Raw genomic sequence first — 288358 nt, forward strand, 5'->3', positions numbered from 1 at the left:
AAGGAGACGGACGCAGTCGTCCGGTTTCTGAATTCCGGTCCGAGGGATGATGAATGCTGGGTGTTTTGATGAACCTCAGTGTTTTCATCTTTTAGTGATAAATTCTTCTGTTTCTGCTTTCATGCATTCACCGACCGGTCCCTGGACTGAGCCTTCTCTCCAGAGACGCACACAAAAAGACTAAAGATGATTAACTTATGTCAGATGAAACGAGGGAATGAAATTGTCCATCACAACCACAAAGTTCGTACAGCAACAAACAAACCAAACTAAATAAAAGAATGCACCCACAAAAAACACCTACACACGTTTTGGGATTGCACACGCTGAACAAAATCTGCAGGCTGGAGAAAAGACATGATCTAAATGTAAAAGACACAAATAAAACAAATCCCACAATAAATTAAAACGCACAACTGCAAGGTTAAAACAACAACACGAGAATATAGTAAAAATTACAGAAAAGGATGAATACTCAAGAATTAAACACGAAATAGCAGAAGATGATCACAGACTGAAACACAAATAAACAACCTAATTAAATAAAAATGATCAGAAGTAAAGAAAATAAAAAATAATCTCACAATAAATAAAAAGAAAAGGGAGGAAATAAAACAAATACACAAAAAAAAACAGAAGGGGATGGATAAACTTGCAGAAAGAAAACACAAACACAACTAAGCGTGCAAAAATGAAGCACACAGTATTTGGTGAACACCACAAATGAACACGCAAAATAAAATGCCACACAAAAAAAACAAAAAACAACTAAATAATCAAACACGAACTGTCAGAAAAAAGAAAAAAACAGAAAGAATAACAAAAAACAGAAGAATAGAAACATCATGCATGTGATCTAAAAATGAAAATAAATGGAAGAAAAGCACAAATGAGCTCACAGAGAGAAAACACACAGTAACACACAATGGAGGAATAAAAACTGCATAGAATCATAACAAGATACAATTTCGAAAAAATAAAAACAATACCTGCACAAATTTACAAAAGAAAACCTCTAAACATATATATATACATACTGTATATACATATATCAAACAATGGCCATAGATAAAACAAAAAAAAAAAACACACACACACAAAACAGCCCAAACCACAATACAAATACAGTTATGATTTCCACCTCTGTTACAGCACTGTGTTGAAATAATATGAGCACCAGCTGATACAGCCAGACACTCACTGGTCTCATCTTAAAACAGAGATGGTGTCAACTCAGTGAAGGTGAGTCAACAAAAATCTGGGCAACAGCACTCATGGTTTTGAGATTGTGACAATAACGACGAAAGAAAGAAACAAAAACAGAAATAGAAAAATAGAACCGTGGGAACCAAGCGTGGAAACAGCTCCAGTTTCTGAATAAAATGTTGAATAAAAGAACAAGGATGGCGCAACAACACGGACGAACTGCACGCCACTAAAACGGCCCCTGTCTGCGCCTGTGAAAAACAACACTTTGAAATGAAAGTGATAAAAAGAAAAAGAAAAAAATAGACATTTGCCCTCAGGACCACATCTGCTGACAGCTGCATGGCTCAGTGTGAGCGGGGCCCGGTTTATCATCAGCGTCTCTCCTCTGCTGTATAGATGTCCGCTAAGCCACGATGAGCCACAGTTTATCCTCTCACATCGGCTCGATAATTATTTCTTTCTGCGGCGCGGGCCTGGCAGCTCCTCTTCTCGTCTCTCTCAGTCAATGGCCGGTAAGAGACCCTCGGAGCCTCGGGACAAAGTGGGCATCGATCTGTGTGTGCCTGTGAGTGTGTGTGTGTGGTAAACACGCTGATAACACATAAGCGCCTCTGTACAATCTCTAAGAAGAAGAAGAAGAAAAGAAAAAAAAAACATCCGGTCCTGGAGCATCGTTCAGAGCGGGGGGTAAAAGAGGATGATGGACTCTAGCAGCTTCATGTTTATCCTGGAGTGGATAGAACCACACCGTGTTTACAGGCAATAACATACACGCCATGAATAGATCCAGGATGGAACGCTTTAAAGAGACACTTATTTTGTTGAGAATAAGCTTGTTTCAAATCAGAAAAGATCAATGAAAAGATCTATATTCATTTTGTGCAGCCAGTACTCAAAGTGCCAAACGACTGCAAGCAGGAGAAACATATTCCATCCATAAAAGGCAAAAAATACAAATAAAAGAGTTTTAACCTAGAACGAGGCATGGTAATATTCTTGTCTCCCTTGCGCCTCCAAAACAGTTGTGACGGATCAGAGGATGGATGTTGTTAGTGGGAGGCGTTAAATCTCCTTTAACTTTTGTCTCTTCGGCATAGTTTCCAGCCACACACTGCAGCTATTTTCTACATAAAATCCCTGACAATAACAGTGTACACTACCCACCTGGCACCGAGCACTGGCCAGACAAAACCAGACAAGCTGTCAGGGCAGAATTTAATACTGTCATTTAGATTTATACATTATCCACTGGAAACCTCACTGCAGTTAAAGCAGGTTGAATGAAATGAATCATTACCAACGTTGTATGTTTGGAATCTGTTATATTGTCTACTAGAAATGAATAAACCCTTCATATTAGTACTATTAGCAGCTAGCCAGCAATCCCATTAGCCTCACAGTGTAATGACACTGAGTTTTGAACCTTTTCTGTTCCTTCGTGGCTTTTTCTGTTTTTCTTCATTTCCTGTTTTAATTTGAAAGGATCACTTACCGCGTGTCTTTCAGTCAGGCATACTTCCTGTCATTGTCCCTCGTCTTTCTTGGCTTGTCTATTTGTCTCCTCTCTAATTAGTCCCACTTGTCTCTCAGGACTCTGTGTGTATCGTAGGCTCGGGGCCCTGGTTTGTTTTTTGGTCGTCCTGGATATGCCTGTTGTTTTTCCTGTCAGCTTCCTGTGTGATTCCTAGTGTTGTTCCTTGCTTCCTTGTGTTTTTTGTCTTCTTTTAGTTTTTGGATTGTCTTTTGCTTGGATATCCTGTCATGCCACTGCAATGTTCTTCGTTCACCATGTTGCATGTTCTCATTAACCTGACTTTTCTTCATCCTGCCTTGCGTCTCGTATGTCTTGCAGCTGTGTCCTGCTGAGGTAGCTGCTACTTCCAGACACATGTCTCCGGGTCCACAGTCGTAACTTTGGAGCAAGGCTGCATTAGACTTCATCATTATCCCTCTCCAGTTACTTATTTTTTAAATGTTTTTAATATTTAATAGCATTTAAATTTCACAAATTGTTTCATCGCATCATCAAAAGTAAAAGACCAAAGTTGCATCCTCCAACAAACTGGCTACTCTTCTACAGAACAATTATTCTCCACAGATTTGTGTTGCTCTCATCGAATTGGTTTTCACCTTGTTTATCAGTGGTTTCATAGTTATTAGTCATCAGGGTTCTGTGGCAAGTTTAACAGTGACAGAACCTCTCAGTCATTATTATACCCTTTTGCCAAGATCCAAGGCAAAATGCATTTAGAAGCCCCGTCCAACTGAAAAAAATGAATAGCAGGCTAGCAGTCACCTACCACTAGCAACCAACAAGAAGACACCGGCTAATTAGCCTAGCCAACAGCAATAGGTAAGCAGTGATGGGATATGCAACCTGTCAACCAACACATCTCCCCTCTGCACAACACAAGGCAAAACACAATATATAAACCCAGTCCAACTAAAAAAAAAAAAACGACCAGCAGGCTAGCCGTCAGCTACCGCTACCAGCTAACAAGGAGACACCAGCTGTAGGCAGTATTCGGCACATCATTAGGGTTTTCAAGTGGGGGCCTTCCTTTTCCAATGTTTTGTTAAGTTAGGCCCCCAAGCAAGAAGGTTTAAGTGAGTTTCAGCGTCCTGGAGTCACCCCCCTCCATGCAGCCACCACGCAACTGTGTGAGAGATTAGCTTAGCCCTACTGCTAATTAGTAACACTACTCTGCTAGCCTTACCTTTAGCATGCTCCGCAGCTAGGATGTTTCCTCCTTAGCCACAGCCACTCACTTGCTCGTTCTGCTGCCAAGGACATATTGTTTACTGCCACCCTCTGTTCTCTCCAATCAGCTAACACCTTGTCTATGCCACCTTCATTTATTTATTTATTTTCAAACAAGATATTTTTGTCACTATTTGTCACTAAAACCAACAGAATCTATTTCTTTGTATTCTGTCTTTAGATCACAGGTACATTGACACACCATTGAACCTGTAGTCCTCTGTTCATCAGGAACACTTTGTCCAGATGGACAGGCTGGCTGTGAAAACTTTCAGACTCATCCTCCTCTGAATTCAAATGATTCTGTTTTCTTTAAACCTGGTGTTTTTGCCATAAATGTACGCTTTGTGGTTCTTGGAAGCAAGGAGCTACTCAAAATGGATGCATCAGGTTACAGAACACAAGCTCCCTGCAACTTTCTTAAAAACATTTTATATTGTTTGAGACAAGTCTGGCTGAAAGTAAACATAGAGGTTGGCTACACTTTGTGTTAGATCTCTGTCCAAGGAAGCAAATTCATTCAAGGTAAACCCAAGTCGAGCTTATAAAAGGGAATGTGGCCTTAGTACACTCATTGTCCGTCAGTTACTATGCAGCCCACATGTACCACCAAGCACAGGTTAAAGCACATAGTAGTGACTTTACTACACCGTCATGGTGTACACTGAGAGAATGGGACTACACACTAACACTGTTTGTATGATGACTGAACAAATGGGGATCACACACTTATAACTGCACCTGATGAAGGATCACAGACTACATGATTTATGAAAACCCACTACAACCAACTGAAGACATCAAACTCTTGTGTAAACTTTCACAAGGATGGTATCAATCTCTCCTCCCATACGCCACTCCCTTGCTCTCACTATTTGCCATCAGTGTTTCGATATTCCCGCTGTGATGCTGATTGCGTCCAGATTCTGCTCAAAAAATTCAAACATGTTTGACTGTGACTGGGGTCAGGTCAGGTCTGTTCTCCTCACACACTTGAAAATTTGCACCTTCACCCTCTCACACACTAAAAGATTTCTGCACCGACTACTCATGCAGACTGTCTTCAACTGGAATGGTGCAGACTTTCCCCAGCCAGGAATCATGGCCTTGTAGTGTATCCTCAGCTTAAGAGGCTCTTGAATAGTGAACTAAACCTGGGCAGGGAAAACGCTGACAAATACCACACAGAATATTTTCCTGCTCATTAAGCTAGGTGCATACAGTTACAGTTTTTTACAATTATTTTGCATCTGTAATCTGACTATGCACAAATAGACTGAGAGACTTTTTCACAACTTAACCCGCTTACATTTACAAATAATGTTGCTGCAATAATGCTTAAATGTTGTACAAATCCCTTTTCAACGTTGACTGATATCAAAGGACATCAAGTATTTTTACTGATGAATGAATCATGACCAGAGATCCAGAGGTCTGTAACCAGGCTAAAGATCCCATGAGCCTTGAATGAATCTGGTTGTTTATGCCAACAGCTACCGGAGTAAACTTAAAATGTAAAAATAGAGGCTGTGACTGAAATTCTCCCCGGCATCTCCTCAAGGTGTAAAATCCAATCAGCATAGCAGTGTCTGCAGGAACCGAGCTGACTGCAATCATCAAAAACACTCTGAGAGGAGTATGATGTGCCATCGATGACCATCACTCTGAAATATGACAAGCATTAAGCCCTACTTGCTGACTCTACATTTAAAAAAAAATCCTCTAAATATGTCCTGTGCCATGAAAAAAAGGAAAAAACAGGGTAGAGGAGCTGAATGGTGAGAAGCTGAGCTCGAGGTGACAGATAATGTAACCGGAACATAGCTGAGGTATACACGTGTGCACATTGATCAAACACGCTTTGTGTAATTATGCTGGTGAATGGGAGCGTAGGGAAGAAACGTTTGTCCTCTCAGCTTCTGGGGAACACAACAAACTTGACTTCTCCGCTTCAAGCGTGAGTCAATAGATGGGTGAATGATGAGCACTTCCTGTGAAACACAGCACTCCGGTCTCTGTTAACTGGGACAGGGAACTACACGAAGACATTTCTTCCAGAGCAATCTGATTTGAGACTGATATCACTGATCACCTGTCACAAAGACTGAGATCTTGACTCTGTTTCAGAGGAGAAGATGCAGACTTGATAGAGATGTTATTTTGGTCATTTGTATAAGGCCGACAGGAAGGAGTGACGATGGTGTGAAAAACAATTTTCAAAGCATCAGCACTGTCCAGCAATTACTGATGTTTCAATTTTCTTCCCGTAAACAGACTCTGACTGTGATTACCAGGGAAGCAGCAGGAGAATTCAACTTCTTTGGCAAAGGTAGTGCTTTTAAATGTGTATGTGTGTTTCTATAAAAGAAAAATGGCCAAACTAAATGACTAATTTCAACCTGGAAAATAAATAAAAGCGAGACGCTATGGTAACATTGCCACTGATGAACACATAATAGTCCCCTCTATGCTATGGTCCCCAAGCAGTCCTGGAGACTGACGAGGACATGGAAGGGATTTGAATGCACTGGTCACAAAACCGGCTTCTTATCTTCTTATTTTGTGCATCTTCGTAGAAGGAGTAGTCATTAGAAGATGCTAAATTGGGACACTGATTAGGCATAACATTATGACCTAATATTTTGTAGCTCTCCCTTGTGGCTCCAAAACAGTTGTGACTCATCGGACTCTGGTCATGGACCTTCACAGGGTGTCCTGTGGTGTCTGGTAACAGAATATCATTAGTCCAAAAATGCCAATTTCCCAGGAGAACGTTAAATTGTCGCAATATAGTCAATGTTACTTAATTCTCCTGTCAGTGGTTTTAATATTGTGGTTGATCTGTGTAGCTGTAATACTGAAAAGAGAGGCTGTGGTATTCAAATAATGATGGAGTACATGTACCCTTGGTCTGTGCCCCACTCCATTTCACCACCAGCAGCCTGGCTTGTTCACACAAGGTAGGCTGAGGTTAAGGATTCAAGGCAAACTGTGAACCTTCCATCTACAGCCTTTGGCAGTTCTGTACCAGCTCGGCCTTCGATTTCTATTTCTATGATGCTTGTAGTCCATCAGTCTCCTTTCTACTCAGCAAAGGTGTAAATAGGTTATACTGACTTGCGCAGGAAGGCAACACAGACTGCACTGGTGAACATCTGGTGAACATCATCAACTGGTTGGACAGCCTGTATACGTAGGGCCAAAGTCATCTCCACCTGCTGAGGAGACTGAAGATCTTTGGGGTGTGCAGGATGTTACTCAGGACCTTTTATGACACTTCGGTTGAAGCTGCAATTGTTTATGTTGTGGTCTGCTGGTGTGGAGTCATAGAGAAGGACAAAAAAAGACTGGGCAAACAGATCAAGAGACCCAACTTCATTCTGGGCCGTCCCCTGGACTCAGTGGAGCAGGTGGGGCAAAGCGTCAAACATCAAGAACAACCCCTCTCACCCGCTGTATGAGACAATGGGGAGAGCTCTCTTTAACATGAAACCAAAGCACAAAACACTGAATTGGAGCACTTAGAAACAAACTTTGCTTTCACAAAAGTCTTTATCTGAGACATGAGGTCGAGAGTGGGTTTTCCTTAAAGCACTGTTGATGTGGGTCAGCTCATCTGCATTTTTGTGGCTCTTGAGTCTGCTGCTGTGGGTCCCCGGCGCTGTGCGCTAACAGAGCGAGTGGGTGTGGGAGACTAATTGAGTGTCGGGGCTGTGTGAATAAAGCCACTCTGGTAATCGTCTGGCTCAGCAGCAAATGGGAGCGATAAGGAGCGCCGAGTTGATACGGTGTCAGAAAGAGGAGTTTCCCTCCCCTTTGCTGCTATCACTCTTTCCTTTCTCTGGCTGCCTGCAGATAATATCTCCAGGAAGAGGAATGCACACTCAGCCCTTAGTGCTGATAACAACATCATCTTTTGCCACTGAATGGGCTGCAGGGGCGGAAGGGGTGGGGGGGTGGAGTACATTAGGAAGTCACCGGCAAACAGTACAATATCTGGACTGGTGTATACAGCAGGACCACAGTAGCACACTAGATCTATATGTACATGCTTTCTCTAAATCAAGCTAATATCTACAGCGTATTATAGATGGAATGGACAACGCTATCGTGAGGAATAGTGGTCTGGACTCCCAGGCTTAAGGGTTTCAGATGCTTGTACATCATCGATTTGTTTATCTAATGAGAGCAGCATGTGTAACCTGTGTAAAAACACCATAAACACCATTTAGCACTTAACAGTGGTCTACTACAAGATCCAAAAACACTGTAGGCTAACACATTAATGATGTGTCTTGTTCTGCTGCCACCAAATTTCCAAGTACAATAAATACGGCTTTAAATGAGGAGAGTGTACGATCCATCGGGTTGCTTGTGGCAACCATCTGTCATTTAACGTTGGTCACTGGCCCTCAGTCCTAAGTATCGGCTCATTGAACCAGTTGTCCCAGACCTGCTGCATCTTCCTTTCTCTGTCATTCCAACTAATGGGATGTTCTTCTCTGTGCAGAGCCATCACCACCAAACTGTTTTTTTTTCTATTAAATCAGTGTGTCCTGAAAAAACGGGAAAGTCATAATTTGGATTTTAAGCGGTCATGGTTTCGTATGAAATGCAACTGAGGAGAGGATCCAAATAGCAGAGGAGGCTATTTAGAAGACTTTGCCATATCTGTAATCCACAGCTTTTTTGAAGTTGTGGATTACAGATGTGGCATTATATTAAAAGCAGCAAGAAATGCCAAGGTTTGGTGAGAAAATAAGTTGTGGGTCCACAAGGAGGGTCAAGATCAGGGGAGATTCCCAGGGCATCTGATCGAAAGGTGAAGTATGACAAGCGCAGAGGGGGTGTCAAGAAAAAGGGAAAAACAGAACATCCTGAGGTTGAGGGGTGGGAAAAATTTGAGAGCAGAGGAATCGTCATCTGGACAAACACATTGGTGTTTTTGAGTGATGTATGTCAGACACATGTGGCTTCTGCTCCTAAGACTTAAGACCACATGTATGTGACTGATACCCTTTGACCTTTCATGGTGAAGGAACTTCTGAGTAAGAACTAATGTTCTCCCATACACACAGTAACAGCTGACGGCCTTTAGACATTCTGAATTCCTACCACAGACTCTTCATTCCTTCAAGACTCTTCCTTCATTCAAGGAAGCTTTATTGTCATTCCAACAACATATACTACGTACATACTACATGATGTGGAACGAAATTAAGAACTGAGGCCTGATTCAACCAAACAACAACATTTAAGCAACAATATAAAAGTATAAAACAATATAACGCAGAAACAGGATTAACATAAAATAACATTAATTAATTGTATTTACATTAAGAATGGAAAGTACATCAGCCGTTCCACCGCTGTGCAGAGGAGAGGGGTGTGTTTGCCCCTCCTGAACTCATCTAAGGTTAGTTAAAAAGGGAAGGCAGAATTTACACTGTGTGAACCTGATTCTGACTATGAAATGACCAACACACACACAAAACAGAATGCTGTTTATGGGAAAGTGAGGCTCTGTGCTGTTCCAGTAACTGGGTCAGTGTATACCAAATACGAAACTTACGTAAACTCCCTGTCTTGCCTTGTTAAAACTGACAATTTCTGTTCCGTTTTTTTTTTTTTTTTTTTTTTGTGTGTCTGTTTTTTGTTTACAACAAATACCAAGAATAGCCCTAAAACAAAACCCCAACGAAACCATCACTGCCAGTGTATAGGAGCTTGATTTATTTCATTCCACAAGCATATGTCACATATTTTCCCCAGAAAATGATTAAAGCACATGCTGCTGTGTACACATGACACACGCACACAAACAGATTCACCAATAATAAAGTACATTTTGAACATCTGTGACAGCTGCAACAGAACGTATGCCCTAAGTGTCAAACACAAGCATACATCCATTCTGAATAGAGGCACTAAGTAAACAAATTTAAGGTAGAATATTTTGGAAATCACCCAAGACCTGCTGACAGGAAATTCACATCTATGCTGTACACAAAACAACAAATACATTAAAAGTGAAAGAAATACACATACAACTTTTGTTTAAATGTATACAGTGCAAATATGCAATGCAGAAACGTAAATAAATATTATGTCTTATATGCATTTGCATATTAACATCTATACTTTTTGTGTGTGTACTGCACTGTTTGTTGCCGTACATGTGTCACATAAATGCCAATTAAAGGTCCATCGCTCTAAATGCAGTGTGTGTTAATGTGTTGTTTGTCCACAGTGATGATGCAGGACGACTTAAAGTATCATTTAATCGAATGTATCAAACACAAATTTGTCAGATGTCATGTAAATGAGTCTTTTATGTGGCAACTGCTTGTCGTGTCCTTTAATGAGAAATGATGGGAAGAAGAAAACATTGGGAAGTTCCATCAAAACAGCAGACTCATCACTGAGGATCGATTACAAACTGGGCAAAGTGTTCTGGAGCCGCAGGCCTCAAGGGGGCACACAAGGCACATCCATCTCCACTGTTGTAGCTATTTGAGTGTTGACTAATGTGAACCTGGTTCAATGAGGAGCAATTCAACTGGCCTGATCATCTGGCCCCATGTGGTTTAGTAGCTGTATCAGACTTTTATTATTTTAGTTTATAATTTCGCCAAGTGTAACACATTTCTAAATAAAGTTTTGGACATGATGGAGGCGATAACTTCACATCAGAAGGTAGCAGACCCCACACACGTCATAGTAAGGGCCCCTCAATCTGTAACTATAATAACTAGCAGGCTAGACAACTGCAATGCTCTCCTTTCTAGTCTGTCCAAGAATACAATTAATAAGCTGCAACTGATTCAAAATTCTACAGCACAAGTTCTCACTCAGACCAGAAGTAAAATCCTCACACAGGTCTGCCTATTAGTTTTCCTACTGATATTAAAGTTCTTTTATTAGTTTTTAACGCACTTGCATCGGATAATATCTCAGAGATGCTTTTACTGTATGAACCAGAAAGATCCCCTGGCTCTTCTCGTCTCTGTTTCACAGAGTAGAACAAAAACATTTGGTGATGCTGCTTTCAGCCACGACGCTCAAGAACTGTGGAACAGCCTGCTGGTGGATCTGAGAGGAGTCACAAACACTGACAGTTTTAAACGTGGGCTAAAAACCAATCTCTTCAATCTGGCTTTTATATCACAGTCTTATAGTTATTTTATTATTCTACAGTTTCACATTCTTCTTTTTTAATCACTTTTTTATCTCTTGCATTGTATTTTGAGTATTTTCTATATTTTATTCTGTATTTTTATCCTGCATTTTACTTCATTCACAGTTTTCATATTTTATTCATGTTTTTTCTGATACAGTGTGCACTAGTCTCCATGTCCCTTTTCTTGTTTCGCTTTTTATACGTATTTTTGTCAATAAAAATGTAAAGAGCTTTGAATGACATTGGTTTGTTTTGAATGGTGCTACATTCAAGACATACAGCACTGCGCAAAAGTCTTAGGCAGGTGTGGAAAAATGCTGTAAACTACTTTGAAATGCTTTCAAAGACTGAAGTGTTAACAGTTTATTTTCACCAAGTAACAAAATGCAGTGAATGTTTAGTAGAGAAATCTAATTCACATCAATGTTTGTGATGTGATCACCCATTGCCTTCAAGACAGCATGAGTTCTTCTAGGTACTTGCACACAGTTTTTGAAGGAACTCGGCTGAACATCTTGGAGAACTAACCACAGATTTTCTGTGGATGCAGGCTTCCTCAAATCCTTCTGTCTCTTCGTGTAAGACACAATCCATGATGTTGAGATCAGGGCTCTGTGGGGAACTTCTTGTTCTTCTTTACTCTGAGGATAGTTCTTAATGACCTTGGCTGTGTGTTTGGGGTGTTTGTCCTGCTGCAGAATAAATTTGGGGCCAATCATATACCTCCCTGATGGTATTGCATTATGGATAAGTATCTGGCTGTATTTCTCAGCATTGAGGACCATTAATCCTGACCAAATCCCCAACTCCATCTGCAGACATGTAGCACCAAACTTGTAAGGAACCTCCGCCATGCTTCACTGTTGCCTGCAGACACTCATTATTGTACCACTCCCCAGGTACAAACTGCCTTCTGCTACAGCCAAATATTTCTGCCATCTTTCTGCACCTTAGTTCCTATCCTTTTGTGCATAGTTGAGTTGCTTGTCCTTGTTTCCATGTCAGAGGGATGGATGTTTGCTTGCAACTCTTCCATATCTGCCAGTTCTGAGCTGATGGCTCTGCAGGACATTTTCCAATTTCGAAGGAAAATCATTTTGATGTGTTTTTCATCTGCTGCACTAACTTTCTTTGGTCGACCACTGCGTCTACGATCCTACAAAGTCCCTGACTTTATGCACGTGTACCTATAAGGACTGATGCTGGTTTGAAGGCAAAGGGTAGTAACACCAAATACTCATGTGTCTTAGATTTTTCTTTTGTTCACTCACTTTGCATTTTGTAAATTGATAAAACTAAACAATCATTATTTATATTTTTGAAAGCTTTCTTAGTTTACAGCATTTTTTTTCCACATCAAGAATTTTGAACAGTATTGAACATGAGAGGTAGCAGTGTCTCCAATGTTTATACTAGATCACCTGTTGTTTAAATTGTTGACTGAAGCTTCTCTTCTGCTATATATGAACTCCTCTTCATGACCATACAGGATTAACCGTATTTCAGGCCACCACACAGGAGGCCATGTGAACCTACATTTTCTAATAGCATTAATAAGAGCTCTAGTTCAGGTGAATAAAAATATTTTCATTCTCTTCCTTTTACATATAATTTGTTTGCAGGGCAGCATGCCTCCAGGAGCTCCCAGCTTCACCCCTAATGGGGATACAAGCGATGAATAGAGGAAATCACTTAAGGCTAGTTTAGAGCTGCTCATGACAGAGACTGTGAGTTTGATGTAATAGTCTCTGTCTTACATGTAGTACAGTACAACACAATGTTTAGTTTAAACCATGTGGTCGTACTTCTCATAGATCCTTATCTTGCAGATCAAGAATATGGATGGGTGATACAAACAGTTAGGATGTGTTTATTAGTGTTTATTGAATGTGTAACAAAACTACTTAATCTTCTTATGTGCACTTTTGCAACAAAAAGACTTTTTTTTCAGATAAACACATGAGAAGCAAGTCAAACTGTTTAATCCATTTCTCTGACTAGTGTCACTGCTCTCACACGGTGTGCAGAAAAATGGAAGAAGAGGCGTCTAATCAGATGAAACCACATTTTCAGCTGAGGGCAAAAATAAAAGTCCACTGAGTACTAAATGCTGCGCCAAGCAGTGTGAGTCAGCTCATTGTGCCATTACGTCTCAGGTTCATTCCACGTGGGGCATCTCATAATCATGCATAATCAAGCATTTACTGAACAGTCACCGGCTCTGTCTGTTTCATCCAAGCAAGTTAAAGCGTCTATGTCTGTAATTTACTAGACCCTTGAGCTTCTGGACACGAAGATCAGAGGTCATCAGCTCAGGGGCTGAGGGGCTGAGTACCTAACTGCTCAAGAGGGGGGAGGCTTTCTCAGTGGAATGAACACACAAACAAAAAAATCAAATAATTGCTGTGGTCCTCTAGACACAATGCATTTGTTGAGAAAGTATGACCATTAAAGTAGTTTTCTATAGTTTTCTGATTAGATTAGATTCAACTTTAATTTCATTGCACATGGTATATACTCATTCATAACATTATGACTAATATTGTGTAGGTTTCCCTTGTGAGGCTGTCCTTTTAAATTGCCGCAATATTCAGGGTATGGATGCAACATAAATAAAGACATGTCATGAATTTTAAAGACCAACTTTATAATTCATCATCCAACAAACACTAAAAAAAGTATAATCCCAGAAACAAATAACAAGCTTTAACTTCCTTTCATTAAGATGTAGACCACGGTGAAAAAGTGACTTCTTTACCCTCTTCACATGTTAAGGATTTTATAAATCCAGGAATCTGGAACGGATCTCGCGGATCCATTCAGCAATCGCTTAACGGTGCCCCGCTGAAGTCATTAATGAGGGTGAACTGTGCTCCGTGGGTATGAGCGCCACCTAAACGCTCGTGTCATGTGGTTAACGGTGTCAGCTTAACGAGCGTTCACATCACGCTGGGTTAGACCCCGTGTTGCCATGTTGCGGTAGCGCGCCCGTTAGAAATAATAAAGAGCTCCGTCTGTGAGCGGCGGCTGCGCGCCGGGTCGGGTGTCCTGTGCCAAAAGGACTTCACCTCACCTCCCCAAAGAGGAATAACAGCGGCACTCCTCTCCGCTCGGCTGCGTCGGGGCAAAGGTTTAACTGCTGAGGGCGAGGTGCTTCAACTACGGGATGCACATTTGAAATGAAGATGCCAAGACCAGGCGAGGCGTGCGGGTAAGTTTCTCCACGCTTTTTTCGTGCCTGGGTGCAATTCTGCAACGGGTGATTCGAAATACGTGAGAAAAAAAGAAAGAAAGACTGAATTAAAAGTGTCGGAGAAGTTGTACGTATTGTTGTGCTATCTGCTGCAGCTCATTGATAAGCGGAGTGGGTCAGAGGCTGACCAGGGGGGTTCTTGCATCCAGGCACCTGACTGGTTTGTTTTGGCGCGTCCGGGAAGCGAGCAGTGATCCTCCCTGTCTTTTAGTGTGCATTTGCTCGTGGTGATTTTTGTCTTTGAATCACACTTTATGTCCCGCGATGCTCATGGCGGCGGTGGCGACGGTTGGGAATGTGGCTGCCCTTTACCTGTTGCGACCAGCTGACCGGTGCGAAAGTGGGAACCATCGCGGGTTTAATCTCCTCTATAGGACTTTGGCATGGAGGCGTGCGACGCAGCCGCCATCCGGCACGCACACTCCCATCAAACAGCGCTCCCACTCTGCCCATGCAATGTCATAAGGTGTCAAAGTGCTCGGGTGCAGGTGTAGGTATTCATGCTTGTTTTAAATAATAATAAAAGGGAGAGCTGAGGATGCATTTATTCATGTCCAGCTGCACAGGTAACTCTGACTTAATGCATCAAAGCTGGGTGCCAACTCGTCCACAAAGAGAGAAGAGGGGATGGTTAAATAAATAAATAAAACAAGACGTAATTGTCTGAGGTCTTCTTCTGCTCCTCTCCTCCTGCAGCCTGTGGGGGCTGGAGGGCTTGATTGGAGGCTCTCGGTACCTGAGAGTCAGTGAGAGGCTCCTCTCCTCCTGCAGGCTGTGGCGCGGCGCAGCTCCTTTTGAAAGCTCATTTCCCATGCTTTTCATGCCTGCAGTTTAAACCCTTTGATGTTTTCTCTCGCCGAACCCCGCGCATTGAAACCGCTCCCCGGTATGTTAATGTTCTCTGATTGACTTATGAATCTTTTAATTAACCCACTTGTATGCGCGCGGCGGCATTGTCCGCCGTGAAATGCCATCAGAGCCGGGGCAGAATGACACCCTGCCACCGGGAGCCTCAAAGTCAGAGAGAGCTCTGAATGATGTCTGGGTTGATATTGCCTGCAACTTGTTTCTGAGAGGCATTTCAGACCCTGGATGAAAAAAGAAGAAGAAAAAAGAAAAAGTACAGGGCTTTAAAACAGTAAAGTGGCGGAGCCTGTGATTAAGACTTCAGCTACATGATGCAATATTAATGACTTAGGAAGATATCAAAGCATGAACCTCAGAGATGCAATAGCCTGAAGTGAGCGTGTATTAATAATATGCTTAATTCCATCAGCGATGTTTCTTCAGTGCTTTCATGTTGAGCCTTGCACCCAAATCAAGGTATTTTAATCAGTCCATACATTTTCATTTTCTGTAGAATTACATTACCCACATTTGAGCCTCCCTTTCCTTCTTCTGTATCTTTCAAACCTCTCGTCAAAGTTGAGCAAAACGCTGCCTCTTTGCATTTCTCTTGTCTTTCAAATATTTTCAATCAGGAATGACACAATTTACACTGGTGCACAAATATGAGCAAGGCTAAAATGAGATTAGAAATGTGATTGCCACTAACAGTCAGCAGGTGGCAAAATGCTCTCAGGGATAAGAGGAGATCTATCAGGAGGCTGTGTGACATTCTGAAGGGCAGCTCGCTGCAGCCAGAGATGCTCAGCGCACGCTCAAAGAGTTGCTGCTGCCTCTCTGTCTCATCCCATTTAAGTCTCTTGAAGATGAAACTCAAACCTCGTTAGAGAAACACATTCAGCCTTATTGCGGTGCAGGAGTTTTCCTCCCTGCGCTGCCACCGAGCATCGCCTTCAAATGTCTTTTCATGTCCACATTAACCTGCTATGAGGGGATGGGGGGTATTTGGGCCCAACAGAAATATACCATCAGAGCTACAAGTTTGTTTTAGAACAAGTCTAGAACAGTGTAGAGAAAAGCAGACAAGTCCGTTGGTGAAATTTTAATATTTGATTGAAGCATTATGTTAACGTACAGCTTGAGTGTTTCAGTAAATTGTATGAATATATGAATACTTTGTATATTTTATATACCAAAAAAATAAATAATGGATACACCGTAACACACTGTAATGTTATGCTATTTCTATTTATTGTAGTTCAAGCTGAAGTTTAGAAGTGCTTGTTCCACTTGTTTGTTGGGAATTGCGTGTTTTTCTTCAAGGTAAACAGATTAATTTGACACTAATAACATAAACCAATCAGGCATAACATTATGACCACCTTCCTAATATTGTGTAGGTCTCCTGTGCCTCCAAATCACTTGTGTCTCATCAGAGAATGGACATGGGCCTTCTGAGGGCGTCTTGTGGTGTCTGACAACAGGGTGTTGTTAGTGGGGGTCTTTGGGTCCTATGGGTTTAGGGGAGGGGCATCTGTGGATCATCCCACAGATACTTGATCAGTTTGGGATCTGGTGAATTTAGAGGCCAGGTCAACACCTTGTGCTGTTCTTCATGTTTTTTGAGTTGCTCCTAAACTGCTTTTGTGTCTGTGTCAGGCTGCATCCTGCTGGGGATGGCTGCTGTCGTCAAGGAATGTCATTGCTATGGGCAGGGGTGTCTGGTCTGGTCTAGAAGGGTGTTACACATCCAAATAACATCCACAAAAGTTTTTCAGCTGAACATTGGATTGTCACAAGATGATGAATGTGATTTACTTCTTCTTTCAGTGGTCATAATGATATGCCTGATCGGTGTATGTATCATGAGACTGTCTCATGACTTCATGTGGAGTTAACTCTGAAGGACTGGATATCATCTCCAAGCTTAAGGATAAAGAGAGCAGACAGTATTCAGATATACCGGTGACTGTAACTTGGAGATCCCTCCTCACTGAGACCCAGACCAGTGCAGTTCTTTTAGGACTAGCTGCTCTTTGTTGGGGTATTATACACATGGCAATCCGTAAATAGACTTGTATTTATATTATACCTTTCTACCTACTGATATTCAAAGCGATACCCACTCGTTCACACAAGTGCACACACTCACACACCAGTGCCAGACACTGAAACAGCCCTGACCTTGTTGTTGTATAATCAATCCAATCTCTAGTGTCCATGCAGTATCGTATCATTTATCCTGGGAGGACTGCATCTCCTCTCCTGGTTATTCTTTTTTGTTTACCTCCTGAAGCAGTCACGTAGGCTCCCAGAACGTTCACTGGGGTGGAGGGAGTGACAGATCTTCCACGCACCTCAAGATGAAGGGGAGGAACAAAGGTGTCAGGAAGCTAAACATTGTGGCACATAGAGATTGACTGCAATTGCTTTTAATGATGAATACATGCGGCTGGTTGTGTACAGCTGTGCAGAGGAACTGTTTAGAGACGTTCCCTCTCCCGGCATACCAAGATAGAGACCCTGGCAACGTCTGTTCCTTGCTCAAGGGAATGGAACTCCAAACTCTGGTGTTGCTGGTGCAATCATATTAGTCACGATTAAGAGTTTTCTTCTTCAGCAAAGCCAAATATTGTTCACGTTCTACGTAACAGAGAGTAAATGACAACTTTAACCCAAAGTTGAATAGGTCAGTGAACTGCTCATGTCCTGATGATTAAAGTGTAAAGATGAAGACATTTTTTTAGACATTGAGGGTACACATGTCCTTGTTGCTCTAAGAAATGTAATTCCTAACTGTCAGAGTAGCATCTAAGCTACTGCTTGTGATAGATGTCTGGTGTAGTCAGACTCAGTTGGAATTTCATTATGGGGCATGTTCCAACAGAAAAGGAGAAAAAAAAGTCCCTCTGAATGTAATTGAATAATCCTACAGTGACAACAACGAAGTATCTGAAAGCGACTTCCTCTGGTGCTCTTAATTGTGTGATAGCAGGCTCTAAACATCTCGCTCCTCCAGTGGCCGAAGTTTTGTAGTGATAAAATTCAACTCCATGATGTGTGACTACGTCGCTGCTACTCTTCTGTCCAGGACCACACAAAGCAAAGTAAGACGATTGGATTGTCCCGGCAGATATTTGCTGGAGCACGATCAATCCTCAGTAGAGTGGTTCCAAACCAATTTCTACCGCAAAAAATTACCATGTATGGAAGTTGGTCTGGCTTCCTATAGCTAAGTATTAAATGTTGCTTTATGCATACTTTTCCTGTAGAGGCAAGGACAGGACATTACATGAACCCATAAACTCTTTTATATATTCTCCGAAATCACCAAGGTCCACCACAACATCTTATTAGACAAACTAGAAATCTGGGCCTTGATGAACTTATTTTAATCCTATCTGAGGGACACAGGCAACCTTGTGAAGTTCACCATGTCCATTCCTCATCAGCCCTATTTATATAAAATGATCGCCATCCGACCCTGTCCCATAGCTCTTGGTACCGTATGTGTTTCGAACAAATGAGTCATTGGATGTTGCAGAAAATCAGTCCTCAGTCAGTCCTCAGCTCCAGGCGCAAATGATAAAGACCCCAAACTAAGCCAGATATCTTGGCGTGACCACAGACTCTAAATCTGAGCATCCTCTTTAAGAAACTGTCAAATGAGACACAGCCCCCGAATAATTTCCTAAAGAACGGACGCCTCTGTTGTGGTGCGTTAATGTACATGAGTGAATCAGTGCACGTGTGAGCCAGTGTAAGCTCTAAAGCACAATGCATCCACACACAATAAATGCGCTTAAGGATGGAAAAGTAGCTCTTAATAAGGATATCACAAATAGCAGCCGTTGCACTGCTCAACCCACTATCATATTATCTACTACAAGTGATAGCATAATTAAACACATATGGCGAGGGGAAGCAGTAAATGAGTAAGATGGACCGTGTAATGTGAAAAGTCAGGGAGCGAAGGGGTGAGAAAAAGAGAAGACAAGATTATAGAGAAGCCTTTGATGCCGAGTCTGGCTATGGGAATCCTAGTGTGCCTTCAGGGGAAAGCTCCTCTCACACAACATCAATAATGAATGAAAGATATCTTGTTCAGTGGAAGACCGAACTTAACTGGCATACTGATTTGTTACCATGAACCTTATGTAAAAATTGCATCAGGGTGTTTGCTATGCTTCATTAGACAGATAAGGAGCTGTGTCGCTGGCGACGACGGAGGAGAAAGGGTGGGGTGCTGAAACAATAACACGAGAAGAAAAGAAAATCGGCTCGTTTTTCACAAACGTCTTTGTTTTGAGCGGTTGCCTAATCGATGACGTTAAAGCTGAAATACAGTTATTCACTCAGTCTGTCGGTGGTCTCTTTTTAGGTGGTGATTAATAGTTGCCGCACTACCCATTAGCATGTCATCTACGAGTGTCCACCGTATCCTGAAACACAGCCGACAGCTACGACGGCCTACAAGCTCCGACCACCAACCAGACCAAACTCACTGTAATAATGCAAAAACCCACGCTTGCTGTCTTGATGGTTTGAGACCGGAGAGCCTCAGGATGTTTTTTTGTTTCGTGATGTTCATGTTCATGTGCGGCGGTTGTTCTGCTGGGGTAGGCTGGTTCTTTTCTGTGTGCAGAGCACTGCTTTTAATAGGCCTCTGTTTCGTACACTGTTGCCCACAATGTTGGAACAACTTTGCTTTCAGACTCATTCCTCTTTTTATTCCTCTGTTTGGTATAGGCTGATCAATAGAGATAGACCATAGAATATTTGAGGTATGTTTTTATATTTTTTATACAGTGTATGTGGACTGGAATGAAAAGCCAGCATTGCTCTGAAGACTGCATGTCACGTCATGTGCAATGTATATGTACACGATACTGGATGCTAAATAGTGTCAAATCAAACCTTAAGAACAATATTATATACTACTAATCCAACCTTTCCATATACTGCATATAATATACCTTCATTAGAGGTATATTCCGAAAATATTCCGTGCAACATGGATGTCCAGCATTAGCAGTAATTCACTGAGGCTGTTTCCTTATTATTATTATTTATTGCATTGGATCTAAATACTGTTGCAATTTCCCCCTAGACAGTTGTCATTACAGATACTAATGGTTACATCCATAAATTTCAAGAAGGACAAATAAACGCTTCGTTTGAACCGCTAAAGAATCCCACACACACAGAAACCCTCACTAGCACCATACTGTGTAAATATAGAATATTTACATGATATTTAACCACAACCAGGTCATTCTGATGCCTAATTAGTGTTAGAGAGGTTTAGTTGTCTTGTGGGAAAACGTTTTATTTGGTTGTTATTACTGGAGCCTTTTTATTTATTATAATCTCTATACGTCGCATGGATCAGTTCATAGATGCTGCCACTTCTCAACCCCAATGATGAATATAAGCACTGATCTGACAGCACACTGTATACCGTATGATCAGTTACATGCATATCTGTAAACTTCGTCTGACCTGCCTCGAAGCACCTCATTTATATAAGAAGACGCAGGCTTCGACGTTTACTGTATGCACTGTATGCATATGTGTATCCACATTCTCATTTTCCATCTTTAGCATGAACAAGGGCATATCCTCTCTACAGTGGCCCACGCACAAACACACATCGGGGACGCTGCATCGCCGTGCATCTCCTTGACACCTTCCGTTTACAGTTTTAGCCCCATGCAATTTGTCTCTTATTGATTCTTTAAGCTATTTAGCTGCAGGATGAACACAGTCATTTTCATGTATTAATCACATGTGGACAAAAGTGTCCGTGAAATGATCATGACACAGTGTCCTGTATCCAAGAGAGGGGGCTGAACTGACGATAATTCAGTGCGATGGAGACACTCACAGTGGAAGCGCTGACTCTTTCATGTGCCGCGCTTCCTAACTCTTATAACTATTTTAACAGGGAGGAGAAGTGGGATTTCTCTGCGGCAGAAGTTATTTGAAGGGCACGTTACTGTGCTTTAAATACTGCTTTAATTTGCAATGCAAATGGCTTCATTCTCATTTGAATAATCCTCTTGGTTACTTAATACTCTGGCATCATCATGCTCTGTAATGTGTCTGTCACAGGCCTGCTGCTGTGGCAAACTGTACTCTTTGCCAGTCCTTGCTCCCTGAGCTCATGGGTCAGGAGGCGTTTACGGGCTCACGGTGGTTATTTCACAACGTCACAGCTCTCTGCATGAGTGTGGCTCCTCAGTTCAGGGCATGTCACATTTTGCTAAATATAACTCGATTGCACTAGTTTTTGGACTTTTTTGAACAGTACACATCAGTAAGTCAGAATGAAGACTCAGACATGGAGTGATTATTTTATAGAAATGGTGGAAGTCACAGCCTGGATGCCTGATGAACTTTCTCACCTACAAGGCTTTTGTGGCTGAAAGTTAGTCTGGAACAACTCCACTGGGAACTGATTATTCCCCAGCAAGGATCTATCAGGAAAATCAATCAAATGCAATCTAGGGGAAATTCATGCGGTAACAGACAGAAGAGTAATGAAGCAAGGTAGCCCTACCTGTCATTTGAGCGCTGCGGAGCATAATTTGATTACGACAAGATGACTCTGATTGACTATCCAACTGCGTGCAGAGGTATCGTTGTTCTCCGATTTGGCTAAAAAGTGCCACATAATGAAATAGATGCTAATTGACACATGAGTGAACTGCAGTGATTATTTTGTAGCGATGGTGGACCCATAGCTTGGAAGCCTGACGTTCTCATCTACGAATCTTTTGCGGTAGAAAGTTATTCTGGAAACCCTCTGTTGGGAACTGATTATTCTCTAGCATGGATCTGCCAGGACAGGCAAATTATTTGTGTGGGCCTCCGGACAGACGGACAGAAGAGCAATGAAGCAATGCAGCCATACGTGTCATATGTAAGTGCTTGTCCTCTGGGTCAGACATCTAACTAATGCTAACTAAACTACTTGAATCTGTGTTTCCGACAGTTGCACGACCACCTTCTGTTGCACACATTTGAAATAAAAAAAATAACATTTGAACCTGTGTATTATTTTGATAGCTTAATATTGAATGCAACATGATAATAATAATGTACATTTATAAATAGCACTAGGTTGAGTTTAATATAGTTGGTAGGGGGTTCCTACTTAATGTCTCCATCAGGGTTGGGGGTCACGTGCCTGAAAAACACTGAAGACCCCTGGGTTAGCGGGTTAGGGTTAGTGGGTTAGGGTTAGCAGTTTGATCCCTGGAAAGTGCCACATGCTTGTGTGAGGGAATGGGTAGATGTGTCTGTGCTTTGAGTATCAATAGGTAGAAAGACACTATATAAAAAGAAGACCATTTACCAAGTGTGTGCAGAGTTATTATTTTTTTTCCTGATTCGGCCACATAATGAAATTTAAATGGAGTGTCACCAGACTAACATTCTGCTGAGAATAGATTCCAACTACACAAGGCTATGAACCTGAAGGTATAGCATTAAATAGTGAGTGAACATTCTGTTGTAATTAACCTTTTAATATTTCAGGCTTTTTTCTAAAGAAGACCTATTTAGGACATACCCCAAATAAATTGAATGCTGTTCATGAACATTTTGGAGCTCATGCACGGTCTTGGTCTCTTTTGAAATCCAAAACTCTGAGGTTTCTATCATAAAAATCAGAGTCACTCTAAGTGGTATTGTTCTTGAGTAATCAAAGTTGACACATAAATAAGTTATTGGGTTTGACTGAAGTTTTTCTCTGATTGATTCAAAACCTACTAATGTTTGGGGTTTGGACGCAGACTGATTTTGAGCATGGCAAATAAATGGTAAGTTATAAACATAAGTTATTTGCTGTAAGTTGGTGTTGAGTTGTTTGATGATTCACCTCTTACTAAAATGCAGACCTCTGTCATAATAACACAATAGTGATCTAATTAGGTTATATTTTTAGGGCAGAGCAGCCTTTTACTTGATCTTGGAAGTTTCTGGGGACAACAGCTCTACAGATGAAGATGTACTTCTGATGATGGTGAAGTATTAGCTTGTCATTCATGAATCAGATCATTTAAAAGAACAACCATTCAGAGCTGAACACCACTCAGCTCCATCAACCCTGATGCTTTCAACTCACAAAGTAGTGTCCTGGGAAACATTGCCTACTTGGGAGCCAGGTCTGGTAAATACTGCAGTGCTGTCCTTCAATGGCCTCGTACTCAAAAAAGTTTTACAGAATCAGAAGTGCAGAAGAAAAACATAAAAAATTGGCGATGCCTCAGTTGCCCACATCCCTTTTCAGTCCACCCTCCGGCTTGACTACTTGGAAAAACTATACTTCTGATTTCAGATATAGTCAAGTGAGCCTGTCAGTACCACTTAACTCTATCCCTCTGCAAAAGTGTGTTCACCCTGAACCAACCAACCAGTGGCATGGACCCTAAAGGAGCACGTGTGGCTTACACTTGATTATTGTCACCTCATTTTGTACAGGAACGAATATTCGGCACCACGAACGACAAACTCTAAAGTTCCTATAAGTTAGTTTTGCAGCTGAGCAGTGACCTTTACCTGCTGTCTCCACATAGACGAGCCGTCGCTGTCACACCTTCTGAAATGTGGATTTATATTTGACATAATGGCTGCGAAGCCTGATGCTGCGGTTCTAATGGTGGCCCATGATTTTCTCCATCATTTCTCTCGCCCTTATTTCACTTCCCCGTCACTTCTGTTTCCCCTTCTGTCATCCCGCTTAATGAGTTTATTTCTGGGCTTTTCTGAAGGTAATTAAAGCAGCTGAGTCAGAAAGTGGAGCTCACATACGCTCCCCGCTTAGCTGTGCGACTGAGCTGCCTTTTCATATGCAGAAAGTACGCGAGCACAAGGAGCTGCACTCGAGTACGTCTAGTTAACAACAGATGAAGAAACTCATTCGGCTCACACTTGCCTCTCCCGCCCTGAGCCGAGAGTCAAGTCACTAAATCTAACAAGGATTTTATCAGGGTTTAAACCTCTGTTGAACCCCAACCTGTCTGGCACTACTTCCTGACACTTTCTGAACTTTGCCTTGATTGTCAAATACACCAGAGAGGCCAAGGGCATGTCAGAGTTTAAATTAAAGTTCTGTTCACATATTCACAGTTGCTCGTCTTCACAAGTTACGGAACATCTGCCCGCAGATGGGTCAAATACACAACAGAACACTTTGTGTTATTTTTTTTATTTTTTTTCTGTTGTTGTTGGAAGCGGAGAAAAGCCTGACTTAGCTGCATTTTTGGAAAGTCAAACCGAGGACATTGAAGATTGAACTGAAAACAAACTGTACATAAACAGCAAACAAAACGATTCTACAATAAAAGTCAACTTAGTTTTAAGGCTTTTTTTTCCCTGACCAATACTGAATGGCCTTGGGTTCTGCTGGCAAATATAAAACATGACCAGCTTGATTTTAAGAATAGATTAGGATAATTTTTTATTGACATTTACACAGGTACAAGAAAGTACAGTTACAAAACTCATTTTAACATTTTAAGCAGAAGTAGCGGAAAAAACAAGAAGGATATATAAATACTAAACACACACACTATTACTAGTGAAATATACATACTTTGTAAAATTATAAATATTGTAAATAAAAACTGTTGTCTGGAAAAGAATAGCTCTCTATATAACAGACTAATAGGGGTGGGGCTCAAGTACTTGTGAGATGAAGTAAAGAGGTAAGAAAATGAGGTGCAATGAAACAATAATTACTTCACTTATTACATCAGTGATTGAACCTGAACAAAACTTTTTTTCGTAAGACCTTTAAAAGGTAAACTGCCGCGTGATGGTTACAAAGAGGGGATTATTTACCTAAGATGATTCGATCCAGAAACCTCCCTGCAGCTTTTGCCAAAAACAAGACCACAGTCTATTTTAAAGTCTAATAGAATCCTATTAATTGCAGCTGGGTGTTAATTCATGAACTCCCTTGAAGTGCCATTTCAGCAGATAAGACGATTCAACCCTGCAGCAAACAGAAGAGAGCAGGAACTGCCCTGGAAGTGGAACATCACCCAGATCTCTCAGGGTTGCTTTAAAATATTGAAAAGCCGCAATGTAGCTGCACACAATTCAGTGCTATAAATGTGTGATTTTTAAGAGGTTTAGAGGGATAGTGTAAAAGATTGTCAAATAAGTACCTTGTCTTTTGGCTTGTGGTGTGCAGCTGATATTTGCAGCTTGCAGCCGTGTGTGCTTTACAGTATGTGGAGCGTTGTTGTGTTTGCTGCTGGTGAGCGGTACTTCACCTCTCACTGAACCTTCGGAGTCAATCGTTGCCAGAGTGGCTGCTGGCAAATCTGTTGCCACACCGTGCCAAGCGTTTGTACCCGTCCGCTGTGTCTGACGAGGGGGGGGGGGGGGCTCCCTGGCATCGTGCCCCCCACCCACCCTCCCTCCCTCCCTCGCTCTTCCATTCCTCAAAGACGACAATGATAAGAGGGGAGTAGGAGGGAGGGTGGGTGAGTTGTCAAAAATCCTCTTCAGGCTCTCAGCTTGTGGGGCCGGAGCCATTCAGCGTGCTCCTGAAAATCCTGCTCGGTGAAGACGAGCAGAGGCAGCGCTGTGTACACGAGTGTGGTGCTGGTATTTAACTGTCACTCAGGGCTAATTATACACCGCACCGCATTCCGGAGGTTATTTTTTGGGGAAGTTAGGGCTGGATGAAAACCGAGCAAGGACAGGTCTCCGTGTCTGTACTCCACCCCGTCCTCCTCCAGCCTCTCCTTCCTGCCTGACTCTGCTCTCTCTTCCTGTGGGGACATGACTGGAGGAGCCTGTCAGTTAGCTGGGCCTGCGTAGCCTCACCGTCCTCGCAGACAGCTGACACAGTGCAGTCCGACTGCATGAGAACTGACTGAAAGAATCCTCCCGGTGTCCTGCAGAGCTTCCTCTGTATTATTTTTCACGCTTGAAATAGCTGTGGACATTTGGAACAACCGCCATCGCATGATAATGTGGTGTGGTAACATTTGACCTGCAATTGCGCTATTAGTGTCTGCACAGGAGGCAAGGTGTAAGCAGCAGGTTAGTGGAGCAACACTTGAATTGTGTGAAGCAGGAGAAAGAAGACCAGGAATCATGACTCAGGAACAGTCGCATGACCTGTGCCGACAGAGGAAGAAAGGAAGCTGAAACGTAATCTATGTAGGTGAAATGTAGATATTTGAAGGATCACAAATAGTATGATCATAAAAAAGCAGGTTACCAGTTACCAGAGGAAGGTGCCGATGATATATCATACTGTAGACTCTCTGCAAGAAAGCATTCTTTCCCCCTACTTTCAGTCTTTCTGAAGAGATAGCTAAACACATGTTCCACCAAGCAACTGCAACTAGTTATATTAATCCATGCTTTCATGTCACAGCTGAAATCAAGACTCGTCAGACCAGGAAACATTTTTCCAATCTTCTATTGTCAAATTTTGGTGATCATGTGTGAACTGTAGTCTCAGTTTCCGGAGAGAGTTTCCCCTCTTCTGCAGCTGTAGCCCATCTTCTTGGACGTGTTGGACGTCTTGGTTGTAACGAGTGGTTATTTGAGTTACTGTTGCCTGTCTATCATCTCCAACCAGTCTGCCCATTCTCACATCAGCAAGACATTGTTGATGGATCAAGTTGTCTGATTAGCTATTTGTGTTAAGAAGCAATTGAACAGGGGTGCCTAATAAAGTGTATGTTCACTATTGGCTGCTTGAAAAGTAACTATGGGTTGTAATTTCTCATAATAAATTATTTTGCAGCCATTTGAATATCCATAAAGTGTTACCAGACTGAAGTCCAGTTGAGTTTAAATGACAAACAGAATATTTAGATTATTTATAGCTTTGTCATCCTGCCCCAAACTGTCAGTTTTATAAGAACAAACACTGCTCTTTTTTATGCGTTTTGTTTTTTTTTTTATATGTACACTTGTCCAAATCGAGGGACTACTTTTAGATGGGGTCCTGAGCACTACAGACTGTAAACTTCTCCAAAACACTTTTAGTAACAAGGCTCAAGATATGAATACATTGCTCTTAACAGATACAGTTCACGCAAAGAGCTGAAAATCACTGTATTTCCATGTGCATACACTCAAGATCAATGCCAGTCTTCTCATCTCACGCTCGGAATTAAAGCAATCACCCCCAACATGTTTAAGATGTGCTTTAAGTCACAGTGACAGGGATGAGTGTTTCCCTTCTGCCATACCATAAGTTTGTGCTCTCTCCCACTTTTCATTTCTTGCTAATTTGGTAATTATATGATGTTCTCAGTTTAATAATTATCGCGCACTTACAATGCATTCACAGAGTCTAATGATTCCACATGAGCGCCGTTAAGGATTTTCTTTTTTATTATTACTTTTTTTTTATTGCCGAAATCAAATTTAGTTACTTTTTCAGAAGAAGACGAACTGGAATTTTTAATTGCGCTGTAAGTACACATTTCTGGCCCTAGGGAAGACATTCCCGACATTCCTGCTCGGTTTCAGAATAAACAGAGGAAGGAGGTGGCTCGTCTGTCTGTCTTGTGTCACATGTGAGCGCGCCGAGCCCTCAGCGCTGCTCTGCTGCTCATCCAGATAATGTGGAACGAGGAGTTGATGGTGTACGTGAGATGTCTAAACTGAATTTGATGCAGTTACTGAAAAACTATGATGATGACAAAGGTGATTGCTTGTTCTATTACCCAGAAGCAAGCTGGAATGGAGTGGATACGAAAAAGCATGACGGACATAATGGAAATAATCAGCAGTAATGGTTGGAGATGCACAACTGCGGCACATCAATTCAACAACTTGATTGTTGTTGCGTTAAACTGGTTGTGATTGTATTAATTTTATATACATAGCACTTAATATGCTGTAAATATTAGTGTTTTCATTCTAATCTGGTTATCTATGTGGTTATCTATTGATAAATGTGATGATCTGATCCGCTCCTCTGCAGCTAAGCTAAGCAGTGGCTCTTTCACTTGTTTTTTTAAATGTGCTACATTAGACATTGAGCTGTTGTCTCTACCTCAGGTCTTATTGAGGTTAATCTGCCGACATGAACCTGCGACTAAGCCCCCTCTCTGTTTTCATGAATAAACCAGTTAACAATTATTCACTCTGCTTGCCCTGACTGAGCTGCTGAGTCCTATAGAGGAGAGAACTAAAGGAGTGTATAACCATGCGGTCTCCACTCCGCGCTCTGCATATGAAATGTGGAATCGGCCGAAATATTATATATTCACTCATGAGAGTCATCAGCCTGAGTGAAAGCCACTTAAGCTAATACCTGTCCACTGATTAAATTATGTTTAACTATCATATTTGTCATTTATGATAACAGTGTCAGCGGAAATGACATTAGTACATTCTTAGCCCCGGTCCAGGAACGTTGTAAACTGAGTGTCCAAAGGGGAACCCAATTATTTAACTCCGCAGAATATTCACCTAAATATGAATGCTAGTTGTCATTAATCACTTTAATGAACAGAACTGTTGCAATATACATCAATCAGGTGTAACATTATGGCCACCTCAGGTCAACACCTTGTGCTGTTCTTCATGTTTTTTGAGTTGTTTCTAAACCATTTTTGTGTGTGTGTTTGTGTCAGGCTGCATCCTGCTGGGGATGTCTGGGTTAATGATGAGCCAAATATTCTGATTACAATCGGTTTGGAAGCCCAAACTGAATGACGATGCTCCAAATAAACACCTCAGTCGGAATAAACACTGTACAGGCCCAAACCGAAATTTAATTCGGTTTCAAAAGGGTAGAATATTCCCTTTCCCAAACCGATCGAAAGTCATGTAAATGGTGAATCAGGCTCCGTTCTGTCAGCGCATGCTCTGTCTCGACGTAAATGCGCAGTGATGCGCAGCTTGTTTTTAATAATAGTTCTTTCTTTTAATAACAACTAGACGTTATCGCATACTTAGATGGCATGAAAAACAGAACTATTGAACTGTTTAAAAAGAAGAAACTTGCTGAATCAAGCTGTTGCTTTAACAATCAAACAATAACAACAACTGCTGATATTGTCATCAATCTGCGCATGTCACACGTCTGTAAAACAGCCGTTCTGATTAAAAGTAGTGGCACATGTAAACATCAGATCTGAATAGATCACCTCACATGTGAACAGTTGACCTCAATTAGAATGATTTCAGTCAGAATGAGAAAAAAAGTCTCCATGTAAACCTGGCTGTTGCTAGGGGGTTGGGGTGCCTTGTCTGGTGTAGGTGCTACATGTCTAAGTAACATCCTCGTGGATGTCAGGTTCAAAAGTTTCCCATCAGAACATTGGTCAGTGTTATTTACTTCTCCTGTCAGTGGTTTCAATGTTGTGGCAGATCAGTGTGCAGCAGCTGCTGGTTTTTAAACCTTAAAAAAATCGTCTCTGCATTGACTTTAATGGATATGATGCTGCTCTATTGAAATAGCTAGTCCAGCTGTACTTCACAGTCAACCCAACCATCTACAGCAGTTACTGACAGCTAGCCAAATAATGAATATGATAGAAAAAATCTTTCCTTCTCCACTGGGTGGTCTATTGGGTAATCACATCAGTAGGGAGACCAGTGCTAAACACTAGGTGACAGATATGGGGAAAGTTCCCTTTTAACAGTTGGAAACTACCAACAAGACCAGATTCAGTGACCTCAACCAGCTGGGACGAGAACAGAGCGCTGAGAAAAATGTGAGCATTGAGAAACAGCACACCAAAAACAGAGTGGTGGGTGGCAGTTAATGGGGCAAATCAGAAACACACTGCTCAAGACGCAGACACACAGTACTGTACTTGCAGAGTGCTACAGTACAAGAACGAGAAGACATATGTTGAGATACAAAAATGAAACGCAACAGTGATACTTAAATGAGTGGAGAGTAAACGAGGAGAGAGGAGAGCAAATGAGATCTGTTCAAATAGAAAGAAAAAATGCTCTAAGTACTAAGACCTTGCATTAGAGGTACAGAAAAAAGTCCATTGACTGACTGTTGGTGACTTCTGCCAGAGCTGTTTCTGTGTTAGGATGTAAGTCCCTACTGAAAATATTCTAACCAGTCCGGTGCAAATGTGGACAAAATTGATTTTCAGCTTCTCTTTCAAGGATTTTAGCAAAAAAGGAGGGAACGATTTTACTGCTGGTCTTCCATAAGATAAAAGAAGGCCTGGTATAATTACATCACCCTTAAAAGGATGCAGAACAGAGGCTGTTAATGAAGATTGATCAGACCTTTATATGGAAGTGTTAATCGAGGGTATAGCAGTCTTGAGAAGTCTTGTTTCTCACAATGGAGTTGCCAATTACCATAGTTTCTCGGAGCGTGAGTCGCTGAGTGGGGAAAATCGATTTGAAACGTGAACTGGGCTTCTATTTGGGGCTGTGCTGTCTCCGTACTAGCCTGTCTGGTTTCCTCAGCTAATGCGAGCTACGTTGGGGCCAGTCAACACTGGCTACCTGTGTGGTATGAACCAGCCTGTAAACCGAGTCTCCAAGTTACATTATTCATTAGGTAGTGTTCCAATTGGCTCTTTGTGAACCTGGGGCCACACCTCCAGCAAACTGGGGTAGGTTGTCATGAATAAATTACTAGGTAAAATACATTTGATTAAAACAGCCTCCATAAGCTGGAGGGAAGAGGGGGAATGTGAGCTGAAAGGAAAGATGGATTTAGAGAAATGGGAACAACCTTGATCCAAGACTCACTAGATAGTGGACTCCTTAGTATGTCTGATTATGCTTCCCTGATGATGCTCACTACAACATTCAGATTTTGCTTATTATGGAGCTTTGGTCTGGCTTCAGTCTGGTCAACTTGTAGAAATCTTCTCTTGACTGTTGACGTGAAAACACGGACACCTGCTTTACATGGAGCCCATTCTTGACTTGCTTTGCGTCCATCTCCAGTCCAATGACTTGAACTCATCTTCTAGAATTTTTCAACATTTTCTTGTAGATGAAAGTTGCCTATGCAAATCAAACTGTGCTAAATATATATGGATACGCATTTATCCAAAAAGTACTTAAAAAGGCAGTTCAGAATTGAAGAAGCTGACTGAATGGGTGTCAACTTGAATATGCCCAATAAAAATGTGCATCTGTCAAAATATGTATGAACTGGATTGTACATTCAGTTTAAATATACCACCGCAAAAGCACAGCCATCAGGTTACTTACAGGAAGTCTTATCTCATGAAGGTGGCCATGATATCATGTGCATTCAGCCATTAATGATTATTCACAAATAACTCAACCCCAACTAGATTCAATGCCAACTCAGCAGTCAACAGGTTTCCATCGCATTTTATCCCTCTCACCTCAGGGCTGATGGAATCCATCACCTCTGCCGAGGCCTCTGACCTAGTCTAGGCAGTCCAGTCACGTCTGCGGGCCCTCAGAGCTGTCTTAAACACTGCACAGATCATCTAGTCTCAGTTTCTTTGATCTCACTGAGACGGCACCGGCTTCTCAGAGGCAAAATCCATTCTAAAGCTTTCGGACTTCACAATGCCGAACCAATCTAGCAAATGATGCTAGGATATGAGGGGCCTTTCAAATGGTGGTTTGATTTCCGCCTCTTTAGTGAGATGGACCCCGTAGAGGCATCCAGAGAAAGAAAGACAGAAAGAAAAAAAGGGAGCATCGCTGACTGGGCGGCCGGCGGAATACAAATGGCTACTTTCTTGTTCGTCCCTAGAGAAATGTGTTACTCATGTGCACCAAAGGCAGAATGATCTGCAGTGTGCTGCAGAGAGGAGCTTTTGACACCAGACTGTGTCTGTTTATTTTTTCTAGCAGCACTTGGTCTGTGTCCTGCAGAAAATAAGATATGATGCGATTAATGATTAGGTAAAATTAAATTACTGATCCCTTTGTTGGAGTATACTACAACACGACTGCTTTTACAACAACTTCAACTCCTCAAAGGGAAAAAACCTAAATAAGAACCGACCAAGAACATGTGTCACCATTTGTATCCGAGGAAATGTGTTAAATATGGCAGTGTGGGCAATAACAGACGCTAATAACCATATCGATGAATGCACAAAACAGATAAATAAAGACTGAACTCAAGTAGCAGATTTATTGGTCCCTTGATATACAGAAATATATAAAGAGGAGGAAACAACAGGCTTTTTGATCCTGTACTATCAAAAACTATTACTACCTATTACTAACTTAAAAAAGTGTTTTTTCTCCCTGAGTTTAACTGACTTTGTGTCTGCCTTAATTAAAAAAAGGCGAACAAACAAAAAATACCCCAAAACAGTTAAATATTTGACTCTACGTGCCTACTTAACTAGACTAAGAAAACTAACCAAGTTTCCATTGTGGAATGAAACATTAATGAGAACTAGGGGTTGCACTAGGGGTTTGGATTTTTTTCATGTCATCTATCATGTGACGAAGGTCAAGTCAACACCAGCTGCTCGATGATGACGTCATTAATAAAAATGCTGTAGAAAGTAATGCTTTGCAACAATAAACTCTACAGTCTTGACCTGAATACATGTGCTGACAAAAGACAGCTCATTCAGCTACATAATGTGCCCTGCAGAAATGTATAGCCTGTAAGAAACAGGCTGCAACTCAGCACCATCACTAGCCTTTAATAGTACTCCACAGCGTATTGTAGAAGAGGTAGTGTAGCGTTTTTTTTTTTTGTTGTTGTTGTTGTTTTTGTTTTTACAGCAGAATTTCTTTGAAGCCCTCTGCGTGTGCAGCAGTCTACGGTCTAATAACTTTGACAATAAAATTCACGGACAAATTGTTGATGTGCAGACTCTTTCTCTCTGTTACCACAAGGTGTTTGGTGAAGTTGCTAATTGTCTGCTGTAAATGGGCTTTGCATTCCATTGCAGTCGTACTTTTGTTGTATTTTAGAACTGACTTACATATTTTGCATGTCACGGTATTGTGGGCTTCATCTTAAGTGAAATATTTATACACACCTGATGATATTGATGTACGCTTGAGCGTCATGACACAGCAGTGAAATTGACTAGTCTATGTAACCCCTAACAAGTATAGGTGTTTTCAGACTCCAGGAAGTTATTCATAGTATCCAGAACTGTTGAAGAGAGAGTTCCTTATTTGTGTCACAAGACAATGTTGATCCGTTAAACACAAGAATGCATTTTTAAAATAAATGTATAAATGATGTTGAACATTAGCCATGCTCTTAACATTACCCTAAAAAATCAAAACAAAACTTGAAGAAACTGACTGTCGAGGCTTTATTATGACTAGATCTCACACCTACGTCTCTGTTGTTGCTGTGTGTCGTGTATGTTATTGCACAGTTTGTTGCACTAAGTAGAACTAGAGGCATGTTTAGACCTTGCATTAAGATCTGTCCTGGGGAATCTGATCACAAATGACCAGGTTAAATGCAGCTGTGAACACACCCAGGAGGCACTGAGGACACATTCGAGATATACAATCTCCAACCACATTTGGAGGTGGTCTGGGTCACATTTGTCTACATTCCTTTGGTAGTGTGAACACAAACGAATCACATTAAAGACTTTCCACTCATCAGGGGTGCTCTTAAATCAGCTGAGTCTTGCTTCATTCATTCAGCGAAAAAACAACACACAACCACTATTATAAATGGTCGCATGAAAAAGAAAAAGCATCGTAAGTGATGTCTGTTCATTAGTAATGAGAGCCTTTTAAAATATTCTGTCCTTGCAGCTGTTCACTAAATAATAAATCAGTCTAAACAAGAATTAACAAAGTATTTAATATGAATTCTTTGCGTTTCATCATGTGGTTAATTATTGATGTGCTCATGTTGGAGCCCGGCAGAGTTAAATGTATTTCCTCAGTAATCAGCTGTGTCTTTATTTTCCTTTGTTGCTAGGGATTACAGTATGTATGGAAACTCACAGGGTTGGAGTTGTAATCTGCAGGAGATCAATTAATAGTAACAGGGCTGTCCATGGTTCCGGATCAGTTAAAGATTGTAGCGGTTACAATTTCTACTGTCCTGATGAGGCAAGATACAAATATGAGGAAGCAACACTGGATGAATTGATGCTTACTGACTCAAAGAAACAAAAAGAGCTTTAGCTAATACTCATTTCACATTGAAAATACTGGGTCGACACAAGATTTTCAGATCCGCCTTTGGGCCTTTGGTGTGCTTTCACATCACCAGCAGTCCTGGGTCTGACTTCCCGCTGTGAGAGCTGCGTGCCTGTTTTTTCTTCCTCTCATTTGTCATTGTGTCAACATCATCATTACACATTTAAGTATGGTACACTGTGAGGTAAACAATGGACAGCGTGGTGTATTTTTTTTAACGCTTTCAGTTTGTTGATGACCTGAAGAATGGACCGGTCAAACCTCCACTCTTTCAAAAGGCTGCTGATATTTGAGTTAACCACTGTATCCTGCCCAATATCTGCCACTGAATCTCCTCTTCTCCTTGTGTGCAGAGCAGCTTGCGGATCTCACGGTCTGCCAGTGCATTGCCATGATCGTTAAAAAAAGTGTGGGATATCGCTATACAAGCTGTATATAAACAACACATGTATTCCCCAATTGGTGCAATTTCCCAAACGTGACATAGGGCTACTGTACCTATGCACTTCTATTCACAATCATGTAACAACACATAGACAAAAAGTAGACCAACACTTTGCTCTTTTTCTGAACTGCTCGTAGCCCTGGAGCTTCTACAGTGACACAGTCTGACAGGCTGGCCAGTGCCAAAATCAGAATGTGACAGGCAGGTACATCAACGTCATCATGTAAATTAGTGGCTCAACGCTAATTCCTGTTCACATCGAAGCCGAGCCGAGCCGATAAAATCCTGGGTTGATTGCCGGGTCGAAAACCACATTGGACGAAAGCTGAAAGGGGCTTAAGTAGCGAGGTGGTCCGAGAACCAAAAGCAAAACAAAAAAAAACAGGAACCACATGGGATAAAATGGAAAAATGAGATACAACAAAAAGCTGGTTACAAAACAGAGGTAGCTCTACAGGAGCAACATCACACAACCCATTATATATGCACTCACACGTTAGAGCTGATTGGCAAATGAGACACAGATCAGACCAGTGAGGTATGGAGCACGCACACAAAAGACACAATGCGAGACAGGTGAGTGGAACCACGGAGGTAGGAACAGACAAAGACAGGAAGTGAAACTTAAATAAACAAGAAAACTGATTTCAAAATAAAGCAGGAAACTGAAGAAAATCCCAAACAAGGTTACAGAAAACATTCAAAAATCAAAACAATGACAACGGTGCCCCAAATGCTGTTGATGTTTAATTGCAAACAGAGCAAAGAACTGGCTAGAAAGCACACTGAGATCTATGTTAGTGGCAGGTGAACACAGGCATTAAAACCTGGCCTCTTGAGATCGGACAATGGCAAGGTTTGAACAGAGTAGATATCCTCATAGAGTCTTCAGAGCTGTTTTTAAGCACATCCATTTTATCAGAGTTTCACTAGTCCGTGGGTGTGTTATACTGCATACAGTAGGGTGTACTGTAGTCGAGCTCTTTTGACCTTGCTGCTGCTGTTTCTTCGATTTTCACTACTCACCCTGAGTCTGACAAATTTAATGTGGTACATTGATCAGGTTGGTACTGAAATAAAACTCCCCTCTCCCGCCCTCGACACTCCATAGCTTTCTCCTGTGCACACACAATCAAACAAAAAAAAATGCTGATTAATTGCATGTCGCGGCGAGTGATAGATGGTGACCTCCATTTTGCCTTTGCTGTTGTCACTGTCCCGCAGGATGAGGGATGGACATGAGAACACAAACCAATGATCTTTTTCCCATCCAACCCAAACCCTCTTGAGTCTGAATAATTCAATTTGTATCCACCAAAGCTGAATTTGTCATAGCTGGTATGTGCTCGCAGGCTCTTTACCCATCATGCTTTGCTCAATACACTTTGATGCACCACATTTAGAACTGATTTGAAGATATCAGTGTTCACATAGGGAAGCCAGGGAGATCACAGCACCTCCTCAGAAATGAAATCAGGCACAATTCATACTCGGAGTGTGCCAAATTAACAGTGAAATTTTTACAATTTTAATTTCTACAATAGTTTAATTGCTTCTGTACTGGTTCTCGTGTGAAGCCTGACGCTTTGTCAACCCCATTATTTTCCCTGTTCCTGACATGTTTGGTTCTTGTTGTATACCATGAGTTAACAAAAAAGCAGACCGTTTACGTTCCATTTTCCCACTTTTATAGCCCCATTCATCTGGTATATTATCCCATGACCCCCAACTGGAGCCTAATACCTGCAAATGTTGCATCAACAGAGTATATTCTGATCCAAGTAATCAAAATAGCTCACAAAATGACTTTCTTGTGGAAAATCTGTCTGTGAGCTGTGTTTAACACGACTCAGTGGCTACCAGGTTTTGATGAGGATCTGCCGTAGACTGATAAATAGTAATCAGGACATTATTTATGGCCATTGACCCTATCTTCTGTGAGCACTCGCTGATCAGTGATCATAAATGTATTTTTTTGTAATTTTGTGTGCTAAAAGAATGTGGTGTTCTTCCATCACTCAGATTACAGCTAAACACTTTCCAGTGTTATCAGTGCAGTTTTGCTGTGATCCTAATACACGTTTTAATGATGCAGAGTCCTTAATGTAGTCTTTTAATGAGCATTGCTCCACTCTGCTGCATATAGTAGCACCACTTAAGACCAGAGCTGGGGCCATTTGTAACAGATGGATGGATGATGGATGCTGTCAGCTGCCTGGGAGAAAACTTTTACAGGGCTGAGCGACAGTGGCCACCTATAACATAACAATATTTTTTTCCACGTTCCAAATATAAGTTCTTCACCCAAAAGACTGTTTAGTTACATTGTTTCACTGCCCCTTTCCACGCCTTCCATGTTTCTTTATCCATTTTTGTGTTTTGTGTTGTTGAAAAGGTAATTGCTAATATCTATCTATTCATCTTCATGAAAACCCAGCAAACATCCATGGTAGGGATGGAAGAAAAGCTCCTTTGTACCTTTGGGGTTATGATAACTTCAGTTTCTTTTATAGTTTTTGCCATAATTTGTATTTGTATAATAATATTCCATGCTGGGCTCACCTTTCCTTGCAGTGCTCTATGAAGTATTGTGGCATTGGCCCAGAGGGGCCCTGTGATCTACACATAACTTGCTGCTAGCACTGTGGTATGTATTTAAGCATTTCTACTACATGCAAGAAATGATGGCCAAAACTAAGGACAGACTCTAATTTGATGGGTTGACTATTTCATCTGAAGGTCCACTTATTACTTTCCACCCAATCTTTCAGATGTTTGGCTCTTTTTAGCTGTGGGTGGAATTTACTCGACCATGGAAAAAACATGTGACTACGGCTGTGTTTTTCTTCTACTCCTATAACAAGCTGGCATCCTTTAATGCCAATATTAAGTTGCTTGTCAAACTGCTTTTTTTATGCACATCTTTCTAATAATAGTTCCTGTTCCATCCTCCTCCTATCTGGTGTCATTTAAGTGCCAAAAAAGTTTTAGTCTTTTAAAAAACAAGATACAGTGATACCTTTTTTTTTGTTTCCAGCCCCAGTGATGATGTAGGCCTCTTATTTTACAGTGCCATGTTTTCCCCTGTTTTCTTTTTTTTTCTTTTCCAAAGCTGAAGGAAATGAAAGGACTGCTGTCAAATAAACAGGAGACTCATGGGCGTGACCTGCATGTGACCCCAGAGAGAAGGTCACAGTGGAGACGAGCGACAGTTGGCCTCCGTTCACCAGATAAATTTAATAATCCTCAGTGTGTTTGTGTCAGATGGAAATGACGAGAGAGGGGAGAGAAGCCTAATTAACAGAAAACAGCTTGAAGGTCCCAGTGATTCCCAAAGAAGAACTTAGGTTGTTCCATGTCTTTACTTTTATACAAGTTAAGGATATTTATTGAAAACACATTCAGTAAAGCGCAGGTGTCAACCATTGCCCAGTACTCATGTGCTCCATCTTGTCTAGTTCATCTGAAAACAAACTTCGACAAGAAGCACAAAGGTGAGATTTATACAGTTTCTGTAGTGTTTTCAGACTATACTTTTATCATCACTAGAGAGCAGAGTTCTGGTGTGAAGACAGTGCGTGTGTGTTTGGCAAGCGTATCCCTGGTTGACCTCTCCATTTGTGCTACAGATCTGTACATCCTCAAGCTTTTCTGTTGCAATCAGCTGACGCTGTCCCATCCGCTACAGTCACTGGGGCTACACACAAACTAAAAGTAGCCAGAGTATGTTCATTTTCTCCCGTTAGCCTCCCTCCAGAATAATGTCAGCCAGGAGCACAGGCATGGATGCGCCGCAATAACTCACACTTGTACAAATGAGGAAGATGTTAAGTCAGGTTGACATCCTTTGTAGCCCCCACCAGCTATCATTTGACTTTAAAAACTTTAACGCTCAAATTGTTCGTTCAGTTACTTAAATTAGTTGTCTGCAACATAAACAAGTCTGCTCTTTCTTCTTTGCTTCTTCCCACAAAACATATTTGTGTTTTGTGAAATGCTCTGCTAGGTATTTGCTGACTTTGGCCTTTTGCTGGCTGCTGCTGGACAGGCAGCACACAGCGGGTTTATCTGAGTTGAAGGTTGTAAAATCAAAGAAACAAGTGGAAAGATTCTCCAGTTCTCCTCAGAGCTGACATCAACTGCTGCAAACTCGGGTAGACAACTGTCTGCGGTTCCTCCTCTTCCAGTGTCCACTTTTTGTTAAGTATCCCTTGTTAATCCAAATATATTCAGAACTACTCCTTCAAAGCATTGGATCGTTTAGACCTTAATCTATTACATGCACACTATTTCCTCAGTCTTTGGTCGCAGGATGTGAAAGCCACAATCCCAACATGCCAAAGCGTGTAAATACTTTGAGGTTTTACAATCTTCCAAAGTTTCTGTGCATGCTCCCCTCTGCGCTCAGCTCCCAGGCTCAGTAGGCTGCTTGCGGTTTTAAAATGAGATATTCATCCCCGTGTGTTTACACAGCTGCTTTTTTTTTTTTTTTTACGACGGGAGCCTGTCTAGGAAAAAAGTACAGAAGGTTGCAGCACTCAGGTCCCACCTGGCGGTCAAGCCAATGAACCTGTCACTTGAAGATTTCAAGGGCTCGCCTCACGGCAGAGTGCACATCTGCTTACCGTACCTTTAACCCCCCCGCCCTCCTTCAACACAGGTCATCAAGACCTGTGAGTTAAGTGTGGAATGATCGCTCCTCCGTGCCTTTATAATGTCTGATGAAAGACTGGTGCAATATCTAAATCATCCAGAGTGTGCTGCATTAGGTGTACAAAGCTCTATTTACTGTTTAGAGCATTGGCGGAGGTGGTAGGGATATGTCCTCGGGGTAAAACTTTATGTGTCATTTAGTGCTTTAAAACCCATTGTAACTCTTATCTAGTCTGAATTATTGACCTGTAACAGCCACTGCTGGCGCTGGCTTTAGGACCTCGCTATGGATTATTTCTGTCACTCATTCATATTTATGGCACTGGTGATCAAAATAAAGCTATAGTGAAGTGCACTTGGAGAACAGATAGCTCTGATCTGATTGGGGTAGTATATTGAACAGCTCTACAAGGGATACTTGTCTTTTATGGCCTCTAAAAAACCAATGTACACAGCTTGGTTAATTGAGAAAACAACTCGGTTGTGTAGTGCTGATGTGATGCAGCACCTAAGCTGGAGCCACAGAGCCTCGGAACTGATCTGAGAAACAAATTGGATTCGTTAAATGTTAAATTGAGGTTTAATCATTGTGTGCAGTTTTAAACAAACGTTATCTTTATTCATGAACAGAGTTCAGTAAAATAAATGCTTCGTGTTTAAGATATTAAAAAGGACTTCTAGTCCATTACACTACATCAGCTGCTGTATGTTCAGCTCTCAGAGTTTCCAGGTGTGTAAATGCCCAGTGATTTCAAATTGATGATTCACTCAAGCAAGCAAATCTGAGCCTATGGATATGTGTGCCCACGCAGCTGCATGATATTTCACGGGATTTGTTCCGTGACGTTCTTCCCCACTTTCCGCGCTATATCAGACAGCCTGGTGCTACTGATGGTACACTACGCCCGAAAAGGCCATTTGTCTTGGATGATGATTTGTGTCCCATTTAAATGAGCATTAAGGCGTGCGGTTTGCTCAGAGACCCGGGGTGGGAGATGGATGACACCCTGGAGGGGGCTGGAACACTGCTCCGCCTGCCTGGATTTGTCAATATGAAGGAAGCTGTCAAACTGAATCAATAGGGGGAGGAGGGATTGCACTCGCAAAGCAATTATAGCTCTGTAATTGATAAATATCCTATTTTTCACTCCAAATGTCAGCCAAATTTATTTTCATGTCATGGTCAATCTTTAATTTGGTATTTTACAAATTACAGCATCTCATTATTCTACAGAATTGTGCCAGATTTTTGCCTTTTTTCAGAATGTGCACTAAGATGTAAGTTCTCAAAGCAGAGCCTTTGGTATATAAAGCAGGCAGCAGAGCTGGAAGGGAGACATGTCGGGTACTGGTTAAGTATGCATACTGAATATTTAATTAAATATCTGCTTATGTAAAGATAAAAGAAGCACATCTCCCATTTTAATATCAAAAGCCACTGACTTCATTACTGATTTCTCTTGTGCAAAGAGCAGAAAACAGAAACTCTCATAAGTAGCCCTGGGAGGTTCTGCACGCATCCTTCTAAAATACATATCCTTTATATACAGAAGCTGTACTTATACACCTCAGCATGGGGCCACACATAGATCAGAAGGCAAAATGCCTGAATGTTGTACACTGTTTGAAATGTACAAGTGTAAATATGTCAAAATATGAATTTTAAGTGAATGTGCTATTGATCAGACAGCAGGTATACATACAAGTGTTGTTACAAACATGTAAGGTGAAGATAAACTAATTAATCAGTATTTGTTTATAGGTGAAGCAAACTTCGTACACAGTCAGTGTGTTTACATGCAGAGCTTAATCGAGCTATGCTCAAAATTCGACTTTCTCACTACAGTCCTTGTTCCAGTTTACATGCAGCGCAAGAAAATCGAATAACTGTTCTCTTCTTCCACACTAGGTGGCGATACGTGTCTTTTCAGCGGGATAATACCACGTTAATACGGCCCGATTTCCGGTTGACCTATTACGTGATATAATAAACTAGAGTCGTTCAGACCGGTATTTCAGACAACAACCAGACGGATAATAGTACATTCTTTGATCTCGTACGTAATGTTCGCGCTACTTCTGATGCAGGTAAGATCCACGCTATCCCTCAGACGGCTCTGTTTCTCTTCTTCTTCTTCTGCGATTGCCTTATTGGACACACCAGCGCAGCGGTCGTGGAGCATGCGCACATGCATTATCCGATTGAAAATTCTGATTCAATCGCATTATCTGGGTGTCTCAATTGGACAATGAGAACTCTGATTTTAATCGGAGTAACGTGTTTACATGCACTTAAGTTCTCTGTTATAGTCCAATTAAGGCAATAATTCGTTTTTTTTTCACATGCATGTAAATGCACTGAGTACTAACTCAACTAAATTCAGTCAGCTAAATCAGTGGATCCCAACCATTTTTTCTTGACAAGCCTAACTCTAACCCCAACCCCTAACCATAATCCTAACCCTAACCACAACCCTAACCCTAATTAATTTGAGGAAATATTCAATTAGCAGTTTAACCATTTAATTCAGTTTAACTTCATACAATAAAATTTGCGACACAATGGCTTCCAGTGTTAAGCCAGTCGCTGCAATACTAGGCACCAAGAGCAAATGTGTTTCCCGTGACATATAGGACACCTCTGACTAGGCAAGACCAAAGTATGTGGCAGCCTGGGAATGAGAACGTGTTCAGTTCCATTGTATCATGTCTCTGCTGTCTCCACCTGAAGACATTTAGCGCTGTTATATTAGGCAAACTATTTATATTCTACATTAAATCTTTAGACAAACGAATGCACTGCAATTATAGCTCAGCAAGAACAAACTGATTTCCATGAAGAAAATGCATTGCTATGGTCAGTGCTGGATGTTGAATTTTAGGACTTGTTAAACAAGATGAGCATGATCTTTCAACTAAGAAAAAAAGAAGTCGCATAAGTGATTTTATATAAAGCTTGGATATAACCAACAAAAACCTACTTTGGTCACATTTGCCAGAAAGAACAGTGTATAAAAACTTTGATCTATTCTCAGCACATATGGAAACAATCTCCAGACATTCCATCCAGACTAAAGCATGTTTTTAGAAGCCGTTTAAATAGCCTCATTTCTGGCCACGCCGAGTAGAGTTTCAAAGGCCGTATAGATTCAGTTACTGTCTTCCACAGGAGTGAAACACAGGTCAGCGGAGAAAGAGAATGAGGAAGAAACTGAGAAAAAGAAATCCACTCGTGCTTGTGTGTGTGTGTCAGGGATAAAGTGTTGATGTTTTATAGGCGCATTAATATAAGCGTACCGAAAAGAAGAATACTGTAAATGCCGTACTTAGACAGAAAAACTTAGCCTTCCGCAGTTATGAATGGGTCCTTGAATAAAATAAATAAATAAATGAATAAAGATGCAAAATAAATAAGTAAATATGTGAGATGAAGTTCAACATGAGGTAAATAGAAGTTCACAGAAATATCTCGCTGTTCCACAACTGGGATTTCTTCTCAGCAGTCCCTCTGAGGTGTTCTTAGAAATGTATTCAGTGTATTTATGAGAGTCCGTGTCTGAGACCATTTTCTCACTTGACACATCGAGGACACGACGGTTAAAAAAAAAAAAAAAGAAAAGAAAAAGCTGCTGGAGAAATAAAAAAAAATAAACCGCAATAAACAAAGGAATTTATGGAACAGTCACAACACAAAGCTCTGTGCAAATATTCACTTTAGACCCTAGCCACTGAATTATGTTGCTTGAAATGATAGTGACAGAATGCAAAAGAGGCAAAAACATCAGGAAACACCCTGCAGGAAGCACAGTTAGGTAAGTGTTTATTAGAAATACTGGGCTTAGAACAGTTTTTTGTTCCCTCAAACATCATATATATATTATAACCAACACACTTTTCAGACCTGTAATCAAACACAAAAAAATCATAAAATTACATATTTTCTATCTTGTTTTAGTGTTGAATCAGTGTTAACTGAATTTGTGTGGGTCAGCTGTGGTCTAAATCTGACCAGCCTGGTCAAGACTTTCACTTTATTGATCCACAAGGGAAATTGCTTGGTCACAGTGGTGCAGTACATTAAAAAAACACTCTTGAAAGCCACTAATGAACAGAAAAACTGAATGAAAGTAAAAAAAAAATAAAAAAATACAATTCTGTAAGCGAAAAATGTACAAGATTTGTATACTTGAAACAGAAATAGAAGTAAATATACACTATACACACCAGAAGGATAAATGATAAGGTGTATAAATATGGATGGACAGACTGTTGGCCAGCCCCATGGGCTGAGACCGGCCCCGTGGCTTCTCATATGGAACCAATGCTTGACCCAAGTCAGGCCAAGTCTGACCATCCATAGCCGAGTTTGGCAGGATTTGAGTGAGCTTGTTCCTCTGCTGCCCAACCACGGCCAAGTATGCCGACATTCAGCCAAGTTTGCTGGCCAGCTGTATATCCAGAACATCATCTGACCACAAAGTCGCCACATACTTCCATTTTTATTTATTTATTTATTCATTTTTTTGCTCACTATTTTCTTCTTCTTTGTCTGCAAGGTTAACGGTCATTCTAAATGAATATTGGACAATGTAGTAGAGTAACTGCACATCAAGGTCTTGTTCATTTTGAGTTGTCAATCAGATCTTGCAGTCTTTATTTCCCCAATGTGCAGGTCCAAGAAAAAAAAAACAAAGAAGATATCAACACTTGCACTTGAACAAGCTAAACAAAATAATACAGGTTATGTGAAAATGATGTGTGATTTCCAGCAAACAGGTGTCCTGAACTGACATGCAGTGGTTTAATCAATAGCATTAGCTCTTGGCTTATGTCACAGAAGACCTGGAAGATGAATGTTAGCAACCAGCAGTCACACAATGCCCATGGACGTCTTCAGCAACCTGCTATAGTGGCTTTACAACCCTCAGCTTTTTCTCTACTCTTATGCAATACACATTTATTTGACTTTACAAAATATTAATAATAAAAAATAAATTAATGGTTTGTGTGCTGTTTCATATAGTACATCGTCAGCTTTGGCCAATCTGTTGTTGTTTGTTTGACAGTCCCAGCGTTCGATCAATACGACATGGGCTGCCAATTCGAAGCCATTAACCACTGATTACATCACCACTTTAATTAACGGTTATGTTGGCCGTATTGTTAATGATCCTGATATTGATAATGAGAATCTGTTTGGGCACAATATGACAGAATTGCACGCGTGTGGATATTTTTGATAAAACATCTGTAAAAGGTTACAGATCAAAATAAAAAGCAGACGTCTACATCCATCATAGCAATAAAACAAAATTTGAATTTTGCACTGAGATGATAAAAATGTAGAAAATAAAACAAAGTGTAGCCTACATGTTTCTTTCTTTTATTATGGGGGGTAACAATCACTTACATACATTGGTCTTTGCATTATTATCACCTCTCCTTCACCAGAGATGTAAATCCCATCCTGTAAATGCATCTGAAGTCTCAAAAAATATAAACATATTGTTTCATATTGACTAGATAGCTGTTTTGCCTGGAGATAATACCTCAGCTGCACAACATGCGGTATTATGTGATTCATTTTTATTATTTTGTAAATTACACCCACAAACCTGCAGGTTTTACTGTTTTTCTGTTAAATATCATTGCATATCAGCCCCCCACTCCCCCCACTCCCCCCATCATCTTCATTCCATGCTGCCCCGCCCACTCAGAGCCCATCATGATTTTTGAATGATCAGGTTCTTTCGTCCGTGCTCGCCTACATCGCTCCGCTAATGTGTTGACTCCATGACACCTTAAATCTGACATTAATGACTAACTCTGTCATCAGCCGCCCCGGTTAATGACTTCAGTCATCAGCGGCGTGGATTAAGGCACGCCGTCATACCCCGAATGAGTTGTACATTTTGTGTATAAATATGCACCGTGAGGAATATTAGCTGCTCTGAGCGCTGCTGTTCTGATTTCATAAAAAGGTAATGAATTGTTAATGGCGTGATTACTCTGAAAATAGAATAACTGTGGAAAATGGTCCTGGCATTATGGCTCCCAAAGCTTTGCCTCCCCTCATGAAATGAAAGGTTATTCATTATGTGTCAATACTTCCACAGTCCATTTGTCTAGCTCTGATCAAATGAAGAATCTCATTACAGAATATGAGACTCAATGAATCTGTCGTTGAACGTGTAAGAAATTAGTGATCACTGTTAACAAGTGTTTTTGTCTGTTGTTTTGGCGCTGATGGATTTTACTTTGAACATCTCTGAGCAGTGTTTTGCCCACAGGGTGGAAAAGACTATTGATGTTAATTCCCTACTTTTTCTAATAAAAGTCTTACATTTGAAAGTTTGCTTGTTGGATGTGGCGTAGAAGGCTAACAACAATTAATTTGCGTACAAAGCATCTGCCTACGCACGTGCTTTGCTAGTGGAACAGTGACAGAAAATTTGAAAAGATTGCATGGCACCCAGCACATGGTCTGGCCAGCCAGGAAGCCAGTCAGGGACATCTTTTGGAAGATCAGGTTAAAAATCCTTTCACATCAAACGAAAAACCCGAGTCGATGTGGGTTGATTTTATCGGCTTGGCTTTGATGTGAACAGGAATACCGTGTCAACCCGCTAATTTACACGATGGCGTTGATGTACCTACCTGTCACGTTCTTAATTTGGCACTGGACTGGCCTGTCAGACTGTGTCACTGTAGAAGCTCCAGGGCTTCAAGCTACTCAAAAACAGAGCAAAGTCTTGGTCTACTCCCATGAGACATCGACAAATGGCAGATTTCAAATCAAATGTGTTGTTGCAGTCGTTAATGGAGGTGCATAGGTGAATTAGCCCTATGTGTGAAAGGGGTATAGAATCTGAACAACAGGGTTGACCATTCATACAACTTAAGTCTTTGGTTATGGCGCTGCAGATCTGGACGCCATAACCTACTCACGTAGCCTACAAGTCATTTATATTTCGCCCTTGACAGTCTGGCTTGCTCAGTAAAAACGCCACCCAAACACTAGTCGGAGCTGTATCTTTTTTGCCAGTCTGGCTAATTTTTGTTCCTGTTTCACTTTAACAATGGTGACTGTGGTGACTGAAGCCTTCCTGAAATTTTCCCAAAGATGTGGAAAATGGTTGAGTTGTAGAAATGTTTGTATCTCTGAACCTCCTCAGTTAACCTTTCCTAGATGCACAACAATCAATTTGAAAACTGTGGAGACGGAGAAGTAGTCAGAAATACTGCATGTCAGGCTATGGCGTTAGGGTCTCGGCTGACACTGTAGCTACGGAGTCAAATAGACACAAAAGCATAAACCACATAGTAGTACTCCATGTACTAAATCTCCTGATATAACAACATGTAAATGGTAAATTGTTTTTACATATACCTATGTATCTAGCAATCTAACCATTCACTCATGCAAGCAGACACACATTCACACAGCAGTACCAAGCACTGGGAGCAACACGTGGGTTCATTGTTTTGCTCAAGGACGCTTCGGCATGCGGGATGTGGAATCTGACCACTAACCCTTCAGTTACCAGACAACCCACTCTACCTACTGAGCCGCAGCCACCCCACAGTACTCTTTGTGATGTGATGTGAAGCGACAAGCTAACGTCTGACACATGCTGCCAGGTGTCAGGCAAGAGCACGACATGAGGGTCTCGTTTTGTCGCACTTTTGTTGTGCATTAACCAATCATTTGTGTTTCATCAGAGTCAGTGTCTGTTCCAATGTGCGACTGAGTGACACTCCAATGCGGACTTGGTGACAATGTCGCTGTGGACTGAACAACACAGCGTACTGTTGAGAAGTTATGTGCCAAGGGTCTACACCTGGAACTGGTGTTTGTGAACAGGCCTTTGATGCAGAGTGCCCGGCCCATTCATGACGCAGAGAAAAAAATAAAAACATAGCCGGTCTTATCTTATAATACTGTTATGTTTTGCTTGAAAATTGGGCCATTTAAAGGTACATATATAGGAGGCTAGTCACGCCAAGAAATCATTCTGCCTCTCTAAACCCCTCACTGGCCAAACCCAGTTGAGTACCCTCCAGCTTCTCTCCACCGGTAAGTCGTCTCAATGAGCTGTGATGGAAGTGAAGCCGAGAGGCTGACAGCAGAATGCTCACCTGAGCCTCCATTTGTCAGCGGCGTCTTAATATTTCAGAGGCTTCCTCAAACAGCCATCCCCAGCAGTTTCTGTGGGTTTCTCACTGCAGGCAGCTCCAGCACGGGCTTACTAGGCTTTAATTAGAGAAGGAGGGCCCTTATCACAGGAGCAGACACAGCAGCAGCAGCAGCAGCAGTAGGCGCCAGGATCCTGCTCTGAATGTTTTATCAGACCCTGGGCTGCCTGAGAGCGCTTGAGCAGAGGTGTCAAACAGAATGTGGAAAAGTCCCGAGGGACTGTGTACATCAGCACTGGAAGATGTTTATATTGGGGGCATTATTTGTGGGAGGAACGAGTAGGAAACCTGTTTTGGTCTGGCATGCTTCCAGTTGCACACAATGCATAATGATCCTCTCATGTCCTCTTGGCGTGTGCACATGTTTGGTTGTGGATCAGTAAGGCAGCCTTCACGAACCCTGTTGCATTTTCAATTTAGATACCCTCACTTGGTAATCTTTCACAATAAAAGTGGAAAGTTATTTGACTGTGCACGTTAAGCATTTCTAGATATTATGAGTGCTGCTGCTGCTTAAATATGAGCAAAAAGTGGCTTATGAAAAAGAATCTTTTGCAGAAATGAAACCGAGCTGCGTGTTTCATGAGTTTTGCAATCGGACAAAGACAACAGTTATAACATATTTATCCATTTTAATTTATAATGGTGCTAGCTATGAGTCCATCACTCGCTGGTATTTTACAGGAAAGATTACAGGCAAAGGAGGTTTGAATCAATTATTTAGGCTATAATGAAAAGTACAAAAGGAGCCATATCGGTGCCTGCAGCAAGCTTTGGAAATTAGGTCAGTTTCATAATATTCTAGAGGGATCTAAGCTCTGCAGCTGCTGCACTGAAGGAGAACCTGGAAAGAGAAACGCCTTCCATGGTCGGGGCTGATGAAAATCTTCCGCTCGGTAGCAGAAATCATTTAGATTAATAAGATATGGGACCAGTCACCAACGTTCTGTACAGCTTGTTTGGTTTGCTGCAGGCAGGAAAAATATCTCACAGATATGTATATGCTATACATTGACCATTAACATAACTATTCTCTGCAGTAGGGCAGAGAATGTTTTTATTTTTACTTATTGATTTGACTGGGCTAATCAAACTTTTAATAATTGCCAGATCTCACCTATGTCTGACTGATTGTGTTAATCAAACAGAGAGGATTGTAGAGTCTGTTGCTAACCGTCATTACAGAAAAAATAAATGTCTCAATTAGGTTACGTTTCTCCTTCAGTGTCTGAAAGGCAGACGCCATGTGTCACCATCAGGTGTGATGCTAACCAACTGCAGATTAATACAGAGGAAACAGTGGAGATGCTGGTCCGGGTCAACTGGGGATCACAGCTTGGTAGCCGTACATGGACGTAACATTTAGCAGGTCAATTCACACAAATATCTGGGGGTTCACACTGAATATGTTTTACTCAACTCAACTCAAGGTGAGGAGGTACAGAGTTCTTCAATGTAAACACAACAGATACAAACACTCGTTCATACCACTGTCAGTGAAGCTCATTAATGAGCATGTGGCCCAGAATGGACAGAAAAGAGAGTCTGAGGTCATGTGATGCATGATGAATTTGAACTGAGATGCTGGAATGCACTTTTTACCTGATAACACTGATTATGTATTTTTATTTATTATGTAATTGTGTGTTTCTTTTTACTAATTCTGGATGCATGAGTGGGATCTGTTGAATGTGCCCCTCTGACAGCAGAATGGCACTTTGACTTTGATCGTGGTCTAAATTGCTTGTTAAGAGCCAATACTTTAACTATTATTTATTCATTTTCTTTCAGCCTAGGATAACAAGCCACACACTACTCTTGATAATAATATGATGATAGTGGACGTTATTATATATAATAGGAATAGTAATATAGTAGTAGTATATGTAGATTATACAATGGTAATCAATTCCAAAATAAAGAACAAACTAAATAATGTGATGATAGTGGAAGAACTTTTATTCAAATCCTTCTCTCCCATAGTAGCAATTATTAAACTATTTAGTATTGTCAAAATTTAGTATTATTATTAATCATCATTGTCTGCTGCATTTACCCCTCCCCTGTTATCTTCTCTCTGCTTTCTTTTTCTTCCATTTTTCACTTGTCACATTTAACCACTATAAAGAGTCATGTACATGATGTGTAACGGCATTGAACATGCAGAGTCATGTCAGGTAGAGGCCCCTTAAGAAGGTCTCTCATTAGTGCTGGTACTGCACTAAAGCACTGCACAGTTTTCATGTATTTTACTTCAGCATTATGATTAAAGTTTTACAGTGCTCTACTGCTCACATTTATGTAACAGCCATTTTTTGTATTAAAATATAGAAGAAGTGCTTATCACTGATCACAGACTAAGCATCCAATGAGAGCACAGAATAATGCAGCAAAGTATTCTTCTTCTCCGAGCAGTAAGTTGCTCTCTGGAGCGACCAATCATGCTTCTACATCTCCAACAATCTGATGAACCTATCTAGGTTTGGTGGTTGCCAGGAGACTAGATAATGGTGTGGGGTTGTTATTCAGGAGCTGGGCTTGGCCCCTTAGTTCCAGTGAAAGAAACTCTGAATGCTTAAGCATACCAAGAGATCTTGGACAATTCCATGCTACCAACTATGTGGGAACAAGTTGGGGTTGAATCCCTTCCTGTTCCAACATGACTGAGCACCAGTGCACAAAGCAAGGTCCATAAAGACATGGTTGAGAGAGTTTGGTGTAGAAGAGCTTGACTGGCCTGCACAGAGTCCTGACCTCAACCTGATAGAGCACCTTTGGGATGAATTAGATGAAGACTGTGAGCCAGACCTTCTGGTCCAACACCAGTGTTTGACCTCACAAATACGCTTCTGGAAGAATGGTCAACAATTTCCATAAACACACTCCTGTCTAACCTTGTGGAAAGCCTTCCCAGTAGAGTTGAAGCTGTTATAGCTGCTAAGGGTGGACTGACTTCATATTAAACCCTATGGATTAAGAATGGGATGTCACCTAGGGTCCTATGTGTTTATTACGTATACATATACACGACCCTGGTCAGTACTCAGAAATGTTTGCTGTACACAGTTGTGTAACTTTACTTAACTAATTTATTCATCTACATTTCTTCTGCAACTTCAGCACTATCATCTTGCACGTGGACACGTCTTTCAAGGTTTCATGTGTTAAAATGACTTAACTATTCACTCAAGTTCAAATGCAATCCCAAAATTGGAAAATAAATTTTATACATGCCTTCCCATAAGTGCTTCCATAATTCAGAACATTTAAATCAATATGGCATCAATTCTTCAGACAATAATAAACCTTTTCATGAGTTTAATACTGATGCTTATTGCTTACACATTAGTGTTAGCTATCCAATAATGAAAAATCTGTTCCTGTAATTCATCACAGAACAAGTACGTTTATATGCAGATTCATGTTCAACATGATCAAATAAATGCATGAAAGCCCAGAAAAAACCCACAAAATGCTTATATATCGTGTTGGTTTAAAGATTGTTTGAGATGGTAATTGTAAAGCATCAAACAAAGTCTCTGAGTCAACAATCACTCAGATATGAATTATCAAGGCACCATAACGAGTTTTTTTCCCCAACTTTAAGGTGTTCAAACATCACAGAATTTCACTGATAAGTACTAATCTTGGATAGTTTCTCACCGTGGGCTGTCTCTGTGTGCTGTGGCTCGAGTTAGAAAAGGACATGATGTGCCAGGGCCCGTCTGGACTCTGCTGGGGTTTTAATGAGTGCTTTCAGACTGGATCAAGGTCCTAGGGCTGCTATCAAAGAGGAGAGGGATTGGAAGCTGATTATCTTGCCATCAAGAGCTGGATCCTCCCTCAACTTCAGTCAAGCACATCGACGTAAACTCAGTTGCTCGCGCTTTATTGGAGAACTTTCCCAGTGTCTGACCATGCATTCTTAAATTTGTTACGGGCACGTAGGAATTATCTGACACTATAACCTGAGCGGAATCTTGTTTACGAAACTCCTGGTTGTCTTTCACTGGTTTGTAGTTCTGGTAGCAATAGAGGAAAAGTTGTGCAGTTTGTACATGAAAGCATAGTTTGATTTGCTGTATAATTCAAGGCCTGATGGAATATCTGAATCAGCTGCTAAAGACTTTTCACATATAGTGTGCTCAATAAATAAATCAAAACCCTGTGAAAGAAAGTAGGCGCACTGAATGGCATGGATTGAACAGAACTTACTGAATTAAAAATGCAGTTCTGAAGTTGAAAATCATTCACTCTGGAGTGGAGGTTTGCCGAAGCACAGAATGTACCCCAAGAGAGGACAGACAATCACTGAATGCCCAGTGTGAAGCGGTGTATCAGGAGACAACCCTTCTGTTCCCTAAGGCTGGATTACCAGTCCAAAGGAGCCCAAGTGACTCTGAAAACCACTCTGTGCCTCTTGGCTTTTTGTTCTTTGGTAGATCAGTCCAATGTCAAAATCTAATTCTATGACATTGTCATTATTTCATTTTGCATTAAGCTGATTTTGTGGATATTTTTGGGAAGGACGGTCACAAAATTTGTTTCTCTGAAGGACTTAGAACAGGGGTGTCAAACTCATTTTGGTTCAGGGGCCCCATACAGCCCAGTTCGATGTCAAACGGGCTGGAGCAGTAACACAGTAAGATAATAACAACTCCAAACTGTCCCCTTTGTTTTAGAGCAAAGAAGTACAACTACATCATGCAAGTGTTTACAATTAATGAACTATCCTTTTACAAAACATTTTATGAATCTGAAATTAGTTAAGAAAAAAAAACCTACAACAACAAAAAACAATTAGTTCTAGGTGTGCTAGTTGCTCGTCTTACTAAAATAGTGGATAAATTAGGAATAGCAATTAGTTTAATTAAAAAATTGCAGGTCTACTATGTATTTTTTTTTCGCACTTTGCGAGGCTGGTTTTGGCGTATGTGTGACCCCCATCGTATTATAAGATAATAATCTTAATATGTCCTATTGGCAGAACATATATATCTATAAACATGCGGTGCTGCACTCCACAAACTTTCTGGACTGAGTTTGTTTATATTTTCCATCTAGCTACATAATTCAATTTCTGTCATTTAATATGTTTGTTGTCTACAGTTTTATTCTACCACGTAGGTTATAGTAAGAGTAAAGATTTGTTATGATGGCATGTCCAAATGTATTAGTGGTTGTGTATAAGAATAATGCTTAGGCCAGGAGTGTTGCATTAATTAAAACAGCATAGACAAATGTATGAGTGTACCAACCATTCACAAACTATATTTAATTTTTTATAAAATCAACCCTTTTTAAGCTGATGACTTCACTGATTATTTTGGTCCAGGAAAGGAAAATTCACACCCAGAGAATAACACCCAGCATTAACAATTGCTCACTCTCAGCCACAAGCATGTTAACCCCGATTTGAATAAAGCAGATGTAAACGACTGATATATGAATTAATAGATTCACTGGGATAAGTCTTATCTGGTTTTTATCTCCACAGTACACTAACACCATTGAACAGCATGGAAGTGTTGGGGCAGTCTGGATTTCACAAGGCTGACCTGGAAACACTGACTTAGTGTTCAAGGCCACAGGATCCCATGACTTAGCAGACTGCAGTTTTGGCAGAGGAAGTTCTCATCTTTGTTTTTTGTTTGCCTTTCCATTTAGACCCCACAAATCAGTCATGTGCTCCCAGAAGCTCTTTAAAAACATCAACGCTACGTACACAGTCGCCTGCCTCCACCCTGCAGGACAATGCGCGGCATTGTTTGAGTGTTATTCCAGAAAGACCTTGGGAGACAAAGAAACATCCATTAACACGAGGGAAAATCATTAAGCGATTACTCTTGTTATTGCTTCTTAATGAAGGATTGCACAATAGAGCACCACCAGTCCTTATTTTTAAACAGCAATCCAAATTACACTGGACAGCTGTAGCGTGTCTGCTGCTGATTATGTGCGGTACTGTTTGTACGGGGGTGTCAACAAAGTTACAACCTTCCCGTCCTGTATGCTGTACAATAGCTCTAACATCTTATTTTTACAAGAGTTATATTGATCATTTTTGTGCTCTTGAGCCAGTTGATGCGTGCATTGATTTCTCCCAGATCCCCGGCACAGTCCATTATGAGTATCGTCGCCCAGTCTGATCCACATTATGTTAAATGGTTCCACTGTAATATACTATTGACGATGTCTCAACGAACTCTCTGGCCTGTCGTGACTTTTCTTTCTTGGCATTTTATGGTTCAGTAAAAGCAGTCACCACCTTGAAAATATAAGGAAGAAGTGTGTGTGTTTGTGGCTGCACTGCAGAGAGCTGCTGTCACATCTGCTGTTCAGATCTGATGCTCCTATACAAACCTCACCTTCCAACCAGTCCCTTGGTCCCTAAAGAAGCTACTCAGATGAGTGATGAAACATCTTCTCAAAAAAAAAAAAAAAAAGACTCTACAAGCCCAGTTGCCTTTCTTAAATGCTTTTCGGGTTACAACTCAGATTAGTTTGGCTTCTTGCAGTGACACTTTTATTTCATTATGTGGCATGTTTCAACCGATATGTGGCTGGCCGACAGCTAGTCAGAGCCGTTTTGTTGTAAACCAATACAACTGTAACAAGGAGCAATGGAAGAAGCCGGCCTGGTCTGGTGGATCATGTTTCCTTTTTACATTACTGGGATAGCCAGGTGTATATGTGTTGCTTACCTATAGAACACATGGTAACCGGACATGGGGGTGTCCCAGCAATGTTCAGGTGGTGGTACATATCAAAGTAACATCCCATAAAAATCCCATGACCCAGATTTCTATGTCCATTGTAATGGACATAGTAATGACATCATCAGTGGTATTCTCCCCACCGGTTGGTGGTTATAATGTTGTGGCTGATCAGTGTATGCTATACTGGAAATTTCTAGAAGACAGACACGTGACATTCCTACAAGTCAGCGTCAAATGAGTTAAGGGGTAAGATCAATCGCCTGAATTCATACCTTCATTAAACACATTCAGTAGAAGACGACATCTCTGTACACCATCAAGACACTGAACTGTAGCTTCTCCCAGTAGGAAGTAAGTGGTTAAATGTGTCATTGTGAATGTCAAGTGCTTTGAGTACCAATAGGTAGGAGAAGTCTATATAAACACAAGACCATTTACGATACCATTTGCTCATTAAGTCCACATTAAGGTATTGGAATATTTCCTTATAGAATACAAAAATGTACCTTGATCCCCATTACATGTGTTTATATACAGTACATTCCTTTAGCTATGAAATAATAGGTTGAGACAAGGCTTCGCTGATGCATGAGCTTGCCCGACCCTTACCAGCGACAATACTTTTTGTGCTGCACACATGAATGCATCATATATTTATTCAGTGCCTGTATTTCTGTCAGCCTGCGTGGATGTCATCCATGGCCCTGACTGACCTAGGTTATTATTAAGCGAAGTACAGTATTTTACTATTAAAATTTCCCAAGGCTTTGTGTTGTTGGGGAGTTATCATACTATAGCTGTGGTTTTTATATTCGTCCTTCACTATAATTTGTCCTCTTTTCCTTTCACACGTGACACAATTTTCACTTCACATGTCATTCTTATTTCCTATGTGTCTGCTGAGCAGATCAGAACTGCGTCAAACCGAAAGTGTGAAGTATGAATCAAAAAAAGAGAAAAAGATGAGACAAGGCTTTCTTTATTTAACATCGTCTTTCTCGTGTCCCATCATTGCGTCCAACTTCCCTCTGCTTTCCGCGAAAATGAGCAAAATCAATTGTTTCCCGTCAAGTTGGTTAAACGGGGTGCATCGTGCTAGAACGGAGTTTTGGCAGATGACACAAATTTAGCCTTGGCGCTCCTGCATCATTTCCTTTCCCTGACGCGGCAGCTGAATGACAATAAGACCGGAGGCGTCCCTGCGCTCGTTCCTGCCATGCCTGAATAACAACAGGGAGGAAGATGGAACGCCTCTCCGGGCGTCTTGATGCGTTTTCATCCCGGTGTCCCCCAAATGCAATCAGCAAGGGCGCAGAGCGGTGAGGTGCCACTTGCCTCCAACCCCCAGGGTTAGAATTTGCATGAAGATATTGTCGATCAAAGCGGGAGTCATCTACTTTCATCAAATCACACAACATTTGGAAAAGACTGGTGTGGATTTCAGTCAGGAGCAGAAGGATATTTGTGAAAGACAAGGAGAGGGTGACAGTCGTGTTACTGTGATGAAAGATTTCTTTGTGAGAGAGCAACAAGGTCTGGAACGGCTGCGCTACTGTATCTTGTGTTGTTATTGTTAAGAAACAGCTGAATTATCATTTGAGTGATTATTCAAAGCGGCACTACCTGATATATGTTTTCACACCAAAAAATGCACTAATGTGAGAGCAACATTACAGTATGAAGATGCTCTTTGGTGGCGACGGACTGACAGAATCATCCATTAAATCCACAGCTCACCTTTGAGTTTAGTGAGCCTGTTGTGTAATTGTCCAGCAGGTTAACTAAAAAAAATCTCAGGAAGTATGAATGCGATTTGATGAGATGGGACCAATAACTAAAAATAGTGTAAATCCTGCAGCTACAATAAAACAGCTACATAGAAATCTGAAGTGCTAAAGGCTAATGTGGCTAAAAAACAAGCTAATAAAAATCAATATGTCATGTTAGATCATATACTGGTTTAGCAATATTGGTAAATTAGACAATGGATCATTAGAAATCAAATGTAGGATGATAAATGTCAACTAATAAATTTAAACTAAGCATCGGTTCATTTGTTGTAATTGTATTTGACCCCGATTTAACATGCCGATGATAAATCAGCTCGTCAGTGTCGAATCGCTGCATCAGGCTTGTTAAGTTCATTCAGAGTTAACGGTGAAGTTGAAATGAGTCCACCGTCCTCCTTCAGAATCCCTGCTTTTCAAATTCTCTCCGAGCAGAGATCGTGGTGGTAAATATCTAAATTTGAACCTCCTGCCTCACCGCTGAATTCACTCTCCCTCTCAGTGATGTCCTAATAAATCAGTCATCCACCGATACGCATCTCTCCTCCGAGCTCAGACCAGTTCAGTCTGCAGCGTGGAGGCGAGAAGGAGAAAGTCGAAGTCAGTCAGGTGGATACAGAGGAGCCTGTAGGGCTCGCAGGAATCTGTAAGCCGCGTGTCAGTATGAAATTTTAATGATGGCGGATGGTTGGGCATGAGTGCTGCAACGTCTGTATTAGGAGCTGCAGCGCTTGGCAGGCTGGGAGTCCTTGGAGAGACAGATGAGGAGCTCATCCAGGGGAGGAGAGCTTTGATCAGCTCCTCTTATTTCCATATCGCAATACGCCAACTGCTCTTCCCGCTAAATGAAAGACGACATGGATTATGAGTCACTGGGCTCAAGTGGCAGAGCTGCACATGCTTGCTTCTCGGACGAAAACGAGAATGAGGATCCATTATGCTTTTTAGTTCATCCTGTGCCAGTGCTCTGTTATTTCCACGCCTCACCTGTTGTATCTTGACCAGGTTTTGCATAGAAATCTAGATTTTACGCCCTTAGCAGGGCTGACGTTCATTTTGACTTGCCCGTTGAAATAAAGCTGGTGGTAAATTAACTGCTGCTGATGCTGCATTGTGCGTACGTTTCTGTTTTATTTTTAAGAGAGGAAAATGCTATTATGCTTTGTGTCCGCGGAAACGTTACCGGGAAGAGTAGCTTAAGCACTTCTGGAATGTGCGCAAGCCACAATCAAAAAATGCAACTTCGATCTAGATCGAACAATACAAACTAACATGCAACTCGGTTATTTTTCTATTTTTCTTCCTATAATTATTGTGTTTCCTGCCTATTTGTAATAATAATGTAATAAAGCTGAATTTATGTCTGTACATACAATAATAGTTGAGCCAATAGGACTGCAGTCCACTGATTGTAACACCAGTCAACAACTAACCTTCCAATGAGGTGCTGCAAAAAAACAAAACAAAACTATGCATTAGGCCTCTTATGTGGCTTTAAATGCTCCATATCATCACATGACTTCCTCTTTTGTGACCACCATAATACCCACGAGTACTAGGGGGCACTTTTTCTTGAATTGAAATATGCCATATGTCACACCACTTTCGATGAAGTGGTTTATGCTGTTGCGTGACTCGGAGGATAAATCTGTAATAATGAGGTTAGAATGATTTTCTTTTAGTTCTGGTAGATTTCTTTTTTGTTTTAAGGTTTGGAGCTGAAATACTGGAAACAAAAAGCTTGTGAATGAAACATCTTATATGGGTTGTATGTTTACATGTGCATGTAGATATCCATTGTTGGCATATCTAAATCCTTTTAACGTCTTGCTTGGTTTTCCCTGACCTACATGTGCCTTTATGTTTGTCCTCATGTTGATGCGTTGGAATGTTTCTCAAATTAAAAACCTTTGTGGTAAATGAGCAGTGACAGTGTATGTTACGGTAGTAGCATGGGAAGAAACGGCTCCAATCTGACATTGTTTTCTGTATTTTTAGAAACAACCTTCCACCTTATATGAATTCTACTAGTGTGTATAAGGTATTTGGTATTATTTATACTGTATGCCGTGTGTAGTCTTGTTAAAAAGTGTGCCTGTCTGTTTTTTTTAATACAGCAACTCTGTATATTTGATGAATGGAGCTCTTTTCTTCTCCTCTGTGTTATGTTAATCTTCTTCCCACTGACTTGTTCTGTTTTTTTTTGTTTTTTGTTTTTTTTGCATTGGCATCGAGCTGATGCACTATTCCTCAGGGCTCCAGCATGCATTGTGTGCTTTTGGCATTTGAGGATTGGGTGCGGGGCGGGAGGTACATAAAAGCAACGGAGGAATCCACAACAGTAGCAGCAATGTGAGATACAGCCGTGACAGCTGTACGACCCCCAAGCTTTTTTTTTTTTGTTGCTTTTTTTTTTGCAGGAGTTGCAGTTAAACGAAGATGTTTCCAAAAGCCCCCATCTCGGCGTCTTTGATCAGGGCTATTACTGCTGCACGTGCTATGTTAATCTGCATCGCATAATGTTCCTATTGTCTCGTAACAGAATCGGATGCGATGGATTCGTCTTCATTTCTAATTTGTCCCCGCTCTGACGCCTTCAAAAGATTTTTTCCACATTGCAGCATCCCTCATTCCTCTCCCCGCCATGCTCCCACACAAACTCCACCCGCCCCACTTGGCCCACTTTCTGCTGCATATCCAATCCATTACGCTGTGGCGTTTGTTTGCTCGGCCCCATAATGATGGCCGCGATGATCACCAAACGGAGTGCGTCGTCGAGTCAGTGAGAGCCACTCGCTGACACAATAAAGGGATTTAGAGAGGCTTTTCAGGCGGTTTTCAAATCATAAATGAAGCATGAAAATGAGTCAACAAACTTAACTTGAAAATAACAAAAAATATCTTAATGAGTTCTCCTGACACGGGATATCCTGCAGATATTTACTTTAATTGCATAAAATCAGAGTGAGTTTGAGCGTTGTGTGTTCGTGGACTCAAGGCAGATTATTTGGAGGCTTTTCATCTGTTGTGAGCGACGTGCTGAGCGACTTGTACTCTACTATGAAGGCACAAGACAAAACCACCAGCTAATGATGTTACTGTGCGACTGTGACGAATAATAATCGTAAAGTTTCTGACGTAAATGCAACCATTGACCTTTCAAGAAAGAAGAAGTCCCTGTGAGCAGCATTTTTGTCTGACTCCCAGTTCTACATGAGACCTGCAAACACAATGTGAAAGTTAAAGAACTGAGATTTGGGTAGTTGTTGGACAACTCTGTGAATAGACAAAAAAAAAAAAAAAAGCTGCAGAGGTAGTCGAACTCCCTGAAAAAAACAGTATTTGCAGCCATTAACCGTGCAATTATGGACGTGGTTGTTTAGCATGGCTTTACGAATTACTGGAGGTATTTACCAATCAGAAATGACGAGAGGTGGTTTGGCCAGATGGTCTATGTACAAACTTTTTGAGTCCCATGTGTGGTTAGGCACTGGCAACAGGACCCCCACCACCATCCCTCTACTTATCTAACATCATGAGTCAGAGTCTGAGTGGTCGGAAGCATGACGATAATCAAGCAAATTGGATTTTTCAGGATAATTTTCCTGCAAAAATAAAATGTTCTTCTTCCTTCCTAATATGTTTTCTTGCAAGTTACGCAGTTACGTAGATTGCTTTACAAGCAATCAGAGCAACACAGGTTTGTGACTATGTTGCTGTTACTCTTCTGTCCAATAATTTTGTAGGCAGGGGGTGTTCTGGCCTCCGGGACATGGAGATTGTTGTTAAGGAAGTATTTAACTGTTTAATGGAATTCTAAATGATTCTAAATAATGCAGCGTGTCACAAGCATGGATATGCTGAACCTTTTTAAAATTCTGAGACCTGCTCTGAAGCTCGATCTCTGCACCCCGTCAGAGTTTCCAGGCGCACCAGATCACCCCCCTTTCAGTTTTTAGTTGCTCATTGATGAAAGAAACAGGACATGCAAAGCGCTCCTGAGACAGAATATGACAAAGCACTGTTATTGTTCCATCAGGCATTTCCTCATGAGATGTTTGTGTTGGACCACTGCTGCAGCACTGCAAATCATCCTCCCAAGTGCTATAATCACGTCGGAGCTTTTGGGTTTGTTTGTCCTTCACCCAATCATTAGTGCAGGTTCGAGTGTAGTTTTGGAGGCTGTTGAGGGGGGAAATGGGACTGACTGGAAAAGACTGAAAATAAACTGACTAAAAAGAAGAAAAAAAACAAAAAGAACGAAAAAAAAACAAAACAGAGCAACATAGGGTGGAATGGATCTCTCCATAGGTTGCTGATGTAGGAGACATGTGCTGATGCAGTGTGCATTAGTGTCATTAAAGTGTAGAGGTTGATAGAGTTCACTTATCGCTACGGTTACAGTATCAGTATATAAGGTGAATCCATCCAGGCCTTTGCTGCACTTAGACTTGCACTTATCACCCTAAGACTAACTTCAGCCTCAGGATCACTGACATATAGTGTGATGTAGTTGTATTTGTGAAACGGTTACTGAGATCTTTGAATGCAGGAAGCACCCAAGCCCTGCCTTGTCATATGCCTCATAGAACCTAAACTGTGATCTATGGACTTGAATTGTGCTTCCTTGGAGGTTTTCTACTTGCGGTTGCACGACAGCTCAAAGACTTTCAGGAGTTCTGTCACGTGGAGCCTGTGCAATTTCTTTTTTCATTCTTGGGGACGTCTGATACGAATATCCCCAACGTCTCATGACAACAACAGTGGACTACAGGCTTGTGAGGGTCCTGCATCCGATATTGGCCCTTGTTTGGTGACTAGAGCAATGTGTACTTTTACTGTATGTTCGTATACAGCACACAGGGTTGATGCGCATGCTCCGTCTCTTCTTATTTTTTGGCTGAGTTATGTGGTAAAATTAGTGCCACATATATGCCTGGGATATGTACTAATTATTTTCTACAACTTGATGTGGAAAAACGGCGAAAAAAAAAGATTTGACGTTTTGGAACGTGTAGACGTGTATCTTTATTTTTTGGACCGAGTTCTGCCTAAGTTCACAGTCGTTAACGAGCATTTTCAAAGCGAGAAAGTTAAAACAACAGCTCTGAGATTAACGATGTGTGAAACCTACGAGAACATCCTTTGATTTTTCATGGACAGGGACTATTCTCTCCAGCAAGCCCGGTTTGACCCAACAGACGCAGCAAAAACCTGACAACTTAACACAACGTACCTGGGCGTAGGTTCCTTGGTAGGAACGAGTTGCAACCTGCTGTTGTCATGGACTTTTGTACACAGAGAGTGTGCAGTTAATAGATAACGAGGGGAGAGAGATGGTCTTGATGAATATGCCCGACAGCTCCGCACAGACGCAAGTGGACGAATTCTGGTATTAATGATGAATGATATGGGTGAGAAACAAGCCCATTAAGCACTTGGCATCATTTGTGTTTAATGTGCTTGTTTTCCGCGAGTTCAACAGCCCCAGGTGAGCGCGTTTTCTCAAACCTTCGACCTTCTGTGATGATAATCATGTGTTACGAGTTGAATGTTGAAGTGCAGTTGCTCCTGCTGAAGCAGTTCTGCCTCCGGAGCATAGTTGTGGGGCTTTTAATTTGACGGTTAAGGACGGAATGGCAATGGCAAAGAGGTGCAATTGACAGGGTGGGTGGGTGTGTTTAAGTGTGACAATGAATAAATCTGTGTTAATTCCTTAGGTCATTGCAGTACCACGCGCACAGAATAGCTTTGTTACCAAATGCATTGTTGTAGCATATGGTTTTTCAAGTTGTTTCGGTACGTACGGCAGTTTCAGTCAAAATACAACAATTTTAAAGCAAGTACCGTACAAGTACCATAGTTCTCTATTCCCCATCTGGCAACACTACTGTGCATGCTTGTCTGCAGCCAATGGTGGTCCATGTCACGCTCAGATACATTTATGTGTATCTCTCAGAAATTCAGACTCTGAGGCTACAGGAGTCCAGGAGGAATTACATCACATAGTTGCAGTGGAGAGATGAGCTTCACTCTAAATGTTAAGATGTGAAAAGTCACTCCCTCAGTTAGTCTGATGGTCAGTTTCAGAAGTAATTTCTTGTGATACACATCACATGTGTGCACCTTCGGGACCGAGGTGTGAAGGTCTTTTGAGGCCGACTGCAGTATCGTTTGGACTCAGCGAAGCACAGATTTAACACATCACAGATCCCCGCCTCTAATCCTGAGCGAGACAATTTAATGCTGAGCTGCATGCAGCTTATCACTAAATACTGTGCTTGTTTCTCAGACATTCTGTAACTATGATTTGAGTGACTTTGAAGGCAACATCGTCCGCTTGGCTTCCTTCTTTTTTTTTCTTTTTTTTTACCCGCTGTCCGATTTCTGAGTGTCTAAGCTCCATAATGAGAATCTGTCACATATACATCACGTGATTCAGTTGAAGTACCCGAACTATCTACCCGCTGTCAAAATCATAGTCATGTCAAGAGCTAGTTAGTGTTTCTAGACGTATTTTACACAGTCCACAAGAAAAAAAAACAAACAAGCAAAAAAAACACTAAATACAAATATTACAGGGAGCTTCTGCAAAACTCCAGTGCTGCTCTTTTCAGCTGTCGCAAACATCCATTAAACTAATCACTAGACTGATTGTGCAAAACATGTCACCATCAATTGCATTGCAGCATCGTAAATGTTTCTAGCCAAAAGCATTTGAGAAAACCTGTACACACGTTCTAATCTAAGTATGCAGTTTCCATTCACCTTTTCTTACTCAATTCATCATCATTTGCATAAAGATACTTGGACATGAACCTGGCACCTGTCAGAGGCGTCACACACACAGAAATCGTCCGAAAGAATGATCCATAAGGAATATCACAAAAACTGATGAATAGAAATCTCTGGGTATTTCTGTGTAGACTCCGTGGGCATTAGCAGGGTTTGTGTGAAACAAAAACAAATGGGGAAAATTAAATTTTAGATTTCTGCTCCTGTGATTCACAGAGGTAAATCATGAGAAAAAAAAATGTGGTCGGATTGCAAATACTGATCTCTGTAGATTAATCTATCATTTGTTTAAATGTGTCTGGAAAATTATGATAAATTCCGCTCACATATTAAACCATCATGATCGGATAATCCTCCAACCAACCTGAACCATTTTGTTATGAACAAATTTAACTCCATGGCTTTTAGATAACATAGATGACTAGGTCCCTGTGGCACACTGCTTAAAACCCACTCAAACGATGTGATTGGTTCACAAGATCTTTACCAGAACACGATCAGTTCCTATCCAATACCACATACTTGATGTGGCTGCAGGTTCCACCTTCTCTTCTAGTTTGTATTCTTCTCTCCACTCAGTCAATATCCTTAATCAAGTTAATGAACTTTGACATCAGACACAATAGGGATGAGACAGAGATGACACTATGGTCCACTTGGATCCACTAGGATACTGAACATGCTGATACGCAGAGCTGTGACCTACAGTGGTAAAGCAAGATGCCATTAGACCCAATAGACTGAGAAGAATTTGGATCAGGAACGAGTTTGGATTTCTAAGACCTCTAATTCATTACTGATCACCGCAGAAAGCCAGTCCAAGCAATCTGACTGGCCCAGCAGATCTTTGCTGGACCAAAATTAAATCCTGAGACCAACCTTCCATCTTAAAAAAAAACTAACAAAAATGATAATGATCATGTGGCTTCCAGGCAACTGATGGCCAAGAAAGAGTTTCAAAATTAGTAGAACTTCTTGCTGCCAGACTGGAGCAAAGCATAGACAGATACACAGTAAAATGTGTCGTAAATGTCATTCACAAACTCAAATTCGGTGCACATCTGCTCCTTGTGTACCGTCTCTGCAAAGCAAAAGACATACATCTTTGTTATTTTGCATTGGCTGGTTTGAGCTACTTGAATCCATAGTAAATATTTTAAATGTCATCGATTTCACTGTATTAAAGCTTTATGTTTTTTCTGGATGGATCTATATTCTACTTCTGATGCACCAACACGCTCCTCAAGTAAAGTGCAACGTTTTCTCAGGCTTGAGAAAGTTTTGCTGGAGCCCATGAGGAGGCAGAGCTAATTGGATGGATAGAGCCTAATCAGGACAACCACCCTATCGAGGACAAGGCTGTTCCATGCAACACAGACAAGAGGATGCTTAGGGAGGGACAGGAAACAAAAGACAGAACCCAGCGACTGTTGCCAGCACTGCTCATACAAACAAGGTGATGAGCTGAAGTGGTTGACTGCCTCAGGGTGTGGACGTGGCTCTACTGGCTTGAGCATATGTACTCTGTGATGACAGAAAGCAGACAGACGCAGCTCGACACAGAACTGAATTTTTTCTTTTTTTTGCTGTTGGGCTTGCTTGTAAGTGCATGAAACTGAGCTAAATAGCTGAGTTTGTAGATCTGTGAGCAAAAAGCGGGAGTAGAAAAGACCTCTTTCCTCTGGAGCCTCAGTGAGAAATGAAACAATATTGTGCCTGGCTCGGCTCCAGGCTCAGCGAGGGGACGGACAGCTTGGGGTGGCTTTGAGTTTATGAAAACAGCGGAGGATGTAGCTGTGATAGATTGCCTTTAATGGTTTCTCTTCAGATCTAAAAAGGGAGCTTATATGCCTCAGTGCTGGTGTTAACATGATTTCTCTTTATGACATTTTACAAGGCATTGTGCTTTTCTGAGCCTGTTTCTATACCAAACTCCACTAATTACAGACTTATGTAATGGCCCTGTCCTTTGGCCCTGATGAAATGAGAAATATAAGGCTAAGCATATTAGATGTCAGAGTCCTGATGGAAGCACTGTTTGTATATGAGCTGCTCGCTGCTGAGAGTGTGTTTTTCCAGTCATGTTGACGCTGGTGATAAAATCACATTACATTAAACATGTTTTCTTCTAAGCTAAAGCTAGAAGGTCTATGTCATGATTAGCAGTCACTACATCTTCCTGAATAGTGTTTTTCCTTTCGCTGTCAAATCCAGGCAGTGATTTGGCTGACAGCCTATTTGAAGGGTATTACTAAAAGCTACTGTATAATCTATATTTGGTGGACTGAGGCTTTATAAGATTGGCCACAGCTTTTCCCAATCTTCCTTCAGACTGAAACGTAGTTTGCACTAGAGCGCTCTATTCATGGTATGACCAGTATAAAATACATTCATCTGGGCAACATTATTAGCTTTGAAGCTAACAAGTGGATGTGTTACTGTAGAATACTGCTTTTTTTTTTTTTTTTAATTTTATATATATATATATGTGTGTGTGTGTGTGCGTGTGTGTGTGTGTGTGTGTGTGTGTGTTTTGGGGCTTTTTAGCGTTTAATTTACAGCAGAGTGAAGGATGACAGGAAACGGGGAGGCAGAGAGGTGGGGAATGACACGCAGGAAAGGCCTCCTGGTGCAGGGCTCGAACCAGGGGTGCCTGCAGTCACTTAAATTCTGATGCTCGGTTTGAATTTCAGCAAGTTGTCTTGTTCACCTGTACATGCCTAAATGCATTGATTTGCAGCCATGTGATTGGCTGATTCACTATTTGTGTGAACAGGTGTACTTAATAAAGTGGCCGATGAGTGTATATTCATCAGTAATAATGTAGACCTTGCACCTTGTATTATCATGATTGGCAACCACTGCTGTAGTTGGGATTCTCAACAGTGTTTTCACACAAGATTTGTGTGTCAGTTCTTTAACCTTCATTTGTGACCTGCATCAGTGTGAAGACTAAGGCTTAGTGATTTATTATTTATCTCCACACAGAAAGCCAACAGAATCATGCACTACTGTGTAGTCTGTCATGTCTTTGAGTCAACTTAAAACTAGAGTTGATGATTCTGCAGTGACCTAAACTGACACAGTGACTACCATATCAGACAAATATGTGGTGTCAAAATACACTAATGAATCAAAACAAGTTAATAACAATGACCATCTTTGGATAACACAGTGTTCTGCTGGGAAACTCTTGGAACTGGCTTTCATGTGAATGTGACTTAAATACTTCAGATCATGAAACAAATTCAAATACTTGTCAAAGGTAACACAATTAAACACAAAATGCAGTTTTTAAATTGAAGGTCATTATTAAGGTAACACAAAATCCAAACGTACATGGCCTTGTGTGAGAAAGCAATTGCTTCTAAACCTAATAACTGGTTGGGCCACCCTTGGCAGCAACAACTACAGCGATTGAGAGAACTTGCAATGAGTCTTTTACAGCGGAGGAATATTGGTCCACTCATCTTCATAGAATTGTTGTAATTCATTGTCCTGCTGCAGAACCAAAGTTGTTGTAGACAGCAGAATTCATGGTTCCATTTATTACAGCAAGTCTTCCAGGTCCTGAAGCAGCAAAACAACCCCAGACCATCACACTACCACCACCAGATTTCACCATTGGTATGATGTTCTTTTTCTGAAATGTAGTGTTATGTTCACGCTGTAGAAATGGGACATACACCTTCCAAAAAGTTCAACTTTGTCTCATCAGTCCACAGAGTATTTTCCCAAAAGTCTTCAAGATCAGCAAAATGTTTTCTTGTAAAACTGGTGACTTCTGGTGGACTCATGAACACTGACCTTAACTGAGGCAAGTGAGGCCTGCAGTTCTTTGGATTTTGTTGTGGGGTCTTTTTTCAAGTGACCTCTTGTATGAGTCATCTCTGAAGCTCTTGGGGTAATTTTGGTTGGCCGGCCACTCCTGGGAAGGTTCACCACTGTTCCATGTTTTCCACATTTGTGGATAATGTTTCACTGTGGTTCACTGTAGACCCAAAGCTTTAGAAATGGCTTTATAACCTGTTCCAAATTGATAGAATTCAACTCCTTTTTCTCATTTGTTCCTGAATTTCTTTGGAACTCTGCATGTTGTTTTATTTTTACATGGCACAGAATGAACTGTAGCTAGAAGAGACTAAATAGCCTGTTAGACAATTTAAATGATTCCTTCAAATAACACAACTTGTGCACTGAATGATGCGAATGGATCATAAAGAAATCCCATACTTAGGGAAGGTTCCAGTGTTTGCTTTTGAAGTGGTCTTTGTATTTTGGCTGGTGGATATAAGGGATTCAGGCACTGTTGCCCAGTCCTGTGAAATTTAGTGTGATGTAAAAGTCGCTGCCAGTAAGTTTGTTGATTTTACTTAAAAGGAGAATAGACTCTCTTTGTGACAGAGAGTTGAAAGGACTTTCGATCAAGTGAGCATGAATGTTGGTCATAGGTATACCTACAGTGATTACATGGAATTGCTGCCTTTGTTGCTTACTCAAATCACTCCTTACAAAAACTAAAGAAACTATGTGGCCATTGTATTACAGACATGCATACTACCTGTACTAGGGTAGTGTCCGAAGAGCAAATGTCTGCTTGTAACCATACATCCCTCGGGGGCTATCATCACAGCCATACGTGCGTTTGCGTGTGTCCTGAGGAGACAGTGGATAGGGTTGGTTAGTCACAGTTAGCATGATTAGGAGCAGCTTTCAGACGTTTCCCCAGTGTACCTCTGTGTGGGGATAATAACACCCAGCGGAACAGGCTCAGTTTGGACACCTTTCTCTCTGAGCTTGTCACACATGTGCAGGTTTAGATATGTGTGGATGTGAGCTCAATGTAAAACATCATCTTAAGGGGCCACTTCAGTGGTTTTGTATGTTTTAGCCCATTAATTCAAATCGTTTCAATCACTGTGGACTATTCCAAAGCATACCATACTGTCCTCTAAGCAGCAGTTAGTTTCATTTCATGTTTCTAGCAGTGTAGCATGGTTACCTAACCTGGCTTCCAGCCTATCCATGTGAGTAGTCAATCAGTCCCCAAGCGACTAGTAAAAACCAATTCACAGGGATGCATGGAAAAAAATAAGGTAATATTTTACAGTATACCTATGCATGCAATTGCAAAAAGGGCTCTGTGTATCTCTGGTAAGTAAGTTCCAAAGTACTTTACAAAAATGGCTGAAAATGTCAAGCCCCAGTTAAAAAAAGAAATTAAAATGTCTTTTCTTTGAACACCCACCAAGGTCTTTGATATAAAAAGCATGCTAATACTGGCAATACAGGGTAGTACAACTTTTGCGTCTCAATCGGCCTCAATTGTTCTTCCGCAAGCAGTATCAGGGATTCCGGTCACAATTTGGACACACCTTCTCACTGAACTGTGTGGTAGTGTATATTTAATATTTATGATGAAATTAGACACTAATCTTATTAGACACACTTCTGTTCAAAGTGGGGACACCTACTACAGGGGTGGTGGGTGAACTATCATGTATAAGCAGGGTGCTGGGACAGTGTTTCTAAAACATCTTTACATTCTCATGAGGTGGTTTTTCAGACGTATCGACATAAAAGTTTATCACAAAAGTGCAATGGAAGCATTTTTTTTGCAATTCCCCCAAACCAGCATCACTGGAGATGACGCAGGGGGTCATGTGACCAGTTCATTTGAAGCCCCTCAAATTGAAGTCTCGTGTTTCGAGAATTCAAGAGCATTATGGGATATCGCGAGACGAGACTTTACGAGTCATAGCCTGTTGGCGAAACACCTTTCAATGGAAACATGTACAAAGCACAATCGTACTTTATCAGAAAAAAAAATCTGAATACATTTCTGAAATATTGCTTTTATTTTGTGAAAAAGTGTAATGGAAATGCAGCTAGTGACACAAACCCAGGCAATTGAACAGTTTTATAAAAAGGAAAGAGGAAATAGAGATGAAGAGTTTGAAAGTGATTGAAGATGGAGAAATCCCTTGGCAGCTGAAGGCAGGTGGTGGTGGTGGTGTAGAATGGAGAGAGCAGTTTTGTTTTTGCAGTTTTCTTTTGAAAACAACAAAACAAGAGAGGCAACAACTGGAAAAATCAAACCAAGCTGAAAGACACGATCATATTACCACCACTGAACAAGATCGAATGAACTAGTGAAGCTGGACTCGGAGACCATGTGTTTTATGGAGAGGCTTGATGAGTAGTGGATGGGACGCAGGTGAGTTCAATCAACGAGGAGAGAGGAGGGGGAGCAGAATGTGGAACCCTGACAAGTTCAGGGAGGACAGTGTCCAAGGATGTCATCAGTGGTTGTTTAGTTAGAACAAAGTGGACAGTTACCAGGCACAGAGAAATTGTCGGTCACAATTTGGGAGATGCAGAATTCAAAGTTATGACACATACAAATAAATAAAAGCCAGGACATCCCAGCTTTCTTTCGCTAGTCAACTCCTCCTACTTCTTGGAAGTGTAAAACTAAATCAGTGCCCTTTTAAAGCGATGTTTTCCTTTTGTTTATAGAATTACATGCAAAAAAAGAACCTTCCTCTTCCTTTTTGTCTGTCGCTGATAATTACGCCTTGCTTTTCCTTTTGTTTCTTCCAAAAACATCTTGTAAGCAAAAATATTTTCCCAAGGAATAGATTACAAGATAATGAACGTGTGCAGCCTTCCTGATATTTTCTGCAGTGCAGATGTGTGTGTGTGTGTCAACTGTTTCATGTGTCTGCCTCTGTGGTAGTGTGTGGGTGAATGTGAATTAATAAAGTGAGATGTACTCTAACACCTGATACTCACAATGGGTCCCAAGAGTCCCAGCTATAGAGCAGCACTCTATGCTCAACATGAAACACCCAGTTCTCTTGCATGTGTACCACACTGAGGAAGTTACCCTACATGCAGCATAATGAATAATGCACATCATGAAAAAAACAACAAAAAAAACAATTCATAGCACCTTTATGAATAATGAAGGTAACGTATTTGTGCAAGTTTGTCTGATTGGGTGAGAGTCGTATATCTTGTGCCTTAAGGGTGCAGAGGCCCCTCACTCTGATTTCCCTGCACCTGAAAATGATGCAGAAATGATTTTGTAATTGATTCCCAAGTGACTGATGTACAATCAATTGTTGGCAGAGCCCCACCAGCCTCAAATGGATAGCACTGTCTATACCTGTTTTGCCATTCAGGTCTATTGACCTTTCTCTGAAGCATGTTAGCTCCACTTGGCCCAGTCATTATGGCTGTGATCCAGATGCCAGGGGTCGGGATCAGGGGAACCTACATCTATCAGAGGTGCTGCTAAACCGAGCGGAAGATAATAATAGAAGGTGGAGATTGGAAAAAAAAGAAAGAAAGAAGACGAAGGAGAGAATCAGAGATAACTGTAGACTTTACTGTAGCAATACAGATGTACAGCAATAGTCCTTTATGGGAAATTGAGTTTTTGAATCACTGGTCATTGTCCTAGCCAGGAGAGACATGTGACTGTCTTAATTTGAGCATAGGGGAACCACTGCCATTTTGTGTGTGAGTATTACCTGTATGGATATACTGTAATTAGCTCAATCGAGGATTGGTCTCTATACGGGCATGAACGTACCAAAACTGGAAACCTCACTGTGGTGACAAGACCCCAGACTTGGCGCCTGCCCAACATCCACAATACAGCAGTATGTGTGTATAGAAGTAAAAGAAAGGGTGAAGAATAAAAGGCAGATTTGTGAAACACTCAGTGTGTTTACATGCAGAGCTTAATTGAGCTATGCTCAAAATTCGACTTTCTCACTACAGTCCCTGTTCCAGTTTACATGCAGCGCAAGAAAATCAAATAACTGTTCTCCTCTTCCACACTAGGTGGCGATATGTGTCTTTTCAGCGGGATAATACCACGTTAATACGGCCCGATTTCCGGGTTGACCTATTACATGATATAATAAACAAGAGTCGCTCGTGCGGCAGACCGGCATTTCAAACAACAACCAGATGGATATTACTACATTTTTTAATCTTGTACGTAATGTTTGCGCTACTTCTGATGCAGGTCAGATCCGCGCTGTCCCTCAGACGGCTCTGTTTCTCTTCTTCTTCTCCTAGGATCGGCTTTCATGGGCGTTTGTGTTCTGGGGTCACACCCCAGCGCAGCCGTTGTGGAGCATGCGCACACGCATTATCCGATGAAAACTCAGATTCAATCGCATTATCTGGGTGTCTCAATCGGATTACGAGAACGTGTGTACATGCACTTAAGTTCTCCTGTTATAGTCCGATTAAGGCAATAATAATTTTCTTTTTCACGTGCATGTAGACGCACTGACTGCTTTAGTACTCACTATCCAGATCATAACAGTTTATAATGATGTATATTGTATAAATTATAATTCCACGCAGTACACAAGTATAATATGTTGCTGCCTGCAACACTGCGTACAGTATGTTGGAATTTTGGAATTTGGAATTGTACATATATCAATGCATGTGTATCATCAAAATCGAATAGATTCATTTCATGCTGCATATGTGTGTTGATTAGGTTTTAGAGGCTGGAGTACCAAAAAAGGAAAAACACTTCACACAAATGATTGAATAATCTTCACTGTGTATATTGTTGTGGCACATATGCGAATCGCTCCATCAGACTGTCACTTCAACATGCTGTGCTTAATGTGTTCTATTTTTACCCAGCACGTGTTGAGTGGTTGCGGTTTATGCCCGCTATAGCAGCAGGAGCAACATTTCTAAATTAGGCCTCATAAATTATTCCTGCTTTACCCCTTGTTTCTTGCCACAAATGATGAAAGATGTCTTGTTAAAAGTGTACTGGACTTAAAAATTGCAAGATACATCCGCAGACGACAGTAACTCCTCAGTGAATAGATAGAAAAAAGTTATGTTGCAGTATTTACATCTTGCCAAGTATTTCAGATGAATTCGTCTTCTTCCGCGTGCATCATTTTCAGGTGTGAAGGCCTCTTCCACAACTATGCAGTTCTTTTTAACAGGTCAAACCATTTAAGCAACACCTTTTGATCTGCCATCCATTTTGATTGGACAAAATCCCGTCCTAGAAAGGATAAATGTGGAGCCAGATGCACAAACCATTACTTATAGGCATTAGCAGGACCTTGATAATTTTGCACATTGGATGCCAAATGGATAATGTGGTAAATGTTTGGCAAATACCTGATTTTACACCAGTGATAATACTCCAAATGGATAAACAAGCCAAGAAAAAAATGACTAATGTCTAAATGACTTCCTCAAAAAGGCACTCAGTACTTTCTGTAGCAATTAGGAATAATTTCTTAGACTAAAGAGGGTAGAGGTTACTTGCTGAGAACTGAAAAACATACAAAAGGAACAAGGAACAAGACATTTGATAGATATGGCAAAGAAGACTTTGTGAAAAAAAACAAACAGAAGAGGTTTCAAGGTTCAACACAAAAGTGACATTGCAAAATGATAAAGCAAAATGGAAAACTTGAGAAAACAAATACCACAAACATCAGTTCAGTGAATGCATTTTGATAACAGAAGATTTTCTGGCTTGGACGGTTTTCTGACCAGTTTGAGATCCTCTGGCAGGGAATTATGGGAAAATAAGGGGCACGAGCAGCAAAACCTCAATCACCCTTGACCACAGCCGCTGAAGCCAGTGAATGTTTCACATAATGACAATGTGTATTGCAGTAAAAAAAATGAAAAAACTGTGTCCGACCTTTCCACTGAAAATTATGTAAAAGGTCTAACTTTAGGGACCAGTCTAAGCAATGTAGAAATGACACTTCACAACTTTTGTCACCAAAGTCATAAAAGAGAGACATGAATTTAACATTACCCAAGGAGAACAATAGAGGAGAATACAATGCATCAGTTGGACAAACTTGACCCATTGAGAACACATTAAGAGAAAAGAATGAGGGTCCAGAATAGAACCCTTTGGAACCCTGCAGCTAACGACACTTGATTGTGACACCTCAAAGTGGACAAGACAATTAAAAAAGACAATTATAGATTAAATTTAAGTGTCTGTCAAATATATTTTCTCAAGCTCTAACATGTATAAATACAATTCTTGAAGTGTATTAGAGCCATCAGTGTGACATGTAATGATTGTTCACCATTGTGTGTTTGTGTGTGTGTGTTTCTTCCCTCCTGATTGAACTTGTTACGATAATGTGTGTCTGACAGAAGGGGACCCCGGGGGAGAGAAGTCTGTTGGAGTCGAACGAGCTGCAGCTCTCCTCCCGCTGGAAGCTGCAGCATCTCTTGTCTCCCACTGCTTCAACCTGTTACTGAGATACAGACAGCTCTCCACCCCTAACCCTGGAGTGCTCCTAACACACAGCAGAATACATTTTCCTATGAAAAACAACATTTCTAATTAACCATATACAATATTTAACAACTTATTTCAAGTGTCTGCTTTTTATGTTAGATGTCAAAGAAGGATGTGATTGTGTCTGTCTACACCTATCAGCCACAACATTAAAACCACTGACAGAGAAGGGAATAACAATCATCATCTTGGGACAATTCAGTGTTCTGCTCGGAAACTTTTGGACCTGACATTCATGTGGATGTTAGTCAGACATGAACCACCCACCTAGACCAGACCAGATACAACAGGACACCCTCAGAGGGTCCATGTCCATTCTGTGATGAATGACAACTGTTGGAGGCACATGGGCGGCCTATACAATACTAGGAAGGTGGTCATAATGTTATGCCTGATCAGTGCATGCTGAAGGACAGGACTGTATCTGCTGGTTTGTTTAACTTTTGGACAGATTTACTTAACACCACAAGAGCTATAGTCTGGAAACCAGGCCAACTTCTACTCGCCCGCAACAATTTTGTATGAAAAAGCTGATCTGGAACTGTTCCACTGGGGGCTGATTAGGCCCCACCACAACTCTGCTGGGCCAATCAAATTGTTTGAGTGTGATTCATGTGGTGGCTCACAGAAGAGTAACAGCAACAATGTAATCATACACTTCATCCATTCGTTTCGCTGGCTGCTCTCTTTCTCTTTTTCTGTCTCTACCCGGCCGGCCTGCTCAAGGTCCTGCTCAAGGTTTCTTCCTTGCCACCACTACCTTCGTGTTTGCTCCGTGGTTTTCTGGCCAAGTTTCCGAGTATTGTAAAGCATCCCTGAGACAAATTGTATTGCTATCGATGCCATATAAACAAAATAGAATTGAACTCAATTTGAGTTGGAGTACAGTGAAATTTGTTGACAACAAAATGTCTTAGTGTCTCAGATTGGTGGTAAAACTATCTGATTACATGCGGAGGTACCTTTCTCTGTTTCTTAGTGAAATACAAATGGCATGTTACCAGACTATTCGGGTAAGAACTGAGTCATACTACACCAGGCTACTTTAGGTCAGTAATCCTGAACCTCATTAAATTAGAAATTGAGGAAATCTTTGAACGTATTTGGCACCAGTTGAACCATCTCCCTGTTTTGATTGTGCTGGTACATTCATGTGTACAGACTTTAAACACAGTCAGGCTTCACTGAGCTTTGTATATTACAAAAAATGCTTAAGACTGTCTGAAACTATAAGCTGCTGTGATGAAATGCTGCGTCTCCATATCATGATGTATTGTTTTCAACAGCATATGGAGTACGGAAATGGTAAACAAGAAATATAATGCAGCCACAGACTCGGGCTGAGTTACCTGTGGAATACAACTTGAGTCCCGTGTGTTTTAAGAAATGCCCACTTTGCCATTAGTAGTTCCACAGACGCCCCCCTCCTCGTCCCTGCTCTACTCTCCTACTACTACTCACAGGAAACTGGGTTAAAAGTCTAGGCTGAGCATTTAAACCTTGCACTAAGTAATCTGGATCACATTTTAATACCACCTCCCTGCCATCCCCAACAACGTGCTGCACAGAGCCGAAGACGCTATCTGGTGGTTGTTAATTAGAAAGTGTGGTTACATATCACATTAATAGCCCCCTGGCTGCAGATTAGAGTGTTATGAGCACCATTATGCCGCAGCAGTTTATAATACTGCTAACCAGAATTCAGCAGAGGCCACTGATCACACCTCAGCCCCACCCAGCCCATATTCATTTGTGCCTCCAGTCAGGCGGCAGCAACCTTTGTTTGAGGATACTCATAGGGTAGATGTGGAAGATGAAAAGAGCTGTGGTTGATTTACATTCATATTATTTCTACTGCTGGATAGTAGGGAATAACTTTCCCCAACCAGTTAAGCTGGACTGAACTGTTATTTAATGCATCCTGGCCCAGTGACTAAAATGGCTGTCAAAATAAAAGAAACATGTGCTGCCACAACACAATACAATTCAGCAGTACTACAAACCACAGCCTCCGGAATGAAAACACAGTCTTCATGAAGATAAAATTTAGTTCAGGAATGCCACAGTGAAATGCATTCAATTTCCTGGAACTGATGTAAATGTGCTTTTATGTAACACAATGAACGGAGTCCAAGACTCATGGTTGGGTCTGCATGGTAATAATCGATACAGGATATTAAAACACAATCTCTTCTTAACCTACACCAAACAAACATTGCTCGCTTAAAACCACCAGAAAGCCAGAAACCCAAAGACATTTGGAACTGGTTACTTAGTGTTATGGGTGGCCACATATCAGATAAGAGGGGCAGGATGTTGATCTAGAATGTGCATCTCACAGTTACACTTGCAAAAAAATTTAAAACTTCAAAAAGGCAACAGACAAATGCAAAGTGACAGTCATACACTTACCCAGTCAAATCCCATGGGTTTCTTCTGATAGTAAACAGGACTTGATTTTTATTCAGGGTTATGTGTGGTGCAGAAATGGAGCTAGCTATTAATCCATGTGTGTCTGTGTTCCAGTGTTAGTGGAGCAAGCCTCTGAGTCGACCCGGCTGACACTCAAACTCCACCACCATGCATCTCTGGAGTGCTGATGAGGTGGTACCACGTCTGCTCCAGGCACATTAACCGCAGCCAGGGGGTCGCCCGATGGCCTCCCAGCCTCTCCACGCCTCAGCTCGCTCAGTGCTCAGCGCGCCCTCCGCCCGTCGCTGTGATGAAGACCGCCAGCCGCGCCCAGCCTCGCGGCAGCCCTCCGCTGGTCCAGATGAGGCGCTACACACCGGGGGTCTACCCTTTCCTTTTCCCCTCCGTCATCAGCTCCCTGCCTCAGCTGCCGCCGCCATCGCCTCAGAGGCTGCAGATCCAGCAGCCATCCAGCAGTGGCAGCACCCCATCCCCTGTTGGTGAGTTCCCGACCTTCCCCTCACACTCTGCCGCAAACGTGTTCCTGACCGAACGACAGCAAAAAAACAAAGTGGCCAGCGGGGTCGCCTGTGGATGAAGTAGACAGCTTTTTACCAGCAAGATACGGAAAGTGGCTTTGAATGGTGATGCAAAGTGGGTCCTAAATCTTCATAGTGGAGGATCTGGTAACAATCTGTTTCTGTCTCTAAAACACTTGACTGAAAAGTGCTTTTCGTCTTTATTGGTCCATTTAGATTGAGGAGCTATTCTAGCTGCAAACTAAAACCTTAAGACGCCACGGTTAAGAGTTGAGGCTAATCAGACAGAACATGACAACAGTGAATAATCCAGACAGCCATGGAATTATTTCTTCACTCCAAGTGGCACTTGGTGTTTCCCACTGCTGCAGAAATATGTCGACACACTCTGTTTTTCCTCTTGCCTAAGACCGAGTTCTGCTGTATTCAGCTTTTAGCCACACATATTTCCTCCCTCTCCTTCTCCCGTTCTTTTGTTCCACTGCTCCGACATGAAAACCAGCAGGCGGGTTCACCCACGGGGGGATTCATCTCCAGCGAGGCGCTCAGGTGTGCAGTTCCGTGCGCTGACAAACTCTGAAGTGTAAATAGACACAACACTGAGACTCGAGCAAGTTCAATATGGGCTGTTTTTGTGAAGCAGAGGTTTTATTCCTGTTAATTTAAGTGGAGAAGATCAGTGAGTGTGTGAGTAAAAGTTTGTGACTATAAATAGCTGCGGTGCACGCCCTGCATTCCTGTCTCAACCTGGATAACAGTCTGCATTACATTAAGAGAGCATTTAACAAATAACATAAACCCTCAAATAGCTATTGGCTTTAGTTTGTCCAGTTTATTCCTTGTTCCTCGTTGTCTTATGTTGTAACAGCATCTGTAGTGTTAATTGTCTTGTAATAGTTCTTGTTATATCAGTAAAGCAGGGCATAATTGTTTGACATACAACAACAAGAGTGATCCATCCTTTTCTCCATCAGTGCAGTGTTTCTACGTCACTGGCTGCAACGCTTCCTTAGCTGAATGTTTCCACCTAAACACTAAACATCATTTGTCACTTCATTTCCTCTAAATTGATGCTCCTTATTTTTCAACAAGACAAGACCCGTAGTGACTGTAGCCAAAGACGTACACAGTTAAACTTCCTCTGACCAGCGCACTTGGCTGAACCAGATGTTGCTTTGTAGACTTCAAAGTTACACATTTGTGGTGATTTAGACTTAGACAGGTCAGAACTCAGTACAAAAAAACAAAACAATTGAAACCCGTTCTTAAAATGAAAGTTTAAACAAAATAAATAAAATAAAATACAATAGGATAAGCCAAAAAAAATATACACGATTTGCATGTGTACAAATCTACAAGAAATAAAAATAGAAGTAAATATATACTGAATAAATGGAAGGATAAATGATAAGGTGCAATAATATGGATAGAAAAGCTGGACTGAGTATGGGGTGAATGAAAAGGTTAAAAATGAAAACGCTTTTAAATCCTCTTGTAACTTTCAGGCCTCCGTCAGCTTCATTTTAGATTGAGGATCAGCTCATCGTGTAATGAGATGCCGCCGAGTAGAAGTGGCTACCTGGACTTTTGCAAACAACAACTGACTGTGATGTCAGTCAAAGAGTCGAATGGCCATGAATAAAGCTGTAGAACAGCATTATCAAAGTAGAATTAGTTTAAATATACCACAAAGGTCTTGTGATTGTAAACAAGATGAAAAAAAAGTTAATGCATTAATATGATCCCACCACACTGACTGGGGGAAGGACAGGCTGAAATATGAAATATGAGATGTGAAATATGCAGCAGCATCCCATAAAACAAAACAGCAATAACAAAAAAGTACATAAAACGAGAACAGATGCGGCCTCCGCCTTGATCATCCTTTGGTGTGAGGAAGACTGAGGCAGACACTGTATTATTTACAACATTAGAGACAAAGAGACAAAAGAATAAATCCCCGTCTGTCTGATACAGATATGTCTGAACACGGCTGAACTTTGGACATTAATAAAGCAAAACAGACAAAACAAACAGCAAGGTAATGAGCGTCGCCGCTGAGTGTTATTCACACAAATGGCTCCCGTCGCTGCCTCCCAGGGGGATGTACTCAAGCACACACTGTTTTGGGTCAGCGGTCCGGCTTCGCTCCGCCTGCCGCCTTCTACCTCCACTGGGGGATTCACAAAGGAAGCTGAACTCCGCTGCATACATCACTGGCCTCCTGGGAACTCCAGCGGCCCAGTCAACTACACATGCGTGAGTGCGTGCATGCATGAGAGATGAAAAGCAGAAACAAAACAAAAGAGATATTAAAATCGAGCACACGCATTAACACATTTATTCAGAATTCTACTCCTCAGTACACAACTAGAGTTTAAAAGAGTCGGGTTATCGAAGGTTGGTGCTCATGCCTCTGTTTAATTATTTTCTGTTGTTCGGATTGAGTATGTGAGGCCTTTTATATCGAAAGTCTATTGAACATCTCCTGTGACCCTGAGGCTCAGTGCACTGCAGCTTACACTGCCTCGAATAGACAGAACATGAGCAAAACAATAAGAATGGGACCGTTTGCTAAGAATGTCCCAGGTACTTCTTCCTGACACACTTCTCACTCCTTCGCCCACACACACTGGTTATTTCAAGGCCTCAATAGCAAAGAAAAGACAGTACCCCACACAATATGAGGAGCACTTACCTCGTACCATTGTCTCCAGTTCACTACATCTTAGAAAATATCATATTTGTGAACATTGTTTGTGGGTGAGTTGCTGATGTTGCTCTATAGGCTGTTGGCATGTCGCTGTGATACATTCTGTTCCTGCGGCGCAATAGGAAAACATTTTCAAAATTTTGGCGCCAAAGTCAAATTTTTAGTTATTTGTATTTCAAACACAGTTGAGGATTCCAAGTTTTGCCATTTTCCACATGCCACAAACACTTGTTCTGTTTACTGATGGACCTACATTCACCTTCTGTTCTCACGGTGCTCTTTGGTATCTTCCCTGCCGTGACGCTCCCAGTTTAATCAAAATGAGCGGAAAGTTTACCGTGGTCCACAGCACAATCGTCCCCACCTACATTTAGTTTTGGATGCTTTCACATAAAATAATTTGTCCGTGAACATCTGTATGAAAGCGTCCTAATTTTGCCAAATACAGCACGTTCAGTGATAACCACCCCTCATAACCAGTACAGGAAAGTGCTGCATAAACATGTCAAGGAGTTGGTAATGGATCCTGTCGCTCACACACTTCCAACCTCTTCCCATCTGTCTCTCCCCCTCCCTGTACTCTCTTTCCACCTGGCCTTGGGGGGATGGGGGGAGGGGATACCTGTACTTCCAACCTGTCAGTGTCCTCCCTGCTTACGACCCCAACACATTATCAAAGGCTTCGTCTGGCAGGGGAACGTCGACATGCTCCTCGTCTCATCCCGAGATGCTTACGGAAACATTCCCGGCCCATCACCCGGGAAATGCTTTTTTCTTTCTGAAAGCATCAGGCCTCCAGCGACCTGTCAGCTGTGATAAGCAGGCAGGTATCTGAGGGCAGCGCCTCAGTGTTTTTGAGGTAAACTTGCAGTACAGCTACCTTACAGTAACATGCTGTGCTGCTCCGGTGTCACACGAAACTTAAACTTTAAATCTAAAGAGTCCGTTCACCCAATTAGAAAATAATCATTCAAACTTCTATGTTACTAGTAATTGTTCAGTTATGCGAGTGGTGTTAGGATGCACTTAATCCTATGACTGCGAATGTAGGAAAATAACATTGATATTCAAATGACACGACCCATTTAACAAATAGAGTGAGATGTATTATAAATGTAGATTTCCGCAGCACTAATTTCCTCAGTACAAAAACAATGTCATATCGTACTGCTTTGTTGCATCAGTGAGTACATTCACTGACGATTCCTTTTACTCCTAGTTCACCTTTTTTTTCTTTCAAAGTTAAGTGCAGTTTATACCTGTGTGGGACGTAGAATGCATTTACCGGTGCAACCATTTATACCTGTGTGCTCTGAAACAATGCCACCCAAACACTAGTCAGTTCTGTCTATTTGGTCAGTAGTGTTTTTTTTCTTGTTTCTACTTCCTGCTTTACTTTCTTCCCTCTGCTTCATATTCAACAATGGCAACTGAAACTACAACTGGGCAGCAACATATCTATGTCATGCCGGAGACAACGGGAATTTCATGAAATTTCATCAACATCACTTTGAGTCTAACATCGTCTCACAGAAAATACATTGTTTTCTCTAGCTAAATTCTGTAAAAAACAAATGATTCTTCGGTCCTTCCTGCTTTCAGCAAGCCCTGAATGATTCGCATACAGCTTGTAGTCACTTCAAGAATTCGTTGAACTTTACTACCCTCGGCATGGTCCGAAAATGTATATCACAGTATTTTGCAAAATTCTAACAGCATAACAGTATTTTTTTTCATGCATAATCACGTGTTCACAACATTTTCTACTGATTAAGAGAGGGATTAATGCAGTAGATTGGCTAAAGATGGATATTTTACTGTGATGATGAGTTAATATTGTAGTAATAATCCCACACTAGTAATAAAACGGATTTGCATGGCCCCATGTTAGCACTGCCTCCTGATGTGGAAATCCGAATTATATGTTGTCAAAATGAAAGATTACAGTCACCACACCTCGCACCATGCGGGTTTGGAAGTGCTACATTATAAATGGTCTGGTCTGAAATGGTGTCTCACGGCGCAGTATAATCAAATACACTGGTATAAAATTATATCATGAAGGAAAAAAAAATACTGGTATTCAGTATAAATCGGTACACCGTCCAGTCCTAACTGAAACTTTCGTCGAAATTTCGTGGAAGTTGACTCGTACAAATGTTTGTATCTCTGAACCTCCTCAGTTGACCTTTCCTTGATCTTTATTGATCTAAAAACAATCAATTTGATTGTGGAGTTGGAGAAACAGCTGAAAAGTGGAAACAGGCTACTACAAAGCGGACCAATCAAAGAACTTGTTACGCGTAGGTACATTTCTGGGAAGAGTCTTTACAGTAGCTAAAGTGGAGTAACCTGTCTCTTTCCTCTGTGTCAGTGACAGTAATGTAACACATGAAAAAACTGTTAAAATGAGTGCTCTGTTTATCTCACCCAAATGTTAACTCGCTTATCATATTTTTTTTTAAAGATACCGTCACTCAAAGTCCACTCACCACTCCCTGCAGATTCACCTCTATGGCTGTTATGCAGGAAAATGAATCTATTGAGCTTACATTCTGCTTTCATACAGCGATCCTTGCTTTCATTAAATATACTCGCTCACAGGGGTCACCCTTTTATCTGCCGTGATCTCTTATACAATATGCAATGATGCATGTCACCTTTAAAGCAGCGGAGGCACTTAAAGCTGATGCGTGAGCTGAGGGAGTGGAGTCGGACAGGATCCATAACGCAGCTACAGAAGGAAGACGCCTCACATTGTCATTACACCCATAGGCTAAATACTATGAATGCATGGACATACACTTGGTGTACACGTGGGCTGCTTTAACGTGCCGTGTACTGCTCCGAACAACACGGCACACACTTACCAGTCTTAAAAGAAACTCAGTTTGCCCTCAAACTTGGCAAATGCACACTCACAGCTACATCTGTTTTCCCCAAGATGTATCCCCTCCTCTTTCCCTTCCCCTTCCTTTGTGCGCCTCGCTCATTTCAAGTCAGTGTCTGCCTGACTGTGTGTCAGTGTTTTCCTGTTGTTATTTTAGAATCCATTGCGGGATATTTAGGTCACTTGCGGTTTCTAGCCCTGGCAAATATGAATAATGCAGACTTTTCTCATTACACCATGTGCTAACCCTCTGGATTGAAAATCAATGTGCACTCAAGTGGCTGGCAAATAAATGGAGCCAACCTGCCAAGAGGAGCGAATGAGAGCAAGGACTACATCTCACAGTTTACCCTAAGGTTTAACAGCATTTCTATTTTAACAGGTTCCAAGCCCAAATACAATATGCTTTTCATCTGGTGTCTGTGAGAGTGTGATGAGAACAAGGCTTGTGAAATGAAAGGGGGAAAAAAGGGAATGAAAAAGATTACTGGTCATTGACAATACATTGAGGAATGTCTGAAAATGAGACCATTGTCTGCGCTCTATGACTGATTGAAAAAGGGGCTGGAAGTTTTTCTTCTTTTTTTTTACCCCCACTGTTTCCAACCTTTCAGTGCACTCCCTCCTACAGTTCAACCATAGTTCACATTGCCAGGAGTCTCCTCACCACCCGCCCCCCACCTTTTCTGTGTAGCGCTCGGAGAATCCTATGCATACATGCCGCAGCACATTCCATACATAGACTGAAACAGTGTTTACTACAAGAACTGCAGTTTGTCTCTCACTTGGAAATGCGCCTGAACTGCTGCAAGCAGCACCAGTTACCCACTGCCATCACACTGGCCATGGTATATGTTTCATGATTTTTAAAAAAAAAAAAAATTTTATGGGGGAGACCCCCCGACATCTGGCACACATCTGGAGCCCTTTAATGAGAGGCTCAGTCTGCCCAACTCTTAACTCCGAGCCCACCATCAATCTGCTCCTTCCTCAAGATGTCAAGAGATTTCAGCCCCCTCCTCGTCTCTGACAAAAGCCAAATGATGTCGATTCATGAATGATAACAGCCTCTGAGGGGAAACATTTTGAAACGGAGTAACTCTAATTGGGGAGGGCTTCAATTTAGAAATGCATCTTATGGTATTTAATCCCCAACGCAATAAGCAACCTGTGATCCGCGCGTTACTGATTACAGAGCCTACTGTAGTTTATTGATATAATTCTTGAGCTTTGCACCTGCGGGCAGGCGGGATTAGCGGCGCCGCGTTTGTGTCTCAGAGCCATGAGAATGAGTTTGAAAACAGAGGAGAGATTGTTGTTGGGACTGAATCCAAGCTCATCTTAGATTTCTTTTTTGGAAAATCAAATGACTCCTTAGTGCACAAACAAACCAGGAAGGTTCACTTCTTGAAGTGATGTTGGTGTTTTGTCAGAGGTAGTATCCGAAAGCACATCCTAACATATGGCTTCCCTTGCCCGTAGTCACTGTTCATTCTTCATGGCAGCCTTCCATAAATCAAGAAAATGGCTCTTTTTGTGTGTTCATTAATAGGCACAACATGCGTTCATACAAAACCCCAACTATTCTTTGAAAGGACTTTGATTGAAAGCCAGTCTTTTTAACAACGGCATTCTTATTCTTGCCCTGTAGCAGCTTGTCTAGCTGTCCAGGCTCTTATTTATTACCCCTTGAAGATGAGACAATGAAAAAGCAGTTCTCAGAGCTGTGTTTGCATTGAGAGGCCCACAGTACAAAGCAGCCGGAGAGCATCTCATTGTTCGACAGGGCCAGCAGAAATGCGGCCTGCTTCAAAGATCCCTTCTTTTCTGGTGGTAGTGGGTGGTAAGGGAGTGGAGGAGGAGCGTCCCGGCTAACCATAAGGAGTAGATTTCATCACAGGAAGGGATGTGGAGGTGGGGGTTGGCAAGGAGAGTGGGGTGGAGCTGGCGATCCAGGAGTCAAACACAGGCCAGCGTGAACTTTCAAGTGCTAAATTTGGTTCACATTTGTAGGAAGCTTTACCTCGCTCAGGTTTGTGGTCTGCAGAGGATGCAAACGCTTTGAAATACGGTTGAAGCTCGAGATTTAGATAAATGATCACAGGAAGTGTATCCTGCCGTTGCAGTTATGGTTTTCATAAGAGTCTTATACGGCGATGCAAATAGAGACCGGTAGACGCAGCAAAAACGGGGGGAGCAAAGTCCAGTTTTCACACTGAATTTCCCCTTCGTTTGATCTGGACTCAGAAATTGAAAAGGGGGGTAGGAAATGAGTGGTATTCTTAAGCTCCCCACAAAGAAGCTATTTAGTGTGTGTTCATGAGTTGTGTGTATGAACCTGCAATTATGAGGCACACAGCCCAAGTCTGCACTCAGAGATAAGTTGGACGGATGTTCGCTCTCATTCACAGGGAGCCAATGTGCTTTGCTCTGGTAAATGGGCTAGGGATACTCCACAACATGCAGCCGCAACGTACACATAGAGATGGAAAAACATGGAGATATCAGTGGAAAGGCGCGGACACATACAGTAAACACACCAATTTGTTTGTTTCTATTTCTGAAAGGAACTTCCATAATACATCCCCTGGCCAACTGTAATTATCTCACTGAGTGACTACAGGAAGTGCCATAACTATAACCCTAGCCTAACTGTAATCTTTACTCATGTTTGTACTGGAAAAATTGCTCCACAAGGACAACATAGCCACACAAGGTTAATATTCCTCAATGATCACACACACAGTGCATATAAGCAACATGTACACACTATCAGCTCTGACATGTTCACAATCATACCTTCAAATACAGCGGTTCAGATAATCAGGCAGTATTTTGGCATACGCTGTATTATAACAGATAAAAACTATGTTCTAAGCTACAAAACAAAGTAAAGATCCAAAGAAAGATTAGTGAAGAAATAAATTATATCCCATCCACCCTGGGTGATGTTCTTAAGCAGTGAGTGCCGGTGATATTATTCAGCAAAGTAACAATTAATTGCATGCGATTCGAGTGACAAAACTATTGTAATTACTGAAGAGTCATCTTTCTCTGCCGGGATGCTAATGGGAAACTGTGGCCTCTCGAACCAATTCGCCGCCCACGCAAATGCGCACTCCTTCCTGGATGTGACTATTGTGCGACGCATCCATCCAATATAAACACATTTCACCAGAATCCTGTGTTGGATTAACTGGAATTAGCCTCTAGTGTTGATTTATGTGCACTACTGCTGGCACCCAAACAAGTAAACAGAGATCATATGGCCGTGCACGTTTGGAGAAATGAGAGAGGCCAGTTCCCACAAATGCTCTGAGCCCCTCTTTCTCTATTGTGATCTGTCATGCTGTGGCCTAAACACTGAGCTCTTGTGTTTGCAGTGGGTCTGCCCCGGTTGAACCTTTTGTGTAGCCGGGGCGCTATATTTAGCCTCTGGTCACAACTTAGATCCTAGCTCATCAATAACATTCGAGGGCATTCTTCTAGCATGTGGCTACTCGAGGAATGGGTGTTGGTGCAGGAGCACGGTGGAGAAGAGAGAGCAATGTTAGGAGAGTGTCACATAGAGGCTGCTTTCTTCAGTCCTCTCTCCATTTTCTACTTGGCTGCTGGTTCCTGGCCTCCACCAGCACGCACAATCCATGAACAGATCCCTCTAATCGAGTGAGTTTGTCTTGGGGAGAGGCCAGCAGACTTTGGAGCCTTTTCTTTCAGGGAGGGGGTTTGAGAGCTTTGAACAAAAGGTTGTTTCTGTGCGGAAGCCGTTCTCTCCTAGAGGGAGCTTGGTTCACTGTGTCCGTTTGTTCGGATGCAGGCAGGCAGGCTTTGAAAGGCGTTAAGCCACATACTCCTGGGTCTGGCAGGACAGCGACAGCAGCACCGGAGAGCTCCAGTGACTGATTAACAACCGCTGGATGTATGGAGCTGAACACAGAGAGACAAAAGATGAGCCGAGAATAAATAACCCAGTGACAAATTGATGCTTTCAGCATTGTACTCCACTGGTTCAGCATCATTTAAAAAAGACATTAAATGATTTCAATGACATACAAGGAAATGGACTACCATGGAATGATGTATTGATTGAATACTGATAGATTTTTCATGGTGAAGAACTTTTGTAATTTGTATACGTCAAGCCAGTCTCACGGAGGAAGAAGAAACATTTCCTTGTCTCTCTTTCCTTTCACAGGGCTACATAATGAACGTGTTCATGCTGTCTTAAAACAGGAACTGCTCATTTCAACAAGAACAGTTTAAGCAATTTAAGATCTCAATTTTGCTCATTTTTGCTTTCAATCATTATCTTTTTCCGGTGTTTTACCCGTCATGTAATGACAGTTTAACTTGTAAAACTTGTAAAAATCAGAGTTGAGACTGTTGAAGTCTCTGGTGAAATCTAATAAGTTAGTCTGGAAGCCAGACCAGCTTCCCCGCCTGCAATTTTTTTGCGGCAGAAACTTGGTCTGGAATTCCTCCACTGGGAGCTAATTACGCTCTGGCAATGATCTACAGGGCTAATCAAATCATCTGGGCGGGCATGCGGTGATGGACAGACAAGTAACAGTTGACTTGAATTTGTTTGAAACTAAATGGCTGCCGTCGGAGAAGCGGGCGCATCTGTTATAAGACATTACAGGACGGCCAGTTAACTGTGGTCAAGGCATTTGTCGAGAATTCCTCAATCACTCAATGTTGCATTCTTCATCGCTCTCTGGTTGTAGAGCTATGCAATTTTGTGCAGAGGTATTTTTCTGCGGCCGAAACACACCCCATAATGCAATCCAAATGGAGTGTTACCAGACTCATATTGTGATAAGAATGAAGTCTGGCTACATCAGCAGACTAGTACATTGGCTTTGACTTGAAATTACAGTTTCCCAGACACAGAGGTTCACTTTACTGATGAAAACCTCTTCACTTTTTCCCCTCTCCCTATAAATCATCTCAACCTCACAAATGTATCTCTGCAGAGGATGGTTTGGTCAAGGTTTTCAGCATTTTTTGGACATTTATCATTAAAACATTCTAAAAGTCTGAATTTAACATTATGATTATTAAACACAAAGCTAATGGTGAAACAGGAAAGAGGAAGAAGAGGTAGAAGCGCTGAAAGGAATCAGGATTTTAGAAAGACAGAAGGAGAACGAATGTAGCAGAGGAAAGGTTCAGTGTCGGAGGGGTGAAGGGATGTTGACCATCCTTTGGGGAGGACTCTAGTCCGGGTCACTGTTGGCCCTCAGGAAGGCCCTACTGCATTCCTGTCCTCTGAGTGACCCCTCCTCTAGGGCCGCGAGACTTATTGGAGTAATCAGGCCCTGTCAGCACCTTGGTTATGCTGCATGGACTCCATCCAGTAAATGTGAATGGGACGTGTAATAGCACCTGATGAAAAGTAAGTTTGTTTGAAAGGAGTCCCTCAGAGTTTTTCCTTTTTGACCTTTTTTTTTTTACAATGTTTTGTTTCTCCCCTTTGACCCAATGTTTGCATCAGGAATGGGAAACTAAATGTAGAAGGAAACTCTGAGACCTAAGCCCACTTCCACTGTCAACCCAACACTTTAAACTATAAAAAAGAAAGAGTGTAAAACAGTAAAGAAGGGTATTCTATGCTGGAAATACTGATAAAGATGTAAGGTCAGCCAGTCCGTTCATCTGACGTCTGTCAACACTTTCCGACAATGCACATTTATGCTACTCAGTTAAACTGTTTTCATTTTGCACACTTTTGTTGGGCCATCTCAAGGACAAAGTTTTGCCTCTGTATATACTGTATGTGTAAATCTAACAGATAGATTAGAAAAAAAAAATGTTGTGTGGTGCCATAAATGTTTTATGTGGCTCTCCATTTTTATCTTTAGTCATTTTGATCATGAGGTTCACGAAGCCTTGGCCTGATCATACACTTTTTTTTATTCAACATTTTCATATTCATTTTTGCTTTCATTCGCTTCATTTTCTGCAATCTTGCTTCTGCCGTGTGCACAGTGACAGATCTCTCTCATCTGGATTCCACTTGTACTTTTTCAAGTCAGTGTAGAATAGCAGCAGCACAACAGCTACCTAGATCTGATCAGTCACGCTGCTACTGTGCATGGCTCGTATAGTGTAGAACACAATCAATACAGACTTTAAGCCTGAAATATGTTCAGAGTTGCAGCAGTGCGTGTAAAGTTCAACCTGCTACATGGCCACTGAAGACAGTATGAGAGTCTGATGACGTAAAACGTACGTCTGGGTGGATGGATAGATGCATGGATGAATAGACAGACAGACAGGGAGACAGATAGATAGGTAGATTTATCCCAGGAGAAATTCAGTATCCAGTAGATTCATCAAGGTAGGCTAACCCTAACCCTAACCCTAAGCCATATGACAGATACGAGGTGTCCTTCTTCTTGGACTCCACAGCGTAGAAGAAGTCACTGGCAATGATAGTGCGGTAGAACATGTCCAGCAGCTTCATGGGCCGCTCTGACATTTTTTGTATACCGAGTCTATGTTAGCCAACCAGTCCAGTTTGTGATCCTGGTACTTATAGGTCTGAACTACCTCCACATACTCTCTGTTTATGGTTACAGACGGCAGAAAATTGACTGTCTCATCTCTTTGGTTTTAGCCGATGTGAGCCATAGGTGGTTCACTTTGCACCATGACACAAAGTTGTTCACTAGATTATTGTACTCCTGCTCTTGTCCATCCTGATACACCCCACTACAGCAATGTCATTTGACCTGACATACGGAGTGAGATAGTCCATTATCCAGGACGTTAGTTGTGAGTTCAATCCCATCTCTACTAGCTTGTCTCTCAGCGGCAGGGGCAGGATGGTGTTGAATGCACTGGAAAAAGTCAAAAAACATGATCCCCAAGTGTGCGAGAGTCTGATGGTAAGCAAACAGCAGTGGGTTTAAACAGTCAATTTATTCTTTATGACATCAATGGGAAATGGTCTTTATTTGTCTTTTTGCAATTACAATAACCACTAACACACAGTGAGCTTCAGCATTATGGAGACTTAATCAACATATGAGCATATACGATTAGATTTAATGTTGTTAAATACAAACAAATAAATGACAAAATAATTAAGACTGGGTCTGCATAATACTGTATGCCTTTGCCTGTGGGGTCATGACTATATAGACTATGTTTGCTATGTTGTTACTGTACTGTGATGCTCTGCTTTTATTTTCCTCATGGGGAGAAAACAGCAAAACACGAGCTCTGCTGAAAAGTATTGATTTTCTGGCACCGCCCTGCTTAGATTAAGAAATGCCAATACGAGGATTCCACCCCGACTCTCTGGTTCATGTTGAGTTCACTTGTCATTTTCTATAATTCTGACAAAATCAAGACGCTTAACCGTGATGTAGTTAGCCATGCTGGGCCGCCCTTGGGCTTTCTGATTAAATTAGGCGTCTGTGTTCTGCCATTTGGTACCAGTCTGAAGTATTCCTAACACTTAATGGGGGCAGAAGTTATTTACTGTTTAAAGAGAGGATTTGAAAACACGAACAATACTGCTCTTCATAAATTCAGCAATTAGGAGTCTCCCAGCTTTCTTACAGTTACAGTAAACTGTTTACTTGTCCTCACTTGGCATGCTGTGACTGCCTGTTCACACAATGCATCAGCAGTTTTTATATGGGATTTATTGGATTTTTATGTGGGATTGAGGGCTGCAATATATAGTGTAAACGTGGCAATAGAGTTACAACATGAAATATTTATATCAATATACTATAGTGAAAAAAAAAAAAAAAAAAAAAAAAAGAACAAGGAAGCCCTGGATGTCATGTGGTGAGCTTTTGCAGTGAAAGAGTGGTCTTTCTAGCCATGTCTTCTGTGTCTGGTTAAATTGTTCAAGTCCATGCTCCAGCAAAAAACATTTGGGTTACAACCCAAAGAGTAAACAGATTGAATCACCTCTTCAATTTTGTTCCTTAAATGTGTCAGAACTCGGACACAGAACAAGACGGAAGGGAAATCCAAGCAAACAACTGGACTACAGTTGCCATAGATCAAGGCTGTTATCCCAACGCCCCTTTACCCAATGAGGCAATAGGTATGCAACACCCTGGTCCTAAAAATCCTCATTACCTGGATATTCACTCTCTCTCTCTCTCCATTCCTCCTAGAAATGTTCAAAACCTAAATGTCGCAACAAAAAACTGGTAATGGAAACACCTACATTTCGAAAAACCTTTTTACGTTCTCTTGAGGTGATTTTTCAATCATATCGATATAAAAGTGCATCACACTTGGTCATGTGACCAGTTCATTTGAGTCCATCTTCCTCAAAGTCAAGTCTCACATGATGAGAATTTAAGAGAGTTACGGCTCATTCACAAAACACCTTTCAATGGAAACACATACAAAGCACAATTGCATCTTATCAAAATTTCAGAAGTATCGCTTTTATTAGTGAAAAACTGTGACGGAAAAGTTACTACAACCACCGGCAATAGCATCAAAGCGAACCGTTCATGTCCACAAAAGCACAGCTAACATGCGGGGTCAACCACAAATGGAAAACAAGTCGATTACTGCCTTCATTCAGCCAGTAAGTCAACACACAAAGCATCCAATTAACTCTTTCACGTGTCCAAACACCTGTAAAGAGTGATGTACAGACACACTAGGCATGTTCACACACTGCTGTACGCCAACACACATCACGTAGCTCATCCAGATACATAATACATCTACCAGCTATGAGCACAACACCAAAGTCATTCAATGGTGTAATGGTTTTACTAGAAGCCACATGAAAACTAGTTAGGGTCACCGCTTCAAAAAACACAAGAACGGAAGAGAGATATAAAAGAATATGTGCATATTTTCCTTTATATAAAACTGATTGCTGTTGTAAAACGCTAACCCCGATTTCACTTTATTTATATTTTAATGCTGACTCATTGACAGTATAGATACAGTATAGAGTCAGAGTGTGTGACACTTGTGTATCAATTAAGCTATTTTACATGATTAATCTAGTACTGGACCCTAACAGTGTAATCTAGAAATGTTCATTTAATTCACTGAGACAACGTTTAACCAGCAGAGCTCCAATACACAACACTGGGAGTGCAATGTGACTGCTCCGGTGGTTAATGGTTGTATTTTTGTCTTGTTAGTGTGATTCAGCTAATATACATGAGGCACAATAAATAGACATTTTACCATTTTAATCTCCAACATACATTAAGATGCCTCTGCCTTCATTAATGGACTTTCACACTTTACTTCCAAAAGGGTTTTGTTACTTTTATGACTGTTATTTAACTTCCTTATCTGTGTATTTAACCAGTCTTTTACGTCTGTGACTATCAGTGGGTCTGTGCATTTATGTTTGAGATGGTCATCAGCAGAAAGAGAGTGGAGGGAGAGATTAGGCGACTTTGTGTGCTAATCCCTGTGAAATCACGGGCCCCAGGGGTGAGGTGGGGAGATAGGCGAGTGCCTCTCTGATCAGACGGGCTGTGGCTCACCATGTGAAGCCGCCTGAATGCCCAGTAATCTCTCCCCGAGCTACAGAGAAGCCCGTCTGACTGATGGGCAGCTCCCCTCACTGCAAACACCAGGCTTCTGCCTCTAAAGCAGTTCATCACGACCAGGACTGGGAAGACTACAGGCAGGTTAAGGGGGTGAAGGCTAAGGTGATGGTTTAGTGACGAGAGCTGAGGAGAAACTTGATTTTGCCGTCAGATAACAGGTGGAATTGCAGCAAAGTTGCTTAGTATCAGTTCTGCTGCTGGATGGATTCAAAGTGGAATCTGTTTTATTTTGATCACTCTCAATATCAACATCAGGACATCATGACTCATGAAGAATTGAAAATGCTGAGCATCTCATAACCATGACATTACTCCTATTGGCACGTGGTTAGATTTACCTGGGAACCTCCTGTGATTCAAAAATTCTGCCCTTGTGTCTGTGTTTCATGTGATGCATTCACACCTATAGTTGGGACAACTGGGATAGGCTACAGCAACCCCCTGCGACTCTAGTGAGGACAGGCGGTAGTAGAAGATGAGATGACTATCCTGACTATCCCTAGTTATGTCTCTGTTACTTTTCACCTCTCTCCACTGTATGTCAGAGGACCATTTCCACTTTTTGACAGGATTAGTTACTTTGCAAATTATAATGGATAATAAAAAAATATAATTTTGATACTACTGATCCCAGGGAAGAAATTCCCAATGACCTGGTGGTATCTAAAACGATCTCCCTTTCATCCTTGTAAATGGGTGAATGCTTCAGCGACATCTCATCTTTGTGCTAAAACTTTGACTTGCAGCACATCCTTCATAAATCTTAAGTGACAAGAGCCAGAAAAAAGATGCAAATCAAACAAAAGTCTTGAAAAAGTAAAAACCCTCCCCCAAATCACAGAGATGCCACTTTCCACTGGATCAGTATTAACACAGGACCGATCCAGGGATGATTTGCACAGGATTAAGATCACAGATGACCTCTGCTACTACTACAAATTACCGCAGGTCCCCAGATAAAACTAGTCCGATGTGACTAGGGCTTATAGGCCGCTTGAAACACAGTAGTTTGTGTGACATTCAACTCTCACTGACACCTCTTGTCTAGTAGATCTGTCTGAGCAATGCCACTTCTTTATAAACCTCCTTTTTGATGAACCAAAATGGACCGACTTTTTACATTGAGCTTGTGCCTGCTTTATCCCAGCCAGGATTATCAAAGTTGTCGAGACGTCCTGTTCTCAAGCATACACCGAGGTATTTCCAAATTGTTCAGGGGCTATAGGTGAAATGTGTTAGGGTTAGAAATATTCAGGTTAGGGTTAGGGTCAGGGTTAGGGTTAGGGTCAGCCAACATTACAGATACTAAGCCACACGAGTCAAGTAATGATGGACCTTACAAAACAGCAACTGGACTTGCTAAGTTCCTTGAAGATGTTTTACCACTCATCCAAGTGGCTCCTACAGTTCACATTCAGTTCTAAAAGCCTTGATTGGAGTGGGGGTTTAACTACTCACCTATAATTGGCTGTTTTGATCCTGTTTTCATTCTCCAGTGAATGTTACCAAAGATTCGTCAAAGACTTCACCCTCAATGTGTGAATGGCGTGCAGCTTTTTGTCGACAGATGTTAAGTCTATGTTGTATATTGATGGCAAATTGGCTGTTTCTCAGTGACCCCTCTATGAACAGGGACTTCCTCCGTATACAGTATCGTGTCATTAGCACACCCTAGTCATGAGTGGGTTTCTGATGAGTAACAATGTGTTCCTTTTTAAGCCCCAACTCCACACCAACCTTGTTAGAAGTGAAGAAGCTCCTTGCATGAACGGCAAATATCTTCAAGAGACTACAAGTCCAGTTGCTCTTGTCTCAGTTTTTCAGTAGAACAAGAAGGCCTTCGCTGTATATTTAACAAGCAAATTTTGTTGTGACTGATTATAACACTCTACTGCATTTTGTTAGAGAAAACGCACTCTCACACATACATACATGCATGTGGAACAAGAAGATAGGCACATGCACTCACAGATTTAATTGGAAATGAAAATGATCCATCAGCCAGTGTTTTGCAGGAGACAGAAAAGTAAACAGTAGAGGCAGTCACATTAAGACACTTAGACAGAAGTGTAATTACTGCTTCTCCATCGACCCAAATTTCCAGCAGGGGACCCATTGCTGAAGGTACTTATGCTGTTAGAGGTAAATGAGCTCACTTTATTGCCTTCTAGTTTGTAATGGTTCTCTCTTCCATAACTCCGGCCAGTGGTACACATCTTTAACCAATCGCAATCAGCCCGCACAGTCAATGTTTATTAGCTATTGTCTTGTACAGGGTAGACAATAATGTGCACTTGACTTGAAATGCCCTGTCATGACCACAGGAGGCTGGGCTTATAAATTTATCTGTGTGCATTTAAGTCCAGTGTAGAGGTGGTTTATTATATATTGTTTTCTGCACAGTGGAAAAACGTACATGTATGTATTTGAAGATTTGCATTACAGTTACAGAAGGTTATGCTGATATTTGGGGAACACAAAGTAACTTTAACTCAAGACTGAAATGATTCATCATCATCACATACACCGATCAGGCATAACATTATGATAGTGTGTAGGTCTAACCTCTTTACCGCAAAACATTTGTGACTCATCAGTGAATGGGCTGTGGTGTCTGGTCACAGAATATTGTTAGTGTGGGTCTTTGGGTCCTATGTGTTGAGGGGAGGGGCCTCTGTGGATCAGACAGATACTTGATCAGTTTGGAATCTAGTGATTTTGAGGAGGCCAGGTTAACACCTTATGCTGTTCTTTGTGCTTGTTGAGTTGTTCTTAAACTGTTTGTGTGTGTGTGTCTGTATCAGGCTGCATCCTGCTGGGGATGGCTGCTGCCATCATGGAGTGTCATTGCTATGAGGTGGAGAGTGTCGGGTCTAGTCTAGATGGATTGTACATGTCTATGTAACATCCACACGAATGTCAGATCTACGATTTTCCCAGCAGAAGACTGAATTGTCATAAGATGATCAATGTTGTTTACGTCTTCTGTCAGTGGTTTTAATGTTGTGACTGACTGATGTATACTCAAGATATGTATTGAATACCTTGAAAACAGGCTAGGTCATGGTTAAAGTGAGATAATGAAAGTATGGCGAGGTAAATCAGTGGAACCAATGATGACAGTGAAGTTGATAGAGAAAGGTACTGTAGTCTAAAGAAAAATGGAAAGCTTGTACTCAGACCTTTTATTACTCTGTAACATCTCGTAAGGCACTTGTTCCCTTGAGTTTATATAGTGTTCAGGGGAACAAGTGCCTTATGAGACATTACAGAGTAATAAAAGGTCTGAGTACAAGCTTTCCCTTGTATAACCTAAACCTAGTTTAGGTTGTTAATCAGTCTCATTTGTACTTCCTTGTTCCTGTGATATTTTTGTGCAGATAAACACATAAACATGCATAAACATACCTCATCTCATTCTTTATTTGATCTGATTTTCTACTTATGAAAGCAAACAGAGGCACCAAAGACCAAGGACAAGCAGTAGTTCAACTCGTTAACTTCATATAAATCTAAATTGTATTTTGGTACCAAGCCTCTGTTTTCTATCACTTTCTATGAGGCAAATTTTAAGCTAGAAAAATTGAAGAAGGGAGGGATCAATACACTCCTGTTACGGTGAATCATGAGGAGTCCACAAGTGGATGTTGGGAGATGATAGCCAGCAGAAACTGGGCAGTAACAAAAGACCATGCACTGTAGATGTTAGTTGGTGAATGAGTGTGATCCAGGTCACACCAGCATCCATGTGAGACGCATTATGCGTCACTCACCCATAAACTGAACCAGAGACTACAAGAAAGTTTGTCTTGGTGATTTGTAAATTCATAAAATATGGAATATTGGAAAATCTCCAAAGTAGTCATGGATGGATTGTCAAATGTTCAAAGACCCAGGGGGTCCTACAGCCACGGCATCATCATTATAAGTAAACGACTACAAACACAACAAAAAGAGGGGAAAAAATGAAATGAAAAAATGACCTGATGAAGACTAAAAGTAGAACAACAACACAGAAAATTAAAGATTACATTAAACAACTACAAAGAGACCAAAACGACTTTAGAAACCTACAAAATGACCAGAAACAAAAATACAAGGAGACACAAAATAACTCCTTTTGTAAAACCACAAAACCATAAAAAGACACAAATCAAGATATTTATAACAGATCATATATAGCTGACAGATTTATACTGTTACTGTTAGCAGCAGCATATGTTGTTATTTCTATGAAACATTTTCTCTGCGATCATTAATCAGTAGTATTATCTTCGTCGGCTGTTTTTTAACACTTCTTTCTCCCACTACCTTATGTAGGTGCAGTACATATTTCATCAACACCATATTGTTGCTTATCAAACCCCAGCTGCTTTTTACAACCTTCACCACGGACTCTAAATTGCAAACTTCTGATTATGCTTTAACAAGCACTGAATAATCATGAAAGAGGTGAAATTACATTAAACTGGTACCAGTGATTACACAGCTGACTCAATGTTTTAAAAACACAAGTTTCTCTTGGCTATGGGACATGACATACAGTTTAAAACCTGTAAAAAAAATCCTCAGAAAAGAGTTTTAAAAATGGGATAATAAAACATAGGGTTTGTTGGGGCTTTGATCAATTAAATTATACTTTGACTACTTGAGTTGACAATGCTGAAAACCTTTCTTGTAGTGCAGGGGTCTTGTTCAATGTTTTTCAGATCAAGGACCCCAAACTGATAAAGTAGGGACCCCCTAACTACTATATGTGTTCTACATTAAACTCAGTTTAGTGCTATTTATAAATATACATTATTATTATCATTTTGCATTCAGTATTAAGCTATTCCTTATCTCTTTACGAAAATATGTTGGATTCATATTAATGTGTATTTAGAGAAACTTACATTTGTGGGGGGAAATTAAAAAATATATAAAAATGTATAATCAACCAAAGGTTTTGCGATCCCTCTGCAGTACCTCCCCCTAGGGGCCGCGGACCCCCTGTGGAAGACGTATGCTGTAGTGCTTTAAGATGACAGTGGTTCTTCCCCCTTGCAACATGAATGTAATCAGAAGGCTTTGCTTGAGATTTGCACTGATATTGAGTGCAAGTGGAAATTTTAATAACATGGTTTTACAATATGAAAGGCAGAGGAATATCACGTATAAATACTATGTATATCTCTAGTCTAGCGATAGCGATTAAAAGGCAGTCTTTCAACTAGTGGCTCCTTTTTCGTGACAATTCACGTGTGACTTTTTCTGTGTGGCCGAGTACTGAAAAACAGAAAAGACGCTACTTGTATTTCACTTCTTTATCAACATGTATGCTATCATGTATGAAAACTAAGACCAGGCATCTCCCAACGGTGCGTTCTGTATTTTATGAGCACTTTCGCTCACCTTTGATTATGTTTTGACTGTATCAAAGTCATTGTGATTACGTCTACCCTAAGCTCAAACTGTGTGCATGGTGATTCTTGTTATATATAGTCTGAGAAGCATTTCAGATAGCCACTGTGAAGGAGGTCACCTGTCACGTTAAACAGCTTCAATGTGCCGTAGTTGAGCACAGTTTGTCCCCATTTACAGTGGTGCATGACTGCTTTAGGGGAAATAGCTGTGCATGTGAGATCAACAGAAACTATTGAGTCTTGGTTTTATTATTGCTGAAACGCGTTATTGTCCCCGAGTCGCTTGCTGAGTGAGAAGGAAAGGGACACAGACAGATCTCCTGAGGGTCACAGGGTCACAGGGGAGCTGGTGAATTGCAGGACTGCAACTGGCTTCCTGTGTTGTTATCAGACTTTGGCCGAACCAAACACAGACGCACAATCGGTGGAAAGACACATAATCACATAAACACAAACCATGTCAAAGTTAGTGGGGTTTTGCTATGTTACGTCAGTAGGCACATTTGAACGCTTCATGGAAGGATCACACACCAAAAACGAGTCCTGATCTTCACCTGAGAAGACAAAGACACACACCACAAGTACAAATAGACAAAAAAAAAAAAAAAACACTACAAAGACAGAAATGTGACAACAAAGTGATGCAAAAGAACTAGAAAAAAGACATCGCAACTCCAGGGAGATGCAAAGTGACTACAAAGGCACACAAAGAAACGAGGAAGTCAAAGTTGCTTCAACAGGGCGCAAAGAAAAGATGACAGAAAATAATTTCTCAAGAACTTTCACACGTCTGTGCCGAGGAGCTCATTTCTTAAGATCCATCCAGAGGATCTTTCAGAGAAGACACTTTGATGGTTAAATAATGTTGCTTTATCAATTTATCACTGGGGAGATTTTGACGGGTTGTCCCCAAACCAGAGGGTTATTCACAATTCAAAACAACTTTATTAATCCCTTATAGCATAGGTCTTCAATAGGGGGTCCGTGACCCCTAGGGGGTATGCAGAGGTACTGCAGGGGGGGTCGCAAAATATTTGATTGATGAGACATTTTTATATATATATATATTATTTTTTTATTTTTTAATTCCCCCTCACATATTGAAATTTCTTTAAATAAACATTAACATGATTCCAACATTTAGTAAAGGGATAAATGGAGGCAGAAGACATTTATCTTTCAGTTATAGAGAAAGAAAGAGTTTAATACTGAACACATACAGTAGGTAGGGGTCCCTACTTAATCTCTCCATCAGTTTGGGGTCCTTGGCCTGAAAAACGTTGAATACTCATGCCTTAAAGGGCAGTTCTATTTGGCAGCTTGCACACCACCACATGCTCATAACACAAAACACATAACAAAACAGAGAAGGAAAGAAAAGAAAGGGTCGGCAGCTGTGTACAATCTGCTGTCTCTAATAATAGTTTACATGTACAAATTGGAATAAACATCTTCATTAAAAGTACATAGCTCAATCTGCCGTACTTTAACCACATGCTGTAGCCCACACACTGAACCCTGAGGTCCTCCCAGGGCTTGGTAGTGGTGTGTGAATGTGTGTGTGTGCGTGTGTGATCAAATGGTCTGCTGCTGTGACTGTGACAATGAAGCAGCACATGTTTAATTAACAGAATACACACAAAATACTTGTAAGTCTAAAAGTACATTGGGGCTGTAAAAAAGAAAAAGAAATAATTCATAGCAAGTTATGGAAGTAGTAACATTTTTTTAATGAATTCCTCAGTCGTGCAAAAAAATGTTGTCACACTCTTGAAGTGTTCTTTGTCTATTTTAAAACAGATAAAAGTCAAATCACTAATGGGAGATGGATGTAGCTCACATGGCTGATCATGTGCTTCCAGGGTGTAGGGCACCTGTCGTCGTCTAATGGAATCACTGCATTTCATTGACTTTCTTTGAAGCTACAAGCTGAAACAATAATCAAAACTTGCTGAGTTGAAAAAAACATCCTGAAGCGCTCTTCCCATTTTTCTCTAGATGAAGCATTTATTATTCCAAATCACTATTGTGTATCATGTCAAATGTTTAAAATGCGTCCACCGTTACCCAGCACCAGCCAGACAAGTAGGTGGGCCTGGAGTTGCTTGCTTTAACACAATAAACACCACATTTGATACACAAACTAAAATACATCATAGTACCCTGCATATTTATACATTCTGTGCTTTGATACACAAACAGGAGAAATAATGAAGCAGAATGAAGAGAAAACCTGGTGTCATTTGTTGGGAGCTGGCAGCAGGTTGCACATTTCTGCACTTTAAAAAAAAAGAAAAAAAAGAAATGTCTGTTATGTTTTTTCATGTTTCATGATGAAGGAACTGCACTCAAGTTGTCGGCAATGCGTCAAGGATTTACACAGGAACAGCTGAGGCAGAAACACGGAATGTAAACTTCATTTACAAGAAAACTTTCAGCTTTCAGCAATAAATCAGGTTCATTTCAACCCGGCGTAGTTCTAGTTGATGCATGGCTCGTGGCTGTGTTAAAACGCTCATTTTGCATTCTCTGCCTCTGTTGCACGGATTGAAGGAAATGAGGCATCACATGAGAAACTGCGCCTACACCGATCAGCCACAACATTAAAACCAGGAAAAGTGAGCACCATTGACCATCTTCTGACAATCAAGATGTTGATCAATCAATGTTCTGCTGAGAAACCTTTGGACCTGGGATTCATGTGGATGTTACTTAGACATGTAGCACCCTCTGAAGCCCCATGTCCATTCTCTGATGAGTCCTAACAGTTTTGGAAGCACAAGGGAGACCTACATTATATTAGGAAGCTGGTCATAATGTTATGCCTCATTGGGGTATATTGTAAACTTTGTAAACTATTTTTGGGTCTGATTGAAAGCAAATACAGCAATGATCATCTTAAAAGGTCAGCTCACTAACTTCATTGTGTGTCATCTAATTACCTTCATTCATTCCCATACAGCAGTTTGTTTGAATAATGACAGTGAGTTACAAATAAATCAGAAGTGCCCTCAAGAAATAACATCGAATTATTTTTAACCCAAGGTCACTTTGTACCTTTCCAGCATCTTTCCTCCTTATTCAAGGTTTTAGGTTCTTTATTGTCATTTATATGTTGCACATACAAACAAAATTAGTTTCTCGGGACCAGGAGCGTAGATACACAAAAAATATAAAAATAAAAAATATATAAATATAAAAATGCAATAAAATAAAATGTGCAATAAAAATGTGACAAATGCAATGCATAGACTGCAGTTGAAAGCCTGATAATTCTGATCTAATTTTCTCTTGTAATAAAAAAAAAAGACTTATTTCTGCACAAGACAGATTTGTCACTCTTCCCGCACCAACTCCGCTCGCTTTTTTCTTTTCGTAAACTCTGTATGTGCTGATTTAGCAAACATTCACGAGAATGAGTGAGAATATGTACAGTGCTCCGGCTGCAAGGGACTCGGAGATGAAAAAGCAAAATGTAATGAAGGGATGATGAATATTTCTTTCATGCCTTCGCCTTCGCCTTTGCTTGGTGTGTGATTTTGTGAATAAAGCGCCGCCTCTACAGATGCACTGACTCGTAGCTGTGTACAGTCCTGCAGAAGAGGAGAGCCACGCAGAAATATTTATGATTCATCTGTCAACAATTCTCCACAGCATTGGAGTTAATATAAGCCGATAAATCAACAGAAATGCTCAATATAATATAGAATTATTTATCATCATTATTTATTTTATTTTTACAAGGTCAGTTTATGTTGGCGTATAGAAATCCACTGACGGCCGCTTCAGCTTTAAGTGTAGTGACAGTGAATCAGAGCTTTAAATACAGCCTGAAAGGAAACAGCTGTTGATTGTCTGCCTGGTTCCGCCCCTGCTCGTCCTCTATACGGATAGAATATATAGACATTTTTAAAGTTTATAGAGCGTCGGTGTGTGGCTCATTTCTAACAAGATCAAAAAACAGACTGATACGGAAAGGTATTAAAATCCATAACCGCTCCCTTACTGTTTACATATGAAGAATTTATGCTAATGATGCTCACCGAAATTAATCCTAATCCACCGTTTCGCTGTGTATCACATTGCAGCACAAAGGCATAATTCCAGTACACGCTTTGGCATGATACTCAATCCGAATGGAAAATATATTTGCTTCTGCCACGCAGCTTCAATTAAATTACCAATAGGCTAAGTGCAAGTGTAACTAAATATAGCTGTTTGAACGGGGTTTGACCCACCAGCGAATTGTGAGCACCAAATTCAGCCGGGCTCATGAATATGCTATGAAATCAGGGTTTCTTATACAGATGGGATGGGAGTTAAAAGTGCACCTGAAGCTGGAGATGAGGTGGGTAAGTTATCTACTCGCTGCCGAAGCTCAACACAGTTAGAAAAAAAAAAAAACAGCAGCCGCTGCATGTGTGCCGTTCTCGGAGCTGTCAGGCTTTACCCGCCCTTATTAAATGATCAGCTACGCTGTGTATTGTCACAGCCTGGTGAGTTCTGGCAGCGGCGGCCATGAGCTGTGGAGCACTGATGCCAGAAAGCGGCTTATCTTGATGGATGGGTTCATTATCACCTTCTAATTACAGGTGGATTTTCAGGTGGATTCATTACCTGGGCTGACCGGGGCTGTGTGTATGTGTGCGTCTAGGGGTTACTGTTACACCGGCTGAACTACAGGGGGTCAGCTGGTGTGTGTTGGGGGGTCCAGAGGTTCCTGTTTCAGCTCCGCTGTAGGCTCTATGCAATATGCATGAGCTCCGTGGGGATCAGTGTGCAGTGCAGCGCTCAGGCCTCCTCTGCCTCTCAGACCGCCTCCTTTACTCCGTCCTACACTATCACCAGTGCCGGTGTGGATCTAGTTCTCAGCACACGACTACTGACTCTTCTGTAAATGTGCCATAGCCTACTTATGCTCATAGGTCTTACGCTGCCATTTACACTATTTCTTTATGTATGAATCTTTCAGAGGGTACTGATGTGGGTGTTTTAAGGCTGATGGTGATATTTATGACATGTGGCTGTGATTATTCTGAATCCTAAGTACATCACAAGTGGTGTTTTGTAGAATATAGTACAGTTGCCATTTAACAGACCATATTAAGTTTCAATTTTAAACTAACAACAGAGTTTGGCACCAGCATGTAAAATAACGCCCCTTAAGGTACACCAAACCAACATTACACCATCAGTCAGGTTAGTTTTTCCTCTGATTAGATTATTAACAGATCCCATTCATGTGAGTATTAAGTGTGCACCACCCACACATGTCTCCATCTACATCTATCTATATAAAACAGAACCAAACTTCTCCAGCAGTCATTTGGACCTGGCGGAGCGACTTGAATGAGTGGTGAAATCAGGTGCTTTGTCCCGATGACTGAGAGCCTTCATTTTCATAGAGAAACAGAATCTCAGAGACAGCACAACACCAAAAACAGTGTGACAGCCCCTAGAATTACACGTCTTTAAAGCTGGTGATTCACTGGATACAAGCCATTTAAAAGCATCTAAGCAGGCCATCATACACTTGATGGAAATTCTCAAGGCATTTACCTACACATTTAGTTGTTCTATGTCCCCGAGTCTGTTTAATATCTGGTTCGTCTGACATGGACATTTGTGTTCTCTCATTGAGCTGCTCCGGTTAATGTCTAGATATGTTGAGGGATGCGGTGTGGATGTGAAAATAGCATCGTTAGGATTCATTTTCACTCATTTGGCCACCCACCCGCAGAGCCAAAGAATACATTACTGTTGGGCTTGTTTTCACATGCTGTGTACTAGTCCTCATGATGAGTATAAGGATGATCTGCTGTGTAGGTGTACATCAAAGGCTACACTGGAGTCGGAGCCGATTGTGTCGGCTCGAGCTGAAATGAAACCTCTCAAGCTGTCGGTTTCACAGCTCCCATTGATGATAAAGTACCACAAAAGTATCACCAAACTATTGCCGTTCACTTTACTCAAACTGGAAGCTGTTCTTTTAATATAAATACATAGAAAAAATACAAAGTGTTAATAAGACGATCTTACAGCTTCAGAGGGATCGATTCAACAACCAAAACCAACAGGATGCGCAATATAAATTAAAATATAAAATATAAAAGTTGTGAAACTGGGCTTCAGCTGTACTGCTCCCAGCTCGTGAACATGGTGGATGATCTGAAACATTACCACCACTTTTAAACATATACCGATCAGCCACAACATTAAAACCACAGACAGGGGAAGTGGATAACGTTGACCATGTCGTGACAATTAAATGTTCTGCTGGGAAACATGCTGAACCCAGGATTCATGTGATTGTTACTTAGACATATAGCAGCAACTTAGACCAGACCAGACCCCCCCACTTTATAGTAATGAGACTCCTTGATGGCAGCAGCCATCCCCGGCAGGATTTAGCCGGATGCAGACACACGAAAACGTTTAGGAACAACTCAACGAACACGGAAAACAGCACACTAGACCAGACTGATCCATCCATGCAGATACTTTTAATGACTAATTTGATACACGTACAGGCTAAATCTGTGGCATCAGGCAGACCTGCACGGGCGGACAGTTATCACTCTGATGCTGCTAGAAACTAAAAGAATCTTTTAAGGTTATAACCTGATTTATGGATGTTTATTCCCAATTATATTCTAAGTGTAAAGTTTCTCCAGGAGCAAAGTCTGTCTGCACAATGCAACAGATACAATTCTACACAAGTGTCAGCTTTTAATTTATTTAGTCAAGTCTGAGAATACGCAACATAAAACCGTGATCAATAAAATAACAAGAGGGAAAAGGAAATGTCCTCACATTCCTGTTTCAGATACAATGGCTCTGGATGGTGCCTTTCTGTGTGCACTCAGTGTACCTCATAGCCCATTTATTCTCTGCCTTAAATCAAGATCATGAAATAAGCGCTGAAGTCCTCGGTGGCCGGAAGCTCAAAGACTTCTTTTCATGGCTTAAACTATAATATATAACTGTTCCACATAGTACAGACTTTAATGCATAACTGTATGTGCTGCAGAAACTCGGGAAAAACATTAGACCGTTTAATAATTAATGAATACGTTACAAGCTCGCATGTTAGCAGCAGTTTCTAGAGATGGCAAAGTTGGACAACTTTAAAGTTTGCTACTTTTACACAGGCTGATATAACCCTCACAATGTTGGATGAAGGTTTGTATGAAACCTGCTGCGAGGAGGAAGTGTGTGTGGTATACACACAGGACATGTGTTTCCCACAAAAACAGGTAGATACACAACATTAAAATGCAGGCAGAATATCATCATGCGATCTGTTGTGTTTGCTGTGCACGGGCTGAGCCTCTCGCATGCCCTATTAAAGCTGCACCACCTCTGGGGAGAGGCCGTGCCTTAAGGACAAACTCGGCGAACAAGTGTCCCGTACATTGTTGTTCGGCAAAATACGAGCTCCACAACTCACGCAAACGCAAACAGCACATCCGTGCACTTTTAAACTTGGTGTCTAAAAGAAAATAACATCTGCCAGTGCTTACAGCGATGGTTGCTACATGCTAGAGGGAGACAAATGTTCAGAAGGAGACGACGTAATTAACATTAGAGAAGAAGCAACATTGCAATGTGCATAATATCCCACTGGATTGAACATGTCAGCACAAAGGACATCAGTGTTAAATTATTAAGGCCCATTCATTTAATGCAGTAGCTGGTCAAGCTGGAGTTAGTCTGAATTATTTCTGACATCTTTGCAATTTCTTCGCTAAGTACTCTGTAAGGGTGTAAAATCGATATCAAATTGTGAGTCAAAACTGTTAAATTTCTGATGTCTACTGTCAATAAACCCAAGAGGAACGCAGAATCAAGAAAAGTTCGTCTAAGGCAGAATGTTTACCACCACACAAACACGCACACAAAAAATCACTCTGCGCAGAAGAGTAAAAAGAAAATGTGAGTTTCGGAGAAAGTAGTTTTTTAACCTTGAAAAATGTGTTAGGATTGCAGCTCAGTCATGTATTTGGATGGTTTGCTCTGTAGTTGCCTACAGCTCATATTTGCCCCAGGGCCCTGGAGCAGGTTAGTCTGCCTCTGAATGTACACTAACCTTGGCCTGGTGGATTTCCATCTACTGTCATTTCAGGTATTATTTTTAAAGACATATTCAGTATTCCTGATCCAAACCATTTGGCCGTGTGTTGCTCTCAGGACATTAATGCCATAGTAAAAAGCTTGTCAGGGAATCTGCATCTTTCTGGAGTTTATTATGTCTTGACGAAACATTAAGTTTCTGCAAACCTGGGAGCACACAGGGGCAGATAGCTTTTTGAAGCTCTTTCATTAGATTGTGATGACATGGACATGATCTTTGATTACTGAAGATCAGAAAGCTCGATCAAGCACGGTCGTGGGCCGTCCGTCCTCTCCACTGAAAACCACCTCCATGGCTCGATGCTGCCACCACTATGTGTCAGTGTGTGGATGACGGGCGATGGACAGTGGCTGGTGTTCAACAGACAGGGTTCAAATGATCACTAGTGCAGCCTGACACAGGCACAAGCAACGACCCAAAAACAAATTCACTAGATCCCAAACCGATCAAGTATCTGTGGGATGATCCACAGAGGCCCCTCCCCTCAGCCCACAGGACCCAAAGGCCCCCACTAACAACTGCTGCCCACAATATTAGAAAGGTGGTCATAATGTTATGCCTGATCAGTATGCATGCACAGCTTTGTGCCAAATGATGTTCAGCCGGATCAGTTTGCCATGATTAGACAAAAGTGCTAGACACGGCCCCAAGACCAGTAAACAGGATGTTCTTGATCACAGTTTGGAGCCATAGTAAGAGGTTTGCCAATTTTCATGTTTTTTAAAAAAAATCTTCATCATCATGGTGTAAGTGTAGACAGGTGGTAAAAATGACTCAACACGATTAAATGTCTCACAATTCAATTCATGTGGTTTGCAGTTACAAATATAGAGTTATGAGCAGCTCATGCTGTGTGCAGTACCAACAACACTTTCAGCCAGGAAGCTTCCCAACAGTAAAATTGTTCCTGCAACATGTGCAGCTGGGGCTCCTATAAGGCTGAACTGTGTTTCGCTCTTGTTTGAAGTGATTAATTGCCTCAAGTGGCAGCTGCATCACAGCAGAGCAGCATGTGGATTTTAGCTCTGAAAGGGTTCATTGCCAGTTTTGAAAATAGATGCAAACATATAGGTTTTACTTTCCGAAAGCTTCCAAGAGCGCCGCTGTGCACATTCCCGCGACGAACGTTACATACCAGTAAAATGCAAGTCTGCTCTGAAAAGTTCAAAGAAGAAATTCCATCTTCATCAACGGGATATGTAGAAGCTCATCTGCACAGTCAAGGATATGTTTGATTGTTACGTTTGCAGCCAGGTGGTTGCCGTCTGTGTCTATAAATTATGGGGACAAATTCTGGGTTTCTGGAGAATATTGATCTTAACTAGACTAAGACTTTTCTGAATTGCTTGAGTGTGTTAAGTGAACGATCCCTCTGACATCTGATGATTGTGGTCACGACTGCGCCTTTTATGTGGCAGTGTTAAATAGTTAAACTGATGTCATCGCATGACATTAAAAATAAAAGTAATTGTATTTATTACAGATTTTAAGCTCAAGTTCACAGGATTCCGTCTTTGTATTCAATCCCTAGCCAGTACTCACTTTTGGTGAAATAAGAGACTGACTGAGCTTTAAACGCTGATAATTTACCATTCCTGTTCCCAACAACTTGTAATTTTCATCTGTGAAAAACAAAGTCGTCCATTGGTGCCTTTCTTGTAAAATAATCATCTGTCCTGCTTGTCCTCAAGTGAGTGTGGAGGGGGCTGGAGCCTGTCCCAGCTGACATATGGGGCGAGAGGTGGGGTACAGCCTGGACAGGCCACCAGTCACCCATCACAAGGCTGACACAGAGAGACGGACAACCACTCACACTCACATGCTCATCTAAGGCCAGTTAGGCTAACACACACGTCTTTGGGCTGTGGTAAGAAGCCAGAGAAGCTGAAAAGCCACACAGAAAGTTTGAACCCAGAACCCAGTTTTGGACGTTGACTGTTACGCCTTCTCCAAAAGCAGCTCTACTCACAAGAAGCATGTGGGATGAGAATGTCACACTCTCCCCCTCTCTTTTCTGAGCACATACACAAGTATCAGCGTTGATACTGATACTGGGCGTACCAGCCTGGGTTTCTCTTTGGATCAAATCGGAAGAAAATCAGCTGGTTATTACATATGATAAGTGATTTTATGCATTTAAAGTTGCAGGCAAGCTGATGAAATGCATCAAAATTAAAAAGCTACTAATCGTTCTGCATGCTTCTCGTCTTCTCAAAAGTAACATGTCAAAGTTGCAAACACGATACAGTCTACAGTATCAAGACAACTGCATACTGCAAACTTCACTCCGATGATCAGTGTTAAATAAATTTTGTGATTACCTGTACTATTTCATAGATATATTGTATGCAATTTCTTTAAATCGTCACTTTTTCCATTTTAATGGAGACCAAAAACTACACCAGAGGTTTTACAAGGGTCAAAAATAAAGTTTCCATCAGTAAAAAAATAAAAAAATAACACCCAGTGCAGTAGCAACATGCCTATTAAAAATAATATATCGTATTTAATATTGTTATAATAAATACAAATCTTATTTTGACGGCAAACACTTTTAATTCTGTGAATTTTAGAATGCACTGCTGTCAGTACAATCACATTAATCCATTTCTGAGCAAACAATTTTGCTTCACAAATTCTTCCACAGTTTTTCTCCCCAATACATTAATATCATATATATAAATATAACAGAAGTGATCAAAACTGCTTTCACTAAAAAGTGAGAAAGTGTACCATTGCACACAGATCAACCGCAAACAAACTCAGAGTTTCACCCCCTCACTAACTCTGCCAGTCAGTGTTATTATAGAAGTCATCCACACATGCATTTTGATTAAGAACTTAACAATGATCTACACATTCCTCTTTGTCCTCATTACAAAAATACTGTAGCCTAATTAAAAAAAAAAAAGAAAAAAAGGTGTATTTGTAATGAAGAACACTCAAGAAAAGTCACAGTTCAGTTGGTATTAGTCACAGTAATAAATAAATTCCTCCTCGTGATTAATCGCGTTGATTTTCTTTGTTGACAGTCATCCCCGCGTTAAAAATGTCCTATAAAAGACGAGACACAAATCTTAACTATGAATAAAGTTCGGTGCAATTTCATAAATCATAAATCAGAGGTATGGCATTTTAAATGCACATATTTCTCGGTAGGAATGAGGCGCTTTCATGTCACCGTGCGTAAAACGCAACACCCTCCAGAGTGCAGACGGCTGGAACTGAGCTGTCTTGAACTAATGGTATTAAATAAAAAGAAGATTGTTAAAAAATTGTTTTTTAGAAAAGCGCGTCGCGTTTTGTTCTGTTCCAAAAGAAAATAAAAATCTTTATTATTTTCTCCCTGCGCTTCTTCCCTCCGCCTTGTTCCGCGCTGCGGAGCTGCAGTGATGTCAGCCTGCCTGGGTCATTTGAAGGTCAGCAGCCTCGGAAGGGTTCATACAAAGTTCACTCGCATATATTAGGCAATTCAATCTTTCATTCTCCGTGGCAAAACTAGTTGGAAATGAGCTGCAAGGGGGGACGGATAAAGCCATTCGTCATCGCGGAGGAAAACGCGTGCTTTTAAACGCCGTTCGTCTTATTTTTGATATTAGGAGAGAACGGTCCTCCGGCTCCGGCGAGCTTCACCGCTGCGTTCACTGCTGTCGGTGAAAACCCGTCGGGATGTTATTGTTATTATTATTATGAAGGGGTCCGGTTTAGACGTCCGTGGCAGCGCGCACTGTGGTCTAGATGAGTGTAAAGATGGTAACTGATCTGTTAGAAGAAGTCGTAAAGCATTTTGCTCCGAAATAATTCATGATTCCGGTGCGGGACGAAGGAGAAGAAGAGGAGCGAAATCTACCGTGCGAAGAGGAAGAAGAAGAGGAGGAGGAGGAGAGGAGGAGGAGGAGGAGGAGGAGGGGGGAGCAGAGGAGTTTGATGGAGTTGTGTGCGCTTATGCCGGCGATTTTATCCATAACGCAATAGAGTAGTTGAACGAAGCTCCCGTCATCATGTTTGACTGCATGGACGTGCTGGCCGTGAGTCCCGGGCAGATGCTGGATTTCTACACGTCCAGCCCGTCCTCCTGTATGCTGCAGGAGAAGGCTCTGAAAGCCTGCATCAGCGGACTGGCGCACAGAGAGTGGCAGCACCGCCGGAGCGCACACTGTAGGTCCAACTTCTCCTCCTCATCTCTTGTTGTTGTTGTTGTTGTTGTTGTTGTGGTATATTGCCTCACTCGTAGCTATAAGGATGAGCTCTAAAGCTTGACGGGCCGGCGCTGGTGCACATGATTCACAAGTTGCCATAAAGGGCCCTGCAGGTGATAATTAAAATGAAAAAGTCAGGATTGTTCACTCTTAATTCTAGACGGAGTTTCTGGAACTCCTGGAAAGTCGGTGCACGAACACGCGTTTTTTCAGAAAATATTACAGTGGATATTATTTATAAAGCGGGATAAAGTTAAAAAAAAAAGAGAAAAAAAGTCTATATTTTTTATCCTTGACTGTGTAGAAATCTCCCCCAGAGATCATATTTCATGTCAGCCTCGCGCCTTCATAAATTCTCAGCAGTGGAAGCAACTCCGAAATGCTGATGTATGGCTTGTCTCAGATCAGTTGAGCTCAGAGAGCAGGCTGCTGGCTGGAGGAATGCAGAGAGTAAACACAAGCGGTGTTTCCACACCTCCCTCCTCGGGCCGCACATGACAGGAGGGGCGGCCTGACGAGCCGCGACCTGCGCTCTCTGACACTGATTTAGATAAACGACCCCGCGGACTTTTCAACAAGATTAGCGGCCTGCTATCGGAACACGAATTGGCCGAGGCTGATAGATGGACTGCTGGTAGTTTTTATCCAGGAGACTAAGTGGACGCGCTAAGGACAGCTGCACACTAGAAATATTAGAAATCTTAAAAAAAAAAACAAAACAAAAAAAAACACACTGCCCGATTCAGTCATTAAACGCACTTTACGCATCCTAGAATAAAATCATATTCTTATTTGCCTAAATGGGGTAAAATGCAGGGGGTGGTGTGAGCAGCGCACCTTGAAGAATTAGCTGCATGGTATTTCAGATCTATCACCATCAGACCTGCTAACCCCTGCGCTCACGAGGCGTTTGTCAGTGTTTGTTTTTCGCCGTCGCCCTGCTGTTGCTGCCCTGTGATTTATCCTCATCTGATAATGGCCAGCCTCCAGCTGTCATACCTCAGGAAGCGTTTGCTCAAGGGCACTTCTGCGCAAACCCTCGGTCTTATCGGCGGAGGGAAAGTGCAAAAGTTTCGGCCGCAACCTTTAACCTATCCAGCTGCCTCACGCGGCGCTCGGCATCCGACTGCGATGGAGTGAAGGCGACAACAGTTTCTATCCAAACAAAGCCGCTTTATATATATATATATATATATATATATATATATATATATATATAGTCTGCCTCATTCACTGGCTTTGACTGTAAAATGTCAGACACTGCTTTGGCAGTCCCAGCGCGCAGTGTGGCATCTTTAAAACGCCTCGTTGCGTCCAAGCAGCTCCAAAACTCAAACAAAAGCACAACATCTGTGGGGAATCATCCAACCAGCACAGACGTTTTCTGCTCAGACGATTTGTTGTCAATTATTATTATTAGTATTTTGGCAATAATTTGTAGGCAGTCCAATTATCTCGGTTTAAATTAGGGTTGTGAGGTTATATGTTTGTCCTCTGTATAGAGCCAGAGTTCACTCACTGTGCGTGTTTTATCATTTGTGAAGTTAAGATTTTTTTTTTTTTGAGGTTTAGTCATTAATTAGGGAAACAGTGAAAGGATTTAAACCTTGGATTTCTAATGTTACATCGGCGTACGTGCGTTTATATTTTACACATTTCGCAGTTATTAATCTTGTGAATTTGCATCTTCCAGATAAAACGTTAAACTGTTTATCAGGAGTTTATTATTGATAAAATCACCCCAGCTCATTTTTAAAGTAAAGCAAAAACAGTTAGGGGCAAAACATCGTTTAAATGGCTTAAAATTGCTTTAATTTGCTGTGTAAACAGCAGCTCAGATTTTGTATGTGTCTTCAGGGGACAGCTTAGTTAAATAAGGCGTCCATTAAATTAAGACTAGACTGAGTCACATATGTAACATGTGCGTATTCACCTATTTGCTTTTTTCCATTATTTAAAAAGCAGCTATCATGATCACTTTTTGACATTTTTTAAGCGCTTCCCACTATCAATAGCAAAATACACACACAACCACTCTACTTAGAAAATGAACCTTATAATTAAGTAATGTTTTGATGCGGTGGGAAAAGAATTGAATTCATTACTTCTTCGAAGATTTTCCTACTCCTTGTGAGTTTATATTATCCGTGATTTGTCGTCACGCTTTTCCTCACTTGCAGCAGAAGTGCAGGTGTTTTTCAGTCACGTGTGTTAATCCTGTAAAGTCGCCTCTCTCACAGAAAACAGACTCTGATGAAGAAACACAACGTCCCAGTTCATGTATAAAGTCATGAAGGATGTTTTCGTCACAAATTTCACAGTTTAAACACCAGCTCAGCTTCCCTTAACTCGTTTGCTGGCAAGTTACCAAAATAAAGCTTAGTGTGTTAGATTATGTGTATTCTAATCTATTTATCTGGGTCTCATGCCATGGAAACACTGCTGGAGCTTATCGACCTGTATTCCTTATTCTTTCTTGTATTTACATATAATAAATGTTCTCAGTCTGACGTTAAACTTAATGATAATGAAATCCACCTAGATAAGAACCAATATCCAATAAAATAAATAAAAAACTCCTTGTAAAATAAGACGGTACCGTCAAAGCAATTTAGATGTGAAGACACTACAGGGTTTGTTTGATTAAACTTAAATTATTCCACTTGTCACAGGGTTCAATTAGATCACCTAGCAGAGCCTAGCTCATCTCTCAGGGCACTTAACATAATGTTTGGTGTACGCTGCTGTATCAACTTCATGTCGTTTTCCGTGACCCGTCAAATTAAAGGAGCAGCGCGCCGAGGTGCTTTTGATTTGCCAAGCCATTATACAGCCGGCGCCCTCTCACACAGGTGCTCACGCTGGCCTTTTAAGACCCATGATGAACTCAATGGTACGGAAGGAGACAGGGTTGGTCTTCGAGTCCTCTCAGGACGGACTCGGCCTTTAAAGCCACATGGCTGCCTTTTGTGCCCTCCCCCCCTCCACCACACGCACACAAACCCATACACACACCGTGTCTAAATAAGGCGCTGTTTAAATCAGACTTTGATTTGGGAAAGCCTCTCTCAGGGTCACAGAAATGCTGCTTTATTCATTTATTTATTCGGGATAATGGAAACCTCCTGGGTGCTAATTAGCCGCATTGACAACGAGCCGACCATTAATGCACTTCCTCTTCCAGTTTAGATGTTAATTAAGAATGATCAAGGACCTCCTTTGCGCAGATAAAATGCGCTTGGCGGGCTGAGGGTTGGCTGTGCATGATACCCACACTGCGCAAAAAGAAGCAACCGCGTCTCAGATTAACAGCCTCGTTTTTACGGCACCAAAACAAATTCACACAAAGCTACCAGGCGAATCAATGGAGAGGTGACTTAAAAGGACAGCATGTGATGCTGCAGCAGGATACGTACTGTACAGCTGATGTGTGTTATGGGATAATTGGGGCCTTTTTTGTCTTCAAGGCTTAAGCGCCTCTGATATGGACATGAAAGGCCATTAGCACAGCTTGCACACCAAGCTAATTTAGTGGGCGTGTGAAATGAAAGGCGGACGGGGGGGGAAATAAAAAGCCGTGTACAACAGTCAAATGAAAGCAGAGCTGTCTGATGCCAGGCATGTTTAATGGACATGATTAGGACGGCGTTAAGGTCCCACCAGGGTTACACTGATACCGCGTGTCAGCAGAGAAACTCGCCTTTTAATAAATATCAGGTACCAACAGACAGCTGCACAGTACGTGCAGCTTTTTCCTGTTGTTCAATAATCATTCATTTCACTCTCCATTGTGTCTTATGACGTAGGTGACCTTTTTTTTTTCAAGACAAAGTGGTGAGTAAAAAGGAAAGATTTAAAATATATAGAACAGATCAGAAAAAATAAGCATGGAATAAATAAAGTAAATGGAAGATGTGATAGTGCAGTGAAAAGCGCAACTGAATCTAGCAGGAATATAAAACAATAAAACCAGTGCAATGTGACTGCGAGCCAACATATTATTATGATATTTATTTGAAGATGTATTTCACAGTAATACATTATCTGATTACGCCGTGTGATAGCACAGAATTGCGTTCACATGGCAGGCCACTTTAGCATGGCTTGGTTAAACGCTGGCACTACACAGGTAGGCCGTCCATTACCGGGACTATTCGGTGTGAAATAACACGGCCAAAACACAAAGCGCTCAACTAATGGAGATTATATTGCAAAATTTCCAGGAAGTTACCGCACAAAATAATACTGTGTTAACAGTTGGGAAACAGTCGATATGTTTAATCCCAAAACCTATTAGGCGCTGCATAGGCATCTAAAAACAGCATGATATTTTATGAAGAAATGGTCTAATGTTCCACAGACCAAAGACACATCTTTGCACGTTTCGTTGTGTCTGACCACGTACGTCATCAAAGAAAAGCATAAAGCCCTCACATCTCAGTCCTTGGACCAAATGTTGGTCCTGTGGATGACCAACTACTGTCACAGCTCAGTATATAAGACTGTGTTGTAGCTCCTTGATTTAAAAAGTCAAGTGAAACTCATGTAATTTGTCATAAAGTAGAATCACAAAGTTGCGTCAGAGGACTTTACAATGTATTTAGTTCCTTAAACTGGCAGACAGGGAAAAACTCCCTCACACAAACAACATTTTAAGGTTTGATTTATAAGACACAGAGCACAGAGCTGCTCCTCTGTGAGGCTGTTCCAGATATGAATGCAGGAGACAATAAGATAAAGCTGAGAGAGACAGAGCAGTCATAACAGAGCAGAGAAGCAGGCCAGAAACCTACAGATAAACCTGCTGTACGTTAAACCCGACCTACTCAGTGTATTATGAAGAGTTCTCTGACAGACAACGGACCGGTGTAAAGATCTGGATCTTTTCGATGCTCTGTTTTTCATGAGGCAGTGGTTTCATTCTCCTTTAGAAACAATTATTTCAGTTTCATCTTCAAAAGAAATAACCGAGTGAGTAATGTCTGACATTTTCTTTCTCTTGTCTGATTCCCTGCTTTTTATCATTTAAAAACTCAATTAGAACTTTAATAGATTTATTTATTTTTTAATTTTTTAAAAATATGGGGGAGGGTGGGAAGGATTAAATCATACTGCGTCTGTGCTTTTAAGGCCACAAATTCCTGCGGATTAAAAAGAATCCTCTCACATTTCAACAGCCTCATTCCCGGTTCCTTCCCCGTGCTTTCTATCCCCGCTGCGCCTCCGTCGTCTGCTTTTACGGACGCCTTGGTTTCCAGGTCAGTTTTTATGAACCCTTTGAAGTGGCTTGCACCTGTTGTTCTCGGCTCGTAGGGTCGACGGGCTTCCTGTCGAATGCGTAGCTTGACCCCAGGCGCCATAGTCCCCCTGGGGTTACTGTTGGGGTCGTGGGAGAGTGAATTTAGTCAAATGAATATGTTTTTTTTTTTTTTTTGAAAGCGAACTAATAACACTTAGTGAGACGGAGGAGTCGAGGATGGCAGTTTTTTTCCCCGTCTGACTGGATTTCGAAAAGCTTGATGAAAAGCAGATCCTCCGCTGTCCTCTTCCATTTCTCCACCAGACGTGAAGGCCAGACTGTTCCTCATTGTTATTTTCTTTTCCCAGAGTGTTTAAAGCGCTTCTAAATATGCGTCTCTCCGTGAAGCACGTTGGAGGGCACGCAGAGCTTTTAATTCGGTGTACTTTGGGTGAACTCTGGCCATTTCCTCTGACTGGGCCCGCCGTATAGGAACTATGCTCTCTGTGCTCCTGCAGAGAAAACCTGGAGGAAAAACACTTCCAGACTGGAAGGAGCGTCAGCTGAGAATAAGAGAAGGAGGAGGAGGAGGAGGAACGGAATAGGGACTTGATCCACCGACTGGAAGCAATACCCCTCTAATCCTAGCGCTCTATGCCCACCACTCCACACCCAAATCACCACAGCTTTCCCTCTAACGCAAACCAAATACACAAATACCCCCAAGGAGCTTCAGGAAATGCCTCTCTTTCCCCTCCTCCTCCTCTTGTTGTTCCTTTTTTCTCCTTCATCATGTCTCTGGTGATCTGTTATAATTTGTCAGCTTTAATTCAATCCTGCGATTTATGGTTGCGGCTCTCAATCGATTTTTATCTAAATTAAAAGTAAGTGTTAGATTTTAAGCACACCTTTTATCTGCAGAGGAAAAAAAAAAGAAAAAGAAGCAGCTTTGTCCTAATTTCGAAAGCGGCATCATTGTGTTTAATTGCCTGTGTGCGGCAACAGACTCTGCTTCAGGTTCTTTGCCATCTGTTGGTTGTGTGGACATGTGGGCAGAGTTTTACATGTCACTGGTTTTCCGACGGGGGGAACTGGATATAAGGACGTAGAGGGCACAGAGCGGAGACGGCTTTGCAGCTCAGCAGAGTATTGCCACGTTATTTAAATCTCCTGCCTCACAATGATCATTTACGGTTGAGCAGGGTTTCTCGGTATGACTTTGTCATTTGTGTTTCCGGAGGATCATAACTTAGATATAACCTGAAAAAACTGACGTACACGGCGCACTCAAACGCACACGGCATTTACCCAAATTACAGGAAATAAAGACACACTGAGTTTATGGAGACTGTCCCTCTGAAAACAACACAATCTAATTCTCTACATTGTTATGTCATAAATTAAATATATATACCAACATTCTCCAAAATCCACCCTGAGTAAATAAATTTATAGAGTTACAAACAAGGAAATTGCACATACACACACACACACACACACATATATATATATATTTCTATATGTATACACACACACATATATAGTCTGGAAAAAATACAAATTATAAAAAATAAATAATAACAACCTATGTTTCTAGTGATTAGTTGCTATGTGACCTTGTTAATTTATTACATTTTTTTTTTTTTTAGAAATGAACAGTACACTACAATCAGCTGCTAAATTTTCCTTTTAAAACCCACTTCTCATTTCAATAAATTAGACTTTATTGAGAATATTTTAAATCTGCAATACTTCATTCAGACTATGAGCCACGTCACCTCGTTTTTCCAGTAGGTGGTGAAGCCCTGATGGACACTGTTAGCGCCACAAAATATTTTCCTTCGAGTCACTGAGAAACAAAGAAAAAAAATAATTTATTGCAGGTTTAACAATTCATAGCGAGCACAATACTTTTACAATCGGCAGGAAAGCTTGCTAAAATAATGGAAATATTTACAACTATGAGCTCAGTTCTGGTGGCATAAGCCACTCCCCTTAACGGACCAACTGAGGCCAAGCTCTAATCGACGTTATCAGATCAAGACGTGTCCTCAATCAAAATTTAATTTATTTTCTAATTATAAATCCTAAATTCAATCTGTAATTTCTTCACAAATGATTTGTTGATTGGAGAAACTTCATATCAAACAGTGCATCAGCTTTCAGGAAGTGGCACCGGGACCTTTTCAGCAGTGTGAGTTAAAAGCGAAGGTTTGACTGGCTGATGTAAAATAAAGGCCGGTGTCGGCCCTGGATATCAGCGTGCTCCTGGTGTCAGTATCCTCAGTCCCAGTAGGCAGGCCAATCAGACGAGCTGTTTTCTCTAGTCTTTCCCCTCATTCAGTTTGCAGCCTCCAGCAGGGAGTGTGTGCTTTCCTGTTTGACCCCACCGGCAGGTTCAGCCAGAGGCTAAGGGTTCAGCAGCCGATGCAGCCTCGCATTTTTCTCTGCCTGCTCCTAAGCCAGACTCGCCGTGCACGCTTGTCTGTCACCAGCCTTTATTCCTGTAATGGAACTTTCTGTGTATGTTAACATGCAGAGAAGTCGACTCAAAGTTTAATCACGCAGAAAATGGAAAAAGGCTCCCCTGCACCTGATAGGGCCTACACAAGTACCCAATGACCACCCCCACACACTCACACACGTACACACACACACGCACACACATAGTGAGGGGTGTAATGCATCCACATTTATGCGTCCCATCTGTCTGCAGGTGGTCACACTGCCTCTTAGAAGCACTCATGAGTTTCAAATAGACGGCAGGGTTGAATTGTTGCTGCTGCCTGTCCTCAGTGTGGGACCACTCAGCCGTCACAAATGCTCGGAAGGCATATCAGTAGCAAAAAGTATTTTTTCTCTAGATGTATGTTAAAGTGTGCACCACCTGGTGAAGGCTAATACACATTGTTTTTCCTGTGCTCCGATAGTCATACATCCTCATCGTGACTTTGTTTCACGTATTACATGTTTGATACGGGAAAATCGGTGAGATTTCCGTGTGGAGACGGAGAAGGATCAACTGAAGCTGTGGGTAAAACAAATAATATCTTTTAGCTTGGGAATCATATTTAAGTCATAACAGTACCGGCAGAAGCGATGTACTATACCTATTTTACTATTTCACTTCACCACAACAAGAAAGAGGTAGCCACGTTTAAAATGTATGGAAGCCAAGGGCTGCCAGTGTGTTTTAGTTTCTTCTTTTGACTTTCCAATAACATTTCCATTTAAATTAAAAATGTATTTTCAGTTACATCTCAAATGAATGAATTTACCTCCATCATTATTTTAACAAACTACCACACACTGAATTAACATTTTCAAATCTATATATTAGATTGATTATTTTTTTTTCTCCTTTCTGGAAGTCCCTTCACCACCACCATATTACCATTTACCTGTTAGTAAAACACAACCCACGCTGCCTGTCACATGTAAATATGTAAATATATGCTGGGGATTTTCCCAGCATATACTGTCCGCCATTCTGGAAAAAAAAACAAAAAAACTAAAAAGAGATCGTACATTTCAATTTCGCCCTGTGTTTCTTTGCCGCAGAGTCCAGCGTTGTTCATTTTGGCCTTGCAGTTATGGAGCTGTCACTGAATGAATTTTAGGATTTTTTTTACAGATGGAAATTAACGCTTAAGGGTTCAGGGTTGGATAGGGATTTGAAATTAGAGAGTAAATGGAGTGCAGGAGCAGGAATAATGGACTGAAACCTTAGAGACTTATTCCAGTTGTTGAAAAGTCAACTTCTCCAAGTGGAACTGGACCAGTGTCTAAACAGTGTCTTGTTTCTGTGATTTGTCTACGAAGACAAACACTAATTGTCACTGCTCCGTCAATGTGAGTCATCGACGTGATCTCGTTGACTGATAACCGTTTGCTAATGCTAGCCAGTACAGAGCTTGTTCTTCTTCTGTTGTGTTTGTTTTTTTGTTTTTTTTGTGGCCTTCACAAACAGCTTCAGGTGCAGTATCACTACCTGATAGAACATAGCCCAAGATTCCATGTAGAAAGTGTAAAAAACAAGTTTCAGAAATTTCCTCTTGACACTTGATAGAACGTGTTTACGCAGAGCATTTGGTTACATTAGCAAACAGTCCAGAGAAACAGGTGTTCCACATTGCCCTAAAAGAAGCTCCAGCCTAGCTCGAGCTTGCACTGTATTAATTATATGTGCACATAGATGAACAAAAGTGTCTGTTTTCTCCCTCCTCCCCTATCAGATGACTGTGTGTGTGTCAGACAACTGGCTTGTCTCCAGCGCAGTGACTCAACATACATCTGCTTTATGTGCAAGCTGCCTCTGCCTGCTCTCTGCCAGCTACAGAGGGGAAACCATTTGGAGAAATGAAATGACCCGACTTCAACGATAACCAATGTCTGTCTGTCTGTCCTCATCAGAGAAACCTGGTTGCACCGCACTTGTTTACAGTAGGAAGAGATAACATGGCTGACATCCCCTAGTGAAGTTGATTATCCTCCGACGAGCATCGCTTGAACTTTGCGGCAACAAAACTTTTCTAAATCCTAAAGCAGCACCATTATGTCATCTTTATGAAAGTCTGCTTAAAGATGCTGCAGAAGTTGGAAGCAGACGATTCTGTCGCTGTTTCATAACAACTCACAGACTTCTACTTGCCAGGCTCCTTCTCAAAGCAAGATAAAAAGTAGATTTTTATCTGATTTATACATCATCTCATTCTAATTAACCTCAGTGTTCATTGTCCTTTCTTGTCTTTTATTACGGAGGTAACCTCTATCCCTTGCTTACAGCACTGAATGTGTCGCAGACCGGTTAAGTCTTCCCTCGAGCCACAGAAGTTGCCGAATGCAAAGCTGCAAATTCAACATGTGCAAAAAGTCACACAGGGTGAATATAGCGGAAGATTAGATTAAACCGCCAGGGAATTCCACGCAGGGACGAGGGTCCAGTAATTATAAGAGCTGGTCCCTTACCATCAGTAATTGAGTTTGCTCTGATGAAGTACGGAAGAATGTAATCTAATCAGCAGAGATGCTGGAGAGACTGCTCTCCATTTTCTATGCAGATATTTTGTGTTCATGTGGATAGCCGCTCGGACTCTGAATCCAGTCAAAGCCTGGTATGCTTTTATTTCAGGGTAAAAAAAAAAAAATGTGCTGTGATTGCTAGACTCTGACGTCCAGATAAAAATGCACATAAGACAGAGTTACATTTCCCAGTAAACATGTTAAATACCTCTTCTAAACGGCGTGACTGCTTTATGTTAAAAATCTCTGTTTAATGGGTTCTTTTCTTGGAAACTTTTTCTCATAATTTGTAAACCTCAGCTGGTATTTGGTGGAAAATTACAGGGATATTACCAAGAAAGCCTTGTTACAATTACATGTTTTGAAGGGAAAATAAGAAAACTACATATATGGTAAGTTTATTTTGGTTTGGGCCTCGCTGTTCAGAAAGAAAAATTAAATTTCCTCATAATCACTACAGAGTATATTAAATTGTACAACAGGTGCCTAAACAACAGCACACAGGCCTTGGAACCGCAGCCAAACCGTAGTGTTCTGTTGCTTATACCATTAGCATTGTAGCTCGAGTAGCAGCTGCAGTACGACCCAGAGGCTGGACTTCCCCGTCAACTTTGAATGCCTTGTTTCCTAGCTTAAAATGTTGGTGTGCATTTTCTAGTTCCAGATGTCTAACTGAAACATTTAGTCATTTTCAGAACAAACCTCTTCATCTCCCTCCTCTTGTTTGCATTCCCTGCAGCCATTGAAACACAGAGCACCAGTTCTGAGGAGCTCGTCCCCAGCCCGCCATCCCCACCGCCCCCTCCCAGAGTCTACAAGCCCTGCTTCGTATGCCAGGACAAGTCCTCCGGATACCACTATGGTGTCAGTGCATGCGAAGGTTGCAAGGTAGGACTCCCGCACCTCGACACAACCTCGGCCAATTTTTAGCGAGGAGGATTTCATCCACCAGCCTTTATCTGCTCTTTTAATAAATAAGGGTTTCTTCAAGATTTGTGTGTGTTTTAAACCTTTTTATACTTATTGTTGTGTTCCTTGCACAAACCATCATTTCTATTTCTTCATCTCCTTTTTTTACTACTCTGAAAGATCCTGGAGTTGCAATGAAAAGGGAAAATCACCCCTTATTGTGGTCTTTTGTATTCTTGTCTTTTGGCGTTTGGTGTGGCTCAGTTTCAGCAGCTTGCACCAATGGCATGGAGGTTTTAAAGGAACTATCTGTGCGCTACTCCTCCAAACTTATACTTTTTTAATTTCCCGTCGACAGCATCACGAGGGAACTCTGCCTTCCTTCACGTTATTACATGAACGTATCAGACATCCAATCGCCACAGTGTGTTTCACAGAGAGATTTGTCAGCTGCTCTTGCGGTGACATTTTCTCATTGCACCTCGAGCATCTGCAATGGTATAATGGCACCAACTGGAGACCTGGCGCGAACTGGCATCAATTTGCATTTTCTGTCACCGCATTTCTTGAAATGTGGTACTGGTATAGAGGAAACGCGCTCACTTAACTCACTGTTGCTGCACACATACTGTCTGACCTGTGCATTTCATACATTGCTTTCTCATTTTCCTCTAGGAGTAATTTACTATGTAGATGTTTGACTTTACTTGTGCTCTTTTTTGTTGTGTGTGTGTGTGTGTGTGCATTGATGCCCATTAAGTAAATTCCTTTGATTGGTTCGGCCGGACTAAAAGCCATACTAGGTAATTGAGAAACCACGATTAGTTTTATAATTATATATATATATATGTGTATGTATAGGCTGCACTGTTCCTTTAAGATGTGACGATATTTCTGCTGCTCGGTCTTTGTCTGTCGTTCTCAAATGTTCCACTTTTAGACATTCCTTCCGACATCAGCCTTGCCAGCACTTGTCTGTCTTCTCGTAGTTCCAGTAGCAGCTGTTCCTAGGCAACCGCTCACACCTGCATGCACGTAGACACCCATACATTCAGTAGGCTAGTCAGTGAACAGGCTGCCAAGTCTGGATTTTAACACGTTTTAACATGTTTAACATGAACCTTTTGGATGTAGAAAACTTGGATTGGTGGAGCAATTACGTACGTTGGGTGTTTCGAAGAAAACCAGATGCATTAGTCAAATGCAGGCTATATAATTTCTTTCCAGGTGATGTAGTTTTCTCACAGGCAGCCACCCTGCACGGAGTGAAGTCCTATCTCCGGCCCGCCTCTGTAATTGTAGCAGTGGTATGCCAGGAATCCTTTGGAGTTTTTGGCCCAGAGGGAGGTGGTGATCGGCTCACTCACTAGACTCTGGGTCAAACTAAGTTCTCCGTGGACTCCCATGCCATTTATGTGCTAATATAAGCCTCATCACTGTGGCCTGTCATGACCTATAAGCAGTCTGCTCTGGCATCACTTTAAGGGAATCCCACAGTGAGAAAAAACGCTGAGATGTCTGTACAGTGCACAGCGTGGTATACGCACAATAGCCTAGAACGCAGTGATACATATGTGAAAAATCATCACATAACTGGATCACATTACTGCGGGACTGAGCATCCTGAGTGCAGATTGCTCTTCCCTAATGCCAGATGAAGGCGGCGAATGAAGTGAAAGTGCTGTGAGAGTATTTCACAGTATTGTTTCATTCCATGCATCTGCTCCTGCCACACAACACTGGTGTAAAAATAGTCCGAATGTCAAAAAATCAAGGCCATTCTGCCACGATCTGAACTGAGGCGGATTAGGCAGCGGATTACAGTTTTTTTTTTTTTTTTTATTCCTACGCTGCGTTTCTGTCTCTATGGCGAAGGCATTGTTGTCTGCGGTGCAAGGGGCAAGTCCCTTCTATTGCACAGATGCAACCAAGCATGCTGTACAGCTGTAGGCATTTAGCCAGCAAGAGGAGCCTTTTGCTGCCCTGTGAATGCGCCAATTAGAGCCACAAATAGACTCAAAGACAGACAAGGAGTGTGTCTGTGTGTACACTTTGTAAGCTCTGTGGATGGCAGCGTGAGAGCACACTTGTTGGATGCAACTCATGCTCATATGCACAGCTATAAAAAGCCACTATACAGGCCGGTCTCAAATGAGGAAATAGAATTATTACTAATGAGCACTCAAGCATTTGCTGATTTTTCTCAGCCCTTATAAAAATGGAATCAGTAACGCACGTAAACAGTAACGCAGAATTTTTAGGTCAGTTTTAATAAATGTTTTCATATACAGCCACCGGTCATGTAAGCTATTACTGAAGACATGCAAACGTTAGACTGTGCATATCGTCCAGAGAAAGAGAGAAATATCAACAGAATCAGATCAAAAAGACAATTATAGACAAATGGTGTTAAAACATTCAGGTTGAATTATCAGTATGTTGATGTTGGTAATTGGAAATAACCTAGTTATCATTATTAAATTCTTAACATTAACACTAAACCTGCAATGTTTCTCTGAAACTGATACAAAATTAAAATAAATGAATGAATCTCTGATGAAATGTCTATTAATCTCAGAATGCCTAATGATCGGTGCCAAGCCACTGTTGAAATTTAGTCCATCCTGCATGTTCCACTGTAGGTTAGGTCATTTACAGAAAGTCACGCAAGCAATGTTTGGCTGGAAAGTTAAGGCACACAATCGTATGTAGAACAGCTGAACAGAGTGTCATCCCGACACGGCTTCAATGGATGGAGGCAACTCAAAGACATCTGACCCCTGGACAAAGGAGACACGCTCTTGCCAGTTCGTTAGGTATACCAGTGAAAATTAATGCATCCTAATGTACTGTCAAACTTTCAGCTTGGTGAAAGTTGTGAAGGTTATAGTGCTGAATACAACTGTGTTTTCACTTTGGAGGTTGTGATTTGTAGAACTACTTACTTTGACAATACAAATTTTAGCCAGTGTGCTAGCCTTGCAAATAACAGAAACACATAAGGAATTTAATTCGTTCATCCAGTTGAATTACCACCTTCAACAGAAACTGAATATTAGAACCGTCATGAATGGGGATTGAGTGCAGGACAGTTACTAGTGTAATATTTTGGTAAGGGAGTGTAGATACGGTGTATAATCTGAACTATTTTGTCTTTATTATACATGTCCGAACATCTTGTGTGCTCAAATCCTGAAATGTTCCAATTATTTTGATATTTAACTCAATGTTACTGTTTTTCTGCCTTAATGTGTTGCCCAGCCTCATCAGAAGAGCAGTTTGGCCAGAGCTGATTTGAATTGTTAAAACAGGGTGCAGCCATATGGGCCCCCCAGACGCACATGCATATGCAACAGATGTCAGTCTCATCTGCGTTGACCCAAAGTCAAGAAATCCTCTAAAGTCACGGCAGCCTTCACGACTAGTCACCTCGTACACTTCCTGCTCAGAAGGGACAGTGTCCTTCTGAAAACTCCAGGTGGAAAAAAACAAACAAAAAAACAAAAAACAGAACGTGTCAGAGGTAGCGTGGGCCCGTATTGAGAATTACAGAACAAATCTGATACAAGTTCCTGTAACCTGAGCAGGGCTTCTGCCTGCACACGTTAAGAAAACAAAAAAGGATTTCATCTTGCTGTAGGTGGCTTTCAAAGTATGAGGAAATGCCGCCTATCATGTTCCTGTAAACATTAGCATTTTGTCATTATTTCCATCAGAGCGTTACGGTTCCCACGGTATATGAACAGAAGGGTGGATTCAGCCAAACACAAGTGAAGATTTACATGACGGCCTCACATCCAAATGACTCTGGATGGAATGAGGGCCTTTTATTGTAAAGATTATGCCATAGAAATTAAAGTAGCAAGCAGGATATATTAAAATGTCAAGTGTAATATGAAAGGCACACTGGGAATCTTAAATGTTTGTTTTTACAGCCACACACTTTTCCACTCTGATTTACTCTCAGTGCTCTAATCAAGTTTAACTACTCTATGTGAAAGGGGAAAAAAGATGATTTAGTTTCCTTTTTTAGATTAGATGCAGAACAGTTTAGAAAATGACGTCTTAAGGTCGCTTTGCATAAGCCCCCGGAATGTCCAGAAAAGACAAGGCTGCCCGATTCTGTACGCGTGTCGTCAGCGCTGACAGGTCTTTGGGGACCAAGACAAAACTCTGAGCCCTCAACACTCCCCCACCCGCTCTCTCCTACTTGTTGGGTCCTGAGGCGTTGACACAGCAGGATTAGTCTGATGGAACTGGTTTGACAAGCGAGGGACCATAACCTCTGTGAATAAAAACACAATTCAGACTGCTCACACCAGGATAGAAACACTTCTCTTTCTGGAAACCGGGCCTCGGTGCTCTGCTGATCCGCCGCAAACCCACAAGCAGGGAAGCAGGGGTGCTGTGTTGGAGGACTTTCACCTACTCTTAGGATTTCCTAACAGCCCAGTTTTTAGTGTGCCACTTTGACCACACGCATTATATCTAAATAGCAGATGCACAAAATGAATGTATCCTCCATCTTTATATGAAAAATATCACTCTTAATAGTGTATAGAGTGAACTTCTTTGTTTTGTTTTATGTCAGGTTTGCTGTGCTTTGTGACATACCAATGTGGTGAAGAGAAGGAAAATGTGAAAGCCCTTTAGCGGAAAATTTATTTGGAGTCTTAATCTTTGCAAAGCATTGCAACTACTAAGTATCTCCTTTTATGTACATGTACGTGCCTTAAGGAAATGGTTTAAGATCATGGTGAAAAATACTACTGCTTTCTTCCTTTCCTTGTCAGAGTAAGATGAGAAGATTAGTACAAATCTCGGCAAATGTACGAAGACACGTGACAACTTTATATAGATTTGCGTAAAACCTCAGGTTGGGTTGGGTTTTCTCTATTTTTTGCACTTTGTGAGAAAGCAGCGCAAAGTGAAAGGCGTATCTGCTTCTGATTTTGCCTGCTTTGATTTAGGGTTACAACTCTCAGACTTTATTTATTTGTGTTACTGTGGAAGAACAACCCCGTATAGTTCCTTTCTGCCTTGATAATGAACTGGGATAACCAAACACACGGTGCAAATAATTTCGCTCTCCAATGTATTCAAAACTTTTATTCATACATAAACTGAGTTAAATGTGACAGTTAATGGTGATACTTGCTTTTGCTCATGCCTATTGTCCAATATATCCCTAGTTGTTAAGCTGGACGAATCAGCTTTAGTTCTGTACTTACTTAACTCACTTGCATACAGTTTGATTTGACGTGAGCTTTGGATTGCAGGTATTCTGAGAATTGTGTATAGAATTGTAGATGCAGCTCTGCTAGGAGTTTACAAAAACCTGAGACGTGTAGGACTCTGGAGAGAAGGGAAAAAAAGACAAACTTCTTTTTTTAAACTCACATATTTTAAAGCAGAAATATTTCTTCAAATGGGACGAATAATTACATTTTAGTGAATGTGTGGCTGAGGCACCGTGCGCAGCATGAAACGCCCGCTATTGTCAGAGGATATTTTGCGCGCTGGTCGTGGTTTTAAAATACCCAGCTGACTAACAAACACATAAACAAGACCAAAAATACAGCCTCGCTGCAACAATAAATTATGCAGAAGTTTATAAAAGTGGTAACAAGACTGAATCTGCATATTTCTACTTCAGAGTTTGAACGTGTGCTCATGAATCTTCTTGTTAGTATTATATAGCATCTGCCCCCACCCCCCGAGTCGACAATGTGACCACTTTGATCCAAAAACGCAATTGTTTGCCATAGTATACCTGCCCACACTTAACCCATACATCCACAGCCGCCTCCTCCTCCCAAGAGCTCTTCATATCTTTATTTACTCCCGGCTGTCAGCTGTTGTTGCAGGATGCTGATGATGAAGAGCCCGGTTGAGCTGACAGTTTACTGCAGAGACGGAGAGTGAAAAGAAGACTGGGATCTGCCGGGGCCTTTCTCCGCCTGTCATCATAATCTATACAGCTCCCCTCGGTGCTAACACGCACTCCATAATGTGATTTGTCAACGGTGTACAACATAAAAGGAGCCCCGGCGCTAATAGAGAGAGAAAAATCAAACAGAGGGGGTCAGCGCGGGAGAAGTGTGATGGGAAATAGATATGATTGTTGTGCCACGATATCGCTCTGCTCTCCCTGCAGCTGCAGTGCAATCCTCTGCTCAACTGGTGAAAGTGCCTCGTGTCTTTTTCAGTCGTGTAGATAGTCGGTTAAAAGAGTCCACATGCTGGAAATCACAAAGAGTGGTGGAATTTAAATATAGAGAGTGTGTGTGTGTGTGTATATATATATATATATATATATATATAATGTAATTATCATATATATATGACTGGACCCATATATTTATAAAGTGCTTGAAATTGTAGTTTCATTGCTCTCACAGCCTGAAGGACCATTCAGTTCTTTAGATGACAATGTAAATACGTCGGAGGTGAACCTATTTGCCTTACACAAGATGACTTTTAAGATGAATGAGCCCTACGTGCTTTTTCTTACTGCAACACGTCAAATGGCTGGTCAGTTTATTTATAGTTTTGGAAATGCGGCACATTTTCCATGGAACAATACCACCCAGGTGCTTATGCCTTCTGACTCGAAATTACTGCTGATGTCATTCGGCTCAAGTTTCTTTCCCTGCAGTTCAACTCTCCGTGCCTTCCTTCTGACTTCAACTTTTGATAAGTTGCATTATCTTTTACTGTAAATTTTTTACAATTCATTTTTGTGGCTCTCCGTAGCTGAATTCTATATTTGGAGTGTATGAAGTGTGCCCTTGCTTTCACAGAGTTGTTGTTGTGGGTGTATGCAGACGAGTGACACCACTGATGTATGCTTTCACAGGCTGTCTAGGGTCTAGATTCTCCTGTGCTGTTGGTCAGGGGAATGACTACTCTCTCTGCCAATGTGTGAAGGTGTTTCTTTGTTGGGTAATTACAGGCTGACAATCAGCTCAGCTTCCTAAGTCAAATGACAGAAAGAACAACCGTTCTCTTACAGATTATGTTTAATTGCAAGTAATTTGCTATAGAAATGAGGCTTAAAAACATTCCTAATATTGTGTAGGTCTCCTTTGTGCCTCCAAAACTGTTGTGACTCATCAGAGAATGGACTTGGTGCCCTGTCGTCTGATGTTGTTAGCGGGGGCCTGTGGGTCCCATTAGGTGAGTGAGTTCTGTGGATCATCCCACAGATACTTGACCAATGCTGTGCTGTTTTTCATGTTTTTTTGAGTTATTCCTAAACTGTGTGTTTTTGTGTGTGTCTGTGTCTGCATGGGGATGGTTGCTGCCATTCAGTTGTGTCATTGCTATGGGGTGGGGGTGCCTGGTCTGGTCTAGGTGGGTGCTGGACAAATAACATCCACTCAAATTAACGCCAGAACAATAAATTGTCACAAGATGATCAATGTCAGTCAATTGTCCTGTCAGTGGTTTTAATCTTGTGGCTCATCAATGTAGGTGTATGTTGTTTATCTACCAGATTTAAAAGTTTGCAAAACTTTGTGTGTGTAAAATTAATAATCACGTCAACTAATATAACAGTCCCTACAGTGTTTGTCTTTGTTAGTTTACTTTAGTTAGTTACTTACATGTAAAAAGTTCTTGTTCTGGACCTAAGCGTTGACATGATTTTAGACACTTTTCTTTGTAACCTTTACAAACAGTGAAGTGACATAAATGAGGTCAAGCCACTCACCTTTTAACTCTTGCTCTTAGCTTGGTGTCCATATCCTCTCCATTCCTTCCCTTCTAATGAAGTATGTAGTGTGTTTTAGATGAAGGGATTAGTCTCTGCTGAACCAGCAGCTCAGGTGGCACCAGGTGGTGGATCTGAGGGTATTCCGGAACTATAAGAACCACTGTTACGTATCTGTTGTCACCGACTGAGCTGGCAGGCATGAGGAGTCGCAGGTGGATTTTCAAAAGTGAGGATTTTAATTAATCTGGAAAGTAATGTGATAACAGCCTACCACGTAAACTGAACACAAAGGGTGACAACTGTATGGGGGACGGTATACAATGGCAATGGAAAATGATTGAAATTAATGTATTGAAACAGAAAATACTGAAATCTGTAAACCTTCAATGTAGTATGCCTGTATTTCAGATCTCTGTTTGAGGCAGTGAATCCTTTGCTCTAATCCTGTTTGTGCAAACAAAGCTTTCTGGAGCTTGGAATCACAATGATACAATTCTGTTGAAAGTGGTTCGGAAATATTTGACGCTATCAAAGACGGCGACATCTGCTGGCCAAAATAGTGGGATTCTTTTTGCATAATGGACTCAATCTGCGACCATAATGAAACAAAATAAGTGATGTGTTTTAACTGACTTTTTAAGTGAGTTTCAGTTTCAGTGTGGCAGATACATAACCAGTGCAAAACAACTCTGACCCAAGTGTTACGTAATGATCGGTCAAATGATCTTTTGGCTGCGTGGTGTAGTTGCAAAATGTTTTGATGTGAATGTGTTACTTTGAGATGCTGAAAGTGTATTGAGTAGAAACAATGTCATCTTAACTGCTGAACGTTTTCACAGGTTTTCAGATGTGGATACTGAGTCCTTGGTAGTGGATTATTTGTATGAATAAATTAATTGGGAAGACACTATGAAATAGAATACAATGAGTCTTACAGATGTTACTGTTCAATGAAATTTGTAATAGACTTTTTTTTTCAGTTATTAATGTAGTTTCAACAGCCAGGAGTTGGGGAAAGCAACGGTCAAAATATCAACTATTATCCCATCATTTGCCATGTGGCAGCAATCAAAGTCTTCTATAAACTTCGAACGCTTTTAAGAGCTAAATGATTTAGTAAATAACCCCAGTACACTTAATGAATAAATGTAATTGCTGCCAGATTATAGTTTCTATAATCTTTAGACTGTGGGAACAGGGGGGTTTGGGTCCTATGGGTTGAGAGGCTTCTGTGGATGGCTGCTGCCCTCGAGGAGTATCATTACTATGGGGTGGGGGTGTCTGGTCTGGTCTAGCTGGGGCGTACGTGTCTAAGTAACATTGACATGAATGAATGCCAGGTCCAAAAGTTTCCCAGAAGAACAGCAAATTGTCACAAGATGGTCAATGTTGTTTAATTCTACTGCCAGTGGTTTTAATGTTGTCGAATAAATACAAATAAATACAATTCTATATTTTTTAATGGGAGTCCTTGGAGGAAGAATTTTTTGAAGCCAGCGTCTAGCGTCCAAAGGCGACCTTGCACCATTTTACATTACTTTTGAAGGTAATGCGAGTAGTCCGCTCAGAGGATAACACAATTAAGCAGGTCAATCTCAGCTGAGTTAACTCAGAAATCTCACCAAACTAAATATGCAGGAAATGCAGCAAATGCATGAGAGCAGAAGAGTTCTCAAATACATAAATGTGTGCAGTTGCTGTACTTTTTCCAAAGGGTTCAGTAGCTATACACCGTAGACACCTATAGAATTTCTATGAGATATAGTTATCCCAAAATGCCATCAGTCAGTGTCAGTGAAGAGCTCAATGCAGGCTGCACCTTCCGCCTGCAGAGCACTGAACAAGTCAAGGCTGACATGCAGCAGGAGAGGAGACACTACTCAAGTATTCAAAAGTGCTGCGACTTCCCTAAAACTTTACCAACTGAAAAGCTGCAAAGTGCAATGTATAGTTCAGGTAAAGTCCAAATAAACAGACTCAACATGGGTGGTCAGTGCTGTTGTGAGTATTTATACGTTTGTGCTAGTACGTCTGAATCTTTTCATAATTACGCCGCTACAACGCAAGTTGGTAGTGTGATATCTATGCTGCTGTCTTGAGTTTTCTCACATACCCCATGGCAGCTAGAACTGAGCAGGTCATGTTGGAATTATAGCTTATAAATGTTGAACAACAAATCACTGGTATGCATTACTCTTTAATGCATCCCAGTGATCCATCACTGATGGAGTGATGGATCACCGGGATGGAGATGCCATAACAGATGTGGGGTACAATGACAAACTGACTGAGAGAGAGGCATGAGTTGGCCACTGGGAGATGTTGCCGGGGAAGTGCATTTCAGACTAGTCACTGTTAATGCATTTGGTGATAATGCGATGTGTAGTTGCATTTCTGGGAAGGCTGACAGCTGACATGCTATGGCATATCCAACGGACTTACAGCCTGATGGAGGAGCATAAATCTAGCTTCATGGAACCTGCGCTACAGAAAGCCACAGAAAGCCACTATCTAATTTTGGTCAAACTATTGTATTGCCTCTTGTTTGGTCCCATAGTGGATAGTGCATATGCGATAGAGTGGACAAAACTGACAAGAAAGTGTACTTGCATATATAAGAAGCTTGGAAAGTGTTGCAAAATTTGCATGTTGTCTCTGTGGGTTTTCTCCAGGTACACTGGTTTCCTCCCACCTTCCAAAGACGTGCTTGTTAGGTTGATTGGTGATTTTAAATTGACTCTGTGAGTGTGAATGGTTGTCTGTCTCTCTGTGTTAGACCTGTCCAGGGCGTACCACGTCTCTCGCCTGATGACAGCTAGGATAGGCTCCAGTAACCCCCGCAACTCTGGTGAGGTAGTAGAAGATGAGATGAGGAATATTGGATTTGACTCACTGACACTAGATTCCACTGCCACTGACAGTACCAGCTGACCTTTTGTTTTTGTGTGCCACCCCAAGTAGCTTCATCTGGCCACCGCTACAAAAAATCTTTTAAGACCTGAAGATGCCCTGTTGTATCTGCCAAAACAACGTTAGCAGCAGATCCTTTAAGTCTTTTAAGGTGCCAGTTGGTGTTGCTGCAAATCACATTTGATCCAGCACATCCCCAACACCTTGTCAGTTCATGGACTGTATGTCTTCACACCTCTGTCAACAGGTACTCACCACGAAAGACCCTGACCACCCCAACAGGCCTTACCATTTCAGACTCTCTGACCCAGTAATGAGGCCATAACAATTTGAGAGTCACTAAGGTGAACACCTGCCCAGACTGACTGGTGAAGTGGTTGCTCACCTCCATGTGATGTCCCCCACCATGCATGGTTTACCTTGAGTGCCAGTGGGTAGTAGCACAGTTGGTCATAACAGTGCAGCGGTTCATTGTGTGTGGAAATATGGAATATGTGGAAGCCCTACCCTACTACCAAGACGTGCAAAATACATAAGTCAGTACTGAAATACAACTAAAGTACAACTGCAAGGCACACTCATCTGAAAAGTCATCTGCTAATAGCAGAGGAATGGTCCAACAGCAGTTAATTAAGAACTTCACCAAACAACAATTTGCTGGTGGGTTTTATTGTTAAAGTTATTAGACCTTTAGGTATACGGAGAAGACTTCAGAGAAATACTGCATTTTTTTTTTTTTTTTTTTAATGTGGCTACATTATCCTTTCTTACAACTTGCTGTGGAGTACTACTAAATGCTACAGATGGTGCCAAGTTGCAGCCTGTTTTTATACAGGCTATACATATCTGTCTGTTCCCAGCATGAATATAGATTTTATTGTAGCAAAGCATTACTTTCTACTGTGTGTGTATATTAGTGATGTCCTCGATGACTGGTCAGTGTCCACTTGACCTTCATCACATAAACATCTGAAGTCGTGCAACCCATAATACAGACCCTAAGTCAAACTTGTAGGTTTTCACAGACATTTGGAGTCAGTATTTACCGACAGCACATACTTACTGGTTTGAGTAAATACTTAAAAGGTTTTCAAAACTTTACCCCAAATCCTACTGAAGATGTTGCAGGCTTTGCAAAGGCTTGCAAAATGGCACTTTAACCATCGGTGTAGACTTGATGGGACGGGTCAACGACAGGTCTGACCACACAGATGATGTTAATGCAGAATAGAGGCCTCCCATCAGAAAGCGAGTGAGCTTAAAGACGGCTTCGGCTCGTTCCAGGGGCCCTCGCTAGGTCTTTGGTCGAAAGAGAAGCTCAGAATGCTGAGAAGAATAGGGGCACAGTTGGGTGTCTGTGGAGGACCAGGTGATCTGAAACCTCCTAATTCTCTCCACCGTTTTCTTTTTATGCCTCTCACTCGGTCTCCAGTACTCTTTCTTTACAGCTATTCAGAGCAGCCGGGTGAGTAACACAGCAAGTCTGTTCAGGCCTCTCACAAGCTATCTCTCCCTTTTCTTCCTCCTCTTGTTCGCTTCTTTTTTGCCCTCTCTCTTCTACTTTCCCCTTATTCGCTTTTCAATCTCTACTGTATCTCCTGGTCCATCTGTGCTCTTCAGGTGCTCGGGTGAATAGATAAGCACTGATTGGGTTTCAGGGGAGCTGACGTGCAGAGGAACAGAGGAGAGGAGTGGGGGTCTGAGAGCTGTGTCTTGTTTTCTGTGTTGTAGCTGTTGACTGCTCCTCTGTTTTGCGCCTTATCTATTGAGGTTTCACGTTTGCCACAGTAACAATGTGGGTCTTTGTGCAGTCTGGGCTCCTCTTTTCTCCTGTTGTTCTGTATTTCCAGTTGGTTCAGCAGGTGAACCACAACATCCCTGCTGTCCCCATTCCAAAATGTCAGCTTTTAGCTTGTACAACTACACAAACTCAGTCTTTAATGTGTTCACTGGAGGGGACGTGTGTGCATGTGGAATATAGAAGAAAAGGGTTTTGTTGTTGAAAAAGCATTTATTTCCAAGTTGTTGACATTTAGAAAATTCAGAAGGGCCTCTTGCCAGCCACTGCACTTTATAGGCTTTGAAATGTTTTGGGGAATATAAAGGGTTGTAAACCATAAAAGAACACGGAGCTCCGCTTTTCTTGATCTGGTAGGGCCAGTAAGCTATGCTATGTTGTGTTGGAACAGTCGCCAAGTATACTCACTGACTGGTTGGCGCTGATAAGTTTTAGGATGTCACAAATTCACAGTTTCTTGGTTTCACCATAAAAATAAAACAAGTAGACTTAGTTCAGATCACCTAATGATAAAGGATCAGGTCACTGTTAGATTGCAACAACTGCCAAGCACCAAAGTTGGTAACTTTTTAAAGTTCTTAACAAAGAGCCTTAAACACCAAATATCAACAGGCTCATGAATTCTTTAAATGAAGGATCAGCATTACCTAAAGCTTTAGAAGTCTAAACAAACACCATCAATTAATATATGTTTAGTAGTCAAGAGAGATTAGGAAGTTTATTAGAACCAGTCACTACCTATGAACATAGTAATCCATGGATGGATAGGGTACAACTGGGTATATACTGTATAAGGTTAAATCTGCTTTTATTTTTATAACATTGTATGTTTTGCACTTACGTTTTATGCATTGCGTTTTTTTTTTTGTGTGTAACCTTGAGCTCTCTGAAAGGCGCCCGCAAATAAAACGTATTATTATTCATTACTGGGTTAGGGGCTATGATTTATAGTGAGCTGTAGTATTTAATATACATCATTATGTGCACAGAGCAGGACGTTTTAGAGAGTCGTTACATAACCTCTCTTCATCTCCAGTGTGAACGGCTTCACCGGCAAAGTGTCAGCGACTGAAAAGGACAAAGAGTCTACAAAGAGGGAGAGTAGAATGACTACGGCAAGGTTGAAAGTGACAAAGAGTGATGCAAAACACTACAAGTACCTTTTGGAGACTACAAAGAGTGTAAACAAAGTTCAGTGTTGCAGTTTCTTTTTGTTTTTGGTCTGATGCGTCTTTGTTTTTCAGACTTACACATTAAATACATTAATATAAAATCATGAATATGACATTAAGTTGCCTGATGTCAGCCTCCGGTGAAGCAACTTTCACTGTTAATAAATGCATGCGAGATGCAAAGAGGCTTTGTAGTACATGTTCGGTCAACATTTTGTCACATGTAAAGGCAAATATCCAAGTTTTCGGCCACTATATAAATTAAGTAAGGACAAGTATTTTGAAAGAGATCCAGCCTTTGTAGCAGAATTGGGCTGGAAAAGTACGCAGAAATCTTATAATTTTTGCAAGAGTTTTTGCTATCTCCAGTATTGATTCACATTCTATGCTTAAATTTATTGGTTTCTAGTGTATATTTTACATGACAAGCACAAAAACGCACCAGTAGTATTTGATATGGTAGCAGCCAGTGATGTATTTCTGTTTCGTTTCAAAGCCTTTATACTGTTCTTCATCACACACCTTTCTCTGCAACTCTCTTCCTGAACTCTGTTGTGTCTTTCCAGTGAACTCCAGGTGTAAGTAATAGCCTGGGCTGGATAAACTGGATAAATATCACCCTGCTACACACACACAGACACACACACACACACCTCCTCCACTCTACCTCTCCTCATTTTTCTGGAACCCCCCTGGGTCTCCAGTGTCCTCTCCACTTTCCATGGCAGTGATAAGATGTCGACACGATTAAGAGCGAAAGCTAATCCTCCACTCTGCCTCTCTCCCCCGTTGGCTGTACTGAATGCTCAGGCAACACAAAACGCCGCGGCCCAGTCCAAAGAGCCGGGGCGGGCGAGCCGGACAGCCAGTGCATGGCGAGATCGGAGAGAAACAGAGAGAGAAAGAGGATGAGGCCAGGTGGACAAGGGGTTGGATTGTAGCTAAATAATTAATGGGCGGCACTTTCGTTTTTTAATCTGTAAATGAGAAGGCCTAAGATGGCAGGGCCGTCGCTCTGACACCCTATCCCTGGCCCATTAAGATAACAAGATGTTGGATAATGATCTCGGTTAAGGTGCAGTTTATCAGTCCAGGGGGAAGTGGCCTCATCTCCCAGGTGGCTGGACCCATGTCCCCTGATGCCCTGACGTTACAGCTCAACACGGTCTTATCTACAGAGTAGCATACAGGTAGCTCTGGTGTGAAGAAGCTGTCAACATAAACACAGTCACCTTTGCAGAGAGCATTATCTATAAATAGCAAAAGTCAATGGATTCATTATGGATTCAGTATACATGATCAGTTTGCATCTCATTCTGGTTGTTTTGTATGTTTTAATTGGCATTGTGTGTTGTGTTTGTAATAATTGATATTGTACACAATGTTGAATGTGATATTATAATTAGTATATAAGAAATAAAATATAAAAGAAAAATATTGGGGTCAATGCTGATGCAAATGTCCTCAAAAACATACACACACATATATATTTTATAATACAGTCTGCCTTGAAGAGACATACCTACAATTTATTGAATAGTAATGTGTGTTCAGGGAAGAGAAAGTTGTCGCTCGTACAGCAGGTAATGAAAAGCTGAGACATGCAGTTTTCAAGTCAATTGCAGTGAAAGGTGTAAAAGTATTTAACCATGGAAGCAATACTGATGTGACGAACTATAATGATCCTGAATGATACTGTGTACTTATGGCTCAAGTCCAAAATGTGACGTTAAAGCATGAGGGAACAATTTGTTACTGAGAAAAATATAGAATCAAAACCATCACAAAACAACCAGTGAAGTATTTTGCAGAAAACCATTGGTAAACATTTGCATTACAAATTCTTCTTGAGCAGATTAAAGGCTTAAATTGTTTTCAATATATTTCTTTTTCCAAATCCGTTAAGTGGTTTTCAAATCTGCGTGTACCAATCATCTGACATACATTGCATGGGTTTCACACTGTTGGTCTCTGCACAGAATAGAACAGGCAAGTTCACTTCAGCTTTCAGCTTCTTAAGTTTAGGTTTTGTCATGTTAAGCCTGTGTCCTGACCACTCGATAGGTCACAAACGTTTATGACCTGCCTCTGTCCCAACCTGGCAACATGTACGAAGTGATCCGTCATGGTTTTTGGCATGTTTTTCCCCTCAGTACATTAAAAGAGTACATTAAATTTCACCACCTCCTTGTTTTGTATCGTGTTGTGACCTCAACAATGCAGCACTATTTAGAACTTAGAACTTTAGCACTGTTTAGAAAAAAAACAAACAAATTTGTTCACAGAATGCAATTCACTCGGAGAGGTTTTACTGTCCTTGCTTTCTTTTGAGAATTTCAGAGATCTGGGTTTCATGATAGATTAGAGAATACTGGATTTGAATCATGTTCAAAAGAAGTTTAGTCAGAGAATAAAAGCCATTCAGTCGCTTCTATAGAAAATATAAAGATTACATTGTAGAGACCTGAATTCTGTGTTCTCCTGACAAATACCGTAGGAGGGTAAACAGAGTTTAGCTGTTGTGTACTTCTCGTGCACCTGGTGTGATTTATTCTTAGCGAGTCCCCACAGCTGAAACTCTGATCCTATCATTCATTTAGCCCCCAGCAGCCCCCGCCCCCAACCCCTCGCTGCACTCCACCTCGGTAAACACCTTTGTACAACACTCGGCTCAAGGGTGTCCTTTGGTTGCACATTTATGAGCTTCAAATGAGTAAACCCGCGGGACACGCGCCGGGAAATATCAGAGCAGTCTGAAGTCTCAGGTCAACACTTGTGTGTTCAGTGGCAGCGGGAGGCAATGAAAAGAGAGGAGGAAGACAGAGGACGGAGATGAGAAGATGCTGATGAGTGAAAGACGCAGAGAAGAAAAAAAAAAAAGTCAAGGCTAAAGAGCAGATGTGATGATTGTGCGTCTCCATGAAGATTTGATGAAGATGTGCGGCTCAGTGTCATCTCACACACTGATGGTGTTATCCCCAAAGGCTTGTAAAGATGAAGTGCTTTGAGTGGTGGCATCTGTTCACAACTGCCACTGGAGATACACAACACACTGTCTTAGTACATGTTATACACACATACAGTTACAGTCTGTATACCTTATATGAAGGCTTTTTTTAGTTTTTGGTTGGTGTAAGGTCAAGATTTGGATCTACATATTTACATATAACAGTCGTGTTCATTTTTGTGTCCAGACGAAACGAAGACGAGTTATACAAATGTTGGGATCTCTGAACCTCCTTGGTTAACCCATTCTCAATATGTTCCATCTTTATTGATCCAAAATGATCAATTAAAAAAAAATATGGAGGTGGAGACGGAAATACTAAAAGGAAAACATGCTACTGTCAAGTTGACCAATAACAGCTCTTGTAGTCTGTGTCATTTCTGGGGAGGTTTAAAACCAAATGTACAACAGCTTTATGTCTGTTCTAAGCAAACGCTCTTAGTGTGTCTGGTTAACTTAATACCTGCTACAGTTATGGACTGACACTCTTCCAACAAATCCGTTGTTGAACAGTTTTAAAATTGAAGTTATGATCTTGACTAGTACATCCACTGTGTAGTAATTTGGTGGATTTATTAGAGAGCATAAGAGTGTGCTGCATGCCTTTCCGTAAACTAGGACTGCAACCATTATTTCTTCGATTTAGGAGTTGATTACTGTTGTTGAAAGTGCAAGTACAGCTCTATTGTCTAGACTTTGATTGATCCACGGGGAAATTGCTTGTGACAGTGGCTAAATCGGACATAAAAATAAAAATAAAAACACTCTTGAAATAAGTGTACAAAGAAAGATAAATTATTTATATAAATAAAATAAAAAATGGGCAAAATTTATGTTTAGTTTTATAGATCTATATGTGGCCATGAGTCAACCAATCGTGTGAGGTTGTTTTCACTGTTAATTGTTAAATAGATGATGTCACTGAAAATGTAGCCGACCGCATTAAAGCCTACATGGTTTTTGCTACAAGCTGTATGACTAGAGGGCACATCTAAAATGAAAGCCTGTCTTTGTCTTGTCTACTGTTGAATGATTGATATGTATTTCGACAGATTTGTTAGACTTGTTTTATTCAAGCTGAATACTGGATGTGCATGCGACAGCCAAAAGTAATTTGTGTGTAAGAAGAAGGACGGTTTCAAAAGCTGGAGAGTAAGGCAGGACAGCAAGATGGTACCAAAAGCAAATAAAACTCAGAAAACAAGAAACCAGAAGGAAAGAAGAGTTAGGATTAAATTTAGGGTAACAGACAAACAGGCTAAAACCAGCTAGGCTACTCAACAGACAAACAGGACAACTGGAAAGGCAGAGCTATATATACACACTGAGACACACTGAGACACACACACACACACACACACACACACACACACACACACACACAAGGGCTGATAAGTTACCAAGACACAGGTAAAACTAATGAGGGCACACAAGGAGAAACCAATCTAGCAATCAAAGAGGGGAGGAAAGGAGAAAATAAAGCAAAAAGAAATGTGGTTATTTATGACAGATAAGAGGTTACATTATATCACTATAAGACTGTTTATCAGTTTTAGGTACTGCACAGTCTCCTTTAAATGAACACCCACGATACCATCTCCAGACAACATTATTTATGGCTGATACATGGAAAATAAGAAAATAAAAATGACACCTAAGAGAAAACACTGCCTTAGAGGTAGAAGAAAAACTGATAAAATATGGACAAGTTTCTACCCCAAAGCAAGCTCAGAGCTTTGGGGGTGGCACACTTGGTAGACTTATTGTACTAAGCACAACAGCAGCTCCTCATTTGTGTGAACGTATCTGACAATAAAGAGGCTTTTCCAAAAGGTGGCCTAATCAGGCATAATTCCTAATTCCAGCTAGAGTTAAACGTGGCACATTCAAGTTAAACCGGCTGGCTTCAAAAACACTGTAGCCTCTTACTTTCTGATGCCAGTAACACGTTTCCCTCTCTCATCAGTATATATACTTAATGCACTATATCCATGATGGAGATGAGGAACGTGTAAATAATGAGCATTGCAGCTTAGGCCTTGAACTGTCAACAAACCTTGCTCATATAGCTGAAGCTCACAAAATGCAAATCTGTCTGGGGAAACATTGCAGCAACTCCGGCTTCCAGTATAAAGCCCAAGCACATAGTACAACACACACACATTTCCAAGGCTAAGTGACCTGCATGCTCTCAGCTTTGAATGACATAAGTACCTAAGTAGCCTTGGGTTCTGCACCCAACCTGAACGCACTTATATAGCATCTGATGGGGATGCAGGTCGCTCCCATTGTCATCCATCAGCCCTCAGTGGTAATGTGTACCAACTCCCTCAGCTTACATCAGCCAGGATAAAGGCCTCTATTAAGAAAATGAGTAATACCAATTGAGGGGAGGTGACCTCAGACCAGTCATGTGCCATCAAGGCTCATTCATGATTGGCTGCTTTTTTGTTAGTATCTATGGTACAGAGGGGGTGGCTTGGCGGTTGACGGATGCTTGATGCAAACGCAAGATGGGCTACAGAGTCAGCCGTTTCAGTTCTGTGATCTAATCTGTTACCCATCATGCATCCTGCTTCACTAATGAAAAGGCAAGGTCCTATCCGTCACAGGCAGCTATGGTAAATGGAAATTTAACCCCGCCACCACTACCATACTGAATGAAGCTCCTCAGGCACAAATGCCTGCAAACATGTGCAAACGGGGGCTTTGGTGATGGATGATCATTGCAAAACACCCCAGAGCAACTGGAAATTAATATCAAGGAGGGGGAAATTCAGTGGAGTCTCCTGCTTCCTATAGATGGCCTCAGCTTTCTGTCATTCTGCTCAGCAACTAACGGCACCAGGTTCAACCTCAGGTTCCGTGTCCTGAGACGTTGAAGGAGACTTCACATTGTCTTCACTATAGCTTTCCTTCCACTGTGTGTCCTGTGTTATGGTACATGGCTAAATGTGGTTATAGGGGAAGATTTTAGTATTACACGTGCAAAACCATTACAGATAGGATTCATCATGTGAGCATATGTCATAGGTTTATCCAACAGCGTTAAGATAATAGAAACGTAGCCAAACGTTGGAAATGTCTTCTGGTCTTCAGCATTTTAAAAAAATATATGTTTGGACTACCCTCTCCATCTACCTCTCTGAACACTACTGTGTCTGTAGCAGCTAAATAACCAAAAATGTCTTTATTTGTAAATTCTTATGTTTACAGAAAGCAGTAAAATGCTGCGGGACTCAGTTTAAGGCCATTATTGTTATATTACATGTTTGTCCAAATCAGATATTCCTTCTGAAATGTAAAAAGTAAAAATCAAAAGTAGTGTACTAGTATACTAGTGTTTTACCAAACACATTTTAATTAATCTAAAACCCATGAAAACTCTTCGCAGCATTGGCAGTCAGGCCTCATCATTTCTTCATGACAACAGATTATGCCTGGTGTGCATGTCTGTCTTTCATGTCCATTTATTTTCTCATTATGAATTCATAAATTCAGAGAGCTCATGTCGGAACTGCACTTCTCATGTAGGGTTGTGAAGCTGTAGTCATCTAATTTACCAAGTCTAAACGCAGTCATGTCAGGAGGAGTCCTTACCATAGGACTCTTTACTTTTAGGGCTGACAGTTTTTCATAATATAGCGCTGAGAGTAGCTCCTAATGTCAGGTTCAGAAGATGTGATATATGCATGATATATCAACGCTGCAGGTCCCTGACATCTCCTTCGTGAGGACAATATTTGTACCTCAGACAAGTCATTGCAACAGCTAATTATCCTGGAAAAACCTAACTGGGGACTTTTGTTGTCTGTTCAGAAAACAGTACCGTGTTGTGCATTCTGAAAGATACAATAAGTTAGAGGAAATCCAGAGGATTCCTACATCTCTAACACCTGCTCGTAGTCAGTAATGTGCTGAAGGTAATGATTCCCATTGCGTTCCTGTACGATGATGATTTTTTAAACAGCATATTTTGATGGCAGCCAGTTAATTAGGGCTCAGTCTCCTCAACGATGAAAAAAGTACTGTTTGCAGATGTGTGGGCTGTTCGGAGTATCTCAGCTGTCAGACAGAGTTATTCGTCAAACCAAAAAAATCCCTTTAAATCATACTTCATCTGACAGTTTAATAACTTATATCTGTCTCAGAGGTAGTCATCATAGTCAGTCACACAGAATGGTAACTTCTCAACCACTAATTGAGGACACGGGGCCGACGTAATTCTGATAATTTCACCAAGTGTTGATAAATGGAACAGAGAGACATCCAAAGCAGCATGGTCCACCGAGTCCCTTCCACTATCTCAGGAGTTCTCTTTGTTACCTACTACTCAATGCTCTCAGCATCACTTCTTCTGAAGAAACTCAGAGCTTGGAACTTTTAGTGTAGTTTAGGATGTCCTAGTGATTATAAAAGCCTTTGTGAATCTCAGAGCACAGCGCCCTAAACTGTCACAGTGTTTTTGACACTTAGTTACTTATATCTTTTTGAATTCAAACACACAGAATGAGTCCAATTAACATCCGTTACTTCACTGCTGTGCCAGTGAATTACAATGAAAGACAAGTGGCTTTGGTCTTCCGCAGGCGTTCAATGTCACCTTGTCACATTCAGACATGGTGCTCCCCGCCCACAGCCCAACCAAAGTCCTTGGGTACTTTTTTCATACCGCACCAGCAGCCTCACTGTTTGATACCCGGAGGTTCTTCACTCTCTGTTCCCACTAGCACTCTGTATCTGAGCTTAAATCCAACATTTGAAGCTTCACAGAGCTCCCAGCAGGGAGGCACCAACCGTCTTTTATTCTCAGCCTTAATGGCAAAGAAAAGACAAAATATCCAGCACATTGTTAAACAGACTGTTGTGACATCCAGCGCCAGGAGAATTTCAGCGGGGCTGTGTGGATGTGTTTGAATTTGGCTCCTGAAGATTAGGAGCAATATGAGTTTAACACTGTCAGAGTGCTACTCTTCATTAATAACCACTACTCACTTTGTGTCTCCGTAGGGTTTCTTCCGCCGTAGCATCCAGAAGAACATGGTCTACACGTGTCACAGAGACAAGAACTGCATTATCAACAAGGTGACGAGGAACCGCTGTCAGTACTGCCGCTTGCAGAAGTGCTTCGGAGTTGGGATGTCCAAAGAGTGTGAGTTTAAACGGATGGGTTCTAATCGCTTGACTCTGCTTTCACAGATTTCTTCACCCAAACAATAGTCATGGGAATTTCGAGATTTCAATGAAGTTAATGACTGAAGTAAACTGCAGTCTGACTGGTTGGTGGAAGCACTCAGCCTCAAGGCAGTAGTTCTAGTTTTATTGAAAATGATTAAAAATACATGGACCAAATACACAGAGAGAATATAACTGCTCATAGTATGATTAAGATGTGAGGAAATTTTTGAAATTGCCTACATAAAAGGTTTCAGAAAAATTAATTCCAAATTAATATTTCCAAAAGTATGAAAGCAATGTATCCAGATACATGCCCTGAGCAGATCCACTTCACCTTCTATCTGATCAGCCAGTTCAGCATGTGGACTCACCGACTGAGGGTGTCAGTGAGAGGGATCAGTTGGATTGGCTGTGAGCCAGTGCCCGAGAAGAGAAACGCAACAACATGATCATCTGGAATGAATAACCTGTAATCCTGATCAGCATGACACCATAGAAGCCAACTCTGAACAACACTTCCCGACTCTTTCTAGCCACCTCTGAGACAGTCCTTACTCTGCCGGTTTCCTCTTTTGAATGACAAATATAGTTTTCTGGTACCAGCTGGTTTGGAGAGTTGTTTCCTGAAACCACCACTGCAATCATGAAAGTAACCTCACTAACCCTGAATCCTGCTATATAGCGCAGGCTCCTGGAAAGACATGTGATCACTGCGTACAATAAGTCTCACATTCTGCTGTTGTCAGGCCAAGCTGATCAGCTTTAATTCGGTCTCTTTAATTATGTCAGGGTGTGATATTAAAATACTGTGATATCTGTTCATGGTTAAATCAATTTTATTTTGAGTTCAGAACGAAGAACAAATATCGGTCTCCTGTGTTAGTGTTCGTCTCATAAACTTTCCAACTTAATGTTATTACCTCAGTCCTTCTTATGCTCCTGTGATAATTACTACAGCCTCTATAGGGCGAACTAACTATAAAACATAACTGTGGGGTATAAAAAACTGCCTCGGACAGCACTGGCTGGATGCTCTATGAAACTCTGAATGATGCAACCTCCACTCGCTGGCTGAAATGGGGGTCAGTACATGAAACACAGGACTGAATGAAGCATGAGTCACATCAGAAATGTCACTGTGGCAACAGTCCTGCAGCAGCTGGAGCTCATATGATTGATCATTCCTTCATTATACTGATAGTAAAAGGCTATTAAACTAGTAATCCAATGCTGTGGACTGAGTAATGTTTTACCTGAAATAAAATGTTGTCCACTCCTATTGATGGATAATCTTTCACACGTTCACATTGTTACGCTGCATTGTGGTATGCCTTAGGCCATATAGTTTTCCTGACAATACTATAAGTTATAACCTGGAATATACAAACTGTATATATATATTTATATTTTAGAAAGTGTGATTAAATCACTGGAATCACTTGTCATTGCTATTACAAGTTTTAGTTTAACAAAAGAAAGCCATGGATGAAATTCTAGTAAGTAAGAAAATAACATAACAATAAACTGAGATGGAAATAACTTTCTTTTTAAAAAAAAAGCACTTTTGCTCTGACAAACAATTCTGAATACTGTCTTCACATAGCTAGACATAAAACTACATTAAAATACGTGAAGGCAGTCAGAAAAAAAAAAAAAAGCCTTGACCTGTGAATTCTTTAACAGCACAGGTGTAACTAATAACAACAGCATTTGTTCTGCTGTGCTCAACGGTCCCACTTAGCCATAACAGTGTAACAGCGTGAACAATACCAGGATCCTGCAACTGAAGCAGCTAAATGGAAATCCGCCATCATTCATTTGATTATTTATACACGTAACCTTTCCTGCTGTTGAATTGTTAAAATGGTCACAGATCATGGCTGAACATGACTTGATCCTACTGGCTCTGATGTCAACTATAAGCTCATGAGTTCAAGGTGGTGGGGATTTTTGAAACTAGGCCACATGACCTCAGGGCATGATGGGAAACGGCTTGAGCTTGATCATAGACTGTGGAAATATGGCCAAACTGACACTATAAAACGAGATTTAACCGAATCCAAAAGCTGGACACGTGAACATGCATCAACATTATATTAACTACCTAAAATCAGAATCCATCATTGCAAAAAATTACCATGTACCAATTAGTGTTTCAGTTTGGCCCAAGTCCCATCCACTAACATGGAGGAGGTGGAGCTTATGACTTATACTACAGCCAGTCACCAGGGGGAGCTCTACTTTCTTTGGCTTCACTTTAGAGGAGCCGTTCCACTGTCCATCTTTAGATGAGGGATCGCTAATCATTCTTATATGCATAAAATCTCTCAGTTCTAATCTTATTATTTTTATTATTTGAAACTATTAGACCAAGATGTTGAAGTAAACAGCAACAATGAAATGTATTACAAGGGGTAGGCTATGTTTCAGCCTCTCTATGAGGGATATTAGCTTTCATTTATTTGCTCTAAAAGTGTACTTTATTATTTATTTATCTTTTAAATTTACGTAGTTTGAAAGTGACATGTGCAGCCATAACGTATAGTTAGATGATAGGAGACTTCTTTTTAAAGAACATCTGATTACAAAACTATTTTAATCATTTGTTTACTGCTATAGGTATCATAAGAAAATCCTCTGTTCATATCCAAACCCTGATACCTCACTATACCCTACAGCAAAATAAACATCTGTCCTGTATTTCAGGATGCTTATTTTAACGTTAGAGACAAATGATCTACATGGTCTGTCAGACTGGAGGACCGGTTAAAGAATTTATGTTATGAGAACATGCAAATGAGTGAAAGATATGAGCTCACAAGAAGACAGTGATAACATATTCAGAGAACCTTGTCTATTGCTGTTGTCAGAGCTCTTGTCTCCAGTCTGTTCCTTTCGCATCCATAGGAACAGTTTGCATTTCACAGGTTATTGGCATCCTTTGATTGCATCGGCATTTATAGCTCAGGTCCACTTCATGCTCCATTAGCCTCTCCTAGGTGGGGTCGGGGTGTGGTGGTGAGGGTGGTATTTCTTTCTGTTATGCTGTTTCACACCTCAGCAGAGTCATGGAAAAGATGCTATCTTGATATCCTCGGGCTAAACCCCCCCACAGGGTCACTGATAAGAAAGTGGACTACTCTTTTTCCCTACATGCGTGGGTGGAGGAGGATGTGGTGGTGACTTCATCCCCTGAAGAGTTGGTCTCACGCATTGCATCTAGACTGATAAAGTCTTCTGATGTGATTATATGTCTGATACTAGGTACTGTGACTCTTTATTCAAATATTGTTCATTTGAGAACCTTTATGTGGAGATTCTGTCTGTAGTCATAGCTAGTGATGTAGGCATGTGCACCGAGATTTTCCAAACATAGTCAACTCTTTTTCCTTATATGTGCGAATTCATGAACTGTAGACTAATCAGCTCATTTCTTCCAGAGTTGAAACAGCAAGTTGTTTTAACACACCTCTGAGAGCTGTTGAAATGCAAGAATAAAATACAAAGACAGCCCTTGTTAAACCTGCCCTCTTTGGCAGATCAGAAGGATTATTTTCTTTTGAGTTGGAAGAGACCAAACAATGTGGCTTTAGAAACAAATATGGCTTTAGAAATGCAACAAGGTAAATGGTCAGTGGTCAACAGGTGACGCACAAGGTTTCCTTTGGTCTTGGTTTTGTGACGTACCAGTCTTGCTATGAACTGATGCTGAGAGCAAATGTTCAGGCAACGCACACCAACAAAGCCCATAGAAGCTGGTCTAGAGCCCTCTACTCCGGATAGTCCTTCGGGGCGTGTGCATACCTCTGTGACACCAGCGACTTTGATGAAAAGACATTATTTGACAGCCTGGGAACAAGAGCGGGCTCGTCATTCCCTTTAAGCTGTGGTTTTATCGTCCCTAGACTTGGAGATCTCCAGCCCGAGAGAGGTCGAGAACCACGGTAAAGCTGAGTCAGAAGACGGAGCATCTGTGTTTGCACATGAGACTTGGAGACAATTTTTATTATTAGTAGTGTGAACATTTCTTAAGCAAGAATTTTGATAGATTCAGGACCTTCTCCAAAGTCAAATGAGTATAGTGTAAGAGATTGAAGACAATGTTAGAGCATCTAAAGTCACCATAACAAACCCAGAGCTGGATGTTGATAGACAACTCTGAGAGACACAAAGGCATATTGCAAGCCCACAGCAGATGCACCAAGCAGACCACACAGCTGCTTATTTGTGGTCTTTCACTAGCCTTGACCATACCAAGATTACAGGTTTTGACATTGCAGGATATAAAAAAAGATTGCATTGGTCACTGTTGTGGAATGTAATCTGGTCTTTTCAACCAACCACTATCAACATTCTATGTGGTAGCAATACTGGACATCGCCGTGGGTAGATCAATAGTATCTAAGTGCAGCATGTAAATCTGCCTTTCTATGTATTACAGAAGCTGGTGTGTCAGTCAATGTGCTAGCTTAGTGCTGAGGAATCCACTGTGGAAAAGGCTGATAGCACAGCAGAAAAGATAGAAAAAAAATAAAAATCCAGTATTTCTCTGAAACTTTCTGTGTGTACTGCAGCTAAAGGTCGAATAATTTTGACAATGAAATCGTTGATTTGTAGCCTCCTCTCTGTTACTGCAGGTCGTTTGCTGTAATGGCGCACTTGGGTTCACACCAGTTTTCTTGGAGGTGTCTATGTTGTTATTGTTTCGTGATCAGTGACTAGTTGACGTGATGTTTAAAATGTCATGGCACAATAGTGGATGCAAACTGACTAGTGTACTAATCAGCTAGTCTAACCCTAACCCCTAACCCTAACACTAACCGGCAAGTAAAGTACTACTATTACTTGAATGGAACCCTCTTACCAGGGCCTTTCTCCTGAGGTCCAAAACAAGCTAAAAAAAAACAAGCAACCTACAATGTGAACTTTGTCTTTATTTTGCCTTCAGTGACAGCTATCTATTGGCCACGTTTGTCACAGTTTGCAGCGATCATAATTCCAAGCTGAACTCAGCTAACAGCACATTCTGCTGCACGTGCGTTTTGCAAACAGTTGCGGCATCTGGAAGCTCCCATAAGCCTGTTACATCTCAAATGATGTCTCGGTACCAGAGACATAGATTAAATGAATACTAATCTTTCCATCTGCATTTGATGCTATTAAGAATCTTTGCCAAAAAGAAGAAATCTCTGTTCTTTTTTGTGTGTTCCTGTTAGTGTAAGAAAGGCTCAGGAGCAGGGTAATTTTATCACTTCTATATTGCTACTTTCATTCCCCCTTCGCTCCAAGGTCATATTTTTACATGGCACGTCTCCCTCTCTCCTCCACCCATTTTCCCATCAGGCCCATTAGCTTAATCTCAACACTCTGATGGCAGCAGAGAATTATTATCATTCCTCGACACCCACCTGGTTAGTGTTAGGGAGCTTCCATGTTAAGTGCCATACCAAGCGGCCCGGGGGCTACACTACGCGAGCTACAGATAGATGGTGTTTATTTACTGTTGCATCTGTTTGTTCACTGAGACACAGAACTTGGCAGCACGCAGATGGTCGGCCAGCGGCTTCGAAAATCGACCGCCATGCGCGCACCAATGCATCCTGCCGCCACTGAGCCACAACGTATGCTGGTGAAACAGAAAAAAAAACTCAGCGGGCTGCACGAGTGGGGCTAAGGGGCAGTCATGAAAAAAAGAAAAAAAAACACAAATAAACAAGAGGACAGAAGACACAAGATGTGAGGCTGCTTACTATTTAAAAGAGAGCGAGGTGAGGGCTCTGGTGGGCTGAGATGGTAGGCTGACATTAGGCATCACTGCGTGTTTAACAACGTGTCTGATCTGCTCTCAATGACCCTTAATCCTCTGGTCTAACACTCTGGAGAGTACTTCAGAAACACTCAACACTCGCTCATTCACAGGGCTCCCTGAAAGCCTGACAGAGTGGCAGGGTCCTAGTAAATACCTAACACACAGGTCCCTCACATTTCAGAAAGTTAAAGGTTTATGGCCGGAGCGAACATTGACGTCCCAGGGGTGTATGTAGTAAAAGTTCATAATAACTCTATATTGGTGCTGCTAAGACATTGTTCAACGCCAACATATTCAACTTTCTTCTCATTCTGCAAGGAAAAAAACTAAATACCAAAAGACTAGAACAAGAAAAAAACTACCAGAACAAGAAAACTCAAAATCACTCACCAATCACCAATGAGGAAACAAATGTAATTTATGGTGAGAATAACAAAATATCAACTGATACACACAATGATACACACAGAGCTGTGTGGGAAAAACTCCTGCGCTGTGATGTCTGATTAACTTTCAGACTGAATATCCGCTGCTCACACTGTACGTTTTGGATCATATTTTATTGTCGTTCATACGTCAAGACACATAGAAGCGACATGTTTACTTTTAAAAGTAAATGTACATAAAACCACTGTTGAAGGAGCAAAAATGGAGGACAGACACTTTTGTTTAAGCCAGAATTAGTGCTCACAGCCACAACATTATGACGAGACTTGCGGTGCTGAATGGGTTCTCTCTGCTCCTTTTGTGGATATTAAAAAGCCATGCGTTTTCACGGCCTCTTGTCCAATGGATCATTCGGATGTATCTGCTCATGCTTGCAGTAATTTGCTCGGAGTGCAGTGGTAATGGATTGCTCCGGTCGGGTGTGGGTGTGGGGTGCACTTGCCAAGTTGCTGTCTTCTTAAATCACATCTCGCGGTTTTCCGGGCCCTGTGAGGACCACAACCCCCATGCCAGACGTCGTTTGTCAGCGGACTGTGACAAATGACACACACCCAAACACACATGTGAACAGATTGTGGACCATCCCCCCTTTCGACAACATTATTTGTCCCCGGTTGTGTGTTTATAGAAGTGTCTTGGTTTTGCCATCAGGCCACCACAGTGACTGACACTGCAACATTTTGTTCAGTGCTAGATATTTGCAAATGTTATCCAATGATTTTTTTTTTATAATAACATAAGAATATAATAATGGTATATTATGGTACCAATAAATGCTGGGTGGACAAGTGGGTAGATGCGACTATAAACCCACTGGACCGTTTTAGGAGTGCACTGGAGCCTGTCTTTAATGATCCTTAAAGGCAACTTTTTTTTTTTTTTTTTTATGCTAAAACAAAGACAACCGGACTTATCCAAGTGACTTCTTCAGTTAAATCACTGGTGGGGAGTTTAGTTTTCATATGTAACATCTCTAGGTGGTGCACACAAACTCAAATGACAAGGATCTGCTAATGTCTTAATACTCATCTGCAATTTATTGGCACAGCTAATGGTTCTGTAAATTCTAGATTCAAGGTGTTAATGTTAGTGAATTTTCTTTCTTTTTAGGGGTGAAGTTAAGGCTGTGTTGTTGGTGGCTGATAAATGATGTCTCTCCATGACTTCTCGTTCTCCTCAGGCTAAAAGGTGCATATTATTGTCCTGAAAAGCATATCTCTTTTCCTTCAAGTGAAGGCGGACTGCTTAGTCCTGATGTTACTGGTCCTGACCTGAAGAACTGGTGTGGTGTTGAGTAATGTATCTGTGAAAACATCTTAAAGAAAACTTTGGCAAATCAACTTGCCTTTGTTGTAGATTTTTCTGGATGTACCGTGACTTGGGTGACAGAGAAACTTGTCATTTTAATGAAAAAATGTATAATCCTTCATTGCTTTTGAAAAATAAATTATACTAATTAACACTAAGTGTTGTCAGACATATTTTTCACACCTGAAATAGGATTTTCTTTTTCAGTAGGTGCGTGTCTTTTAAAAATTTCCTATGAAAACAACTTGGCAGTTTTTTCAGTACATCAATTGCAGAGCAACACGTCTTAATTATCTTCTTTAACATTTTTTTTAGTGTATAAAATGTTAGAAAATAGTGAATGCACATCATTCCATGGTTCTGTGTCAGAAACTCATGCTGCTGCTGCCGTGCTCAGGCCCAGGGCTCTCTACCCTCTGACGGTCAAGCTCCTCCCACATGCCCCCGCACTGACACTATAAACCCTGATGACATACAAGGTTGGGATCCATTGTCACACCGCTAGGTTCATTTTATATCTTTGAAGATTATCGTTGCCAGATATAAAGCAAGCAGCCCAGGAACTTTCCATCCTTTGTCTGAATGCAGTCTATAGGCATACATTTTAATCAGTTTTAATTAACACTACTGCTGTCAGTGTTGCTTACAGTGATGATCTGGGGGTAGCTGATGTAGTGGAAGGTCTAATGCACATCATCATCATCATATACTCCCATGTAATGGACATATATTATAGGTCAGATATGTAGGTCAGAATGTATGGAGCAATTAATGTAAGCCCATTACCACTGCCTCCCAGCAGTAACAGCAATCAGCACAAGGCTATAACTGACCACAACAATTGATTTTGAAGCATTAAGATGTCAGGATGAGACTGAGTTCATGATGTTAGATGTCTCATAGTGTATGTCAGAATTAAAAAGATCCTATGATGACAAGCAATAATAATAATAATAATAATAATAATAATAATAATAATAATAATATAATAATAATAATCTGGCTGTGTGTGTGGAATTTGCGCATTTTAGCTGGATTGTGTTGATGGGGGCATCATTTTACTCATGAGAGTAGTTTAGGGAGACATGTAAAAATGTTGACTGGACTCTATGGCTCTATGGCTTAATGTCTGATTAGTATAAGCCAGTATCTTAAGAGCAGACTGGTCACTGGTAGAAAGTAGTATGATCTTAACATCTTAGCTGCATATTAGCATTAGCAACACTAAATATTAAATTAAATTTGACAGTAGGTGTCAGGTTTATGTCTTGGCCTCCTAAGTGGAAAAATAGAAAATGAGTTACCCTGTTATGGAGATTTGATAATCCCTAATCATCCGTATGAAAGTCCCGGCTCAGAGTGCATGTACTGTGTCTATATTGCATCAAGTTAAAGGCAGTCACCTGCTGATATGGGAGTATGCAGATATAACCTTCTCACTGCAGCCAGACAGGCAGGATTATTCTAATAATAACGTGGAATTATTTAAAGCTTCAGTAAGGTGGAAGTGTATCATTTTATGATGTTAAGACTGGTATTCTATGCTACTAAACGTAGCCTAGCAAATGCAAATGTGTCAACATGTTGCTGCACAACACTAGAAATTAGCAGATGTGTACAAACCTAAACCAAATGTGACAAATGGGGCCACACCACAAATGTAGAGAAACTTGTTGTAATGTAACATTATTGTCAGCGGTCTTGTATTTACAAACCACCTTCCTACCCACAGGTAGTCAAAGAGCTTTACAGTCACAATGACACATCTACCTACTTGTTCACACACCTGTGTGCAAGCACAACATACAGCTCATAGACAGTTGGACATGTGGTCCATGCACCACAAACTCTCCGGATAATGGACAACCTGTTCTACCAACTGAGCCACAGCCATCCCATCATTTCTTCATTCCAAACCATTTCCCCCTAAACCTAACCAGGTAGTTTTTGTGCCTAAACAATATATGTGGAAGTTCAATGAAATGTCACACTACACAGTTTCAATTTCAGCAGGACTTGCCACCGTCCACCTATCCACCTTCGAAAGCTGACTTGTGCTCTTTGCGTGTAAATTGCCATGCGCGTTGTTTCTGCAAACATTTTTGTAATTTGAGAAGTTCCTAGAATCCAGCTATTCTGCCATTTAGGTGTGTTGGTTACTAGGTCAACACTTCTTTGTGACATAACTTGTGTCTTTTAGTTGCAGACTAAACGTAGCTATGATCATTTAAAGAAGGTCTCTCATACTAAAAAGATTTTTAAAGTTTTTACATTGATGGCCAAAGGAATTTCAAAACCTTGACATCTCTACATCAGCCTCTGCAACGAGACGATCCCTCCTTGGGGTAGTGAGGCCTCTTTAAGTCCAAGCCACACTCCTCTTTCCGCATTGTATAACCTTAGTTCAATAAAAGGCTTTAGTTCAACACATGTTGCACACATGCTACAACTATAATTTCAGCCCATAATTTGTTTCCTGTGCCCTTTGCGTGCATCACAGTTAGCATCTAGGTCACTAGGTCCCTCTGTAAACCTTGTTCACACCTCTCAAATGCTACATGTTCAGGTTTCAAATAATTGCTGTGCAACACAAGAGGTAGTGAGTTTTCATAAAGTTCAGCAGTTATTTTGTTTCCCCTCCTATTCTTTTTTTGTTTTGTTTTGTTTTTTTAAATCTGCAAAAAGCAAGTCGATGGAATGTGTTTAACACTTTCGAACTGCAGTTGTAGTGTGGGGACATAAAGGGTTTTTGATTGGGAACTAGGGCGGCGGATGTGACGGTTGCGTTGTCAGTCAGTCAACAAAGGTCCCTTGGGTGTCTCAGCAGTGACAATGGGCGCAGCTCTTTCCCTCTCACTCTGATGCCACTCATTCACATGTTAAAGGCGCTCCTGTGGCTGATCAAAGACTTGTGGTATCGGGACGATTCTGCTGTGTGTTGAGTAACAACCCTGGTCGGTTTCTTTGATTCTCCTGTTGCGACAGACTTCAGAGAATTGCACCTAATGCAGCAAAGGCGTCCGTGGACTGCAGTCCCTCTGGGTGCACTTTAAACACAACAGGCCTGGGCTTGCTGCTGTTGGACTGTTCCTTGTACTGAACACTATGTTACTGCAGATATGCCATAATAAAATGAAAGAAATATGACGTGCCCTGAAACGGAATGTGTCGATCTCTCCCGACGTTGCCAGTATCTGATCTTTCAGCCCAGTGTGATTTCATCTTCTTTTTTAATAAAGTGATAAAGTGAGAAGAATAACATCACAACACAAGTATTACTTAAGTCCTCAGTAAAATAAAGTCAGGCTTGGACAGGAGTTAGCATCAAAAAAAAAGAACTGCTCCCATTTCATGGTCCATTTTTGTTTCCTGTGATGCCAAAAGTTTCTCATGCTGCTATGCTTAGATTTAATAGATGTTTAAAGACACGTGTTGGAAGTCATACAACTACTGTTTAAGGAGCTAAAAACTACTGCTACAAAACATCTGTGAAACACCAGCTGTATAGCTGTTGAATCTTTGCTGATAAAGCTGAGCTGACAGCGCAGGCCTTAGCTCATAACTTTCTATCCTTGTGTACGACCTTTATTTTCATAACCTGACAAGTTGCTGCAACAAAGTTCTGTTGTTACTGTTGCTTCTATTTGGATTCAATTAAACAGTCACATTTGCTACAGTGATTAAATGATTGATTTTCAAATTGTGACTACTGATGCTAATCCAAATCCTTTGTTGTCCTTCAGCTGTTCGAAATGACCGGAATAAGAAGAAGAAAGAGAGCCCAAAGCCTGAGCTGGCAGAGAGCTACGAGCTGTCAGCAGAGCTGGAGACCATCATCGAAAAGATTCGAAAAGCCCATCAAGAAACCTTCCCCTCCCTCTGCCAGCTCGGCAAATACACCACGGTGAGTCATCTGAGGAGCCTGAAAAAAAACAAAACACATTTTTCTGCGACTGTGCATGTATGCAGTAGAATAATGAACATTTGATTTCACTCTTTTTCCATATATAAGCGTGTTTCTATGAATCCGTGGGCCTGTATTGCAGATGACATTGTGACTCTTTGATCTGGCCTCACTCGTTTGTAGCGAGTGCAGAGCGCCTAATGATAATCCCTTGTACTGTAGTCTAAATCTCCCTCAGACCTCAGACGTACGCCTCTGACTGTACAGGCAGATCCACTTCTTATTCTTCTCTCAGTAGCTATTGATTGGACGTGAAGTGTGATGGAAAGACAGTTGGAGTCAGCCATCATAAAAACAGTGAGCAGCTAACGTGGGACTGCCGGCTGCCTCTGTTGATTTGGATGTGAGATAGTAAAAGGGTTTTTTATCCATCAACTTTCTACGGTTTATTGCAATAGTGAGAAAATATTTAAAAAATAAAGATGTGAGGGTTGGTTAAGCTAGCAAACACTCATTAGCAACAGGGTTGCAAACCATGCAGCTGCCCATTGGTCTCTCTGGAGCTTATTCTAGCCTCCAGTTTTTAACATTTCACATTGTTATCAGCTGCTATTAGTGACAGATTTGTGTGACAGAGCTAAGCTCAGTGCCCCCACCCCCACCCCACCCCACCCCTCCATCATCCTGGATATGTCAAAGTCGAGACAGGCGTGATAGCTAGGGGATGCTAAGCCACACAAGCCCACGTGAAGGTTCAGACGAGAACCTCACCTCAACTGAGTGCCAACGAGCTACACCTTCCCCAATGAGGGACAGTTCTGCACTCCTCACGACCCGGTGCAAAAGTTGAGGGTCGTAGAAATGTCAAGAGAGGCTCCAGAAGCGAACGCCAGCACGCACTCAGCGTCAACAAACCCTCGTTCGGCTGAGCTCTGTGACGCTTTGACAGGCAAACGGTTGGAGCTGCAGGACGGCTCAGAGCTTGATAACGAGCAGAGATAGCGAGGCTTTGATTGGCACGTAGACATGGCAGCGTTGTGCGGGGAGCTGACGGCGTCTAATGTGTTTGTTTCTTAAGATGACTTACATATAGATTACAGTTGCCGAGCTGTGATTGACGCAGGCACTCCACAACCGCTCCTCTGTCGGGAGCAGGAGAGGGAGGGGTGTGCCAGACGATTCGGTAGTGCCGGTTTTTGAAATCTCATGACACTTGTCAGTCATCTAAAATACTGTTTATACTAAGATAAACAAATCTGCTGGCAGCCATAATGTGTAGTAATGTCTCTCTTGTCGCAGTGATGAAATCCATTCAGTCGCTGACAATAAACTTCAGAGCGGAGATGGGTAAGAGACGGTAAAATGGAGCAAATTGGCATACAGTGCAGTTATTAGCTCGCCGCTGCGTGCAGCTGCACTCCGCCGCTGCTGTCGCCTCAGTGTACAATAAGCCTCCATCTCCATAACTGTGTGTTTTTCCCCTTTCAATCCCTGCACAAAGCTACTAATCACCCCTCTCTACTCCCCCCTCCGTCCCGTTCCACCTCCCATGAGACACTTCCTGATTTTCCAAAATAAATAGCCTGTATAGAGGCAGAAATCCACTGCTGAAAATAGGAGGGCATAATAGAGAAAATATTTCTCTCTGGTTATGATATAAGCCAGTGTTGTTGTTGCTGTTTGCTGGAGTGGCAGTCAGAGCTTAGATAAAGCCATAATCTGGATCAGTAGTAATTATGCTTGCTCACAGACTGTGAGAAGTTCCTCATTATTACAAGCGATTGGATCCTGATGCGCCTTTTGAGTCCTCCTCGTCGGAAACAGTAGAGGAGCTCCCGCGCCCCTAGATTAGGTTAAAGCTCCAATTATGTGGTGAAATATTCAAATCCTAGTCTGCAGTGATTTAGGAGTTCATTGCCGGGTTAGCAGAGATAGCTGCGCGAGTGAGAGGGCTTAGCTCAACAATGAATAACGCCTCATTGACAGTGATGGTGATGAAAAACGAGCCTGGCCGTTTCAAAGGCAAAATAAAACATTAGCGCTCAGCGAGGAGGCCAGACAGGCTCCAGGCTGCAGCAACGGCTGCTGCTGCTGCTGTGCGGTACAAGGCTCAGGCTGCTGATATTAGCCACATTAGAGTTTGTCCGCCGTCGCCATCCGTCACAGGTGCTGGCTGCTTTTACTGCCTTTTCCCTTTCTGCATCTGTACACACGAGCCTGCTGATGTACTGCAGAGCGCTCATTTCTACACAGCCAGCTCCTTTTCTAATGTTGCAACTTGTCTAATTTGTTTGGACAAATGTTCTAAAATGAAATTAGAATTCCCTGGCAACTTCCTTGTTTCGCTCTATTGAATTATGGGACTGGTGTAATTGACTGAGATTGCGGAGTGTTGGGGAGGTTGGAAAAAAAAAATCCAACTGCGAATTATCTCACCCTCTTCCCTCCACAGCTCTTCCTTTCTACCTCTTGCCTCTCAACCCAGAGGGAAGAACAAGATAAGTTGCTTTAATATCAGCTACCGCCACCCTCCCCATCATATGTGCGTGGGGCAAACACAGTCTCTCTCTCTCTCTCTCATATTCACACTCCACCTCCTCCTTCCCCATCAAATCGGACGTCAATCAGTGGAATGTGCGTCCGTAGTGCTGTTGTGTCGACTGCAGCTCGTTGTCTGTGATTTAAGCACGGCCCTAATGTGCCTCTCACTTAACCTCAGATCATATTTAATGATCTCTCTCACTCTTTGGAGTTCTCTGTCTCCCTTTATCTCCCTGTCTTTCTCGGGTGGCCACACAATAGATTGTTTGCTTGTGACAATGTCCAGCAGCTGCGGCGCAAACTGCCTCAGAGTAACAACCTCAGGGGGATGGATGTGCTGTGAAGCAGAGGGCTCGCTCTGGCGGGTCTCTGCAGTGGCTCCAGTAGGCTGGAGGGGCGCTACATCCGTCTGAGTCCTCTCATCCTGATAGAGCTCCCGGGTCCGGTCTCAGACTGATGGCGAAGTTTGCCAACATATTGAGTACATATTGGATTCTCAGTAAAGGATGTCTCATTACGTTGTCAGTTTTTGCACCTGCCTCTTTTTCTTCAACAGCTTCAGGGGTATAAAACTCACCCCACCTTCCTACACATGATTGGCTTGAGCTCTAAAGCAATATGTTGACGTATTGTTCATATTACTTTGCTGTTTTTACAAGAGCTGTTGAAGGATAGGTTGAAATCCTTGCTGAAAGGTACACCAATCAGACATAACATTATGACCACCTTCCTAATATTGTCTAGGTCTCCCTGGTTCGTCCGAAACAGTTGTGACTCAGAGAATAGTCAGTGGGTCTTCTGATGGTGTCCTGTAGTGTCTGGTAACAGAATGTTGTTAGTGGGGGGCCTTTGGGTCCTATGGGTTGAGGGGAAGGGCCTCTGTGGATCATTCCACAGATACTTGATCGGTTTGGGATCTTGTGAATTTGCAAGCCAGGTCAACATCTTGTGCTGTTTTTTTGGTTCTGGGGATATCTGCTGCCATGCTTTAGGGTGGGGGTACGTGGTCTGATCTAGGTGTGTGGTACATGTCTAAGTAACATCCACACGTACTAATGCCAAAGGTTTCCCAGCAGAACGTTGTACTGTCACAGGATGATCAATGTTATTTACTTCTAATTTCAGTGGTCATAATGTTGGCTGATTTACTGTAAATAAAATAAATAAACGCATTGAATTAAATCAAACGATTGCTGAGGAGTCCATTAATTTAGTTACAAATTCAACTAATTTAGTATGAATCAAACTGCATTAAGCAATGCAACTTGAGCAAGGTCATGTAATTAACAATGGGGTTGATTCCAAAAACTTTCTGATCAGTGTTTGCCATGAACTGAAATGATACACACTCACCTCATTGTGCTGAATAAACAACCTGAATGTGCAAGGCGTTTGTTTGAGCCAGATTTCCATACACGGCGTACTTCCACACCGCTCCACACCACCCACTTTAAATCGCTATTTCCATTGCTAGAAGGTGGGTGGAACGAAGCCAAAGGGACTTTTCTGGGTACTTTTTAGTACTTCCTCTGTGGTCGGTCCAAAGTAGGTGAATTGGGGCTGAAAATGTGACGTAAAATGGTGCTTACTACTGACTGGTCAGAAAAAAAAAAATCTGCGCCAGGTACAAGCAGGATGTTTTGGTTTTGACCAGAGAGATAAGCGTTTTTGAGTAGTAACTGCTCACTTTCAACTTTGTGCTCTCGTGTTGGTACATTTTTTAAGTGATGACTGGAAAAGTAATGGTGTTCTGGACCAACCCGGAGGTGAGGGCTTTTCTGTCCTTGTTGGGAGAAGACAGTCTACAGTGGGAGTTGGACTCGGAACGACAAGGTTTTCCAGCGGATCGCGGCTGAGTTGGCCAAACTTGGCTTTATCAAGACAGTAAAACAAATGAAGTAGAAACTTAAAAAATTTAAGGTCGACTACTGGCAGCCAAGGGGCACAACAATACGAGTGATGCTGACCAAAAGGTCCCAAAATGGTATGAGGACATGGACGCAATATACGGCTACAGACCAGGGAGCGCCGGTAGGGAAGCTTGCCTCAAATCCATTACACCATTGGTGCAGTCCTCCGCTAAGTTTTTATATTTTATTACATTCATTGCATTCTGCTTGAAAGCTCATAACTGCATAACGGTTGTTTTCTTTCGTTCACTGGTTGTTGGAACATAACTTGACTGTGTAGCCTGCTGTTGCTAGTAGCAACAAGCATGGGTGTGGCTAAAGCCCGCAAAACCGGGGGTAGGGGGTGTCGCTCCTAAGCAATGGAATAGGTAGTTAAAAAAAATCTGGGGAGGCGTGGGGCGGTGTAGAGTGGGGCGGTGTAGAGGTAGGGCGTGTATGGAAATCCGGCTTTGGAGACACAAAAGCACTCTTTGTCAGCACCTATTTGCCGTTGTGTTCATGATCAGAAAATGAAAAAGGCTATTGTAACAGTCAATTACAGCTGCACAAAAGCCTCGGTTACAAAGCTCCCAAGGCCTGTGAATTATAGTATGTACCTAACACATCACAGGGTTTCTGCAGGCCACGGCCACGGCACAAACCTTTTTGATGCTGTCGAGAGCACTTTTCACATAGCTGTGGATTGTTTGTTCGTATGTTAAAGCTGTTGTTGTAACGGAAAAATCAAAAAGAGGAACACAGAAAACATATCAGAAGAAAAACCTAAGTATCATCATTTCAGTACATGGCAGACCAGACACATGGTCATCTCTTATATGGAGCAATAGTAGCATCGGTATTTACACACAATATATGTCATGTACATCCCATACTTTTCACTTTATTTTTACACTTGTATACCCTTATATTATTATTTTGTTTTATATACATAGAAATTATATGCATGCATTTCATATGATCCATTTTGAGTCATATTTTCATATATATCTAGCCTATATCTATATGCTTAAGTCCACTTATGATGGCTGATAACTGAAGAAAACCCAAAGATATGCCCGATAATTTAGAAACATAGATAAATGTTGTATTGACTAAATTAGCGTGAACGAGTACCTGATTGTTAGAAGGCACACACCTGTCTTGATTGATCTAAGACAAATTTGTTGTCTATGTAAAATTGTCACTGTGCAGAGAAGTCTATATGCACGATGTAACATTTAAAAAAAAAAAACACACAACAAAAATATTTTCCACGCAGTCACTCACTGTTCGCAATGCTTCATTGTAAGAAGTGCAGTGAATCACTGCCACAGACTGAATAAGATAGACTGCTGAATTAACAGCTCCTTAAAAGTGAAGCCAAAGCAAGTAGAGCTCCCCCTGGTGACTGGCTACAGTAAAGACAGTATAGGCCATAAACTCCACCTCCTCCATCTTAGTGGATGGAGCTTATTATGGATTAAGGGCTATTTTATTTTAAGGGCTAGTTTTTTTTTTTTTTTTGTTTTTTTTTTTTTTTTTTTTTAATTTTCCCACACAATTTTCTCCCCCAAATTTAAATTTCTTTAAATCCACATTAACATGAATCCAATATATTTTATTAAAGGGATATACGGGAGGCAGAAGACGTTGTCTTTCAGTCACCACTTCTCTCATTCAGTGATACAGGAGCTGTCTCAACAGTGTATATACACTGTACACAATAGGCCCGCCCCTATCACTGCTGAGCCAATCACAAAGCCACATATTACACACTGACTCTGTCAGGTTCCCCGCAGTTGGCTGAGAGCCTTTTCAGTCCCCAGGTGAAATCCCAGAGGCACTCTGCAGTATTAGCAGAGAAGTGCAGCTGACTCCCATCGGCCAATTACTGAGGCCAAAATGGCTTGGTGATTCACTGTCCCTACTACATGTTTTAAGTTGAATCTGTCAATTATTGATACATACACCAGTTAGGTATGTTTATGTCAAGTATGTTTACGGCCACCCTACTGTTGTACATGTTTGAAATAAAAAAAATAATATCTGAACCTGTGTATTATTTGAACAGCTTGATACTGAATGCAAAACTAAAATAATCACAATTATAGTTATCATAATAGGTAGGTTGTGTCAGCGTCTTCGTTAATTCTTCTGGAAGAAATACTAAGTAACTTTGAAACAGCTTCTCTTTAGTTGTCCACAGGCCTCACAGGCTCTCTATAAGTTGCCCCCTTGTTATGTCCTAGTCAGCTGCATGCCATGTGACTCATCATGTGCTGCCCTAGACAAGTAAACAGGGCTGATGCTTCTGACCTACTCATTATCAAAACTACATTATATATTCATTATATAACTGTTAGTACATTTGATTATATAAGTATTGGTAATGGTATTGGTTAATATCCACACTTGTAAAACAAAAAAAAAAAAAAAAAAAAAAACGTTCAAGACCCCCGGGCTAAAATAAAACATGAAAGTACTGGTCAAATACATTTTTTAGAGGTGGTTTCTGTCATTTTAGGCTCTTTATATAATACTCAAGTGTGCATTTTTCTAAGAAGTTTCATGTTAGTTAGTTATCTGACTCTAAAGAAACGAAGGATGTGACATCATGATCACTACAAGTTGCCATGCCAACTGATCATAAACCGGTCTGCAGTCTACGATGGTAGTTTCACCATTGTTGAAATCTGGAAAGAAAAAAAAAGAAAGAAAAAAAAAAACACTCAAATTATCCATGATCTATAAATTCAAATGATATTTTAGATTTAGATTTAGAATTAGAATTTATCATAATATATCTGATACTGATAAATACCAGCCCTTTTGATTTCACTGCTGTTCTCAAGTTTCAATTCCTGCAGTTTATTTTCTCCACATGGTTCCTACTGGACATACGGGTTCTGTTGTTTTTTTTTCCTTCATAAGTTCATGAGTTCATTATCAGCTCACGTAGAGCAGAAGAGCCGAATCGTTTGTTGACCAGTCACAGCCCGGCTACATGTGCATCTTTCAACAGGATGCATGGGCTATTTCCCCGTAAACCATCCACAAACAAATGATCACCACATTTTCTATCCACACCGTCAGCCAGCACAACGGGACTTTCCCTCGATTACAGCCCAACAAGCCCTCAACTACCGCACCATTCATCTCCTGTCTGCGTGGATCCATCACATTATCTTCTGCTCTGATGGCCTTCCTCCTGCTCTCTTTCCCCCGTTTCCTCATTTTCTCCTGGCTGTTTCCTGTCATGTCAAACTCCCTCCCAGCTCTGTTCAGTGTTCAAGAACGTGTTATCGAAAATAAGGTTAAGCTCGGAAAAATGTCATTAGTCTGAGTTATTACTGGAGAGGTTTTAGTGTCCCGTCACAGTCTCACAGCTGTTCCTGGGGCTGTCCAAGCATTACCTGACAAAACCTCTGGAGGGTTCGCAAATTTAGATGGTGCTGCATACTTGAGGGACATCATTTATCGTAATCAGTGGCTTGGCTATGGCAGTACAATGGAATGTGTCTAGTCTTATGTTGGTTAAGAGTTTGAGGTGTTTGCTAAGTGTAAGCTAACCGGGTTGCTACTCAGTTATTCCTCATAGGAATTTTACACAACACATTAAACATTTCTACAATAATATATTATGGTCAGAGGATATTTCAGACTGTTCCCTCTCACAAAACTGCTTCAGTTCATCCAGTTTCTTAGGACGTCTAATGTGAATGATTCTTTTGAGGTTATTTCTTACTAAATTTATTGGGGTTAAGATCTGGGCCTCTTCAAAAGATGAACATCCTTCATTTAAAGTCACTTCAACCAACTTTCACTGAACTCCAGCATTTACTACACAATATACATAGAAATCATGTTTTCGGAATGACAGCAAATGCTACTTAGACATTGAGAATGGCACAAGGTGTTGACCTGGCCTCCAAATTCTCTAGATCCCAAACTGGCCAAGTATCTGTGGGATGATCCACACAGGGATGGGCCCCCACACAGACCCCCACTAACAACACTGTGTTGCCAGACACCACAGGACACCCTCAGTCATACGTGTCATCCGAGCACCATGGAGTTGAATTTCTTTACAACAAATGGCTGTGATTGGTTGGAGGACTACCCAGTTGCATGCAGAGGTATTTTTTTCCTGTATGAATTGAAACACGCCCCATAATAAAATCCAAATGGGTATCAACCAAATTCTTCTTCTCTGCAAATAAAAATGATAACAGAACCGAGGTGGATGACACCAGCTTTCAGGTCGTGCAGTGAAAGCTGGTTTCACCCTCATAAATTAACAAACTAATGCATCTATCTCACCTTACCTCACATACCAACCTCCCATGAGACAGTCTCCCAGGATTCATTCTCTTGCCTCCTACCCCCTCCCACAGTGCCTCACTGCTCTCACATACTTAACTTCTTCTCCTTTTCATCTGTCATTAACTCTCTTTCCTCTCTCTGCACTTTACAGATCTTTTACTTCCATTTTTTCCTCTTTCTTCATCGCTCTGCAGCTTCCACCGATCCACGCTTGTGTTTGTGTAGGTTCTGGACCGTATAGCTGTATTAATGGCACCTCTGGCTTCAAACTGCTCTGTGCTACCTGTCACAGCTCTGTTTCTGCATCCCGTCACCGCCAAAGCATCCCAGTGACACTGTTAGGCTCATTATCGCAGGGCCCGGCCACCCAGCTCAGCTCTGCGTATTCACAACAACAATCCTGCCAGTGTTTCTGAGAGCTCAGGTCTTATGGAGCCTATTTACTGTATGTAAGCGTTGACATATATAGAGCAGAGTGAGGAGGGTGCACTGAGGAGATCATTAGCAGCAGTCTGTGCAATGACAAAAGCAGCTGCCTCATCGGCTGACGCATTGTTCTCTGTTTGTGTGTGTGTTGCAGAACTCGAGCGCTGACCACCGTGTGAGGCTGGACCTGGGCCTGTGGGACAAGTTCAGCGAGCTGGCCACAAAGTGCATTATCAAGATCGTGGAGTTTGCCAAACGAGTGCCTGGCTTCACGGGGCTGACCATCGCGGACCAGATCACGCTCCTGAAAGCTGCCTGCCTGGACATTCTGGTAGGTGCTGGACAAAGTTGCAAATGTTGTGTATCTTGCCAACGGAAGCAATTTCAGCACAAATGTTTCTTATTGCGGGAGACATATATCGGCCAATGAAAAATAGTTTTGTCTGAATTTTCCCAATTTTCAATATGCAGGCTTCAGAAAAGCTCAGTGCTTACATTATGTTACATGTTCACTACCCACCATCCTTCTTTACTCAGAAAAGAAGTATTGACAAAAATACATAGATTTCGGCCATAAAATGTGTCATTATCCTATGCGCTGCTGGTTATCTGAACACCTGGTTAGCTACCAACTACTGGGTAAAACACTGAGTGGCTGCAGCACCAGAGAAGTATATAACATGTCAAAGAGACTTGCTAGTGAACAACAATCATAAAAAAAACAAACAAAAAACTCCCGTTGCCCTCAATTGATGATTTTTTCGAACCTGCTGGACCCAAGTTGAACCCAAATGTAGGACACTAAGGGGAGGCAGGAGCTGAACTAATTTAATGAAAACTTAGGAAATAAAAGGCACTCTAGTTGAGAGGCAGGGCAAACCAAAAGCACAAGTCCCTAAAAAAAAAAAAAAAAAAAAAACACAAAAAGAGAACTTGGGAAAAGAAGAAACAAGATGAACTACAGAGAACAAACATTGCAGGTGACTCGTCAAAGGGCAAAGGGTTATATGTGCACTCACACACAAGGGCTGATAGAATAACGAGAGACAGGTGAGACCAATGAGGGGCGGAGCACACAAGGGAAAACCAATCCAACAATCAAAGGGGGAAAATACAGGAAGACGTACACCAAGGAAAATCAAACAGGGTCAAGCAAAACACTCCTAATTCCAAACCATGACACCCGCTGCTTCTGCCGAGTGGTATCCAGACAGATGGAACACACCCCTCGCACCACCATTTCTCCCTGCTTTCATCCGGCAGGCGTTACAGGGCCTTCAAGCCCCACACCAGCAGGCTGCAAAACAGGCTGCATGTGCAAATTTCATTGTACTGTTTCTTACTGAGCAATGAAACTACTGTGGCCCGGAGAGCTCAACTCACTGCAGCTTAACAAAACATGTAGAAGTAGATAAAACACAAGCAAAGCAAGAAAACGTCTTAACATGTGCACAGCAAATACCCACGGCATCAGCAAATGCAGCAACCTGACGCAAACACACACGACCAAAACAAATATAGAAATGCAACGCAAGCAGCGCCAACGACAACAGAAATGTTTGCAGTGGATTCCAAAAGACTTCTGGTGTTTGCTGCCCATCCAGATAGTGTAATGACCTAGCATGATAAGCCTTTTGCTTATTATTAGCCTGTCACTTCAGATAATCTGACAAAATACACAATTCATCCACAGTTTCAGCATGTTTCTGTATTTGCTGGTGCTGCTGTATGTGTTTGCATTGCGTTCCTGTATCCGGTTCTGTTTTGAGCATGTGCAGCTCATGTGTTGACATTGTCCTCATTTGCTAGTGTTTTCTTAAGTTGCTGTGCGTCGCGCTCTTCTGGACATGGTAAAAAAAACAGAGCCGAACACGAGAGAATAGATGAATAATAATGTTGCTCTGTGACGGTTGTATGTGTAAACAAGGAGCTGTTCTCTACCAAATCTGCCCTATTACCTCAAAGTAATTTAAAAGTAAAATATGATAGTGGTGTTTTTTTGTTTGTTTGTTTTTTTTTTGCCCTGATTAACAAATTAAAATCTGAATTTTCTGAGAACTGGTGCAGCAGTGTTTGATAAAAATATTAATTGTATATATAGCCACTTTGAACTACCAGGGAATGATGTGTTGTTGACATACCGTATTTTCAGCTAAAGAGCAAAATGTCACCTTCTGTAATAAGCTAAAAACCCTCAACTATTCCCTCCAGTGACATAACAAAGTTAAATAAACCTCTTTACCAAACAGAGTTGTCTACTTGAGTCCGTTTGAATTTCTATTTCCTAATTCCCCTGTTGCTACTCAGAGTGTTAGAAACCATTCATTCCTTTAAACTGTGTGGTGAGTCAATAGTTTCAAATCGCCAGGGGATTGGATTGTTTAACCTCCAGCCAGACTCTCATTACACCGACCCCTCAATTTTTATTGGATGACCTACTCAGCTGGCCAATGGGAGTCATGAAGATCCATTTAATTGATCATGCCAATCAATCCAATTCATCATGCGGAGTCACTGTCTGTTGTGGAGATTAGATTACAAACACAGAGACATTTCTCAGCCCCTAATCTTTTTTACGATATGTTTTTTTTTTGACTGTATTTTGCCGTCACTTGCTCCGCATTTGTTAATGATGCCGCGCGTTCTTCATGGAGTACAGATGCGGAAATGTCTGTATGCTGCCGGCGGGCCGAATGTTTGTTATTTAGGAGTTTGTTAAGTGGAGTGATGTACTGTACTAATGTAGTAGCAGTAATGAGATGGAAAAAAGGCAAATGGCTGCCTCTCTTCCTCTTCTGTCTGGATCATGCATGCTTGGCTGTTGTGGTGTTTCAGGGAAGGAGGAAGGATGGGGAGCTGGGGAGGCAGTGATTTAATTAGCATTCATTGCTTAGAGGGAGAGGAAGGAAGAGAAAGTGGGAAGGAAGTAATAATATGATTGGTATGTCTTTTATTCTGTGGACCAACATTCAGTGTTTATGTATTATGAGTCATTATTATTTATCTTTATTGATCCAGCAAATATGAGTTGACACAGCTACCGAAAATCACCCATAGGGAAGGAGACCTGATCCTAGTCCCAACAAAGACTAGCCCATCAGAGTTTCTTTATCTTCTCTTTCAAACTTTAAAAGTCATTGAGAATTATGCGACTGCCATAGCAAAGAGAAAGATGCTCTACAGGGATGGACAAACCTTTTCTCTTCTTGTACAATCAACAGACACAGTAGTTTCTGGAGGTCAGCCCCTGACTCCTCCTACCCAGTGACATAAGACATCTGTAATTGGTCAGGAACCAACGTGTGGGATTTGCAATAACACCTAAGTTGACACAGAAACATCTAACAGACACAAATACGCTGAACTTTTCAACTCATCGCACACAGCTAAATAAAATGTGCAGCATATGCATGTGAATGATTTACCATCCACTAATAAACACATTAATTATGAATTATAAGGATGTTAATAAGAAATTGACAGCCTAAATTCTCCAAGCAGTCTGGTACATGTTGAAGGACTTTTTTTTTATTTTGGTTTTTTGGTTTGGTGATTAATACATGAAGACTGATATGAATTTGAGTCATAAATGCAAAGTAGCTAAATGTTACCCAGACATGACCTGGGTTCTGTGAATGCTGATGGAAATGACGATTGGATGGCTGCACATACAGTATTAATTATTCCGTGTGTTTATGTTGTTGGGTTCGGTTGCAGTGGCATCCCTGTATGAATAGATGGCTTTGGGAGTTTGTATTGACCAAGTCATACTTGTCAAATGTGACAAAGCAGGGGAGTGAACTCCCAGGGACGCGGAGGTGAGAAGTTGAAGGCCGACTGTGATGACTTTCTGGCTCTCGCTCAGTCATCAACATCAGCTCACCAGCACATTTTTATTGTGAAGGGCGTAGATATCGTGCACAAGGACTGGGTAAGGGAGTGTCAGAGGAAAGATCAAACACTATGTGTGTATACGTGTGTGTATAAGTATGTATATGTGTGTGTGCGTGTCTAAGCGCAGGCCTGGCCAGCCGGTGCAAGTCACCGCCAGTAGCCATGTTTTATTCTGTTTCATGTTGCAGACACGCCTGCCACTCACTGTCAGAGCCAGCCCACTCAAATAGCTTCAAAGGCTACTGTAGGCTTCACATCCACCATCAGTTGCTTCATTAGGAGTACACACACACACACACACACACACAAACACACACACATGCAGTGATGCAGGGAGACCCAAAGGTTGTTCTCTTTGAGTGTGAGGAAGGTCATTGTTTTTGTTGTGGTGATGTTTCTGCTGCTGTTTATGGATAACTTGTTCAGACTGTTTCAGACCATAGACTGTATATAAATATGAACAATGCGTCCTCACTTCCTTGCTCTGGTCAAACTGACACAATTTCACCAGAGATACGAGCGGCGCCATCTTATTGGTACCGCCCAAGAGCATTACTGATGACCTGCCCTCACTCTTGAGTTTTCATTTCATTAATACAGCACTATTATTGGCTGTGCATATTTTTTATTTTTTTTTATTTTCAACTCTCATGGCCAGTAGTTGGCATGGCAACTTTTCTCTAAACATGACGTCACATCCTGTTCTACAGCATCAAATCAGGAGAAAGTATGGCACAATCTTGACAATACCAAGAAAAGGACGTTCCTCCAAAGTTGATCATGGAGAAAACTAGTCAGGGAGATTGTCAAGAGGTCTGCAGCAACATTTAATGAGCTGCAGGAATGTTTGGCAAGTACTGGCTCTGTTGTACATGTGACAACAATCTCCCACATCCTTCAAATGTCTGGGCTGTGAAGTAGGATGGCAAGACGGAAGACTTTTCTTACAAAGAAAAACATCCAAGCCCAGCTACATTTTGCAAATACACTTTTGAAGTCTCCCAAAAGCATGTAGGAAAATGTGTTATAGTCTGATGAAACCAAGATTGGTTTTAGGCCAGAACTCCAAAAAGTATGTTTGGCGCAAAAAAAACAAAAAACACTGCACATCACCCAAAGAACAGCATACCCACAGTGAAGCATGGTGGCGGCAGCATCATGCTTTGGTATTGTTTTTCTTTAGCTGGAACTGGGGCTATGGTCAAGGTGGAGGGAATTATGAGCAGTTCCAAATACCAGTCAATTTTGGCACAAAACCCTTCAGGCTTCTGCTAGAAAACAGAATAGGAACTTCATGTTTCAGCTGTCAACGACCCAAAGCATGCATCCAAATCAACAAAAGAATGGTTTCACAAGAAGCAGACTTAAGTTTTGGAATGGCACAGCCAGAGCCCAGACCTGAATCCTCTTGAAAATCTGTGGGGTGATCTGAAGAGGACTGTGAACAGGAAATGCCCTCGCAATCTGAGAAATTTAGAGTGTTTTTGCAAATGAGACATTGATCAGATGTGCTATGATGATACCTATTTCACTAAAGTACCATCATGTGGTTTTTGTGAAAACGAACCGCAGCCCAAACTCATTCAAGTGTTTTTTCAGAAAATTTTGATGTCACAGTAAAGCTGACCAATGGCCCTTTTGGATACTGTTATAGGAATTCCTTTATCAAGATTAACAGAGTCACCGGAGTCTTGTTCAAAAGTTTCAATTACAGTGAGGACTCAACACGTGCACTATAGTAAGTACAGAATCGACTGACAACAAGGTTACATTCACTCATGTAAAGTAGCCTTTGCCTTAGACATGATAACAGAGGGACGGTTTTGTGTGAAATCAAGTAATATGACAAAGGGGCTATAGACTGGGTGCAACTGTGCTTATCAGTGGGAGGTTTCTCCTCCTCACATATCTGTGATTTTGAAGCGTGAGAGACTATTCTTTAATTACAAACAGAGAAAAAAAGAGAAAGATTTTAACTTTCTATTTATTCCAACAGTTACACATATAAAATGTCAGCTCTTGCTGTCATATCATCCTTTGATGCGGATGCATTAACAGTGACCTACTGCTGGATGACCAACATGAAGGCTAGGCTTACAACAGAAATGGGTCCCACCGTAATTAATTTAATTGTTTTTAAAAAAAAAATCTTAGTTTTAATTTTAAACTTTAACGTTTTCCAGTCTGTGTATACACTGATCAGGCGTAACATTATGACTAGGGATGGGTTGTTAAGGTTTTATCCGACACCGGTGCCAAACTGGTACTACCCGCTAAACTTTAGAAGAAGTGCTTTGGATGCTAGGCTTGAATTGGCAGTTGAGAAGCGGAGAAGGAGCTTCAAGTCGGTGGTGCCATCTGTCCTCACGGGGAACGTGAGGTCTTCGGCAGCAGGATCGATGGACTGTGTGCACTTGATGGGATGCTCATTCTTTACATTTTTTGATTACACTGCTCATTTTTATTTTACTTTAATTTAATCAAATTTTATTTCATCTTATTTTATTTATCTTTCTTGTGGTTTTATGAGTGTTTACTTTTATGTGCAACGAAGCTACGGCGACATAGTAATTTCCCTCATGGATCATTAAAGTCGAAGTTTAAGTCTGTGTGTTGTGAGATATTTAATCAAACTCCAGATGTGAGCTCACTTATACAATATCTTCTTCACATACTTGTTAAACATTGTCAATTCTGCATCTTTTGAGGTGAATTACAGCCAAACTTTTGACCATTTTACCATATCCCAGGTTTCCACCAGACTCATCTGTAGCGTGTATTTCAGTGGAGTCCAAGCAGGTGAAAAACTACAAAAAAACATGTAGCGTCGTTATTTAACCCTTTTTGGAAACCTTTTATATACCGACTTATTGGTTTAATAATAAAAACTGCTCATGGTGGTAAAAGCTGATCTTACACCAACAACTCTTCACTAAATTATTGCTGACTGACCGTCTTTCTGCCTTCCTCTCCTCTCTGTCAGATCCTGCGCATCTGTACAAGATACACTCCCGACCAGGACACGATGACCTTTTCAGACGGACTGACCCTCAACCGGACGCAGATGCACAACGCTGGCTTCGGCCCGCTCACCGACTTGGTGTTCACTTTTGCCAACCAGCTGCTGCCCATTGAGATGGACGACACGGAGACAGGCCTCCTCAGCGCCATCTGTCTCATCTCGGGAGGTGGGAGAACCAGAGCAGAGTGGACACTTTAGATCAGAGAGGAGGGGAGGGGCGGTGGGGAGAAGGACAAGATAAAGAGAAAAAGACATAAGTACTAATGTGAAGCACTTCCTCCTAAGTAATGCTTAATGCTTATTCCATCCCCAGCAGGATGCAGCCTGACACACACAAAAGTAGTTTAGGAACAACTTGAAAAACATGAAAACCAGCGCAACCCTCAAAAGACCCATGTCCATTATCTGATGAGTCACAATGGTTTTGGAGAGGTACAAAATATTAGGGAGGTGGTCATAATGCTAGGCCTGATCTCAATGTACATTTAAAGTCATTATGATGCATAAGCAGACATTAACAGACTTGTCAGTGATTGCCAGACTGGCTAATTAAGACATCTTTGGAGCAGCCAAAAAAAAAAAAAAACTGAAAAGACAAAGATTTGACAAAATAATGCGTCAATATGTGATTTTTTTCCCCCTTGGCTCAGTGTCTTAATCATCCCGTGACACCACAGATTAATCTCATGCCCTGACAAAATAGACACATCAAATTAAAGGCTGTTTGAAGCCTCATTACTTCATCTATTTAGAATCAGCCCTGATATAAAGGCGTAAACAGAGTTGATAATGTGGCACACATCAAGTGGAATGAATAAACGGATCCGCTCCGCATTCTAACTATGCTTGAACGCTCTCCATTCAACACAGTCGGCCCTTATTGATTCGTCAAGTTAAATATTGAGTGGAGCTGCAACCCAGTTTGGGATGAAAGTAAGACAGCCTCCACCGGAGTCTGAAACCAGGTCAGCTGCAGGTTGCGATCAGTGAGGCAGCAGTACTCTGACTACCAAAGAAGAGACAGAGACAGGAGGTATGATATATATATATATATAGGCATGTCATAGCAGTCACTTATCTGAGTGGAATGTTTGAACTGTCCTCCCAGAGGAAATGAGCCGGCGTTGCCTGTTTTCTACCATGATATCCTAGGCATGACTAACTCACTCATGTCAGGCTACACACATATCCACACATGGTCTCTATGCACTCACACACACAGTTTCTGCTGTGTGTCAAAAAGTTGCACAGCTTCAGTTCACATTATCCTTCTCCTCTCATCCCTTACTTCCACCCATCATTTTCATCAGTGCCTTGGTTCCATCACTGCTGAGTTTTCATTCAGCAACTTATATTCATATACTCAATGCCGCAGATCTTGTGAAAATATTACAGCCTCTTGCATAATCCATGAAATGTACAATACACTTCTGATTACATGTGTAATCACACACCTTGACTGCAGGGCCAACAGTTCCTGATTTGAATGCACACACTGCCACCTAATGGCCTGATGGTGTAGTGTGCCTGATGAAACCACAGAAACGGAAGCGTCCTCATCATAAAACATTTAACACAGACGCTTCAAACTGTTCATACACAATATCTGTGTATTTTTGTTATTATTTTATTATACGTAATCTGTTGATTACTGTTTTTCTTGTTCAGCCTGATTTTCTTTTACATTTACTTCAAGGGGCAGATTAATATTTTAAAACTTTCCTCAACAACTTGAGAGAAATCAATACATTATTATAGCGAAAACTTTCTATGGCAGCTCTGTCTGGAGCTCTGTTCGAGATAGAGTACGAAGAAAAACGGAATCTTATAGGAAATAGTTTCATTAACCTTCCTATAATCCTCCAGGTCAAATCTGAACCATTTTTGATTTTTTTATATTACATTATTTTACATAAATGTGGTCTACGGCCTATGGATTCCAAAGAGAAGTCTACAATATACAGCTACAATCAGCCACAACATTAAAACCACTGACAGCAATAGTAAATAACGTAACAATGTTCTGCTGGGAAACTTTAGGCATACATGTGGTTGTTACTTGGACACGTACCACCCACCTAGACCAGACCAGACCAGACACCCCATAGCAATGACACTCCTTGATGGCAGCAACCATCCCCAAGACACAGACACACACACACACACTAAAATGGTTTAGGAACAACTCAAAAAACAGGAAAAACAGCACAAGGTGTTGCCTGTTGGGTCAAGTGTCTGCAGGGGGCACTGGAACAAACCTGATCCACAGAGGCCCCTCCTCTCAAGCCACAGGACAGGCCCATGTCCATTCTCTGATGAGTCACAACTGTCTTGGCACAAGGGAGGCCTACAAAATTAGGAAGGTGGTCATAATGTTATGCCTGATCTTTGTGTAGTAATTAGTTGAAAACAGTCAACCAGACCAGGTCAGATTAAACCTGGGAGAGCAAAAGTTGTATGGTCAATGGGAAGATACCGCAACGGTTAAATGTAAAAGTACTGACAGTAATCCAGGAAGACAATGGAAAAACAATGAGGTTACATGGATTCTTTTGAAATTTCTTAAGGATTTCTAAAGTACTAATTGTACCAAGGGGTTTACTATGTCCTAGAACAGTAACAACGTAATTATGAGAACTGGGTGAAGTTCTCGTGGCATATGTGCTCTCGTGCTGTGGCTGTAGGTGGAGCGGGTTGTCCATGAACCAAACTGGTGAACTACCACAGTTGTATCATAACAGGTTCAGATAGACCAGGGCGGTGAGTCTGAGATGCTCTGGTACACGTTGCAAATTTAAAAATAATCTTTAGGTGCAAAACTTCTGTATTTTGCTCATTTGATCAGTAAAACCAAAAAGAATGCAAACATTAATGTGCTGTTCACTGACCTAAAAAATTAATAGTAATTGTAGCCAATTAAAAGCTTCTCCTTCCTAATTTAACAATCCCAGTTTAAGGCTGTCTTGTACACTCAGCATGTCAGAGCAGAAATTGATGTGAATCATTGTCCCTGTTGTAGAATCCTGCCTCTTTTCATTCTCATGACAGAATTGGTGATATCTGGTAGATATCTGATGATAGATGTCAAACAGCCACAGCTCAGACTGTTTCCACCTTCGCTCTGAACAGTAAACAAGGTTTTTCCCCCAAACAGACATTTTTGTTTTTTAAAATTCATCTGTCCACAGCTGTTGTTTCCGACTCTGGCTGATCCAGATGTTGCTTTGCTGAGGTTAAAAAGCTCTGAAAAATACAAGACTGTTTATCATATTGCTTCTTCCAGTTAGAGTCAAGTCAAAATTACAGTATCTCAATATATAAATGCTGTGTCTACCACCTGTAACAGAAAGCTAAAGATGCAGTTTGCTGTAAATTACATAAAGGCTAATTTCCTCATTTCCAGTGGCTGAAACTAAATAAAAGCCACTAAAATGATAATTACGTTAAATTGCAAAGCATGTTTTGATGGCAGACTTGAGGCAACGTCTCCATCCAGTGGTGCCTTTAACCACTGAGTCATCCTAATAATCACTGTTTACAGAGCCTCTGAATAGATGCACAGCTTTGAACAGCGCAAATGCTGATCAGTTTTGATTGCGTTCAATTGTTGCTTCCCTGCTATTTCAGACTTCACAGTTATCAGGGCGGAACAGCATGAGCCAAACAAAGGATTCAGATGAAGGTTTGGCTCGAGTTATCTAACTGTAGCCATCTCTGCAATCTCTCCTCCGGAGCGAATGAGTTGACATAATGAGATAAACTCTTCCTTCTAAATCAAGCCAGGCGTCGTGCTGTGATACTTGTATGAGCCTCCAGCTTGTCTACATCAGATAAAGGCAAGACATGGATTTGTCATAGCTGAGCCTTTAGTCTGACTTTAATTGTGTGTGTATTTGTGTGTGTGCATCAGACCGTCAGGACCTGGAGGAGCCCTCCAAGGTGGACCAGCTGCAGGAGCCGCTGCTAGAAGCTCTGAAGATCTACGTGAGGAAGCGTCGACCCAGCAAACCGCATATGTTCCCCAAAACCCTGATGAAGATCACAGACCTGCGCAGCATTAGTGCTAAAGGTAGGAAGGAAATCAACATACCTCATCCTCCTCCATATAAAAACTTTTCTAAAAAGTTCGTATATATTTGACCTTAGAGGCAGTCTAATGTTGGTTGGTTGCCAGACTCAAACATTGGTTTGTTATGAGTTGGATATAAATTTATCCCAAGCATTTAAGAAGCTGTTGTTTTGTTTTTAGTTCTTAGGTTCTTAAACTCTGGGTTCGGGGCGTCTTATTTCATAGGACTTTTTTTTTTTTTTTAAATTAGTGGAACAACTTGGTTGGAAAGTCATATATTAGTCAAATGCTCAGTAATTCATGCTTATCAAAACATCTGTTTGGAAAAATAAAACAATAATTCTCAAATCCAGCAAGACGGGCAACAGGAAGGGAGTGTTTCACCTCACCTTAACCTTCACTACTCTGCCTGCCTGTAAAACAGCTGCTCTTTTCTAACTTTTAATGCACATTTCGCACTAACTTAGTGCTGAGCCTCAAACCCCATGTGAGCCTGGGGCTACTTCAAATTCCTTTCTGGAACCTTGTGCAGACCTGGGCCCCTTGACTTCAGGATGACCTGTGTGTAATGGTATCGTAGACTTCCACCTCCTGTGTATCTCTCTTCAAACCCCTCTTTTAAAGTTGACTTGTCGTAAAGTTGGAGAGGTTTACCTGGTTGAAATAGGAGCTTATGTTCTTACTGATGCTTTTACTGTTTGTACTGGTTTTAATCCTCTAACGGTAATTTATTCTAGATTTTTGTCTTTGGCTTCACTTTTTCTTTCATTTGAAGCTGCTTCTGTGCTCTAAATAAATTAAATTAAGGTTATAAAGTTCAGAAATTCCTTCAGCTAAAATCTTTTTTATAATTTTTGTTTCACAAAGATGTCAGACCGGCATTCTGACCTGACCTCAATTTAAAATGGAAATGTTTGTCCACATTGTGGTCTTGCAGGAGCTGAGAGGGTCATCTCACTGAAGATGGAAATCCCAGGTTCCATGCCCCCCCTCATCCAGGAGATGCTTGAGAATTCAGAGGGCCAAGATGGCCAGAGTAGCAGCAGCAGCAGCAGCAACAACAACAGCAGCAGCTCTGGCGCCGAGGCGGACGCCAGCCCCAGCAGCAAAAGCAGCCCCAAGGAGGACACCGCCGCCGTGGAGTCGCCAGAGTCCTTGGAGGCCGAGGAGGCTGCGGCCACACCGAGCGACGAGACAAGTGATGAGCCCTAGGAGGAGCCCGCGGGTCCTGGTGAAACTCTCTGACATTCCTTTGCACAAAAAAGAACAGCTGACTCCCCCTACCCTATAACCCCTCTACCCCGACTCCTTCGCTCGGTGTTACGTTATCTTTATATCCTCGTCCTACTTTTCGCTCCAGTCCCCCTAAATTCTCCCCTCAAAAAGAAATCGTCAACACGGAGGCCTCAAAGGATCAGTGCTTTGTGTATAATTCTGAATTGAGCTCTTATTCAGCGCGGTGTCTCCGGGGCCAGGACTATGACAGGAAGGGCATGGCCCTCACTAATCCCCAGAGATGATACTCCTCAGGTCTCCTGTGTAAATTCTTATCTGCATGACGGGAGTTTGATAAGTGGTTTCGCTCTTTCTTTCTCTTTCTCCCTCTCTCTCTCTCTCGCTCTCTTTTTCTCTGTCAACTCTCCATCTCTCGTATTGTTGGCATACATACATTGTACATACCATTGTATGGTTAGATATCTGTTTCTATGATGAATTTTGTGGTGCTTTTTTCATTGTCTTAAATATTATCTTTGAGGCGACACATCAAGTTTTAAAGCAGGACTCGTCGTAAGTCCATCAAAAATTTATCTAGAATGTTATTGCATATTGACATTATGGAAGTCTAATATTTTATATTTGTTCCTATATTTAAAACCATTTTCGTCTTTTATAACACTTTCATGTCTCTACGTGAATAAGTGTACATCCACACCGCCAGAATGCAAAGCTTCTCTCCATATCGACAGCCGAGTCTGTTCAACCGTTTCCTCAGAGGAGGGAAGCACAACAGCAGAAGCCTTCGATACACACTCATCAGGCCGACCTCGTCTGTTTCATTTTCCAGTTTCAAATTGAACTGGCGAGACCTGACGTAGCAGATTAGATTTACAATAACGGCCCACCAAATCTACTCATTTGGTGGCTGTGTCTCCTCAGCAAATCCGTTTACCTCACTGTCAAAACGGAAATTAGGTAGCTGATGGATGCCAGAGAGTTCTCTGCACCAGGCTGTGATCACGTCTGATCCGTTTCCCTGTTAGTCAATACTTCTGTTATGCACTTTATTATCATCGTCTCCTCATTTATGATGTTTCACAAGCTTAATATTTAGTTACACCCAAATGTCCGTTTCCTGAGGCCTTAGGATTTTTGTTTTCCAGGTGCCCATTGATTCGCTGACATGTGGAAAATGTCTGGCTTCACATGAGTCTACTTTCTATTTATTAATCTAATTTTCATCAACATGACTCCAGTGTTCTGAGGACAAAAGTACAAAAAAAGCTTCATTGCCAGGGAAACTAGGCAATATCAGAGCATACAAGAGAATGCGGATGCTGGTGAATCCGTGGTGAACGAATAAATCCTTGAAATGGGCATCATGTGGCCACTATGTGTTTCCAGACTGGCAGGTTGGCCTTCTGCTGTGGAGAGAGAACTTATCTGATGTGGTTTTCAAAGAATCTAGATTCCATTTACAGCGTTATAACACAACAGTAGCAGCAAGAAAGTTAATATAGGAATCCATTTACTGAGAGCTACTAACATTAGCTAGAATGAGAACAGTGTTTTCGGTTAGCGCTGATGCCTCCCAGCGAGAAGGTCCGGGTTGGAGTCCAGCTCGGGCCTTTCTGGCCGGAGTTTGTATGTTCTCTCTGTGTCTGTGTGGGTTTTCTCCGGGTACTCCATTTTCCCCGAAATTCTGAGAAAGACGAGTCATACAAATGTTTGTATCTTCGAACCTCGTCAGTCAATCTTTCCACGTTGTGTTGTATAATTATTGATCCAAAACAAACATAAATACTGAAGCAGAAACACACGACTACCAGGCAAACTAATCACAGTTCTTGTGGTCTGCGTTGCCATGACATCTAGTTACATTTCTGGGGAGGCACTAGGGTCTGCGTAGGGTTGTCACCGTGGCTACGGCATCAAATTGGCACATAAGCCTAAATCACCTATGCTAACATCTACCACTGCATTTGGAGTGAAACTGAAAGTTATTACAACTCACATGTCAACAATGACCCTTGGTTGCACAGTAAAACAACAAACTGGTTCACTGTAGGTAATCGTAATAATATCGCTACTCTGTTAGTGATACTGTTAAGTTCCTAACGCTCATAAATTATTTGATCAGCACTGTCGTCATTAGCTTTATGAATGATGCAATCCCAGTATATACAATATAATTTGGAAGAGAACTGTAAATTTGTATTTTTATTACACACACTAGTTTCACTAAGCTGTACACAACTGTTCTGTTCACTGATTTAAATTGATCTTAGCAGCCACCTTGGGGATTACAACAGTAACTGATAGGCACCAGTCAAATAATACACAAACGAGACTTTAAGTGGAACATGTTTGTTATGTTGCTCTTGAGATTCTTGCTTTCCACATTAGCGAGCCGTGCTAGCGTTTGTGATAACCCAGTCTGATCACAGCCTAATGGTAGCTTTGATTTTTTATTTTTATTTTTTTAAAGAATGAACACCTGAATGTCAGCCTAATGAGTGTGTATCTACCGCTAACAGCATGAACTACCAACCGCACATGGGCTCTGTTATGGCCTTTAGAGCAGAGCCCCTCAACCTGCTTTTCTCTCCCTTTTCAGAAGTGTCTTGTTTGAACTGGTGAAACACTGGGGCAATGCAATGCTTAAAACACACCGATGGCGGAGCCGTGTGGGTCTGGACAATTGTACACTATGTAGAAAGCACACGGTGAGGTGGGACCTGAATCCACTTCGAACGTTTGCCTTGCTCTTCAGACTTGACAGTGTAAGCTACATTTAACGATGCAAAAGGAGATTCAAATGATGCAGCCGAGCAAAGCTTCTCTTTGGACAGTCGACCTAACTGAGCTCTTAATCTCACTGGCAGGGAAGTGGTTGGTGTGTGTTTTTACGTCGGACGAGGTGTTCCCGCAGAAATGAAATGATGATCCTGGAAAGCTGCTTTTCTCCACAGCCATGGTCACGTATGATACTGAACAATAAGGAACAAACTCTGCTACATCCTCTTAGATGTAGACCCAGATCCGTCACCAGCTCGCTGAATAAAGGCTCCATTCACTCTAAAATCAAGTGGCTGTTCAAAGTACACCAATGAGCTAACTATAGAACTTAAACACATTAAAACTTTGAAAGGGAGCAGAAGTACTGAATCTGAACAGGCGCCAAGACATTAAGCACAAAAGTTGTACACCACAGAACGTACTGAACTTACTGCTTCAAAAAAGATTTTTTTTTTTTTTTTAATTTCAGAATTGATACAGAACGTATGAGTAAATACGAAAGGCATTCAGCAGGATGATTCTTGTGCCAGAAGGTGCTGAATTTGACCAAAAATGAACGGACACTCAAATTTACTTTGAGTTGTTGGAAAGGTTTTCTGATGGGCCAAATAATTGAGCCTGTTCTTTTTCAATTAGCCAATTTACAATTTTTATAGTTTAGTGTGAACAATAATCCTGTTTTAATTAACAAAACAAACCAAAACACCTCAAAGAGTGAGCTTTTCACAGTATCATATATTCTTTGTCAGCCTATAGGTAAATGAAATGATTGAAGAATAGCATATTTTCTTGTTCACAGGAAGATGAGTAGCATACTGTGCCAGGCCTTAAGCCTGGAATGAGCAAGTCCTCATTTCTAAACTCATGTGGTTCATTCTCAACCATGAGAGCAGCGGATGTTAAATTATTCAATTTAAAGTCAGGCCATGAAAAACTAATGCAAATTCAGAATCTGCTTTCAAACCAAATTTGCATTTGGCACCTGCTTTTTGGAACACATGTTTGCTCTTATATGCACCGTCCTGAAGTTTTAACTACTCACCTGAGTCATTCGCGCTTCTTGCACGTGATCCGAATCAGCAGAGCAAAAACCCAGTAGTAAAGGGCAGTGACGGGTTCTGGGTCTCAGCGGCAGATGACAAAAACGCATCTTCATTCCATCCCTGCTCAGAAGTACATATCAAAAGGGAAAATCAGAGCTGACTTAGTTTGTTGTTTTAACACGTTTGAATGTGAATAATGTCATGGACCCTGTCATAAGAATGATATGCAGTGTTAAGGAAAACTTACTTCTATCTCAATGTAACATAGGATCTCTCCTCTGCTTCTCTGTCTTGCTCTCCTGGTGAGAGATGAAGGGAAACATATTGGTGTTTTCCTCTTTTTTTTCTTTCTTCCTTTCTTTTTTCTTTTTTTTTGGAAGCTGGAAAACCTTCACAGCTGAAGAATGTCCACATCCACCCTTGACACATCAGGCCAGCCCTAAGGCTCCTGGATGTGACGGGGACCTCTTATCTGTTCCTTTTGGAAACGACTTCACAATGCTGAATTTCTCTCGTTCGTTTCTGTTGAATGTTGTACCGATGTAACTGTAATACTCTACTATCTAGCTCACTGCAGAGATGTTATATAAATGGTGTGTGCTTTGCATTCCAATTGGCAGCTCTGTGGAAAAGACGCTCTGTCATTTGTCCTTGGGAACATCCATTCATATCCAAAAAACTGAAAACACAAAAAGGAGGAACTGGAACAGGACGGGCTGATCTGAAGGTCCAGATCACACCACATACATATGGAATTTAGGACAATGAGAAAGAGAAGCCCAGGAACGGGAAAATGGACGACCAAGTCACCTCAACACCGGATATTATTCTTATGTTCTGTTGATGTACCATATCAAACAGCAGAGCTGCTCCCCTCCTCCTCAGCCAGAAAGCCGATCAGCTGTCGTCAATCAAACCCAATCAACTGACAGCTGTCCGGTTAACAGGTCAAATAATGAGCTAGGGTTCGACCGATATGGGCTCCTGAAATTGAATCTCAATATTACATGTCAACAATCAGTCCTCGGAATTTAAAGCAGCACGAGCCACAACGTTTCGGTCAACCGTGGATCAAATAAGCGCGTCAGGCGCGATGTGTAACAAAACTATTGAAAAATATTTACCTCACGTATCACCAGCTGTTCCCCCGCTGTACGAAAGTGAAGCCAAAACATGAGAGGGTGGGTGCTGCCATCTGGAGATTGTGATTTCATTTTCAATGAGCGTGTTCATTGTTGTTCGGGGGTGGAGAGGTGTTTGCAGGGTGCTGCTTCCTGTCTGGCCTAGACATAAGAACACTTGGACTTCATGGAGCCAGTGTTGCCAGACTGATCAGTTTCACGCAACTGGGCGGGTTCGAATTTGACTGACGGGTGAACACGAGTAAGGCTTACATGGGATCATTTTGGCATTATTATTTTTTAAATATTAATGCTGATCTTAGCTTTAGTTATTCATTAAGTTACTAAAACACAAACTCGATGACTCCGAAAGGCCTCACTGTTCACTATGTGCCAGGCGCATTTTGTCGGTAAAAAGCAGCAGGGAGCTTTGACATTTTTGTTTGGCACGAGTTCAAGCTAAATGTAAGGGACGTGTAAAGGAATTTTTTGCAGGGCTTCTAGAGCGTCGTGTTGGCCCCACATATCGGTCTAACCCTAGATGAAACAACCTAACCAGGAGCCACAAGTCATGACTGTGAACCTCAATATGAATCATGAACAGTAGCTCTGTTGTCGTCTGTCCTGAAGGTGTTCTTGGCAAACATCAGCGTCCGCATTCGCCTTTTTCCTGTCGGTATCAGAGAACCTCACCACCAGTCACATGCAGTGTTGTACAGTTTCGTTAAAAGACATAATTGCGCACATCTCGCTGTGCACGAGGGTGGAAGCGAGCGAGGGCCGTGGCGGATGCGTCCCGTCGGCCTCTGCTGCCAGCCTGTAGAAAGAAGTCAACCTCGGGAGCTGCTTCAAGGTTTGAGCTTGGATCTGTTTCCGCTCTCCATTTTAAATATTGTTCTTGTTTGTACATTAACATATGCTTTTTATGTTCATATACTGTTTAACTTTACCATGAACTGTCCTGGCAAAGTAATAAAATATATTTATTTTAAAACTCTTGTGATCAATGCTTCATGTCGGACTATTTGTGGAGCTCTAGTTGGAGCTGGTGGTGCCAGATGTGATCCTGTTTAAAATCAAGAATATTGATCCTCTGGAGATGGTGAAAGTGCTCCACATTTTAGCATTCATTCATCTAATTTATTTATATTTTTTTACATATTGCAACTTTAATGCTTTTGTTCACTTTCAACCCTCTGACCTGATGGTTCCAACCAGAAAATAATGCACTAAAGCTGTAGATTTAACATCGGACATACTAATTAGTGACTTTTGTTGGAAGTGAAAGAGAAATTCTGGTAGAAACCGGCTAGTGAAAAAAGGGCCTGTAGTGCTGCTGCTTCATGAATGAAAGCTATTAATATTATACACTGCTCAAAAAGAAAAAAAGAGGAACATTCCTGTTCTGGGGTTTGTCTCAGTGTCGTCCCTCTAGTGCACCTGTTGTTAATTTCATTAAGGCCAAAGCAGCTGAAACTGATTAACAACCCCCTCTGCTACTTAACTGTCCAGATCAATGTCCCAGAAGTTGAATTGACTTCACATTAGACCCTAAAGCCACGGTTAAATTGCTCTTGTCTGACCCTAAATTTCAATTAATAGGAGAAGCAACAGTATTTTGGCCCTTAGATTATGATATTTTGTACAACTGGACAACAAACTTAATACATTTTCTAATTTTAATATGCATAGCATGAAGTTTTAATGGCACTAACATACATATTTATTAAAGTTTAGTAAATTCTAGTTACATGCAGTAGGCCTAATTACACTACACCTGACTAGATTCATTGGAATGTGCATTTTTATTAAATACAGGACCAAGCTAACATTAACTGACTACATTACCTAACAGGCTAACAAGCACTTACTCAGCAGAATGGCTCTTCAAATGCCGGAGTTTGACGTTTTCCAAAACCTTTGTTTTGCATTCTGCAGTTCGCCGTTTCCCATCACATGTTATCATGTTAGTTTTTAAAGCCAATCCAAACGTAGTAGGAAGAGTGACGGCGATGATTGACAGGGTCGTCATCCAATCAGTACCACACTATTCCCAGCGCGCGCTCGGTCGCACCAGGTAATATTACACACCAGAGATTTATTTTATATTTCATAGTCAAACTGAAAACATAAAATGACAAGAACAGGGTGTCTTTTCCTGCAATTCAGATATTCAGAAGTAGCTAGGGCAGGTGCTCTGCTGAATTTTTAGAAATGTCGAGTGTGCGACATTAATTACCATGGCAACTACTGGTATGAAAAACCCTAGCTTCACTAGAGTCCCCAAAGCTTGCAAAACCAACTCTGCTCTTGCTAATAATTAATGGACCATGTAGGGTAAACATCTCTGCTTCCTGTATCTTGAGTGCTGTAACTGAAAAGCCCAACCATTTAATGGATACGCCGTCTGCTGAATCCTAAAAACTTCCATTCCCTCAAGTGTCTGCTGAGTTCCTACAGCATTACTGAGTATAAAAGAGTCAGACAGCAAGCCAAAGGACATTTCATTGTTTACTTTCAACTTCATGTTCAAAAAGTTACATAGTATTTTAACAGTTAAAATGTGCTAAAGCACAGCGTTCTAAACTTCTAAAAGCCGCCTCGGACAAATACAGAACATTTCAATGAGCGTAAAAAAAAAAGAAACCTGTATATGTGTCATAATAAAAAGTGTAAAACACCTACACATTAAAAAAATCATTGAACATCACCGTTAATGAAAAGAAAATGAAACGGGAAATGTACAAAAGTCTGTGGGGGGACACAGGAGAAGGAAACTTCTGTACGAGCAGAGTGTGTTGGAAAGGGATGGAAGTTTGCTTTAATCGAACATGTCATCGTCGTCTTCTTCCTCGTTGTCTGACTCGTGGAAGTACTTCACCTCCTTCTTGGAGCGGCCCGGCCGGTCGCGGGACGGGGCACTCGTGGCACTCGGGCTGTTGCTGTTGTCGTCGTCTTCGTCGTCTGAAGGAGGTTTCTGGGCTTTCTGAGGCTTCTGTGCAGGAAGATGAGGAAACGCTTTATGGCGGTGACCCTTCAGAGAACTACTGCACTAGATGAGGTGTTAAGATCATTTAGTTAAGTGTGGCAGCACTACCACAATGTAATGGTCTCATTTACAGCCAGGATCTGCGTTACTAATGTCACTGAAAGGAGAACTATAGGGAAATGAGCTTATGTCTGGGAGAAAGCACAAACTCCCTGCAGCTTTGGAAGAAACATTACTGAGACATGCTGTTCTTCCAACATTATACTTCTGCTGGTTTTTAGTTGCTGCTGCTCTACAGACCTTCAGTTCAGACAGTTGTTTCAGTGCTAAAACTGGATTTGTAGAGTTTCTAAACTCAGAATAAATCATACTGAAGGTAAAAGATAAATAACTGGCAGTGATGAAATGGCTCTTATTACAGCATAATTGCTTTTTTCATGTTAATTCTTTCTAATATTTTCCAATATTAATGATGCTCCCTTCTCTAAATATAAGACCATACTCACTCTGCCGACAGGTTTTGCCATTTTCTTCATCGGACTGTACTCGTCTTCAGAGCCAGAGCCCTTCCTCTTCCGTCCCCGACCTTTACCTACAACAAAATCGATCAGTGATGAAAAGCTCCCCATCAACAAAGTGATTTTCAGTCACTGTTATTTAAATTATTTTACCATAAATAAATGACATGCGGTCTGTACCTTTAAGAGCTGGTGCTGGCTTCTTGGACCCGGTGTCAGAGTCAGAGTCCCAGATGGATTTATCTGGTTTCTTTGCTTTTGGTGCTGGTGGTTTCTTGGGTTTGGGAGCTGCATCTGAAGGCTTTTTAGCTGCTGCACATGCCAAATAAAAACAGGGTGATTAGATGTGGAACACGCATTGCCTTACATCACATAATGAAATCTATCACGATACTGTATGTCACGATGGGTGAGCCTGTTATGTTGCATTCACACGTCCTGGCTCTCACTGCGTGGCAGCCGTCATGCTGCGTGAGAGCGGTCTCTGCTGGACATACTGGGACATTACCTTTCTTTGCTGGCGATGGTTTGTCAAATGCAGAGCTGCTGGAGTAAGTGGAGAACACTTGGCCGTTGTCGTCGTCGCTGTCAGACTTGGATCCGTCTACAAGACAAACACAAGACATCGGTCATCTGCTGCACTTCCTGTACATGTCCCTGCTGCATGGGACATTAAATAACACTACGTCTATGTGTCCTTCTCCTGGCCCATAATGATGTTTCAATGATGTTTTTACCGTGGTTTTCCGCTTGTTTACTGTCTTTACTCTATCTGTGCTGTAAAGGACGGTGCCGCTGGTATCGCTACAGGTTCCACAGTAGGTATAAATAACTGCACACGGACAAAGACTTGATACTCACCACTGTCATTGCTCTTTTCAGAGAAGGCCGACTTGGATGAAAAGACGTTGGTTGTGTCTTTCTTTTTAGCTGCAGGAGCAGACCTTCAAAGAGGAACAAGGGATTCAATATTTATTGTCTGAATGTTTTGGTACGTTTTAGAGGTGAGGAGGAGAAAAGATGAATGCCATGCAAGAGCTGCATTAGAGCCATGACCCAGGGACATGGTCTGTGAGGACACCTGAATAAACGGGTGCAAGAGCAGGTCTGTCAACTTCCTAAACCTTACGTCGTCTTTTGTTTCGCAGGAGAGTAGGATTCTTCATTGTCTTCTTCTTCGTCGTCGTCATTGTGGTCGTCATAGCGATCCTTGGTGTCGGTGAAACTGAGGTCATCTTTGAACGACCTGACCGGAGAAGAGGCGCCGTCGTCATCTCCGTTCTCCTCTTCGTCTCCCTCCTCCTCTGAGAAGTCGAACGTGTATTTTGGCTTGGCAGCTGTAAGATGAGAGCAGATTCTGTGTCACACTCTATCATGAGTGCTGGGAATTCTGAGACCCTGTTCAATAATTATTTGTGTTGCGGCGAGGTTGCATCAGACTGCACCGTCAGACGCTTGACGCCAACAGAGACTAATCAGTTATTTTTGGCCCTGGGCGGTTTAAAGTCAAGGAGTTCAGTGTGGATTCAAATTAAATGTTACCAGTCACCATAACCAGCTGCCTCAGCCGGATGGTGGTCATATCAAAGAATCAAAGAATCTGGGTAAAAAAAAGAGACACGCTAGTAATGAAAACCGTAAGAGTTGAAAAGGTAAAATCGGAGGAAGTCTCCGTTGAATGAAGGATTTGTACTTTGTAACTGTGTGGAAATCATCTTTCCATCAGGATTTAAAAAAACTTCCTTTATCAACCCAAATGAAAGAGGCTGCACTTTCATACTTTCATACTAGTTCTGCTTAAAATCAAAACATAAACACTCAGTGAAGCTTTCCCAAGCCTTCCAGTTCAATTATTTAAAAGCCTGGATCAGTTTCCTATGATAAATAACTTTACTGCACTTGACTGTGATATTAAAATTCATACGTATGATGATGAACAAAGTTGTGTTTCTTACTTGTTCAAAAATACAATCAGGCTTGAATAAATGTTTTGACACTACACTTAAAGCCAGATGTATCTGACAGCTGCAGCACCTCATTCTAATTATTCAATGACTGCACAGCGTCTAAAGAGCCTGAGAGGACAGGGCTGAAATATTGGAAAACTTTGATCAGTTCATTTACATTTTTCAATAATATTCTATTTTTTATCCAAATGGATTTATATTTACAAAACAACTCACCGTGGTAGTTTGTAGCCAACATTCCACAAACAAGTGGAAACAAAACATTTGTGTGAGTGTGAGGGTGATGGATGAAGAACTGCTTCAAAATAAAGTACAATGTGTGTGTGTTTATGGTAGTGAATGTTTTTCGCAGGAATAATAATGGAGCGCTATGGCATAGAGGAAAAAGGTATTTCAGGCTTTGGGACACACACAGTACTTGTTAGACGAGAAGAAAATGAAGACTACGGTGCAGCTGATGTGTGGTAAATGCTGATATTCAATCTAAACACACCTGATGACCTCTGGGACTTGGTCTCTCTAGGACGGACGGGTTCACTGTTCTCCATGTCACTGTCTGACTTGGAGTCGTCTTCTGACCAGGGGTTTCTCTTCTTCACCTTCTTAGGAGTTTTGGGACCAGGAGGTTTCCTCACTCTGGGAGCTCCTGAGAACAAGTAAACAAGGTTATCAGACTGTCTGTGTTTCCACTTTGGACTGAGAACTTTCTGCTTCTTCAATAATGGATCAGTGTTTTCTCACTGGAGCACAGAGCATAAAAGAGGCTCGGGGAAGTACGTACTTCAAAGTGATATATACAGAAAAAACAACACAAAGCGTGTTAGAAAACGGTTGATAAATATAAATCATTTATTCTACAACAAGCACAGTTCTCATTCCTTCTCACAAAATAAGATCATCCTCAACCTTCAAAAAGTTTGCAATACTTGTCCTTTTATAAAGTAACACACAGGGATGGGAAAAAAGAGAGATGGTACAAACGTGAAAAGTGCTTACCAGGTTCTTTCTTCTCCTTCTTTACACGTGGAGCTTTTGGTTTGGCTACAGAGTTTTCTCCTGTTACTCCCTCGCCACCAACGCCGTCCTCGTCAAATTCTAACTTCACCGCCGGGTCTGAGTCGCCCTGAGAGGAGAACACAACTGGTGACATGTCTGCATTTATTCCCGTTAATTTGGCTATTAAAGCAGTTCATCATTTTGTCTCATTATTGCATGATTTGCCATTACACCTGTGTGATGTTATGTTCTAGTAATAATGCAGTAGAAGCTGTGTTACATCAAATGTGTGTATATTACCGTGGTTCTACACCAGTTTTAATGTGAATTTAGATCCATTCTAAAAATATTTAAGCATAAACCCAGTAGTTACCTTCTTCTTTTTGGTTAGTTTCTTGGCTGCATCAGATTTGATGGCCTGCGTTGGAGGCTCCACCCTGCGGCCGTACGGTGAGGGCATAGTCTCCTCCAGGTTCAGCTTTTTCACTTTAGGTTTGCCCACTTTACCCTTCACCAGTTTGATGGCCCTTCCAGCACTTTGATCCTCTCGCTCCTGAGCCTCCACATTCTGACAGCGGAAAAAGAGAAATGAAATTAAGTTTTAAATAAAGACTAATACTGAAAAAGAAAGAAATGGTTGATACAGCCGCTAATAGAAACTATAAGAAAAACATGTAAAAAAGTACCAGCACTACTAAAGCTCATCAGTTACCACACTATGCATTAGTGAGTCACTCTTACACTTTGGATTTGGTACAAACTGAACAAACAGTAAACTCTTAGTTGTGACTGTCCACACGTTTAGGTGCTGAGACGGATGTAACTGTCCATCAGCATAAAACTTACATCAAGCTCGGTGATGAAGACGGCTAAGTCCTCCTTCCACAGATCCTCTGAAGATTTCTTCTGCAGATCATTCAGCTCTCCTCTCTGCACAAACACACATTGACTTTGTTAATCACACACATTTTCATGGTTGCAGGTCATAGAGGGTTCAGGAAGTCTCTTGATAATTTTATTATTTAGGTAACGGCTGAACTAAAACTGCTTCAAAGTCTTGATAGACATGACTTAATGTCAGTGAAGTAAAGCAATACAACAATGACGATTAATACCTTTTGGTCCCTCTGTTTGAGTAGCTCCTCCACTTTCTCTTTAGTCAAGCACCACAGAGGCATGTTGAGGATGTAGTTGAAGTTTGGCCCTGACGAGGAACCGGAGTCCACCGAGCTGTCGCTCTCGTTTCCATCACGGTAATCTTCTTCCTGAGCCTGTCAAAGCCAAACCAGATCCTATCATGTCAAATCACACATGTTGCTCTCTTTGCTGTCTGACATTCATTGACTCGCTGCCATGACCAGTAACAGTGACTGTATCCCTAATATTTTTCTAGCCACTCTTTCATACCTTTTCCTGAGCTTTGGCCCAGGCAGCAACTGGATCAGATTCGTAGCCTTTCTGGACCAGCATGCGGATCAGCTCACGCTTGGATTTGTTCTCTATTTGAACGGGAAAAGTGGGTTAGAAAAAAAAATGGATAAGACTCTTAAAGGAGGTGGCGACAGTTGAATGTATTTTATATATTCCTACCTATTGAAATTTTTCCCTCGATCTTCTCCAGCACAAAGCGAGCCTGATTGGACAGTTTTGAGGCCTCTGCTCCCAGGCTGCCCAGTAACCAATCCTTCCTCAGTTTGTAGTAGTGCAGGCGAAGCTCAAAGAACTCCTTGAGGATGTCTTGGACTGAATCGTATCTCTTCAGACAACCCATGTGGTCAAACAGCACCTTGGAATTAAACGATGAAGCAATCACTTCAATTACACACCATGCATATGTCAAAACAGGGAAGAGATCACAATCAGCCATCATAGCCATTTACCATGGAGTTGCAGGTGAGGCTGGACTGGAGTTTGAAGACTTTGTGGAGGCCCACTGCCTCTGCCTGGGCCAGTTTCTCCTCAGACATGCGTACCACAAACTTGACTGTAGTGTCAGTGTGGTATTCCTTATAGTCGTTGATGAGAGCTGGTGTTTTGTCGGTGCCCTGCAGCATGGGCTCGAGCACAGACTCCTTATAAGCCTGCGAACCAAAGCAAAGATGCTCAATTATACACGATGATACATCTAATCTACGTAAGCATTCATTTACCATGCATGCTTTTCATACTATGATTTTTAGGTGCTCCAGAGAAAAGAAGCTGAACAGTACCTGCGTCCACGTCCGGACTGGAAGCTCAGTGATCTCTATGGTGTTTTTGTCTATAACCGACACTTCTCCACTGACCAGGAACTGGTTCTGACCCAGCTCATGGATCACCCCTTTGAAGTTTTTGTAGCTGGGCAGCTGTTAGGAGCAAAACACAGAGAGAAGAGGAACAATGAGAGGATGGTCTTGTTTGTTTCTCATCTAAATAGACACATCAAACTCTTAATGCAGAGATTTTATTCACACTTCAGCAATCAGAGACCTGCTGAGATGCTTGACAGACAAATTGTATCATGCCTGCAAATATCCCCCCTTTGTTTTGTTTCCGCAACAAGAGGAGTTCAATTTTGGAACAAAGAAGTAAGGACTAAACCACGTGAAATCAGCCATTGATTACTAGGTTGTTAAATGTCTCTAGTTATGGCAGACTGGCTTTTTCTGTATCACTTTCTGGCCTTTAATGTTACCTAGACTTGCACCTTTCACTTAATTATTTTACGTTACGTGTAATACGACTTAATATGAACATCTATTTACACGTTATATCAGGCTGCATTGCAACAGTCCATCTTTTACATCTTTTTACCAACACATCGAGGTAAGGATCAGCTGATATTTAAATGTGGCTGATTCTAAAATCAGTCTGAATCAGGAAATGATTCATCACTATGATTCTGTTAATGCTTCTCAGCTTTACTGACTGACGTTTGAATGGATATTCAGGAGCAAATTTCCTGCCCATTAGTGTATTTGTTTGAGAAATGAATTACTACTTCCACTTCCACACAGTCTGATATGATTAATAGTTAATCAAATTATATTTATTTTTTCAAAGGATCTTGTTAAATATCTGGAAAATCAATAGAGAACGTGTTGGGCAAACAACTCGGAGGAGAATGTTGTTGGCAGTGCTCGACAAATTCAGGCAATTCATTTCACTTGGAGAGACCTCCTCTGAGTGCCAGTCTGACATAAACAATTCAAGATATCAGCAAACTTTCCAGCAGCAGCCATGGTCAATGTCAACCAAGCTGCTGGCAGTGTAAACGCAAAGCCCATTAGTGAATGGTTTTCTTTCCGTGTACTGAGCCTTCAGATTGTTTACCATGGGCAGTGGATCCTGGTGGTTGAGCAGTCTGTTGATGTTGTTGACAATCTCTCTGGGGTCGTAGTTAGGGATCTTACACGCCCAGCCCGTCCCGATGCCTTCTGCACCGTTCACCAGCAACATCGGAATGATGGGAATGTACCACTCTGGCTCCACCTTCTGGTTGTCATCGTACAGGAACTTGAGGAGGTTGAAGTCCACGGCTGGGAACAGCAGCTTGGCGAGTGGACTGTGGGAAATTAGAGCATCATCAAGATGAATTCAATTTAATCTTTATTAATTGTATAAAGGTTTTGTATAAGAAGCATTTTTTGTGAGATACTAGAATTTGTCACAAGCAGCATATAATTAAAACACATCTACAGTGTTAACATCTACAGGTTTCTTGTGGCTTTACCTGAGCATGGTGAAGATATAACGGGGGCTGGCAGCATCTTTGCCTCCATTGATGCGAGTACCAAACTGACCCAGGGGCTGCAGGATGTTCACATTGTTGCTACCCACAAAGTTCTGGGCCAAGTTCACGATGGTCATCATGAGGGCTTGCTACATGGACAGATGCATGGTGGGTGGTGAGTAACAGTAAACAGAACAGAGAGTCATGGTATTCAATGAGTTTTTGAAGCATTTCATGAAGGTTTGGTGTGTATGCAAATATGACTGCAGAGACACAGAAGTCACATGTTTACTAGCAGATAGCGGGACTAGAATTTGGATAATGTTGCATATGCAAAGATGAGCCAGTAAATTATACTAGTCAAACTATCAAGGCTGCTAAAAGTGCCAAGTGATATCAGAGTAGCAGTAGGTCTATAGTTGAGAGTTTGGGCTACGTGTCACACATACTTTCACATCCTCAAACCCCTGTGACTGGATCAATCCATCTTTAAACCAATGTCAGCAGGAATCCTCCACAAACAATGAGAGCTTTTCACTGGACTAGCAGTATCCCTCATCTTGACACACAGCACGGTTACAAAATCATTTTTGATTTAGGTTAAATAAATCAAGGAAATGCTGAGGGAATCCAGGCTACAGTCACATTCAGCAGTTAACTTAACTGTTTAGCTGATTTGCATGTGTAAACATTCTAAAAGCTAGTAGCATGTATAATTCATCGTATATACCGGGACATGCAGCAACTTGACTTCACAGTGTTTCATGTTTCCCAGAATGTTCAAAACTGGGTTTAGTCTCATAACTGTGAGAGTCATGTACATATTATGTAGTTCTGTACTGCTACAAGCTAGAACGCAAAAGTAGGTTCAGAAAACTTAATAGTCGGTCATTTGTGTCATTGTGTGTAACTCAGCTACATTTTATTTAGCTACTATTATTGAAAGCCTAATTTTCTGTTTAAAAGAGAACATGACGGATCCTAGGAGGTACTTTACATCTTCTCCATTTTTATAATGACTGTTTGGATACTTAATGTGCTGAACATACCTCTCCATGATGGTAGGCAGACATCTCCGCCACTGAGCCGGCCAGCTGTGCTACCTTCACTTCCCTCTTGTCATTCCTCTTTAAGCAGGTGAACAACACCTTCCTCTGACCTGGCTTCAAACCTGAAAGTAACACACATATACCATCACAAAGACACCACATCTCTTCTAAAGTCAAAACAAATAGAGGTGGTAAAAAAAAAAAATCCAAGCTTTACACAAAACTGACATTACAGTATGTGTTGGTGCAGTGTCAAAGAGCGTGCTAATGACTTTAGAGATAGAGGCAGTGTACCAACCATCAACCAAGGATGGAATAGATCGCTCATTGTCAGAGTTGGAAAACAGAATCAGCTCTTTGTTGATGAAGTCGTTGTAGGAGAGGTGCCTGGCTTGGTTTCCATAAAGGTATTGCTAAAATAATAAAGACAAAAAAGATTTCAGTGGGCGAAGCAAGGACAGTTCATGCCTTCATGAGAATTTTTACGATGGGATTTACACAAAAAAGTTTTTTTCACAAAAAACTTTCTTCTGCCTCACATAAGTATAACGCAAAGTCACAGACCTCTGGCAAACCGTGCATCCTCCTCTGACGTCTGTCCTCCATGAAGTTGGTCAGCCACTCCTTCCTGTCATCTGTCTTCTTCTTACTGAAGGCCTGGAGCAAAACAGGCATCATACAGTAGGTCAGCCTCCAACTGTTCATCGTATATGCTCTGGGTGCTCTCCTTTCTCATATCGCGTAGCACATCACAACCACGTTTTTGATTCTCAAAAACTTTTGTGGATGAAATTTACAGGGAGTGTTTCTCTAGTCCTGTTCCTTCTAACAACAGCACTAAATAAACTAAAACTCACCAGAGTAATGGCAGCATCGTCCTCTGCGCCGCTGTATCTGAATGTGATGCGGTGCTTCTCCATGTCAGCGAAATATTCCTTTGCCTCTTTGCTTGTACTTGTACCCAAACCTGGAACATAAATCAGATGCTTTTAAAGCAAACAACTGAGTATTTTTCAAACGGTAACATTATATAAAACGACTCTTTTCTAAAGAGTAAATAACAAGTATTCAATCACCAAACCTTTGTAGTACTTTATATGCCAGGTTTTATAGTTCTCCGTCTGTTTCTTCCACTCTTCAAACTCTGGAAGGCTGTAGAAGGCCAGCTCCTGCTTGTTCTTGGTCGCCTGCAGAAACAGAAATCATGACAACAATCGTGTCATTTGTGTTCACTTCTTGTCCTCGAGGCATCTGGAAGGTGCTTCGCCCAAATATCTCACAGCTGCGCTGAATGATTAATTATACTTGCATATTTTGCTGCTTCATGCTGCCAAATGGTAACGTAGAGCATTTGTTTTATCTTTGTTTTTAGAGAAGTATTTGTGAGTGTGTTACCCTCTTACCTTGACAATGGGAGTGATGAACTCCTCCAGGAATGTGTGTTTCAGCAGGGAGGGCCAGTTGTGGTGGAAGAAATTGATGAGCAGACCTTTGATATGTGATCCATCTTGATCCTGGGACAACAACAGAAATGTTAAAACCACTTTGTGAGGAACTCCTTATCATCCCAGGTCTGTGAGAGCACGTTGATGAGGCAAATCACCTGATCTGTCATGATCATGATCCTGCCATAGCGCAGGCTCCTCAGTGACTCCGCGTCGTCGTAGCTCTTCTTGTACTGGAGGCCGACGATTTTGATGATGTTGTTAATCTCAGCGTTTTCCATGATCTGTCGACAAAACGATATTATCAGATATAAGTGAAAAATGTTGAAAAAATGATGAATTCAGACGCAGTTTCCCACAGATAATAAATTCCAGTCCACACTGACTTTGGCTGCCTGTAAGTTTATTGATTTGACGAAATCAAAACAGTGCTATGTCATCCTGTATAAACCATGAGCCTCCAACAGCCTCCAGCAAAGATCTTTTCTACATCACTGGGCTGACTTTTTACTTCTACTGCTGACTGATGACTTGCTGTTTGCATTACATCTTTTGTGTTTACTGGATTTAACTCATTTTCACCAGTGATTACTGGATTATTGATTTCCAACATGGTCAACTATTCGTTAAGGAAACTATTCAAACTAACTGTGCACCCCTATAATCTGTGTTCCCTCCACAACTACATTAGTTCAACCAGAAGGGTGAAGCATGAGCCCTCACACCATATTTTTTCCATTGCTGCTTGATCCCTCTTCATCAGTGACATTTTTATTAAAAGAATTACAGCACGTCCATACAGTTGAGGGACTTACAAAAGACAATAATGAAAGAAGGATCAAAATCAAAGAAGAAGTTGGAATGTTTTCAATCAAATATCAAAGTATGGGCCAAGTTAAAAGACTCTGCTCTATAATGTAACTTGACAGCATGTTTGCCTTGATGAAATCCCCATCAGTGGATTCATCTATAAACAACATTAAGAGACAACAACTGCTTTTTCTTGTGCTGTTGTCTTTTGTCTGTCAACTGCAAACTAAATGTGTGTCCACGTGTCCCTACAACAGTTGTGATGTAAGAAATGTTGTTAGTATTTTCCAGGCTCGTACCTGCTTGTGCGTTGCCTCTCGCACATTCAGGATCTTTCCTCTCAGAGGGAAAACTCCGTAGCGATCACGCCCAATGACTCCCAGTCCAGAGACGGCCAGAGACTTGGCCGAGTCTCCCTCAGTGAGGATGAGAGTGCATTCAGAGGAGTGTTTGCCACCTTGGACACAGACATGAAGAGTATTATTGACTCGTCAGTGTTCAACACTGTACCGTCCTCATCTTGACTTGAATTAGCTAATCTCAACCTGTCATTATCCAAAGCCATAGAAAGTATTATGCACATCAGTGTTGAGCATTGAGTATATCATGGATTTTAGTGGTTGAGAAATATTACGGCAGCATGTAATGTTTAGTAAATTATGATACAAGTGAAGCCTGGTCAGGAAGATGTCAGGGTAAACAAAGACTATGAGGTAACAGTCATATAAGCATTATAATTGCTTATTCCGTTTCAACACTCCTGATTTAGTTTCAGATGCAGCAACCACACCAACTGGACACCGAGGATATGCCATTCTTCTACACATCAATAAGTAATCACACTGTTAACACACCAGCATCATTGGCGTCGTCCAGCTTGGGGATGCCTTTGATCTTGCTGTGCTTCACAGACGAGCACTTCTTATTCAGCTGTGTCTGAGCCTTGAACTTCACCCAGTTGAGTATACTCTCCACGATCCCGCAGTTGGTTGCCTGTAGATGACAAAGAGGAAAACTCCTTTCATGACCGCCGTCCACCTTTTACACGTGAAGATAGATTAAAAAAAAAAACGAGAATAAGAAATGTCCTTACAGCTCTCACAAACTTCTCTGACAGAACACATTTGGAGCCAAAGCTCTTGGTCTGGAGCGTCATGTTCTCCTTGGTTTGGGAGTCAAAGCTTGGATTCTCGATCAGTGCATTCACAAACACCCAGATATGGTTCTTCACCTGGAGTACGAATTAGAGAAAGGTCAGCTGGTTGTCAACACATCTGTATCAAACCCCCTTTACACAGTCCCACTGATTTTTTTTGAGAAATCATTGGTTATTTCACCTGAAAAGGTTTCACCGTCACTCCTGCCTTGTTCTTCTTCTTCACCACTTCAATAAGTTTGGCCACAATCTGGTCCACCACATAGTCAATGTGTCTGCCGCCCTACAACACAGTCTCAGTGTCAGAAACATGTTTCCCCTCGGATTCCATGTTTATTCGTTGCACTCTTTATCCACAGTGTTCGTCCTCAGATACCTTTGTTGTGGCGATGCTGTTTACGAAGCTGATTTGCTGGAATCCTTTCTCGCTCATGGTGAGGCAAACTTCCCACCGATCGTTCACAGTTTCGTTCACCACCTTCAGGGCCACGCCTGTTTCGTCTAGCTTGTCTTTCACGTACAGATCCACGTAACTGCGGAACCCATTAACCTTTATTGACAGAGAGAACAGATAGAGGTTTTTGTCACGTGTAACGAAAAGCCATCATATTTAGTGCACTGTACAACATTTATATTATAAGTGTAATACAAGTCAGTTTGATTCCATAGCATGGCGAGTTAAACTATTTTCAGCTATGAGGAGAATAAGGAGCACTGCAACAGATGGTCTGACCCCCACAGAGCTTCAATCTCAACGTGAGGATTAAGAGACAAAAGACACGAACACAGACTAAATCCACAGATGAACTGTGTCAAATTGTCAAAAGGCGCTTGGCAGGCACTCGTGGATCACAGCTTCATGGAACAGATTTTATCTTCTAAAATATGACAGAAAACAATATCTATGAAAAACATAGACTAGTGCTCCACTGTACAGATTTTAATGTCAAAAACTACAAGACTACAAAATAACTCTCGTTTGTGTGCTTAACACAACCAGTGACACGAAGGAAGTCATTTTCAGATATACCTGAAATGCAATGTCTTTCACAGTCAAAATCCCAAACAGTTAAACCTCAACATGAACTTTAAATCTAATACAATAGGAAAAGTTTAATGAGGTAGAGAAAGAGACTTACCGGTAATTTCTTGCCATTGAGTGAAACTTTGACTCCTCTGCAAGAGCCGGCTACATCATATGCTCTGCGTGTAAGAAGCGCTACAATGTCCTTATCCAGTTTCTCCATCTTGAACTTGGCGAGGTCTGGCTGGAACGTCACGCAGGTGAAGTCTTCCCCGTCGAAGAACTTGATCTTGGGCTCAGTCGTCTTTGTCATGTTGTTCTGCCACGTCTGAGGAGGGCCAAACATAAAAACACATAAATAAACCTGCTGTTCCTGCAAAGCCCCGGCTTCTCTTCTATGACTTGCAGCGTAGAAAAACATTATTACTGTTCATACAGCTGGAAGCCACCTTCAGTGCATTGAGCGCATTTATGTCCCACACAGCCTTGACATGAAACACCCGGTAGATTAGTAATTGTGCTTGTACAACCCTTAGAGGTGCAAAAGTAATAACATACACAACCCTACCTGAGGTATGTTCAACTGTCACAACCCTATAAGAACAGCATTACTTCATCAGCGAGCACTGGTCAAGGTTTTATATCAAACTCTTGAGGCGTTACAGTTTGAGAACAAGCACGACTACGGCCTTGAGGTGACAATAACTGAACTGAAATTTATTTAGAGCACATAATAGCTTCCACTGCCTGTAAACAACTCTGTGTCCTTTGGACAGACTATACAAGAAAAGACATCATCCTTGAGACGAGCAATACAACTACCTACAATCAAGGAAATAAAACATAAAACCAATGACAATAATATTATTACTGAGAAGTGGTTACTCACCTGTTTGAAACTGTGTCTGTACTCCTTGCAAGCAGTTTCCACTGTAAACTTAGTGCTGAAGATGTTGCAGAGTTTAGCCCCGTAGCCGTTCCTTCCACCTGAAGACAAATAAATGTTTAGGCTGCAGACAGCAGTTGGAAACATTGCCCGTTCTGCAATCACACTAAAAGACCATTTTCAGAGTTTGACTTGTCGAGGCAAAGTAAACAGGTATAATTATTACCAATGATTACAGCTCTTTTACATTTAGCTTGACTGGGATCTGGTATTTTGCATCGTTATAAGATACATCAAATATAACAGGACGACTACATCTTTGTTGATTTTTGACATATTGAAATATCTGCTTTGAAAAGGGTCTATAACTTCTGATTACAATGTAGTTGCTCTCACCTGTGACTTTCTTCTCGTCATCATCATAGTTGCTGGAGGTGAGCAGGTGGCCAAAAATGAGAGCTGGGACGTACATCTTCTCATCCTTATGCTCCACCACAGGAATTCCTTTACCATTGTTCCAGATAGAAATGGTGTTGGATTCACTGGTGGAGGCAGAAAAAGGGGGGAGTGAATTACAAAGGCTGCATGAGGAGAACCTGGACTGAACCATCAGGGTTTTTACTACCATCATAACACTGGCACGGTGCTTATAAACTGGAGGAAACAACTACAATACACAGAAACATCAATGGTTTAAGAGTCCCTTACCAAATCATCTTTTAATACCACCGCCTTCTATCCACCGCATCCATGTTTGACACATTCACAACACTACAGTTGCCTTAAGATACATTGAATTTTAACAATACACTTCTTCACAGCTGGCCGCTGGACAAACCTCAGTTCAGATCCATTCATTGTAAGCAAGGTTACCAATGTTACTTTGTTGCCATCAACATTACTTCAGGCTATGGGGGTTGACTTTTCTGACCTTTTTCTCTTGTTTATATCCGAGTGTGTTGTGTTGTTTTTTTATGTAGTTCAACAGAAACAAACTCAACTGGCATCAATACCTAGAAAGAATCAGACTGCCAATTTTAGACTGTGTTCTTTGAGGCTTTCCTTATTTTATACATAAGAATAGAGGCTTTATTTCCTCAAAATGGCAAATCAAGTATTTGTACAAGTATTGTATTAAAACTGAAAAGTGAACGGACAACAAAGAGTCAATTTGACAGTATTTGCACCTTGCATTTACTACTAGTATGCTGGTAGTATACAGTGTACGCCACACCTACTTCCACACTGGAGGAGATGCTATACATCTATGAATACCTATGTTATCTATGTTGTTTCTGTCCATTGACAGCTTAAGTCTCATTAAATTCGCAGTGGGGTAAATAAGGTTTAAGTTACAAATGAAACATGCCATTATGAAACAAGGGACATAATAGGAGTTAATATGTAACTTAAGCTTGGTTTATAGTCAGGGAATCAGATCTATGCTGCAGCCTACAGTATAGCCTGACAAGCCCATTACCACAAGTATAACTACGTATTTCAACGATCACAAAAGACGTGATTGGTGTGAAACCCACCACCTTGTTCACATGCCTCCACGGCCTCTTACACAGCATCTACTCAGACGTCTTCCTAGTGTTTTATTGGCATAATTACAGAACAGATATAAAGGGTTTATGCAGACTATCTCCATATAGCGTAGACCGGTTGTGGGAGCATAAACTAAGCTTTAGATAACCAGCAGATATTTCATCTAGACGTTTGCAGAGGCCAGATGTATAGCCCTATAAACGAAAAAGAAATAAAAACCTGAGACCAGTAGATCTCAGATAAGATGACGCAGTTTAGATTGTGGTGAGGAAAAAATATACACTAGTGCTTAAGGAGCTCAGGCACAAACACGGACTGAGGGAAGGGAGCATCAGGATTTCTGTGAAGCTACATCAGCGGCAGAGACCCGAGTGCACTGCTGTAGGGCTAATGCTATCATTTATAAGGCAGAGGGCATTAGAGAGAGGAGCAGCTTGGATGAAGGACATGACGATGTTTAAGCTGTCAGCTTAACATCGTCAGTTGGCAGGACTGAAGTGAACCACACATAAATAAAACTGCTCAGTCAATTTAAGAACATCTTCTTTGTGCTGTGGTCGTACATGAATCAATGCCCCACACCTCTCCCATCTACTCTGTTTATTCACAATGCCCCGGTTGTACTCAAAGTATGAAGGCACAAGTAGTCAGGCAGACCATCCACATCACAAGTACACTAAAAACAGTTTTAACAGAAATACTAATCTTTCTGGTAATTACATGGCGATGTACTCACGGGTCAATGGTGATCTTAATGCCTGTCATGTTCTTGTCCCTTTGCTTGTTGTCCGCTGCGTTGACTGTCAAAGAAGAAACATCAAAACACAAAGTAAGGCACAAGGAATTATCCAACTGAGTATTTCATGGCAAACATCAGAATGATTATTGTTATGTTATGGAAATCCCCGCAGAGCACGGTGATGTATTCAGCTGTTTTGTTCTGTCTGACCAACCGCATGAAGCAAATAAACCAGAGCACATTTGGCATTTATGCTTAATAATGTCCTCAATAAATGCAAAATGTTACTATTAATTTTCTCTTCAACTTTTTTGTACCATGAACAAATTTCAGCACTACACTAAAGTGAAAAAAGTGCCCTGTTTCCTTTGTGGTTTAATATATAATATATAATAATATATTATTTGACTGATTAGAGCTTTGGTCTCTTTTACTCAAGGTACTACTTAGCTCTCCACTGCACCGCACAGACATCATTACCAGATTTATAACATCCAGAGAGATGCTGTGAGATGCGGTGGAAAGCCACAGGGGGAAAAAGGCATATTCAGCATTAAGACATATATAACGTCCCTGCACACGTAACTATCAAATCCCTTTAAAACCCCCTCGAGTGGATAGGAATCAAGCATCTGAGCATCTGAGACTTCTCTCCTTACACCTTATTCACTTTACTCACTGACAATTCAACAGTGACAAAGTATTTTTTCTAAACCAGTGATTCAACATCATATAGTCTTACAACAATTAATTAATTATTCATAATATTTTGCATGTAGAGAAGGGAACAGTGAGGATAGGAGAGGTATCTTCCAAAATGGGTTCAAACACTTAGTGCAGATGATGAGGAGGCTTTCATAACAACATCACACTGTGGACTTTAAAGCAATCAAATGAGAGCAACCTACCACACTTGATTTAGCGCAGCGCTCAGTAAGACAACGAAACGGTGTCATTAATCAAACACTTTCCTAAACACAGAGGCTAAGGGGGCTAAGTGTGCAGAGGAAAGTGATCATCAACAGCTCTCCTGTGTGGCACACACTGTTGAGGAGCATCAGTTAAAAGCTGATTACACAAGTGCACTTTGCGAGTACAGACATAAAGCACAGTGTTACTCCCACATTTAACTGAGTCACTAAAACAAATATCTAACACAGTGCCTTATTAACTTTTTGTTTAGCCAGGGAAAGCGGGGAGTGTCTGCACGTTACAGAGAAAAATGAACTGCAGCTCTGGCTATAAGCCGCCTCAAACAATGAAATGATTCCTGAGTCAACTCTGTCACAGATGTGCGCAGCGGGACTCCAGGCAGCACACGCACAGACAGCTCATAGGGGGACACTAATCTCAGCGTCCAGACCGAGATGAGCGCTGATAAGCAACGCCAAGAGCAGACTCAGTGAATGATGCTGTCAATTTTACAGTGATAACAAGCCTCCGGTGCCCGAGGTATAAGAGGAAGAATCGACTGATAAATGGATCTTCACATTAACTGTGCGGAGTAAAGGAATAATTTGGATCGACTCACCGAGGATTTCATCAAAGATTTTGTACAATCCGGGAACGTAGGTGATTTCCCTCTGGTTCATTCCTATTTCTTCATCAAAGACCCACATTTGCTGAAAAATGTCAAAAATAAAAACGTTAACAGGAGGCTGAAGCAGTAAGGTCCAGTTTCATTTTATTCTCGTTCAGTTGTCCACCGTAAGACACAGAGCGGAACGAAATTACACTGCCCCAGGAAAACAAAAAGGAAAACACTACAGAAAAATAAAACATGTATGCACTGCATGCAGTGAAAGGAAATAATCACTTATTAGGCCAGGCTGCTGTCTTAACTAAATGTGTATATGGAAATCTATTTTCTTAATTAATGATGCTGCATGAAAACATTTTAGCCTGAGAAGGCAGGAGACACAGGCTAAATTTACAGACATAAGTTTAACTTCTTGATTGCTTAAAAGATTAATCAGTTACCAAATTTCCACTGACTAACTGTAACTTTATATCATTTATGTCATCCTCAGCCCATTTGTGAAAATAACAGTCGTCTGAACGTGCTGCTATTTCTGTTACAGAGAAGTTCTCACACAGTAAACAACAGGAAGTTACATAGGCACTAAACACAGGTTACTGCAGTACGCTGCTGAGCCGTTATCTCCTCCGCAGCATGAAGGAAGAGCTCATTTCAACACCAGAGCGGTATATAGGCATTGTCAGTGTGATTGCAATTAAGAGGATCTCTTCTGTTACAGAGATCTCTGTGAGCTCATGACAGGTTAAAAGGAAAACATCATATGATATGAAAATCATCCTGCATGTTTCAGCTAAATCCAAAGATCTAGTGATCTGTTATACTGTATATGTTGAACCAGAGGTTCGTCCTGAGTCAGGTCATGGCTACAGAAACAGAAACCTCGTCTTTAACTGGTCTATCTGTCTGAGGTCTGGAATATGTCGTCTCACACTACGAGTCTTTACGAGTTTACGATTTCTAAACACACTTGAAACCAATACAACGAATAAAGAATTCATAAATTTCAAATGTTGGATTTTAGATTTAAATGGCCGAGTACCAACACAAGTTTCACCCAAAGGCAATAGCAATACATTAAGCATCTATCACCTTTATGTGAGATCGTTTCTGTGCAATTCCAACAGTTTCAGCCCGTAGTCAACAACAGAAGGCTGTTTACCCCTGACTTACCTGGGTAATGGGCTCCACAGTGCCAATGTATGTGTCGGGACGGAGGAGGATGTGCTCTAGCTGGGTCTTCTTCTGGTACACCCGCTCCACGGACAACTTGCTCGCCTTTTCTTTCTTGGACCCTTCCATCTTGCCAGTCTCACCCCTGCCATTTGCAGCCTCCTGTTGGGGAGAACATTTGTTTTGTTGTTGTTAACAGGATGCATGATTGTGGGATAACCCCTGCACATGTGAGAATGTGAGAATGTGGCAGTGCTGTGCTGTGCTGTTGACATTATTATCAGTGCTCGCCACCACTGCAGAATGTCTAGTTATCAGCTTGTGGGTTTGGAGATAGATAAACTGTATCTATAAACCATTACTGTCTAACTGTAACACTGGACATTTTCCCTCTATTCCAAACTACTAAACGTTGTCACTGGATGTAGAGATAATAACTGGTGAAAATATGACAATAAGATTAATGCATAAGAACAGACAATAAAATAATACACTTGTGAGTTGTATTTCATAAGCATTTTTATTAGAAGACAGGTTTTTTTTGGGTCTAATTTTCATTTTTAATTTTGCCTTCAATGTGAAAGTTAATATTATCACTGTCTGTTATTTTATGGGCATGAATTACCGAAGGCATAGTGGCAGACAATTCATATAAGAGTAATGACCTCCATGGTGACCCAAATGACCCCAGATACCCCCACCCCCAGCCACACACACACACACCCACCCACACACATCCACACAAAAGGCTTCCTCTGAAGAAAGGGCCCTATAAAACACAACCAGTAAATAAACACAGTCCATATGTTTTAATACACAGAACGAATGATAAAAAATGAATGTAACAATAGGCTTTAAAAGTCAGTCAATATAATGATATATTTAAAAAAAAAATAGGGGTGAAAATTGTGTAACAATGCTAAAAAGTAGCACAGTACAGGCAAAGCTCTTAAAGTCTGCCAATTAGGAGCCTTTCAACAACCATTCAACAACACTTCCTGCATAAAGACAATAGAGACCACATATGAAACAAATAGTAGCTAAAACCAAAAAGATTCAGGAGAATAGCAGGTTAAGAGGGTTTTGTCTACATTATACTTTGAGATACAGGATGGTTGCAGACGTGCTGGTTACTCAAATGATCCTTAAGAGCTAATACCTATTACATATGTAGTATTTAAAGTCAATTTAATACATGTAACTGCAGACCAGTAAACGGGGTCTGCCTCTTAAAGTGAATGTGTGTGAGTGGGTAAGGCTCTTTTATGTAATGTTTGCACATTTGAAGTTGGGAATTCCAGCTTATTGTCAATAGTTCTCATATCGGACTGCTTATTACAAGACTTACTGCTTATTACAGATGAGAAGACTGAGAGGATAAGAAGAAGCAGCTCACAAGTTGACCAGACCAGGAAGTCCAGTATAAACAAAAGCGATAATGCAAATCTGAATTATGGGGAAGTGGAATTTAAACATATTAAAAATATTAATCTGACTGTGCAATAGAGGTAATAATGTAGCAAATACTTCAGGTACAACCAGGTTGTAAAACCACAAGGTACCCGGAAAGCTACGTTCACGGAGATAAGCGTGTCCATTCATAATATTTACACTGTAATTAACACCGCACACAACTACTGCTGTGAGTTAGTCCTGTGAATTCAACTCTGCGGATTAAACTTCAAAATTAATTACCAAACCCAAAGTTAATACAACTTAACCATAACATTGTCGGGGTGAATAGTTCTCTCCAACTTTTATCTTCTAAGTGTAAACTACGGAGTCGTCGGCCTCAAAAACACTCAAAGAGGAGTTCAGAAACTCTCCGAGGCTCAGAATAAAATCGGTGTTACGGTATTTAAAAGCCGGTGTGAATTTTAAATGGAGACCGCAGCTGACTCACATCTCACCAGCGTATTCTGGGCAGGTAAATAAACACTACGGGCTCGCTAGGAGATTTAAATGCCAGACTGAAACCAACCCGGCTCGATACGTGTGGGACAACACGGAGGCTCTAATTAAAACGCCAAATTAAAAACGCTCAAGTTACTTAGTTAGTTACCGTAGTTAGTTAGTTAGTTAGTGTGTCAAACTAACTCACCATCCAAGCCAGAGCCCCGCTTCCCGCAGCGCCGTTGGACATCTTCCTTTGTGATCCGCTCCTTATTCGCGATGCAGCTGCCAAAATGTCTTCAGTTCCAGTGAAATTAAAAGTCCGCCAACATAGCAAACGTCTCAGTTGCTGAAAGGAATCCAGACCTGTTTACTGCCCATGTCCTTTCTTCGTCTGCCGAGACGGTAATCCTCGCGGAGCGTATCAAAACAAGCAGAGGAGGGGAGTGTATCGCAGCTATTGTTAAAATCGACAAGCGGTGGCACAGTAGGCCTAAACTTCCAACAAAGATGCTAACCGGGACACTTGCTTCAAAATAAATACTGTACAAAATGCGCGCGCTGAATAGGTTTACAGTTTCACGTGGAGAAAAAAACACATTAAAACAGTCGCTTGACTGGAACGCTTGGGGAAAAGACACAATTAAATACGTTTCATTTAGAAATAAAACGAATATTAGCTAACAGTAGCTACCGATGTCCGGCTCCGCCATCTGCAAGATAGACGGCGAATCGTCTCGCATATAAACCGACCAATCAGACGGCTGCTTTTCAAAAGCACCGGCATTTAGACCAATAGGAAACGTCGGCTTGCTCGTCTTCCAACGCAAGATGGCGGCAAAGACTCAGTCAAGCATCAGCCCTGGAAGAGCTCACAGTCAGTAATATAATACATATGTTATTATCACAGCTTTACACTTTAGACTCCACAACCACACTACAAAAATATCTTTATTACCATACACTACATGAGTTCTTTTCATCACAACAACTCAAAAATTAATCTGATCCATTTAGAATTGCACACACACACACATCACTGGGTATGACCAGATGCAAAAAAAAAAAACAAACAAACAAAAAAACATAATACACACTCACCAAAAGAGACAGTTTATTACAAACAACAGATCTGGAGCCACATGCGCTCCCTTGCGTACTATGTGGAATGTCTCCGCGCATCACATATGACGGGCAGATTCACAGTGGAGGCAAATTGTCAAAAAAAAAAAAAAAAAAACTTATATGGCTTTATGGTTTTTAAAAGATAAACATTAAAAGGTTCAATTCAATCATCTATCATTAGGCCATGCATGTTCTATCGTCCTGGAGAGAATACACATTTATATATTGCACTGATTTTGTCAAGAGGTGCCTGTTGCCTTCACAGTTTGGTAAAGAACAATTATGGGTTAATTTTTTTTTAAAGTTAAAAACTACTGTTAAGCATCTTGAAGGTAGATTAGGATTTCAAATGATGACTCCTCTGTGTCCTTCAGGCTCTGTCTGAACAGCTGAGTGTGCTGCCACGAGACATCCCCATCTCCCCCGCTGAGTTCTGCTGCTACAATGAGCTCTGAAGCTCCAGACATAGAGGAGAACGATTGCATCTTTCCATCTAAGGGTTCAAAAGCAGAGAAATCATCAAGAGGAATCATGTGACACACTAACATTGGGGGTATTTTAGGGAGTGTAGCAGGGAACTATACCTCCAGGGAACTCTGTTGTAATCTGGCCGGACTGCAAGCGCCAACAGACTTTCCCAGATTGGAAGGTCTGGCTACTGGCCATGACGGAAACAGACTTAATCTTCATTCCTGCTGAAGCAAAGTCAAACTTCCAGCTGATTTTGCCCGACGAAGATCCTTCCGTTCGGGCTATGTACACCTAAAGAAGAAATCCAGTCAGGTCATTACGCCTCAAACTACATTCCCCTATTGATTTACATCAGTTCAATGTGTTTATGTTGTTGAGAGAGATTTCAATCCGTCCATCAACAGGTGAGAGAAGTTTTTCCAGCCCCATACTCACACTAAACTGCCATTTATCAGAATTTTATTCACTCAGTGTGACACTGTTAATGTCAGCTGCCGTCATTGGTTAATTAATTGTAATCTGCAACAATTTTTGTGACAGTTTGTTGTCAAGACACAAGAACGAATACAAAATAACAAAATTAACGTTCTTCCCAAAGATCACATACATTTTCATCTACGTAAATAGGAAGCTGAGCTGGTTTAATTCAATCACGCACACATGCTCTAATTGATGAGTCTTTTCTCCACTTGGGGCAGCATTACACCGATTCTATTTGAACACCTGAACATATCAGAGGTGTTAGAAGGGATTTGTAGTTCTAGTACAAGGCTGCTCCTTTCCATGTTCTTTTTAATCTCAAACAGCAACTGCAACTTCTTTCAAATTATAATGTTTTACTGTTGTCATTACAACGGATTTAACGACCTGCAGAATTCAGGTGAAACCAGTTTTACAGTGAATACTTTCCGCCTGTTGTACCATCTCTGCCGTGACTTCTACAAAGCTTTATCTGGGTTATTTGATCTTAAAAATATTAAACTACACTGACTTTTGACTTTCAGCCCTTTTACTATTTTAAGGATGTCAATGTCAAACACAATATGTCCCTTGAAGGTCTCTAAACGTTATGGCTTTGCCAACTTAAATCAGTGAGGTGCTCCTTAAAAGAGTTTATGCTCATGAGCAGAAAGCCTCTGAAATAATTATCTGTGCTGTTTGTAACTAAAATAGAGTTGATCTAATAGTTAACCAAAGAAGGTCACAACTGGCCACAATCAAAGTGTTTGCATGTAATAAAAATGCCCCTTTGACACAAAAGGAATTCAATAGCTGTGCAATTAAACAGCAACATTAGTTCATTTAAGACTTTAAAATAATAAGTTTTGTTTCTCCCAGAATAGTACACATACCATCTGCCAGTCATTCTCCACTTTTCTGAAGACAGACTCCTTCCTCCACACACACTGATCCCAGCTCTGGATGATCTCAGAGTTGTTGGACACTCGGCAGTACTGGTCTTTGGTGGCATTGTAGTGCACATGTAGTAACCCGGCACTCTTTTCTTCCTCGGTAGCAGTAAACACGAAACCTGAAACCTGACAGAATAAAAACACATTTAAAGACACTTCGTCTTCAGTAAAATAAGCATCTGAAATGTGCATCCAGTCTAAGAGAACTCAAACTATTAGACTGATCAGAGTACAACAGACAAGGTTTTGTAACCTCATCTTTTGGGACTGATTTTGGGTTCCACGCTGGTGTCCATTCATGCAGTTTTAGCTTTGTGCAAAGTAAATTCAACAAACATGGAAGCTACAGAGACTCGCAAACCCACAACCCTACAAGTGTGCTGCCTAAAGGGTGAATGCTGAATTAAAGGTTTGGCTTGAAACATCAGAAACGCAAACAGGAGAGACTGAGTCAATGGTTTCATATAAAAATTCAATACGGAGAAGTTGTTTATCCGATCTTTTCAAGGTCGAGAGAGAGAGACGAGATTAGCCGACATTTCCAGTTCTTTCACATATTCTAGACATTACCTGTAAGTGGCAGCAGACAACTACTAGTTGCCATGGATTCCTTTGAGGGTTTATATATCCACACACACATTTTTATATATATATATAAATTCAGTATTCAGACAAAACTGGACCAATGTACAACTTCACTTATCTGTTGTGACCATTACAAAGAATATCTAAAAGCAAATATTAACAAAGTTTTGGGCACAATGATGTTGAGGTCTACTGAAATGTTCAGTGAATGTCTGTGTAAGTCTACTTGAAATGTACTGTACCTGTTCGGAGGTCCCTGTATCGGCCGCTCCAGTCTCGCCCCGGGCTACCCTCCAGGCCAGAGACCCAGAGTTGCGGCCCCCCAGCTCTCCTGGTTTTGGTTTCTTTGGAGAAATGAACTCAACAAGCTCAACAAGCAACCTCTCGGTCAGCTCCTTCTTCCTGTTCGTGTTCGTGTTCAGTGACTGTTGCCTCTTCAGAGTCAGAGCAGAAAGCAGAGTGGTTTACACGACAGCCTCCAAAGCAACTCTTCTTGTATGCGGGGTTAAAGGGTGAAGACTTACTGAAGCATTGAGGCGATTGATGTTGTGCAGCAGCCAGGCCTCCTGAACTCTGGTCCTTCTGGACAAAACCTCTGGATGTTTACAGGAATACCTCCACGTCACATCGACTACCTGCCCCACAAACACACATTTGTCACTCTACACCAGTGAAAACACCTTTTGAAACAGTTCATTATCTTTCCTTCAACATCACAACAAAATGTGCATCCTAAAACTAAGTCTTACCTAGAAACTGATTCAGCGACTAAACTGACTTAGCCAACAGGTGCTACTACTGTTGCCCATGAAAGGTATGTCATTTCCTCACACTGGGATTTTTAGCCTAAAAAACGACTTAAAAATCACACAATGAAACTATTCAACTCTTAGTTTCCTTTAACAATAATCACTGGCGTTTAAAACTAATGTTTGTCTGAAGTACAGATTATTCAGTTCAGTCAAGATAATCTTTACAAATACTTTGTGTATATTCTCCAAAATCCCAGATCATGACTGTGCAACACAGCTTGTCCAAAGTGCTGCAAACTATTTATCAATTAAACAATTAATCATTAATAATTTAATATAACACAAGTGAAAATTCAGATTCACTGTTGTAAGCTGTTTGTTTTTAGGTGAGGTTTTTTAAGTCATTGCTAGTTTTTAAATACATGCTGTCTGACAGTAAAAGGTATGTACATATAAAATACATATAAAATTGTTCACTGACAAACAGGATCTTAAACAGGCAAAAAAATCTCAAGTAAAAGTTAGTATTCAACTAATGATAACAAAAGCATCAACAGTCCTAATATGTGTCCATTTTTCTGACCTGTTCCTTAGAGAAAGCCAGGACGTAGGCCAGTTTCTTTCCCCAGCCGACCTCGTACAGCAGCGGTTTATCACAGACGTTCTCACACGAGTCACAGTGGAGCCAACGACGCTGGGAGACCGAGTAAACCTCCGTCCACACGTGGTCTGCAACAACACACAGCTAAAATAGCATCGCATGCTCTTAATATATTAAATTCATGTGTGAAGGAGTCCTGCCAACATGTAACAAAAGCGAAACTCATCTATATATGAGCATAATTAATCAAAACTAGTGTTCAGACGTCTGTGATGCTTCTCAGTTATATGGGTCATGTTAAACCTAAATACTGGTCTTGATGGAGTTCCTCAGGGTGCTTTCACACCCAGATTTTGCTACGATTCAGGGAGCAATATAATATCCTTGGTTCGGTTCATGCTCGCAGCGCAATCAAGACAATGTTCTGACATGACTTTGTCAAAATCGGGGGAAGGAGAAGGAGAACGGACACTAGAAAAAGTCCCAAATAGAGAGAACAGAGAGGAAAAGAAACAAGACAACAGTGTTAAGCCTCACGTGGCCAGAGAATCTGAATCCCTGTGAACTCTGTCCATCTTAGGTACAAAAAAAACAAATCACAGCAGTCAATACAACAGTGTACTGTACTGCAGAGCAAAGATCTGTACATTGGGGGAAACAAAACTACACCTTCACAAACAGTGGTCACATGTCAGCAATCCACCTACACCTGAACATCAAGGTACCTTCTTTTAAGGTTGAGAATGTCACAGTTAGATTGTTTCAAAGAGGGGTGAAAGAAACCATCAATATCAAAGTGCTAAAATTCTCACTAAGGGGTGGTCTTATCACTTATCAGTCTCTTACAATATAGTCTTATCTCCTACTCATGACTGAACCCTTGTAAAAGGGTAAGTAACAATTCACTTTTTAGATATACTAAGACGCGGATGACCAAGATTATTCAAGGACAGAACGACTCACATGACGGCTAGTGGGTTAACAACACTATTGCCGTAACAACCGACTTCAATAACTCTCAAAAGCTTGAGATTCCTAGGAGTCTGTTTAGAATAGAAGAAACAGGAAAGGTTTTTAAGAAACTCAAAAAACTCTAGTTGCTTTGTTTTAAATATTTAATAATAGTCTAGATAGGGCTGCAAGGAAAACGTGTTAACGCTGGCGCCTCGTTGGTCACTCATGTACATACCTGTGCTGTCCCAGATGTACCTGGCCTCAAGGCCAAGGGCTCTGCAGCACAGGGTGAAACAGTTTGCCCACTCCCCACAGCGCCCCCTCCTGGTTTCCAACAACTTCTCAGGATGGTTATACCTGATGTTCACAACAAAGAGCAGAGGGAAGGCTCACAAACTGTATAGTGTGTAGAACATAGAAGAAAATACTAGCTGCATAACTTCTTTTACTACTTAAATCAAATCTCAACCTGAACCCTAACTCATTCACTTAAGAAGATAAAAAAAAAGCAACGCCAACACATACCTGGGGAATCTGGTGGAGAGCTTGCAGCTCTCACAGTAATGGTTCTCCACTGTGTGAGCGCCCCAGCGGCTGTCATCATCATCGCTGGGACTGAGGGAGCCTGCATGACTGGTCGGCCCTCCACAGCGGCTACAGGGCAAGCGGTCCACCCAAGAGAAGAAGTCCTGCTTGAACCACCTGAGCAACTCTAGTACCAGGAAGTCTTCTATTCCAAGTTTACAACCTACAAACAAGACACCAAGTAATTTCGTTTAAACCCCCTGAAGCATCCAGACCTCAAACAGATAGCTTTAATGAAAGTGTGACAGGGCATCACCTGGGTCAGCCTCAACAGCAGCTCTGAGGTTTTTTTGAGCAGCAGAGGACAGCTCATGATGAGGGATGCAGTCCCTGGCCTTCTGCTGCAGCTCAGGGTTTTCGTACATCATCACATGTTCGAAGTTAGATTGAAGTGTCCTTAAGAAGCTTATACAGCTCTTCTGACAAACAGAAAGACATCCGGATCTCAACCCATGTCACCCAAAGAGGATATTCATTACAACCTGGTGTATTTACAACAACACACACACCAGAGGGAAAAAGTGTGAGCTCCCAGCAGCAAAGAAACTAAATTAATTTTGTTTGCAGACTGACTGAATACAAAGAACTGTAACAGCTGCAATTCGCAATGGTGGTTTTTATCCCACGCACCATTATAGGTAGGTAAAAGTGGATAACAGCAGTTTTACAGGTGCCTGATTCCTGTGTTTACTTTCTTCATTTCCCCAATTCACTACAACAGAAGTTAACATGAGACATAGAGACAAATGGCACAAATTTATGGGTAAAACACCAGGTTGAAATTTTGAGAATCTGCCGAGATATGTTGAAATACAGCAGTTTTAAAAAGTTGTGAGGAACATTTCTCAATTTTTAAAGTCTCTTTAGTTGCAGACAAGACCAAGGATTAATAGAAAATAATATTGCCTGCCTAATCAATAATATAAATATATTTGGTGATGACGGGGCAAAATTCACAATAATGTTTAGAGACATTTGCATGAATTACAAAAAAAGGCTAAAATAAAATGATTGAAAATATAAATATGAAGCAAGGGGAAATCAGTTAATATCAATTCATTTAAATAAGAAACGCTACAAAAAAGAAAGAAGCCTGCCTTTAGTAAAAGAAAAAAAAAAAGAAAAAAAGAAAAAATACCTCTCGCCTCTGATCCTGACCAACCCACCAGCCCTGATCATATTCCTATGACACTTTGACACCAGAGTTACTGGATGATCTGAAGCCGGCTTGATGTCGACTTTCACCGTCAGCCTCCTCTGTGTACTTTCCATACCGATATGAGTGGTGAATACTTTCGATGTCTTCATATGGTCTCGATCACTTCACTGAAGAAGAAAATGTCCTTACCAGGGATGATGGCTGCTGTGCGGGCGGTGTAACTGGCTGGCTGGAGGCAGCGGCAGAGTCCACTGGCGCTGAGGCTGAGGCTACAACTGGCCGAGTGGCAGACTGGACAGGACCCCCTCCATTCAGTCTCTGATCCCTCTCTGCTGCAATGGATTCCCTGATGAGCTTCAGCCGCTCCACTGATGCAGACTTGGGGAAGACCAAGTGAGTCTCAGCCTGAAAAACCAAGTAGTTTACGCTCAGGTATGCGAATGCCTGGATGCGCAAAATGATTCTAGGCAATGACATAGGCTAATAGTTATAATAGTTACCTCCTCAAATCCCATCTCAAAGAGACATTCCACAGCACCTTTGATGGGCAGCAGCTTGGTGGAGAAGGTAGGGTTGCCAATACGAATCGACCTGTACTTCTCTTCGTTGGGAAACCTGTTGGGGTGATGCATGATGATCATGTGAGGGAGTAGTAGCTGGTTGTCAGTTCGTTTTTTCACTTTATGCGAGAACTAGACCAACGTTTCCAACATTTCTCAGAGACATTAGAATACAAAAACAAGGCATTCCTACAGAAATTTCGGAGATAATTCTCAAACGCACTGGTGTTTTTCAGATAATGTTGGGAGAGGCACAAGTAAATAGTTTAAGTTAACAACTGTGAAGTGGGTGTGTCAGATCACGCTGAATTCACAACACCCTGCTGCAACAAGTAATTTTTGACAAATATTCTTTACATATGTTGTAATAGGTTTTGATACAATTACGAAATAATAGTATATAAAGTAGTATTAGTAGTAGGCTGTTCAACTCGTCCTCAGTACGCCCCCTATGAATCCGCCTCTGGTCCTGACTTGCGCTTCTTAGTTCAGTCGTAATGTTAAATAAATAGGCGCGTTGTCACACGTAAAGACCAAAAGACAAGAATGTCAGCTATTACTGTGTTTTACTTGACAGTCTGTTTCTAAAAACAAACAAAAAAAGAGCTCGAGCTTGACATACAACATCGCAAATGTGCCTTCCTCTCTTGTGAGAACCTTACCTTAAAATGTTGTCCGCGTATGTTAGTAACAACTTGGCGACGTCAAGGAAGACTTCAGTCGGATTTTCACTCAGTGTTGTGACCGCCGGTGACGCAGCCATGTTCGGGTTTACTTGCACGAGCGGAACCGTCCCGACACTTTTGAATTTGACTGCTAATGCTAACCGTGGCTAACTGACCGGGTCCTGAATGAAGCTGCCCTAGAAAAAGCCTATATAAATGCTACTTTTATGAAGCTGCTTTATAATGTCGTATTTGCTCGTTTTGTTTTGTTTTTTTGCAAAATAAATTCAGTTAAGCAGTGATAGATGATTCCATATTGTGGTATTGGCGTACGTGCGTTTTATTTTATATTTACAAGTGAATCGGTTCAGGCGTTTACTAGTACTACATACTACGTTAGCTGCTCATGTGCAAATCAGAGGATGACATGAACGCGTCTTAACGAGTGACACTTAACGTTTAGCAAGTTCCCTGCTAAGTAATTTTTGAACTGAACATCCGTTTTGTGTGGAAGATATTTCACTTTTTGATTCGTTAAGTCTCCTTTCAGACCCTTATAGGAGAGTGATCGATGCTTAAAGCTAGCTGGCTGTCAAAGTTAGCAGAAAGATAGCAGAATGTCTGCTTTATCAGTGTATTCCTGGACTAAACTCCAGTTGAGAACGCAGAGCATAATGTCTCTTCTCCAAAAGAATGTCTGCATTTGTCCAAATCAAAATACAAGGCATCTCAGCTCTGGACAGCAGCACAGAAGGAGGGTTGTCGTTACTGGCATTGGGTTGGTGTGTCCTCTGGGCACGGGGACTGCTGTGCCCTGGGACCGCCTGATCAAAGGTCAGAGTGGCATTGTCGCTCTGGAGTCACAGGACTACAGGACTGTCCCTTGCAAAGTGGCAGCTTTGGTTCCGAGAGGGACGGAAGAGGGAGAGTTTGTGGATGAGAGGTTTGCCTCACGTGGGGAGATTAACAGCATGTCCCCAGCCACAGTGATGGCCCTCGGGGCCGCTCAGCTGGCCCTGGAGGACTCGGGGTGGTCCCCCAGGAGTGAAGAGGAGCAGCTCAACACCGGGGTGGCTGTTGGCATGGGCATGGTGTCGCTGGAGGAGATCGCTCGCACCTCCGCTGCCTTCCAAGAAAAGGGCTACAACAAAGTGAGTCCCTTCTTCGTGCCTCGCATCCTCGTCAACATGGCCGCCGGGCACATCAGCATAAAGCACAAACTGAAGGGCCCCAACCACGCAGTGTCTACAGCGTGCACCACAGGCACGCACGCAATAGGCGACGCAGCTAGGTTCATTGCCCACGGGGATGCCGTTGCCATGGTCACGGGGGGGACAGAATCGTGTGTCGGGCCCCTCTCAATAGCCGGCTTTGCCAGGGCACGTGCGCTCGCCACAAAATGGAACGACAGTCCCACGCTCGCATCGAGACCCTTTCACCCAGAGAGGGAGGGCTTTGTGATGGGAGAAGGAGCAGCCGTGCTCCTCCTGGAGGAACTGGACCACGCAGTGAAAAGAGGAGCCAGAGTCTACGCAGAGGTCCTCGGATACGGACTGTCCGGGGATGCTAGTCACATCACTGCACCCACTGCAGATGGGGATGGAGCATTCAGGTCACTCACTTTTATAATATGCAATGTGACAAAATATTCCAACTTATTCCGCAGAACTGCTCACTTTAATTCCTGCAGGTTGGAAATCATACCATAAGTCTGCTTAACCTGCAACTGCAGGGTCACAAGACGGTGACACAAACAGAAAAGCACAATTGATTTTGTAGTTTTATCTCTTCTTGAATTGCAAGTTAAACTTGCAATAAAATTGGGTTGCCATTGCTTTAAAGGATTGTTTTCTAATAATAGTCTTATAGTTTTCTTGTAGTTTTTGTCAGCATTTATCATCAGTAATTACAGCACTGTGTGCACCAAGTTAAAGTCAGTTTGTTTCCAGCAGATGGTCATGCAGATGGTGAGGAGAGATGGGGAGGTTTCTGGAAATACCTTAAAAGTTATTAACCAAGATTATGGGTTTTCCGACAGTTCTGTTAATTGATTTGTGTGCCAAAACATGAGAGGCAGGCACTGGGGCTAATTTGGGAAAACACATCACCATAAAACGTCAGACCAAATGTCTGCAGAATTTAGTGATAATTTCGGGGTTTGCAAAAAAAATCTAAAATATATTGACTGGTGCAACATTAATTTCTCAGATGTGGGAGTATGGAAACATAACTTAAACAAATTAAGTTGAGGAAAATAGAACAGTGACATCAGCCACAACAACAATGGGGTAGTTGTTATAAACCTGCGATATTCTTTACCTCATCCATTGTCTCTACAGGTGCATGTCTGCAGCCTTAAGGGACGCAGGCGTCTCACCGGAAGACGTCACATACATCAACGCCCACGCCACATCCACGCCTTTGGGCGACGCAGCAGAAAACGCAGCCATCAAGAGGCTCTTCCAGCAAAGCGCAGCCAACCTGGCTGTCTCCTCCACCAAGGGAGCCACAGGACATCTACTCGGGGCCGCTGGTGCCCTCGAGGCAGCGTTCACCGCTATGGCCTGCTACCACGGGGTCCTGCCCCCAACCCTCAACCTGGATCGCACAGAGCCAGAGTTTGACCTGAATTACGTCCCCTGCACGGCTCAGGCGTGGCGGACTCTGGGGCGGCGCGTCGCCCTCACGAACTCGTTTGGATTCGGCGGCACAAACGCCTCACTGTGTCTCGGTAGCATGTGATAACACACTGGGGCTGTTGTGTTAAAAATGTGATCTGACCCAGGCTGTACTCTTCACCTCTGAAGCGGTTCTAATGAACTGACGATGTGACCTCCTCCACAGACACTGGGACTGATCTTGTGGGTTTTCATTAACCGGCTTTGAGTAGTATATTAGGATAAAAATTCAGATGGTAGTATTCAAATAAACTGTGAAAGTCAGAGGTGAACCAAGCTGAAATACAGTGATCAGCCACAACATTAAAACCACCAGCCTGTGAAGTGAAAAACATTAATGATCTCATTAATGTTATTACTGTTATGTACTAACTATTTATTTTGATTCCTGCCACCACCTGAACATTGACCAAGGACAACTCCTTTCTCTTCCTCCTCCTCCTCCCCATTGATCATTGGTCCCTTGGTCTCTGGTCCTTCTCCTTCCTTTGACCACTGTTGATAGATCATAAAAGCAGAGCAGAAACACCCAACAACAGCGGCAGTTCTGGAGATGTTCTGACCCAGTCGTCAAGTCATAACAGTTTCATCCTTGTCAAAGTCTCCTGTCATCAACTTTAAGGACAAAATGTCCAACTTGCTGCCTGAGAACATACTTCACCTGTTAGTGGTTATAATATTATGGCTGTACACTGCCCAGCCTGAAATTCCCCAAATGGTGGCCCTCGCTATCAAGACTCGTACCAGCCACCTTTCTAGTCAGCATTTGCACCAAGTTGCACCAGAATATATTTAATATATTGTATGTCAGTTTGGTTAATGCAACCATTAAATTAAATTAAAAAAAAACAAGTTCCTCTTCCCTGAAGTGCTGTGAAACCTCGAAAATATAACACCTGTTAATTACGCTACTCATACATTTTTCCAACATTGCATGCATGTAGACTCATGGCAAAAGGATTTCTGTTTGACTCTGAATAATGCTCTGCCTTAATGGCTTTATATGTTTGTGATAACATGTTAACGTGGCATGTGGGATACAATGGACATGTGCAGGGGGGGTGTAGGGAAGGGAGGCGGTCCATCTAGTTGATGATGGCAGGCGATGTTGTTCTCTTGACCGGATAAAGAATTGAAAATAATTTATATGTGACAAACATTTGTTTGATGTTCATTTAAAGGGGGCACCGGTCTCATGGAGGTAATCAAGTAGGATAACAGACAAACGGACAAGCGGTGGCACAGTAGGCCTAAACTTCCAACAAAGATGCTAACCGGGACACTTGCTTCAAAATAAATACTGTACAAAATGCGCGCGCTGAATAGGTTTACAGTTTCACGTGGAGAAAAAAACACATTAAAACAGTCGCTTGACTGGAACGCTTGGGGAAAAGACACAATTAAATACGTTTCATTTAGAAATAAAACGAATATTAGCTAACAGTAGCTACCGATGTCCGGCTCCGCCATCTGCAAGATAGACGGCGAATCGTCTCGCATATAAACCGACCAATCAGACGGCTGCTTTTCAAAAGCACCGGCATTTAGACCAATAGGAAACGTCGGCTTGCTCGTCTTCCAACGCAAGATGGCGGCAAAGACTCAGTCAAGCATCAGCCCTGGAAGAGCTCACAGTCAGTAATATAATACATATGTTATTATCACAGCTTTACACTTTAGACTCCACAACCACACTACAAAAATATCTTTATTACCATACACTACATGAGTTCTTTTCATCACAGCAACTCAAAAATTAATCTGATCCATTTAGAATTGCAAACACACATCACTGGGTATGACCAGATGCAAAAAAACAAACAACAACAACAAAAAAAAACATAATACACACTCACCAAAAGAGACAGTTTATTACAAACAACAGATCTGGAGCCACATGCGCTCCCTTGCGTACTATGTGGAATGTCTCCGCGCATCACATATGACCAGCAGATTCACAGTGGAGGCAAATTGTCAAAAAAAAAAAAAAAAAACTTATATGGCTTTATGGTTTTTAAAAGATAAACATTAAAAGGTTCAATTCAATCATCTATCATTAGGCCATGCATGTTCTATCGTCCTGGAGAGAATACACATTTATATAGTGCACTGATTTTGTCAAGAGGTGCCTGTCGCCTCCACAGTTTGGTAAAGAACAATTATGGGTTAATTTTTTTTTTAAGTTAAAAACTACTGTTAAGCATCTTGAAGGTAGATTAGGATTTCAAATGATGACTCCTCTGTGTCCTTCAGGCTCTGTCTGAACAGCTGAGTGTGCTGCCACGAGACATCCCCATCTCCCCCGCTGAGTTCTGCTGCTACAATGAGCTCTGAAGCTCCAGACATAGAGGAGAACGATTCCATCTTTCCATCTAAGGGTTCAAAAGCAGAGAAATCATTAAAGGAATCATGTGACACACTAACATTTGGGGGTATTTTAGGGAGTGTAGCAGGCAACTATACCTCCAGGGAACTCTGTTGTAATCTGGCCGGACTGCAAGCGCCAACAGACTTTCCCAGATTGGAAGGTCTGGCTACTGGCCATGACGGAAACAGACTTAATCTTCATTCCTGCTGAAGCAAAGTCAAACTTCCAGCTGATTTTGCCCGACGAAGACCCTTCCGTTCGGGCTATGTACACCTAAAGAAGAAGTCCAGTCAGGTCATTACGCCTCAAACTACATTCCCCTATTGATTTACATCAGTTCAATGTGTTTATGTTGTTGAGAGAGATTTCAATCCGTCCATCAACAGGTGAGAGAAGTTTTTCCAGCCCCATACTCACACTAAACTGTCATTTATCAGAATTTTATTCACTCAGCGTGACACTGTTAATGTCAGCTGCCGTCATTGGTTAATTAATTGTAATCTGCAACAATTTTTGTGACAGTTTGTTGTCAAGACACAAGAACAAATACAAAATAACAAAATTAACGTTCTTCCCAAAGATCACATACATTTTCATCCACGTAAATAGGAAGCTGAGCTGGTTTAATTCAATCATGCACACATGCTCTAATTGATGAGTCTTTTCTCCACTTGGGGCAGCATTACACCGATTCTATTTGAACACCTGAACATATCAGAGGTGTTAGAAGGGATTTGTAGTTCTAGTACAAGGCTGCTCCTTTCCTTGTTCTTTTTAATCTCAAACAGCAACTGCAACTTCTTTCAAATTATAATGTTGTCTGTTGTCATTACAACGGATTTAACGACATGCAGAATTCAGGTGAAACCAGTTTTATAGTGAATTCTTTCCGCCTGTTGTACCATCTCTGCCCTGACTTCTACAAAGCTTTATCTGGGTTATTTGATCTTAAAAATATTAAACTACACTGACTTTTGACTTTTAGCCCTTTTACTATTTTAAGGATGTCAATGTCAAACACAATATGTCCCTTGAAGGTCTCTAAACGTTATGGCTTTGCCAACTTAAATTAGTGAGGTGCTCCTTAAAAGAGTTTATGAGCAGAAAGCCTCTGGAATAATTATCTGTGCTGTTTGTAACTAAAATAGAGTTGATCTAATAGTTAACCAAAGAAGGTCACAACTGGCCACAATCAAAGTGTTTGCATGTAATAAAAATGCCCCCTTTGACACTAAAGGAATTCAATAGCTGTGCAATTAAACAGCAACATTAGTTCATTTAAGACTTTAAAATAATAAGTTTTGTTTCTCCCAGAATAGTACACATACCATCTGCCAGTCATTCTCCACCTTTCTGAAGACAGACTCCTTCCTCCACACACACTGATCCCAGCTCTGGATGATCTCAGAGTTGTTGGACACTCGGCAGTACTGGTCTTTGGTGGCATTGTAGTGCACATGTAGTAACCCGGCACTCTTTTCTTCCTCAGTAGCAGTAAACACGAAACCTGAAACCTGACAGAATAAAAACACATTTAAAGACACTTCGTCTTCAGTAAAATAAGCATCTGAAATGTGCATCCAGTCTAAGATAACTCAGACTATTAGACTGATCAGAGTACAACAGACATGGTTTAGTAACCTCATCTTTTGGGACTGATTTTGGGTTCCACGCTGGTGTCCATTAATGTAGTTCTAGCTTTGTGCAAAGTGAATTCAACAAACATGGAAGCTACAGAGACTCGCAAACCCACAACCCTACAAGTGTGCTGCCTAAAGGGTGAATGCTGAATTAAAGGTTTGGCTTGAAACATCAGAAACGCAAACAGGAGAGACTGAGTCAATGGTTTCATATAAAAATTCAAAACAAAGAAGTTGTTTATCCGATTTTTTTCAAGGTCGAGAGAGAGACGAAATTAGCCGACATTTCCAGTTCTTTCACATATTCTAGACATTACCTGTAAGTGGCAGCAGACAACTACTAGTTGCCATGGATTCCTTTGGGGGTTTATATATCCACACACACATTTTTATATATATATATATAAATTCAGTATTCAGACAAAACTGGACCAATGTACAACTTCACTTATCTGTTGTGACCATTACAAAGAATATCTAAAAGCAAATATTAACAAAGTTTTGGGCACATTGATGTTGAGGTCTACTGAAATGTTCAGTGAATGTCTGTGTAAGTCTACTTGAAATGTACTGTACCTGTTCGGAGGTCCCTGTATCGGCCGCGCTAGTCTCGCCCCGGGCTACCCTCCAGGCCAGAGACCCAGAGTTGCGGCCCCCCAGCTCTCCTGGTTTTGGTTTCTTTGGAGAAATGAACTCAACAAGCTCAACAGGCAACCTCTCGGTCAGCTCCTTCTTCCTCTTCCTCTTCCTCTTCGTGTTCGTGTTCAGTGACTGTTTCCTCTTCAGAGTCAGAGCAGAAAGCAGAGTGGTTTACACGACAGCCTCCAAAGCAACTCTTCTTGTATGCGGGGTTAAAGGGTGGAGACTTACTGAAGCATTGAGGTGATTGATGATGTGCAGCAGCGAGGCCTCCTGAACTCTGGTCCTTCTGGACAAAACCTCTGGACGTTTACAGGAATACGTCCACGTCACATCGACTACCTGCCCCACAAACACACATTTGTCACTCTACACCAGTGAAAACACCTTTTGAAACAGTTCATTATCTTTCCTTCAACATCATAAAGAAATGTGCATCCTAAAACTAAGTCTTACCTAGAAACTGATTCAGCGACTAAACTGACTTAGCCAACAGGTGCTACTACTGTTGCCCTTGAAAGGTATGTCATTTCCTCACACTGGGATGTTTAGCCTAAAAACGACTTAAAAATCACACAATGAAACTATTCAACTCTTAGTTTCCTTTAACAATAATCACTGGCGTTTAAAACTAATGTTTGTCTGAAATACAGATTATTCAGTTCAGTCAAGATAATCTTTACAAATACTTTGTGTATATTCTCCAAAATCCCAGATCATGACTGTGCAACACAGCTTGTCCAAAGTGCTGCAAACTATTTATCAATTAAACAATTAATCATTAATAATTTAATATAACACAAGTGAAAATTCAGATTCACTGTTGTAAGCTGTTTGTTTTTAGGTGAGGTTTTTTAAGTCATTGCTAGTTTTTAAATACATGCTGTCGGACAGTAAAAGGTATGTACATATAAAATACATATAAAATTGTTCACTGACAAACAGGATCTTAAACAGGCAAAAAATCTCAAGTAAAAGTTACATTTCAACTAATGATAACAAAAGCATCAACAGTCCTAATATGTGTCCATTTTTCTGACCTGTTCCTTAGAGAAAGCCAGGACGTAGGCCAGTTTCTTTCCCCAGCCGACCTCGTACAGCAGCGGTTTATCACAGACGTTCTCACACGAGTCACAGTGGAGCCAACGACGCTGGGAGACCGAGTAAACCTCCGTCCACACGTGGTCTGCAACAACACACAGCTAAAATAGCATCGCATGCTCTTAATATATTAAATTCATGTGTGAAGGAGTCCTGCCAACATGTAACAAAAGCGAAACTCATCTATATATGAGCATAAATAATAAACTAGTGTTCAGACGTCTGTGATGCTTCTCAGTTATATGGGTCATGTTAAACCTAAATACTGGTCTTGATGGAGTTCCTCACGGTGCTTTCACACCCAGATTTTGCTACGATTCAGGGAGCAATATAATATCCTTGGTTAGGTTCATGCTCGCAGCGCAATCAAGACAATGTTCTGACATGACTTTGTCAAAATCGGGGGAAGGAGAAGGAGAACGGACACTAGAAAAAGTCCCAAATAGAGAGAACAGAGAGGAAAAGAAACAAGACAACAGTGTTAAGCCTCACGTGGCCAGAGAATCTGAATCCCTGTGAACTCTGTCCATCTTAGGTACAAAAAAAACAAATCACAGCAGTCAATACAACAGTGTACTGTACTGCAGAGCAAAGATCTGTACATTGGGGGAAACAAAACTACACCTTCACAAACAGTGGTCACATGTCAGCAATCCACCTACACCTGAACATCAAGGTACCTTCTTTTAAGGTTGAGAATGTCACAGTTAGATTGTTTCAAAGAGGGGTGAAAGAAACCATCAATATCAAAGTGCTAAAATTCTCACTAAGGGGTGGTCTTATCACTTATCAGTCTCTTACAATATAGTCTTATCTCCTACTCATGACTGAACCCTTGTAAAAGGGTAAGTAACAATTCACTTTTTAGATATACTAAGACGCGGATGACCAAGATTATTCAAGGACAGAACGACTCACATGACGGCTAGTGGGTTAACAACACCATTGCCGTAACAATCCACTTCAATTACTCTCAAAAGCTTGAGATTCCTAGGAGTCTGTTTAGAATAGAAGAAACAGGAAAGGTTTTTAAGAAACTCAAGAAACTCTAGTTGCTTTGTTTTAAATATTTAATAATAGTCTAGATAGGGCTGCAAGGAAAACGTGTTAACGCTGGCGCCTCGTTGGTCACTCATGTACATACCTGTGCTGTCCCAGATGTACCTGGCCTCAAGGCCAAGGGCTCTGCAGCACAGGGTGAAACAGTTTGCCCACTCCCCACAGCGCCCCCTCCTGGTTTCCAACAACTTCTCAGGATGGTTATACCTGATGTTCACAACAAAGAGCAAAGGGAAGGCTCACAAAATATTTACTGTGTAGAACATAGAAGAAAATACTAGCTGCATAACTTCTTTTACTACTTAAATCAAATCTCAACCTGAACCCTAACTCATTCACTTAAGAAGATAAAAAAAAAAAGCTACGCCAACACATACCTGGGGAATCTGGTGGAGAGCTTGCAGCTCTCACAGTAATGGTTCTCCACTGTGTGAGCGCCCCAGTGGCTGTCATCATCGCTGGGCCTGAGGGAGCCTGCATGACTGGTCGGCCCTCCACAGCGGCTACAGGGCAAGCGGTCCACCCAAGAGAAGAAGTCCTGCTTGAACCACCTGAGCAACTCTAGTACCAGGAAGTCTTCTATTCCAAGTTTACAACCTACAAACAAGACACCAAGTAATTTCGTTTAAACCCCCTGAAGCATCCAGACCTCAAACAGATAGCTTTAATGAAAGTGTGACAGGGCATCACCTGGGTCAGCCTCAACAGCAGCTCTGAGTTTGTCTTGAGCAGCAGAGGACAGCTCATGATGAGGGATGCGGTCCCTGGCCTTCTGCTGCAGCTCAAGGTTTTCGTACATCATCACATGTTCGAAGTTGGATTGAAGTGTCCTTAAGAAGCTTATACAGCTCTCCTGACAAACAGAAAGACATCCGGATCTCAACCCATGTCACCCAAAGAGGATATTCATTACAACCTGGTGTATTTACAACAACACACACACCAGAGGGAAAAAGTGTGAGCTCCCAGCAGCAAAGAAACTAAATTAATTTTGTTTGCAGACTGACTGAATACAAAGAACTGTAACAGCTGCAATTCGCAATGGTGGTTTTTATCCCATGCACCATTATAGGTAGGTAAAAGTGGATAACAGCAGTTTTACAGGTGCCTGATTCCTGTGTTTACTTTCTTCATTTCCCCAATTCACTACAACAGAAGTTAACATGAGACATAGAGACAAATGGCACAAATTTATGGGTAAAACACCAGGTTGAAATTTTGAGAATCTGCCGAGATATGTTGAAATACAGCAGTTCTAAAAAGTTGTGAGGAACATTTCTCAATTTTTAAAGTCTCTTTAGTTGCAGACAAGACCAAGGATTAATAGAAAATAATATTGCCTGCCTAATCAATAATATAAATATATTTGGTGATGACGGGGCAAAATTCACAATAATGTTTAGAGACATTTGCATGAATGACAAAAAAGGCTAAAATAAAATGATTGAAAATATAAATATGAAGCGAGGGGAAATCAGTTAATATCAATTCATTTAAATAAGAAACGCTACAAAAAAGAAAGAAGCCTGCCTTTAGTAAAAGAAAAAAAAAAAGAAAAAAAGAAAAAATACCTCTCGCCTTTGATTCTGACCAACCTCTGATTCACCGGCCCTGATCATATTGATCATATTCCTATGACACTTTGACACCAGAGTTACTGGATGATCTGAAGCCGGCTTGATGTCGACTTTCACCGTCAGCCTCCTCTGTGCACTTTCTATACTGATATGAGTGGTGAATACTTTCGATGTCTTCATATGGTCTCGATCACTTCACTGAAGAAGAAAATGTCCTTACCCTCTCTGCTGCAATGGATTCCCTGATGAGCTTAAGCTGCTCCACTGATGCAGACTTGGGGAAGACCAAGTGAGTCTCAGCCTGAAAAACCAAGTAGTTTACGCTCAGGTATGCGAATGCCTGGATGCGCAAAATGATTCTAGGCAATGACATAGGCTAATAGTTATAATAGTTACCTTCTCAAATCCCATCTCAAAGAGACATTCCACAGCACCTTTGATGGGCAGCAGCTTGGTGGAGAAGGTAGGGTTGCCAATACGAATCGACCTGTACTTCTCTTCGTTGGGAAACCTGTTGGGGTGATGCATGATGATCACATGAGGGAGTAGTAGCTGGTTGTCAGTTCCTTTTTTCACTTTATGCGAGAACTAGACCAACGTTTCCAACATTTCTCAGAGACATTAGAATACAAAAACAAGGTATTCCTACAGAAACTTCGGAGATAATTCTCAAACGCACTGGTGTTTTTCAGACAATTTTGGGAGAGGCACAAGTAAATAGTTTAGGTCAACTACTGTGAAGTGGGTGTGTCAGATCACGCTGAATTCACAACACCCTGCTGCAACAACTAACTTTTGACTAATATTCTTTACATATGTTGTAATAGGTTTTGATAAAATTACGAAATAATAGTATATAAAGTAGCATTAGTAGTAGGCTGTTCAACTCGTCCTCAGTACGCCCCCTATGAATCCGCCTCTGGTCCTGACTTCCGCTTCTTAGTTCAGTCGTAATGTTAAATAAATAGGTTGTCATACGTAAAGACCAAAAGACAAGAATGTCAGCTATTACTGTGTTTTACTTGACAGTCTGTTTCTAAAAAACAAACAAAAAAAGAGCTCTAACTTGACATACAACATCGCAAATGTGCGTTCCTCTCTTGTGAGAACCTTACCTTAAAATATTGTCCGCGTATGTTAGTAACAACTTGGCGACGTCCAAGAAGACTTCAGTCGGATTTTCACTCAGTGTTGTGACCGCCGGTGACGCAGCCATGTTCGGGTTTACTCGCACGAGCGGAACCGTCCTGGCACTTTTGAATTTGATTGCTAATGCTAACCGTGGCTAACTGACCGGGTCCTGAATGAAGCTGCCCTAGAAAAAGCCTATATAAATGCTACTTTCACGAAGCTGCTTTATAATGTCGTATTTGATTGTTTTGTTTTGTTTTTTTGCAAAATAAATTCAATTAAACAGTGATAGATGTTTCCATACTGCGGCATTGGCGTACGTGCGTTTTATTTTATATTTACAAGTGAATCAGTTCAGGCGTTTACTAGTACTACATACTACGTTAGCTGCTCATGTGCAAATCAGAGGATGACATGAACGTGTCTTAACGAGTGACACTTAACGTTTAGCAAGTTCCCTGCTAAGTAATTTTTGAACTTAACATCCGTTTTGTGTGGAGGATATTTCATTTGTTAAGTCTCTTTCAGACACTTATAGGAGAGTGATCGATGCTTAAAGCTAGCTGGCTGTCAAAGTTAGCAGAAAGATAGCAGAATGTCTGCTTTATCAGTGTATTCCTGGACTAAACTCCAGTTGAGAACGCAGAGCATAATGTCTCTTCTCCAAAAGAATGTCTGCATTTGTCCAAATCAAAATACAAGGCATCTCAGCTCTGGACAGCAGCACAGAAGGAGGGTTGTCGTTACTGGCATTGGGTTGGTGTGTCCTCTGGGCACGGGGACTGCTGTGCCCTGGGACCGCCTGATCAAAGGTCAGAGTGGCATTGTCGCCCTGGAGTCCCAGGACTACAGGACTGTCCCTTGCAAAGTGGCAGCTTTGGTTCCGAGAGGGACGGAAGAGGGAGAGTTTGTGGATGAGAGGTTTGCCTCACGTGGGGAGATTAACAGCATGTCCCCAGCCACAGTGATGGCCCTCGGAGCCGCTCAGCTGGCCCTGGAGGACTCGGGGTGGTCCCCCAGGAGTGAAGAGGAGCAGCTCAACACCGGGGTGGCTGTTGGCATGGGCATGGTGTCGCTGGAGGAGATCGCTCGCACCTCCGCTGCCTTCCAAGAAAAGGGCTACAACAAAGTGAGTCCCTTCTTCGTGCCTCGCATCCTCGTCAACATGGCCGCCGGGCACATCAGCATAAAGCACAAACTGAAGGGCCCCAACCACGCAGTGTCTACAGCGTGCACCACAGGCGCACACGCAATAGGCGACGCAGCTAGGTTCATTGCCCACGGGGATGCCGTTGCCATGGTCACAGGGGGGACAGAATCGTGTGTCGGGCCCCTCTCAATAGCCGGCTTTGCCAGGGCACGTGCGCTCGCCACAAAATGGAACGACAGTCCCACGCTCGCATCGAGACCCTTTCACCCAGAGAGGGAGGGCTTTGTGATGGGAGAAGGAGCAGCCGTGCTCCTCCTGGAGGAACTGGACCACGCAGTGAAAAGAGGAGCCAGAATCTACGCAGAGGTCCTCGGATACGGACTGTCGGGGGATGCCAGTCACATCACTGCACCCACTGCAGATGGAGATGGAGCATTCAGGTCACTCACTTTTATAATATGCAATGTGACAAAATATTCCAACTTATCCCGCGAAACTGCTCACTTTAATTCCTGCAGGTTGGAAATCATACCCTAAGTCTGCTTAACCTGCAACTGCAGGGTCACAAGACGGTGACACAAACAGAAAAGCACAATTGATTTTGTAGTTTTATCTCTTCTTGAATTGCAAGTTAAACTTGCAATAAAATTGGGTTGCCATTGCTTTAAAGGATTGTTTTCTAATAATAGTCTTATAGTTTTCTTGTAGTTTTTGTCAGCATTTATCATCAGTAATTACAGCACTGTGTGCACCAAGTTAAAGTCAGTTTGTTTCCAGCAGATGGCCATGCAGATGGTGAGGAGAGATGGGGAGGTTTCTGGAAATACCTTAAAAGTTATTAACCAAGATTATGGGTTTTCCGACAGTTCTGCTAATTGATTTGTGTGCCAAAACATGAGAGGCAGGCACTGGGGCTAATTTGGGAAAACACATCACCATAAAAACGTCAGACCAAATGTCTGCAGAATTTAGTGATAATTTGGAGGTTTGCAAAAAAAAACAAAAAATCTAAAGTATATTGACTGGTGCAACAATAATGTGTCAGATGTGGGAGTACGGTAACATAACTTAAACAAATTCAGTGGAGCAAAGTAGAACAGTAACATCAGCCATAACAACGATGGAGTAGTTGTTACAAACCTGCAGTATTCTTTACCTCATCCATTGTCTCTACAGATGCATGTCTGCAGCCTTAAGGGACGCAGGCGTCTCACCGGAAGACGTCACATACATCAACGCCCACGCCACATCCACGCCTTTGGGCGACGCAGCAGAAAACGCAGCCATCAAGAGGCTCTTCCAGCAAAGCGCAGCCAACCTGGCTGTCTCCTCCACCAAGGGAGCCACAGGACATCTACTCGGGGCCGCTGGTGCCCTCGAGGCAGCGTTCACCGCTATGGCCTGCTACCACGGGGTCCTGCCCCCAACCCTCAACCTGGATCGCACAGAGCCAGAGTTTGACTTGAATTACGTCCCCTGCACGGCTCAGGCGTGGCGGACTCTGGGGCGCCGCATCGCCCTCACAAACTCATTCGGATTCGGCGGCACAAACGCCTCACTGTGTCTCGGTAGCATGTGATAACACACTGGGACTGTTGTGTTAAATATGTGATCTGACCCAGGCTGTACTCTTCACCTCTGATGCGGTTTTAATAAACTGACGATGTGACCTCCTCCACAGACACTGGGACTGATCCTGTGGGTTTTCATCAACCGGCTTTGAGTAGTATATTAGGATAAAAATTCCGATGGTAGTATTCAAATACACTGTGAAAGTCAGAGGACATTGTATCGTGATCTGTGAACCAAGCTGAAATACAGTGATCAGCCACAACATTAAAACCACCAGCCTGTGAAGTGAAAAACATTAATGATCTCATTAATGTTATTGCTGTTATGTACTTACTATTTATTTTGACAAGCACAACTCCTTTCTCTTCCTCCTCCTCCTCCCCATTGATCATTGTTCCATTGGTCTCTGGTCCTTCTCCTTCCTTTGACCACTGTTGATAGATAGTGATCATAAAAGCAGAGCAGGAACACCCAACAAGAGCGGCAGTTCTGGAGATGTTCCGACCCAGTCGTCAAGTCATAACAGTTTCATCCTTGTCAAAGTCTCCTGTCATCAACTTTAAGGACAAAATGTCCAACTTGCTTCAGACTTCACCTGTTAGTGGTTATAATATTACGGCTCACAGGTGTACCCAGGTGTAGCTAGCCTGAAAGTCCCCAAATGGTGGCCCTCGCTATCAAGACTTGTACCAGCCACCTTTCTAGTCAGCATTTGCACCAAGTTGCACCAGAATATATTTAATATACTGTACGTCAGTTTGGTTAATGCAAAAAAAAAAAAAAACAAGTTCCTCTTTCCTGAAGCGTTGTGAACCCTCGAAAATATAACACTTGTTAATTACGCTACTCATACATTTTTTCAACATTGCATGCATGTAGACTCATGGCGAAAGAATTTCTGTTTGACTCTGAATAATGCTCTGCCTTAATGGCTTTATATGTTTGTGATACCATGTTAACGTGGCATGTGGGATACAATGGACATGTGCAGGACGGGTGTAGGGAAGGGAGGTGGTCCACTAGTTGATGATTTAAGGTGATGTTGTTCTCTTGACCGGATAAAGAAGTGAAAATAATCTATATGTGACAAACATTGTTTGATGTTCATTTAAAGGGGGCACCGGTCTCATGGAGGTAATCAAGTAGGATAACAGACGAACAGAAAAGATTTTGTCCTTGAAAGCATCTCTGAAGAAAAAAAAGGAAGATCAGGCTGCTAAAAAAAAAAAAAACAGCAATAAGAACCAGGGCTGTGTGAATCTAGCTTTCATTATTAGTTATGAGGTAGGCACGTGGCTTTAAGGGCCACACCAGAGACCCCCTGAACGGGAGCTGAGCCCCCACCTGCTGAATCGAAGCCAGTCGACTACCCAGCTAATGACCCCCCCAACTGGGAGAGGGGCTCCAGCAGATCGCAGAAACAATCTCCCAGAAAAGAGTGCAGAACCATCCACTGGGTGGCAAACTGACATAAAATTAGATACACCAGTGAAGACAAATGCGTTCTAATACAAGCGGTCCTGCACCGATGGCTCTAATGGAGGTAATTCCACCAAATGATCAGCCTGTGGAGCTGTTAAAGTGGAGTTAAAGTGTTTCTGTTATTTATCCGAGAAAAATGACTAAGATGGCGCTGTCAAAATAATAGGAACATGTGTTTGTACAACACCATGTAATTCAGTAGTGCTACAAACCTCAGCCTTTAGATGAAAACACAGGTGAATCAGGAGCTCGCTCAGTCGTAACAACTCCCAAATACTATAAGCTTTGTAAGGCTAAGAGTTAGTAGAGCAGAACTGTTCTATTGGAAAGCTAACAAGTGATTGCACACACATACAGTAGTAAATATACATGAAGAATATACTGCACGTTTACGAGGCATCTGTTTATTCTTGCACTGAAGTTTCTTGGAGCAGGAGACTGGGGCTCTAGAACGTATAGTTTTTACAATTTACATATCTTGTGTATCATGCGTGCTGTGTGTGTGTGTGTGTGTGTGTTGTTTGGCACCAGTAGGTGGCATCTGTTCACCGCAAGTAATACGTCGCTTGGAATTAGCAACACAGATCTAAACAAGTTTGCATCGAGCTCATTTTTGCAAAGCTATGTTAGATCGCATAGCTTTAGCATTGTTTGTACAATAAGTAATTAAATAACGCAGAAAACCAATCAGTGTGGTCAAGAAAAATATCTGGAGGCAGTGTTGTGTATTGTATATACAGAGCTTTTTAACCATGCAAATCATATGCAAATGAAAGAAAGAAAGAAAGATCGGTCTAAACATAAGCATTTAAGACTGATTCTTATCAGTATCATGATACCAGTATGAGAAGTGGGGAATTGGGGAATTAAAATACTGAGTCATCAGGTCGATTTTATTGCGTTGTCAGAACTTGAAACCAGTTCAATGCCAAGTGACGCAGGAATATTAGTGAGCACTGATATCAGACCAAATCAATAAATGAATGTTTTTGCATTGTGTATAGTGCATTCCATCTATATCCACAAGTAACATGTACGCACCTGGTAAACAGAAAGAGAGAGACTTTTAGAGAAGCTTTTAGCTCCATTAGAATAAACGGAGGAAGATCTTTGTATTATGAAGCTAGTGGTGCTGAGGTTGCATGCAGTGGACCTTAATGACATCTTAACAGAGACGTTATCTCACAGTAGTGGCTTTTACGATCACTCATGAGGGCAGTCGGCAAACAGGTACTCTGCTCCAGCCTCTTCACTTTTACTGTTCAGAAAGCAGAAAGGAAGACTGAGAGAGGCCAATTAGGTACACAATTGTGTTACATCCGGAGTAAAATACTAAGAGGGTCCCCTGGGGTAACAGTTTGGAAAACTTTTACCTTTCTTTAGAGTTTGTACGACATCATTGTTATTGTTCTGCTGATTTATCTGGACACAGAGACAGTCAGTTCATGTCTCCCTTCCTGGGGGAAACATACAGTATAATGACTATAAAGGGGCCTGTATCAACAGAATTGGTCGCTGTATTTATGGTGGTTACTTTATACGCACTGGGCAACCCTTCATCATTCAATAAAAAAATAAGGTCACACCTTTAGAGTAGGAAGTGAATCTGGGTCCGTAGTGCAACAAATAGACCGACACATGCGGCTTTAAAGATAGAATATAAGGTATGATGATAATTCTGCACGAACTAACCTATAAAATTACATAAAAAGAAAGATTTCAAATAGGTTTCACCTTTACCTTTATGGTCTTACATCAAATGTTCCAGTGCCCTTTCTAGAGGCCAGAAACTTTAACAGGGGTCAAAGTGAAGAGTCTAATTGGCCTTGAAACACATCGTCTGACAGGACTTTAGGCTTGTAGATTTATCACTTCCAAGAATGTGTTTCTTGTTTTGTAATGAATTCGATTTTCACTTTTGAGGTTAACGTTGCCTTGGGAAGGACGCCAGAAGAAGAGTGTTCAAAATAATACTGATTCACCTTTGAAGCAGTGACAGATTAAACTGTTTGGATGTCCTTCAGCCAAACAGAAGCCTAACACCCCACCGTTCGTTGTGTATTGTCTTCGTGGCAAAATTGGATTCGCCAAAAACTCATTTTGCAATACGTACTGTGTTGCCTACATCCATTATTGACCCTGGGCCTGAAGACCTGGAAATAAATATCCTTATTGTATAATTTCTGATTTGTTCCAACAGAAACAAATTTAAACCCTCCCCACTTTGCCAGTGTCAGGAAACGATCTTGCGGTTTGCTTATTAGATTTCCTTGGTCTGGTGATGGCACCAGAAGAAATACTGAAGGTGTCGCATAAAACAATAGGATGTATCCTCTCCAAATCTCTCTCTATTATCTCTAATATCCACAGCTACCATGTGATTAATGTCAATTATTTGGTGAATGGAACATCATAATGTTAGCTGGTGTAGTCTGGCGGGGTAATTAACATCTGTACGCAGTCAAAAACGCATGAACGAGAAGATTTATTCTTAGTGTTCACAATGAACACATGTTAACAAGGACTCAAAATCTGATTTGCTCTTTCTCTTTCTGCAGAACAGAGTAGTTAAAATCTGATTCCTTGGGGATATTCAGTATACAGTAGCTTCATCACATAGAAACAGATATCAATAAAATCAATATCATATCAATATAATACTGTGTAGAACGACCACAGTCCAGTTGTTGTCAAGTCTTTATCAAGTCTCTCAGTCAAAGCTTATCTACAGGTCTGGACTAATCCAAAATGTAATTCAATCAGCTGGTGCACTGAATAAATACTGAATGTTGTTTATCTGGTAATACTGTACTGGTCAGTGTGGAGAAATACATTGTTTATTTCAATGCCCAATTCAATGAGTCTTGTCTATTGTGTTCTGGACAAGTCTGTTTACTCCTACACAGGACATACAGGACAAGACATAAAATAGTGCACAGTCAAGATCAAAAGTAAATTAAATTAAAAACATCGACCTAAAAACGAGGTTAGTTGAAGGAAGGTACTGAGTTCCACGGCTGTTTCCTCCAGTGATGAGGCGTGTTGTGGGAACAGTGAGGAGGGATTTACCTGACGACCACAAGCAGAAGCTAGGCCCAAAGATCATGTGTAAATATATAATGAAGGATTCAGCAGGGACTTGTAGGGCTTTAAGAGTAATTAAAAGAAAGGGAATGAATCGTACACCTGACAGTGGCCAGTGTAGTGTAGCGAGGGTGGGAATGTGCTCTTGTCTGTCATGAGAAGTCTTGCAGCTAATTTTTGAATTAGTTGCAGACAGGTGATGGCCTTTCACTTGAGGCATGAATACAAAGAGGTAAAATAACCGCAGCGTGATGAGATGAATGTATGGTTAATTAATTCCTAACTTTTGATATGCTCACTACTTTGGTAATTTCTAACACAAAACAAGGCTTAAAGTCAAAGAACACACTGGGGGATTAGGTTCAGTTTGGACACAGTGACCCAGAAAACGTGTTCATGATGTCAACCATATACCATATCATACAAAAAAAAAAAAAAGTCTAAGTCACCAGACAACAGAGGGCACAACAGGAGCCAATAGGGGCATGGCAACATATTTTAACCATGTATCTGGTTTCCTCAATTTGGGCTCCAGCATCAATTAAATGCTGACTAGGGGACTACAGCGACAGCGTAGAGTTTACACAGACCCTAGCGCCGTAGCGTACACCTCCTCAGAAATGTAACTACGTACTGCAGTGATGCGAACCGCAAGAACTGTGATTGGTCCACTTAGTAGTAGCGAGTTTCCACTTTAGTATTTCCGGCTGCTTCTCCATATCTGCAATTATCAGATTCATTGTTTTGGATCAATACAGATGGAACACATTGAGGAAAGGTTAACTGAGCAGGTTCAGAGATGCAGACATTTGTGTGACTGGTCGAAATTTCCGGCAAATATTTCAGTCACCATTGCGGAAAGTGAAGTGGGAATTAAAGCAGTTAAGTAGAAACGAACAGTTCTCAGACTGGCAAAAAAAAAGAAAAAAACACAGCGCCGACTAGTGTTTAGGTGGTGTTTTTACACAGTGTGCCTGACTGACAAGGGCACGAGTGTAAATGGTTCACACAGGCATGGGCTATATGTGCATGTACTTTAAAAAAGATGCAGCCTTGATTTAGTCATGGACCTAAACATTCCTACAGTGTGTTTATGATGCCCTTATTTTTTCCTGCATTGTCTTGTGAACAGTACACAAAGTTAAATTTGGCCAAACCCTGAACGTGAAAGCTCAGTTTCATGCTTGGACTTCTTTTTCTGTTTTTCACCATTTATTAGCGTGATGTAAAGCCAGACCGGGATGATGAATTACTGCGCCGGGGAACGTCTCTCCAGATCCATTTTTAGAGATTAAGTTTTATTAACTCTTCTGGATGTCATATCGAGCTAATGAATAAATCAATTATTCATTCATTAAAAAAAGAAAAAAAAGAAAAGAAAAGTGAAATAACCAGACATGGATAAATTAGTCATGACAAGCCTCTTTTTTTTGTGGGGTTAGAAAGGAAAGCCCAGCATCTCCACGGGGAATGTTTCGTCCTCAGGACCTTCACAGAGTCTTAACATCGTATATGTTATTGTTTTATGCACCAGGTTGTAGATTACAACCATCATGCTTTTATGTGGACCTGATGGCTACTATTATATGATATGAGAAGTGAAATGGCATTTTTACGTGTCAGTGTAAAAATATGTTGCAGCATTAAGATATACTGCACATGTACAGGATGAAACTTTTTCAGTGATTTCTGAGTTCCACATCAAAAGTTCACTAGTGGGGCAGCAGTTATCGATTCATATTGTGACACGATATTCTTTCTCCAACACTTTTTTTTTTTTTTTTCCCTACCTCCTAATTAGGAGATATCCAAGCTGAATTATGATCACCATGGCAACAGAGTCAGCATGCATTCCCTTTGATATCACCCTGTCCCACAGGGAGCACAGCTCATCACCAGAGTCTAAAATTAGACCTCCTTTCTTAGGCTGTGGCATGGCCTTCATTCCTCTGCTTTGACCATTATTCAGGTCCGGGATTGGTCTTTTGTTCAGCTTCAAGTTTTAACACAGTCGTGACAAAGTAATTACGGTTATACTTTAACACCACTACAATACTTTGAGTGCATTAGACTGAACTGTAAAAACTGACATTAAACTAAATGGTGACCACTGGATCTTAAATAATGCACCCAATGAAGTGCCACCTCAGTTCGCTAGTGAGTGTTTGTGTGGTGATGACCTTCTTTATGGAGAAATCATCTTTTGGCGCGAGTTTGATCTGATTGGAAGGTGGCCAATGTCCTCCCAAAACAACAAACTGAAGCCCTCATGAGCTGCAGCTGGAACATGTTCCATAATACAAAAACTGTGACAATGGTTCACGGTATTACAAGAACTACTATAGCGCTGTTGCCACAAGATACCGGACTGTTGTGGTTGCGCTAACTGCAGTACTGTTGAATATATTGTTTGCACAGGTGCAGCCAGGTTACGGGATGAAAGCACAAAGTTAAAGTGCAACATTTATGGGAAGCTGAAGAGACATTATTTTGTATTAGAACAGTTGTAAAAGGATATACATATAGTTGGTACTTAATCTCTTATCAGTTTGTTGGTCCTTGGCCTGGAAAACGTTGAAGACAACTGTCTTAGAATGTACAGTAAACATACATGATCATTCATATGGTTGAAAACATCGAACCACTGACCCATCCTCGTCTGCTGTAGACAGATTATAGACCAGTTTCTCATCAAACAAAATACTGCAGAAACCTGAACAAAGCCAAACACAGCACACCTACCTACACTTATCTCTCCTCACCGAATCTCTGCCCCATCTGTCTCGCATGCCTGACACCAGTCAAAATAGCAGGCATACTGAATGTTACTGAAAAGCAGCTGGAGAAGGCAAATGCACATAATGTAGCCTTATAATTGTATGCCACCCCCACATTAATTCAAACAGCAGTGTGCAGGATTTACTGGAACCTAGTAAACCCTTCCCTAAACCTTCTTTTCCAAACATGGTTCCACATGGGTGTACTTATGATAACTAGATTGATAATGTCTTCATCAAATAGTTTAGTTACTATTAACGAATATTATATTCCACTTGATTCCTTAAATTCTAACATCTACAAGACCTACAGGAGACTTAACTTTTTCAGAAATGTCAATTTTGTGTTATTATAGCACTTTTTTTTTATTTATTCAAAATGTCATTTTTCACATAAAACTGAAATAACTACAAAGTCTACCCTCTATGAGTAATCCTAATTTAAACACAGCAGAGTTCTATACAGAGCACACGCTGACCCCAGAATGCCTCCAAACGAAGAGAGCCTTCTCCAAGCTGACACCGTTAAATGAAGACACAGTTGGGAAGAAATGAGAGGAATGGCGGGTTCTATAGTGGTCAGGGTCAGGGCAGACAGCGGGGGTCAGGGGTGGTGCACTCTGCATCACATGCCACAGTTGTTGCAGCAGATTTTCCAAAAGGGAACACGGCCCTTGCTCTTTCCTTTCCGGTGCATAGTATTAGCCATAGTATGCTCTTTTCTTTTAATGAAATGTCAGTTGGAGGCGTGATTGCTGGCAGGCGTGTATAATTAACTGGCTTCCCTCAAAAGTGGAAATATTTATGATCTCCTTACAAAGCGGGCTAATAATAACTGACTGCAGCTTTTTACTTTTTTTCAAATTCTTCTCCAAACTCTTTTGGACTATTTTTATTTTTTTTTTCACTTCTGAGGAGAATCAACAGAAAGAAGCTCCTCCAAAGGTACTAATTTAAATTTGAATTTACATTTCATTCAGTGATTAAAGGAAATTCAAAGGTACAGACATTAGTTGTTGTTTGCCTTTTCTCCCACTCTACAGGCTTTGCATATGTGTGCAAGTTACTACAATGGAAACACAGTTAAATGTGGCTCCAAGGCCGTTCTCTTCATTTGACACACCACCAAAAAAAGAAAGGGATTCTTTTCCATCACATTCAGCTTTACCTGTTTTTAGTTTATTTATAGCCAGTAAGCTAGCAAACAAGGCATTACTGCGAAATGCAATGTGACCATGCTTTCCACAGAGAGTGGACGAGTCGGGAACGTGTGTTTTTAGAAAGACTTTTATCTTAAGTGAGTCATAAGTGAGCTAGCTGCAATGGTTGAATGTAAATTTATTACGTATTATCCGCCCAAGTGCCACTGCTCTTTCTTCTGGATTTGCTGCTCCTAAATGAAATAACTATCCAATGCAATGTGACAGTGTCTACTTAGCCTGCTGTTCATTTATCCATTGACTGGGTCACCTTAGACATCATTGCAAAATGATTTGGCAGCGGCCAATAGATTTGGCAGGTGCCCATCCTGTCTGGGTAGCTCATTTGCTGATGAAAACGTTTTACTATGAGCATAACTCCTGTAGACTACATCCACATACTATAGGACCTCCGTAGCCCAATGCTCCAATGTAAACTGAAAATGGGTAAGACGTGAAGAAAGAAAGCAGAGGCCCAGAGAAACTGAGTGTAGACCAAAGATAAGTCCTCCAGGCAGATTTTAAATGAGCAAATGTGGATTGATAAATAGTTGGTGCAGAACCCTTTTTGTCATTTGTATTATGTCATACACTTTAGTGTGAATGGATGGACTCAGCATGCAGAAAAAAACTTTATAAAAACATTATGATGCTCCTCATTATATGGGGCCATCTTTGCTGTCCTACAGTATATCCAGTTCTCCTTAATACACACATGAGCCACCATGTCGTATGTCATGTCATCTGTATACAAAGTCACTGATCAATCTGTTGAAAACAATGTGTCAAGTCAACATGTCATTATTAACTGTAGTTGCCAAATAAATGTAGTGTAGTGAAAAGTTCAATATGTGTGTATGGAATGAATGAGTGTAAGCTCAGTCAGGAGGATTACATTTATACTCACTCATTCACATCTCTCTCTCTCTCTGTCAAGTTTAACCATTCACATTTTGCCACAGTTTCACTCAGCCAATCATGTCCTTACTGTCAAACCCTAAATATGTTCTCTTCTTCTGCTGTCAGCTGTCACTTCAGTCTGAAATTGCTGCAACCCTTCTCCATCCCCAGTTTTCTTAACCTCTAAGTCCCTATGCCTATTTTTCTGCTTCTTGTGTGAAAATGACATATAGTAATAAATGTATTATATCTTATTAGGGTATAAGATATAATATAATATAAGTATATTAAGGGTATGAAACTTTTGGTCACCTGTGACACAAACGATTGCTGCAAAAGAGTCAGAATAAAGATATATGTTACTGTGTCAGAGAAAATTCAACTGGAACAAAGTAAAAAATATACATTTCTATTCTTGCCTAAAAAAACACCACCCTGATATGTGGGTTAGTAGCCCAGTTCAAATTTGAATTAGTAATGTAAAATCTCATGAGTAACTGTACAAAAATTGATGGTAAAAAGGTGAATCTGAACAATTTTAGTCCAAGCAGAATCACAAATTATGCCTTTTTGTCACATTTTGACACCATATGTGCCATTTGACTGTCCTCACATACCAGTCTGAAAATCTGGTGATAAATCTAGTGATACAATAGTTTTCACTCATTCACCTAGACCATGTGTAAAAGGAGGCCTTCGGTGAAACTCAAAGGAGAATATCTCCACAACCCATTGATCATTTTTAATGACTGACACCTCTATCGACCAATCAGAGTCTAGAGAATTGGACGCCATGCTCAAAGTTGCCGTAGCAACCACCAATGACAATGCAGAGCAAAGTAAACACAAAGATTGCCTATGGCCAGCAACACTATCCTACTCTAACCTAGAAGCCGCTTCCTCTTCATGTAAACAAATGGGAGCGTCATGATTCAACTGACGCTGAGTCATAGGAGAAGCCATTTTTTGGAGCTGGAATATAACTTTTAATCACAAAACAGCAAAGATACACTTTGTTTTGTGAATGTTATTTTCGCGACTCTCTGGCCTCTAGCCCTCTGAGTTTTTGTCACACAGTGAAGAGACAGACTCCATTGCAATCAGCAGGATCTCTGCTTTTATATCATTTGTGTGTCTATCTTGAAGTGGTGAGGTTAGTAGAAGCACTAAATGAAAAGTTCGCTGTATTTGTGTTTTCGTCACATTCTCATACAATTGCTTGGGGTTTTATTTGTGTTTCCTTTAGGTGGCAATGCCTGATAGAGGCTTTTAGACGAGTTTCTCCCTGTCATTGTGGTGTATTACATGCTCATAATGGTGCATGCTATCACTTGTTTAGACCGTCTGTCGCACACAGATCTGACAACATCCGCCCTGTACAGGGGGCACTTGGGTCGAAGAGATTTCTTAACCAGTAGTTATTGGAGCACATTAGTGGCCACTCCTCACTCCATACAGATCTCTAACATTCTCGTCAACACCACCACCACCTGGGGTTTTTCTTACACTAAGCGCGGCCTTACCTTCTCCCTTAAATATGGTGATGTTTTGAAACAATCAGCAAAGACAGTCAGATTTCTTTTATGGTGTCTGTAGCTGAATAAAATCTGCTGCTCACTCAGAAGGAGGTCACTCCTGATTGAAATGTAATATAAAGTGTATCATCAGTCCCATATAGCTGGTAATGAATTGAGTTCAAATATAGTTTCTTGCTTGAGTTTTGGGTGCTCTCTTTTTTTGTTCACTTATGCTTCTGCACCTCTGTTTGAGTTTTTGATTACTTTAGGTGCATTTTCAGGGGCTGAAAATGCATTCTCTCCATACCTCTAACAAAAGAAGCTAGTGATTTCTGCCTTGCGCTGAGCTTTAGATTTAACAGCTTTAGGGTTACAGCAGCCTTGTCTCTGATGTGTAGGGGTGTGCCCCTTGAGTTAGGAGTGGATTTTACAGTCATCACTCTTATTCGTACTTTGAGAGTGTTCACTTCCTTCTGTAAAGGCTGTGTTACCACATCTGGCTTACTTTTTGCTGTTCTCCTTGTATTTTCATGGTTAACTGACACACTTTGTTTTTCTGCTCATTGTGCTTTGCTTTTAACTCTTAAACCTACTAGGGTGCAAAACATCTAGTATTTGTATTTGTTGAGGGAGGCAATGCAACGCATTTGCTCCTATATTGTTGTATTTGTATAAAATTCAGAATTGATGTAAAAATTCATTTTTTTGAGTAACACTTCTAATTTAGTATATGTAAGTGTAAAAACAAGTATTCTTTAATTATCCATTATAATAATATTGGTTGATGTTTTGTATTTAATGCAGCTGATATAGGTGATTTAGGCTGACTTGAAGGGGCAGACCATAATACTAATGTAATGTAACGGAATAACGGAATAATCTCCCAGTCAAACTCCACTTCCCAAAAGTTATATGCTGCCTCCGCAACCTCCACAATCTTTTCGGAGCCTTCTCTGACTTTTCACCCTGACTCCTGAGCATCACACAATCTGGGCAGATGCACAAATATTGCGGTCACATAAGGAGAGGCAGCTTTTTAATAGGATGTTTGACTTGTTCTCAAATACAAATAACTTTAAAACTATTTGTTTGAAATAAGTATTAGTAAAACACGTTATTTGTGCCTTTCCAAACACCGCATTTGGGTTGACTCCACCTCTAATAAGTAAATATCCTACATAAGTATCTAAATTGCAATCCATACATGCACAAGCTACATTTAGTGCAGACAATTTAACAGAATTCAGACAAGGCTTGTTCCTGACAATGAGTTCCATGCTTTTCACAGATGTTTCATCTGAAAATGGAGCAAAGCTACTGAAAAGATATTTTCACTGATAGTGCACTTGGTAAAACTAACAAACTACACTGAAGCACGAATTTCACAAACTAAAACTCCCTTTTTGCTCTTTCAGCAGTCCCATTCACTCATCCCTAACAACGACATTTCTGCCAACACTCAGGACCCTTGACCTGAACAGCTGTTGCATATCATAACAGCCGCCATTACTGTCCTCATGACATCCACATGAGCTGTTTAGGAGCTGTTATCCTATCTGGTGATTAGAAGTCATTATAAAGCACCACATGTGCTGTAATCAGCCATTTAAAAAGTGTTTAGTACCGCACTGCATTCTGCTGTCGGCCTTGTAATTATCTACTAAAAGAGAATATTTTCCAGCAGCCATTATAGTCAAGGCCTGCACCAATTACTTGCATAATGTGATGAGTTTTTCCAGCCAAGGTAGAAAAAGGATAAGTCATCAAAGCGGTGCACAGGTTGCACAACAAATTAAGTAGCATAGAAATAAGATTTTCAATAAACTGTGATCTATAAAACAAGCTGAACCAAGCTGGCAACTGGAGTTGTAGGGTTCCATGAGGACATTTTGTCTTTCATCCAAGTAACTTCTTAAGATCTTCGCTTCATCTTGTGTTCTGGATACGTCAAGACCTGATCAACTGTAATAAAGCAAATGAAAGAGTCAGCAGTTTTTCAACCATTCAGTCATAGATTTACCATTAGACTTTATCCTTATTAGATAAGTGTTCATCATTATTTCAGTTTGATAGTGACCGTTAATTTGTTCTTGGGTTAACATCACACATCAAAATCAAGCTTTTTAATGCACAGTCCCTGATAGGATATGGTTACCTGCAGAAGGCCCTCAGCACTGGCCAGGATGGTAGTGTGGTAGTGCCCATTGTGTCCTCTAATGAATATGTGGCTTTCAAATCACAACCCAGAGGTAAAACAACCAGAGATGCACAAGGCAAGCCTTCTGCCCCCGAAAAGCTGAGAAAAACAAAAACAGTCACCATGACAATAATGATACGAGACAGGAGAACATAACCAAAAGAGGAGGAAGAGACAATAGAACAGGTGCAGGTGGCTGGAACACTCACAGACAACATAGTGAGATGCAGACAGAGCAGAACAGGAGGCTCAGGAAAACAGTAAAGAAAATCAGACCAAGTCCATGACAGCTCAATATTAACTGTGTTTCACTCCAGCTGCAAACTATTTCTATTCCTATGGCCCCTGAATTTAAGGTGTTTTTGATCTGAATTTTTTGTTGTTACATATAAGTCGTGCCTCATGCCACTGCAACCTTTCTCTAAAAGTGGAGACTGTTTTTATTCCATGCTTTTCATGAACTATTTTAGTACTCTGCCTTCAATGCTCCTCCTTTAGAGGTGCAAACGTTTACAGATGAAGGCCAAGGGAAACAAAAGGGAAAAAGTCTAATATTTGGCTGCAGCACAAACCGTTCTGTCAAAAGTATCTTCTTTAGATGTTTTTTCAGGCCCTCAAAGTACTTGGCTACAGTTCATGTTTCTTACGGGGCTCTCTGTCTTTACCGTCCTTTTCAGTAGAGGGGATTTTAAAGTTCTGACTGACTTGGCAAGCTGTGGTTGACAGCCCGTGTGTCTGTTCGCAGGATAAAGATCTGGACAGGCACTCTGCTGCTAACATAATTTGGGGATATAACCTTCCCTGTATTTCACTGATGATGGATGTTTTAACTCAGTGACACTTTGTATCCTCATCCCACCCTTCCCTTCCTGGGGAGAGAGATAGCTTGGACACCCGACCGACACAATTGTGTATTTTGGTGGATAGCAGAAAAAGGAGCTAAGCTAATCTCTCAGTGGTTAAAAGTGGTGTGGTGGCAGCATGGAGGGGATGACTCCAGGACACTGGAACTCACTTCCTGAAGTTTTGTGGGCCAAACTCAACGAAACATTGGTGAAGGTAGGTGCCCACTTGAAAACCCGAATGATGTGCCACATACTGCCTACTGCCGTTGGCTAGGCTAGTTAGCTGGTGTCTTCTTGTTGGCCACTAGTTGGTAGTTGACTGCTAGCCTGCTGGTTGGTTTTCAGACTGGGCTTCTAAATGTGTTTTGCCTCAGATCTTGGCACAAAGGACTGTAACATCTTATCTGATTAATGCCAGTCTTTTGCCACTGTGTAATTCTGTTGTTGGAGTACGAGAACCAGTTGGAGCTGAGTTCCAGGGCATAGGGCTGTGTCCCCCCATGAAAAGAGAGAAATCCTAGGTTTGTGGTGGTTACCATCATGTATTTTCAATTTTGATTTATTTATTTATTTATTACATTTTCTAGATAAACAGGCCAAAAAACAAAGACATGTGAACAACCTGGTACAATCTCTTCTCAACGACAGTACACCTGTACTCCACCAGCAAGCCACCATGGAGCACGATAGAAAATTGTGCAAACATCTTTTGTGTGAAAACAATGGGTTGCTATCACTGTCACTGTTGTTTCAGTTGTTTCCGCTGTTTGCTGTGTGTATGGGATGTGTGCACGACAAAAGAAAAACTTGCGCCGCCGTGTGTGTATTTTTTATGTTGTGGAGGGCTACAATTTTTACAGAATACTCTGCAAGACAATGTTGTCTTGCAACTTTTGTAGGATTAAAACCTTGTGTTAAGACTCGGCTTGAGGGTTAAGGTTAGGTTAGGTTGTGTGTGTGTGTGTGTGTTCTTGTACAGCTATCTTTCAGAGGACTGGTTTTTACGAGATCAGAGTAAGGACACATGTGAATTGAGGCCTTTTTATATTAGCCAGTCATCACTTCTTCACAAGGCTGTATGAGGGCTGGTCAATGAATGCCCTCACACACACATCCATACAAACACTTTCTTTAAAACACAGTATAGAAACTACAGGTATTATATTGTTATTTCAAAAAGATTATGACAATAATGTTTGAATATAAATCATATTTCTAATATTACATCTTTTGTAAGAGAAGCAGATGTCATTTGTAAAATTAATGTCTGACCCATATGATTGTGGTCAGTTAAAAGTAAAGACTACCACCTGTTATTGGCTATGGCGGCAGCGTTGCTATGATGCGGCGCATCTATTTGCCCTGTCATCACAGAACATTGATAAAACACTACTAGATGACTGCAGAATAAACTAATGGGCAGCACAGCTCTACAAACACTGCCTAATTAACCCAAATAAGCTTTTCTCTTACAGATTGTGAGAACCTGAATAGACGAATGGCTTTTGTGTTCCACACTCTTTGGGATGTGTCCAAGAATACGTCTTCCTGTTCTTCTCAGCAGATTATTTGACTAGCAGATTGCAGAAAGAAAAAGGAAGCATGAGATGCCTCTTCCATCTGCTCCTCTTATAATATGGAGGAAGGCCTCATGACATGATGCTAAATTGTTAAATGCCTGGCATCTCATTCATTGTGTTCCTGTGAAATATTGTCTTCTCGGCATGTTTTAATCAGTTTGTATCACAAAAGCAAAATGAGGTAAACTGTCACTTTTCTCTAAAAATGAGAATGGCTATATCTTTTTTCAGTGTGTTGATATTCATAAGTTAGTATTGTGCAATTGTTGGAGCAGCACCATTGTAGTGTTTAGATAGCCTCTGTGAGCTGTCAGGAATTGAACAGATGCCTCTTGCATAGCACAGATGGAAACATTTCTGAAAACACAGTGGTATTGCCACTTACCCAAGGCCTTTCCCTGTTTCATTAGTATTTCACAATCTCTTAGTAGCCATTGATCATATTAGCCATCAACATTGATTATTCTTCTTCACATCCACACTGCATGACACCTCTAATTAAACCAATCATTACATCTTATCTCTTCATGATTATTTAAATACTAGTGCAGTGGTGTCTATTAAGTGACTCCTGAATTTAGAATAATCCATTAGAAATCTTATTCTGTAAGGATGACAGTGTAACACCCTTAACTAATTAATACAACATTTCTATTTTAATAAGACTAGAGTTGATGAACTTGAACACAGGAGGCAAAACCCTTACCCTAACCTAACGTAACCCTAATCTGTTGTGTTTACTGGATCCAACAACACACTACTAGTGGCCACATACACTATTATGAAAACTGACAGGAGAAGTAAATATCATTGATCTTGTGACAATAGAGTGTTCTGCTTGGAAACTTTTGGACTTGATGGCAGCAGCCATCCCCAGCAGGATGCAGCCTGACACAGACACACACACAAAAACGGTTTAGGAACAACCCAACTATCATGAAGAACAACACAAGGTGGTGCCCTGGCTTCTAAATTCTCTAGATCTTAAACTGATCAAGTATCCGTAGGATGATCCACAGCAAACCCCCTCAACCCATAGGACCCAAAGACCTTCACTAACAACATTCTGTTTCCAGACACCACAGGACACCCCCAGAAGGTCCATGTCCATTCTCTGATGAGTCACATGTTCTATGGAGGCACAAGGGCCACCTAGACATTATTAGGAAAGTGGTCATAATGTCATAATGTGAACTTTGTAATTTAAACAATATTCTTTGTCAGAATATTGAAACAAAGCAGAATTTGACTGAAAACAAAAGAGAGATAATGCTGCTGAATACTTTGTATTTACAAGAGCTTCTGGCCCATCAATGCTTCCTGTACTCCAAAACGTGTGAAGGAACTTGAATTAATGATAACTTTTGAACAACTAAACAACTAAAGCTTAGGCAGAGGCAAGCAGAATTCATGTTCTGTTGGTAGCATTCAACATTTCCTCCCCACCCCTTTAAAATGTTGTATCGTCACCCATTACCTGTAAGTTTCTAAAGGCACTTTAAGCACAGTTGCCCAACTGTGTGATGAGGGATGTGTGAGGTATTGGTGGAGCATTGTACTTCTCTTTTTTTTTTTTCATTTGAACTATTTGTGGCACCTGTCATATGAACAACTCAGTTCATGCTATGACAGCATTTTAAAGTTGACATTTTGAGTGCTTTTGAAGCCGAGGAACTCACGGCCACAAGGCAGAAACTGATGATTGCTGCCACTGTTAATGTACAGACATAAGGGAAGAAGCTAGTGGAAGCTAGTGGAAGAAAAATGTAGGAAAACATTTACATAGAAAGACAGTCTGAAAGGCTAGGGTTTATTTTTACCCATTATTGTATGTCATAATGTTGACTGACAAACGTCTCACTTTGGCATTCCTATTGGACAGAGTATTCCTCCTGAAGGTACCTGATGTTATGCGGTTCACAAGTGAGTAGTTATCCTTGAGAGTCCAAAGAACAGTTTGGTCCAAAACCAAACCAAACCCTAACCCTAACTCTCATTAAAGAAGTAGTCCTGATAGACAATTACATGGCCCTAACCCTGTTTGACCATAGGTAATTAGTTGAACTGGACAACAGAGACATGCACACTAAAGTTCTGTCTCCTTATCCTATTATCAGTGTTCACAGTTTTGGTTTAGATAATTTCCTGTGCTTACCACTACTGTGCCCCACATACTGTGCACAACTGTATAGTAGCACCACAATGACAGAAATCATCTGGGAAGTTGTGTTGCATTACACTTAGATGTGAGTGAGAACTGGACCTGCAGGTGGACATAAATTCAAGGGTTTATATGGCATTTTCATTGGTGGATCACAAATATCTACATGAACTGTACTTCCACCCCTGTCATTACATAGCCTCGTGACTTTGACCCAAGAGTAAAAGTGTCCAGAATGAGAGGCAATGAGAATTTGATTGCAATATATCTATTCCATTTAGATCACAATTGCTGAGCCACCAGTAATTCTGCCAATTAATTCTGCTCATGTCAGGATGACACCTTTAGAAGTTCACCCTCCTGGGGGTTACTGACACCCATGTTAAGTGTAAAGGTAATCTGAGCAGCAGCTGTCATGGCATCTCGGTCTGGATGAATGGCTTTCCATTTGTAGGAACAGGTGGTACTTCTGTATGTTACTTTTACCTCAAAGAAATACTAGATTGTGTTCTTGACGAGAAATTTATGAACAGCATTGCATTACTATTAGAGTAAATGAATAAGAACTGTTTTATTCTAGGTACACTGGATAGTGAGTGTTTATAATTTTGTAGGTATGTAATGTCTGCATAGTCCATCCCCCGGGTTTTCATCTGCGCTTGAGACATGTCCACATTGAGTACTTGACATTGTGCTTGACACTGTGTCCTGGATACGTGACTCAACAAGACTTGAATTGCTATGGCAGGGTGAAGACAAGTCACCAAATTCCAGAGAGAAGGACCCACACTATTTCTAGACTTAGACTCCTGCAGAGCTCAGTGTCCTGGCTTTGTTGAGATGTGCAAATGTTTTTTAAATCATGAAAAGAAAAATTGTGATTCACATTAAATTATCAACTAAGCTAGCAAACAGTTAGTGCTTGGGCTTGACAATATAATACAGTATGTTCAGAACATATTTCTCAGGCTGGCTTTTTCTCGCAGCCTCTGACCTGTTTACGTCAGCTTCAGACTTATTTCAGTTTTGCTTTTACAGTTCTTAATGACGTCCTTCTCTTGGTACAATGTGTATGTTGTCGTCCACAAGGTATAGCTACCTGGAGGACAAGGAGCAATCCTTTGAGGACAACAAAGAATACATATTTTATCCAGGGAAGAAAAACGAAGTGAAAGAAAACCACAAAAGGAAGCACTATCAAACATGGGAGTCAGACTCAGACATCACAGACAGAATCACCAGTCGAGGAAAAGAAGAGGCCAATCAGGTTAACCTGAATGAATTCCTCCATCTGCAAACCTAATTCATGCAAGTTTCTGATTGACAACACTCGCAGATGTTCCTAACACAAACCTAAACTTGGATGAGCGGTGAAATGCCTCCAAGAAAACTCACACAAGTCCAGTTGCCTTCATTTTAGGATTGTTTCTGATATATCATGACCTGGATAAGTGAGAATCTTCACGGGTCTAAAGGAAAAAGCCCACACGCTTAAAATGTTGTGAAACGTCAGCAGGTGTTTGGATGTGCACAAATATTGCTCTACCCATCTTTTCCAGAAGGTGTTTTTTTAAAGAACAAAAGGAGGTCATGTTTGCACATTCTCACAAGGCTGCCATCAGATGAAATGTAAACAGTTGAGTGGTACATTCACTTCCACTGGCCAAGTAAACAGCTTTGTAGGAATAAAACTGCATTGTATTTCGCTTCTAAACATAGTAATTTGGGACATGCAGAATGTAAAAAAGAAAAAGCAGAAATCCCTCTTCATGAAGTCTTTTGTTACAATCTTATACCCTTCGGATACCTTCTCTGCTTCTAAGGTTCGGCTTAAATCATAAGGGCTCTTACCCTGAACCATCGCTTATCCATGCTACTATAGGTGTAGGCTGCTGGGGGACTTCCCATGACGCACTGATGCCCTTTGCTTTGTTCTCTCTCACTATCCATGCATCCATGTGCTACGACTGTACAGCATGTTATTATCTGCATGTCCACCACCCCCCCCCTTTTTCTCGTGAGTGTCCCCAGGCTGGAGCTGTGTGCTTCTGATCTGCAGAGCTTCATTCATCCTGACCCCATCAACACCTCCAGTGTACTTGACTTGTAGTTATCCATTCCTACCTGAATGCATAATTCTCTAAGCTCTTCGTGACATTATATTCATACAATATAACAGTTAACTCACCTGTTTTTTTGTCCCTATAACAGTAACTCCATGAGCACTCTGTATACACATTTCTACAATGAATACATTGATTGCTTTATCCTTTTGAATCATGCGTCATCTATATCTTGTTCTCTTGTCTGAATGCTGTTTAAACACTGCATGTATGCTTTATTCAGATGCGGTATGTATGAATTTATCTAATTCCCTCTGTTGCTCCTCCTCCTCCTCCTCCTCTATGCCCTCCTCTCATCTCTCTTTTTCTATCTCTCTACCCGGCTGGCCTCAAGCAGATGGGTCCCCCATATGAGCTGGGTTCTGCTCACATTTTTTTCCTGTTAAAAGGGAGTTTTTCTTTGCCATCCTACTTTCTCTAGGGGTTTCAGGCCCTGGGTTCTGTAAAGCGTTTTGAAAGAATTTGGACTGGATTTTAGAAGGGATTTAGAGGTAATTTATGCTGCTATCTTCTAAACGTTCTTTCTTAACATAACATTGTGTGTTTAAAATGTACTAAATAATTGTGCTGATATTTAATAGAACTGTTAATACAATAATTGTGATGAAAGACACTTGATTATATTGCTGGATTGACTGGCTGCTTTAGTAGGTACACCTGTTCGGCTACTTGTTAGCTAATAGCTAATCAGCCAATCACATGGCTGCAATTCAATGCATTCAGACATATAAAGGTGATCAAGACGACTTGCTGAAGTTCAAACCGAGCATCAGAATGGAGACGAAAAGAGATTTAAGTGACTTTGAACATGGTATGGTTGTTGGTGCCAGACGGGCTGGTCTGAGTATTTCAGAAACTGCTGATCTACTGGGATTTTCACGCACAACCATCTCTAGGGTTTACAGAGAATGACCACACCGGGTGCCATTCCTGTCAGCTAAGAACAGCAAACTGAGACTATAGTTGGCACAGACTCACCAAAATTGGACAATAGAAGATTGGAAAAACATTGCCTGTTCTGACGAGTCTTGATTTCAGCTTTGACATTCGGATGGCAGGGTCAGAATTTGGTGTAAACAACATGAAAGCATGGATCCATCCTGCCTTGTATCAACGGTTCAGGCTGGTGGTGGTGGTGTAATGGTGTAGGGGGGATATTTTCTTGGAATACTTTGGGCCCCTTTGTACAAACTGAGCATGGTTTAAATACCACAGCCTACCTGAGTATTGTTGCTGACCATGTCCATCCCTTTATGACCACAGTGTAACATCTTCTGACGGCTACTTCCAGCAGGATAATGCACCATGTCACAAAGCTCATATCATCTCAAACTAGTTTCTAGAACATGAACATTGAGTTCACTGTACTCCAATGGCCTCCACAGTCACCAGATCTCAATCCAATAGAGCACCTTTGGGATGTGGTGGAATGGGAGATTCTCATCATAGATGTGCAGCCGACAAATCTGCAGCAACTGTGTGATGCTGCCATGTCAACATGGACCAAAATCTCTGAGGAATGTTTCCAACACCTTATTGAAAGTATGCCACGAAGAACTAATGCAGTTCTGAAGTCAAAGGGGACCCATCCACCTAAATGTAGGTACAGGGACAAACCAGTAAGTAGGAAGCACATCTTGGCACCTTATATAGTGACAGGAAAGCCCTGTAAGCTTTAATACCCTTCAGTACTGATGAGACTGCTGCTCGTCCTTGTCATCTTAATCCTGAATGTATCCTGCAAGTATAACAGTATTCATTGGTAAGGATGTTGTACCTCAACTCTCATTTATATTCCTGTATTTGGCAAATATCAAAACCACAACAACAAAATGTGGATTCAGAGAAACGCAATAAAAAGATCCCATTAGATTCTTTCCTATGGGTGACCGTTTTACAAAAAATGGCTTTAAGGTTAATGAAATGAAGCACTCAGAGTTATTTCATACAAAGTACTGTATAAACAAACTAAGTTCTTACAGTTTTTCAAGCTACTTGCCAGGTAGGTTGTTCTGGATTTAGTTCATCTAAGTGTCTTCATGTAATCCCAGACTGAATCCATGATGCTGAGATCAGGTCCAGACTCTGAATCTGGGCTTATGTGACACATCTTTGATGGTGTTGGGTACTTGCACAGCCCTATATATACACCGCATGAGAACTGATCGCTCAATTAACCATTCATGTGGCAGTACCAAATAATGTGCAGATCTGAGAATGTCTTTGTGACTTTGAATCCAATAGCATTAATGTGTTGAATTGTTATTTAGAAATCATCGTTATTATCCAGCCATGTGGGCATGGATCTCAAATCTCTGCGACACCAAAAACATTTGGGTGTTTTGAAAGCAAAGTTAGGCCAGAGTCAGGATTGGTATCCTGCTCCTTATAAACACCTCTCTGAGTTAACATTGAGTCAGTGCTTTTCAGCTGAAATCAAAATCAAGAAAGACTTGGGGCAAAACTATCCTCCCACAACAAATTTTATAAACCTCTCATCACCCCCAGGACACCCATGTTTTTCACAGCGCAGAACCAGAGAAAGGAGAGACCCAGAAATACTCCTGTTCACAATATCTCTGATTACAATTAAGTTCATCAAGACAAATCCTAATATAATGTTTTGACAGTGTGTCACTTTCAATTACTACTACAATCTGTATCAGTGGAGATGTCCTTTGTTTCAGGAGCTTTAGCGGCATGCTAACATGGCACTGAATGTTGACTATTCTAGATGAAGATGATTTCCAAAAGCTCCTTCTGGCAAACATGGAGTCAAAGTTAAACACAAATTTTTAACTCATTAGTTTTGTTTTCTGGTCCATAAACTCCCTTCTATCTACTTTGCTGCTGCAGCACAAGGCAGCTGTTTTTACTACTAAATCCTCTGTAGACAGGCTGCTGATCAGTGACTGTCTATAAAGAGGGCTCAGTCAAGTGTCTTCAGCAATCGCTATCTTGACGCAACCTAACTCCTAAATAATTAAAAACTGCATGAAGAAGAGGACCGTGATTGGAGCTTAGGTGGGGGTGTGTTAGCATCAGTGTGGCCACCTAAGCACACAGCTATAATATCTCACAGCACCCACCTATCACTCAAAGCAGCCACTCCTTTCATGCATAGCTAATGTTGCATAATGCATGTATTAACATTATGCATAACCTCATATAAAACTTCACCCCGTGCAACAAATGCAAACACATATTCAAACAGACGTCACTGAATGCAGCTTTAAAAATACCCGAACATTAGGCTCATGTAATGTCAAACTATCACAGAATGTGCCAAGCGTTGCTTTTCATGGTTGAGGGAGCTAGTTCTTTTCAAAGGTTTTCAAGGCCAAAAGCAATAACACAGAGTTCTGTGTATTTTGTCGAGTTAAATTCCTGCATTAGTTGCCATTTGACAGTATACTGACCTCCTTGTGGGGATTTGCAGGCAAAGCCACAGTGTGTTGCTCATGGTGTGCAAGCATGTCAAGTGTTATTAATGTTAGACCGGGGAAGGGAGAAGGAGGACCCCAGCTGCAGCTGTCAGTGTGGGCAATGTGGAGGTTATTACACCAAATATCAGGGGAAACAGCCTGCCCTGCTCACCATGAGAGTCTGTCAGTCTTGACCCAACCGAAAAGATCCACAAGCCTGTTTTAGTGACTAAATTCAAAAAGATATACTCAGTATACTGAAGGAATCTCAGATGTTGTGTGCTGTGTGTTAATGTTGAATTCCCTGTAGTCTGATTTGAACATCATCATTTTCATGAGTTAATTAGGTATTTCACCAAATGAGGTGGTGGTTGCATGAGTTCAGATTTTTTAAAATCATTTATTACGCGATGAAAGTCAAGAGGACACATACTAGTCTAGACTACGACTAGTACATATATACTGAGCGCTGCAGATATGCATAGCCTGTATAAAAACAGGCTGCAACTCAGCACCATCAATAGCATTTCATAGTACTCCACGGCTTGTTGCAAGATCTCTGTGTACTGCGGCTAAGGGTTGAATATCTTTGTCTTCTCTCTTTTACAGCAGGGTGTTTATTAATAATTGACTGCTTGGACTTTTCCTCTGCTAGCGTTAGCGGATGCCTTTTCAGATGAGTGTGCATTGCAGTCGTACTACTTAATCGTATTTCAGAACTGACTTACATATTTTGCATGTCACAGTAGCATGGGCTTCATCTTTAGTGGAGTATTTCTGCACACTTGATAAGCTCCTGACCTGTCTTCTTGGAGGTGCACATGTTGTCATGTGATGCTTAAATTGTCACTGCACAGCAATAAGGTCGATAAACTGAGGACCAGTCAACTAGTCGGTCCAGCTCCTTGGGTCATCCTCTTTTCAGTGAGCAGTAACTTGAATTATGCAGCCAACATTAGTGCCGATTAATATTTGTTTGATGTGAGTGCTCACATAATCTTTTCTCTTGTAGAGCTGCAAAACTGTCAGTTTGGTTTGGAGTGAAATTTAATATTGGTGAAGTCACTACACTTCAACCCTTCTGAATTTGGTTTAGGCCAACTTAAAATTGTTTTTTCATTGATAGGCCAAGCCAAAAATCATGGCCAATGACGAATGAGTACAGTTGATCATCATACTTGCCAACCTCCACACATCCCAGCCTAAATTGGGAGATCAAAACAAACCAGGGTATCTGGGGATCTTCTCCCAGGGTCCTATTCATTTCAGAGACAGTTTTCCTCCATTCCAGTGAATTTATGGACTCATTTCAGGACCAATATGTGGAAAGCGGGACGGGGAACTCACTGAACCATCTGGAGTGTTGGCAGTTTACTATGATCCACAAACAAATGATATTTAAAGGAAGAGAGAAAAAAAGGCACATTGTTGAAAGATAGAACAAAGAAAGACTTTAAAGCTAGAAAAACAGATCAGATCAGAAACACAAAGGAATAAAGTTTTTCGCCTAACTACCTTGTTTGACTTTGTCAGAATTCTCTTGTTACAACAGCACTAGATGGTCTGTATCACACTACTAATAAATGATTAAGGAATTTAATGTATAAACACCATTGTCTAATGGTGACTGGATTTTGTATAGTAGTGGGGTTCACTTCATATAATTGGTTGATTTGTCTGACCTGTCCTAAGTGAACTAAATGTTGTACTGTGCTTTTGACATGTCTTATCGTTCTATTAAAACACAGTGAGGTTAATAGGCTAACTAGCATGGTACAAGCACATGCAAGTTAGTTAGCATGGAACCAGCCATCTACATTCATCCTAGTGGTGGAATTCATAAATCCCTTTACTGATTTGAATCATCTGAATTTCAGACTTTCACTGAAGCTAAGTGCTTGTCTCAAATGCACAACAGTATGGGAATGTGTTACGTGGTCAGGTCTGATTTGGATCATTCAGTTCAGTAGCATATTCAGCCGTTGCTAGCTCAAGCTGTTAGGTTAAGTTCAGTAAAACAGTATGTACAAGCACTGAACATGTGGTTAATAGCTCTGCAGCCAGCTGTTTACACCAATACCTTCAGATTATGACTTGCTAGGCCTATGACTGTGTCTGATATGCTTTTAACCAGAAAGCAACACAAACATGAGTCACTCTCAGTCACCCCCGAGGAGGTGATTCATTCTGTTACAGTGGTCAATTCAGTCTTTTTATCTTATTCTTTGAAAGAAAGTAAATGCACATTAATCTTTTCACTGAGGTTACAGTATAAGGTGAAAGCAACGCCATTAGACCTACTCATGGATGGGAAAAAAATCTGTTTTCATAGATCTCTTATCATTCATGAAACTTAAACAACATAAACAACTCAAACAAATGTATGTTTAGCATGTGAATACAGCAGGTTTTACAGTGAAGGAATCTGGCACTTTCATTGCAACCTTTGTCTCCCTTGTTCTGCACCGTCATCCAGCAATTTTCCGCCATCCATAAAAGTGTTGAGGCTGCTTCTAAACATAGACAGACTGAACACTTTCCCCCCGAAGGCTATTTTAGTTTTTCTTGCAGATCCAAATGTAACCCGGAGATTTGACTATATATCAGTTCTGCAAAGCGTTAATTAACTGTGAATGATACAGAAGTTGTTCCTCATTCTTTAATACTGAAGTTAGGCTGGGGGAGAGCCTTCCTAGGGGGAAGCTGGAGCTGAGAAGATCAGAGGGTGAAATGGCTGGATAATCACATCCTGTTCATATTTAATTGCTGTAGGAAAGAAGACCATTTCAGCCCCTTTAACGCGAAGGCAAATTTAGCTAGTTCGTATGAATCTACTGTATCTGTACACTGACCCTACATGCCTCCATGCAATGTATGTGTTAGTGATCTATACTTATATATATTGGGTAAACTGTCCGCAGATCAAGATGCATTATGAGTGAACATTCAATCTGGTTTTGATTTGTCCAGCAGTTATTCTTTCATTCATCATCTATTACTGCTTACGCTCGGTAGCAGAGGGTTGAGTGGCGGCTGGAGCCCATCCTGGCAGTCGTTACGCAAGAGGTGGAGTACACCCTAGCCACCAGTCTTTTACAAATACAAACAACCATTCACGTGGACACTTACTGTCAAGCTGTGGAGCAGAAAACGCAGGCACACGGAGAACACACAAATTTTCTGGTTGTGAAGCATCAGTGCTAACCTCTGTATCACTCAAATATAACAAATAGAATTAAATATTTCCATTAAACCTGGCTTAAAATTGTGTTGCCTGAATAGCCAAATGTTAACATTCTCTAATGGTGCAAGTACCACGTTGATTTTAGAACTTAAGGTCTTAATTCTTGAGAGTTTAGGTGTCATGGTTCAGTAGGTTGCACTGTCACATTTAAAAGGTCATAGTTTCAAACCTGTCAGCAAGCCAGGACCTTTCTTTTCAGTGTGCATTCTGTGTTTGAATTAACATGTTCTCATACATTAACATGTTGGGAGTTCCAACCAGGACACTGGTGTTTATGTCCTTGGTTTTATGTCTTGTCCCATTGTTTTATCAAAATGCTGACTACTTTTTCATACAGTTGACAATTATGTTTGATTTCACGTGCAGCCTGGTTAAGTTTAGGCAGACGAACTGCTCGGTTAGCACTATTCATTCATTCCTTGGGTTAAAATACACCTTTTCATCTCCTCATTTTCTTGGCCACCATCGTCATGACTAGCGGCACAGTTTGCTCGCACTTATTCACACAGAGGTGGCTTATATAAATGTCAGTTAAGCCATTAAATAATCATCCGTAACTGTCACTTTTCCTGTCAGGTCATGCTGCTTTGAGTGCTTATATGAGTTTTCTCTGAGTTCTCCAGTGTCTTCCCGCCCCAGTTGCCCTCTTAGATGAGCGGACACAGCTAATGGAGAGATGGCCAATCCGCGTCAACAAAAATAATGTATCTTTGCAGGAGCATTAGCAACTTTAATGGGCAGATATCCATTTGCTTGTGAAATTGCTTTACTGCAGAGCAGAGCTAACATCTTGCCTCATGGCAGGGTTCTCCTGAGGTTTCTCTGCAGAGTACTTAAGTGGGTAGGAAAATTCTCTCATTACATTTTGATTACTGGATATTTTGAACATTTTATCATTTTTGTTTTTGTTGGCTCAATCCAACAGGGCAACAGGTCACCATAATATTAGGGTTAATTCTGTAGAGACAGTGATTATCCACAACAATGAAATTTTGCCCTGTGGTCACCAGAAGGTCGGGGACTCGCCAAATCAGGGACGATAAATATCCACAGTAAATGTCATGGCAAGTCATTGTGGTGGGGTAATATCAGCAGTTTGATGATGAATGGACCAACAGGCTAACTAATGGGTTAATAGATAGAGATAGTATTTGGACTGGCTGAAGCTGGCAATTTCTTTCTGAAGAAAATATTACATAGTATATTTTATAAACAGTTTGCTACGTGTGGCGGGTTCAAGTAATTCTTCCATCGGGCCTCCACCGTCAAAGACTCCTCCATCCCTTTGCTTTTATCAACCACTGAGACTCTGCCAACTCTCTGCTTTGGAGTGGACAACCTTTCCACGCAGTTCGACGAAATGTTATCTGATGGTTCAAATGTTGGTGTTCAAAGAAACTGTGAGCGCCCATTGTATCGTCCAAACTCAATACAGTAATGATTCATGAATGATTTATGAGTGACTGGTATTACTTCTCTGGGGATAAAAATGCACGTGTTTAATTCCTAACCTTGCCTTCTGTTTTGTTAAGCTTCTGTCTGCATTGCATTTGTAAAATTGCACGGCTACAAATTGTATTAGAAAGATATTGAAAACACGACTCAGGCATTTGAACAGGAAGCATTATTTATATTTCATGCCAGGTGAATGGCATAATGAGCTGTCTATTGAGCTGATAAAAGCTTTCCAAGCATTTATTAAGCTTTGCTTTCCTCTGGCTCCATTTACAGCATGTAATTATCTCCAAGCTATATGAAGACAGACCACTTACCCAAAGAAGGAACACGTCACCACAATTTTCCCGATAAATGAAATGGAATTCCTCTGCGGACACACTCTGAATGAACGCTGGGAGTGAAGGGGAAGCCGATGTTGGCCCTTTCCACTTTGGGATAATGACTCATCTTGTGCTAATGAAGCTCCTGGAGATGTACTCAATGTAATAAACAAGCAGCTCACCTGACGTTCTCGTGACAACAGAGTTCCAAGGAATCTAAAGGAAGATCAAGCATCATCAAGTGTTGTTTGTCATCTCAGGAATTTACTGGAAAACAAGAAGAAGCTTGATTCCCAACCAAATGATGGTGAATAGTGATCATTCTGGATGAATTTCGAGAATATCGTAAAAAGAAAATGTGAGCTAACACTCGTTTCCATCCGCTGTTGCGGCAACAGTAAGAGTTGCCTTTTTGAGATTACCCCCCTGGGCGCCACTAAACTCCTGCAGCAGAACAGCCAAAAAGATGATGTCACTTAATGTGCTACAATTATTCCTCAAACGGTGAAAAAGAGTGTAAAAAAATATATGGAAATATATCATTTCATTGTGCCAGCTTAAGGCAGCCAGGGGCGGCTGAGTGTGTCCCGGAGGCCCCCTAGCCAGTTGACAAAGTGCTAATTAAAGGCATTAAACCCTTGCAGCTTTTCTTCAGAATTGTCAGACTGATCGCCGTTATCACAAATATTCACATTGCGAGTGTTACAACATGTTTCTTGTGTGTGTGTTTTCTCTTCTCTCCTGTGTACCTTCAGGTGCTGCCCTTTCCCCATGCTGCAGCAGGGGACTGAGTGCACCTGATGCCACTCGCCTGTCACGGGAAGAGAGCATAAATAGTGGGAGGGAAGGCGCAACCAGTCACCACTGGGCCATTTTCACTCCTGATGGAAAAAGCAGCGTGACACAAATTGGTGAGCTGAAGCTTCTAACTGATGACTGACTTGCCGCTGATTGACGAGCATGGTGTTGAACGTTGCCTACAATATTTGGACAAATGACAATTAATGAAAAAAGCACACCATTATTCATGAAAATACTGGATTATTTTCTTGAGAATTCTTTGTGTTCGACTAAGTACATGTACTTAAATTAAGTGCTTGTCACTACAGTACAGGTATGCATACACGGATGCCATAACATTATGACCACCTTTCTAATATTGTCTAGTGTGTATAGTGCTTGTGCCTAACCCTGACCCAAAGTAGTTGTGACTCATCAGAGAATGAGTCGGTCTGGCAACAGAATATTGTTAGTGGGGGCCTTTAGGTCCTATAAATTGAGGGGAGGGTCCTCTGTGGATCATCCCACAGACGCTTGATTAATTTGGGATTTGGAGATCTTGTGCAGTTTTTCATATTTTTTGAGCTGTTCCTAAACTGTTTTTGTGTGTCTGTGTCAGGCTGCATCCAGCTGGGGATGGCTGTTGCCATTAAAGAGTGTCATTGCTATGGGGTGGGGGTGTCTGGTCTGGTCTAGGTGGAGGGTACATATATAAGTAACATCTACGTGTACGCCAGGTCCAAAAGTCTCCCAGCAGAACACTGAATTGTCACAAGATGGTGAATGTTATTTGCTTCTCCTGTCAGTGGTTTTAATGTTACGGCTGATCGTTGTGGCTTGGGGATATATCAACAGGAGGGAGCAGTTAATTGATACAGGTATTCGGATAAAGTGTACATGCAGCATATAAACATGATGCAATAATGATACAAACAGGAGTACAGGATCTAGGTAATGCATGATATTTAGAAAAACTAAGTGATTAAACAATGTGGTTATAAAGTTGTTAGTGGAACTGGAGAATTATGACATTTATATAGGAGAGAATAACTGTGTCCCATGCACACTGAGCATGTCGATCAAGAACTTACCCACAGAAAGGTCTGGTCTGGAGAAGAGGGGATTGTATGGGAGAGGAAATGGACAAGGGGACACAACGTAGGGATTCCCAAATCCACCCCTGGAGATGAAAAATATCGTATGTGGTGAGATCTGACTATGCGATGACTGGCTGCAGGCAGAGAGCCGTGGCCTGGACTGGCAGTAACATGTCTGACATGGCTCAGTGACTAGCTGTGACTAGCTGAAAGGTCAGATAAATTTCATCAGCATATAACTTCATGACTTCAAGAACATTGTTCTGCTACAGGAACTAATCTCAGATTTTCAGATTTTTCTTTCTCCACAATAGAGAGGGTAATTTTACTGTAGAAATACAGAGATAGATAATAACTGTCTAATTTAACCTACATCATGTGTCATATAAGATGTAGGGCTCTCCAGTAATAACCCTTGCTCAACCCCACCCTATATCCCCCAGCCGATATTACCATTGATCTTCCATTCATTCTATCTGCTCTTTACATAGTGAATACTACAGCTGCATCAAGTTGCTGAAGTTAGCAACAAGCAGGAAACCAGGTGAGTCTGCTGTTAAAAATAAGGCAGATATCAGGTATGAAATTGTATCCAAGAGATTTAAACATTTAATTTACATATTATATCCTGTTAAACCGAGGTTTTGGGAGGGGGGAGGTCCAAGACATGTATCATATAATGTGGTTAATGTTCCTCCCAGATGAACAAAGTGGTCATATTTAGAACTGGTGCTTGTGACGTCAACAAATTCCTGAAAAAATAGAGAATTCACAACAAAAATCTTTGAATGAATGAATCAATGAATCTTGAACGTGTATGTCTCGCCAAGTGGTAGTAGTGGATCAACACTCAATACTACCAACTTGATTGGGCCAGACAAAAAAAAAAAGGAATAGGCCTATGTCAAGTACACAAAAAAAATGCTTGACATCATTAGTGATTACTGATGACTGACTGGGACTTGATTTCTAAAAGAGAGGGCAAAAGGACTTAGGTAGCGTGAGTTGTTGTTCGCAGAAATCCAGTCTTGCCAGCCGTTAAATCTTTCCTGCCTGTCTACATTTGTACTTCAATAATAGTACAAATGTCAAAAATAATGTCAATAAAAACTGTTTATTTGGTGGATTCTGATTACGAAATTAATTATCTACTTAATACTATTCACATTACCCCTGAGAATTACTCTACAGCAAGGGTGTCAAACCCATTTTAGTTCAGGGGCCACACTCCGCCCAACTTGATCTCAAGGGGGCCGGACCAGTAACACAATAGCTTATTAACTTGTAAATAAAGACAACTCCAAATGTTTCCCTTTACTTTAGTGTAAAGAAGTACAAGTAAATGTAATGAACAATCATACATTTCTTAAAAAGTGCAAGGTGCAAACTCAATTGTTGATATCTTCAGTGTAATTTCTGCAAATTCATCAAACGGGCCAGATTGGACCCTTTGGCGGGCTGGTTTTGGGCCCCGGGCCGTATGTTTGACACCCCTGCTCTACAGTACTTCAAGTCATTTTACTGTATAATTTTGACTAAAAAAATACTGACAAAGACTCCCAACATAAAAGGGGATAAAAGTTATGAACAGTTAATCAGCACCAACGTTTCACCTGTTACGAAAACCGCTTTATGCTGAAGCCTGACACCGGAAGTGGTGCTTGTCTTTACGGCGCGACGGCTTCGCTCATGGAACCCCTCCCTTTCTCTCCATTCACTCTCCTGTGCAGTGTTTTATACTGAAAGGTACAAGATGCGAATTCACACTGCGACTTGTGCCTCGGTGAGCGGATACGACAGCAGGCAGGCTGCTCCCTCAGCCTCTCTGGTCGGCTTCATGTGGTGAGGCTTCCACCCCAGCAGCGGCTGGCTGTCTGCAGGTGAGCGGACTAGTGCCGCCTGTTGCTTCGGTCTGTCTCGCTGTGTTATGTTTGAGTCGTCTGTCCTGGTGGTCGCTGGTTTCAGGAATGTTTGCATGGAAGAACTGTTTTCAGATGCATTTCATTTTCTAGTGTTAATTATCTTTTGCTGGTAATTCTGAATATCTGCTTTTGCTCGGCGTTTTATTTATTTATTTGTTTAGTATTTCTTATTATTTCAATCTCTTCTCACAATTAGTCAGCGCGGAGCTTTGATTCGGTGTCGCCAGCTCAGGTAGGCTGATGCGTGATGTTTTCACAGGGACGTCGTTCCAGACGCCATTTTAAAAAATAGAGTTTCATGTTTATTTGGTTATAATTCAACTACCACAGCGCAGTCAACCTAGGTCAGTAAGCCACCCGAGAGCTGAGAAGACGTACATTAATTCGGCGCACTCATAACTCGTAAAAAGGTATTTTTCTTTTGCATAATTTCAACTTTATTCTGGCTTCATCCGCAATTCCTTGCCATCTTTTCATTGCAAAACGCTCCTCCTAGGGCGGTAGCGACCAATACGAACCAGTCACGAAAGTTAAAATATTATTAATTCAGCCGCCGCTGTTTGTGCTTGTTTTGTGCCGAATTGTTATATTCCCTCTGTATATTAAAACCCTGCGTCTTAATTAGTAACGAGCTTAGCCGGTGTTTGCCAGCAACAGCGGTTATGTTAAATGACCAAATTGTCAAATGGTGGTTTTGTGTGACGTCCTCTCCATTTCATCGCGGCCAAATTTTTCAGACGGCGTTGGGTGTATTGGGCTGCCAGTGCTGATAGCTTATTGTTATGTCACCTGCTTTCTGTTTGCTCGGGTCACAGAAGCGAAAAGCCGTGTTTGCAGACTCTGTCATAGGATAGCACAGCTTTGAGTGCAGCAGTTGAATAGTTGGGATATGGCAGAGGTGAGGCAACAGCTGGATCCTCGGGGCTTTCTCCGTGTATCCCTTGAGACTGCAGGAGCACCCCGGCCAGAAGGTGATGTTTTTATTCACACCCGGTTTTTACATTATCACACTCACAAGGCGGCGACCATGAGTCCTGGCGGATGAGGTAAACCCCACAACAGCTATGGAGTCCAGTCTCATTTGTATTTAGAGTGCCATCTACACATGCACATAGAGATTTATTTCTATGGAGGAATAAGCCCAGTAAAACATGTCTGGGGAATCTGGCACTGGACTTAAATTACTGCATCTAACCTGCTCTGGATTATTTTCTGCTTCTGGGTTATTTTCAACTAATAAAATAATCAAGTTACTAATTACAGAATGCCAGAGTGGTAATAGCACCCATTGCAAGTTCTCATTCCAAGGTCATATCTTCGGATGCCTCGGTTTGTCTCACAAACAATGAGTTTGAGAATAATGGCTTTTCTGTAGGCAGACAAAAGATGAATTGGTTTCTGTGGCTCTATCTGCCAACACGCCGGGAACGTCTACAGTTCAGAATGGGTTAGATTAAGGGATTGAAGGTGAGAAGAATTGCTCCAATTTCCCCTATTAATGTGAATGAATAGTGTTTATTCGTAATGATGTATTCAGTGTCATATTTCATTAGTTCAGTTAATTGTTCAGTTGTCAATTTTCCAAGCTGGAAAGCGTAATTTTTTGTTGTTGTTATTATATTTACAGGGCTAAGTATTGAATTCCAGTAGTTTGTTTGGTGGGGAACACGATGTTGCCGTAACTGCTCGGTCTATTCCCTTAGTTATTTATTGATTCATTGACTCGATGTTTGTGGATTTGAATCAACAGAGAGACTTCGCCGTAATGGAGTCTTTGAGATGTAGTCTGTGTTGAGGTGGTTCTGTTCTCAGGGAATGTGATGTACATCAGGGACAGATTTCGCGTTTATTTGATGTGTTGGGCTCCTCGTTGACGTGGCTGACCGGGGTTGAATTATGTGCAGTCTATATTGTGGACCGTTTCCTGACAAGTCAAAGTGTTGTAACTAAACTCAATAAATCTATTAAGCATGCACATACTCCAACTTGAGGCACTGATTTTAAATTGTACCGAAATGCATCCTATATTTAATATAAGATATATACTGTTTCTTACTGTGTCACAGGCTTCTGGTGAACTGAAAAATACTGCAAGCATAGATAAGTTGTGATGGTGGTGAAATGATACTTCTGAATAAGTATATCCTTCTTTTGCATGAAAAAAAATGTTTCTTTATAAATTATAATATTTCAAAAAAAAAAAAAAAGATGGAAAATACTGTTACCACTTTTGATCGATAATCGAGTTGTTGTATCAAACCTGACTGATCTGACATTGGAAAGCCCAGGTGGAAATCTGTCTCAACACAAACTATTGATTTGCCCATAGCTGCCTAATGTTCAACTATTTCACTGTGTTAAAATATCTCTACATTCATCCCCAGCCAGCACTTGAGAGGCAATAACCGTTTTGCACTCCGTGTGTAAATAAACACCGCCACTGTATCAGGACCACAGCTGTTTGCTGTGTGCATCATGACCTGGAGGGAATGAGACATATTTTGGTAGAATATGAATTTTCTCTCACTCACAGAAAGAGCACACGTTGAGTTACCCTGATGTTCGTAATTTTAGAAACCTGCACACAGCTCAGATTATAACAGCCCTGAAAATTACCATATGCACTGTAATTTCACCGCTGCGCTGTTTGAAGCCATAAAAGTAAGAAACTCAGCTCCACACAGCTCCTTACATGTCACGCTAATATACGATCACATTAGTAATCACTACTTTTTTTTTCTTTTTTTTTTACAAAAAAGCCCTTATTATGCTTTGTTTTCCTCTTGCCTCATTTTTTAGCTTGTTACATATTTTGCGAGAAATTTGTCCTTGTTTTTTCGAGGTGTGCAAGAAGAAGAAAGAAGAAAGCTCGTTCTGGCCAGGTCATTTATACATACACGAGAAACTCAAGTGCTGAACTCTGGGGAAGTCCTCATAGGGCCTCCCCACTGCAGCGTACGTCACAGACGCTAAGCTTGCGGGAGATGGAGGATGAGGGCCCCCTCCCTTTTTTTTTTCCTGGATGTCGGCCAGTCGTTTTGACAACTGTGTCCATCGGATCACGACGTTCATTCAGCATGCACGCACACACAGTATGATGATCTCTGCCCGGGAGGGTTTAGCGGTTACACTGCGAATATTAGCGTCTGGGAGCTCACAGATTAGCCAATAGCATTTTTGTATTAACCACACCCACTTCCAATTTCTGACCAAAATAATTCTGTGAGAACCTCCAAACAAGAACAAAATTACCTCATTTTGCAGAATATGTAACTGCCTTCATACAACAGCACCCCTTTAATGTGACCCACCCACTGTGTGTTCACACATACTTTAAACTTAACGGGAACGCAAGATCTGAACGGAGCCTAAAACAGTATGCTCAAAGACTATAAAGAACCTGAGAATGTCAGATTGGTAATATTTTCATGCAGGGTTGTCACTACGTGAGACATTTTTCATGGCACAGGTAGTAATTTATGTCATTATATAAAAGAAAACCTTTTGTAAAGAACTAATTCCACCATTAGCAAACTATGGGTCGATCACTAAGAATATAATTCTAATAAATCTAGGGAACCCCTCTGGTTGTTTGACCTTAACAGCTGCCATAATATTGAAGTATGTGTGGTTCCTTGAACTGATACAAGACAGCCTGTTTGCACAGTCTGTTTGCAGCAGTGGAGTGACATATCTCCTGATATTTTAAACCGTTGGCATGTAATCCTTCACTCACAGACAGGATGATCTGACCTTTCACAATGTGGCCTATAATAACAGCGAAGCTTTGCCGTGTGATTGCCGTGTCTCAGACCAGCCTTGCTTTGTAATTCATCCTGCTGGGGGGGGAAAAAAAATAAAATCAGTGGCAAGCAGAGAGACAGTAAGTGCTTTTCACCAGCAGGCGAATGATACGTTGATTGCAAAGCTCCTCCCTTCTCTGGAAAAGCACAAACATTCTGATTGCAGGCAATTTTGAGGAAGGTGGTAACAGCCCTATTTTCCTCAATTTGGCCTCCTTAGAGCTATGCTAGTCAACTGTTACCCAGTGGTGAAATACATAGGGTCATGCTATACATGTATTCAGCTTGTATATAGTGTTTACATAAACTGATCATATCTATATATTTAATATATACTTCAACCAAGTATTTGGTTGAAGAGTGTCATTCTTAAGTGTTACCCTGTATTCTATACAAGATTGGAACAGATTGAACGATTTACAGGTCATTTATGGGAGGAGAAGGGAAGAGAGCGCCTATGTCAATATTATTATCAAAAGGCAGGTGAAACAGACTCTGCTGTGCTTCGTATTAAATCAAATAGTCTGAAACCGTGTTTTCAGTCAATTTCAATTCATTTCATGCTGACAATCCAGTCAGTTTCACAACTTTGCCGTAGAAGTTTCAACCTTCTCACAGTTTTTTTCGTAAATTTTTTCACATTTCTGCTTCTGTCATCTTTAGTTTTCACGACTGCCTTTTGCCCCCGTGGTACATTTCATGGGGTTAAGGTTTGAAAGACACTCTGTGACAAACGTGTCACAGATCACAAATAGAGGACTCAGAGAGACAGGTATAAAGTTCTAACAGCTTGCCTTTATTGAAGTTGATGCTGGCATTAGAAGGTATTAGATTAGGTTTAACTTCATTGTCATTGTACATGTTAAACAAGGCAACGGAATGCAGTTCGCAGCACCCAACCAAAAGTGCAGAAGCTGTAAGAGTACAGAGTATGTAGCTACATATGTACAGATATACATGTGGATAGAGTTAAATAAAATCAGGATGAGTTCCTAAGTGTAAGTAGTGCAAGGGTAGTAGGAGGACTGACTGTGAAGGGGTTCAGTAGCGTAGTGGAGATTAGATTTAGTAATGAGACAGCTGTGGGGAAAAAAAGCTGTTTGCTGGTTTTAGACTGCCGGCACCTGTAGCGCCTACCTGAGGGCAGGAGGACAAACAGTTTTTGTGCTGGGTGGGAAGCGTTCTTTACAATGCTGCGTGCTCATTGCACACAACTTTTGCTGTGGATGTCATTGATGGCTGGAAGCGGAGACTTGATTATGGGTTGGACAGCTTGGTGTTAGGCAAACAGGGAAGTCAGCTGGCAGACAGAGGGCTGTAACTGACGATAAGAGAGGGGAACAGATGAAATGCAAAATCCAAAGGCATGCAGAAGAAGGTCAGATTAAAAAAAAATAAAACACAGGAAAGCAAAAGAAGAAACTACATGACACTATAACTAATATGGTAAATGAAAGTGGATTTGCTTAGCAGAGTTGGAGGAAATGGAGAGGAGATGACAAGATTTAGCAGTAACTATGAATCAGAGGATGTTGAGGAACTGACAGTGTTACCAAGCTCAACCATACCTCACAGAAATGATCCCGTTTTACTGTTTTCCCTTTCTATCTTTCCCCAAAATGAAGCGATGATAAACGTAATTGCCGGCTAAAATATGTTCAGACGCAGCATTTTGAATGAATGACGTGCCACATGTATAAACAGCTTCAGAGTGGGCAGAAAGGAGGTGGTTGAGGTGGATGGTGGGCGTGCAGAACGCCTGTGATGTTAGGTTAAATAAACAAAAGTACTTTGCTGTAGTCTTTGCAAGTGGATATTATACTCTAAGGTCAGATTAATAAATAACATCTTAGTTACAGATTGTCATCATATTAGCCAGTTACATAAGTAGATTTGAATTGTTTGAATACAAATAAAAAATGTCATTTGTTGGGCAGGTCAAACTTGGAATCAGCAAAAGTCCTTTTACCTGCTTAACTTAAGAATTAACAAAGGAATCTTATATATCTGTCCATGACACTGCTTTTTAGTCAAGCACTTAACAATAAACGGAAGTCAAAAAAAGCCCTGATTCTAACTGTGTCCAGGGTTCAGTCTGATATTACAGTTGACCTACCACAGCCAGGAAACATCCTGGGAGCAAGGGGAAGAGAATTTCATTAAACTCATTGCTGCATTTGATTCCACATTAAGCAAAGTACCCAGATTCTATTATATCCACAGCCCCGTTTTTGTTTGGAGCCCATTTTTAATCATAAATATATGATTAAAAGAAACAACTTAAAACCTTATTTCCGCCTTATTTCAGATTTATTTTTTGCCTGGACTATTAAAGCGATCCATCTCAAACTTGGTCCTAAAGCAAGATATTGGTGACAGCATATTTTATCACAGTTATCACCAATTAATGATCCAAACTGGCTTTTGTGCGTCCTGCTCTGGGAGTGGTTGGGGTCACTTTAAAGTTTTTAATTTGCCTAAACCCCAATGGAAAGTTTGTGATTATTGACAAATGCCACAGGCGTTATTAAAGCGTGTGTACAAACTCTTGCAGATTTAATTGCAGGTTCAGGCATGAGGCCAATTGTTCTTTGTCTGTGAATGGGGCAATTACTGTAATTCTTTTCCTATGCCAGTCTTGAATCATTAGGCACCTAAGTGGATACATAATCGGTGAATAATAGGGAGGGGTTTCATAACCCAGGATAAGAGTCCATGAAATACTGCAAATAAAATACCAAACTACCGAGCAGAAGTTTCTCTAGACCAGGGGTCGGCAACCTTCAACACTCAAAGAGCCATTTCAACCCATTTCCCACAGAAAAGAAAACACTGGGAGCCACAAAACACCTAAAAAACATCTAAAATGAAGATAACACAGCATATATCATTTTTACCTCTATGCTGGGCCTATGTATAAAAAACTATAGTGTGTTGCATTTATGAAATGAAACAAATGCTACAGAGAAAACAAAGTTTTATTTATGCATACAAATACATTTTTTCAAAAAAAGCAGGTTGAACGTAACACTGCATGTATCGTTTTTTTTAACTCTATGCCACGTATTAAAAAACTGTAGTGTGTTGCATTTATGAAATGAAAGAACAACACATTTTTATTTATGCATCGAACAGGGATTTATCCATGGTTGGCTTACCTCCGGTGGAAAAGTTAAATAAATAGCAGGCTGGACCTACTGGCGGGTGTCACACATCGGCAGTTGTGATGTATATTTTGAGCGGCAAAAAATTAAACACATTTTATTTTAATGTTACAAGATCACCACAAATTCAAATTTAGAATTATATTTAAAAAACTTAACGAACTAAAATAAAATACATTTGAATTAAATACTTGATAGCAAGGAGTATGTGTGCTGCAATGCACTGCGGGAGTTCATTGTTTTTGGTTGATGTTACAACCACGAGTGTGGTGTGGTATTCAATATCATTCAGTTGTTGTGTAGCTCTCCGTCGTTCACTATTGAGTGAATAGTTGTCGAAGCAGTTAGCGTGAAAAAGTCGACTTTGATCAACATCCTTGCTCCGCACCACTCGTCAGAGACGCAGCAGAGAGACGAAAGAGCCGCATGCGGCTCTGGAGCCGGGGGTTGCCGACCCCTGATCCAGACCATCAACCCTGACGCAGGAGATACCTCAGTTTCACATTCTGTTATTCTGAACTAGAAAATGAAATGAAGAGCCCCAGTTTCTTACTGCCTTTCATAAAGGTCCATGTATCAGACAAATCTGTATACACCGATCCAGCATAATATTATGACCACCTTCCTAATATTGTGTAGTTCTCTATTGTGCCTCCGAAACAGTCGTGACTCATTCAGATACTGAATCATGGATTGATTTTAAATATAGCCGAAGTCCGTATGTGTGTTGATGAGATGGGAAGAGACTGTAGTTCAGAAGGTTATGTCCCTCATGGAAATGAAACAGCCCCCTCTCACATTAAGAAGGAACACACTCACATCTGGAATAGTTCAGTATTTTTGTCTAACATGAAACTAATAGAACAGAGGTAACAAGGGTTGCGGACAGTCATGCTGTCTCTGTTAGTGAGTTTTGAAGTTTCTCTAGCTGCAAACTCTCAGTTCCACAGCAGGGTGATTAATATTTTTATGTACATACCGTACGTATGGTATGGTCAGAAATTCTCAATAGGCTTGAAGTCAGTTGACTGTGGAGTAAAGTATGTGACTGTATGCACTCATTAGTGTCCAAGTAGTTGTTGATGAGTAGACCAACATCACCCACTGCTTCAGTGCACAATATGAAATATTTCTACATCCTCAAATTTCTGGATTGTTCCCAGGTTTGTGTGAAAACATTACAGATATTGGATCATCATCAAAAATGGATGTAAAAAGATTTACCATATAATATTTAAAAAAATATTTAAGGTTCTTGAATGTCTCAAACCAAACCCAACTTCATTTTGCAGATATCTACTAAAATCATTATTAAGCCGACATGATGGAAACAATGAAAAAACAATGGTGATTTTAAAACCGGTCTCTTAAGATGGCAGTATAACACAGCATATATTTATGTACTGAGGAAATGTATAGAACACGAGGTCAATAAAACACAATCTCTGGTTTCCCCGATCCTTCCACAAGCTACACCTTGTTGCCTAGGTTACCCAAAGATTGTCGTGACTCGTGGTGCACACTCATACTTACTTACCTCCTTGACACGAACCCTCTCTGACTGGTGTTGCCTGCGTTCATTGAAGGCAAAATACACACTTTGCTTACTAAAAATACAAAATGACAACACTGCATTCTAATTTAGAGTCAGCAAACTCACTAACAAAGGAGTTTCTAGTCTAATTTTAATCTGTGGTGCTCGCATACTACAATTTATCCACAAAATACCAATACCAGTGTACCATACAGACCCCAGACAAGTATGTTTTAGTTTTGCTCACACCCATAACAAATTTAACTAAATGAGTATTAGAACTGGGGTTTCTCTGTCAGATAAACAAGTAGATACTTTAGTGCTATTATTATCATAGTGCTTAATGAAAATGGATCATAAAACAGCTGTGCTCTGTAGTTGTCAACAAATGTTAATCAAACAGATGGAAATGGCGTGTTTGCTGGGGACCATTTCAGCAGTGGATTAATACACATTTGCTCCTCTGGTGAGTGTTTTCTGGCGGCAGGACAGTCTGTGTAGTCCTTAGTCAAAACAAACTACCGTGTGTGTTCATTATAATGAAGGAACGTGTCGCCCAGTGCAACAGTGCAGGCCCTAATGTTTTTTTAACACTGGTGCTCAGTGGCATAGAGAAATAAGATGCAGTGGTTCACAGTGCCTAGCACGATCCGTTTTTGTGGGTGGCGTTCGTTGACAAAAATAAGGATAGTTCACCATACACCATGTTTAGAAATATATAGCACAGGAGCAGACTGGGATTGAAATAACAAAGGTCTCAAAACGAGCCGTGAGCCATTTGAGACCGTATTCCGGAACAAGGCTGTCGGTTAAACCCACAGAAATAAGACTTCACCCAGCAACCTATTCGTGTCATCTGAAATGCCCTTCAAGCTAAAAGCGTCAAACACTATTTGACAGCACAATATTTTTTAGTCACGCTGCCTGTGCAGCTGTAATGATGCCAGCGCCAATCAGTCCATCACCTTGATCCAGAGTGAAACAACTCAAAAACTGTTCAGTGAGACAGTTATGGTCCAGAGAGGATGAATAGCTGATGTAATCCTGACTTTGCTGTTCCACCACCTTGAGGCCATTCTGTTCACTCCCTGTGAAACCACACACGGCTGTTATCGTGCCGGACTCTTCCTGATCACCGAGCACGTGGAGGTAATTTATGAGGGGGGTTTTAATGAAGTGTAATAATCAGGGTGTGTGTCAGTGGATCAGGCCTGCTGTAAGCGCCGTGGAGGTTTTAATGGATTCCGCATGAAGCCTGTTTCCATACAACAGGTTTTACTCGTGGCAGCTGGATAAACAGCTTGATGTGGGCCTGGTGGCTGCCAATGGTCGTCACTGTGCTGTGGAAAACAGATGATCCCTCGCCTCCTCTCCTCCTCATAGACTGCTGTTAGACATTATTGCCACCTTTGTGCCGGCAGATGAATCGGAAACGCCTCTGAAAGAGCCTTTTCAGAGTCCGTCTGTGTCTTGGCGTGTGATGGACGAAGACAGCAGCTGTCTGGGTGTATTAGTGCTGTGTATCTTTTCATTTTTCCTCAAATGTTCCTCAGAAAAATCTGTTCACGCCTTTCAATTTAAAAAAAAATTCCACTTTATAAATCAGGCTGTTATTTTTATAGTAATTTTCCTGAGGAAAACTATGCAACAGCAGAAAGAAAAGATGAAAATAAGTATTTGTCACTTTATATAGTTCACTTCAGTCTTGTTTATATAGCCTCAATGACAACTGCAACTTGTCTCAAGATGCTCTACAGAGGGAAACTGTATTATAATAATGCCAGTACAGAAAAAGACAAACAGGATAATGATGATAGGAAGGCCAACAATAGGCATTATGGCACAAAGATATGTCTGAGGTGAGACAAGTCGTCTTTGTTAACCTGTCATATTTCCTTTCATTCAAATAAATAAATGACATTTATTTAGAGTGTTTCGCAAAAGAGCAATGGAAACACCTTTTTTCCGCATTTCCTCGTCACCGTAGATGACGCAGGGGTTCATGTGACCAGTCCATCTTCCTCATAGTGAAGAATTATGGGATATCATGAGACGAGACTTTACGAGAGTTACGGCTCATTCGCAAAACACCTTTCACAAAGACCACCTGTACTTATCGACATTTCAGAAATAACGCCTTTATTTTGACAAGAACTATAATGGAAACGCACTTCGTAATCTTGCTTGTTTTTATTCATTGTCTGACTCTCTTCATCACCTACAGTTTACCTTCTACTCTTGTTTGTATCACATTTCGATGCTGCATGACAGATTCATGTGTCTTCTTGTTATTCTCCGGCATCCCATCAAGTAGATGGGGCCCCTCCACATGAGCAGGGTTCTGCTGAAGGTGTCATCCTGTTAAAAGGGAGATTTTAGTGCTCTCTGGGGGTTTCAGGCTCCGTCTTGTCATATAACAGTAGAAAGAAAAGCAGCAAGCACACTCGGCATCGGTTAGTTTAATAGCCTGCAACAGGAGAAACTGTTAATTGTCGCGTTTGTTGAAATACATTTCTGGTGTCATCCAGCTGATGAAAATTGGGGTGACCAGTGTGCAGTACGTAAGTGAGATGGATTTTAGATTTCTCTGCAATACTCTGACAGCTAGACTGTGACTAGATTTAGATCAGTAACTGCGTTGGTGCCCACATTTGGGAATCAAAAGTAAGTGGACGGACAAAATCCTCCAGAATCCTGTGGTTTAATCACCAGGGTGAGATCCTTCGTAGTCAGTGGCTACATGAAGTGGCTTCCTGCTGATGTTCTCACTGACCTTCACTTCAGCCTTCATATCAGGCCTGCCTTGCTGTGGGCGTCTCTGTGTACCCTCTGTGTGGAGTGGACTGAGATTGGAGAGCAACCCACTCAGCTCAGAACCATCTACCTCTTTACCCTGAAAAGATCTTGTGTTGATTTGGTCGTTAGTTTAGGACTGAAGTGCCGAAAGATTAAACGTGGTCCAACAAATTTGTCTGAATCTGAGCACTGGACAAGGTTTATTTATACCGTCGTCTGCATCGTGTTGCCGTGTTTCAGTATTTGACGGCCATCCATGCCCAAACAATAGCCAGAGATGGTGGGATAAGGTGGCACCTGTGTTTATTTTTCTCCGTGCTCGTATTTCCATCATTTTGGAAGAGAAAGACACTTTTGTTTCACCAGCCCATAGAACCTTTTGGATATGTTCAAAAGCAAACTACAGCTTCTGCGAGGTTCTGCTCACGGAGGCTCCTCCTGATTGTTGACGAGTAAACAAGCCCTCCTACATCCTCCAGAGTGCTACCGTGCAGTCACAAGGGTTTACGAGGATAGGAATGCTTTTCTTCTCATCCACGAGACTTTCTACAAAGCAGCTGACTGCAGTAGCGCGCACAGGTCTTTGCTTTGTTCACCACCTCATTATTACCTTCTGCACCTTCATGTTTATGTCTTTTCTCCTCATTTTGACAGACAACTCCCAGTCAACTTTGAGCCACTCATGAGCTTGTGTCTACATGAACTAAAGCTGAACTGACACCCCGCTGCCAGAGAAACATTTGCAATTTGTGCGTTGCTAAAATGGCCACATTTTCCCCAAAACTGTCTTCAACCAGAGACTTGACTTTTCGTTTCATTGCGTGTTTTCAATGTTTCCAAGACTTCGTGTATATTGTAGAAACAGAAAACTGGGGATAATCTGCTTGAGGTTCTTGTTTTATGAATGTACGTGTATTTTATCTCATCACTCTTTCATACCATGCAGTTGGTGTGGGGAAATAGAAAAAACACTGCTTAAACACAAATCCCGTGTTTATTTCCACCTGTCCAATATTGACTCTTGCTGCTTTTCTTGGAGTTTATAATTTACTCCCTAAGAAAGAAACCGTTTCTTTCGCTGAACCATGTCTCGTGTAACTGCAGCTGGTTGGAGATCAACGCTCCGACGTATCTCATCTGAAAAAAAGAAAAAAAAACTGTCTGTTCTTTGTGAAATCAAACACAGGCAAAGCCTCTAAAATAAGACACCAAAGAGGCTGTGATACGGGTGTTGAAATAAAAAGCGTAAGGCGAGTTAAAATTGCACGCGAAAGCAATATTACACGAACGCATGCCCCCCTCTTATGTGTCTGTGTCACAATGCATCCTGGTGGATATTGAGTGGGAATTGTCAACACGCACTCTTTCTTGAATCAGTTTGAGGATGTTTCCTTCTGGTGAAAAAAAAAAAAAAGATTGAAATAAGGGCTGAATAACTTACAGCATCCATAAAGCTACGCTGCTGGAGTGGCTAAAAATAGCTATTAATTACAGAGTGGCAACGTATTCATCTCAGAAGCTGACCGGTACAGAGAGGCATGTCACTGTGGAGTTCACAATTTTAAAAGATACACTACTAAAGGCCACATTCACACAAACCTTCGCGTTTTAACAACTGCTTTCAGGCTATAATTAAGATGTGCAGTAAAATGTGGCAGGCAGTATTGTGTGTGTGATTGCAGAAGCTCCATTCAAGATATTTGGGAGGTTTAAACAAATCATTCAACGTGATACACGTGTCCCGTTATTTAACGGCATTTTAAAAAACATCATATTTTGACTTTGCAGTTGACATGGCATTTCCCTTTTGCAAGCAAGCAGGACATGCGACCTGAAATGTTTCATCAAATTATGTTGTTAATAAATTATCTTCCCCCCCATCAGGTCTGCGGTAATGCATTTGCACATCTATTTGTAGTTTTCTCTCTTTTTTTTTTTTTTATCTGACATTTGCTAAAAATGATTTATGTGACGTGAAACCTTGCACGCCGTTTGTGCACGTTTTGTTATTGCAGTTTAGCAAGCGGTTGCACTGTGGAACAAAATGCAGCTGTCAAGCTGAGATAATGATTTTGCGTTCCCGCTTTTTGAAAGCACAAAGATAAAATGCTGGGTCCGCCCAATGGTGAGAGGAGAGAAAATGGCAGGCGAAAGCCTTTAAGGTGTGCAAACACGCAATGTAAAGCTATAATTAGGTTTAAAATGTGCAACAATTTTGGACCAAAAAAAAGAGATGCTGTGCAAACTCCTTAAGTGTTGGTTTGCCTTTTAGCTTTTTAAGTTTGGTTTGTTTGCTTCTTGAGCCTAAGGACTTGAAATGCACTATGGACTTCAAATGAAGCAGAAGATAAAGTTTAAGCCACCATTATAAATCTGATGAATCCATGTATTTATTGCATTAAAACAAGAAGTACCTGTGAAGGACACCTAATGGTGATGATAACAAAGACTAATAAAATGTCACCACCGCTGATTTTCTGTTTCTTCTCATTCCAGGCCCCAACACAGCATGATACCGTCCGTTCACACACAAGTATCAGTTTTGGGTGGATTGTGAGGACCAGTTGCCACTATGCGATGTGTGTAAGGGACCAGTGTTGGTGTTGCGGCCCCAGGCGGGATGCTGCTGGCGGCCGGTCAGAATGACTCTGCTGGACTTGTGGCTGTCACGCTCCATCCCCATGTGCCTGCTCCTTCAGAGCCTTGTCCTCATGGCCCTGTGCTTCCCCTCGGCCAGCATGTGTCCAAAGGGCTGCATCTGCCAACGCGACCTCCACCTCCACGGCCTCAACGTTACATGCAGTCAGTCCCGTCTCAAAGAGATCCCCCCGAGCTTACCGGTCGACACCGTCCTGCTGAGGCTGGACCACAACCAGATAGGCACTGTGCCCGATCAAGCCTTCCATGGACTCAGGCTGAGGGAGCTCAACCTCTCTTACAACGCAGTGGATACTTTGGGGGAAGGTGCGTTCAGCGGCTTGGAGGCAACTTTACAGGTACTGGACCTTTCCCACAACCGCATCACTAACGTACACAAGGATGCCTTTGCTCGGCTGAAGGCCCGCGTCATTGTGGACGATAACCCCTGGCATTGTGACTGCGCCCTCCAGCAGGCCATCGGTGGAATGGCCCACAACCACGAGGCGGCCACCAGGGTCCTCTGCAGGAGCTCGGAGCTTCTTGATCAGGATGGACGACCCTTCATGGCGGTGGACACTGACCTCTGTAACCTGGCCAAAAGGACCACAGACTACGCTATGTTGGTGACCATGTTCGGTTGGTTCGCCATGGTCATTTCGTACGTGGTGTATTATGTACGTCAGAACCAAGAGGACGCCCGACGCCACCTGGAGTACCTCAAATCTCTTCCCAGCAAACCCAAGAAACCTGACGAGGCTGACGACATAAGCACTGTTGTCTGACAGCAGTGTCATCGTGACTGTGTCCGCGACAAACCTATCGAACACCAAAATGTTTATGTAACAGGACCCACATTTATAGTGTTTACTATTTTAAACCTTTAGGTGATGTGTGCATCAAACTCTTTGTATTTTGCAGATGTTGTTGTATGTCCCTACCGAAGTCTGGTCATGATCTGAGATGAGAAGGGAGGCCACACCGACATTTTTCTACAAAAAAAGAACAAAAAAACAAAAAACTTATTGAGTATGGAAAATTTGAATCTCAGGTTTAAATGACGACACAGTAATGGTTTTTTTAGACGAAAATTTGGAATATCTGAAAAAAGAAATATTTATATTTGTAAGTCAGATCACCCAGTACTCCTTTTCAGAGAGCCCACAATGAGTCAAAGGTATAGAAATTTTAAGAAATCTTACAAAACTTTTTTTTTCTCTTGCATTTCACATACCACACAAAACACGTTTTAATTTGATCTGCATTTACAACATAATTAGCATTTCTGAAACCATGCCGTGCTAATGAGATCTGCTTAAACCATTCGTGTGTGATATTGCTTTGAATATGGTTAATGCCGACATGAGGTATAAAGTAGTCTTATTTCTCAATCTTAATTAATAGACATATCATTATTAGGACCAGTTTTAATAACAGAATACGAAAGTTTCGTAAACCTTATTACATCTGGTGGTGGAGAATACAAGACAAGAATAAGAATGTACTGCTTCAAAATTTGGAGTAAAAAAACAAAAGTATCGAACAGAGAAAGTACCTTGTCGTAATCCACTCCAACCTGTGTAAGTATCAATCAATAACGATGTTCATGCCAACATCTGCCACAAGTAAAGTATGGACAACATGCTAAAAGAACAATAAATCATAACGGTGATTCAAAAATGAAATTGATAGCTAGTGTGAAATGGTGTGGCTGGTTGGTGGTAGCACTGTTATTCCTTTGTTTATGAAGAAATCAGACTCGGGAGTTTTTGTTCCAAAACTATGGCTGCCTATTGCAACCACTCTCACAAAAAGATAACATTTTGTTTTCATAGATTCTAAAACATGATCCATTTGTAATGCCAGGCTTTTGCTATTATAGTGATCGCTTCACTTTCTCATATCTAGAAATTTGTAGTACTAGGATGCTTTCCATGAGCTGCCATTGCTTCATTCATACTTGTTAAGAGCATTTCCAGTTACACAGCCAATCGCAACAAACTGGTCAGCATAAATAAATGGCATTATTGTGTCCTCTTAACATCACAACTGCCTAAAAAAACTGCGTTGATACAAGGAAATGTATTAATAAGGAATATATCTATGGATTCATTAATATTATCAACACATTTTAAGGAGAACATTTCCAAATTTTTATGAATTTAAAAAATATTTATAATTTTTGAGGTGTTGCATTAAAATGCAACCAATTCATACGGTACATTTATGAAACGCTGTAATAAAAGCAAAGGTTTATTGATAAAAGTATACATCTGTGTGTATAGTAACAGGACTTATTATATCATAAAAGCCTGTTGTAACAAGAAACACATTGTGATATAATCAGAAACTGACATGGCCTCTGCAATGTGCTGCCTACCAGACTGAGTCGTTACCGAACAGCTCATCCTCCACAAACACATGCTACCGTACAATCGTGATTAACTGTTTTGGTCTCTGAAACATTGTCTTGGCAAGCAATGTGTCACAGACAATCTACAAAAATGTCATATTTGCAACCCAGAAATAGTTTCACGTTATATGAATTGAATATGAAGTTTTGCCGTGATAAATGTCGTGCACCACATACAACGGGTTTCATTATGTAATTACTCGAAATATATCCATAAATCTAATCCAGCAACAAGCAGGGCGGCCTGTGTTTGACCTTACTCCGGCATAATTTAACAATCACTCCATTTACAAAAGAAAATAATGAAATATTTTGGTTATATATTACAGGAATTTGAAATTGTGTGGGATGCTGTGTATAACGATCTGCCATCAGTTCATGACCTCGTCAGCATTTTGACATTCTCTGTTCTGCACACGCTTTGCATACAGAGAGAGGCCAACTGAGGAAAATGTGTTTCCAGGCGCTCCAAACGCTGCAGGTTGCAGTTGTGTCAGACCATTTGTTACATTCCAAAACAAGATGACCTTCCTACCCATCTAACACTATGATTGTTGTGAAGTGTGTGAATGTTGCTGTAAGTGTCTTCCTGGAGAGACGGTCTAAAAATGTCAACCTTTGTCCCCGTGTTACTGCTGGTTTTTCACCCCCTTCTTCTTAGACTGTAGGAGTGACAATTTTCACTTTTGAGTGGACAATACATTGCACAAAACACTTCCATTCTTGTAAAACCTAGTCTAAATATGTTCTTGTGGGTCAGTAAAATGACCTGTCCCAAAGTATGCTCCATATTTGGCCAAGAGCTTCTTTGCAGAATTTGGAGCACACAATAAGTTCTTTGTCTTCTTTTGGCTGGTCTTTATGAAAGTAACCTTCGGCCTAAAAGAAGACAAAAGTTTAAATAATGATTACAGACTTTCTGCAGTGAACCGCAAGCAATGATATGTTATGTATCGGCTGGTTTCTAAAGCAAATCTGATGCACTGCAGCAGAACGCTACCGTATTGGCTTGGTAAAGGACAGCACCTACTATCCTCTACTTACTTTAGACAACAGGTGGCTGGACTGGCTCACCCCAAAATCAAATGGATCAGGAAAGACAGAGCTAAATGAACAAGGGCGACCAGATACATCCAGAGGGACCCATTTACCAGAGTAAACACCAGAATAAATCCAGTCACAGTATTGACTGGGAAGAAGTCAAAGTCATTGACCAGGAGTCAGCAAACAGCCAGAGAAAGACTGAGAATCTGATACCAGAGACCGTCTTTGGTCTCTTGGGGCAGTTGATTGTCCGAGAAGTCCATATTAGACGATTTTGCACCCCATGATTGATGTCCAGTGCAGTGCAAGTAGAAAGCACTGAGCCCTTTACATGAATGTAGCAAGACAGAAGTCTGAGTTTAATGCAGGAAGTGGGAGTTTGCATCTCTAAACCTCCTCTTGACCCATAACCACAATCATTTACAGATTAATAATGTCTAAGATTCCTAACAGCCTAATTACAATGACTTATCATGACCACATACCACATACAGTTGTACTGTACATATATAGTGTAGATTGCGAGTAAAGCCAGGTTTAGCATAATTGCCCTAGCCCGGAAACCAGCCCAACTTCTCCCAGCGACAAAATGTTTGTGGCAGAAAGTTGTGTTGGTGTCGCTCCGTTGGGAACTGACTGTGCTCCAGCAATGATCAAATAGATTCGTCAGGCTTTCTAATGGATCATCTGGGCACCACGGAGTGTAAATTGTTTACAACTAAATGGTCTGATCAGTGGTAGGACCATCCAGTTGAATGCAGAGGTATTTTTCTCTCTGTACTGGATGAAACACACCCCATCCTGAAACCAGGTCCATATTCTGAAAACAATCAAGTGTGGCTACATGAGCCTAAATAAATACACCACGGCTGAGCAGTACGAGTGAGGTACTGCAAAATTGATGCGGAAAAGGCTGACAAGAAGATGCTATTCTGGAAAAAGTTTTCTGTCTCTGGACAACATTTGTGGACAGACTGTTGCCGTGATGTGCTGTGCATTTTTCCCTCAGATTGTAAAGTCTTTGCCTATTCCTGTTGTCTTTAGCTGGCTGTTGTCAATCAGAGTCAGTCTTTGTATATTTGTACTGAGCAGAAGTAAGCACAGGGCTTAATGTCTCTTCTTGTTGTTGGTGTTTTGTGGTTGCTCAAATCCGTCAGTGTCGACGCTGTTACTGGTAATTGTTACTTCATTTCATTGCTTTCTTACCAGTCCCTTTCAAGGGGAGGACAGACGCCACAGACTTGGGAACGGCAATCAATATGATCATCTCCGTCATGACGAATCATCACATGCAATCCCATTCAAGTCACACTGCCAATGTGCATGCATCATCTCCCTTTAATAACACTGTGTACAGTAATGTACCCAGCAATGACTGGAAAGAAAATTGATGCTGTCTTTTCTCGAATGGCTTGCTTTCTCATCACAGTCGCTGGAATCTCAGTCAAACGTAGGACTCGAAAAAGCCACCGAAAGCCAAATGAAAAGAAAATAGTGACATGTACGGGTTCAGGAAATTGGATTTACACAGATATATGTGATTTCATAAATGCCTATTTTAGATAATAGTCAAAAGAACTCCTGAACCTTGGTCTCACACTGGATTCTGGGACTTGCTCATATCTTGTGAATTCTCCTTTCGGGTTTGAATTTGTAAAATAGTGGTTGTTAAAATGACATCTTAGGGGATATGCAATGAGAATAGGTAGAGAACACTAGGATCACATGTAAATAGCAACGTTGATGTTTTGTGAAATACTTGAAATCCCTTTAATTAGTTGTTCTTGAATGTGCTACACCCCTTAGCCTTGTCTTGTAGAGGCAACCTCATACTCCTCATGACCGGATCAGGATAGTCTATCAGTTGCATGTACAATGTATTGAAGCACAGTGTAGCCAAGGACTCGAGAGTATTTCTAAGTGCCTGAATACTTCTCTCATCATTTTATTTTTTTATGTGACATCTTCTTCTTCCACCTCCGGTCTCTGTTCCGAACACCCCGAGTTTAGGATTCTTACTGTTTAGTGGATTTGTCAGTTTAGAATTTTGCAAGTTAGAAGAAAAAAAAAAGAAGATCCCGAATCAACCATGTTGATGTAAAGAGCTGTTAATAAACTGAATTATACTGTATCATACCACAGTTCTCCGTGCACAGACAGAGCAGTGTGCGATAGATAGACCGACTCACACAGCGTTAGCACTGACTATCGTGGCTGTGTTGCGATGGCATGACATAACAGAAAATGAAATAAAGGAGGTATGCATTGGTTGATGGTTTCATTTCTTTCTTTACTGATTTAACAGATGCTCAGCTTTAGCCAGTAACTGAGTGATGTATTAGAGCAGCACATCATGTATTAACATCACTGGTGAGTTAGTATCATGTCAGTCAGTTGAATGGCTCATCAAAGGTAATTTTCATCCTGAGAAAAGAGCATGGTAAATATAATAAATAACCCTCTCGGATAATATGAAGACAGTGATAACATTCTGTGGCATTCAGTATAGGACCATTGTGAAAGCAGCTTCTCTCAAAGGACTAAGAATCAAGTGTTAGATACACAAATTATACAAACATAAAAGAAATAGCTGTCAAATGCACTTAGAGTGCACTACTGCAAGTGCGACTAAAACAAACCCAGCTTCTGCAGCTTTTTTTCCCAACAAGCTGTAAACCCACAATCCATCTACATTATTTTCTACTGCTACTTAATCTGAAACATCGCATGTCAGCAGAGGGAGCAACCGTGTTGAATGATCCGTTAACCTCTGCCTCGTAGGAGCTTGTAATTGCCTGGTAAATTTAGTAAAATACTTGTACATGCTAGGTGGAATGTTTCATTTCTGTGTTTATTAACTCTGAATGACTCTTCATTTAATACATCGTTAATAATTCTCTAACCAGCAACTTTGTAGTGATGCAGGTGATTTTTTTTCCCCCCAACATATCGTTATCTCACATGATAAAGATATTATTATTATAACACCTTATTTTTACAGCACCCGGGCAGCAGTTCCTTTTTGGTGCTGAGGTTATGACGAAAGTTGCCACAAAAGATAAATCATGAATGTGCATATGCGTGAAAACGCCTGCAATAAAATGACAGCAACCCACAGGACCCAAAGGCCCATGCGCCATCTCTGATGAGTCACAACTGTTTTGGATGCGCAAGGGAGACCTTCAGGAAGGAACCCATGTTGAGGCATAGTCCTCACTGCAGGTGGCCCTGGTTCGAATCCCGCACCGAGCGGCTGTGTGTCGTTCAACCCATTTATGCCTCTCCGTTTACAATTAAGTAACTTCAAACATTTTCATTTAAGGAATGAGGCTGCTGTTCGGTCCTTACCCTTTGCATATGACAGAGATCTCTGAATGCAAAATGCCACTTTATGAATAACGCATGAGGCAATGGATCCAAAGCCAATCAGTGTCACGTCTCAATGGAGACGATGGTGTCTGAAGTGAAAACAAAGGGCCACTATTTCCTGCCATTTTTTTAACAGTGGTTCGGTATTTCATTTTACTGCCTTTCCATGGCGTTAAAAGTTCACAATCTGATTCTGCAGATCCATGCCATTTTCAGCTGGACTCAAAGTGACTCTCGTCTCTTTTAAATGACAATGTCATCCTTTTCATTGGATGCTAATCTCTACAGATCCGTGAACAGTGAACTGAACTGGGCTTTTGAGAATTTTTTTTTTTCAGTCTGTACTCGAGCTTCAGCAGAATCACAAGGACACTGGTACCAGAGGTATTTATTTTTTTTTATATAACATTTCTTTCTTTTTTTTTTATAACCGTACAAGTATGTAACTGTAGCAACAGCGGCGAAGCTTCATCCTACATCACAAACTCCTTTGTTATGAAACAAGCTTAAACGGGAGTTGAACTGACAACAAGAAACATTTTGTTTTTTGTTTTGTTCATTCGTCACTATGTGTTAATGGGGTTATTGGACCAGGGGTAAGAAGGGCGAGGACACAAACGACAGAGTTAAAGAACAGAGTTAAAACATAATATGGAAGAACAGTGAACTGAACTGAACAGTTAACTCAAATAAAATACAACATTGCCAGTTTGATTCTGGTCGAGGATGAACCACGTCTTTACCCTTGTTTTCCATCTGTCCCAGCCCTCAATCAATGGCCACAACCCAAACCAAATAAATATTTTGCATTCTCTTTATGAAGATAATTAATTATTTGGCTCATTCAGACAAATTTCCAAGTAAACATCTTACATCATTTCCTGTTTCTTGGAGGTGCTTTAACCACCAGTGCACCCCTATGACAATTAGTAAACCACGCGAACTGTAGGAGTGATGCACTCCTGCTGTTTGCCCATCAGAAAAGGAGTTTTCACCTCTCACAGCCCTACTGAGATACCTGCCGAGAGGCATCAGTGCTGTTGGAGGAGATGGCTAACCTCTTCCTTCGTAACGAGCACCATCGCCAGGCTAATGGAGGATGGCTTCTTTGGAGAACCTGACATATAGTTGATGTTCATTTTGTGAACTGGAGCATCTACACATCCATTCAGTGCAAACACCGTCGTCCACATTCTGGCAGTACTGAAATTACTGTTTATACTGAAGATTCTTTCTGCATCAAGCCAGTTCTGATATTTCTACCATCTGTTATACAACCGATACCACAACGCCACAACCAAACACTACTACACTGTCAGACAATTCGAAATTCACAAAAATGGAAAAGGAATGAAACTTGTCACATTAATAGTTTCATTGGCCTCACTGTGGAGCCGTTACTGTCGAGATTCTCATCTTAGGATGTATTCACTGCTCCTTTGCTGGTGAAGTCATGTTTGAATGCTGGGAATGATCTAGACCTTTATTTAACCTGACACAGTGGTGAAATAAAGTTTTCGGACCCCCCATGCAATTATGAAATATTGCATTAAGAATCACTCTTAGGTCTTCAAGCGCAATTTATTTTAGTACAGCCACAGACAAAATAGTAAACGAGTTGTAAAACGGGCATTAAAAACTTAAAATTGGTTGGTTCCATAAAAATATCTAAGAAATCTTTGGAGTCATTTTGGTACCAGTGCTTTTTATTGTGCTTTTTATTAAAAGACAACAAACAGTAAAGACGTGTTGTTAACTTGCTCATCATCTATTCTTGTTCACATGTCGCTATTCACAGTTAATATCTTTAAAACCCCCAGTGTAGCGGGATAGTCATTGTTAACGGAAATGTTACCAGTGTTGTTTACATATATATGTGTGCATGTGCACAAACCTAAAACTTACTGTTTCTAAGTGCATTACAACTTATGACACAAGGCTGGTGAACTTCAGAGGTGCATCACTTGTTACCCTTTGGCCAATTGTTTCCCCTTTGTTTCCAGCCTTTAAGCTAAGCTACGCTAACCATCTCCTGGCTGCAGGTTGAGGTAAATTAAAACACAATTTATAACACACACTAACTAAATGTTAACACACAGTTGTTATCCTGGCAACAAAATGTCCTGCAAGAAAAAGCAAATTATGTGTAGAGAGTTCTGAGCTTTTGTCTCCACTGTATGCAGCTGCTCTAACAATCTGCCTTTTAAATGTAATGGCTACCAAGGAGGAGAGGATGAAACAGCCCATGCTCAAGATGCCATTCAATTAAAGCAACGCTTCCTTCTGCTTGTCACAAAGACAACGGCTTCAGTATGAAAAAGAAAACAAAGAAAAGAAAATAGAGATTGCTTGAAAATTCAACCTGTCAGAGAGTTCCTCAAAGCCGAATTGTTTCAACAAAATCCATTTCCTCTGCAGGTGCTGCGGATGCTGACCTTCACGCAGCTGTGAGTGCTGTTGCCGGCTTTAACAGCTCCACCGCTGAATCCGTAGCTTTCCGCTCGGCTCGGGCTTGTTCCCTTGCTGTTGCAGCTTCTTAACATCCGAGGCGAAGCACGTCAACTTCGCTCGTCAATCAGCGCGGAGATAAAGGCCTCGCTTCCCTCTCTCAGGAGAAATTTCACTCCTCATCACAGGAAACAAAATAAGCTCTTCTCTTAATTGCACTTCAAAGTATTATTTTACATAAAGCCCAGGAAGCGACTCGACAGTTCAGCCGAGTCCAAGAACAGTCACTCGCAGTTTCCTGCTGGTCTGCCGGGGCTTGTTTATCTCTGTGCAGACCTTAACTTTGGAAGTCTGGAAGTAAGAAATTAAAACGAAATGACAGACTCGGCTTTTCTTTCTACAGTAACTGACAGGCTGAGAATGAGAAGAAATAGAGCATGGGAGGAATACGGTTTCTGCTGTCAGAGAAAATATTGAATAAATCTTCACTTCTGAAGACACTTCTGATGCTTATGAAGTAATTAGTTGAATTCTAGTTCTAGTTCACCCTGTGGCTCATCAAGGCCATGTAGGCTTAACACTTAATGAACGCGCTTAGATAGATAGATAGATAGATAGATAGATAGATAGATAGATAGATAGATAGATAGATAGATAGATAGATAGATAGATAGATAGATAGATCTGTCTGTCTGCTATTTTGGTCGAGGCTGAAACGTCTCAGCAACTTTTGGATGAATACACTTTTTCCCAGACTTGCATCGTCCCCACGGGTCCTCGTAAGCGCTAAGTGAGTGAGAGGTGTTGCGGCACATCTCCTGGATTCGCTGATCATTAGGGTTCAGTTGACTGCAGCCCTCAAACCACTAAGTTTTGATTTGTGGCGGGGGATGCACAGACGATATGAGCGGCGAGATGCGCCCGGCGGCAGCGCGAAAGCAAAGGAGCGGGCTTTTTCATCCATTTTCTTTTGATGTGTTTGGAGGACAAATTGAAAGAGCGGTGACTCGGGACACATCTTCCACCCAATTTTCTAACATCACAAGGGACAGCTGTGAGTTGGTTTGTTTTTTTTTGTTTGTTTTTTTTTTGCTTGGTAACAGCCAGTGTAGCAAAGAATTCACTTGCATTCAGTAAGGAAATTATCGGAATGGAATAGTATATCACATTAGACATTTTAAGCTACTGACTTAAGAAGTGTGTATATATTCCATATGCAGCAGGAGCCGAAGATGTACATAAAACTACCGTGACTCACTGTCTGTGCCGGGGTGCGATACTGAGCTCTTTCTCAGTCAGGTGTTAATAAACAGTGCCGCCCTGTCAGCACACCATCCCAACGGTCCCAACGGGCCTCCATCCATCAGTACAGCAGGTGACACGAGGCGGCCCCCGGTGGTTTCACAGAGGGAGCGCGCCGGTCCGCGCAGGATGTCAGACCCCGGACGAGCTGCAAGATAATTACATTACTCTCAGCGCGGCTGTGTTTTAGTTGGGGTGGTTTTAATTTGAAGATTTCCACAGGATTTGCTGCCCTAATTGCGCAAAGGAGAGGCGATTTCAGAAAATAGGAGCTCAGCAGGAAAACGCCGTGCTGCTGATTCCTTCTTGATTGCCTGGACGGTAAATGAGGCAGCTCGTCAACTGTGGTGAGCTCCACTGCAAATAATTGTGTGAAGGGTGTACACGAAACACAGAACGTGCGAAGAATGCATAAATAAAATGTGGCGACAGCATGCTAAGGTTCGATGTAAAGCATTGCTGCAAATCAGTAAATGTCAGTGCACCAAATTAAATGAGGCATTGTTGTGTTGGACAATAAAATCAGAGGTATGTGTCAGGTTCAGCTTCTGGTAGGCCGTGTTTAGGACATAATCATATAATATAATCATTTCAAGATAAGCTATTCAAATATTACACAGGTTCAAATATTCATTTTTTTTTTTAAATTTATTTCAAACATGTGCAACAGTAGGGTGTAAATAAGTGACAGATTCAAGTTTTACCTTTAAATATGGTCATGTTGGCCTCAGTTGGCTGATCAGCTTCTCTAATACTGCATCGTGCTTCTGGATTTCACCTGGGGACTAAAGAGGCTCTCGGCCAATTGCGGGAACCTGACAGTCAGTGTGTAATATGCGGCCTCGCGATTGGCTCAGCAGTGATGGGGGCGGGGCCTACTGTGTACGGGAGGCTTAGATTGACAGGTGGCCGTCTGTGTATTTAAAGAAATTAAAAAAAATAAATATATATATATATATAAATGTCTAATCAACCAAAGATTTTGTGAGCCCCCCCCCCCCGCAGCACCTCTGCAGTCGTGGACCCCCTGTTGAAGACCTATGTTCTACATGCTGGAGGTCAGAAAGAATAGGTAGACATATTGGATCCACATACTGCAACGATATACATGAATACAAGTCTGGTATCACTCCATTTGGATTCATTATGGGGCATGTTTCACTGAATATCTAGAAAAAAACAACTTCGTGGCACATCTGTTTAGACCTGCAAGTAATCAGAGCAACCAAGTGTGTGACATTTAGTGATCAAGGTATTCTCGACAAATGTCTTAATCCCTGCTAAGTGTTCTTCCATTAAAGTTAATTTTCTCACCATCTTTTACAACAGTCGTGATAGAAGACTCTAAACAGATTGATTCTCCATCGGCTTCCATTCTGTCCTCCAGGGAGTTCAGATGACTTTGTCTCTGTTACTCTTCTGTCCATCACTGTGTTAGTTGATCTGGCTCAAAGGCAGGTACATGATGCACAGAAAGAGAAATCCATAAAGAAATAGCAGATGCATAGACTGGACAAGGCCTGCAGCATATACTCTCGCACAGTTGTCACAAAAGAAGAACACACATCTCCACTCCAAGTCACTCAAACCCTCTTAAAAAAGTCAGAAATCCTGTTGTTAAACATCATCAGTCACTTCAAGTTAATTACGAATTCTGCCTTCTACCATCTCGTCTCAGAGGATTTTCTTACCCAAGAAACTCTCCAGACTCATTCGGAGAGCTGTTACTGCTACAGCCTTATCAAGGCCAAGCGTCAGTGAGGTGGGTTAGCCGGACATTTTGACAGCCACAAAAGGGAAAAGTTCACCTTTTGTCGGGTAACCGAGCATTTTCCGCAGGGCCAAATGCCGACTGCAAACTTCACATATTTATATTATAAAAAGTTGAAAAATGAACATGGTTGAAAATGAGAAACTTCTAACTTTTGACCTACAGTACGCTGAACACTTCATTGATGCAGACGTCCACCCACACCTACTAAATATGAAACTTTATGTTTCTGTAATGATTTCTTTCCTTCCACAAAAAAAGACACATGGCCAAGATGTCCTTGTATGCACTGCTGGCATATAACAAACAGCTGATGCTGTTCGAAGAAAAAGAGCTCGCTAGTTTTTATCCCTAGCCATGAACCAAAACATTCAGCTGCCATCACATAGCCTAAATATGGATATTTTGTCATGTGATAAACAGACGATCATGGCTGAACGCTGCAGAAGAGTTGTGATCTCTCCTGTTATTGTCATATCTATGTGTGGTATAACAAGTCTTTTGGCTCAGAGTGCAGAGTAGCATTTTCTCATGCACACGATGAATAATCAAAACATTTCAAAAACAGGACACAGGCCACGTCAGTAACCATTCAGTGTAGATACATTTTTGCAACTTCATCGGGACTCAGAAGGCTTGAGGAAAATAGTCTGATTAAACCAATGTAAACCAATGGCAAACACCAGACTTGTCCTCATCTGCTGCTACCATCCTAAGAGTGAGGCATGGTGGTGGAAGCATCATGGTTTGAAGGTTCTTCTCAATAACAGCAAAAAGGGAGACTGGGCAGAATTGAGGGATGGAGGGATGCAACAACATACAGAGAGGTCCTTGAAGAGGAAAACCTGCCACATACCAGCACCCACACATGTTGACAATTTTAGCATGACAATGGGCTGGAGCATCTCAAACACACATCTGATTTGATAGAACAGACTCAAAGCTGTCACTGTCGTCAGAAGGACTTCTACAAAGCACTAATTTATAGGTATGAATACTTTTTTTTAAAATAAGAGTTTTCTCTTTCTGATTTTAATACCTTGGCAAAATAAAAAATATATATGTTTTCATGTAACTGGATACAATAGAGTGACTCCAGACCAACTTTCCACTGCAAAAAAATTGTAAATCTGGTAGCTTGGGTTGCTTTTTAGGCTTTAACAAGGTTGTACTAAAAAAAAAAAAAAAAAAAAAAAAAGGAAATACTTTTAATCAGAAGGCATTAAAAGTGCCAATATGTTGTATTCTGCTATGCACATTACAGCCAGAATCTTTCAGTATTGCAAAAGTGAACCTGACAGCAAACATTAGAGACCAGAATTGAATATCTCTTTCTGTGCGGCAGCCTTGACTCAGTCAAAAGGTTCTCACAGCTTTGAATACTTTCATGGGCAGACTGAAAACATGATTCTACTCGCTGAAAGGCTTCAGATTAAGCCTGCACTCCATTCCATCTGACTGCATTTTGAGCAAGAGCATTGTGTTTTGACATGACCATTATCAAGTCATTGCCACTGTCGCAGCCTGCCGTGCTGCACCGTCTACAATAATAAATAATAACGACGCCGAGCTCAGAGGCACGGTGCCCAGTCTGCCTTAGAAAGGGACAATATGGACCATCTGGAAATTCATTTTTGTGCTGATGATGTAATGAAGCGAACACTATCTCCTCCTGGCGAGATTACTCAGCTGCGACTATGATGCCTTCATGAGGAAATTGTTAAATTTAGGGTGGAACATAAAAAATGGTGAGCAAACTGAAGTCCTCTGCTCATTTGTAAAATTACATAAATGCGCAAAGCAGTTTAATTAAAACAGTGCTTTCAATTTGCTGCCGCTCACTGAGATGACACATGAAATCTCGTCATATTGTGCGTCTTGTGAAACCGTGTAATTGTTCCCATTAGTGCAGTCATTTTCCTTTTTCTTAGAAAACAAGCCTAATATTTTGCGGGGATGTGATTTTGAGTGCGTATTTTCTCATATGCACGTGTACAACAACCCAAGGAAAGTGTTTAACTAAGTGTTCAGCTAAGACAGATAATTCCAGCCATTCAGGGGCAGCAGAAACTTGAGTGGCAACCTCCGGGGATGAAAGCAAACACAGAAGAGCCAGGCATTCCATAAAAAAATATTTTTCCTTTATTGATCCGCTCAAGGCAGAGATCAAGGGTTTGCATTCCCCTGTGTCCATATCTAAAGAGCATCCTAGCCATGGACTAAGGGGGATGCAAACCTGTGACTTAAATGGACTTTTACGTTACTCACCCATTTAAACAAGGCTTAAAGTGAATGCTCTCACAGGTCACAGGCAATCAGGCAAGGATACAATGCACATAATCCTACAGATATGAGTCAGCCCCTTCTGCTAGACTGTCAAACATCTACTATGAGACATGTCTGTGGAAATCAGATTGGAGTTTCATTTAAAACCACTTCCAAATGTTGTTTGGATACATGTCGTTTTTGTTTGTTTGGTTAATTTTTTTTGTGGAGATATTAATAAAATCAATCTGGATGCGTTCTGTTTATGCCAAGTGTTATTGGCATTCTGGCCGTAGCTGAAATGTTCACATCAAATGGAGGAAAGATCAGCAGCATTCAACCATGGAATGATTACTGGTGTGGGCAGCGTGGCTGGTTTGAGCTGCTGGATTTTCATTCCTGCTGTGTAGTGTCCTCAGAACGGTGACCATAAAACTTCCAGTTCTTCTCTTGTCAGCCAGGAACATGAATCTGAGGCTGCAGTGTGCACAGACTCACCAAACCTGGACTGAAAAGCACAGCTGCTCTGATGAATTCCCCCACTGCCACTGAAACTGAGCCAATC

The 288358-nt window shown here is 41.3% G+C and overlaps 7 protein-coding genes across 9 annotated transcripts; 4 read left to right on the top strand and 3 right to left on the bottom strand.

The window, feature by feature from the left end:
* The first annotated feature begins 13992 nt into the window (after positions 1–13992).
* LOC125020228 (retinoic acid receptor beta-like) lies at positions 13993–180901 on the top strand. 2 transcript variants are annotated; one of them, XM_047605548.1, is made up of 9 exons: positions 13993–14361; positions 75814–76199; positions 120143–120291; positions 141927–142068; positions 153402–153562; positions 162896–163072; positions 169619–169823; positions 173568–173726; positions 174664–180901. In XM_047605548.1, the coding sequence occupies exons 2-9, from the start codon at positions 75887–75889 to the stop codon at positions 174936–174938; spliced, it is 1581 nt and encodes a 526-aa protein (XP_047461504.1). In that variant the 5' UTR covers positions 13993–14361; positions 75814–75886; the 3' UTR covers positions 174939–180901. The 2 variants fall into 2 exon arrangements, with proteins under 2 accessions (XP_047461504.1, XP_047461505.1); XM_047605549.1 differs by lacking the exons at positions 13993–14361; positions 75814–76199 and adding an exon at positions 107472–109101.
* A 1504-nt stretch (positions 180902–182405) lies between these two features.
* top2b (DNA topoisomerase II beta) lies at positions 182406–204086 on the bottom strand. The gene is made up of 36 exons (XM_047604235.1): positions 203561–204086; positions 201460–201621; positions 200281–200371; positions 198747–198810; positions 196856–197001; positions 196463–196560; positions 195689–195901; positions 194926–195099; positions 194731–194832; positions 194487–194624; positions 194248–194386; positions 193693–193850; positions 192742–192867; positions 192542–192652; positions 192220–192325; positions 191996–192105; positions 191703–191795; positions 191437–191551; positions 191139–191260; positions 190090–190238; positions 189690–189921; positions 188588–188722; positions 188258–188458; positions 187968–188163; positions 187785–187876; positions 187493–187648; positions 187224–187307; positions 186751–186945; positions 186378–186504; positions 185875–186027; positions 184544–184751; positions 184276–184358; positions 183923–184018; positions 183595–183726; positions 183403–183488; positions 182406–182902 (listed from the first exon to the last, which is right to left on the bottom strand). The coding sequence occupies exons 1-36, from the start codon at positions 203600–203602 to the stop codon at positions 182729–182731; spliced, it is 4809 nt and encodes a 1602-aa protein (XP_047460191.1). The 5' UTR covers positions 203603–204086; the 3' UTR covers positions 182406–182728.
* Positions 204087–204285: 199 nt separating this feature from the next.
* Positions 204286–212455, bottom strand: LOC125019462 (peptide-N(4)-(N-acetyl-beta-glucosaminyl)asparagine amidase-like). Its single transcript, XM_047604236.1, has 12 exons — positions 212219–212455; positions 211497–211611; positions 211186–211401; positions 210094–210256; positions 209778–210000; positions 209488–209609; positions 208281–208426; positions 207470–207580; positions 207188–207379; positions 206301–206486; positions 205062–205239; positions 204286–204970 (listed from the first exon to the last, which is right to left on the bottom strand). Exons 1-12 carry the CDS (start codon positions 212317–212319, stop codon positions 204795–204797), a joined length of 1929 nt encoding a protein of 642 aa, XP_047460192.1. The 5' UTR covers positions 212320–212455; the 3' UTR covers positions 204286–204794.
* A 181-nt stretch (positions 212456–212636) lies between these two features.
* On the top strand, positions 212637–216124 carry LOC125019465 (3-oxoacyl-[acyl-carrier-protein] synthase, mitochondrial-like). Its single transcript, XM_047604240.1, has 2 exons — positions 212637–213833; positions 214561–216124. Exons 1-2 carry the CDS (start codon positions 212839–212841, stop codon positions 214961–214963), a joined length of 1398 nt encoding a protein of 465 aa, XP_047460196.1. The 5' UTR covers positions 212637–212838; the 3' UTR covers positions 214964–216124.
* Positions 216125–216589: 465 nt separating this feature from the next.
* LOC125019463 (peptide-N(4)-(N-acetyl-beta-glucosaminyl)asparagine amidase-like) lies at positions 216590–224613 on the bottom strand. 2 transcript variants are annotated; one of them, XM_047604237.1, is made up of 12 exons: positions 224399–224613; positions 223680–223794; positions 223504–223584; positions 222397–222559; positions 222084–222303; positions 221792–221913; positions 220587–220732; positions 219778–219888; positions 219484–219687; positions 218596–218781; positions 217363–217540; positions 216590–217271 (listed from the first exon to the last, which is right to left on the bottom strand). In XM_047604237.1, the coding sequence occupies exons 1-12, from the start codon at positions 224497–224499 to the stop codon at positions 217096–217098; spliced, it is 1803 nt and encodes a 600-aa protein (XP_047460193.1). In that variant the 5' UTR covers positions 224500–224613; the 3' UTR covers positions 216590–217095. The 2 variants fall into 2 exon arrangements, with proteins under 2 accessions (XP_047460193.1, XP_047460194.1); XM_047604238.1 differs by lacking the exon at positions 224399–224613 and having other exon boundaries at positions 223302–223584; positions 223680–223758.
* Positions 224614–224809: 196 nt separating this feature from the next.
* Positions 224810–229615, top strand: LOC125019464 (3-oxoacyl-[acyl-carrier-protein] synthase, mitochondrial-like). Its single transcript, XM_047604239.1, has 2 exons — positions 224810–226004; positions 226741–229615. Exons 1-2 carry the CDS (start codon positions 225010–225012, stop codon positions 227141–227143), a joined length of 1398 nt encoding a protein of 465 aa, XP_047460195.1. The 5' UTR covers positions 224810–225009; the 3' UTR covers positions 227144–229615.
* Positions 229616–259011: 29396 nt separating this feature from the next.
* Positions 259012–278909, top strand: lrrc3b (leucine rich repeat containing 3B). Its single transcript, XM_047606042.1, has 2 exons — positions 259012–259205; positions 273041–278909. Exon 2 carries the CDS (start codon positions 273187–273189, stop codon positions 273964–273966), a length of 780 nt encoding a protein of 259 aa, XP_047461998.1. The 5' UTR covers positions 259012–259205; positions 273041–273186; the 3' UTR covers positions 273967–278909.
* Positions 278910–288358: the final 9449 nt, after the last annotated feature.

Source organism: Mugil cephalus, chromosome 14, assembly GCF_022458985.1.
Source record: "Mugil cephalus isolate CIBA_MC_2020 chromosome 14, CIBA_Mcephalus_1.1, whole genome shotgun sequence".
In the NCBI taxonomy this organism is placed as follows: domain Eukaryota; kingdom Metazoa; phylum Chordata; class Actinopteri; order Mugiliformes; family Mugilidae; genus Mugil; species Mugil cephalus.

What these genes read in the sequence shown, in the direction of transcription:
- LOC125019463 (XM_047604237.1), bottom strand. Translation starts at nt 224,499, where the DNA reads ATGGCTGCGTCACCGGCGGTCACAACACTGAGTGAAAATCCGACTGAA. An exon ending in TGGCTTTCTCTAAGGAACAG is followed by an intron (nt 219,889 to 220,586) that starts GTCAGAAAAATG and finishes TTTGTGGGGCAG; the next exon opens with GTAGTCGATGTGACGTGGAC. An exon ending in TGGAGAATGACTGGCAGATG is followed by an intron (nt 217,541 to 218,595) that starts GTATGTGTACTA and finishes CTTCTTCTTTAG; the next exon opens with GTGTACATAGCCCGAACGGA.
- LOC125019465 (XM_047604240.1), top strand. Translation starts at nt 212,839, where the DNA reads ATGTCTGCTTTATCAGTGTATTCCTGGACTAAACTCCAGTTGAGAACG. An exon ending in GATGGGGATGGAGCATTCAG is followed by an intron (nt 213,834 to 214,560) that starts GTCACTCACTTT and finishes TTGTCTCTACAG; the next exon opens with GTGCATGTCTGCAGCCTTAA.
- LOC125019464 (XM_047604239.1), top strand. Translation starts at nt 225,010, where the DNA reads ATGTCTGCTTTATCAGTGTATTCCTGGACTAAACTCCAGTTGAGAACG. An exon ending in GATGGAGATGGAGCATTCAG is followed by an intron (nt 226,005 to 226,740) that starts GTCACTCACTTT and finishes TTGTCTCTACAG; the next exon opens with ATGCATGTCTGCAGCCTTAA.
- LOC125020228 (XM_047605548.1), top strand. Translation starts at nt 75,887, where the DNA reads ATGAGGTGGTACCACGTCTGCTCCAGGCACATTAACCGCAGCCAGGGG. An exon ending in AGCTCGGCAAATACACCACG is followed by an intron (nt 153,563 to 162,895) that starts GTGAGTCATCTG and finishes TGTGTGTTGCAG; the next exon opens with AACTCGAGCGCTGACCACCG. An exon ending in CTGCCTGCCTGGACATTCTG is followed by an intron (nt 163,073 to 169,618) that starts GTAGGTGCTGGA and finishes CCTCTCTGTCAG; the next exon opens with ATCCTGCGCATCTGTACAAG.
- lrrc3b (XM_047606042.1), top strand. Translation starts at nt 273,187, where the DNA reads ATGACTCTGCTGGACTTGTGGCTGTCACGCTCCATCCCCATGTGCCTG.
- LOC125019462 (XM_047604236.1), bottom strand. Translation starts at nt 212,319, where the DNA reads ATGGCTGCGTCACCGGCGGTCACAACACTGAGTGAAAATCCGACTGAA. An exon ending in CACAGCAGCCATCATCCCTG is followed by an intron (nt 210,257 to 211,185) that starts GTAAGGACATTT and finishes TCTGTTTGTCAG; the next exon opens with AAGAGCTGTATAAGCTTCTT. An exon ending in TGGAGAATGACTGGCAGATG is followed by an intron (nt 205,240 to 206,300) that starts GTATGTGTACTA and finishes TTTCTTCTTTAG; the next exon opens with GTGTACATAGCCCGAACGGA.
- top2b (XM_047604235.1), bottom strand. Translation starts at nt 203,602, where the DNA reads ATGTCCAACGGCGCTGCGGGAAGCGGGGCTCTGGCTTGGATG. An exon ending in GGACGACGCCAATGATGCTG is followed by an intron (nt 193,851 to 194,247) that starts GTGTGTTAACAG and finishes TCTGTGTCCAAG; the next exon opens with GTGGCAAACACTCCTCTGAA. An exon ending in CAAGTCCCAGAGGTCATCAG is followed by an intron (nt 184,752 to 185,874) that starts GTGTGTTTAGAT and finishes CTCATCTTACAG; the next exon opens with CTGCCAAGCCAAAATACACG.